Below are 288358 nucleotides of genomic sequence, written 5' to 3'. Positions count from 1 at the left end.
AATTTATATAGTTCTTAAATTCTATTTTATATAAACTGTGCATGTTTTTTTTAGGCTATTCCCTAAAAATTCTGTATTATTACCTCTACAAATGCAATCTACATTAATTAACCATAATATATATGGAATTTATATAATATATAATTTATAAGGAAACAACGACCATTGTGGCAAATCAAATATAGATATTAGAAAGAAATATGTGGGACTTTGTATACCTGATCTGTCTAAATACAGATGTGTGGGGGAAAGTATCCCTGATATCACATAAAGAAATAAATGTAATGGTTAGCTCAAACTGATGAGACATTTTGTATGTGTGTGTGAGGTGTGTGTGTTGTATAAGCATAGAGGTCACATATTCCTGTACACAGATGTCAGAATTCTACTACTGTCTACTGTACTCCCTTAAAATATGGTTGTTTTCTGAACCTAGAGTTAGGCTGGCAACCAACAATCCTCAGAGATTCTTCTGTCTAGCTCCTCTGCCCTCTGCCAGATACACACAGTGCTAAGGTTATAGGCATGCACAATCACATGTGGCTTTTCATGTGGATTGTGAGAACTTGAACTCAGATCCTCATGCTTGTTCAGCAAACATTCTTAGCCTCAGAGCCATCTCCCCAGCCTGTGAGCAATTATGTTTTGCTATTATAAAGTTTTTCATGTAGACTCAGTAGTATTTGTGGTCGAAAGAAATACTTCAAGATAATGAATGACAATGTACTATAATAAATTCACTTAAATACAGCAGAGGTATCTACTACATATAATATATAAAATACATAATATGTTTATATAACAATATAATATAGTATAGTATAGTATAATATAATTAATATAATATAATATAATATAATATAATATAATATAATATAATATAATATAATATAATATAATATAATATATAATATATACAGCGATGCAGGGAACACTATAGTCACTAGAAGGAAATTTGTGAATCAAAAGAGATGTTGACAGTGTTGTTTTAGAAATTGTCCAGTAGTGGGTTTTAGTACCGTAGCAGTTACCTTGTAGTTCATTTATTCCCCATTTCAATGTTCTCCTAATCCACTACACAAGCTTTATAATCGTAACAGCTCTAGAAGATATGCATTCCCGTGACGGCATTGTTTCAGCCCATCGGGCAGAGGCATTTTGTTGGCCAATGTGAACTTGCACCTGTTATGCAGGAGAAACTTTGAGGACATGGCCTTTATCTGAATTCCTTCAGAGTTTATCTTAAAGCCAAAGGTTTCAGCAGATGTTTTGTGGATTTGATTCACATTGTTAGTAGGATTAATACAAATTGGAAGAGCCAACTTTACATTCTTTTGCATGAGAGCAAAAGGAATCTCCTAATCCTCTAAGACAAAGCAAAGAAGGATGACTGACCTAACAACTTTTCTACTCTTATTTGTTGAGGAAGTGGAAAGGGCCATAAGATTGATTAAACCAAATAAATAGGTTTAGGTTGACACTTTGAGCATTTGTTCATCTCTGTTTACCCCCTTCTAAGTATTGCCAAGTCTGTTACCATGCAAGCAAACATGGTTTCTGGTAAATTATTACTTTTTTGGAAACAGAGTTAATGCTGGTTCCTCATTTAAAGAAATTGATGTTAAGGCTAATGTAAATACCCAGCAGTCCATTGCTGTTTGTGTTTCGGTTGGGTGACTTAAATGGTTTATAATTTAGTTTCCTCTCCTGAGTCAGCAGAGCCCCATTTTTGGTCCTCATGCTAGAAACTAATTCCTTCCATTCCTTCGAGTGCAGGTAGTACAATCTGAAGATCTCGGTCCAGATTGTAAGAAAACATTTATTTTATCATTACTATTATCCTATTCATTCCCAAGCCTTTCCACAGGCAGCATGATGAATACGACAAAATACACAATTACCTTTTCTCAGTAAGGCCTGGGTATCTGCTGATGCCAATTTGAATGACATGACCTATATTGGCTTCCAGAGATAGAGATTCAACTTAGTTTCTTTTATTTAAAGATTTATTTTTATACCCACAACATTCTCCAAAGAAATATAAAACACAAAATCAAAAAAACTAAGGGCAAACTATTCCTTATGAATATAAAGGCAAAAATCCTGAATAAAATTCTCGCAATTGAAATACCAAGATGATCATCCACCACAATCAAATTGGCTTTATGCATAAAATGCAGGGTTTAAACCAACACACACGTAAGACAATAAGTATAATAAATCAGATAAATAAACTTAAGTCAAAAATCATATCACCGTCATGGTAGATACCAAAAAGGCCTTAAACAAAATGCATGTGGTTTCCTGAAAAAAGTCCTAGAGAAAGTGGTACTGGAGGAAACATACCCCAATATAGTATGACAATTACATATGCCAAATCCACAGCCAACATTAACATAGGAGAGAAAATCCCAATCCCTTCAGAATCAGGGAAAACATAGGACTTCCCACTGCCGCTACTCCTTTTCAATATAGTGCCGAAGCCCTGGCTGGAACAATAAGGATGGAAATGAAAACTAAACAGATGCAACTTTGAAAAGAAGTCAAATTATCTCTATTTGTAGATGATATGATATTATACATAAGCGATCCCCCCCAAAAACAATTCCACAGAAAGAGTCTAGAAAAAAATTAACAATTTCAGAAAAGTGTCTAGGTACAAACATCAGTAGGCTTTCTATTCACCACCCACAAACACACTGAAAAAGCTACCATGGGCATTCTCATTTACAATAGCATCAAAGATAATAAAGCATTGTGGGATCAACAAATCAAGGGGATGAAAGACCTCCATAGGGAAAACTTCAAATCTCTGAAGAAAAAGATTTAGAGGAAAAACAATCGAAAATGGAAAGACATCCTGTGCTCATGGAGTAGAACTAATATTTTGAAAATGAACATCATACCAAAAGCAACTTAACAACTTTAATGCAGTCCCAGTTGAAATGACCATGATATTCTTACAGAAATAGAAAAAAAAATACATCCTAAAACTCATATGGAACCAGAAAAGATCCCAGATAGCTAAAGAAATCCTGAGCAAACATAATAATAATGGAGGGGTTACCATTCCAACCTTCAAGATATATTATAGAGCTAGAGTGATAAAACAAATATAGTACTGCCACAACAATAGACACGTAGACCACTAGAATAAAATAGAAGACTCAGACAGTAGTGCTCATAATTACAGCCATCTGATATATGACAAAAAGTCATAAAAACACACTCTGGTTGGAGAGAGAGAGAGAGAGAGAGAGAGAGAGAGAGAGAGAGAGAGAGAGAGAGAGAGAGAGAAAGCCAGCAAGCAAAAGGCAAGCAAACAAGCAAGTAAGCATCTTCAAGAAACAATGCTCGGAAAATTGGATGTCCAAGTACAGAAGAATGAAATTAGACCTACACCTATCACCCTGCACAAAAATTAGATCTAAGTGAATCCAAGACCTCAATTTGAAACCTAAGACACTGCAACAACTAGAACATAGGAATTACTCTATAAGATATAGGTATAGAAAAGGACTTTCTGAACAGGACTCCTTATGTTCAAGATTTAAGGCTGACTACTGGGACCTCATAAAACCAGAAAGCTCCTATACAACTAAGAAAACAATCCATGCAGTTAAGAAGAAACAGAATGGGAGAAAATATTTGCCAGGTATACTTCTGACACAGGTTAATAGACAGTATATGCAAAGAACTCAAAAAACAAAGGGTCAAGGGTCAAAAAACAAATGACCCAATTTAAAAAAAAAAAAAGTGCCAGGAATCTAAACAGAGTTCTCAAGACAAGAAATAAAAAAAGGCTAAAAAAAACAAAACAAAACAAAAAAAACCCTCAGAAAGTGTTCAGCAATTCGGAAAATGCAAATTCAAACAACTTGGTGATTTTCTCCTACTCTGGTCAGAATGGCTAAGAACAACAACACAACTAACAACAAATGCTGGCCAAGTTCCGGGGAAAGAGGAATGCTCATTTACTGCTGGTGGAAATGCACATAATGCATATGGGGATAGCCACTCTGGAAATCAGTGCGGAGATTCCTCAGACAACTGAAAATAAATATGCCACGGGACCCAGCTATACTTCTCCTTGGCATGTACCCAGAGGACCTGATCAGCAATGTTCATAGGACTTTTTTTGTTGTTGTTGTTTTTGTTTTAATAGTGAGGAAACATAGTTTATTTGACACAATATATACCTTCTGAATTTTGTCTACATTCTTCCCAGAAAAAAAAACCACAGCAAAAATAAATAGTTTCTTTTTGTGACAAGCAAAGATCATGACAAAAACCAACAGTGGCTATATCTACAACACAGTTCCTGCATCTATGGCTTAGGTAAGACTGTGCAAGAGGGGTACAAAGATTCTAAGAGCCAAAGGACCAGGGAGTCAGCTGTGAGACTGAGTCTCTTAGAAATAACAGGAGCTATATCTATGATGTTGCAAAAATATGACTGCCTAAACAAGACTTGAATATTGATAGAACCAAGATTATCAACATTTAATATTATACCTATTTTTAATGATTTAAAGAAAGACTAAACTGACTTGTGCCAAACTATGATTTCTTTTTTTTTTTTTTTAATTTATTTTGCAATACAATTCAGTTCTACATATCAGCCACGGATTCCCTTGTTCTCCCCCCTCCCGTCCCCCTCACCTTCCCCCCAACCCCCCCCCCCCATTCCCATCTCCTCCAGGGCAAAGCCTTCCCCACAGACTGAGGTCAACCTGGTAGACTCAGTCCAGGTAGGTCTAGTCCCCTCCTCCCAGGCCGAGCCAAACAATCCTGCATAGGCCCCAGGTTTCAAACAGCCAACTAATGCAATGAGCACAAGATCTGGTCCCACTGCCTGGATGCCTCCCAAACAGATCAAGCCAATCAACTGTCTCACCCATTCAGAGGGCCTGATCCAGTGGGGACCCCTCAGCCATTGGTTCATAGTTCATGTGTTTCCATTCATTTGGCTATTTGTCCCTGTGCTTTATCCAACCTTGGTCTCAACAATTCTCGCTCATATAAACCCTCCTCATTCTCGCTAATTGGACTCCCAGAGATCCACCCGGGGCCTAGTCATGGATCTCTGCATCCAGATCCCTCAGTAGTTGGATGAGGTTTCTAGCACAACAATTAGGGTGTTTGGCCATCCCATCGCCAGAGTAGGTCAGTTCGGGCTGTCTCTCGACCATTGCCAGCAGTCTGTTGTGTGGGTATCTTTGTGGATTTCTGTGGGCCTCTCTAGCACTTTGCTTCTTCCTATTCTCATGTGGTCTTCATTTACCATGATCTCCTATTCCTTGTTCTCCCTCTCTGTTGTTGATCCAGCTGGGATCTCCCGCTCCCCCAAGCTCTCTTTCCCTCAACCCTCGCCTTTCATTACCCCCACTCATGTCCAGGCTGTTCATGTAGATCTCATTCCATTTCTCTGTCATTGGGCGATCCCTGTGTCTTTCTTGGGGTCCTGTTTTCCAGGTAGCCTCCCTGGTGATGTGAGTAGCAGACAAGTCATCCTTGTTTCATGTCTAGTATCCTGCTATGAGTGAGTACATACCATGTTTGTCTTTCTGAGTCTGGGTTACCTCACTCAGGATGATAAAAAAAAGCCTGTCATAGGACTTTTTTAAAGTTCTCAACTATGATATATTCAGTTTCTTTGAACACCAGAATCTTAGACACTGGTTTCTGACCAAATGATATATTTGTTGTCTTTTCAGCCTCATTCCTACTGCGTTTTGGTTTTTCCTAATTCCTGCTGGAATAATTTCCAGATTTTTCAACCATTTTAACTATAATCCAGCCTGAATCCTTCACCCATTCAGAAATGGGTGAAACAAATGCCCGACAACATAAGATAACCATACCACATACAACTATACCTTTCATTTGATTCTGCTCAATCCTTTCATTGGATGAGAGCCAAAAGAAACTATGGCCTCAGGAGAAGTAATTTGATTAGAGTAATGAGAAAATTTGTGGAAAAGCCAGAAGTGACTTCCAGGTCTCCCACTCAGTCCTCTTTCATCGATAGCATACAGCTTCAATGACCCTGATTTATAGAAGGGTCTTTTCTAATGAATACTCAGAATTGGCTTGGACTGAACTATAAAGAATAGTGTTAAGCAATCATGATTCTCCCTCCCCCACTCCTGACCTTTAGATTTCATGCTGAGTGATTTCCTGGATGTGAGTTGTACCATAGCAAATACGTATTTTTTTCTAAAAGTCATTAACTTGTTCTGCCTTTTGAATTCATCATGGAGTCATAGGTTTAAAAGCCCCTTGAGGAATTGCTGAATGTCTCAGACATTTCAAAGATGTTCTGGGTCAAATTATCATTTAGAAAGAGGACACTCAAATTAGAGGTGAAGAAAAGAGTTGAAAATCAACTGATTTAGTCCCTGAAGTAAGCAGGGATGTCTCAATTATATGCAGTATCAGGTCAGGGCTCTCTGGAGGTTTTGTAGTGACATATGATTTCAGTGTCCCTGAAAACCAAACCTTTACAGATGACCTAATTTAGTTATAAAGATAATTGCAGTAAAGGGCAGTACTCACCTTGTGTTAGACTAAAAGTATAGGCTTTTCCAATTCATGAGTACATTGGATCCACTCAGAAAGGGGACAACTTCCCTGTTATGGGGGCCTTATTTCCTCTTTCTCATTTTCTTTTTCTGCTTCAAATGCCACTCAACTTCGAAGTTTACAACTTCTGTTGTGAACTTGTAAACTGTTAAAAATAATTAAGATATGCAAGCTAATGGTCAGTCATGCTAAATACAAATGTAATTTATTGACAGAAACAAGCTTGGAGGAAGAGAGCAATTTCCATCTCCCATCACATAATCTTTTGTTATCTCCTGTCATATAGCATTCTGCATATGATGTCAAAGTTAAGCCTAGAGAAAGTAAAATGACACGAGTCTAAAATATACTTAGTTTGTTTAGTGTAAAATAATATTAAAAATGCTTATAAAAATTGAATGATTAAGTAAAATGGGTTAAATTTACAGCACACTTACATGGCAGGAAGTCCCCAGGCTCAACAAGTTCCCTTGGATGGAGCACCATCCCACCAGAGTAAGTTGCATGCTACCGTCATTACAGGACAAGGATGCACAAGAAATAAGACCTGCCAGAAGTATGTTGCTTCTGTCTCTGGCTGTATAGGCCTGACCAGCTCTGGCCATGTAGCTCAAACTATAAAGAAACCTCCTCCTTATCTAAAAATAAATTGCTCCTCATGTCTCACATGACCGGGCAGATGGATTCTCTTGGCCAGTGGAGGATCTCATAGTCTGCATCCACATCAGAAAATATCTCAAACAACAGAGAGGCAAATAACAATCATTCTGCTCTCAATGCCTCCTGAACTGATGTATGAGGATACTGTGAACAGGGGAATCTTGTACCTGCCTACCACCTACTGGTATGCTAATTCAATTGGTCATGTCCCTTACCTTGACATTCAGTTCTTCCTCTTAGCAAAAGCTAATTTCAGGGTCTATACCCTAGCAACCCGTGTTCCCTCATTAAATGTGGATGCCAGATACTCTTACCAAACTCACAGCTTTGGAAAGTTATTCAGATTATTCAAGCAGTTCTTTGACAGTTGATTTTATATCTGTAGAGTCAACAAATAATTCTATTAAGTGATATCCCAATTCCTCAGATTCTTCAGGAGAAGGTGACTTAGATGAAGGAGACTCTCTCCAACATAGGCTCACCTGTGGTGCTTTGAGAATGCAATCTAGTCTCTACCCAGATAGAGGGTTTCAGAGCCAGCACCTGAAGTCTCACCTTAAAGCCTATAAGGAGCATATGGGTTGGGCAGTGTGATGGTTTGAATCAGAATAGCCCCCATAGACTCATATTTGAATGCTCATTCACCAGGGAGTGGCAATACTTAAGAAGTACTAGGAGGTGTAGTCTTGGTGGAGTTGATGTGGCCTTGCTGGAGGAAATTTGTCACTCTGTGTAGTCCTGAGAATATAATTGGACCCCATATTCTCATAGGGAGTAGCACTATTAGGAAGTTTGTCTTTGTTGGGGTGGTTACGGCCTTGTTGGAGGAAGTGTGTCACTGTGGGGGCAGGCTTTACGGTTTCTTATGCTCAGGATACCAACCAGTGTGTCAGTCGACTTCCTGTTGCCTAAAAGATGTAGGACACTCAGCTAACTCTCCAGCACCATATCTGCCTGCACACCACCATGCTCCCTGTCATGATGATAATCGACTGAACCTCTAAAACCATAACATGCCACCCTAATTTAAGTTTTCTTTATAAGAGTTGCTGTGGTCATGGTATCTCTTCACATAAGCAGAAACCTAACTAAGACACTGGGCTTTGAGGCTTCAAAAGCTCAAGCCAAGCCTGGTTCTCTCTCCCTGCTGCCTGTGGATCTGGATGTAGAACTCTCAACTACATCCACAATGCCATGTCTGCCTGCATGCCACTATGTTACCTGTTATGATGACAATGGACTAAACTTTTGAACTGTAAGCAAGCCCCAATTAAATACTATCCTTTATAAGAGTTGCCATGGTCATGGTTTCTCCTCACAGCAATAGAACACTAAGACAGACAATGACGCTTTTCAATGTTTTCTCATAAATTTCCCAAACCACTATTAGTTAAATCTCACTTAATTCAGTTGTCTGGCTTTACAAATTATGCCTCTAAACAACCAATCTTTTTTTATTTATTTATTTATTTATTTATTTATTTATTTATTTATTTTTGGTTTTTCGAGACAGGGTTTCTCTGTGTAGCTTTGCGCCTTTCCTGGAACTCACTTGGTAGCCCAGGCTGGCCTCGAACTCACAGCGATCCGCCTGCCTCTGCCTCCCAAGTGCTGGGATTAAAGGCGTGCGCCACCACCGCCCGGCCCAATCTTTTTTTAAATAAAGTGATACGAAGTAACTTTCTTACTGTTGTCAGTATATGGTAATCTAGAGATTTTTCTATCAACAAAAGGTGTAGAGTTGGCTTTAGCCTTCTTTGTTAATTCAGTCTATGATACGAATTTTTTATTAGATTTGACATGACCGACTGCTATCCTCTTACATCACTTGGTATACGGAATGAAAATGTTTGCTGAGCAGTGGTGGTGCACGCCTTTAATCCCAGCACCCGGGAGGCAGAGGCAGGCAGATCTCTGTGAGTTTGAGGCCAGCCTGGTCTACAGAGTGAGTTCCAGAAAAGGCACAAAGCTACACAGAGAAGCCCTGTCTCGAAAAACGAGAGAGAGAGAGAGAGAGAGAGAGAGAGAGAGAGAGAGAGAGAGAGAGAGAGAGAGAGAGAATTTTACACCCTGGCTGCAGTTTCCCTCCCTCCTGTCCTGCCCTACTCCCAACCCACTCCTCCTCTGTTTCTGTTCAGGAAAGTGCAGGCCTCCCATGAATTTCAACAAAATATGGAATATCAAGTTGCAGTAAGACTAAGCACCTCCTCCCCATGTATTAAGAATGGGCAAGGCGACCCAATATGAGAATTTTTTATAAATTAAAAATAATCATTCTAGTTGTTCAGTGTCAAGGTAATCAATCAGTTACCTTATCTTTCTGCAGAACACCAGTACAAGGTCCAGCCAGTTGTATAATTGCATTTAACTTTATGTAAAAGTTTTCCTCGTGTGTCTTTGTCTCTTGATGTTCCCCACAGTTATTGCCTTCTGATTTCTGTTCTGGATCTTTGCCAACTGTTAAGCTTCATCACGGCCCCTTGGATGGAGCCTCTTCTGGGTCTCTCTAACTGCTGCTCCCCTCTCTGCCCTTCTGTCAGCCTTGAAGCAGTTACTGAGAGAAACTGGTGCCTCCAAACCTCTAAAAGCAGTCCAGGTGACCTCTAAAAGGGGACTAATGGGCCATTGGACACCCACCCCATCCCTCTTCTTACCACTCTTGGCATTGTTTGGGGGACTTAGAACTAAAACAGCTGGGTCGAAGCCTTCTTTCCATCAATCAACCCCCCTGTCTCACCAGCTCAGATCAGCTTAATATCCTTCAGGACCAGCTCAACTCCTTGACTGCCAAAGTACTCCAAAATCAAAAGGACTGGATTTTACTACTGGGATAGGATCTGTGCTCTCATCTGCAAGCACGCTGTTTCCAAGCCAGCAATCCTAACGGGTTTGAGATGATGCCTGGAGTCAGGGAGGGGCCAGGCAAAAATGCAACCACAAGCCTCCTTCTATATATGGGCTTCTAGTTCCCTCCCACTCTGGCTCCTCCCCTTTCCTCCTTGTCTTAATAATGGTTTTAGTCCATCTTTTAAATGTTTTACTTTTCATCCTCTACCCCCGCCCCCTAAAAAAATAATATTCCACAAGCTCTCCCAAAAGCTCTCACCCTACCACAGCTCCATTTGTTCCTGATACACCTGCAAAAGACCTTTCAGACGTTGTGAAGAAACCCTGGCTAAAATGAACTGTTGGGTCCTTCTCACCCCAGGTCAGATACAGTCCTCTGCATTTGTTTTCTGTTTTCTCCTGTCCCCTTCCTTTGATGCTCTGTAGCTCCCCGCTTCTTCTGCTAACTCATGTTGGTGCAACCGTCTTGACAATGAGAGGAGTCACTGTCACCCTGAATCAACTCCGTGACCACTTTCTCTCACTAACCCCCTCTGTCTCTCATGCCTCTGCTCCTCTCCCTCCCCCAGCCTTCCCAGAAAATGTCTGTTCTGCTCTGTAACCAAGTCTTCTGCCCTCCAACAATTGTTTTCCAAGCCTCTTCAGATGTGCAGGACGACAGTCACCTGATCATCACAGCTGATCAAGTTAAGATTCTTTCCCTACCCTTCTTCATTCCACTCAGAACTATCCCCTCGGACACAGACCCTCCTCAATAAAACACTGCTAGAACTCTCTGCCCTGCGCCGCCGTTTATATCACCTCAGAGATAGGAATGATAGTTTCTTGCTGAAAGACTACATTCCCCAGCTTCCCTTGTGGACTACGGGAGTCATTTTCACCCCATAAGGGGCCTCATCCCATCTTCTGTAGGCGTTTTGATCATCTGCACACTTGCGTGAAAAAAGTGCCCCTTTGCCATGAATAAACGCGACCAGACCAGGCCTGTCTTTCTTTCTGCCATTTGTCTCCCTACAGCTGCTTTTACACATAATTTCACCATCAGCAGGTGAGCTTCAAATCTTGAGTCACCTGAGAACACTGTAGTATCCTTCCTTTCCTTGCTTCCGCCCTCTCCCATTAGTCCCCTCTATGGTCTAGGCAGTTCTACTTTTACATTATATACACATATAGGGCTTTATGATCCATACAAATTCTAATAAACACAAATGAGAGAGACATACACTATTTGTATTTCTAAGGTCAGTCGACTTAATTCCCTTTATGGGAGTATGCATCTCGTCACATCCGTTTTTCTGCAAACAACATAGCTTTGTTCTCTGGGGCTTACAAATTTCCACAGTGTATATATACCATATTTTCATTATCCACTCTTCTGTTGTTGGACAATTAGCATAGTTTCATAACATAGTTATTGTGAATAGTGTTGTAGTAAACATTGATATGCAAGTGTCTCCATGATATGCTTACTTGGAGTGCTTACATGGCTATTTACATGATAGATACATGTTTAATTTCACTTATTTATTTGTGTGTGTGTGTGTGTGTGTGTGTGTGTGTGTGTGTGTGTGTGTGTGTGTGTGTGTGGCAGGTATGCCACAATGCTCCAGTGGAGGTCAGAGGACAACTTCCCTGAGTCAGTTCCATCTCTGTGTGGGTTTGGGGAATTGATCTCTGGTCATCGGCTTATCAAGCAAGCACCTTTACTCTTTCAGCCATCTCACGGGTCTTCCTGTAGATTTTATACAAACCTTCATACTGACTCCCATAATGCCTGCACTGTTTGGTGTTCTCATCAGCAAGTATATCAGGGCTTTCTCTGTCCATAACCTCACCAGCATTAGTTAACTGTTTTCTTAGTGCTTGCCATTCTGACCAGGTAAGATAGAATCTCAAGGTGGCTTTGTTTCAATTTCATTAATGACCAGTGAGGTTAAACTTTGTTTTCATGTGTATATTGGCCATTTGTATTTAATCTTTGTGAACTGTCCATTCATTCCATTAGCCAATTTGCTGGTTGGATTGTTTAGATTCTTACACAAGTGAAGGATGTTGGAAGGCAGGAATGTAGCAGCCTCACTTACTGGATCACGGCCATAACAATAATGACCAGTAATCTAATTACCAAAGATGGCAGGATTTAAAAGAATGGAGCAGAGCAGCTGTTGAGCTTCTAATGACAAAATTAGGTTAAGCTTCTATAATTAAATCACAGGCTAGAAAATTGATTCAGATATTAGAAATACAAGGGTTGGATTAGACTTTTTTTAAGTATATAGCTGACACATGAATTTATATGTGTAGAAACTTGGGGCCCAGAAAGCTTTGGGGAGCAATAGACAATGAAGATATAGAAATAGAGATAGATAAATAGATAAATAGATAGATAGATAGATGAGAAAAAGAATAATTTTCAAAATAACAATTTCATTAAATTGCTATTTTTTTCATGGTTAAAAAAAATCAGTTGATAAATATAACCTAAAGACCAGTAGTAGTATCCCAGGGCATCATGTCAGAGCACCCTGGGATGGGTTACCGTCCCTAAGAATTCCTTGGATGTGTACCTGCTTCTATTTCCTCTTTAAATGCATTGATCAACTCAACTGTGAGTGTAGATCTCAGTTGAACTTTGTTAAAGTTTCTTGTGAGCTTTATTACACAGTAGAGCTTCTCTATATTCTCTCTGAGTACAGAAAGTTTCTACAAATATTTTATAAGTTTCAACTTCAAAAGAAAAAGTGTTAAAATATTCAAAATTGGACTGGGCAGGTAGATCCAACACACAGGCACAAACATACAAACACACATACATGCATACATACACAAACACACACATAAATGAGTAATAAATAAATAAATAAGAAAGAAAGAAAGAAAATATTGAAAATTTATTGACTGTTACATGTTAATAATCTGCACGTGTGTGTGTGTGTGTGTGTGTGTGTGTGTGTGTGTGTGTGTGTGTGTGTTAAAGGAAGACAGCAAAAATGAATACAAAATTTCAGGACAGCCCTTAGCTTTAGGTTATATAGGAGATCTGATACATATTATCTCATTTTAGAAACAATTAACTGTGCCTTAAAAATTTCCTGTAAAAGTGATATTGTATATTCATACCGCTGTGTGTTCCTCAGGAGAGTTACTGTTTGTAACAGCATCCTGTGGGAAGAGAGAGGGCATTTCAGATGATTAGTGCATTTAAAGGCAGTTGTGAAACTTGAGCTGCAGATGGGTCTACAAACACAAGATGAAAAAACAAAAAACATCTGTTGAGGTATTTGGATTACATCTTCTCACAAAGAAGGTATCAGAAGATTGTAGGTTCACGAGAAGATCAAATTGACCTTTTAGGAAAATAGCTCTGCAGAAAAGAAATCAAGGACAGATTGACAAAACAGGGCTGAAAAATATGCATATGTTACTTTATTGATGTCATAAACACCATGACCCGGGCAGCTTATAGAAGAAGTTTCCTTTGAGCTTGTGGTTCCATGGATAGCGTCTATGATGGCAGGGCAGAAGCAGCAGGCAGCTGGAACAGCAGCTTAGAGTTCACATCTCCAACCACCAGCAGAAAGCAGAGAGCTAACTTGAAATGACATTGGTCTTTTGAAACCTCAAAACCTGCCCTCAGTGACAATACTTCCTCGAGCAAGGGAACACTTTCTAATCCTCCCCCAAACAGCCACCAACCAGGGACCAAGTATTCAAATGCTGAAGACTTATCAACCCCACTCCTTCTCCTTCCCTCTCCTCTCTTTCCTCCTCTCTCCCTCCCTTTCTCTTCCTCCCTTTCTCTGTGGTGTGTGTGTCACAAAGACAGACAGACAGAGACAGAGAGACAAAGAGAGGGTGTGTGAGAGAGAGAGAGTTTCAAAAGTCTATGTGAGAAACTTTTTATTAAAGAAGTAAGATAAAGAGTGGAATTGCTGAAATATCTACTTTTGTGCTCCCTGCCACAAGTCTCTTGGACTTACTAGCCCATGAAAAGCAAGCAACCACCTTGGATTTTCTAGATTGCAGAAGAAATGGGTCTTATACCATTATTGAACACCAAGACTAGAAGACCTTTTTGTCTGCAATCCAATTTTTATACTTCCTTGCCAGTTTTCTTTGATTAGTTTTGTTGTGTATTTACCTCTTTGTAGTTTTAAGCAGTCGTATAGGGGTGTGGTAATATTTTGTTTGTGCCCTAACAAATAAAGCTTACCTGGAGATCAGAGAAGAAAAGGAGCAAGCCACATACCTATTACCTCGACAACTCCTCAGCCAAAAAGGGCTGAGTTCCTGTCTCCTCCTTCCTAATACTCCTCTCTCCACCCAGCCATAGATCACTTCCTGTTTTCACCTCCCTATTTCTGATATTAAAGGTGTGTTCCTCCCAAGTACTGAGATCAAAGGCATGAGATCCCAAGTGCTGGGATTAAAGGTGTGCCGCCACCACTGCCTGGTTTCTGTGGTTAACTAGTGGCTAGCTCCTCACTCTGATCTCCAAGCAAGCTGTATTTGTTAGAGCACAAACAAAAGTATCACCACATAGGGGTTTAGCTGTCTCCACACTTGGGAAAACTCCAGCCTAACGGGAGATGGGTGTGCAGAGAGTGACAGGAGATTCATAAACTCAGTTTCAAACACCATGTGAACACCAAGAAAATTGGCTGATCCTGATTGGGAGTTGGACAATACAGAGTTAGAATGTGGGTAAATGTAGCTCAGAAGAAATGTACTTTTTCCGCATTGGACTTGGTGTATTTTTTTTTCTTTTTGGGGGCACGACTCAGGGTGGAGAGGGTGGGCCTGAGAGAAATGGGAGGCTAGTGTGATGGGGTGCATTGTAAGAAATTCCAAAATAATCAATAAAAATTATTTCCAATATTATGTTGGAAAACGAAAATGAAAGACAAAGATGGGGTGTCTCTACTTGCCTGACCAGTTAGCATCTACTGTATAGCTCTTTTGCTCTATTCTAACTAAAGCATAGACGGGCACGGTGCTGCTTCCCTGAAGTCAACAGCTCCTGAGCGTCCTGTGTCAGGGGCCTTTAACTCTCAAGGTTGTAGCTGAGAGAACGGGGCTCCAGCAGTCCTCCGCTGGTACTGTTTCAGCTTCCAGTTTTGAGCACTGGTGGCCCTCAGATAGAAGATGCTCCCTAAGTGGCTCTGGGCAGCTCCTCCCGCAGTCAGTGCTACAGCTGGTTTGTGGTGTTAGCTCTTCACGGCCCCTTGCCATCCACAGGCCCTCAACTCGCCGTATTCATGTGCTCAGACACCCTCTGAAATTCTTTAACTACCTTCTAGTGGACCTTGTGCATGTGTCTGGGCTAAGAGCCCAAGGAGTCACGTGTGTCCTTTGTGTCAACACTTCAGTTTACCCAGCCTGTGATAAGGGCTACCCCTATCAACAAAATTACAACAAAATCGCAGGAATGGGGGTTGTCAGGACCTATGTGGCTGTTGTATGGAGGTCTGGGTTAATCAGAGCAGAGTGAGAAGTTTCTCAAATTGCTAGCACAATCCTTTTGCTTAGTTTCACATGGCTGTCCCGGTTGGTGTGGGTATAGGAGATGTTCGTCTCCCACTTGATCTGCATAATGGCCTGGTCTTCTGGAGAAGCTATGGGTTGAATCTCTAGCCTGCAAAGGGAACTTGTCTGGAGTCATTGGGCTGGCTGAAGTGGTGGGGACTGAAGCAGAACCTCCTTTCTTTACAACTATTGAAATGCCGTTCCTTGGAACAGAAGAAGCAGGGTTACTGCAGCAGCCATGACACCTGCAGCAGTTTCTGCTTCTGGATTGAAGTCTCCTGTCTGCATTTATGGCTAGATTGAAGTCTCTTTGAGCAGGCATGAAGGATTTAAAACACCTATAGCTGCTATGATGACAAACTCCCCTGATTGTGAAAGAAGCAGTTAGTTGATGGACAGCCGGGTAATTTCCTCTTACAAGCCAGGTTTGTACTGGAGTTGATTCTCCTTTTCATGTTAAATATTCAGTCCAGACAAGAATAAGAACACTCCCTATACATACTTAAATGCTTCTTCCTTTATCCCATCTCAATAGATACTCATTTATCCCAGGCTACTCTTAATGTCTTTTTTTTTCCAGGAAAGAATAACTGCCCTACTCTGTCTTAAAACATCTCTAAGATATAGGTAATGAACATTTTTTACTTAGTAATAGACATATTCTTAAGAAAAGGGAACTCATAATGTCCGATGAATTTGAGGAGCATGCCTACTCTTAAGATTTGATGTTGTTTTATCAAATTCTGTTTTCTGGTACTTACTAATAATAGTGCTGGAAGTTAGAGGAGGTCATTGATTTTTTTTTTTTTTCAAAACAAATAAATTGTATTAAGATGAATGATTATGTCCTAAAAATGAAAATCTCAGTGATAGTCACATTTCATAAGCCCATAAAGTGGGACTGGTGGCCCAAACCTGTAACCCCACATATTTGGGAAGTTGAAGAAGAAGGATCTCAAGCCCAAGACTTGCCTGAAGTACAAAGTGATTCCAAAGCCACCCTGGGCAATTTATCAAGACCCTGTCTCAAAATAAAAAGTGGGGGTAAAGACTTAAGAACAATAGCCCAGTGTAGAGTACTTGCTTATATACATAAAGCCATAGATTCAACCCCCAGAATTAGAAATCTGTAACAATTTAAAGCTATCTGTCTTGATTTAGAAACTTTGAGTACATATTTTACTTGGAAAAGTGTGTCTGAAAATATTTGATAGTATACAAATGTTCTTAGATAAGTGTTTGTTAAATACTCATGAAAATTTTGTTAGCTAAATATTGTTATCCTTATTTTAGCACTGGGAACATATGCTTATCTAATATAATGGGAGTATTAAGAAGCAGAGGCAGGGCCAGCCTGGGCTACCAAGTGAGTTCCAGGAAAGGCACAAAGCTACACAGAGAAACCCTGTCTCGAAAAACCAAAAAAAAAAAAAAAAGAAGCAGAGGCAGGACTAAGGCATTTAAATTCTGACGTTGAGTTTATTAAGAACTTGTCAAAAGCTAATACAATTGTGCAAAGAGAAAATACAACCATCCACATAGAGCTCCTTAACCAGCTGACACCTGACCTGCCGAGAATATTCATTGCATGTCACTATAGGTCTCCTGGGGCTCTATAGCTGTTTACAGCACCATAGGTTATTTCAACTGTAGATTGTTTTCTTTACAAACTTGAAATTTTCATTCCAGAGTGAGAAACTCTTAGATAGCAATGTAATACTCCAGGATGGAAGACAAATGAAAAATTGGGGACCTAAGAAGAATACAAAACTCGTATCTTGAAGCAGCGCACTGCTGTTTGGGGAGGATTTTAGGCAGATATTATTACCAGTGCCACAGTGAGCCAAGGCCACAAGTCTGATCTCCAGGCTCAATACAGTGCTCTTTCCACTCTCTTAAGTAAATAAGTAAAATTTCATATCATATTGATTTATTGTCTCTCAAACTCCAGGAATTATGTTACAAATATTCTTGCTTAGTTCAAAGTGCAGTGAGAAAGTGAGCACTAATCAGAAGAAATAGGTTTGGAATTGCATTCTTTCTGACCATATCAAAGCAGCCCTCGTTTCTAGCTTCCATTTGCATGAGAAGTCATCCAAACATATTAGCTATTTTCCATATGACTAACAATGTACGTCTATCAGTTGATGGAAATGTCAGTACTCTAGGCTTCTGAAAAGGGGTTACTGTGATTACGCAGACTACAAGCTGTGTTGACTGGGTGTGATTTCAGTAATTGTATCCATAATCATATTTACATTTCTGTAATTAGGTACAACTAACTGTATGAAGTGAACTTTCTTATTTAATGTAGTTACTGTTTATCACTCAGTAAATAATAAGCTTGAATTCCATTGATACTATTTGAAAAGTATTAATTTTATAGGAATACTTTTCTAATAAAGACCTAATTGCAATCTACCAACAATGACTGAGCAACCACTTAGGTGTAGACCAGGGGCAACAAAGAGTGAGAATTCAAGTGCCCAACCCTTAAATAGCTTACTGTGAGGCTGCATAAAATATTATAATGGTACAAAGCCACATAAATCGTCACAGTTCAAATGACTAGGATGAAATATCAGAGCTTAGAAAAGGAACATTGTACTGTGAACTAAGATGGAAAATATTGTGTAGGGAAGGAGGTTTATTGTTTATAGAAAGTGCAATATATAAATACAACATTATTTTATCCATGAGAATGAATCTTGAACTTCCAGAGAAGACTTGACTTTAGTCATGTGATTCTTCATATGCATCATTTCTACCATGTTATTAGTTACAAAATTTCTACATTTTAAAAATATATTAATTCTGTGAGATTACACACACACACACACACACACACACACACACACACACACACACACACACACACAATGTAGGGGGAAAAAGAAAGGAAAAGAGCATTTTGTTCTGCCCAGGTATTCTTGAATGTGTGACCTTCCATTGGAACATGGTCAACTTAGCCTACACTTTCAGGGAAAAACATCCTTCCCTCTTCCAGAAGACCACAACTGCCAATAGTTGCACAGCGATGGGTGGGACTTCATGCTCAACGTCCCTCTCCACGATGGGTTTGGTCTATCTTGAGCTTTCCCAGGCCTTATGCATGCCATCATAACTGCTGGGGACTCATTTGTGCGCCTGCTTCACGGTGTCCTGACAATACTGCTTCCTTGTAGCATCCACCATCTCTAGCTCTAACACTCTTTACAGCCCATTCTTCTGCAATGATCCCTGAGCCTGGAGAGGAAGTGTGCAGTATGTATGTTTCATTTAGGATTTACCATTCTCTAGTCTCTTGTTTTCTGCACCTCAGCCAGTTATGGATCTCTGTGTTAATCACCATTTACTACAAACAGAACTTTCTCAGATGAGGGTTAAGACAGATACACTAATCAATGAGCGATTCCTTAGGAGTTGATTTATGTCCATTTATCAGCATAATAGTAATAGCTTTTAGTAGTAATAATAATAATAACACCTAGGCCCCATGACTGTCTAGTCAGAGGTTCTTGGTCTGATAATGTTGTCAGGAATGGGTTTCTTCTTTTGGAGTTTACCTTAAATCTAGTCAGAAAGTGGTTGGTTGTTTCTGTGATGGTTGTGCCCCTCTTGCACCTGTGGGCATGTCCTGCAAGGCCAGTCATTATTATAGCACACAGAGTTCATAGCTGGGTAGGCTTGATGATTATTTCTCTCAAGTGAATACCATCTTTCAGCACTATGAATCTTCCATGTGCGAATCTGTCTGATTTTTCCATGTTCTGTGTCACAAGTATGTGGTAGCTTCAGTAGCAGGGTCTTACCACTAAGTTCTTGAGGGTAACTGTGCTAGGTAATTTTATGTCAGCTCAACAGAACCTATAGTCATCTGAGAGGAAGAAACCTGAGAAAATGCCTGCAGATCAGACTGTAAGCAGTGAAACCTTTGGGGCATTTTCTTACTTAGTGATTGATGAGGGAGGGCCCATCCCATTGTGGGGTAGGACATCCCTGGGCAGGTGATCCTGGATTCTAAGCCAGGTGAGCAAGCTATGTGGAGAAAACCAGCAAGCAGCCCACCTCCATGGCCTCTGAATCAGCTCCTGCAGCTATGTTCCTGTCCAGTTTGAATTCCTGCTTTGGCTTCCCTCAATAGATTGTAATTAAGGATATGTAAGCCAAATAAACTCTTTTGTCCCCAGGTTGCCATGGTCGTGGTGTTTTATCACTGCAATAAACCTCCTAAATAAGACAGTAGCCAAGAGCACTGGCAATAGCCTATCCTGTTTGGGGTCTATGGGAACTCACTGGCCAATAGTTCAAAAAAGGCAACCCATTCCTTCACTGGGCTTTTTGTTTGTTAGTTGCTAGTATCTCGTAGGGGCATTACTGCCTTGCTATTATAGTAATATGGGAATTTTAGTTCTTTTTTTGTATACACACACACACACACACACACACAGTTAGTAAATACCTACAAAATCTGTTTTTCTCTCAACATTATGCTCATGTTATGTCTCAAAAAGAAGAACTTGTTTTTATTTTCTGTAATGTATCCAGTTTACAGAATTTTGAGGGAGCATAGAAACTTCAATGAAAGTTTTTGTAATTGTTTCATCCATAACATACTGTCATCTTCTCCTCTTGAAAAGAATGGATCTGAGTATGTTAATAACTTATTTACTCTCCATGACAAGATCCTTCTCTACATTCTCAGTCATTATAGTTAAGCATTTGTTTCTTCTTGGCAAAAAGAGAAAACTTTTGGCAATAGTTTGGTTCTTACTAATTACAGCTGTTCTTACAGGAAAAGAGTCTCATAAAGGTGTTAAATAGGAAATACCTGGACTCATTCAATACACATTTATGAGAGTCACACCAGTCCAGAAGTCCTAAAGGGTACAGGAGTCAAAGTTACGAGGCTAACAAAGGGACCTCTAATAATTGCAGAATATTCCTTTAGAGCAGTAATTCTCCTGTGAATTGGATAGACCTAATGCCTGAAACTAAAGAGAAAGTGGTGTCTCCATCAAACAGTAAAATCTCTATGTACAATGGTAATTTCTTTACACTTGTCCGTTGTTTCTACTTTCTGTATGGACCAAAAATCATAGAGCTGACACAATTGAGTAAAATGTAGCAATTGAGAGCATAGATTTGGGGACTGGAGAGATGACTCCATGGTTAAAAGCACTTGTTGCTTGCTACTCCAGCATGAATAGGAGAGATAACATGTCTCTAACTTGAGTTCCAGTGGTTCTAAGACATTTTTCTGGCCTCCATGGTCACTATACACAAACAGTACACAGACATACAGACAGGGAAAACACTCACACATAAAATAAAAATAAATAAATAGATAGATAAACAAACAAATAAATAAATAAATAAATCTAGCTGAATATGGTGGTTCATGCCTTTAATCCTAGCACTTGGGAGGTAGGCAGATCCCTTTAAGTTCAAGTTTCTAGATCGTTACAGCTACATAGAGAGACCTTGTTTCAAAAAGAATGAAATGAATGATTGAATAAATCTTTTTTTTTAAAAAAAAAGAGCACAGAGTTTTAAGAAAAGAGAGAGTTAGAAGACAAATATCCTACATGGTTCATAACATGATAATAGAAACTGTGGATTATTATGCGGGCTAGTTTTATGTCAACTTGACACAAGTTAGATTTATCTGAAAGGAAGGAACCTCAATTGAGATAATTCCCTATGGTGATATTTTATTTGTACTGAAATGTGACTTATATGTTAATAAATAAAGTTGCCCGGGGGTCAGAGCTATTAGCAAGCCATAGCGAAAGCTGGGCAGTGGTGGTGCATGCCTTTAATCCCAGCACTTGGTAGGCAGAGCTAGGTAGATCTCTGTGTGTTCAAGGATACAGCCAGCCTTGGAGACACACACCTTTAATCTCAATACCAACCATAGAAGACCTGGAGGTCTGTACAGACAGGCAGTGACTAGGAGGTCATGTGGCTGGGTTTACAACCAATGAGAAGGCAGAACAGAAACTCTATAAAAAAAGACAGATGCAGGAAGTAGGTCTCTTTTGGACAGGTAGGACCACCGCGATAGTGAAGGGTAAGGTTTTTAGCTCTTAGCTATTGCTCTGACCTCTTGGCTTTTATCTCTGTATTGGTTCTGTGTTTCTTATTTAATAAGACAGTTGGTTACTTCTACAATTCCCCCATAAGATACTGTTGTGGGGCATTTTCTTAATTAGTGATTGATGTGGGAGGGTCCAACCTATTATGTGGGGTGCCATCCCTGAGCTGGTGGTCCTTTGTTCTATAAGAAATCAGGCTAAGAAAGCCATGGGGAGTAAGCCAGTAAGCAGCGCCCCTCCATGGCTTCTGCATCAGCTCCTGCCTGCAGGTTCTTTCCCTGTTTGAGTTCTTGTTCTGACTTCCTTCAGTGGTGGACTACAGTGTAGAAGTATGAATCAAATAAAGCCTTTCCTCCCCAAGTTGCTTTAATCAGGATGTTTCATCACAGCAATAGTAATCCCAACTAAGACAATTATTAAACAAAAATTCCAGTGCCAAGTGTGGGATACCTTCTTGTGAGCTGTTGGTCAGGGAGGTAGGCCCCCAAACAATTTCAGGATCTGGTTGCCCACCATAACCAGGTGATGGAACGTTTTTGTTGAAGATGACATATGCCTTGATTTCAACCTCTTAGAATTCAAGCTGTAGCCTAACTGAAGGCTTTCCCCCTGCTGGCTAAGTTTGATAATGTTAGACAGGGTTATTCAGGCTACCAGAGAAGGGGAAAGGAACAGCATTGGGAGACTTACCATCTGTGAACTCTACAAATTACACCAAACTGCTAGACAATATATAACCACTGACTCAATAGTGTCACAACTGTTATGAAAGTAAGCAACTGCTTTTGACTTGGATACAAGGCACATTCCACAAGAGGATATTCATGCATGATAATGTAAACATGGTGAAAACATCATGGCTGAGGACACATTGGGCCCAGAGGGGTAATTCATTACTGTTGTTTAGTTAAATTGTCGTATTGCCATGATGTATCAAAATATTTATGTTTATAACCATACACAAATGCTACTCTCAGCCTTAGTCAGAAAACTTTCTCTTTAGAATGAATGGCAGTGAATATGGGGACATATGGTCACTCAAGGGACTGAGAATAAGTGATGCTTGAGTGCCCAAGACATGTATACCACCTCCCCTAAAGCTCAAAGGAATATCAGGGGGAAAGAAGCAGAAAAAAATGTCAGAGTTGGGGATAAGGAGAGGATCGTGAAGTGCTACCTTCTAGGCACTGTAAGCTAATACAATCATAACTTCATAGTACCTGTAGTTGCCTACCATAGGCCTGCAGAAGACTGGGCCCAGCAACACATAGATTGAGGAAGGTCTTATGGGGCCCTAGTCTCCCCATTGAACTTTTGACTACTGATAGATTCTGGGGAGGAGCAGACATTGCCTTAGGCTACATACCCACTGAGTCTACCAGCTCCTAATGGATAATGTCAAACCTATGATCACACATATGGCATACGTTAAACTCAATGAGTCATACATCAAAGCAAAAACACATGAATGGAAAAGGGTCTATAGGCCTGAAACTGTCAAGAACAATTCAACAACAGTTATGAAAAATAAAATAAAAAGAAATCCAGGCCCATCATTGCTACTAACCAGCAGTAACTCATTGATTAACTGCATGTGTGGAGAGTCCGAGGTGAAAGGAATTGGCCAAGGAACCTGACACTCCACCTCTCATCAGCTGAGGCGCTAGCAACCTCTTAGCCTCTTTCCTTCATCTTAAAATTGAGATAAAAATTACACCTACCCAAAGGTCTTTAGTGTAAATAAAATGAGGTATTGTGATTATGCTCTTGAAGCAGAAGCTGGTAAATAGTAAGCATTGCTAGATGCTTACTATTATTATTTTTCTAGTCATTTATTCAATATCTGTGGTTGTCATTTTAGAATCAGAAGGATGCTTAAGTATGCTTACTTCATCGGTTTGATGTAATTAGTAATCTGCTTTAGGTAGAACACGGCAGACAGTGCAGGCTCACAGTTACTTGTTTATTTATGAGCATTACTGCTGTCACACTGGATACTGGTCTTATCAAAACATGATATTTTAAAACACAACTGCCAGAGGTGATGTGGTATCTCAACAATCTGCATGGATCTCTGAAGTTTCTCAGCCATTTCTCTTCGATCTGGACTGTGGCCTTCAGCACCCTTTCTGATCACTCTCTCTGCCAGACTGAAGATTAGGCCAAAGTATCCCCTCTCTGAAGATTAAATGTTCTTTAATAGCATACTTGGGAAAGAAAAAAAAAGCATTACTTCAAAAAAATGTCTTCACATATGTCAACCTCCACCCTGAGTTTTTGTTTTTGAGACAAGGACTCTCATAGGCAAGAAATTCATCAGAAGTTCAGTGAAGCTAGCTAGCTCTTTGCAAAGAAAATTGGTATGAAAGCAACCCAGGAAGAAAGGGAACTTTACAACTTGTTTCATAGTAATGTTGTTTGGGTAAGACTGTAAGAGAATGACGGCTTCCCCTTCACTGGGTTTGCTTGTTGACTTGTTGATTTTTTTCACTGTCAAAAGACAGTTCTAGAAGTAGATTCTGAGGACCTCACTTCTATTTTGTACCATGCCTTCCATAGTATACCTAGCAACACAGAAACAGAAGAAGGGAGGCAAAGATGGCGTTTCCTAGGTTGATTCTTAAAGTGAAGACTTTAAGACTTTCCAGATACTGACCATGTCAGTGTTCTACCCTAAACAAAAAACATTCAAATTCAACTTAAGCAAAGTGAAGAAGTAGACATCACACACAAGGCCATGTCGTCTAGAGATGACTCCCATGTGTGAAATGGGTAGCACAGTAGAAAGGAAGCTGTCTGATGCTGTGAACGGGCTTTAATGGATTAGACACACTTGAAACCAGATAGTCATCGTAGTTTCGATAGCTGAGGTCAGACAAGAGATATAAAGCAAGTCTCCAGGTACGGTAGTCTGACAGATTTTGCTTCTGTTACGCAGTTGAATATATACATAATTATCTAGACATTTTTCATTCCATCAAAACAATCCCAGCTCTTATTTGTTGTGGGATGTCCTGTATGTTGTGAATAAATAAAATGCTGATTAGCCAGTAGCCAGGCAGGAAGTATGGGATAGGCATTGACAAACAGAGAGGAGAGGCTGGGAGGTTGAAGTCTGGGGGAGACGCCAGCCTGCTGTCCAGGGAGCATCATGTAAAGGCAGCAGGTAAAGCCACGGAACATGTGGCGACACATAGATTAACAGAAATGGCCTGAGTATAAAAGTAAGAGCTAGACAATGATAGGCCTGAGCTAATGGTGAAGCAGTTTAAATAATATAAGCGTCTGTATGTTTATTTTACAAGTGGGCTATGGGACTGCCAGAGCTTGATGGGACCTGGAGAGAAACACTCTAGCTACACCTACTTTTTAAGTATATACAAATAATTACTTGCTGCACTAGATTTGCTGTGCCAGGAAGTTAATAAAGCATTCTACCAAGAATATATATTAGACTCTGAAATGCTCATGGGAAACATCTCATTCACGATCCACCCATACTTACTAGTGATGCTTGCACCAGCAAATACTTGGTTTTTTGTAGTTTATCAAAGCATCTGGATGTTTATAGTGAGCCACCTGGATCAATGTGAACAAAAAGCTTATATCTGTTAAATACCAAATGAAATGTGGCTTTTATGGATCTTAACTTCAGACCTGCACACTGACTCACAGTAACATAAACTGTTTAATTTTATCTATGTGGTGCTAATACTAGATAGACTTTGGCCAAAATGTTAGACTTGGTTTAACAAACTTTGATGGGCTTAGCAAAAACAGATCTTAATTGGAACTATGAATGTATCTGCTGACTAAACATGACTAGGTCTAATTTCTGAAAGAGTCAAGATCTTAAATTAAGACATAGAATGACATTGAAATAACCTTCTTAGAAAGTTGATAACATTCTAATGTCAAATCCTCAAATGAGAGAATCAGGTGGATTCAGCTCCAGAGTTTAATAGAACACATATAGAACAGAACGCTGCCTTCTGTCTTCCTCTAAAGAGACTGGGAAATTACCTCACAGAAATACTGATGTTAAATGATCTTTACCGTCCACAGACACAGAAGTCCCTCATGAATCCCCCAAATGAAGGATTATAAGGAATTTTTGCCCTTTATATTACCTTTTCTTGGTGATACAGCTAATAAAAATATTCATATTATTATTTCAGCATGGTATTTATATAGAATATATCCATGTCTTTTCCCTTTCAGTCCTAAACTGTAAATCTTCATACTCCTGATGAAATTTAACATGAATGTCACAGGAATGTTCACTGTATTGTTTAACAAAGGAGCTCAGATGATCAAACTTTTTATAAAGGATTGCATTTGCTTTCCCAAACAACATTCCTCCAGCCACAAAGATGCATGCAAACACTGGTGAAGCTGAATCTCATGACAGGTAGATAAATAAAACTAAGATCAAAGAAATTATTTCTGTAATTACTCAGTTATTGCTTTTCACCAGGCATTTTCCTTATGAAGCCTTTTGATCTGCAGCACTTTGAGGGAAAGACGAACTGCAGGGCCAGGTTTAAATGCCTCTATGTTGTAACAGATCTGGTATAAGGCTGAAATTCAGTGATTGTTCAGTAAATATGTGAATTAAACAATGTTCTTCAACTTTTTAATTTTATGAGCATACATTAATTGTACATGATAATGGGCTTCTTTATGATCGTTTCATACGTGTAATGTAATGCATCTTGATCATATTCATCGTTATGCTCTCTTGTGCTTTCTCAACTTCCATTTATTTCCTTCCTCTTCCCAACTGTGATCCTTCTACTTTTATGTCTGTCTTTCTGTCCTTCCTTCCTCCCTCCCTCCCTCCCTCCTTCCCTCCCTCCCTCCCTTCCTTCTTTTCTCTTATTTTCATAAGTATTGCTTACAGGAACACAAATGCATTTATTAGACCCAACTTAGAACTCTTGGAATGCTCCCAAGACTAACTGAATTTCTCCCTAAATGGATCACAGTTACCTGACCAGTAGCTACACCATCAAAGGATATGCTTTCCTTCACCATTAGGTACCTAAGATGCTCAAGATGCTATAGTTCTTCATGGACCCTTCCTCCCACCCCACCCCCCTCCCTATTACCATGACAAGAGTGTGAGAAGCCAGGTATTGTGGCAGATTATCGGCAGAAAGTCATGACTGAGGGAAGTTTAAAAATGCCATGGGCATTTCACATCTAGAGGGTAGGGTTCCCATAATTCTACTCCTTCTTCTGACTCTTGCATTCTTTGTCTGACCTCTTTTCCTCCATCTTCCTTGAGCCTTGGAGTGTCCCCTTTGTGGCTGAGAATTGAGTGGTCACTTGTTCTTAGCATTTTGACAAATTATGAGTCTCCACAGTTATGGGTACTCACTAAAAAAAGAAGCTTCTCAGACAAAAGTTGGTGATGGCTCATTTGTAAGGATGGGTGTGATTACTGAGAGGGCAGTTTGGTGATCATATCATGCCCATTAGTGCGACAATAGCTGTAGCTTTCCCACTAGGGCTTATGAAAAATATTACCATCCTGGTGTGCTACTCTTTAACAAAGAAATTGACTATTCTGAGTGCAGCAGGTGTTTAGACTGTGTGCACACATGTGAGTTTGTATGTATGTCTATGTGTATGTCTCTGTGTACATATCTGTGTGTGTGTATGTCTGTCTGTGTGTATGTATCTCTGTGTGTGTGTCTGATAATATCAACAGAAGTAACTATTATATTTGGATACCTGTGCATTATACTGCATTCTGCATGCACTGTAATGCATTACATGGTATATTCTGTATCCAGCATTATATTCATCTTTTGATAAAGATAAGAAGTCAAACAAAAGTAGAATAGAATTACATGATCATCAAATCTGATGCACATCTGTTTCTAACACAATTTCTCCACTCAGTTCACATGGAAACAAAATATGATGGAGTTCTTATTTTACTTCTGTAAAAGGGCCTCTCCATTTAGAGAGACATTCAGTAAGTCCTGAGAGCATTCCAAGGGTTCTAAGTTGGGTCAAATAAATGCAAGTAAAAAATGAATAGGCATAAGACAGCACCATTGACTCCCTGGGAAAAGGGCAAGAACATAGAGTGAATACTTAGTTTCCTAAGCATGGCAAATGCCCTGTACATATATGTTGGCTTTCTCACCATATAGTACAAAGTAGGAAAAGCTCCCAGTGAAAACAGGGCCTTGTTATAGGCCATTTCAGAAAAATAATCTTAACAGGCAGAGGACAGCCTTGGGAAAAGCATATTGTCCCAGATATGAAAGAAAGTTTCACTGAGGAAAGATAAATCTTTTACAGAGACATGAATGGGAGAAATAACTTCTAGGTTTCTTTTATGCAACATGATGACTATAGTTAGTAATAAAAACAGATTACATATCAGAAATTGATTTGAAAAGTAGATCTTCAATGTGATCACTACAAAAAATGCCATGTCCTTAAGGTGGTGGATGTATTAGCTTGATTTAAGTATACATATATTATATACTCAGTATATTTATATATACACATATATAATGATATTTGTTACTAAAAAACAGTAAATAATAAAATTAATTATAAAACACCCCCAAATAAAATTATACACCTCATGGACTTTACATAAGAACAATCATTTATTGAATTGGAATTGAGTGTTTATAATGTGTTTGTCTTGGTGTCACTAATTTTAAATACAATATTTCACTTAATTCTAATAACAATCCTGTAAGAAAAATGAAAACTGAAGCTTAGAGACAAGTTTTCTTAGGTTATAGAATTAGCAAGTGGCAGACACTGGTCCTGTTAACTGGAATATTAAAGTAGTATCTCTGATTCTGCCTATTTCTCACCTATTTCTGCAAAACAACATACACAGAGAGAGACACACACACACACACTGCCTAGCCCCAGCTGGACGAGTGCTCGGATCATGAGACAAGGTGCAATGTTTGGTATTTAAGGCACTTCCTAATCTGGCCTCAACACACAGCTTTCCTCTTATATCGGATTTCTGTGCCGAACAAACCCTCCTCATTGGACGGACACAGCAGCTTCTCACTTTACAACTTTACTAACAAGCTTTCCTCAATTTCAGACACTCTTCGCCTAATTCTACAATGAAGAGGAAAATCCACTTATGTTTTTAAGACTCAATTCAAAAGTCACTTAAGACAAAAGATTCGCATAGGACACACTTTAAGACATAAAGATAATCCTGAAGTAACGTTGTAAGAACTTAGCTGGAGAGACAGCTTAGTGGCTTAGAACACAGGTTGCTCTTGCAGAAGACACGGGTTCAATTCCCAGCACCTGCATGGTAGCTCATGACAATCTAGTTCCAGGAAATTCAGTGTCCTTTTCTGACCTTCTCAGACACAGTCACACATGTGGCATACATATATGCATGCAGGCAGAATACACATGTGTATGTGTATGATAAAATAGATAAATCTAAGTTTTTAAAAACTTAGCTGTCCTTGTGTCCTTGTCTGACTATATTTCAAAAACAAAAGCAAGAAAAAAACAGGAAACTAAGTGATGATAGATAGCAAAGTCTATGAATTCAAGGAGACCCTACTTTGAGGTTTCTTTTCATCCACCTAATAAAAGTGTTTTGTGGCGTACTTCTCACAATTGTAATAATGCTCAATAGTTTCTGTTCTCCAAAAACTTAAATATCTACAAACTTATTGGCAAGATATCTAGTTTCCTCCTCTGAATATAGATCTTGCACTTTTCCTTGCGTCAATTAATGTCTCTAGATATGTAGAGTGACATGATACTTGTCTATGCCTCACAGTGTGTTGCGAGAACTAGTCCATTCATTCAATTACTTTTATACATATTGTATATGTGGAGTAATATACCATGAAGACATATACGTTTTAAGCCTACAGTGTCATTCAGAAACCTCACAATATAGTAAACAGTTGTGTGACAGCCTTTGAGAGCTCTCAGATGTTCACATGTGTGAGGCACTAGTACTGTTCAAGGTGATCTTTTGGTCCATCACTAACTTTAGGTCAATATTGTACAAGCTTCCATATGCTACCCAGCAGCTTGTCCTTTTGAAAACCACAAAAACCATTCTGTGGAACAATACTCGGTGCTTATCAGTCTTCTTTGTATGGCTTTCTTATACATTTAATTGATAAGTAGTTTTATTCTCTTTTAACATTCTTATAAGTTTTCTCAGTTTCAGTAGTGAGATTTCTCCAAAAGGTGTACATCAGTAGTCAACATTTAGGACTTCTAGGTTTGCAATACTCTCAGGTCAGTGTTCATTTAACTATTACTAGAGTCATAGTTGAAATATGACAGGTCCGGATCCTTCCACTGAGGACGGCGTTCAGTAGTGGTTTAAGGAAATGAAGAAGTCCCTAGAAGATCAAAACAGGCAGCTATTAGCATCTAAACTTCCATAGACTTGTCCGTCACCACAAATTAAATGACACTGACCAGAGTCATCATTCAGATGTCGATGCTGGATTCCAAGTAACGAGGCAGGAAACGAATCAAAGTGTCTGCTTCTGATCATGCGGTTATTCCTGGGATGGTCTCTCTGGAGTTTGCCTTACCACACACTGGCCAGCACAGCACCAAGGAATGCTCTTCTCAACTCACACCTGTGGAGATGTTTTACTTCTAATTCTTCTCATGGTACACACACACCCTCTGGTTCACTTGGGGGACATGCAAGCATTCTCATGGAACTTATAGGTCACTTCCTCCCTCTCTGCAACTTTATGAACGTGGGAAATACATTTTAATTCCAGTGTTGGAACCATATCCAAACAAAATATTTTTTATGATGGCAAATGTCAACCTACTCAAGGAAGATCATTACATGTAAATAAATATGCATAATATATTTTAAATTAAAATCATCTGAAACATGTATCATAACACAAAGCTGTCTGAAAACTCCATACCCAAATAGTGTGTCTAGAAAAATTAAACCCTAAAAGAATAACACAGGCTCGCAATAGCCTGGGGTTGTAAGTCATTCCAGACTTCCTCGGTACAGATTGAAGTTGTATTCTGAAGAATGGTTATGAGGAAGCCATGCATAGTCATGATAGGAAAAGCATTCAACGCAGACAAAACAGACCAGACATGTAGTAGAAAAGGGGAATCCCTTGGCATTATCAACGGTGTATAAAAGGCCATTATGACTGTAGTACAGTAACTACAGCAGATGCTAAGGTTGGAAATTTTGGTAGAAATCAGCTTATCAGGCTTGTGGGCCACTTTAAAGATTTGTCTATTTACCCTTTGACGTTCTAGGCCTATAAAACACAAGTCCAGGAGAGGAAGAGCTATGTTTGCAGCAGGCCTTTCTTGGCTTTCTATACTTTATGTGAGAAGATTAGGCATGAGGTGCTCAGGGAGGAGGCCTCAGTAATGTCTTGGAAGACTAGAATGTAAGCCACTGATTGGGGGAGAAGTGTGGAAATATGAAATTTATTTTGTATGAGGAACTAAGAAAGTCAGAATAAACATCTCTGGTTAAGAGTATTTGGAAGTTTTAGTGAAAATTATATGACCAAACATTGGTTCTGATATATATATGTATCAGAAATATAAATATATTTTATACACATATATATATATATATCCCTTATATGTGTATAAAAATATATTTTCTTGTACTTTCTATAGGGTCTCCATTTCCTTGACAAGGTAAAATTGTGCCGATAGTCTCTAAGACAGTAGACAACCCACCCTCCTCTCAGGAACTAGTAAGGAAAGAAAGAGTTCAAGACCACTCCTCAGCTTCCATCACACAATGGGGAAGTTGAAAGCACTATATATTTTCATGTGACTTCCCAGAACACCAACAGAGCTGAGCTCTCAGATTTCAAATTTATAATCAATGAAAGGATTTACAGTGACTGCATTTGGATTAAGTAGCCCTACACAATAGTATATATTTATAGAACATGTGCTTAAAAAAGAAATTAAATAAATTGCAAAGCCTTCTATTCAGGTTTCTTAAGTACACAGAGATAAAATGGAAACCAAAGGTTTGTTCAAGGGCCAAGGGCACAGCTAAGAGCCCACCCCAACTCCTTTCCAGTACTCCTCAATTGTTGCAAAAGTTTTTGTGCCTGAAGGAAAACAATATCTCAGAAATGATTGCAAGACAATAAATCATGAAATCTGGTTTGTTCACATTTTTTCCTTTTCTTTCTTCTCTTAGGGTAAGCCTCCCATGGAGAAAGTTATATCCTGCAAAGCATTCAGCTAAACAGCTGAAATATGTTTATGCCACCTAGGGATTCTTATTTGTGGCACAGCTCCAATCAACAGCATGGGAGGAAAGAGAGAGAGAGAGAGAGAGAGAGAGAGAGAGAGAGAGAGAGAGAGTGTGTGTGTGTTACATGCGTCCTAATTTTACAATCACAGCTGCTCAAACATTTATCGTTTCATTTTACAAATAAGGAATTCACAGAGAAGCAGCATATTCCTCCATCAGCCTTACATTTCGGAAAAGACTGAAACAAAATAAATTAAGAATTCATGTGGTTTTGACCCAAGCTAGTTTGGCTCCTTCAAATTCATTCCCAAACCGTCCTTGCTTTTCAGCCTTCTCTCACTGAAAGCACCGTCACACCACCGTTGAGCGCCACATCAGTTACTGAAGTTAACACTGACAACTTTACACTTCAGAAGTTCTTTTGTGTGCATAAAACAAGGCATGAGGATGTACTCTGAAGAGACGTTGAATTTGGAGTCTGCAGATGCTTACTGCTGATGTGACAAATGCAAGTGAAGGTTGGGAGGCAGTTACCACCCTCAAGTTTCTTAAAGAATTTCTAGACAGCTGAGGTGAGCTCATATACAGAAGGGTGATTTTAAATGTCTGGAATGAGACAAATAAAGGGCATTAAATTAAATAGCGTAAAATCAATCTGTATTTTACAAATGAAAAGCAGCCTAAATTGAATAGTCCACCCAAAAGCAAACTGAAGTGAGTCAGAATCAGAAATCCCACGTCATGATTTTAAGTGTACCAACCTTTTTACTCCATCCACTGACTCTTGTTATATTTTCTTTATTCATTTTCATGAATATGAATTCTATCATCTTATGTAGACATGGAAAAGAAGCAATCTATCTCGAATATCAGAAAGAAGTGATTGGGTACTCAACGTTTCTGAGCTTTAGCCTGAGCTCTCTCCCTCATTAGTTTTGAGGCCTTGATTCAATTTTCTGTACCTCAGTGGAATCATTCTGAAACTCAGAAAGAACTAGCACAAAGGTCATAGGGCTACTTTGAAAATTGTTTGGGCCAGCAGATACACAGCACTTGGAATACTTCCTGGAATGTGGGAAACATCCAATCCACATCAGCAGTTCTTATGGCAATAGTTCCTTGTTGCTCTGCTCAGGAGGTCTCTTGTACAGGACTTGGCTTCAGTCGTCACAGGACAACGCTGTACTCAGGCATCCTAATCACACTGACTATGAGACAGAAAGAGAATGTACAAGACACTGCTGCTGAAACTCTCAGGGGTAAACCCCACCTTCAAAATGAGCCAAACAATTCATTCCCAGAACACATGAAAGAGCCATATCTGAAATAGACACATACTCCTTATTTGTTTTCTTTTGACAAAGACCACAAGATCTTTGAAAGGATTAAAATAGGTAGAAGACATTTAAGATTAATTATTTTCTGTACTTGCACAGCATTTTTAGAAACCTAATAAATAGGAGAGTCCTTTGACACAATAGATCTACAGTAAGCAGCATACACCAGCAACACAGATCCAATTATATTAAGGTATGGAGAGAATTTGAGGGTGACTTTCTCCCTACCCATATCCTATTTAACATGTAACTTTTATTCATAGTATTCCTATAACCAATCCATCTTTCAGTCAATATTTATTGATTTGAAAGTAATTCTTTTCCCCAAGGAAGTTCATTTATCATTTGATAGTTTCAATATTTAGAAAATTTTCCATGATTTTGAACATAATTTTGTTTCATAGTAAGTCCTGTACATAGAAACCAATCCCTAGTTCTAAGAGGATAGTAATGTTCTATAAACAAAAAGAATAGGCAAAATACTATGAAAGTTATTAGTAAGCCTTATAAAATAATAGTAAGCCTTATGAAATAATCTACGTCTGAGGACTATGAGATGATCCCTACCACAATAGTCCTGAAATTAGATATTTCAGGCTTCTCATCATGCTCCACGGGTTTTCATGTTAAACATGACCTTTCCTGCTCTCATTTTTGGCAAACACCACATGATTACCTTATCTTTCATCTCTGAATCCACCACACATTGTGAGTTGATAATCATCTCCTCATGCTCAAGTTTATGTGTGGGTAAAATGTATATTTCCATTTTACCTTTCTCTGACCTAACTTTCATTGCTATTGTTAGTATTTCTGAGCCGCTAACTATCATTTTTGAAAACAAAATGCTTATGATATATTCAAGAGCATTTTCCCAGGGATAAAACAATTTTCTAAAATGAAGCCATCATTGCCTTGGAACTGCTTAGTGATGTGAATACTACTGTTCATCTAACAACGTAATAAGAATGTGTTTTATACTTCTCAAGTGTTATAGTCTCGATTACTAGTGAAGGAAAAGCCAGAAAGAGCATTATGTACAGGAGGCATGTGCAGAGAAGATGTACTTGCAGCCTTTCTTCTTTGCATTTGTACTGTACTTTCAATTGTCTTACATAGTTTCAAAAACAAGCATGCTATCTACAAGACACACGGATGAGAGTGCAGCCTGGTCCCCGAGCCCTCTTACCTATGATGCAAACGTTCATCTCCATGGCTCCCAAATGCTGTGGGTTATAGACCCTAGTAATTTCAAAACTAAGGACTTAAACTCTGGCCCAATTAAGGCAGCTGTGAACATCATATTGTGATGTGGGGCATTTTGACATCATACATTGCAGTGAATTTAATTTCAACATAAGGGCTATCAATTCAAGTGGAGTATGTTTTTACTTTATGAACACTTAGCTCATCGCTCATATTTTTCTCAGTCGCCAGTGGCAACCTCACCAGTGTTCAGTGTGACATCTAGTCCCAGTAAAAGCTTCCTGCATCTTAAAAGCCTGAAGATGTGAACTTCTCCATAAACTCCTTACAATGAACATATTCTGTTCCTTGGTGTAGACACCCAGTTCATTTATTTCTCTGCTTACATAGACAGAGAAAGCTGAGGACCAATGAAAACAGTATTTGAAAATACTTTGTCCACTATAGAGGTCATTATAAATGCACACAGTGCTGTCCTTAAGCCACCCTGCTGTTGCTAGTTGGATGCTGTCCACCCTCCCTTCCCATAGGAGTCCTTACACAGTTTCAGCTAACCACGCAATACTTCCTTCTTGCATTTCCACCATTTCTGTTTCTCCACTTAAGACCTCTCTGGTCTGTTTTGCTCTCTACACCTAGTGGAAGGGTTATAATTCAAGGCAACTGGTTCAGGGGCTTGGGAGTAAGGAAAAGAGTCTACAGTCTGAAGGGAAGATAGCAGCTGACATCCAAAGACGGCATGAGAAGTATCAGTTCTGGAAGCAACTGAAGATCACATTACGAGTTTACTATAGGGTACAGCGAAAAGAGAAGAGCCAAGGAAACACTGGCACTTTCCTAAAGAACTAGAAGTTGCTGTCAGTTGAGAAGAGAAAACATTTAGAAAAAAAGAGCAACCGTTTAATTTTGGATACTTCAGGTCTGGGGTGTGTTTTAGGTAGCTAAGTAGATCTGTAAAGTAAATATTTGGATATGAGAATTTGGAGTACATGGGAGAAACACAGTCTGAAGTTACAAACTTGGAATCATTGAAATAGAGCTGATTTTAAAATAAGATCAGTAAGCAGTGAGGCAACGCAGAAGAAAATCCCTGAACATCTCCTGTCCTGACCTGAGAAGAGAGGAAAGGAAGATGTGGGGAGTAATTGTTTATTTCAAAGGCAATTCAGGATGGTATAGTGCTGGGAGCCAAGTGAAAACCTCTTGGGTAACCCACAGTATGCACATCTATTTAGTATCTATGGAATCAGGGGAGGTAAGCTACAGAACCTAGTCAGTCACATGGGGTCTAAAAGAACCCTTTGCAATTGGCTTGCTAGGAATTGAGGTTAAAATCTAAAGCTGTTTGCACCGACAATGCACACATGCATGTTAAAACACATTCAAATCTGTGATGCCTCTCCTGTTCCAGGAAGAGAGGGCGGATTTGAGAATGAACTGTGGAAGGCTTTCGAAGAGGGCCAGCCTCAAAGTGCCCAAAAACATTAGTGCTCAGTGGACAAGCTTAATAGCCGCCTTGCCACCAGTATAATTGGCTCATTTGTCGGCTCAGCAAATCAGGCCTCAAGTAACTCACAGGTATGTTTACCTTTAAATCAACTTAATAAGGAATTTACAGATACAGTAAAATGCTAAATAGTCTGCTTTCAAAAGACTTTTTCCATTTCTAATCACATGCGTGTGCTATCTTTGACTAGCAAGATCCCTCATCATCGTAAGCAAATGCCAAACTGAGAATTTTAGAAGCCCAGTGTATAGTAAATTGCTAGGGAATACACACCAGTTTAATGGCATGAGGCCCATGCTCCTGGGAAGCAAGCACTCCATTAAAAGAAGTGAGCCAAGCAGAGAATAAAAGCTACGGCAACCCTTACCACATTTTATAATTCTCTTTTTAAAGGTCAGTCTCAGCTCCAGAAAAAGTCCTTGAAATATTTAGTTCCTGATTAGTGCTTGGTGTTTGCTCCCATGTTGCCAGGTCCCATAACCCTGAATCTCACTTCTGTGGACTTCCTTAGGTTTGTGATTTACCAGAAACCTCTGTCTCTGCTGACTGGCAATGCCCCCCAGTGGTCATTTTGTAAAAAGAGCCTGAAATAAGGTCTGAGTTCTCAAATACCATGAGCCAAGCTGTGATCAGAAACTGCTGCTAATTCTAGAGCTCATCAATTTTCTTTTTTCTTTTTTTTAATGTGGTTCTTATGATAACCCATCTCTTTTAATGTTCTTTCCAAATACTCTTTTTCTCTCTTTCTATTACTTCTAAGCATATAAAGCTGTATCTAGTATCAGTGCCAGACTGATAAAGATTTGCGTGCCTAAACAGAGCTTGTGGCAAGATGAGAAAACGCAGGCAGAACGTGTGTGTGTGTGTGTGTGTGTGTGTGTGTGTGTGTGTGTGTGTGTGTGTGTGTGTGTGTGTACTATTTTAGACTTGCATGAATCCCAGAACAAAGCAGAAGATTATTTGCTGAAGCTTTTATTCCTGGAAAATAAGTCCAAAAACAGCATTCACAGCATGCTTTTCCCAAAATATGTTGCCTAGGGACCAAATTGAATCAATTGTCAATTGATCTAGTGGGAGCCTCAATGGACAGTCTGTTTGGCTACCCCTTATGAGAAATAACAAGCTTGTGGAGTTCAATCTGCCATAGGAGAAAAAATGGAACCAAGGACAGGAAAAGGCTGTGTTAGTAAGAATAAGGGAGTAATGGGAAGATGATTATTATAATGTAAAATGTAAGAAAGAAGAGAATTTGTGACAGAAGAATTCATGTATATTTTTGAGGCTTTATAGTGATAAATGTGTTTAACCTCCTCAATAATCCAACGAGCAAATGCATTAGTGTCATCCTCTCACATACGAGAAAACAGTCAAAGACAGTCAAGCAATTTAATATGTTAAGTAATGAACATCCAGCATCCAGAATATCTTCTTTTAAAAATAGAGAGGGGCATTCTTGAATATCCTGTTGTTGCCTTGTGCAGTGGAGATTCTGCAGCTTTGAACTGCAGGTCCAGCCCCTTCACATGTTCCATCAGTTCATAGATGAAGTGGAGGTTGGGGTGGGCCAACTCATAACCCTGGTTCTGGGCCTGGGTGGTAGCTGGGTTGGTCAGCCTGCCAGCTTTCCCTCATCTTGAGTACCTGGGCAAGCTCTCCAGCACTGCCCCAGCTAGCTCACCCAGTGCAGCGGGCAGCAAGGAATAGGGCCGGCTCTCCTTCTCTCATGCCCTATTTTGATGGTGTTGCAGAAGCCCGAGGCCTCGTACCAGACCAATGACTCATTGCAATGAACACTTACAAGTAAAGATATATGGACTAAAGGGCGTACTGTGTGACTCACTGTCACACACTCCAACTTCCATGCCAAAACTTTTTTGTTTGTTTGTTTGGCTTGGTTTTTTTTTTTTTTTTTTTTGGTGTTCTTTTTTTGTCCATGTGTTTTGTTTTTCTTTTAAAGTTTATTTTATTTTGGAAGGGAGTTTGTAGGGGTGGAGGGTGGATATGAAGGGACAGGGAGAGGAGTGGGGTCAAGATGCATGATGTGAAATTCACAAAGAGTCAATAAAAAGCTGAAAACAAAATAAAACAATTACAAAACAAACCAACAGATGGTGCTCAGCAGAGAGCTGCGTGAGACTGACTTAGGCCCTCTGCACGTATGTCACGGTTATGTAGCTTGGTCTTCTTGTGGGATTCCTAACAGTGGGAGCAGGGGCTGTCTCTGACTCTGTTCCCTGCTTTTGGGACCCTTCCCTCCTACTCGGTTGCCTTGACCAGCCTTACTAGGAAAGGAAGTGTCTAGTCTTCCTGAAACTTGATGTACTATGAGTGATATCCATGGGAGGCCTGCCCTTTTCTGAAGAGAAAAGAAGTGGATGGGGTGGGGTTGGGTGCGACTGGGAGGAGAGGAGGAAGGGGAAACTGTGATTGGGCTGGGAAATTTCTAATTAATTAATTAAAACAACATTATGACAAGAAAGAAAGATTATATAGAAATCAAGACATAAATAGTAAGGATACATAGAAAAATAAGCATTTGTATGTTAACAATTTATAACCGTGTGTGTGTGTGTGTGTGTGTGTGTGTGTGTGTGTGTGTGTGTGTGTGTACGAGAGAGAGAGAGAGAGAGAGAGAGAGAGAGAGAGAGAGAGAGAGAGAGAGAGAGACTCAGTTTGGGCAAGTTAACAAGGCAGATTGTGTAGCCTTATAGCTCACACAGCAATTTATTCTCTTACCCTTCTACAAGCTGCTCATCCCAGATCCAGATAGCAACCAACTCTGTTTCTGGTGTACTCTCTTTTTGTGGTTCTTCATGATGTGTCCTCACACAGGCTCTCAGGACCCCTCATGAAGTCTGAGCACTCAAGAGAGGCTCTTCTCTCATATTGACACCAGCCCTATGGGATCAAGGCTCCTGACCTCATGACAAAGGTCCAACTGTTATTACTTCTTTTCCTAAAGGTCCTATTTCTAAATATAGCACAGCATGTTGGGATGTAGGGCTTTAGCTTATAAATCCTAGGAAGACACAATTCCATCTGTAGTACATATTTTACTTTATGTAAGTGAAAAACTTAAAAGAGACATCAAAATATTATTTACTACACTTAAATCTTCCCCTGCGAAGTTGACATAATCCATTACTAATCCCAGAACTCAAAGGGAAAGAAGATTAGTTGTCTGAAAAGAACTATTAGCAAAAAATGACCAGACCTTGGATCAAAGCTTTGGAAACAGTCCTTCTGGAAAGCAGGTTTATGAAACAATCCCAGGAAGTGTATAAAAACTAGATCAAACTAGACCTCAACTCCACCAAAGTTGACTTCTTTCTTCCATAGCATAAACTGCTTTCCCCTGAAAGTTTTTCTAATTTGATTTTCCATAACAAACACAGGTGGGTACTCATTGACCCAAGAAATACTAATAGAAAGTGGGAGTAGGACAGCAGAAAAAGAGGGATTTCTAGTAGAGGCATAGCATGAAGTCTGTTAGCCCTGTTAAGTGTTTAAGTGTTAAGTAACCAAATCCTACTGGGGAACTAAAAAACTGTAACAAACTAGATTACGGAGGAAATGGAGTGGGGGGATAGTTATCTATCCATTCTATCTAGTGTCACTGGTTGAGGGTCATTCTGAGGAAAAAAAAAAAAAAAACTACGTCATTTCCATGTTTCCCTGAGTGTTAATCCTGTATGCTCCCATTCTCAGAGGGAAAAAAAAGTCCAGAGTGGTACCCAGTCACAATAACGTCTCACCTAATATGTTTTTTGCTGTTTGTTTGTTTGTTTTATTTAATTGTTACCTCTCACCACAAAGGTTGGACATTGTTTCCCAGTCCTTTTTGTACTGTAACCCTGACTCCAGTCTCATCTCAGGATGCATAGTCAATCAAGTCAGGTGGATCTCCACCTCTTCAGCTATTGCTTCAGATGTCCGCTCCTCACCATGCTGCCATTCAGATTACCCCAAATTCGAAAGCTTGCCTGACAGGTATAGATACACATACTGTCACCAAACTTCTCTGCTGAAAATAGTGTAATAGTCCCTCAGTACCACTGAAGCATCTCTGAGTTTATTGCCATACTTTGGATTTATTTTATGGCCAGGCTTATCCCATGTTCCTTTCATTATCTGATCTTCACTGCCACACCCTTAAGTGACCTTCAAGGAAGGAAACCTAGCTTGGCCTAAAGTGGATCTCAAAACACAGTACAGCCCTTTTGTAACAAAAGTCCTCTGTCTGTAAGGGAAATTATGGATTTGTCTATACCACAAGAGAATAAAAATTACTAATGCTAACAACAATAAAAGAACATTTTTTACACGTTTAGATAAATATTTTTAAAATCTTAAAAGTCCTGATTTCTCAAGCTAAATGACTGTGTTTAAGCACAACAGAAATTTCATGATGGTTTCAGATGGATGCAGAAAGAAATGTTTTCTAATCCAGAGTATCGTTCACAGGTTGGAGGTCTACGTCCTCAGGTCCTCTCTCTCTTCTCAGTTCACTGTAGCTCAGTCACCAAACTCTGAAATGTCCCAATGCACATGTCTTCTCTCCATCTGCTTTGCTGTTGTCTGAGATCACTTCCTCTTCCTCCTCAAAAACTTCCTGGTTTTGTTTTGTTTTTTTTTTTCTTCTTCAAGAAGACTGCATAGCCCTGGCTGTCCTCGAGCTTACTATGTAGACCAGGCTGTTCTGGAACTCACAGAGATCCACCTGTCTCTGTCTCCCAAGTCCTGGGACTAAAGGCGTGCGCCATGACACTTGGCTCTGAGATCACTTTATCTATAATCTTGTAAAGACTGCCTATCAGATTCTCCCCACCATCTAATCCCTGTCACTCCACACTCCCTGTTCACTTTTACCTCTGAAACTGTAGGCAGCAGTCAATTAAAAACAAATAACATCAAATCATTAAATTTTCAAAATATGTGTACAACACTCTTGTTTATTGGACAAAATAACATATAACATCTTTATAAATCTGTATCAGCACTGATTAATAAAGTATTTATTTTAAATAATTTCTAATGTGACACCAGAACCCCTTACATAAAATAATTTATACTTGTTGTAAGAGTGTCTTAAGAGCTTTTTTTGAAACTATAATTTCAATAAACAAATACCTTTTGCTATTACAATGAACACTTGAAATATCTTCCTTATAGTAGAAGTATCTAGTTATGAAAGAACTGCAATCCCATTTTAGACTATTTTTTGCTTAGAGCATGCAAGAATATCCAAAGCAACATTTTGAAAAGAAAAGGAAAAAAAAATAAAAAGGGGTGGGGGAATCAACATAAGAGGACCAGCAGCAAGGACCATCTGTTAAGGAGGGGGAGTAGGGTGATGGGTGGTCAAATCACATTTGTACATGCCCGAAAATGTGATGATGAATTCCATTATTTTGAACAATTGATTTATGTAACAAAAAACAATTAAATCTCATTTTAAATGCAGCTTAGGAACTTTTGTATATCCGCATCCACCACTAGATGGAGCTAAATCAAATTTTATCATATTGTTTTCCACACGCTGCAGAAACAGCCTGACAAATGTTTTTTCTTGTCCTGAATCCTTTCCCCTAGACCCCGTAACTGAGTAATTCCTGTAGCTCCAACTCAGTAAAGGGAACTGAGTAATTCCTGTAGCTCCAACTCAGTAAAGTGAGCGACCGGCCAGATTTTGGATATTTCTTCAATTTTCTCAGTTCCTCTATGGCTTCCTACAAACAGGGAAGGTGGACAATTTTTTTTTTCTTTTTTTTGGTTTTTCGAGACAGGGTTTCTCTGTGTAGCTTTGCGCCTTTCCTGGGACTCACTTGGTAGCCCAGGCTGGCCTCGAACTCACAGAGATCCGCCTGGCTCTGCCTCCCGAGTGCTGGGATTAAAGGCGTGCGCCACCACCGCCCGGCAAAGGTGGACAATTTTAGACCCGATGGGCCCAAGATTCAGATAAGTCTTTCTTCTTTGATATGATTTTTAAAATGTTCCTTAAAAAATAGTTTTGTGAGATACTGTAATCTAATATTGTCTGCTGTAATGTGGTGATATATTGTATATCCTAATAAAATTTGCCTGAAGATCAGAGAGACAAAGAAACAAGCCACTGCCACATTTTACCTCTAGAACGACTCAGCCTGAAAAAGCCTCTAGTTCCTGTCTCCTCACGCCTTATATACCTTTCTCCACCCAGACATTACTTCCTCCTTAGTGCTGGGATTAAAGGTGTGTATGCTTCCCAAATACTGGGATTAAAGGTGTTTGCCACCAGTACCTGGCTCTGTTTTTCTCCTAGACTGAATCAGTCTCATGTAGTCCAGGGTGGCTTTGAATTCACAGAGATCCAAATGGATCTCTGCCTCCCAAGTGCTAGTATTAAAGGTGTGCGCCACCACCGCCTGGTCTGTGTATTTAATCTAGTGGCTTGTCCTCCTCTGTGACCTTCAGGCAAATTTTATGAGGGTGCACAATAAATCACCACACTTCCCCTTTTGTGTAGTGAGGAGTCCTAGGGGTAAGACGTAGCAGTGGCTTGTTCCTTTGTCTCTCTGATCTTCAGGCAAATTTTATTAGGGTCCACAATATATCATCACCACAGTGGAGTTTGGTCAGCTCTTGGCTGACAGCCTGAAGTGCAGTTTGCTTATTCTTTAGACTGTAAACCTAATGCGTGTGGCCTCACAGACATTACCAGTCTATGACTTATGGAAAATAAAAATTGAAATAATCTTAGAGAGCATGCAATGTCAAACTAGACTGTGAGGCTGAGCATACAGCTACTCACACAAGGATGAGTCTCAGAGAGAGGAGGGCGTGAGTGAAATTCTGACGTTTTTTCCAATTCAATGAAAAGAATCTGTCACAGGAATATATTTATTTTTTAAGAAAGAGAAATGATGCATGCGTGCACAACTACAGAAAGGTAGCAGGCTCTCACATTCAGTTTGCTAGCTGGCCAAATTCCTTTCTTCAGAAAGGCACTGGCTTTTCATGAGCCCAGAAGAGCTTACAATGGAGAAATGACCAGGAAAAGAAGGAGAAATAATGACCCACAGCCAAGTATTGACCCAAAATTTACCCAAGGATAATCTGCTGATGTTTCAAATGCTATAGAATCTTCAAAGTTTTAGACGCACTATTTTATCGAAAACTCATATTTCTCTTTTGCTAATTTATCCTAATTACCCGACTCTCTCTTCGCTTAGCAGGGTCTCTTCTGGCTTGTCCTGTCATCCTCAGTAATTTATACATATCTTTTACATGTTTTTATTTTCTGCCTACTACAGCAAATTTGTGGCTCATAATTGATGCCATAAACATCCATAGGCTACAAAATATTCAGTGTCTGGCATATAGCAACTATTAAAGAAATATTTGTGTATAATTGGTTCAGATGAAGCATTTTAATGTATGGCAAAGCATGTTTAGCCTTTAGCAGGCTTTCATTCTTCTAAAGGTGCCTCAGCTAACATACTTGCTCCAAATGTTCACTTGCATATAGGAGTTGAGAGTCTATTCGTGGAACAAACTAAATTCATCAGGTTTGTGAGGGCAGCAGCTTTGCCTGGAGGACCTCACTGACATTTATTCACAGAAGGAAGCCACCCCAGCATCAGAATGAGCTGAGCAAGCTGGAGGTGTTGCAAATCAGGACTTCACTTGGAAAACCTACATAGCACACACCAACACAAAAAAAATCCCTGCAGTTTGTCTCAAGCAAGATACACAGATGTGTGTGGGGGAAATCCTTAAATAACAGGGATGGAATGTAATTTTAGATCATGATATTGCAATAGAGGGCTATGGGGGCGTGGTTGGAAAAAACTAAACCAGAAGAACTGGGCATTTTAAGACAGAAAGTAAGAAGGACTGAATAGCCAGCACATAAGACTCTGTCAGATCCTCTTTTGCACTGTATTTGGATGCACAGATGGATAAATGGATACATAAATAGATGACTGATGTGCACATACACACACAATACTCTATTACAATTTTTCTTTTCTCAAAATTTCCCCTAAGAAACAATAGATTTATTTGGGCCAAAATAAAAGCAAAGGTAAGTGCTCACAAAGTACATGCATTTGTCCACTGATTCACCAGACTCCCTCTCTCTTCCTACCCTTACCTCAGTTTTTTTTAAAGAGGAAAGTTTGATATATAATTTTCCAGGAGTCAGTATCAAAATATATATGTATTTGGGGACAAAAATGGGGGGGAAGATGACCCTCCCCTTCTTATTACCAGGCAGTCCCAGTCATATAATTTGGGAAGGTTGGTGATGCATTCTTAGACATTGCCAAGTTAGAATATCTGGCTAAACATTTCCTCCAGGGTCTACAGTGAGGTTCCTTATGAATTGGGAACTTCACCTATTTTTTGCTTTCTTTCAGTTCCTCAAGCCTGTGGACCAGTAGGTAAAGAAAAATTAAGGTGACAAAGCTATAATCAACCCAGATTATTGTGGTCCACAATGTTTCTGCTGCCAAATGTTGACAAATAAAGAGTGTCTGGAATTGCTATGACAACTTCATGCTAGGTAATAGAGAATAGGCAGTCACATTACCACAGCCCACAAATACAATGAAAGGCTTAGATCTCACCAGGCAAGCAATGTATATCAGCTGCTGTATTGTCTGAAGAGGAAGGCTAGAACGAAAAGTAGAAAGGGAAGATGAGGATGGGTATATTGATAATTGTCCCATTACTGGATGTAGTAGAAGACGCTGGAGTATATTTTAATAACTGTCTTGACTACAATCTTTCCATCTACTGTCCTGAAGCAGCAAACATGTAGATGTGCATACTGTGACAGACTGACAAAGACAGTACATCTGTTCCAACAAAAACAAAGACACTCGAGCAAGCAACCAGATATGGTAGAGTAGGCGAGAAAACACAGGAGTGACTGTCAGGCATCCTGCATGGGTCAGTTAGATCCATTCGGTCTCTCCTGCTCTTTCTCTGTTTGCAGCTATTTGTACACAGTGTCCTCCATGTCACTGAAATGGTCAACAATCTCAGGCTTCTACAGTGTATCTTCTTCCCAACTAAGGACATTCTTGTTTGAAGCTTTTTTTTTAATTACATGTATATGTGTGGGGCAGAGAAGAGTATGTACAAGCATGAGTGCAAGAGCCCACAGAGTCTAAAAGAGGATCTCATTCCCCTGGAGCTTGAGTGACAGGCTTTTGTGAGCTGCCAAATATGACTGATTAGAAGCAAACTGGGTCCTCTGAAAGAGCAGTACATGCTCTTAGTTACGAAGGCATCTCTTCCAGCCTGTTCAGGAGCATCTTATCAGTGATGTAAACAGGAACCTGTGAGGCAGAGACAAACACTGAGTCCAACAAAGAGATGTGAGGAGGAATTGAAAAACCTTCATGGTAAACTTTTGGCCAAAAGAGAGTATGTATAATTGAGGAGGTCTCTGCAAGTGTGAGGGTAGGCAACAACCAGAGTGAAGATGAGAATGAAAACTCAGTTCAGACCGACTTTATCAACCTGGATCAAACTTCAGGGAGTCTGATGCCAATGGGTTTATTGTCAGCATATTTAAACACAGTAGAATCTGGGGGAATGTTTCCAGGCAACAGTCATTCCAATTCCATGTGTACAATAAAACTTAAGGTGTGACTACAGATAAACTCTTTGCAAAGTACATGTGACCATGAGGGTGGGTTCTATAACTCAAGGGCCTAGAATCTAGTGTGGTCTCTGATGGAGAGAGGACAGAGGTCAGCAGTTTGTAAAGCACAAGTGACATCCCCCCCCCCCCCAAGAATGACTTCTATTAACTGGGAACTAAAGATAAAAGTCTCCGGAGGGAGAGTTTTGAGATAAACACTCTTAGGGATTTGGGTGAGGTCTGCCTCCATAGCAAAAGTTGAGTGAGGTCTGCTGCCACAGATAGCAAAAGGTCACTAGGTAATTCTTAATATCCACTCTCAGCTTTCTGGGTGGGAGAACAGGTATTTTATGTCCTCCATTGAGGAGAGATCTCTGCATGCCTAACATTCCTGATTTCTCTAGTGATCTGTGGGCAAACAAACAAACAAAAACATTATGCTCCAAACATATAATGCCCCTTTTATCCTGAAGATATCCTGGTGTGTAATTTATGGAGCTACTCATAAGATACTCTTTGAATGTCATACTTCATGTTTGATTCAATAATCCACTATTGTTTTTTGACTACTCCTGGGATTAGCACTCCCTCCTCCTCCTCTTTTACTCCATACCTTACATCTCTCATCACTTGTTACATCTTAGACTCTACCTTCTTAAAGTTATTTAATAAAACATGCAAGTGTGTTTCATTTGTCTTAGGTTTCCAAGGAATTGGGGCTATGATATTCGGAGAGCACTTTTAGTCAATTTCCACAAACAAAAGCTGAAAGATGAATCCACGATACTCACACAAAGAGAGCTTTGGAGTCTTCAAATAGGCACCCTTATTTCTAAACACCTCCTTGACATTCACTAAACCAAAAACCATGTTGACATTGATCAGTAAAAGCCTCTTCTTCAAATTATTTTAGAAAATGCATTTGATTAACGCCTGACATAGAACCACAAGATGCTTCGTAAGCTGGCCATTCTGCTTCTTCCATTTTTAAAGCGATTTTATATTTCTCCCATTGATGAGACAACTGGAGAGGGGAAAAGAGGAAGACTCAAAGAGAGGAGAAAGACCAGAGGGAGGCCACTCCATAGAACAGCACAGAGAGAGCAACTAACTGCATAGATGTGAGCAGTGTGCAACACTAACATTCTGACCCACCCAAGTCATCTAGGTAGGTGTTGTCTGAGTGATACCAGGACTTGAACTACTTCACATGATTCTCAAGCTAGATCATCAACATCATTATCATCACAACAATAAAACCAGGGTAGGCAAATGTAAAAGATACTACACATCTACTGATAGGAAAGAATTCATGACCAGTAAATGTCTGTATAGGCTTGGGTAGTAACATAATTCTTCTCAGTCTAGAATCCTTGGCCTCTGTCTATGGACTCTCAACAGAAAGAATATGAGATGGGAAAGGGAGCATGGAATGTGATGATCTGCTCTCTCTCTCTCTCTCTCTCTCTCTCTCTCTCTCTCTCTCTCTCTCCCCCTTTCCTTTCTTTTCCCCCACCATGTGCAGTTCCCTTAACTCCTATGTGTCTGGTTCTCCATGTGTGGAATGAAAATATTGATAATGACTCCTCTTCACACTCCCCACAGAGATATGGTACAGATCAGCAAGGGAATATTTGTGGAAACACTTTGTTAACCATGATGAGCAAGATCAATATCCCATAACTATTAATATGATCCCCATTATTCCTAGTCAACAGTTTCTTGTTTGAAGAGGTGTTTATTCCACATCATATTTAGCAAAGCAAATTACAAATGCATAATTGTCTCCTTGAGCTATCAATAATTAGGTTGAAGTAAAAATTACATTTTCTAAATCTTTTTAGACTGAAAATCTTTTTCCATTACCACTGTAGGATTCTAAGATCACCAAGGCCTTAGGGAATAGCTCTGGCCCAGGAGAATAGACCTAATTAATTATGGGATATTTCTTCATTTATTATCTTCTTTATTAAAATAACACACTCTCCTTAACTGGGATGAACTATAGCTGATTTGAGCTGAGAATATTGTAAAAATAGCTATTGTGCAAGTATTTTTAGCCTTTATGCATTACAGTCTCGAATAGCATGGAAATTTCAGGGGCACATTGGTAGAGACCAGCACAAGAGAAGAGAAACTGTGTGAGAAAGAGTAGAGAGTTCACTTCCTCTTATAAACACAATAAATATTTTTGTAATTCCAAAGTATGTGTCTGAGCAACTTAAAAGAATATGTCAATGTTTCTAAAGCCTGTTCTTTTCTAATGAGAGACAGCAAGGGAGTGGTACTATAGGGGAGAGAAGGGAGGGAAGAATTGGGAGGAGTAGAGGGAGGGAAAACTATAATCCAGGATATACTGTACCTGACAAGATCTATTTTCAATAAAAGTAAAAAAATAAAAATATATTTGAGTAACTTTTCAAAAACATATATATGCATTTATTCGTGTGAAACACGTTTCCATTGTAGGAAAGGGGAAAATAGCTCCTCTCCACCCTCTTAAGTTCTTTGGCTGGGCTACAAATTAAGCTGAGCTAGACAAGTTAAAAAGAGAAAAACTGTGCTTAGTCACACACATACACGCAGGAATCTCACACAAAAAAAATGCGACTCAAGGGACAGCCAGATGACTAAACCGTATATGGCACAGTGGACTTACAGATGGAGTCAGCCTTGGGGCTTCCTGGAAGTGCTTTGAGACAAGGCAGGGAGGTAAGACAGAGAAATGCATGGAGGAAAAGAACTTCTTTGCTGTGCAGACCAAAACCTTGTCTCTGTTCAGCCTCATCTGGATACAAATGTAACAGTGATGTAGATTTTCTCCTTTGTGGAAAGGCAGCTAGCTACTCTAACTACACTTATTTGCGTACTTTCCTAGAATACTCGGTTAACAATGAAGAGGAGTATTCTTGTAGTAATATTTTGGCGTGATGAGTCCCAAGGTTCAACACTGTTTTAGAAAATAATATACTGTGAGGTATAGATGTATTTGAGCAAAGGATACAAATATGTTTCATTTGCACTACATTAATTGACATAGGACAAACCATGTGCATGGCCATCTTCAGCTCTTTTCAGGGTAGCGTCTCTCTCTGGCTTTCAAACAAGCACACTCTGCTCATTTTACTCCTAACCCAGAACAATCCTTTTGTTTGGTTGTCTTTTTTTCTCCCTTTATTCAACATTTAAAATTAAGATAATCTTAATTTGAAGCACATTTCCTCATCTTCTAAAACACACATTTTAAGTGATTTAGTTTTTAACCCACAGGCTCAGTTGCTAACGAATGAAGATAATTCAAAACACACTAACCTGGAACTTTCCTCTGAACAACAGGATTGCTTTTAAAACTTCTATTTATTGGTTGATTTAATGTATATGATTGCTTCGTCTGCTTCTCGCTCTCGCTCTCGCTCTCCCTCTACCTCTCTCTCTAGAGAGAGCATGTGTTTGTGTGTATGTTTATGTATGGTGCCTGAAGAGGCCAGAAGAGGGCATCTAATCCCCTGGAACTGAAGTTATTATTGGTTGTGAGCCACTATGTGAGTGCTGGGAATTAAACCCAGGTCCTCTGGAAGAACTACAAGTGCTCTTAACCTCTGAGACATCTTATTCTCTGCCCCATGAACTGTAGAATGTTAAAGCCAGCTCCTAAACTAGCAGTCAGCTTGGATGTTTTCCTGGTCGCCAAGCTCCACAACATTAAGAAGCCCCATATGTCAATTCACCCTTTCTTAGTAGAATTTAGGGTCATTCATTCAATGGTGCCATATGAAGTGTCTTTCCTTTCACCCGCTAATGATCTCTGTGCCAGACCCTGCCTTATATGTTTAGAATAACATCAAATAAAACATGAAAATTCCTATCCATGTGAAGGGACATAATTTTCTTTGCTCATAGCCATCTACATAACCCATATCTATCAAGTCCTAACATCTTTACTACCTAATGACCCTTAAATCTTTGCATTTTGTTACAGCATAAACCCCAGCTAGTCTAAATTACTGTCAACTTTCACTTGTACCATTACCAAAATAGCCTCCCAGCTGGCCTCTCTTTCTCACTTGTGTCTCTGTCTATAATCATTCTTCCTGCAACCAGGATGATCTTTACAAAAGAGTAGTCACATCATGCATCTCTCTCATCCAAAAAAACTCACAATTTCACTAGAATTAAAGCTACCGATACTTACAATTCATAAGACTCTGTATGGTCTGGCCAACGTTTAATATGTACCACCTCAATTTTGATAATAAATCACAAGGAAATTTATATTAAAACTATTTTTGCTTTTTGTTCACATTTTGTTCCTCAGCCACACTGACCTTATCAAATTTTCTGGAGAGCACAGTTCACCCAACATAGTGCTTAGTAGGTGCTGATACTCCTACTGGGACCAGTCAACTCCATCTCCATACCTCTATAACAAATCAAACCACTACATTTCACAACTGAAATTGTCTCTTTCATGGTGGTTCTTGAGGTCCGACACTGGTAATACAAGTGCATCAAAACATGCAATCGGGTTAATCTCAATGAACCTATTTGACATAATGTAAATTTAAAAATCCATTTAGAGCCAGACAGTGGTGCTTCAGGCCTTTAATCTCAGGAGGCAGAGGCAGGTGGATCTCTGTGAGTTCAAGGCCAGCCTGGTCTACAAGGTGAGTTCCAGGACAGCCAGGGCTGTTAAACAGAGAAACCCTGTCTCAAAAGAAAAAAATCCATTTAAAGCCCTTCACCTCTATTACAATCTAAGACTTATAAGGTAGCATTTCCTATCTTAAAAATAGTCAAAACACTTACAGTAGTCTGTAGTTGGACAAAAATTGCCCACCACAAACTCATTTTACAATAAAATAGTGAATTTCTTGTGAAAAACTTATTGCATGCTGTGCTGAAAGTGAAAAGGCAGAATGGCCGAATGAACACAGTTCTGTACCATTGGTGTTCGTTTGTTTGTTTTTGTTTTTGAAACAAGGTCTCATTATGGAGCCTTAGCTGGCCTGGAACTTGTTGTGTAGAATAGGCTGGCCTCAAACTCATATAGATTTATCTTCCCTTGCTTCCCAAGTGCTCAGATTAAAGGTGTTTGCCATGATGCCCCACAACTTAGGTACTATTGTAAAGTGTGAACTTCTAAATTCAGCCGTAGGAAGCTGAGAGCCTTCATGTTTAGTGTAGGAGGATAATGGTTTCGCTTTTATGAAGTACTTGAAAATTATAATGGAGTAAAAATGATACAGTAAAAAGACCAAGGACTTTTTCCCTCACAAAATAAATGGAACATGCAGTAAGTGCAGCAAATGCTTCTGTAAGAAACCCAGAGACCAGTGTCTAAAAGTCCTGCAGCCCAGACAAGAATAAGGCAATGAAACTGGTCCATTAGGAAAGCATGTGATACTCTTCCGTCTACCATCAGACACTTTTTCTGTGGTCAGAATCACAAACTTCTCCTCTTTATCGAGGAAAGGGAGATGCTTAAACTAGTTTTTTCCTTAACTGTATCCAAGTACTGACTAGAACTGGGGCAGTACGTTGGGCATGTCATTAACTGGGAATGGTTAATTAAATGTGCATGGGAGTAGGCAGTGCCACAGACAGGCAGCAAGACGGAGCACCAGGAACATTGTTCTATACATTACCCATGCTGTTACAACAGTCCCGAGAGAGACAAGGGCATACATAACTCCTGAGAAGTTATGGGCAAACCTTTTCCAATGAACTTAAATGCACAAGGCCAGAGAAAATGCATCCAGAAATAGCCTGCTAAACCTACAGAACATCCAGCCAAGCCGAATAGAGAAAGTCTTCCATGTATGAAACCTGATTGTAAAACCTATGAGACCTAGCAATTTCTGTAAATGCCAAAATTTCAGACAATCTAACAGATAAGAAAACAGTCATGGCATAGCTAGAGAAGTGAACTCAGTGCACATAAACCAAAGAAAGATAAAATGGCAAAGAATCAAGATACAACCACAAAGATGCTTAGTAAATTAAATGAGTGAACAGACAATACTAGGGAAAAAATGCATAAACAAATCAAGAATCCTAACAAAGACATAAAAATGTGAAAAAGAATCTATCAGAAACAGAGGACTGAGAATCCAGCCAAACAGAGAGGTCAAACACTGAAGTTTGCAATCATCACTGCAGAAGAAAAAGGGGAAACAAAATTTTAAAAATGTTGAGTATTGATAGGAACACCATCTTGTCATGGAAGTGTCAAAAGGAGATAAAAGGGAACTGCGTGTTCCATTTGTTTTGTGAGGGAAAAAGTCCTTGGTCTTTTTACTGTATCATTTTTACTCCATTATAATTTTCAAGTACTTCATAAAAGCAAAACCATTATCCTCCTATACTAAATATGAAGGTTCTCAACTTACAATGGTGGAATTTAGAAGTTTACACTTTATAATGGTACCGAAGTTGTGGGACATCGTGGCAAACACCTTTAATCTGAGCATTTGTGAAGCAAGGGAAGATAATTTATTTGAGTAAATAATGGTCAGATTTTCCCCACATCTTAGAAGAAATGGATATATAAGTCCAAGAAGCTCAGAAAAGCATTCACTATGATAAATGTAAGAGGTAAACCATTAAGTCACATTATAGTCTGTTAAAGCAATGAGAAAAGAAAAAAGTAAAATCAGCAAGAGAAAACAACTCATTGTGTACAAAGGAGCCTCCATCTTAATGTCTATAGAGTTGTTACGAGAACTATCACAGGCTAGCAGGGATAATATATTAAAAATACCAAAAGAAAAGAAAACATTGCTACTAATACTCTATCTAGCAAAAATGTTCTTCAAAGTTAAGAAATGGAAACTTCCTAGACATGCTGAAGCTGGAACACCATACCTGCTTTACAAGAAATTTGGGGGAAATTTTTTTTCCTGAGACTGGTTTCTCTATGAAGCCCTGGCTGTCTTGGAACTCAAACTGTAGAACAGGTTGACCTTGAACTCAGAGATCCATGTGCCTCTGCCTCCCAAGTGCTGGAATTAAAGGCATGCACCACTACCACCTGGCTTCTGAAAACTTCTTAATTGAGTAAAAGGCAGGAGTAAAAGGATGATAAATAGCAGGAAAAAATCATGCAGAAAATATAATTTCCTGGTAGAGATAAACATAATAAATGAGTTTAAAATATAAAGATAAGTATAGAAAAATAAACAGATGTATAGCAAGAATATATAGACAAGCATTTTTCAATGAATGTATAAAATACAATGTAAGTAAATTTCAGCATCAGTAGCAATGTGGGAGGGAGTAGAATTTTAACGTAGAATATCATGAGCAATTGATAACAACTGTCAGAAGAATCTGACAATGCTACTATGAAATATTATGTAACATTTAATAGTATCTAGGAAGATTATATCTAGAGAATGTATACACAGAGAAATGAGTAAACAATAAAAATCAGCCTCTACAAAAATTAATGAGATGGGGCTGGAGAGAGGATGGCTCAGTAGCTAAGTGCACTGGCTGCTCTTCCAGAGGACCTGGGATCAATTCCCAGCACCCACATGTAACTCCAGTTCTTGGAGATCTGATACCCTCTTCTGGTTTGCATGGGCATCATGTGCACATGTGGTTTACAGAAACATATGCAAGGAAAACAGCCCACACATAATATAAAAATGAATATAAAATGAATTTAAAAATTGAGACATAAATGTAGCAAGAAGAAAGGGACGTATTAAAAAGACAGAAAATTTAAAAATGCCATTATGAATAATCTTATGCTAATAACTACCTTAAATATATACACATAAAACACATCAGTTAATGTAAAAAAAAAAAACAAACATGACAACAGGAAACAAGAGTACTACATAACGGTCAAAGGAAGAGTTCATCAGGAAGAAACATCTGTAAGTAGATGTGCACTCAACATTACAGAACCCACTATATCAGAGACTGATAGAAATAAAGGAGAAATCGGTAACAATGCAGTAAATGTAGTGTAGTTTGATAGCTCATTGTAAACGACATACAGACTAACCATACAGAAGCTGTATAAGAGGAGCTGAGTGACACTGTAGGTGAAAGGAACCAAGAAAAACTAACAGAAGACAGAACTCTCGATGTAGCAGAATAGACATGTCCACTGGGTTCATACTTGGCACATGGAAAAGTGTAATGAGATAGTACATGGGTTAAGTCACAAAAGGAATTAAAACTCTTTAAGAGATTGAAATCTCTTCAATCAAGTTTTTTTTTTTTTTTTCCTAGAAACTAGAAATCAGCCACAGAAGGAGAACAGGAAGATCCTTAAGGACATGGAAATCAAACATCCTCTTACACAATCCATTTCAAAGCAGAAATCACAAAAGAAGCTAAAATACCTGGAGACAAATGTAAATGGAGAGCAGTTTGTAAAATTGGAGGATACAGGAATATTATTATTATTATTATTATTATTATTACTATTATTATTATTGGGAAGCATTTGCCACTAGGAGACAGAGTATATATAGAGTGTATCCTCTGTCTCCTAATGGTAAATGTTTCAAAAAATAATACTAAATCAACCCCCGGCCTCTCACCTCAAGGAACTGGAATATGAAGAAAAAAAACAAACTCTAAGCTAGCACAAGAAGTAAGCAATACAAATAAGACAGTGATAAATAGTGAGCCAATAATAAATCAATGAAACTAAGAGTGTGCACCTTTTTTTTTTTTTTTTTTTTTTTTTTTTTTTTGGTTTTTCGAGACAGGGTTTCTCTGTGTAGCTTTGTGCCTTTCCTGGAACTCACTTGGTAGCCCAGGCTGGCCTCAAACTCACAGAGATCCGCCTGCCTCCCGTGTGCTGGGATTAAAGGTGTGCGCCACCACCGCCCGGCGTGCACTTTTTAAAAGATCAACAGAATTCATAAACTCTGACTAAAGACATAAACAAAGACTCAACTCAAATTAGAAACAAAGATGAATCTTTTCAATGGATGTTACAAGAATAAGAATGGTAAGAGACTAAAGGGAAATCATTTATCTGCTAGTTGGATAAGGAAGAAGAGATGGACAAATTTTGGAAATATATAATCAAGACTGGATCATAAAAAAATTGAGTGAAGATGTTGAAACAATGACAAATCTTCCTCAAAAGGAAAGGGCAAGGACCCCAGTGGCTTTGTAGGAAAATCTAAACATTGGTAGAAGAGCTAAGATCAATCCTTCCCTAAAACTCTTCCCAATAATCACAAGTTATACTAAAAAGAATCTACCTAGAAAGCCAACATTCCCAAGATCAAAACCAAGGACATCAAAAAACAAAACTATAAACTCACATACCTCATGATTGTTATTATACAAACCCTAGCAAAATACCAGCTTGACAAATTTAACAGTACAGTGAAAGGATGTAATGATGTCTTAATTTATGATATTCAACCAATGTAATAAAACACATTAAGAGAGTGGAGAAAAAACATAAGACCATCTCCACTTATGCAGAAAGAGCATTTGACAAAAGTGAGTACTTTTTCTAGATTAAGACCCTTGACTAGCTAGTAACAGAGATAAACCAAGACAGGAAAGAAGGCTGAAAAACCTTGGCATTCTCTAGGAATCTCACCAAGGCCTCAAGGGAAGGGATACATACTAACTCTTGTGTAACCAAGTGGCTTCTGGTTTCACTTGATCATATTATTCTATGGGAGGTATCTGATTTATAGTCTCGTTGATCAAAAGAGAAAGAAAAACAAAAACTTTTTTTTTTTTTGGTTTTTCAAGACAGGGTTTCTCTGTGTAGTTTTGGTGCCTGTCCTGGATCTCTCTCTGTAGACCAGGCTGGCCTTGAACTCACAGAGATCTGCCTGACTCTGCCTCCCGAGTGCTGGGATTAAAGGCATGTATCATCGCTGCCCAGCTTTAATAACCCTTTGACAGGTAAATAGAGATCTACCAAAAGGAACACTGGAAATGCAGAGACAATTAGAATTCTCCTTTGTTGAGCCCATATCCATACTAGGGTGGCCCTCACTCTCTGAGATTCTTCTTGGAGAAGCCCACACTTATACTTTCTGTTGTTTTACTATTTTCAGAGTGCTTATCTTTTCTTAGCCCTCATTCTTAAATCTGTATTAAAATAAATACTTTTATTAAACTCAAACTACTTCATAAACTACATAGTCCTAAAATGGTATTTCTATGAATCTCAGTTTACCCCAAGTCAAGGTCCCGAAAAGTGTAGGGAACTTTCTCAGGCTGCTGAAATTGACATCATGGAGTTGTGTGCCAGTCCCCTCACTGATGACATAAAATACCTCAACATTTATGTAAAGCTGAAAGCTAGAATGACAATATATTGTAAAAGGCCAAAAGGTTTTCCTTCTGTCCAGAATAAGAATTGCTTGCAACACCATGCACAGGAACTGGAAGCACAAATAGAAAAACTGATGAGAAAAAGAAAAGGAGATGTTCACACTGGAAAAGGAGAAATACAATGATCTCTGTTAAGGGATGACTTGATCAATTGTGTAGGATATTCTACAAATTAAACACTCTTACATACACATCTACAACACACACAATTGTTAGGGCCAATAAAATAATTCAGCAAAGTTATAGTGTATAAAATAAATACTCAAAATTTAGCTGTGTTTACACATATTAGAATAACTAACCAATAAAGGAAACAAATAATACATTTACATTTATTACATATCATCAAAAATAATCAAATATTTCATTATAAACTAATCAGAAGAGGGAAAGATTCTACATCAGAAACTATCAAACACTGATAAAATAAATAAAGAGAAGAAAATGAACATTTCTAGATTTGATTGTAAAAATATCCCTGTTAAATAATCTTCAGATTCAATGTACTTTCTATTACAATTGTCAAGAAATGTTTCCAGAAACTGAAAAAAGAAAACCTAAAATCCTCATGGGATCCCAAGGGATCCAAAAATCCAAAGCAATCCCGTGAAAAAAAGAGCAAACTCAGAGCCTTACAACCCTTGATTTCAAATCTGTTTACAAAGCATCTGTTAAAACAACAGTAATTAAGACCTCAGAATGCTATCGAAAAGATAGAGAACACAGATAATGCCACAGAACAGAAAGCTCAAAAATAAACCCTTGTTTACATGGCCGCATGATTTCCAAGAATGCCAGATCTGTACAATAGACAAATAGATGATCTTCTACAAAGAGGAATGGGAAGAGAGCCCATTACTTGATCCTGGAATATCTCTCTCTCTCTCTCTCTCTGTCTCTCTGGTAATGCATTAGTTTTATTTTAGTAGTAAAGATTTTTGTTTTCTTTTTTCTTTCTTTCTTTCTTTCTTTCTTTCTTTCTTTCTTTCTTTCTTTCTTTCTTTCTTTCTTTCTTTCTTTATTTTACATCCTGGTCTCAGTCCCCCCCAACTCCTCCATCTCTCTCCCCCACTCCCTCCTTCTGTTCCCACCCCAATACACTCTCCTACATGTTTATGAAAGTGCAGGTCATCCATGAGTATCAACACAACACGTTATATCAAGTTGTAGTAAAACTAATGAGTGATCAGGTAGGGAGGAGATTATTGAAAGAGACTACTGGGAAGAGGGGGCATTTGGGGTCAGGAAGGGAATCTCCTAGGAATCTGCAAAGATGACCCCACCTAAGACTGCTAATGTCTCTGTTATGAGGATGCCAATCTCATTGTGAATGCTCTTTACTTGTAAGCTAAATTATCTTTCAAATTATGATACTATGCCTTTGATGTCAGATTTCTACATTTGATTATCAAGATGTGTGGACCTTGAATAAACATTTCTCCAAAGAAAATATGCCAATAAACACTAAGCACCTGAAAATTTGCTCACTGTCCCCAAGTATTATAGAAATGAAAATCAAAAAGCACAATGGGATATCATCTCACTCTTTTCAGGATGGCCAGTGTTAGAAGAGCAGAAAATGGCAAATATTGACAAGTTTAGGGAGTGTTTTAAACTTCGTGTCATTTGGAAAAAAGTAAAATGGTATTGTATCCTCACATATCAATGATCTAAGATTCCTCTTTATACAGCTGTGGTGATATATTACATACCCTAATAAAATTTGCCTGAGGATCAGAGAACAGAACAAGCCACTAATTTAAAAATAGACGCCAGACAGTGGTGGCACACAGCTTTAATACTAGAACTCAGGAGGCAGAGATCTGTCTGGAAAATAGATAAGAAGCAAAATGAAGTATTTCACATAGACCCTAAGACACTCCTAACAAGACAACAGATGAATGAATGACCTTATGGTAAAAGTTTAGCAATATTTAATTAATTTTTGGTAAATATAACTCTTGAAATGAGTCTGGCGGTGGTGGATGGTGGTTTAATCCCAGCACTTAGGAGGCAGAGGCAGGAGAATCTCTGTGAGTTCAAGGCCAGCCTGCCCTACAAAGTAAGTTCTAGGATAGTCAGAGTTGTTATACAGAAAAAAAACCTGTCTTGAAAAAAACATAATAATGATAATAATAATAATCTCATGAAATGAAGCAGAAAATCTATGAAGCATTAAAATATGGAGCATGTAGAGTTTATTAAAAATTTTACACAAAGAAAACTTGGGACCATATATTTTTAATGGTTTATTCTAACATTTATGAAATAAATGCTATATAAACTTTCTTAGGTAAAAAAATGCAAGCCGGGCGGTGGTGGCGCACGCCTTTAATCCCAGCACTCGGGAGGCAGAGCCAGGCGGATCTCTGTGAGTTCGAGGCCAGCCTGGGCTACCAAGTGAGTTCCAGGAAAAGGCGCAAAGCTACACAGAGAAAGCCTGTCTCGAAAAACCAAAAAAAAAAAAAAAATGCAAACTACTTATAAGTATATTTATGAAGTAGTCAATATGCTGAAGTTAAAGTTGATACAGCTATTCTTAGAAGATATATAGTAATATTTCCACTAACACATAAAAAAATCCTTGACAAAATACTAGAAAATTTAACTCAAACAGAAATCAGAAAAATCATGTATTATTATCAGGTAGAATCTAGCCCATAAAGAAGATTTATTTCTAGTTGAAATTCAATTGACATAATGCACCATATTAAATAAACACAGAATAAATCCATAGACATTTTCCTTAATGAGTGAAAAAAGCAAAGCACTGGATAACAGCAGGGGCTGGCTAAGACAGACATAATATTCCTATTCATAAAACTAAAGTAAAAGGAACTGTCCATGTCTAAAGTAACTTGCTGACGAGACAGACCAAATAATGCATTCACGTACTGATGGTGGAGATACCAAAAACACAATCATTTTGGAAAAATTATTTGTCAGGGTGTTTTTTAATAGAAAGGCTTTATTTTAAAAATGCTTTTAAGGGGCAAGAGATATGGCTCGGTGGGTAATGTGCTTGCCACACAAGTGTAATATCCTGGGTTTGGATCCCCGGAAACTGTTTAATGGCCAGATATAGTAGTACATGTACCTCTAATCCCAGCACTCTATAGACAGGTGAAGATAGAAGAATCTCCAGCAGTGAACAATGAGAGGTTGTGTCTCAAGGTGAAGATAAGGATGTATAACTGAGGTTAACCTGTGACCTCCACAAGTACACACACCCTACTCACACACAGACTAACACACACACACACACACACACACACACACACACACACACACACACACACAAAAATCACAAATACTTTTGGGACTTTTTACAAAGCAATCAAGTAAGTAGCATAGAGTACCAACTAACCCTGTGGATAACTCATCCAATTGTTAGTTTAAAAAAGCTATATATTTTACAACTAACAAACCATTATTGATAGTTTATTATCACCTAAAGTCCCCTGTTTTTAGGGTTTTTTTTTAATCTTTCAAATTTTTTGGTCTAAGATATCATGTAACACAAGTCCACATCTCTTTTGGTTCCTTTTGCTATGTCAGTCCCTCAGAGTCCTCTTGCTTTTTAAGACCTTGACACCTCCAAGGAGCACATTTTAAGCATGTTTTAAACATCTCTTTGAGTTGTTTTCTGTTGGAGATACTATGAGATGGGAGAGAGAGACTACAGAAAAAGTGACATGTTCGTCATCTCTTCGCAAGAGTTTCTGGATATGGCAGCCTTTGTCAGGCTGTTCAACTTCAATTTTTCCTTTTCTGACTCTTTCCACCTCTTTCCTTATGATATACTTTGGAAATAAATCCAGATGATAACATATGCTTAAGGAGTGAGGACTAACGTAACCCCCTAACTACCTGACTCCCATAATTTGTTTGAGAGCCATCTCTTCTTCCCTGTTCATGGAAATACTGGATTACTTATTTCTATCAGTGGGGTTATGGATACACGTCTTACAGATTGGGCTATAATCTAATGCTACTTCATTTTCTTGCTCAAATTGAGCCAGTTTTGACTATTGAGAGATCTTTCCGTTCATGTCCTATGCCTTTATGTGTGTGCATCTCTCTCTTTCTCTCTCCCTCTCCCTCTTCCTCCCTCTCCGTCTCCGTCTCCGTCTCCGTCTCCCTCTCCCTCTCCGTCTCCGTCTCCGTCTCCCCCTCCCTCCCTCCCTCCCTCCCTCCCTCCCTCTCTCTCTCTCTCTCTCTCTCTCTCTCTCTCTCTCTCTCTCTCTGTCTCTCTCTCCCTCCCCTCCCTCCCCTCTGTGTATTTGTGTGTGTGTGTGTGTATGTGTATGTGTGTGTGAGTGTGTGTGTGTGTGTGTGTGTGTGTGTATGTGTATGTGTGTGTGAGTGTGTGTGTGTGTGTGTGTGTGTGTGTGTGTGTGTGTGTGTGTGTGTACACATGTGTATGTGGGTACAAACATGCCCATGCACGTGAAGACCACAAGTCAGTGTCAGTTGTCTTCCTTATTCATTCTCCACCTGAATTTTTGAGACAGGGTCTCCCATAGGAGGTGGAGCTTGCTGATTCCATTAGATTGACTGGCCAGCAAGCCCCAGGGATTCTTCTGTCTTTGCCTCTCCAGTGTTGGAATTACAAGTATGAGTCCTCAAAGTCTAGCTTTTCTGTAGGTGCTAGAAATTGAACTCTGGTTCTCATGCTTGCACAGCAAGGGACTTACCTATTGAGGTATCTCTCCCAGCCCCTCCTATGCCCTCATAACATGATGATGAATGTGATAATTTAAATTGTGTTTGTTCTGTGTTTTGATTGTGGTGGTGATAATTTGGCTATACAGATTTGTTAGACTCACAGACCATACACTACTAAGGAATAGGTTTTAATGTATGTTAATTATACCTTAATTTAAAACTAAAGTAAGAATTGCAAAGTGCCTGTGAATTATCACAGAACAGTGATTTAATACCCATACAAGTAGAAGAAGAGGCAATTTTATATGTTCTCAATTACTAGAAATAATTTTGGCACAGATGAAAAGAAAAGAACTGAAATACCAATTCTAAAAAATCCTATTTATAATATAGCACCAAATCACAAAGATATTTACAGAAAAAAACTTAACATAAGACAGGCAAAACTAGAAAAAAATATTCAAGTAACTTCAATAACAGGGAAGATATAGCATAGAAATGGATGAAAAGTCTCAAACATTCAAAATAATATTTGCTTCCAAATTGATTTATAATCACAATCTTAGTCATCATTGATGGATTAATGACCTAGAGGGACAAAAAAAAAACCAAAGTGCTTCAGGAGAGTTGAGAAACTCCAACAAGAATGTCAGCATATTAAGAATATCGGCATACATTTATTAACTATATCCACTGGCACCTACAGCCCTGAAACTGCAGGAAACAGATTTACCGATGGAGCTGTGCACCCTAAAATGAAAATTCCATTTTCTGCCCTTTAAGACCCTCAAGCCCTCAGTGCCTGGGTGGAGTCTCCACCCCCTCAGAAGGACCGCTGCTCTCTCCTGTTCTAATACAGGACCATCTGCTTCTATAGACATCAGTCTCCTCTCCTTCTCACTTTCATATCACCTCCATCAATCCGGATCTAACTATTGTAACAATAGGTTTTAAAAACGGACACTGTTAAGGTCATTTTAATATTCATATCAAAATATGTAGATACTAGATGTGGTGGCACACACCTTTAATTTCAACACTGGGAAGGCAGAGGCAAGCAGATCTCTATGATTTCAAGGCCAGCTTAGTCTACATGGGAAACTTTGTTTCAAAAAATCAGAAATAAAATTAATAAATATAATATATGGTAATGTACATATATGAAAGCACAAAGTACTTATAATAGCAAAACTAACTGGAAAAGATGACCAAAGAAAACTTACACGTAGTATCAAGATAAGCTGTAAAACTATAGTAATCAATAGTCTACTGAAATGGAAAAGTGACCACAGAAATGAATCCATACTTAATATCATAAATTCATCTACAATCATAATACAAAATTCAGTAGAAAAGCTTGAAAGAGGGGCACATGCCTACAAATCAAGCATATAGTAGGATGAGGCAGGAGAATTGCTATGAGTTTGAGATAGTAGAGAATACATAGTGAGTTCTAGTACAATCTGGACTAAAGTGTGTGATTCTACCTCAAAAAATAAAATAAAAAGAGAAATAAATAAATATAATTTAGACAGAAGGGTTTTTTATAAGTGGTATTATAATTATTAAATATGCAAAAAAGAAAAATGAGCCATGACCTTTAGCTAGGATCACACTCAATCACTGTTTCAAAATAATTGGTACTGAACTAAAATTTTCAAAAATAACAAAAAACAGCTGGGTGGTGGTGGCGCATGCCTTTAATCCCAGCACTCGGGAGGCAGAGCCAGGCAGATCTCTGTGAGTTTGAGGTCAGTCTGGTCTACAGAGTGTGATCCAGGACAGGCACCAAAACTACACAGAGAAACCCTGTCTCAAAACAAACAAACAAACAAACAAAAAGCAAAAAGAAAGAAAGAAAAGGAAAAAAAGAAAAAGAAAAACTCAAACAAAAATTCCTTAAGAAAACATAGTATAGATAACTTTATGAGTTGAGATAGGGAATATAATTTATAAAATCCAGAAATTGTTTTTTGTGTGTTGAATGGCATGGTCCTCTGAATTGCAGCATTATTTCTGAAGTACAAATCTCCCTCCAAGAGAGAAAGGGGAGACTCACCAGTCTAGGGCGGTAAACAGGAGGTGAACAAAAGTCTGTATGTCCTGGAGAAGAAAAGCCTAGATTCTTGATGACCAAGACCAACAATATATTGGTTAATACAGAGCTGACTGGCCTATAGCTGGGCAGAAAGAGATTGGTTGGGAGAGCCAGACTAGGAGGAGCCGGGACGATGAAGGGTGTCACATGGAGTCACCAGCCAGACACAGAAGCACCAACATGGGAAGTTCATAGATGAGGTAAACAAGCGTAGGAGCAGCACATCAATTAATAGAAACGGGTTAATCTAAGGTTTAAGAGCTAGCTAACAAACAAGCTTAAGCTATCAGCTGAGCATTTACAATTAATATTAAGTCTCTGTGGTTATTTGTGGAGTGGCTAGTGGGATGGAAAAGTCTGCCTACTTACATTTTTATACTATTGGGAGTAAACACTGAATGGGTGTGGGGACTCTGACCAGCTAAAGGACAGAAAGAAAGAGATGTTTGCACTGTGGTCAAGTAGCATAAACTTTTTGGAGTATTTTGGAGTCTTCACTGGTGTTGGATGTAAACGGTTGCTGGGTGTGGTCATGGACTCTGACTAGTTAAGGCACCAAAAAGAAAGAAATGTTTGGACTGTGCAACTGCCTGCAAGCTGCATAGAAATCTTCAGGGGTTTGGGGAAGTCATCACCTATCTTAGGTAGACTTTCTGGTTTTACAGCTGCTTTTGAGTTCTCCCTGCCCCTTTTAAGTGACCCCTCACTGATACTTCTGTTTGTAACCTCAATTTAAAAAAAATGAAACAAAAAACAAAGAACTCATTGCTAACCTGGAAGGGAGAAATCTGAGAGGGCCCTAACTAAAGACAAAGAACTACAGACAGTTTAAGAATGCTGAACACTGGAGAACTAGTCATCCCCAGGGATGAGCCCCCTAATTGGTTATTCAATACCAAATGTTCAACACTGAAGTCCCATATATACAATTAACACTAATGCTGAACAGTTTGTATCTAACACATGAAGAAAAAGAGCCCATGGTTTTGAGATAGAATAAGGAGGGAGGGCACATGGAAGTGGCTGGCAGTAGGGAGATGAGAAAACATTAAAACTACATTTTAACTTTAAATTTGTTTAAATTAAAAAGAAAACCCTCATTGGTTCACCAAATTGGACACTGGTGCAATCATTACTTTGGTCTATTGTGGGCTCCCTTCTTGGGGTGAGTTGACATATATTTGTGTTTCTCCAGGAAAAGTCTGTCACACACCAGTACATGCTTAAAAGTATATAAATATATTCAGATTAAGGAATAATCAGAGAAACAGACTGAAATGCAAATGGCCAATCGTCAACTAGCATTTTGGAAAGTTCTCAATATTCCTATTAGCTAAGAAAAAAAAGACACAATATAATGAATCAATACCCACCTGTTTGAGTTGCTAGAATTAAAACTTCTGGCAATACCAAGTGAATGAAAGGATATGAAGCCACGAGGAAAGAGGAATGTTTACAAAGTGACGGAGCAAAGAGATAATGTCATTATTATTTTAAAGAAGTTTTGGTAGTTCACCATGTGCTGGTTAGTTTTTGTTAACTTTATGTAAACTGTGGTCACTTGGAAAGAGGAAATTTCAGTTGAAGAATTGTCCCCATCACTTTAGCCTATAGGCGAGTCTGCAAAACATTTTCTTGATTAATAATTGATATGGAAGAGCTCATCTGTTTATGGTGGTACCACCCCTGGGCAGGTAGGTAGTTCTGAATTGTATAAGAAGGCCAGCCAACCAAGCCATGGAGGCAAGCCAGCAAGCAGCTTTTCTTCACGGTTCCTGCCTCTGCTCCTGCCTGAATTCCTATCATGACTTTCATTGATGATGAACTGTGATCTTTTTTATTAGGAACATAGGAGCCAAATAAACTTTATTCTCTTGAGTTCGTTGTGGTCCGTGTTTTATCACAGTAACAGAAAACTAAGTCAGAAAGAGGTTCCAGAAAGGAGAGATGCTGCTGCAAAGGCCCTGATTGTGCTGTTTTGGAAAAGTACTGTGGATTTTAGCATTCACACTGGAAAAGCCACTGTGAATTTAATGGGTTTTTCTGAGAGAAATGTAGATGATGGAGGCCTGGTTTATGAAGTTTCAAAAGAAGGTTTGAGAGTCTCTCAAAGACTATCAAGGGTTATTTGCATAATATATTGGAATTAGGAATCTAGGGGAAGTGAACCTGTACTTTGCTGGAATGATCAGTGTTGCGTTAGGTAGTGTAGTGGGTAGCCATTCCAGCTTTGATCTGGAAGTTCCAACCCCCATTGAGGCTTCGGCAACTATCACACCTACAAGGCGGGGCCAAGGGAGGACCCTGGAGACCCGAGATCCAGATGGGCCAGCTCTCTCTCTCTCTGTTCCGGGACCCTGGACGGTGGAGGTTGACCAAGCAGAGCTCCAGAGAACACTGCTGGACTGCGATACAACTTCCCCAGACCCCGTGACCTACCTATCCCTTCATTTGTAAGTTACCCACTAAATAAATCTTCCTTTTAACTATGTGGAGTGACCTTAATAATTACACCAATAAGGTAGAGCTGGAAAATCAGTAATGAATAAAAAAGACCAGTGTCACAGAAGTGAAATATTTTGTGAAATAGTTCCTCAGGGTCAGCACACAGAGATGGAATCCAGAGGGGCTTAAGGCTACATCTCAAGCTTGAAGATGAACTAGATAGTATGTGAGTTTTTCACATGGTAGTGCTTCTGAAGGTATGAAAGGGTCCTGGAGAGTAGCTGAGGCTTGGTATTATGTGGTCAGGTTGGAGCACCTCAAGAGAGTTCAGAAGGCCATTGGTGAAGATACAGTCACAGTTACAGTGGAGGTTCCAGGATTGAGAGAACCATGAGAAAGGCTGAGGCTTGGCACCATGAATTGAGGTCAGAGTCCCTGAAAAGGACAAGTAAGAACATTGATGAAAATACACACTCAGTTCCAGTGGAGACCTCAGGATACTAGAGATGTCAGGATTGTGAGACATACACCAAGGACAGTGGCAGGTGTGGAGTGGAGCCAGCCTGAGCCTGAGACAAACTGTAAGCAGCAGACAGCAGAACTGCCCATGCCAAGAAAATTGTGAGCCCCAGGTGATGGATAATGAGATACAGGATTTGATTTCCACCACTGAATGTTGGTTTTGCTGATTCTGCCCTAGTCCTTCCCTCTTGAAATAAGGTGGTACATAACTAATTTTTTAACCTTACAAGAGTCTACACTTGAAAGACCAGATTTTTCAAGGGGAACTTTTTAGTTGGAATGTTTTATTTTTGCCATGTCAACATTAGATCTTGGGGATAAATAAGACAAGAATAATTATGTTTTAATGGTGATATACTTATGTATCAAGATGACAAGGGTTTCATTGTGCTTGTTAGTCTCCTTCCATGGTGTGTCAGCTACTTATCTATTGCTGTAACAAAAATATGACCAAAGCAATTCAAAAAAAGAGTTTAAATGGCCTGATGGTTTTAGAGTGTTAGAGTCCACAACAGTGTAGCAAAGGAATAGTGGCAGGAACAACTACAATTCACATCTCAGTCCACGAGTAGGAAACAAAGAGGAAATAAATACTGGAAATGACATGCTTCTCTTGAAACTTCAAAACCCATTCCAAGTGACACACTTCCTTTTAATCCTTCCCGAATAGGCCCAGCAACTGGGTATCACCTAGTTAAACATTTGAGCTTGTGGGGGGCATTCTCATTCAAATCAGCATACATGGACTCTGCTTAAGTTCCTGCCTTAAGCTTGACCTGCCATGAGCTCTTGACCTGCTTTCCCTCTGTGATGGAATAGAGCCGGTAATGTGAAATAAATCCTTCCTTCCCCAAGTAGCTTTGGGTCATGGTATCTACCAGAGCAACAGAAAAGCACACTAGGAAAAGTAGCATGTATACCGACTGGAAATAGTTCAGAGGGTACTTTTGGAGATGATGGAAATATTCTATACTGTGATTACGGTGGTGGATATACAGTTGTAAATATATAGACATACAGTAGAAAAATGTTATTAATATATACACATTATATATACGTGTGTGTATGTGTGTAAATTCTTATCAATTGTAAGATCTAAAGTGATTCTTTTTTTTTTTTTTTTTTTTTTTGGTTTTTTCAAGACATGGGGTTCACTTGTAGTTTTGGTGCCTGTCCTGGAACTCACTCCATAGAACAGGCTGGCCTCAAACTCACAGAGATCTGCCTGGCTCTGCTGGGATTAAAGGCATGTACTACCCCCACCTGGCCTAAAATGATACTTATTGTGTCTAAATAAAAGAGACTTTACTGAGCAAAACAGTGAAATAAATGACTAGAAACTACTTACTGTTTTTGATCTAGATCAGTAAAAAAATTCCTTCAAAGAAAAACTTTTTATACAGAAAAGAATATGAGACAATTTGTTTGCAGGAGTCCTGCACTATCAAAATACTATTAGCTATTTAAAATAAGATAACAATGTTCTATGGTGTATATTTTGATTATATAGAAGTAAAATATAAGACAACTGCATTGTAATAGATAGAGGGCATAAAAACAATTATATAGTTTAAAGTGTCCTAAGATAATTCAGCATAGGGTTTTAATATAAACTGCCATAGTTTACAGAATATTTATTTTATTTTCTAATATAATAATTCAAATATAACCCTCATTTAGCTGAAAGACAATTCAGAGAGCAAAGGGGAATACTAACAATACTGGTCCATTATGCCTGAAGAAGTTCAGAAAGCAACTAAATAAACAGAATAATTGGGAAAGGAGGAGAATTGAGGTCACATAATGATTAAATTAAAGTAAATTGAAACAAGCACTCCAATTAAACAACAGAACATTGAGAAACCGAATTAAGAAAAGATTCAACCGTATGCTCTTTACCAATGGCACACCTTAAACATAGAACACAGATGGATTTAAATGTTAGAGTAAAGTGAAAAAAATACATTAATGGGAGAAGGCTAATGTGTTTATCATTGAGCATCAGAGTATGACTTAAGACATAGTGCACTACAGATGCAGAGAGTCACATTGAAATGAGGAGAAAAAAAAGCATCACATTGAGAAGATGTGAGAAAGACTGGTTCTCATGCTCTCAGCGTTCTTTAGTTGCCCATTGGTCTTTGTCTAGGGTTGAAGCCTCCTGAGTGCTGCCCATTCATGTCAGCATGTCTGTTGGTGTTGTCCTTGACCAGAATATGGTTAGATAGCCAGGTTGGTGAGACTTCATAAGTGTAGCCTCCCTGACATACGTTTCTCAGGGAAGAGCACATGGAATTGTTACCAATACCAAATGGTCAGTCCTGAAGACACACAATACAAGTAACATTATATGGACTGAACATATTGTATTTATGTATTGTGTGTGTGTGTGTGTGTGTGTGTGTGTGTGTGTGTGTGTGTGTGTGTTTATATCTATGTCTACATATATTAAAGGAGAGCTTGAAAAAAGTACATGGGAGGGGTTGAATGGAGGAAAGTTAAGGGGATTAATGATGCAATTATATTATAATCTCTATTGTGGTTTGAATGAAAGTGGCCCTCATGGGCTCATAGATTTGAATGCTTGGTCAACAGGGAGTGGTACTATTTGAAAGACTTAGGAGGTATAGTCTGTTAGAGGAAGCATTTTAGTGAAGGTGGGTTTTGAGGTTTTCAAAATCCCCAAGCCAAGCCCAGTGGCTCTCTCTTCCTGCTGTCTATGGATCTGGATATAGAACTCTCAGCTACTTCTCCAGCACCATGCCTGACTGCATGCAGCCATGCTCCCCACCATGATGACAATGGACAAAACCTCTAAAATTGTAAGCCAGTCCCAATTGAATTTTTTTCTTTATAAGAGTCACATGGTCATGGTGTCTCTTCACAGCAATCGAACATTGACTAAGACAATCTCAAAAAAGTAGAAATATTAATAACAAAAATAAAGAAGACATGAATATTTTCAACACATGTATACAGCTAAGGTAGATACCAGTATTACTTCCTCTGGATGCTAACATAGTTGGAGGTGATGCTTGATTCTCTAGCTGTACAGTTAAGTGTAGTTGTTAAACTTACATGTGAACTTGAAGGACAGAATACTCAGATTAAACACTATTTGGGGGGTCTGCAAAGATGTTTCCAGATAGACTCAGCATTTGGATTCTCTCCTCCCTCATTGGTCACAAGTCATTCACTCTGCTGAGGGCTGGAATAGAGCAGAAAGCAGAGAAAAGATAATTCATTCTTTCATCCCCCTCACTGTTAGAACTAGGCTATGCTTTCCCATGTCCTGCCCTCAAAATGGGATTTACCTGTCTGGGGTCTCTGCTTTAAAGTCTTTGAACTCAGGTTTAATTGCATCACCAGTTTTTATGTGTATCTAGCTTGTAGGTTTTCTCAGTCACCATCTTCATGTGTAACAGATCCTAGCAGCAGTCTTACTATAACTCCAAGCAGGTGTAGGGGCATATGCCTGTTAACCCAGCACTTGGGACATTGAGGCAGGAAGAATTCATGGTCATTCTTGTCAGGTCCCAGCCTCTCCTACCCCCAAATAACAATTTGAGCTCAGCTTAGACTGGACTCTGATAGAGTAAACACTCTGCATTCCTTAGAAACTTTGAAAAGTGGGTTTCTGTTTGCCAGGAAAAGCCATTAATTTCTTATCTGCTCCTACATCTCCCCCGCCCCCATCTCCAGACCCAGCATCTAGTTCTCTATTAACTCAAACAAGCCTCCAACAGATCAGAGCCCCATGATAGTACCCAGGCTGTTCCAGCTAACCTGCCCTCCTCCTGCCTTGTAACTGGAAAGTCTCTTCCATTGTTATTGCTGTCTCTCTGCTCCCATAGCCCTGGCAATTGTCAGTCTGTTTCTCTCTCCGATTTTTCTTTCTGCTCTTCTCTCTGTCTTCTGAGGGGTAGCAATGTCAGACTCTCCCAGATGCCCACTGATACTCTCTTTCTCTCTCACTCTTATCTACAATAAAAACCTTCCCCTTAATAACAGAATAGTCTTGTCTGAGGGTTTATTTGTTTGTTTGTTTGTTTCACAACCCCTTGCATACAATTCCTTTTTTTGTTTTGACACTGGTTTCTCTGTGTAACCCTGGCTGTCCTGGAAGTCCCTTTGTAGACATGACTAGCCTGGAACTCACAGAGATCTGCCTGCCTCTGCCTCCCAAATGTTGAGATTAAAGGCGTGCACCATCACTGCCCTAAGAATACAATTCTTAATTACATAGAAAGGTTGAAGTCAGCCTGGTTACATTAGATCCTGTCTCAAAATTTTAAAAAGGTTTCATTTTGACAGTTTCATGCTTGTTTATATTGTGCTGTGATCATATTCATTTCCTATTACCTTCTGTTTTCCTCCAAACCTTTGTCCCCATTCTCTTCATAATTCCTCCTTCGGCATGTCTGTCTCATTTATATGTGTCCTGGTTTCTGCATATGAGAGAAAATAGATTTGTCTCTGTGAGTCTAGTTTTACTTAACATCACGACTCCAAGTCTATCTACTTTCCTTAAAATGAAACAATTCCATTCTTGTTTGTGCCTGATTAAACCTCCACTGGGTATGTTAACACTGATCAGCAGTATGAAAAATCTTCTTATATTTTCTTGGGCTGACATGTGTATGAATACTATTACCTTGTTTAAATGAAACATGGGTCATATTTAAACTGCTTTAAGTAAAATAGATTTTAGAGACATATGTGTCAGTAGATAGAGATCCCATCTCAAAAGAACCCAAGAATGCCCACTGCTCATTTTCCTGGATGCTCTAAGCTGGAATTACCCACTGACATCAGGTAAAAAACAAGAGTCCACAACCTTATTTCAGTCACATAGTAACATAAAATTGCTATTCCAATTTAAAATAAACACATTAAAAAATTAAAGCAACAACATGAAATTTACCTTCCTGTGATGACTGTTCTTGGTTGTCAACTTTACTACATCTGGGACTAACTAAAAACCTAAGTGCTAGGTACACCTGTGAGGGAATTTTTCTTAAATAAATCATTTGAAGTGGGAAAGTCCCACTTTTAATTGAGATATTTTGGATCTTTTGAGCTGGGAAGATCCACTTTTGTTCTGGGCTACACTTTCTTCTGGCAGCCTATGGAAACATGGAAAAAGGAAGGTTGCTTTTTTTTTTGCCTGGTTGACCTCATATTTGCTGGCAAGTCTACCCTTTCACTGGCATTAGAGCCTACTTCTTCACGATTCCAGCATAAAATGAAGAACAACTGAGAAACTCATCCGTTTGGACTAAACAACTACTAGATTCTTGGGTCTTTTGTTGGTAGACAGCAATTGTTGGACTAGCTGGACCACAGCCTTTAAGCCATTCTAATAAGTCTAATTATATATATATATATATATATATATATATATATATTTGTTCTATAAGTTCTGTTTCTCTAGAGAACCTTGACTAATACACCTCCCCTCAGGGATCAGGGAACTATGCAGAAGAGAAGGCAGAAAGATTATAAGACTCAGAGGGATGGATAATATCAAAGCAGCAGTATCTCTCAGACACAGCAGGACTGCTGCATACATGAACTAATAGAAACTGTGGAAGCATGCACAGGGTCTGCACAGGTCCAAATCAGACAGGGTCCCAGTGCTGAGATGGAGAAGTAGACAGGAGCACCGATCTCTAACCAAGAAGCTGTCTCCAATTAACAACACTCACACAGGATAAAATAGTTTCTCCAAGGAAGTCTGTTGGGCACAAAAACTGTGCTTAAGGACAGGCCCCATGCCCAGAAGTAAATGACCAATACAAAATGAACTCAAAGGTATGTTTTGGATATTTTTTTTCTGTCTCATAATGTTTTGTTTGGGCATTTTTTAACTTTAGTGGTTTTTTGCATGTATATCATGGTTTCTGATTTGGGGCATGTGTGTGTGTGTGTGTACACATCTATTTATGAATTTCATATGCTTTTTGTTTCTTCTTTGTTGTTGTTGTTAGTTTGTTCATTTTGTTTTATTCTTGTCTTTTTTATTTGCCTGTTTTTTTTTTCTTAAGAGCGAGGGAGAAAAGGTATGGAGATGAACAGATGGGGAGGTGGGGAGGATCTGGGTGGAGATGGGGTAGGGGAGCTGTGATCAGAAAGCAGAAGACATTGTATGAAAAAAAAACTTACATTCATCACACAGAAATAACATCGGATAATGTTACATTTCCTTCAAGACTTTTTCTAAAAGAAACAAAGAGCTACAACTGTAGTGGAGCCCTTCTGCTCCACCCCTGTCCTAACTAACTGTAGTGGAGCCCTTCTCATCTACCCCTGTCCTAACTCTAGTGGAGCCCTTCTGATCCACCCCTGTCCTAACTCTAGTGGAGTTCTTCTGCTCTTCTCCTGTCCTAACTAACCCTAGTGGAGTCCTTCTGATCCATCCCTGCCCTAACTCTAGTGGAGCCCTGCTGATGGATCCACTCCCTGTATTCTTTGGCCTCCCTCTTCCTCAGCAGATGTAATCAGTTGTACGAAGCCAGATGTACAAGTTTCAATGTTTTTACTTACATGTCTATCCAAATTTCATATTTTGTATTCTAAGCACTTTAACTTTTTCAGAGGTACTAATGCTTATCAGTTACTAATACATCTGAAGTCAGTTTGAACTAGTTCAAGTTTCTCTTATTATAATAAAGTATCTGAAGTTGGGAAATGTCAAAAAAGAATTTCATTTTAGCTCATAGTCCTGGCCCAGCATTGAGGACAACTTGTTTGGTAATGATCTTGTTGCTGACAAAGTTCCAAGATGCCCAGGACATCATGAGAAGAGATAAAAATGTGCTTGTGTGTACTCAGGTCTCCCTCTTCCTATGCAGCCACAGAGTTCAATCATAGGCATTCCTTCCTCATGACCTTATTTAATCTTAAATACCTCGGGAAAGTGTCTCCTCTAAACACCATGACCAGATTAATACCTCCTCATGGGGATTATGTATTAATACATAAATCCTCTAGAGAGGTACCAAGCCATGTTCAAAGTATAACATAGGTTTTTCTTCTTTTTCTTTAATGTTTCTCAGTTAAAATATAATTATCTCACCTCTTCCCTTTTTCCTTTTTTTCCCTCCAGACTCTCCAATATCCATTTTCCTACTTGCTCTCAAGTTGGTAGTCTCTTTTTCTCTGATTATTACTGCTGATGTATATCTACCTCTATGTATGTATGTACAAATATACAAATACAGCCCACTGAGCTCATTTTTGTTGCTTGTGTGTGTATATATATATGTATATATATACATATATATACATATATATATATACATATACATATATATACATATATATATAATTACAGGGGCTGGCTACTTCGTATTGGATAACCAATTAGGAGGCTCTTTCCTGAGAAAGACTAATTCTCCCTCTCTCATCAGTCATTAGTAGGACCCCCTGCCATGAGATTTAACCCTTTATGGATTAGCGTATCTATTGATATTGTCACTGTTCAGATCTTGTTTAGGCAGCCAGTTCTAGGACATGCAATCTCATAGCAGATTTCCTCGACCTCTGGTTTGTACAGTCTTTCTGCTTTCTCTTGCAACAAGTTCCCAGAGCCTTTGATGCAGGGGTTATGTTATATCTTTTGGTCCTGGGCTTGCCAAGGTCACTTGTTCTTTGCTTTGTGTTGATAAGGAGTGATCACTACACCTATCTCTGGGCATACGTTTTAGTTTGTTCTTGTAAAGGTGGTGGTATTAGGTTCTTTTCTAAGATCTATGACCTCATTAGCCCCAATTAGTTGAGTAGGTATGATTTCCCTCTTGTTGGACATGGGTTAAGTCCAATTAGACAGCTGTTGGTCAGATATATATCACAGATGGATAGCGCTAGCAATTGCTTCACACCCTTAGCAGCTTGTATAGTATTTTCTGGTACTTGGAAGCTAGACCACAGAAAGAAAGTCTTTAGGTTAGATCCAGATTGAATCATCTGAGTTCTTTGTGCTAAGTGTGTGGTGTCCTCAGCAACAGGGACTTACCTTCAGCCTCTGAGAGATAACCAAGGGCAACATCAGTAGCCTATACTGCTTTAATAATAGTCTCATTGACTTCTCTAGCTAACAACCCAAAAGAAGGTGTCTCATGCTGGGTACTGGGATTTTTGTTAGTCTGTGACTCTTGTTTAATTTATGTACACATATACACATACATACACATATATGTATTATATATAATTTGGGTAAATACAAAATAACTTGATTCCTTTATTAAACAACCTTGGTAGTATTTGTCCCTCCTTCCTTTGTCCTCTACTGATTTTCCTGTCCACTCCCCAACTAGAGAACTCTGTGTGTGTGTGTGTGTGTGTGTGTGTACATGTATGTGTGTGTATGTGTGTGTGTGTGTGTGTGTGTGTACATGTATGTGTGTGTATGTGTGTGTGTGTGTGTGTGTGTGTGTGTGTGTGTGTGTGTGTATGTATGGCTGGAGGCTTATGCATACTACATAACCACTCCATCACTGAGCTGGGCCCTACTTCCTATCATGCTTCTTTTGCTCCCTCCTTTTCGTGTCTTAGCTGGACAGATGAACTTGTCCTTCCATCTGTATTATTTACAACTTTCCTCTTTGTCTCTTGTTTTGAAGCCAATTATTTACGTTCTGTTTATATACTAGAATATACTGACTAGACTGACAGTTTCTGAAGAATCAAATGTTTCTTTGTCCTGAAGAACATCAAAGGGACAAGTCTACTTTAGAGGCCATCTTAATTACTCCTTATTTGACTTTCCTGTAATCTTTTATTTCAATTACACTTCATTTTTACATAAGGGAAAAAAATCATTATTTTAAGTTTGCCTTCTTTGTTTATGTTTAGTTAATTCTTGGCTCCTTCTTGCTGACTTTGCCTTTTCCTTTTGATATATTGTCAGTTTATTAATTTCATGGGAAGGACGTTTTTACTTACCATTTTTTTTTAAATTTGTTATTGTGAACTGTCATTACTTCCTTATGGTTATGAATTATGACTTAGCTGGATATAAATTTTAGGCTGACAGTCTTACTTATTTTTCTCAGTATTTTCATAATATTATTCCAAAAGTTGACTAGCATCAAATTTTGCTGTTACAAAGTTCACTGACAGCCAAATATGTTTATTTTTGTTTCATGATCTTTTATTCTTTTTCTTTTTTGTAGATTTTTCCCCTTTCATCACTTTGAGCATTTGAAATGCAGCAGCATACTTATTTTAAATTCTCTTTCTTATCTCTTCCTTTCCTGTAGTCATAGTCAAATGAATTTTTCTGCTTGATAAGTCTGTTGTCTACTTACTTGTTACATCTCTACGTAGAAAATCCATGGCCAAATTTTAGAAACTCCTGCAAATTTTGAATAATGGGATTTTATCTCTGAAAGTAATTATGTAGATGCCTTGCCTGGTATATAGGGGGTAGGACAATCCTTTTTTGTAACAAATTTTCTAATCAATGCTCTGTTGAATATTTCTATTAGTACAAATATGGGCTCCGTGGGTACAGGCATTTTCCAGTCTGGTAGGGATACCATTTTCTTACTTGTAACTTTATGCATTTCTGTGACCTTGAATGCCTTTGGTCAATGGATAAAAATGTTAGAAAATTAATACCCTCATCTATCGAAAATGGCATTCATTTTGGCTTCTGACTTATACTGAAAGTGTGTCTATCACATGGGTGAAATGAAGCCACGCATAATGTCTGCAAATGTCATGTTTTTTAAAGCAAATTCTAACAATGGACAATGTTATTGTCTCACAGAGGCAACATGGCTTCAACTTGTTGTCTTGAGACTACTTTTTTCTCTTCTTTAAGACTACTTTTTTCTCTTCTTTCACGAGGATGTTTTCTTTTTTGCTTCATATCTTCTCTGACTCTTTTTATCCATTTTAAATACATGACATGACAGAGTAGTGATGTATGTTCAGAATAATAGCCAAAGCTACTTCCTTACTAGAGCTTCCATTTTGCCCAAAAGTCTATCTCCTGTTTCCTCAACCCCTCCCTTTAATATCTTCTTCTTCCTTTTTATCCCGTAAAGCACTGTATTTTCTTCAGTGTTTCTCTATTAGAATTTCAGAGGATGACTGATCTATCCAACCCCATTGTCCTGTGAGCAGATCCTTCATGTTAGATCACATCACACATTAACAGCAGAGTTATGAATTTGCTGTTCTTGGCAGTGAAAATTAATAGCTTCACTCAAAGTGATCTTCTCTTAATAGAAGAATAGGGTGAGATTAGAAATATGTTGCTATTGCAATTGTTATTATTAACATATTCAATACATCTTCTAATTTAATGTTTAAACTTATGAAGCAAAGACTTGTGCTGGGTAATTTTTTGGCAGAGTCAACTGGAAAAAGGTCATCTCAACTGAGAAAATGCCTCCATCACATTGGCCTTTAGGTAAGTCTGTGAGGTATTTTGTTGATTACTGATTGATGTGGGAGGACCCAAGCCATTGTAGGAGATGTCATCCTGGGCAATTGGTCTTGGATTACATAAGAAAGCAGGCTGAGCAAGTCATGGAAGCTAGTCAGTAAGCAGCATTCTTCCTGGTCTCTGCCTCTGCTCACACTTGAGTTTCTGCCCTGATTTACCCAAGGATGGATTATGATTGGAGCATGTAAACCAAATAAGACCTTTCTTCTCCAAGTTGCTTTTGGTCAGGTGTTTATCACAGCAGTAGAAAGCTAACTAGAACAGTATTAGACAGGATGTAGCTAAAAATAAGAGTATGTGTTATGCAATGGTTGTGCAAAAAAAATATTTGTTGAAAGACTGAATACAGAAATGAATAAATAAACTGTGTTTTGTACAGCCTCTTCATTTTATTCGAGCAAACTTCTTATCTATCCCTCAACTTTTCAACTATAAAACAGTGAGAATAATGTTGGCTCTGCTTACTTCCCAGATTGTTATAAGAATGGAAGTAAAAGGAGACATAAAGTGTGGAAATATTTTGAAACTGTAAAATGGTATATGAATGTGATTTATTGCTATTGCCACAACAGCAAGCAAAAACTATATTTTATCTCACAAGACAATTTACGTAGTCTTATTATAGTCTGTAAAGGCAAAATAGTAAGGCTTAGTAATTGTGAAACCATTCTTGATAACATCACAATATGTCATCATTGCCAAAATGTAGACAACCACATAAGAACCAATTTGGTTTGTGATGTTATGAGACAGACTGATTTGTGGAGAGAATTCAGACACTGGATAGAGATTTATCTAGCTTTTGATGGTTGTTTGATCTTTGAATAAGTTAGTGGTTTTTCTGACTGTGCTTTTCCTCACCTATGAAGTGAGGACAGCTCTCTGGCCTGTTGCTATCTTGATATGATTAATGGCTTAAAGTACCCAAGACTCGTAGACCTTGCCAATTTTCATTAGCCTCTTTTCAGCCAGTTCCTACAATCACCCCCACACAGTTCTTTACAGGAAAATACAAGGTCAGAAAGATAGAAAAGAATTATGCAGTTGGAAGAGAACATCCGTTCTTAAAGGAAGACTATCCACAAACATAACTAACTGAGGAATGGGAAAGGTGGTTCAATGGTTAAGAGCACTTGTTAAGTGCTTGTTGGTTAATGGTTAATCACTAACTTGTTAAGTTAATGATTAAGAGGACCCTGGTTCAGTTCCCAGAACCCACATGGCAGCTCACGATCATCTGTAACTCTAATTTCAGGGAATCTGATGCCCTCTTCTTGACATCTGCAGACACCAAACATGCAGGGAATGAACATTATACTTGCAGTCAGAATATCCATATGGGTTTGAGAGCCATGTTTGCTGGGTAAGTGTCTCCCCTCCAACCTCCCACCAAAGAAACTTCTCTTTACAGCCAATGGACACCATCAAAGGAATCCACAACTTGCTACAATACAGAGATCAGTGGATTGTAGGGAGCTCAGCCCCACTGGAAACAATTTACATCACATCTCCTGCATCTGCGGCTAAAGCAACATTGCTGAAGAAAGGATGGAAAGATGGAAAGATCCAGAATAGCAGGACTTCTACTCTGAAGCAGTCGCTCCTGGAAACAGCTGGGTGAACAAGACTCGAACAATGGCAGTATCAATAGATATGCTAATGTGGAAGAGGGGAATCTCACAGGGAGGTTCCACCCTAACCAAAGAACTGCAGAAATCTATTGACTTCCCTAGAGAGGGAGAATTATCCTCTCCCAGGGATGAGGCCCCTCATTGCTGAAGCCATAGACACACAAATAACAAAAATGGACTCTGCAGGTTCTGTTTATATCTGTGCATACTTATACAGGCATACACATAAACACACATACATGTATATGTGTATATATGCACGAAAATAAAGAAAAAGAGGCTAGAGGCTATCAATTTGAGACTTGAGGGTACATGAAAGCAGTTGGAGGGAGAGGACTTGGGATGGACTAGAGGGAGTAAAGGGAAGGGGGAAAATGATGGAATTATATTTTAACTAAAATATATAAAAACATGCACATAAAAGAAGTAAATCTTAAAAAGCATAATTAATTGCTTCAATGCAGAGACCTTTCTCATGGAGTTCTTATCTACGTAAGCAATCAGACATACTCTTAGGGGCAAGTCAATATCCACTTTGAATTGAATTTGTTGCCTAATCACTATGACCTGCTTCATACAATTATGCAGTTCTCTGAACAAAATATCTAGCCCGGCTTTGCCAGATCAAGGGATGTGAAACAAAATGATGTCACCTATTATAGACATGCTGTAGATATGACTGTCATTCTCCACAAGTGAAGGCTCCTTGCATCTCTTTCCTCTCTTGTCTGGTAATTCTTCAAAAGATAATATATCTCCCCCAATCAACTAATAGGATATGTCTTTGATCTGTTTTTTGAAGTTTTGAAGTATATTGGAGGTGTTATATTGGAAGTATATTGAAACACTTAGAGAAGTGTTCTCTGAGTCTCTTTGTTACCTTTCACTGATCTGTTCTGCGTTGCTTCTGAATTAATGATTGCTAATTAATTAGTCAACTTATAGTTTTGAATACAAGATTGAAATTCTTGAATGAAACACACTGAAAGCTCTTGCTTGGGGCATATGACTTGATGGAATGTAATAGAAATCAGTTCTTTGGCATATTTTGATTTTAAACTTTGTTCTGTTTCTTTCAAGGGCAGGTTTTGTTTTAAGACTGTGTGACTTGTGTTGAATATGGGCACCGTCATAATTGAATGAATCTTTAATTGTAGACTTTGCATGGCTTTCAAAAGAAAGAATCATTTCCCTTTAATTATCTTTGGTTAATTATCTCTACATTAATGGCCTGACTGCGGTTATCCATCACACGAGAAGTATAAAGAGAGGGCTACAGCACAGGAACACACCCCTAGACAAGGTCTTTTCTTCCCACTGTCGAAGACGCTTAATGTTCCTATAAATGGGTCCTACAAGGTCAAAAACTCTCCAGATCTGGGGTTGTGATTAATTGACTCAGGACTTCTGATTCATAACATGTCAAAATTATTATGTTAATTATGGCCAATTATTTATAAGCAAAGATGCCCATACTTATTGCTTTCAGAAAAATGGAAAATTTTCTGATATGTGTGATTGAAAGCTCCAGAGACAGAAGTTGCTTTAGACAGTGCTTAGTGAAGGAGTTCAACAATAGATTTCAAGCCATCCTCTTCATAATTTGTTCTTCCCCTGAGGTGGCTTAATTTAGATGGTGCCTTGCTAGATAGTCAAGAATGACTTAGCAATTCCTATTCTCCTAGAAACTTCATGGAAATACAATTTTCTTTCCTTAATTGGCAAGCATAGACCTAGCAGAATTTCTTTGGAGTAGTTTGTCTGACTTGCCTTCTGTTAACTAATTATTGTGGCCAGGAACATCCTACTTACAGAATGATATTTAAACTGTTGTCTTCTGAGTCTCATCTATCCATGAAACAAGAATTCAGAACAGGAAGAACTGGATTCCCTAATGATTTAGACTGTTATTATTGTTAAACAGGGGGATGGGTATGGGGTTATAAAAATCTGTTGTTATGTTCTGTCAAGAACGTGATGATTTTGTTTAGTATCAATTGCTGAGCAGAAGTTTATGTGGTAAACAAGTAGTGAGCAGTAGAGGCAAACAGTACCTCAATACTTAGAGATGACTGAAGCTCTAACAACTTGGAGAAGTGAAAACAGGTGGTGGGTTTTGTGGTTAAGTTTCATGGCTCTCTATGCAGTATCACTTTTACATGGGTAGGACACTCAAGGCTCTAGGACCTCATGATAAGCATTTAAACATGTTCATATTCATATGTGTGTACCAAGTTCAAGTGAAATGGAATTGTTTGTATTCAATAGTAAGTTAGAAGAGCTTTGTTTTTATATCAAAATGTTTTATGAAGTGTCTTCTGTGTGTGACTTTGGATGGTATAGAGGCCTTAACAAGAAAGCAAAGAATACAATTTAAGGAACTGTTGCACGGAATTATAGAACATGAAAATCAATCACTCAAGGCAGGAAGGAAGTCAAGAGCTTCATTCTTATCTCACTCAGTAGCATTACATTGGCTTATGAGATAGCCCGAGAATGGCATATGGTACTCACAAGGCTTCAACTTTTTCTACTGCAGACACAGCTTCATCATGCTTTTTTACTTAGAGAATATTGTAACTGATTCCATAATCCCATCATGCTATGTCCTTATTTCATTAATTATGACAAAAAATACTCTGCAGTCAGATCTAAAATATTAAAATCTGTTCCTTACAGGACTCTATCTCTCTCAACATGACCCAGTCTCCCATCGTATTTCTTCTGGAATCAGTCAAACTAATTTTATTAGTAGTCACACATGAACCCAAACCCATAATAATCAGCATTATAATTTCATACATGTTCTATACTTCATTTTTTTCTGACCTTACTCCCAACCTAGACAACTTCAACATTCAGTTTTCCTTAACAAGATCATTGGTTCATTCTTAAGACCTTTCTTTATTCCTAAACACTTGCACTAGTTTCATTATTTATGTGGCTTAAATCCCATAACCAATCAACACAACCATAATTTGGCTTGCATTCTCAATCCCTACTTAGTAACTCATTCTTCACCCATTCACCTTCTGTACATGCATAACCCATGTGACAAAGACAAACAAATAACTATGTTGACTGCTTTTTACAAATTCCATGACCAAAATTCTCTTGTAAATTCTTATTGCTCTTTCCAAATCTTGCTATATTGTTCTGGGTTATTGACTCCAACCTTTTTAAATGACTATCTCTTATGTGGTTCTTCTGTCTAGAATCTAACAACCATAATTTCCTCTCCTGCTCTCACTTTAGACTGATTACCCTGTTTTGAAATTTAGAGATCAATAGGAAAAAAAAAAACTTTAGAAGACTGTGGTAGTTTCAATGTAATTGCCCCCATAAGCCCATAGGGGATGGCACTATTGGCAGGTGTAGCTTTGTTGGAGTATGTATGGCCTTGTTGGAGGAAGTGTGTCACTGTGGAGGCATGCGTTGAGATCTCACATATGCTCAAGCCACACCTGGTATCTCTGTTCACTTCCTGTTGTCTTTATATCAAGATGTAGAATTCTTAGTTCCTTCTCCAGCACAATGTCTGCCTGCAGGCCTCCCTGTCCCATCATGATGATAATGAACTAAACCTATGAAACCATAAGCTAGCCCAAATTAAATGCTTTCCTTCGAAAGAGTGACTGTGGTCATGGTGTCTCTTTATAGCAATAAAAACCCGAAGACAAAGACTTTGATTTCAAAGCTCAAGCATAATGTCTACTCACCTTCTACCATGACTTATTCCATTTAACTGTGTGGTAATAAACATTCTCCCAACTAGTGCACTGGATTCCACTCACTCTAGATCATTTTCTCATGCCGATTCTGCACCTTTAATTTTTTCCTTTCCATCTATCTTTGTATCTGCATGCAATCCTGAAGGGATGCCCATGTCGTAAATGCTTTCATAACAAACACAGATTGCAGTTCAGAAGTGGAGTCTCCTGGCTTTCAGCAGGATGGGAAAGAAGTGACAAAATACTTCTTGGTGCCCCTTTGCATCTCCTCCACCACCTAATGTCCCTGTTCCCTTTTCACCCAGATTACTTCAAATTTGTTGGAACCTCATTCTTGTTCTCTACACTGTTGAAGACATTCCCCTGAGAAATTTGTTTCCATCACTCTCCAAAATTCTTTTGTTCTATTTTACCAGTAGATTCTCTAGTGATCACATCAGTGTTCAAATCCAACAGAGAACTTAACTTAATCCAGACCTTGCATCTGGCATATTGATCATTCCCTTCACTTTGTTTACTTCCAGGACTCTACATTCCTAAGGCTTTTCTCCTGCCATACTCTTGTTAGATTTTTCTCATTATCTTCATTTCCATAACTTTGATGCTTCACTTCAGTACTACCCCTTGGGCATTTTAATGAGTGATTTTTTTTGGTAATTTCTGATGACTTAAATGTGAATATATATATATATATATATATATATATATATATATATATATATATATATATATATATCCCTTTAAAACCTATCTATTAAATGGTGTGTTTGTGTCAGTAACCTGTGCCATAAACAACATCCCTTCAAATCCAAGAACATCTTAAACTTAAACAAACAAAACTAAAAATGGCAACCCAACCCTGAATTCCTAACCTCTCTCCCCCATCAAAACCATAAATCTTTCTGCTTGCTCAGACCAAAAGTGTGGCTTCATGCTGGTTCCTCTTCTGCTTTCACATTACTCATCTTATCTGGCAGAAGATCATGTCAGTTAACATTCACAACTATAGCTTTCAGGCACATCTTACCACAGGCACATCTCTCTACTCCCTTGAGAGCATGCGACCCAAATCTCCACCGTCTCATATTTTGTTTACTAAGGCACTTCTCAATGCTGTTATGCTGGCCTTAACTTTATTTCCTCAAAACAGGCAGAACTCTCTTGCTAAAATATAAAGAACAAGATGCCCTTCTGCTTCCATCCATCCAAGAGGTTTCAAACCCCTGTACCTGTAAGCCAGCCCAATTAAATGTTTTCCTTTACAAGAGTTGCTGTGGTTGTGGTGTCTCTTCCAAGCAATAGAAACCCTAAGACACAAGGTCTCACTATATAGCTCTAGCCAGCCTGGAAATCACTATGTAAAACAGGCTAACTTCAAATTCACTGAGATCCTCCCAGTGCTGGGACTAAAGGCCTGTTCCATCAAGTCTGCCTTAAATTATGCTTAAAATTTCCAGTTTCTGAATGTTTTGTGTTTCCTGCTGCTGGGACTATGTATGATACATATTCTATTTAATTAGGAACAAAGAAAACACTGTAACAGCATCCTATAAAGAATTAATTAAGGGTGTCCCTTCCCAGTATCTGAGCTTCGTGGAGTATTTTTTTCACTTGTCTATTGTATTCCAGATACAGGCACTTTGCTCTTTCTTTTGATATCTTAGGAGTTCTATATGGACTATTAAATCTGTCCAGTCTCTTATTCATGTCTTCATTCAAAAGCTGTCTTTCTAGAGCCACTGCCCACGGACACTATTTAAAATCACAAGTTCTGTCCTATTCTTACCCCATCCCGTGTGTCTGATTTTTACCTCTATTATGTGACATATCTGTGTGACGCCTTTAAAAAAATCTTTGTGTGTGTGTGTGTGTGTGTGTGTGTGTGTGTGTGTGTGTGTGTGTCTGTGTAGGGTGTGTGTGCTTGTATATTCACGTGTGTGTGCAGATGAGCATGTGACATAGCATGCATGTGGAAGTCAGAGGCGACCTCAGGCGGCCATCTCCATCTTTACCTTATTTGGGACAGGCTCATTTGCCACAGCCTGTACCAGGCCAGCTGGTGCCAAGCTTCTAAGAATTCTCCTATCTCTGCTTCACATACTGTTCTCGAATACTGGGAGCATAGACGTATGCTGTCACATCCAGCCTTACATGGGTTCTGGGGATTTGAACTCAGCTCTTCATGCCTGTGTGTCAAACACATTGTCCATTGAACCATTTCTTCAGCCCTCTCTATTATCCCATCTTCTTTCGATTTTTTTTTCAGCTCTTGCCACTAGAATGTAAGTTTAAGTAGAAGAGGGAACCTGTTCCTGGTTTTTGTAAGAACCCTGAGACAGAGCAGATACGCAATTGATATTGTTGAATGAATGAGGAATATAAATGCAGAAGAATATTATGTAAGGTTAACGAGAAGAAAGCACTCTTTTTGTTGGTAATATCAGAGAAATGGCATTTGAAAGTCGCTTTCTTTCAAATGGACATATGCTGGACATGACAGCAAGTACCTTGAATCCTAGCACTCAGGAGGCAAAGGCAGGTGGATATCTGTGAGTGTGATGTCAGCCTGGTTTACAAAGTGAGCTCCCGGACTGTCAGAGCTGTTACATAGAGAAACCCTGTCTCAAAAAAAAAAAAAATTAAAAAAAGAAAAGAAAATGGACATATGAGATGAATGATGAATAAATGATTTTCCTACACCATAATAACAGTTTCAACATGCTCACACTGATGCAAAAGCAGTTAATATATACTCTATCTTTTAGTTGAACTGATGACTGTATATATAAACACAGAAGAAAATACGTTCCTGACAATGGGCTGAGACTAGAGAATGCAAAGCTCCCAATGCAAAGTCGAACAAACAGATCCACTATTAGTACAGAAGTGGCACACCAGGACTCTCAATTCCTTTTATGGGGTATTTATGGCAGAGTTGAAGAAGAGCTACAAGGTCATTGAGAAAATGAGAGAACTCCAGACCTCAGCACTGGCTGGGAGTGTGGAGGAGACTGCAAGATCGTGTCTTGAAAGGAGTTTTATGAGCAGAGAAGACAATATGATACAAGGTGTGTAGAACTTACATCTTCATTATCTTCTGACCTACAACAACACGGTTCTCTGTTTCACTTTGCCAGTTCAGTCTGGATTTTGAAACAACAGACAGGTTTAATTATTGCGGCTTCAAGTCGTTAACCCGAGAAGCTCTGTGGTACGCTGTAGGTAGAAAGTACTTATCACAGCTCAATGTCCTGTCATTCTGAGCTATTTAATAGCAAGATCACCAGCAGAACATCTGCCAATGAGCCTGATGCCGGGCCCTGCATCAGTTGTTACTGCAGAAGGAAAAAGAGCAGGATGGACATCCTAATGTGAGGAGGCACCCAGGCCAGGCATGGGTGCACAGCTGGATGTCTTTCCACTCTTGCTTGGTCGTGGATCATCTGTCCTCAAGTAACACCAAGGACCAAATTTACTGGTGCTGGATATGGCATTGGGAGCCCCAGGATTCCAATATTGGAATTCATTTCACACAGTGGTGAACAAAAGCCCGAAGCAGTGCCTTTGATAAAACACTGCATCTGTAATGAAAGGGAAGTAGAAGAAAGAAATAGGGCCAGGCTCTCTTCTTTTGCTCTCAATGATAATTGTCATGGTATTTAATTCACAGGAACATTAGTGGAAAAATCGTATATGCTCGTCACTATGATAAGTGCTCAAATTAGAGATCCAATATATCATCTTCTCAATGGAACTAGGAAACAGCAGGCAAAGTAGACATTGGCAAGTTTATATTTCAATATCAGAAGTATTATGAATTATACATGTGAAAGGTAGAACATCCTACTTGCCCGGGGAAAGAATTCATAGATTTGGTAGCATTTGGACTGAACCTGTAGCATTCTAAGAGCCCTTGTATGCGAAAGAATGGAGTAGACACTCCAACAGTTACGTTAGAAATGCAGATAGATATAACTATGCAAGCATATGGCATGTTACAGAAGTACAATCTACAGTGTTACATACCTTACATTCTTGACATCTTTGTAAATAAGATTTTAATGACTTTGGGGGCATGCAGTGACTTTGCAGTGATTGCCCTTTAAGAGCTCCTGTGCAAACTCTGGATTAGGGTCACCAGCATGAGTCTCGACACCTACACAGAAGTCTGGTTACGCCGCCTCTGCTCCACCACATAGAGCATCGTACTCAAACTGCCTTGATGACACAGTCAGTACCTCTTCAAAGTCTCATCGCAAAGCACTTATGGGTAGGATTTGAACCTGGAGTCCCTAACTCTGAATGAAGGTGCTGAGACTGATACACTATGTCATTTCAAAACCAGGCTCCATCAGTTTTGTGTCCTGAAATCCATGGACTGTATAGATCACAGCAGAAAGGTTGCTAGGGATTTATATGGGCGAGACATAGGGAAGTGACACTGTTAAGAAGAGAAAGATATGTTCTGTTTGAACAAATTTATAAAGCAGCAACCTTAGACTCAGAGATGTAAAATGATGCAACAAAATTATAATACCAGGCTTGATCTATGAACCGGCCTCACATAATGCTCCTTGTCGGAGCTAGTGGTTTCCGGAGGTGCGAGAAAACTGTCGCTCAGTTTTGCAAATGAAAGGTGCGTGTGGTAAAAAGCAGGAATCAACAGGGAAGGTGTATTTGTGACTCACAGTTTCCTCACCCCTTTTAAATGTCTTTCCCATTAACACTAACCGTGAAGTGCTAGTGAGTGTGTATATGGGAAAAGAAGAAGGCATTGTTTTAGTGTCACTCAATGAACCAAACAGTCAGAACCACGGCTTTCAACTAATTTCTGCTCCAAACCATCATTCTGAGGAATCAGAAGTCTAAGATAGAGAAAAGAGAAATGTCTTGGTTATTAATATATAACTATTCCATTCCCAAGTATGATGATGTCCTGAGTGACATGAAAGAAAGGAATTACATGCTCTTTCTCTTTTTCAGTGACTGATTTTTTTGGGGAGAATAAGTACTCATTTTCAATATCTCTATAAGTGAGCCTGGAATAAAAGTCATATTTTAATGCTTGGATTACAGACCAAAAATTTGGCGTAACAGCCCCATTCATATCTTTTCCATATGCCTGTTTCCACACAGCTCATGTTTCTTGTTTCTTAATTAGGAAATAAGGAAGTGGAGGTTTGGCGGGGGGTGGGGGTGGGGGGGGTGGGGAGAAATTGGGAGACTGAGACAGAGAGACAGAGATAGGGAGACAAGGAGACACAGAGGAGGCATGTAGAACCACCAAGGAGAAAACTCTTTCCTGTTTTGGGCTCTTTGCTAATACACAGAACAGTCATCAGCTGAAATACAGTCCCTTGGGGACCAGGTCGTAGAGCGCACGCTTCCTCCTTGGTTGCTGTTCTGAGCCAGATACTCTAAGATAAGGCTGTTGGTGCATCATGAAGACACACAACCATCCCTATTGTTGAGGTTCCTATGGGGTTGTGCAGATGGCACTGGGCGCCCCCCCCCCCCCCACCAAGAGACCCACTGAAGCCTCAGATAACTACAGCTTTGGCCAATAGTTTGTTTCTCCATCTGTGATGCTGAGCAAGAATCAGACAGCCAAGCCTCTCTCACCCTTCTGACCCACAGAGCTGTAATGTAATAAGTATTCATTGTGTTACGTTTCTGTAGTACAATTTCTCATAAAGAAACACGAAATACAATTATTGTCCTACTTCTTACTTTTTAGATATTACTTTTGTGGCCTTTAGTGCTAAAAGTAATAAGAACCTAGATTTTCTACTCCCATACTCTGTTCCATAAAAGATTACAGCTGGACCAAGTGTTCTAGAAAGTACCCTGTGTTCAGCAAGAAACTTCTAGTGGTCTTCATCTCCTCCAGCTTCCTATTATAAGGAAACACTATTGCTGTTGTTGCTGCTGCTGCTGCTGCTAATGATGATGATGATGATGATGATGATGATAATGATGATGAAGATGAGATGAGTGAGATTATGTGATGATGGTGATGGTGGTGGTGTTGATGATGACGACGACGACGACGATGACAAAACAATACCACCACTACATGTGTAATTACAGGTTTCAGAAGTTCACATTTATTGAATAATTTTACCCTTACAACAATTCAATGAGGTAGATATTATTTCCACTTAACATGAAGGAACTGAGAATCTGAGAGCAAACATGTGCTGTTGAAATGCACATTCACTATAATAATTGGTATCCCAAATCATATGTCCTGACTCCAAAAGTAATATTTTATATAATATCAAGCTTGCAATGAAAATGACTGTCTAACTTGGTTCCCTAAGCCTTGAGACCCTCTTAACACCTTACTCTAGTTGATAACAAAGGGATTTGACAATTTTTCCTCTTTCATCCTGGTGTTTAGAAGTAGGGAAATGGCCCAGGCGGTGGGGGTGCACGCCTTTAATCCCAGCACTCGGGAGGCAGAAGCAGGCAGATCTCTGTGAGTTCGAGGCCAGCCTGGGCTACCAAGTGAGTCCTAGGAAAGGCGCAAAGCTACACAGAGAAACCCTGTCTCAAAAAACCAAAAAAAAAAAAAAAAAAAAAAAAAAGTAGGGAAACGGGGCTTGATTGTCCTCACTGTTTGCTTCAGTTTCTTCTTAGACATCATTTAGTGAAATTTGCCAATAACCAGTAACCAAATGACTGGATTTGAAACACTCTTTCCTGCTTCAGGGGACTGATCATATGAAAATAATAAACACCGAGACTATTGTCTTCTTTGGCTATCTAGGTTAGCAACTCTATTTACTTTTGTGATTTTTATGTTCTTTATTTTTATTGTCTCATTATCTCATAATCAGAATGCAAACAATATGAAAGTAAAGAACTAGAAAGGCTAAAAGATTTCTTTAGCCTTTGAACAAATAATTCACTTCCAGCATTTGGCAATGAGTTTCACTTTAAGGAGGAAGAACAATATCTGTAATATGGTATTTGTTTTACCCTTTCATTCCATATATACAAGATATTATTACTGAATTTTTATGGACTCTTGTACAAAAATTGTAAAGGTCCTTAAAGCCACCATTCTTAACAAGATCAAGCATTTCAATCATTTGAGGGAGATTTGGCTGTCTGGGGCACACCACAGGTACGTGCAATTAGCCTGAAGGAATAAGTTTACTTCTGGCTCAGAACCACTTGCCCTGGCATCTAAAACACAGTCATCCTGTGACTCAGCTGTCATAGTTGAAAATAAATCAGTGAGTTAAATAAATGAAAATCAGGTAATAAAATAACAATTTTAGCATTCTATTTTGAAGGGTGTGGTCTCACCATATAACCCAAATTGGCCTGGAATTTGCTCTATAGCACAGACTCGTTTCCAACTCATAATCCTGTTGCTTTTGCCTCCTGAGCATTGGGACTGGAGGAATGATCTACTACACATGGTTTAAAATTGTTTAAAGCATTCAAATAATAGTCATCCCGGGAGAGAGTACAGCTCGTGATCCGCTAGCAGATGTTGTTTGCATGCTTGCATCTTCCTATCCATGTATACCTTTCAGAAAGGCGTTCTTTACATTTCAGTGTTTTTAAATGTTTGAAGTACTCAAGGCAAAACTGTGTGAACTATTCTTAGAAGGATTTTTGAATAGTGAGTAATTTCCCCATGATGCCGAGAAAGAAAATTCTTCTTTGTTCAACACTGCAGTTTGTTCTCGTGTATCAAGACTCTGAAATATGAATTTCTGCCAAACTAAGGAGAGTTTTTAATTATTACCAAATAACACTGTCTATATTAGAAAAACGTTGAAAAATTCAAATACTTAATGGCAATAGAGCCCAATCAGAAAGAGAGAAAATGCAAGGAGGGTAGTCACAGACTCCATGACACCCATGGGTACTGCTCTCCACTGAGTTCTTCTGAGCTTCAGCATGGTCAGTTTGAATTCCCTGTTTAACTCTTTAGATAAATGGATCAATGATGCTTTCTAATGACCGTGTTACATGCTCTGCTGTGTTCTAAATGCCTTCAATTCTTCTGAGGCTCCCTGAATTTCCAAAATGAAATGGCTCATTTGCGGACAGTTTGAGCATCACATTCTTAGAGTACTAACTAAAGCCACTAAATGGAAAGTAACCAAACATGACAACTTTCAACTTTCAAAACATGCTTTCTCTTAACCAGAAACCGTAATTATTGTAATTAAGTCTGTCAATGACTTTCACTTAGGGAGCACTTATATGAAAGCTTTATTCATTTCTGTGTGGGCTTTCATCTTGATAACTTGGCATACTCAGGTTGGACGTGAGCATCGGAGTCCTTTGTTGTTTGACTATGTGAAGTAACAGAATAAAGACTGAAGGTCCTTCTTTGCATCATCATCTAAGTATCTCATCCTCATCTCATTTGTAGAAGAAGACAATGCTATGTGTTCACAAAGTTCAGTGTAATTTTCCCTTCCTAGTGACAGTAGAATATATGTTGTAGGCTTCTATATGACTTCATCAGGACCTTGGAAACAGTTCTCGTTTATAAAATATAAGGGAAAGGAAAAAAAGGGGTGTCAATTTAAGCTCAATTATAGAACAACTGCAAGCTACACATTTCACATGGCAAGGACACAAAACTGCAAGCCCCTATGCTGGACATTTGGCATCAGCAAAAATAAGATGTGTGATGGGAAGTTACTGAAATCTTTGTCCAGCATAGCTTATCTTACTCTAGTAGAGATGATGGCTGGAACACTCCCACCAAGTTCCAAAGAGCAGTGTTAGATAGTTCATAGATTATAAATACACTCTACCAACCACTCTATTCGATTGTTTGCTTGTGCTGAGACAATTCCAAGGGCTAAACAAGCCCTTTATTTTCAGCTATTGCCTGCAAACACTTTGTTAAAAGGATGATTTGTAGTCCTCCTTGGCTGGAGAAAATCAGAGCCTACAAGGGTAAAAGAGAGGTAAAAATTAATGGTTCTTAAACAATTTGTGCATCAGAATCACCTGAGAAGTTTAAGTGGTGCCTTGCCCCGCCTTTGTGATGCTCATTTAGTTCACCATGGGAGCAGCAAGAAATGTGTGTTTCCATAGTACCGTAGGTACAAATGATTTTAATATGAATGATTCAAAGAATACAGCTTGTCAAGGTTAGGGCAAGTTGAATCTTTCTCAGTCATAATCTGAACCACACTATAGGAAATAGAAAAAGTGTAAAGAGTATTGTGGGTAACAGTTTTCCAAGTGAGACTCATGGGGTACCTACCTTATTCAAATTACCAAGGGTACACTTGAACAAGACAAACTCCTAGACTGTGCCCCCCCCACCCCTGCCTCAACTTGTGAAACAGCCACTGTAGTGAAGGAAGACTGCTTCATGTCTTCGGTGTGGAGGTGCTCCCAAAGGGACTCCCAGATACACGAAAGTCTGCAACCATTGTCATAGGAGTTATTTACCCTGTTCATGCTGTAATAATTACTTCAAGTTATTTCTAGATTGGAATCTTAGTTTATTCAACCACTTTAAATCACCTATCTGGAAGAAAATATATAATTACTGGAGGTCTCAGTAATTTTGAGAGGTCACTCTAGAACTCATAATGTGTACCACAGCTTCAAAAAGTTAAATTCTGGTGTTAATGGACACAGGTAATACACTTTTATATTTACCTTGGGGAAATTTAAAGCACGGTTTTAAAGTCAAGAGGACAACAATTCTAGTTTTTAAGGTTATAATACGTAAAAGCAAAGTTGTATAAAATCATAACACAGCAAGTTTAGATGACCCACTAGACATTTGATATAACACAGCTCTGTTTGTAGAACTTTCTTGTAATGGCTAATCTTGGTTGTTGACTTGAATACATTCAGCATCAATTAAAACCCAAGCAGCTGGTCATGCCAATGAGGGATTTTCTTGGTGAGATCATTTGATGTGGAAAGATCCACACTAAATCTGGGCCACACCTTCTGGTGGCAGTCTACGTGAAAGCACATTAAGGAGTGAATCATTTACCTTTTGCCTGCTTACCCTCATGCTTGCTGACAAACTCATCTATATTGTTGTTGATGCCTTTTCCCCTACATTGGTAGTAGAACCTATTTCTTTAAGATGCCAATGTAGACTAAAAACCAGCAGCTTTTTCAAAATATGTCTTCAGCAGGGACTGCTGAGACAACCATTTTTGTGGACTGAATAACTACTGAATTCTTGGCCTTTCCTTTGGGAGACAGCCATTGCTGAACTACCTGGATCACAGCCGATAAGCCGCTCTAATAGAGTCCCCTTTGAACACACACACTCTCCATTCTATTTGTTCTGTTCCTATAGAGAACTCTGATGTATCTGTTTTTTATATCATGATATACATGACTGTGATAAATTAGTTCACTTAGGATGCATGGAATAAAAATTCTTTCACATGCATCCACTAGTGTTGGTTTGAGAGCTGGCACTGGAAAATGTGAGAGAAGCCCAGGTTAGAGGCCCAAGTCTATTGCTAACTGTCTGAGCACCACTGGGAAAGTCACTCACCCAAGATATAGTTTCTTGTTCTGTGCTGAATTAGGACATTTAAAAAAAAGAAATGTTGCATATGCATTAAGCTTGTAGCATATCATTTAATGCTCAAAACATACAGTGAGATTAATAATAGTACTTCCATTTTAGCTAGCAGAACACTAAGGCTCAAAGAAATCATAGTCCAAGAGAAAAGAAAGAAGGAAGGCTATACTTGACTTTAAGTTCATGTTCCTAAAGAAAACTATTACTTACATAATGGTATGCCCAATTAACCAATAATTATGCCATTTCAATGATAGATAGCGATGGCCCATAAGTAAAATTCCTTGTTATTTGTATCATTGAAATACATGCCATTGACTATCACTTTATTGTGGCATGATGGGTCAAGGGATAATGTTAATTTCTGAGTCTTTCTTCATAAGTTGAAAACATAGGTCAGTATCTTTCAGGCTCTTAGATAGCCAAATGCCCCAAAATATGACTTTATGTTGCTAACTATGTACTTACATTTCAAAGAAAATCAATATCAAAAATTAGCTTTGAGAGTATCGAAATTACACCACTGTTTAAAAGAATTTGTTTTTCCTATCCATACCTCTGCCTTTAGTTCTTTATTTTATTTTTATCTCTAAGAAGAGTATGACTCCAAGCACTTTGTCTGCAAGACCTAAAGAAATCCCTCACACCTACCAAGAAACTTTCTTTCTGCTGGCTAGCTTCCCTAGCATCAGAAGGTGCTGTTACAGGCTGGGAAAGAAACAACATCAATTGTCTTACTCAGCACTGAATCCTGCATGATACAATACCAACCTCCCAGGCAAGATATGTCCACTGGTGCAACAGCAGCATGATGGTTATGGGGTAGCCAACTACTTTCTGATTTTTGGTATTTAAAATATTGTCAAATCCCATGGTGGGGGGATGCATAGGTCTTAGGTGGAACTTACTATTGCTATGTTGCTAAATGGTCATATTGTCCTACAAATTGCCTTCAAAATATTTATACTTCTAACCATAGACCTCTGCTGGTCAGAAAAGCTTCTTTTTGCAGTTGGATGGAGTCTATGAAGATACTCATAACTAGTCAATGTGATAAGAAATGATGGTGAGTACTCAACTCTAAACAGAACAGCCTTATCAATCACCCTGCCATGCCTTAAAGAACACTGTGGAAGAGGAGGCAGAAAAAATTATGAGTTGTAAAATAGGAAGAATTGGTGTGAAATGCTTCGTTCTAGACGTGACACATCTGTTGGCACTTGGAGCAGCTGTGGTTATCTGCACAAGCCAACCACATTCTAGCTTGAAGGGTAGAAGAGCTGCTGAGAAACCAGGGGTTAGGGAGAATCATCTTTCTTTGGGGTAGTGGCACTGGCAGCAGCCTATGCTTCAGTTGATGGTCCTACATCCATGCACATATTGGTAGCAGGGCTTGGTGTGTAATTATTTTCATTAAGGCTTGAAGTTGGGAGGGGGACTTGCTGTTAGGATCCAGGGAGAGTTCCTAAAGCGAAATGAAGACTAGTGGTGGCTGTGATCATCCTTCATTGTATACATGCGTGAATTTTTCTTTTCTTTATTTACTTATACTTTTTAATACTTACTTTTATTCTGTCTACTAACTCTATGTGTGTGCACCATGTGTGTGTAGGAGTCCTCAGAAGTCAAGTCATTAGATTCCATAGAATGTGGGTTGCAGACAGTTATGAGTCACCATGTAGGTGCTGTGAACCACACCTGGGCTCCTCTGTTAGAGCAGTCAGTGCTCTTAACCACTGATCCATCTCTATAGCTTCAGGTACGAAATCTTTAGAGTACTTTTTAAAAGGACACATAAGTGACAAAGGTAATTTCTAAATTTTTTCCAGAGATATTTTACAGTGGGTATGCTAATAAGAAATAAGGCTAATTTGGATTGGACTGGATCCTTTTCTCCCCTCATAGAACACGAAGCCATGTCTATTACCTGTTTTCTGACAGCTAAGTTGAGGCCTTTGAACATCTCTTCAGAAAACGATGCCATTTGACATGAGACCTTTGGTCATGCTAAGTCATTTCTGTTGACTACCACATCCAGGTACATATTCCATAGTGAGTAATGTTTTAGACAGGGGGTGCTCTAGTTTCAGCAGATAAACTGTAGGATTTTTCACTTGTGTTTTATCTCACTACCGTTCCCTTTGTGCTTGAGAGAGCCTGGCCCTGGACCAAGCACACTAGCAGCAAGGGGCTGCTGTACTGAAGGTGACTGCTCGCATCGAATGGTGTCTGCTGTGACTGTTTGTGATTTACTTCTGTTTAGAAACAGCAGATTTTGTGCTTGTAGCTTTCTTCTAGCAAACATGGAACACACAGAGCTGCGAGAAGATACAGCGATTCTCAGCTGTCTCCTGGGCTGGAGGATTTATCAGATCAATTCTATTATGAAGGCCAGATGTTTTCAGGGTGGAGAAGGAATACACATTTCCCATATGTTCTCATAGCCAACTTGCATTATCGAAGGCCAGAGTTGTCCATGGCACTTGGGGCCCTATTTCAGCATACATTCTTTGGCTGAATACTGTTGCCCTGAAATCACATACTAGGGACCCACAGATGAAGGTTTTTTGTTTGGTTGGTTGCTTGGTTTTTGTTTTGTATTGTTTTTTACTCTTTGACTTTATTTTTATAAATTTAAGTCAGGATATAATTGAAAATATACACTCAAATATTAATGTTTCCTACCTCATAAAAGAAACTGGATGATCTGTCATGCAGAGTCTAATTCAGTGGCAACAAACAAACAGAGCTGAGTGAGCCCTCATGTGTTCTTCAGTTATCTGTAAGCTCAAGGGCTCCTGATGGGACCCCAGTGTGAAAGTAAAGTGCTATGTGCCTTTTACTGTCGTGTGAATATTTGCAGAAAAGCCTGCAACGCTGAACCTGCTCAATCTATCCTGTTGGTGTGGGATGGAGTGCGTGGGAGTTAAACTTGCATTTGTCCCCTTTTGTCCTTTTCTCTTACCTTCTGACCCTTGGAGGAACGTGAATTCAACATCTCTTTTCAGAATTGTGAAGAAAGAATGTAAGTGCCAAACCCTACCTACAGTTCCATTACAGTTCGTTACTAAATTTTTCTGCTGCGATCTGAACAAAGCAAGATCCTTCCATAAGCTCCACTTCTCATAGAATGCCAACTCAGTGTCTTTGGTACTTTCGTAGATTTCCAATACACATCAGTAAAAAAGAAAAACAAAACAAAATAACCCCTTACATTTTCTACCTAATCCAAATCTCAATTTCCTGAAATGGAATTTTCTTTAGATTTGAATATGAAAGCCAGAAAAGGCAAAATGAGGAGAGGGCATTAAAAATCTGTTAGTACAGAAGACATGACATAAAAATATACCTTTATTGAGACTGACAACATTAGGAAGTTTAGAACACACTATTTACAGGGAGGCAACAGGAAGCATGAATTCCTCTGAGAAAGTTTGATCCTGGGGGGCAAAATGTGCTGTAGGTTTGTTGCTGAGCCCTCTCCTACAGTGTCGACCAGAACCTGCTCCTTTTCAAGTCACTCCCTTGGGTACACACTCCCTTGGGTACACACACCCTGAATGTCAAAGCCCTGCTCCCTTGGGTACACACACCCTGTGAGTGTCAAAGCCCTGCTCCCTTGGGTACACACACCCTGTGAGTGTCAAAGTCCTGCTCCCTTGGGTACACACACCCTGTGAGTGTCAAAACCCTGTTTCCCTAGGTACACACCCTGTGAATGTCAAAGCCCTGTTCCCTTGGGTACACACACCCTGTGTCAAAGCTCCAGTATACTTTACCGCCCATATCATAAGGAAACACCAGTTCTTAGCTACTTTTGAACCACGGGGCAAGATCAGACTCTAGACAACTTTTACATACTGACCTTCTAGGGCCCGAGAAGAGTGTGCTCTTCCGAGGCCATTAGAGGCAATAACTGCAATCAGGTGCTTCCGGTCTTTTGTCTCCTAGAAATAAATAGTTTTTAAAAAATCAATAAAGGGGACACAAATCTGATAGTCTATTTAGATGATAAAAATGTCAATTATTCCCAAAGGTTTGTGACCCAGAGAGAGAGTTGGTAGAAATAGCAGCCACCACCCTCCACATAAAGTGATTATAGAATATAAAAGTCGTTGTTATTGGATAAATCTGTGAAATGGTGCCGTGCAAGAGCTGAGATCTGGGGAGCGGGTTCGGGTCTGGTGCCATTTTGCAGCCACTGACTTTCCGACTCTTGGAGAGCAGGCTTACAGAGGTGTGTTTCCCACTGGGGTTGGGTATGCATCTCTGCCCGGCTCTTGCTCCTGAGGTGACTTTCTCCTTCACAGTAGGTGACACAGCAGCGACAAGCTGCCGAGGGCTTCCCTCGGTGCTTGGACATGATGCCCGGGGCTGGCGCTGCTCCAGACACCCGCTCTAAGCTCCGGAGTTCTGGGGGCTCTTTCAAACGACTTCTCCTCTGAACGTGATCCAAACTGGTGTCAGACTGAGAAGAGCTGCTCTCATTCCAGCCAGAGCTGGCGCTCAGGCTTCTCAGGGGAAGAGCCAAGCGCAAGGCCTTCCAGAACTTGGAGCCAGAATGTTTGGACTTCTCTCCCTTCCAGCTCACAAAAGACACAGACTCCTTCAACTGCAGGATGCCTGGGTGGGGATGCTCGAGGGGACGGTACTCCACCACAATGAGCTTGGTGGCAATGGAGTTCTGGCACATGACGCCCAGCTTAAACTCCAGCATGCTGATGCTCTTTTCTGTCACATAGTCAGGGCTCAGGACAACAATCATCCTTCGGCTCCGCTGAATGAAATCAAACACTGCTTCCACCGTATCTACAGGGAAATGGAAAGATAGCATAGCATCTGGTAATGATGTCTTCATGCCCAGTTGGTCACTTTCTAGTCCTAAAAGGACGGGCATGAACAAACTTTTGAGAAAATAGAATGTCAAGAAGTCAAGATCAAGTAGCCAAGTAATCTCATTCACAACAAACTGCGAAGAATTTGTTCCTTGTAAGAAAGAGGAGTCCCTTGAATTTGGTCTCTCCCTACACAACACCCCCTTCCACTGCAGATCTCTTCGTGAAAATGTCTTCCCCATCATAAAAATAAAGGGAATGTGAATTTGAAGATCTATTTCAAAAAGCAGCGCTCTCTCTCTCTCTCTCGCTCTCTCTCTCTCTCTCTCTCTCTCTCTCTCTCTCTCTCTCTTCTTGTAAATCATTTCTTGTTTTAGAATTTTTATTTCCTTAAGTTTTATCTGGTGGCCTTAGATCAGATATATATCTTCAAACATTTGAAGTAGCTAGGTGCTATTGTGATATTACTGCTTTTTCTTCTTACATCTGGATTAAGCGACTTCAAGTATTTACTCTTATTCTATACCATACATAAGTTCAAGAACCCCCATCTCTTCACAGTCCTGAGAATAATAATTCAACTTGTATATATGTATTCTAGAAAAATATTTTGAATAAAAAAGAACATACTTACTTCTCCAGAAAGTCTGATTGGCAAATTACCAGGATTTACCACCTCCCTAGATTCTGAGTTACAGCCAGCCCCAGGTACTTAACATTTTGGACACAGTAAGTATTGGTCTCTATAACTAAGATTTCCTTCCTTCCTCGTTCCCTCTTTCCCACCTTCTTTTCTTTGTTGCTTCAATTTTCTTTTGCTTTTTCTGTCTCCTGTGTGTATGTATGTGTGTATAAAGAAGTGGCCTAAAGTCAATTTAAGAGCCGAATGCCACCATAGTAGTTGAGAATCAATCAATTAATTAAGACTTCTGGCAGAGCACTCGATTCTAATGTTTGCTGAGGGGATATGGACAGGTCCCAAAGGACAATTCTTCAAATGAATGCAGTATTTAACCCACGGTGAATTGCAGGGACTTAGACAAGATGAGCAAGGAAAAGAAAGCCCACCGGTGGGACTCTTACTACCCACAACTTTGAAAACATATGGCAGCCAGTGCTGAGGCTGTGTTTGCTTTTTTTTCAGCCTATAGAAACATTAAGAATTTGCAGTGAGTTTGATAGCCATGAATTTGAGAGGAATGAGGAAGCCAGGATCCTTCCCCATTCATTCTTTCTAATGAGCAGAGTGAATTCAACCTGAATTTGACTAAAAATTAGAAGACTTTTTTCATTCTGATATTGAAAGATTTAATTTTTCAGTTCTCAAAATCACAGGTGTGGATGCAGATGTGCAGGTGTGCAGGTGTGGATGCAGCTGTGTAGGTGTACAGGTGTGTATTTCAGTAACTCCCTTGTCCCATTCTTCCTACTCAGATTTGATGAACTGTCTTTAATATATTAGACATCACACCTGTGAGGATTCTGCTGCTTTACCTGGATCATAAGAAATAGAAAATAACCTTAAGACAACATGGCTAGATTTTCAACACAGGGAACTTACACAATCAAATCCCACAAGTGTATATGTAACCATATTAAAAATGTTTGTTAGGAAAATGTGTGTTGTTTTCAATGGGCTAACAAGGATGGAAGTAAAAGATAGATCTTAAACATTGTTTTGGGCTTGTGGAATTTTATATATATATATATATATATATATATATATATATATATATATATATATATATATATATATATATATATATATATATTACCTTTAAAGAAAGTGGGAGGTTTCCATTTGAAAGAGGACAGTGTGGATGCAGATCTGAGTGGTGGAAACAGACACTGACAAAGAACTGGAGTTGTTCCCAAGATGGGGCTTCTCCTGTGCTCGAATCTTTACTTCATAATTTAGAAACCAGCAGCTTCCTTTTATGCTATTTAAAATAACTCCCAGATTTTCAAAGCTATTTGAAGATGAGGGTGATCATTTATAATGCTAGAGTTTGTATGGAAGTGTAATGAATTAGGTGATTTATTGTTTGGCTCAGAAGAATGAGGTCTGATTATACAGCAATGGATTCATTTCCTTTGAATCACTAGGTTGGTTTTTAAGTCATGGTTCTGATCCAAAACTCTACAATCCTTAAGGAAAAGCATGCCTTTAAAAGTTGTAATACCCATGGAAGTCATATTCATCTACAAGAAAACTATGACTCTGACACTTTTTCTTTGCTAGGATTTTTGTAGAAGAAATCTCCCCTCTCACACTATGTCTTTCTTTCCCTTTTTTAAAAAAGGGAGCAACATTGAAGAGCCATCTGAATTCAAATCTTTATTTTTCCTTGATCTCTGTTTTTTATCTTAATACCTTTGCATCAGAGTGTATTATTCTACAAATCACATGTGATAAAAGCAAAGGTGTAGGGACATAACACAAACTAGCAATGGACTAAGAGATTGTGCTAGTAGTAATTGTTCTTATCTGTAGCTATTATAAACTTAATATGTGGGAAATTTAAACTCTATTACCATCATGAATTTACTAAGTCCATATTCAATAAACATATCAACTAATTTTATAATTTGGCCAAAACACAAAAATCAGAGCCAATAAGATGAGTCAGCAGGCAAAGGGGCCTGCCAATTTGAGTTTGATCCCTGGGCAGAATATGAGAACTGACTAGTGCATACTCCAGGATGGACGGACACACACACACACACACACACACACACACACACACACACAGGGATAGAAAATAAATAAATACATAACAATTTAATTTTTAAAATCCTTAAAAAGAAACACTGGATTGGTTGCTGAACATGTCTTTCATTCCAGGCTCCATACTTAGCTTGCATAAAAGATCTAGTTAGGGGTGTACACAACTGGATAGAGAAATTTAGTTCGGCAAATGGTAGCCAGACTGATGACTCCAATGCAATGTCATTACTGAGTCTTCTAAAGGGTCACTGTTGATGGGCTGAAACAACTTAAGACTGGTTACCATGTGTCCAATGTAAAACATCCATATACAAAATGTAATACAATGTATATTTCCTGCAATGGGGGGTTTTGTACATGCACAGTAGAGAATTTTGTTGTCGTTCAACCCTGCCTGACAGTTGTTCATTAACTGAATAGAAACCTGTGTCTTCATGACTTTGGTCCATGGATCCTGGCTCCATTCCTTTCTGATTGGTAAGAGTTGTCTGTATGTTAGTAGTGTTTGAAGCTGAAACCAGAGAAATGACTGTGGTTTTGTTTTAAAGTGATGCTAAGTGTGGCTCTTGCCTCCCCTCCCCCCACACACCTCCACCCTAATGTACTGGACTATCCACTTTACTTAAGCAATTCTTTTACTCATACACAAAGGAAGTGTTCTTGATATGAAGTCCACATTTTTCTTAGACATTTTTCTTATTCCTCAATAAATATTTAACTATTATAACTTCTTTCATTTCTTTTTGCAAGCATAATCATTCTTTTTACTTATTTCTCAAGCCCAAACATGAATATAAGGACACAAAATACATGCACAAAATAAAATTCAAAGGTGAAAATAAATGGTTTATTGTAAAAATATGTAAATATACAAATCAAAAGAAAATGGAAAATACAATGTTTATGAATAAAATTAAAAAGAAGGTCTTAAAGTACTAAAACCTATGGAAACAAATGCGTAAGTAACAAGTGGAGTGATGTTTTGTTTCCCAGTATAAGACAGTACTTTTTTATTAGGATCCCAGGGTACAAAAGAGAATTAAATAAGTCACATGTGGCTGTGTAAGTAGACACTCTATAACTCTGTACAGTATGGTTCTTTATTAACCTGGGTGCAGAAGTTCCCTTTACCATAGATCTAAAATTATGGAGGATTTTTTTCATAAGAAACATGATGTATTTTCTCATTCTCTGAAGTACAAGTGTGTGACCCTCTCCTCCCTCCGCTGTTCTGTATCAAGCATCTTCTGAAACACAGAGCAGAGTCTTGAAATTAAGTTCACTTAGGATGAGCTATGTTGTTGAGATTTGATATGCTTTATACTATAGCAAGGGAGCAGGCTCAATATAATGAAGAGGAATATAAATAGGAAACTGCAGAGGCATTTCTAGTGGCATGTAATAGCAGTTGGGATGAATACAGAATCCAACAGTGCAGAAACTGCACAGTGCAGAGAATGGCCTGTGGTGAGGAGCTTGGCCCTTGCTTCCCTAGAGCTCATACCTGAAGTGGGAGTCAGCTTTCATTTGGTAGTGTGATTAAAGGGTTATTAGTGGAAATGGTAATTATTCGAAATAACAAAAAGCATTAACCTTTTTAAAAAATTAGATGCCAGAATGACTATATATTATAGTATTATGTCAGGGATTCACAAGGGAACCCTTTTCAATTCAGAGTAATCAATAATTCTAACACATAGCAATGATTTATTGTGGACATACGTACTGATGACCACTTAAAAGTAAGAGATAATTTTAGAATTGCTTATTAACATTAACTTGGATAAAGTCTTCCTTAAATTATGAGTTATGTTTCCTAGGACACTCAGACTCATTTACACCTATACCTGTTTTTCTTCATCACTCAACAGTCCACACAGCTGAGCACTGAGATTAATATAACTTAGACTCTAAATGTGTCTGCAGGAATATAGTGGAAAAATCAACTGATATCAGATGACTATCTGCTGTGAGCCATGATAACGGGAGGATCTTGGACAAGAGATACCCCTGCACCCCAGATCAGCTGTAGGAATAGTAAGTCATTCATACTAACCCAGGGAAGGAAAGAGCAATGATAACTATACACAGAGAACCAAAAATTTACAAATCGAACAGTAATGGAATGAAAACACCAACACAAAGCCATCACACTTAAAATTAAAACATAATTTTAAAACTGGACAAGAATTCTACCGGCTTTTAATATCGTACCAATGGTTGTTTCAAGTTGTATGTGTGTGATTATGTATAGCCCCAAATACATACCCACAGATAATTTATAGGCAAGTGGATATACACACATACACATAATTTGTGGGAACTTCTATATACATACCCACATAAAATTCACATGTACAGAGATCAAATATGTGTATATGTATATATGTATATATATGTATATATATATATACATATGTATACACACATGTTAGACAAGATGCAGAAACTGGCCACTGCAAATGTAAATGTTGTGCTTAGTTTGCACTTTTACAAGTCTGAAGAATAGTAAAATTCACCTTAAAACTGAAAAAAAAACCTAGCAACTTTCAGGGTGATTCATTCGGAACAAGGTACTACATGTACTCGTGAATAGATAATCAGAAGTGGTCATTCTTTTAGAATAGTAATGCCAAAAGGAAAATCACTACCTCTCCACTCTACTTCATGATGAAGAGGTGTGAATGAGTGAGGATGAACCACTTTCCTGGTTTTCACATTAGTAAGGTTGGAATTAAAAGACAAATTGCAAGCATCTTGTTATATGCTCTCTTCCCGTGTCAAAAATGCCCTGGGAGCATTTTTATGTTTTCTCACTTTCCATTAGCACCATTAAAAGCTTGGTGCCACCTGTGAAATGTGTATGATGGATACAATAGGTAGGAAGATGTAGTGACAAGTATGGACTTATCTATCTGTACACCATTGAGAAATTACTATGATAAAAACAAAAGCCATACCTTTTTCAAGTTTATAAATATGATATCCATTACCTGAGATGAGGGCAAATGTGGTTTAGTAGCTGGAAAGTGGTATGACACTTAATCAGTCATGAGGTACAGCTGTAGTTTGACTGTTAGTCTTGCCGAGGTGGTGGATTCAATAGACAAATAAGCAAGGGAGTGAATTATCCTCAGTGGAAATAGATTTAGTCCCTGATCATATGTTTAATGGATGACTGAAAATAAAATAAAATTAAAGGGAAAATCCTACTGAGAAGCAGGTAATACTCGTGTCAGCAGGTAACCTATCATTAAAGGAGTTTCGAGTCACTGGGCAAAGTGGCTCCACAACGGTGAAATTTTTACAAAGAGATTAAAATAGAGGGAGGAACAGAGATGGAGGATGCACCAGACACATCTTTACTTGCAAAGATCGCCATGGCTTTAGAACTGGTGACAGACTGTAGAGACATCACTCTAACCCTTAGGATTGCCTGAGAAGCAGAACTGCCAGCCACACGGTCCCTAGGATGTTTTTGTAGGAGGGGCTTAGACAGTGTTCTTTTATCTATCTATGAAGCCACAGCCTAGGAGGGAAAAAGGGGGCTCTTCCTTCCTTGAGCCCATTTGTTCTTTTTCACTCCTTCATTTTCCCTTTCATACATTTTTCAAGGATGAATAGGATAGGCCCTGCTTGTCACTGCTGGACCACCTGGGACTCTTCTTCACTGGCATGGCCACCTGCAGCTGCTTCCAGAACCTGCCCTGGGGATACTTGGATTTCTCCCCTTTCCATTTAATGACCGTGAGCACCGTCTTAGCCCTCTTCAGCTCTTTCACCTTCATGTCCTTCACAGCTTTGTACTGTACTAAAATGACGTTGATGTTGCCCCGGGAGGCCATAGTTTCTAGGCCCGCCTTGAGCTCCAGGAGGGCTTGTGTTCCCTGGAGCACGTAGTTGGGGCTTAGGACAACCAGGAGGCGTCTGCTTTTCTGAATGAAGCTCAAGGTCTCGTCTGTGACAACTGGGAAAGAAAACACCATGGGGATTAGTGTTGGCCAGGAACTACCTGATGGGCAGAGCTCAAGGAGCAAAAGAAGGGAAGGGACTGGGAAAGACAATCTGAGCAACTTCATCTCCGGTCCAAACATACTGTCTGCGGAATGTCAACTCTGCTCAGGGAAAATGGCGTTATGTACAAAGGCCCCATGCCCAAAACATGTCCAAATAAGCTAACACCAAAATACAGTAGACTGATGTCACCCGGTCCTCAAAAGCACTATTTGAACAAGATGGGATAGATACATTGTCCTGACACCAGTCTCTTCAGTGTGTGGCCCAGCCAAACTAGCCCTGGAAAGGTACCCAAGAATAATCCATCGTATGAAAAGTCTTAAAAAAACATGTACTACAGATTCAAAGGCCCCAAGTTTCACTTGCAGCTAACCAAGGACAAGAACAGATTATGTCACATTTGAGACTCTGTCTGCTGATGTGTGTTGTGGAATAGAATGATTGTTTAACTGCTTAAAGATGTCTTGCATTTGTTTATGCTGCATTTGTTTAACTATGTAAAGATGTTACTTTTGTTTATGCTGAATTTGTTTAACTATGTAAAGTGTTGCTTTTTCACCTTGCCTGCTTAAGGCACCTGATTGGTCTAAGAAAAAGCTGAATAACCAATAGCTGGGCAGAAGAGGGATAGGCAGGGCTAGTGGGCAGAGAGAAAAGGGAAGCCAGCAAGCCAGGAGCCAGCCAGCTGGTGCCAGCCAGCCAAACATGGAGGAATCAGGAAAGCAGGATGAACAGTCCATAGATGATGTAAAGGATCCTCAGGGCAGCACACAGATTAATAGAAATGGGTTAATGTAAGTTAAAGAGGAAAAAAAAACTAGCTAGAAACAAGCCTAAGCTAAGGCCAAGCATTCATAATTACTAATAAGTTTCCATGTCATGATTTGGGGGCTGGCAGTCCAAGAAAGCCGGCTACAGATGTGGACTTTCCTGATGCCAACTGATGTCACTATGTTGCTGGATTAGTAACTCAAGCAAATGCATTTTGGCCATCAGTGTATTCCCACATCAGCTCCTTACTGTTCTCTGCTGTGGAGATGAAAGCAGAACATGGATCTTTCTCCTTAGCCTCCAATCACTGAGAAGCCCTTCTTCAGCAACTGCTAGCTGGTGTATTTACATTCACTAACTTGCAAAGGCTTTCTCCAAGTTGGAAAAAAAAGTGAAGAAAATGGAAATGCAGCCTAATTTTATTCAAGGGCTCTGATTAATTCCTGCTGCTAAATTTTTGGGACTAATCTATCTCCTCACAGATGCTCAAGGAGACCCACATAATCCTTCACCTGGAGGAGAGATGCTCGCTAGCTCCAGGCAATGCACTGGTGTTGTGGAAACCTGTATCACACTCCCCTCAGCAGTCATTTCCATTCTTAATCTTCACAGGTGCAGAAGTAATAGGGAAGGACTTGCCAATTAAAATCTAACATGTGCAGCCTGGGGAAGAATCCAGGAATGGGTATGTGTTTAAGTATTTCCACTGGAGGCTGACCATGCATACGCATAGAAAGAGGTCCAGCGGCAAAGTGGCCTCAGGAAGAGCAGCAAGAGGAATCCAAAGAGAACAGAGCCTGTAATATGCAAGAATAATTATGCATTCTTCAAAGGAATGTCAGCGCCCCCCCCCCCCCCGCGCCCCAGGTGGAAGGTCTTACCCAGATGTATACTGTTCATCTTTTAATCATTGTTCACATAGTAGATAAGATATTTTGATCGGCTTTGTGAACGAATAAATAGATGCATGAATGAGTTGGGCAAATTAAGTATTAATATGAGTAGAATTTTGCCTTTAGCTATCTATGTAAGTGATCATTTCATGGCACAATGACACTGAAGGAGAGAACTTCTGTGGAACACAAGCACAGCCTTGGGGTGATGGTTAGGCGGATAAAAGAACCGATCTACTAACTCAAAATGAGAGGGGAAATAAAACTGTTCTAGGTATCATTACCCACCCATTTCAAAAACATATAAAACGAACAGTTAATGGTGTGTGTGTGTGACGGGGGAGAGCTTGCTATGCTCCATATGGGAGGCAGTTCACTCATTTCAGATACGAGAGTCTTATAGGAAAACGCAGTGTTGCTGACGTGCTTGCCACAAAACTCCCAAATGAACCACGACTTTGTTACTGTTTGGACTTGAAAAGAGGAAGCATTGGTCACTAGTTGAAGCGTTTCCTTGTAAAACTTGATAGAATGCAATAGCCTTATACATTTTAAGCTAAAACTCAAACATACACACTGAAAGAAAAGGAAATACAAACGAGGAAAAGGCAGATTTGACTGGCAGCGTTTCACTGGCTCAGAAGGGAGGCAAGGATGAGAAAGTGGCAAGGGCATGTTGTATTAACAGGGAGACGCTTTATGTTCTCTGTCCTGCAACTCTGTTCCAGTTAAACGGACTAAAACTCAGTCTTTGTAAAGAAGCACTTTCTTGGTCTTTGTAAAAGAAAATATGTAGGAAAATTAATGCATGTCAGCCTAATGCTTCTTGAAAATCTAACTTCCAGTGAGATAGACTTCCTCAGGACTGGCCTCTTTTCTGACTTGGAGTTCTTAAAGATTACAATGGAAAATTTTAAAGCCATCAGCTAGGCTGAATAGTGTCCGCCTTACAAGGTAGCTGTGGCTCTGGAGAAGGTTTCCATTACTTCAAGGGGTTGTACATTCAATATCTGAATACCATTACTGTGCTACCACCCATTCATGTACCAACAGCTCAAGTTCCACTTGGCCCTTCAGGGATCACCCTTGGTGCTCATGTGAAATACCTACTTCCACCAGGCAGGCTATCTCTGTCGAAGATGCACAGCTTGTATCCAAATTCATTCTCCAAAACGCCACGGAGTGTCAGTAACACAAATTCCTCTTCCTCAGCATTTCTTGCATAGGACACATAAATATCATACTCCTTTCCATCTAGCAAAAGGAACACAGCCAGAGTAAATTAGAAAGACTTCTCAAATTGATTTTTTTTTCTCTTAAATCTGACTTCTGGGTGTTGGACATTTTCTTTCCTTTTTTTTTTTTTTTTTTTGCCTGAGTGAACAATGTGGCAGATTTCAGTATAATTCACAGTGTTCAGGTAGAATGACCATGGAGATTGAGATTGAGTCAGATGTGTCTTCTGCTCTCATCTGAGGGAGCAGACCCTGTAGCGGACAAAGACTGTTTCATGAATTAGGGGAGCAGGGATGCACTCCACAGGTGCTGGTAGCTAATGCCAAGCAGGAAATTTCTACTCAGTGTTCTAGAAAACTACTCACTAATACATTACAATTCTAAATTGAGAAAGACTTTTTAAAACTGACTAAATTATACCTGAAAAGAATGATAATTAAATTATGTTAAGGTCAATATATTGATCTTTCCTAAATTTGCTTGATAAAATTCATGAGTGGTTAGAAATATAGATTATGTGTTTCTTCCCAAGGTCTGCTGAATTAGAGTCTTATAGGGTGGGCTGTTTGTTCTTTTCTTGTACAGTACATATTCAAATGTCTCATTCATACTGCCAAGAAATTTCTGCCAGGAATAAACATTGGAAATATTTTTAAGAGTGAGAGTGAGGCAAATGATAAATCTTAAGCTATAATGTCCACTTGAGCCACCTGGGGGTATTATTAAAGTGTACATTCTGGTCCAGGGGGAATCATGTTTAAGATTCCCCACCTAAATGCCTTTGGATGATCATGATGCTGCTGGTCCATAGCTCTCCCCTTGAAGCCTGTGAACGAACCTACAGTTGGATATGGTGGCACATGCCAGCAATCCCAGTACTCAGAATTGAGGTCAGCCTGGGATATACAATGAGACACTGTGTGAAAACACAAAGGACAAAACAAAGCAAAACAAAAGGCTGTGAACTTGTACTGTCCTATCTAGTAACCAAGAGTCACATGTGTCTGTTGACCAGCTGAGCGCAGCTGTCTCTACTGAGATGCACCATGACTGCAAAGTAATATTCTGCATTTAAAGGCTGCAAAACATCTCATTAACTTTTAAATGTCATTTTTATGCTGAAATAACAATGTATGAATATTGAGTCAAACCCTTATTTTCACTTAAGCTCTTTGAACCATTGGGGGGAAAAATGTTAATTTCATTTGTGATATACATCACATTATTTATGTGGACAATGCTAGTCTAGATTAAATCATATTAACTTAATCCATCAGGAAAGGTGAACAGTGCATACTGGAAAGATTTTTTTACTAGTAAGAGCTAAAATAAAAGATAATCTTGTTAAATGCAATGGTTTATCTGCTAAGGAAACATGCAGTCTAAAGATGATGATACAAGAGATTTGCATCATACTTCCAGTACTTACCAAGAATTGTTTCATCTGTTCCAAAATGAGCCCGGTAAAAGAGAACCATCTCCAGCCAGTAAACATGGTAGACCACAATAAGAACCACCACCAGAAAGACTGTGGCTCCAAAACCACAGGCGAGTTCCACTGTGTACCTTGGCGGTATTACTAGAGCAAATGACAAAATAATAATAATGAGGATATTTAACTTCTACTTAGTGATTATAGTGACCCACCATCTTCTTCAAGGCTGCATCGGCCAAGCAGCTATGTCTGCCACTTGACTTGCAAATGTTAACAAGCAGAAACAACACAGTAACAGACCAGGCAATGTTTGTTTAATACTAGATTGCATCCCATTTATTTACTCTTGTGTTGTTGTTTATAGTTCCTGGCACAGAAAGTGCTTCAAATTACTCAGTGATCTGAATAGATCTTAAATGTATACAACATAAAATAGGATCTTAACATTAGGAAGGATTTCCAGGAAGGTTATCATATTCAACTCAACACGGCCTTGTGCGTGCTAGGCAAGCTCTACCACTGAATTATATCCCCAGCCATATACAAACTGAGAAGGTCTTGCTATTCGGCTCCCTCCTGTGTACTAAGATTGTGGATGTGCCACAATCCAGGTCAATGATAGTTTTGAAAGTGTTGTATCCAATGACTGATCATTTCTTGTAATGTTCTCCCAAGAACCCTCCCTGAAGAGAGGCCCATTATCAAAGGAGGTAACTTGAGCAAAAATCTTACTGTGTCTATTAATTTTGACTTCCTCCTCTTTCTAGCATCAGAGAATTAAATGTCAGAGAAATTTAATTACTTTCCTTTATTTAAAAGAGGCATCAAACTAGTATTTTCATTGGGTTTTGGCGAGTCTACAGAATGGTGAGTGGTATTTGGTTCTAGTATTCCCCAAGCTCACAGTTCTATGACAAATACTTCAAAGACTGACTTGAACTACCTAAGATTTGACTGATGATTCCTTGTTATCTACTTACTTTCTTACACTGTGGATATCATAGGTAGGCTTTATGGAAGTACCAGAAAGAGTGTGGCAATTCCCAATTTATTAAAAACTAGGCATTAATTCAGAAGCCCTGTTCACACTGCCCACTGCTCTAACCAAGTCTTCAATCACTGTCCTGTCTCATTTATGCTGTCCTTGCCTCTAAGGTATCAGGAAAGGCAAACAGCATGCTGTGATCATAGTGTGACTTCTGGCCTGAGTGTGTCTTTCCTTTCTTTTAATTTCCAAATTCATTTGCATATGTCTTTATTTTGTATAATCTTTAACCAATAAAGCTGTCTTTTTCAGCCTCAACTTTGTCCATAGAAATATCTACTCTTTTTTTTATTATTTTATTTCAGCATTTTTATTGAACTATAGTTAGACAGTCCTTCCCACTCCCTGCTAAATAAACGAGGCCTCCATAGCCTTCCAGGTGGAAACCATTTTTTTGTCCATCCTATCCCTGGGGCACCTGGGATCTCAACAAACTTTTCTGGAAATAGAACTTTACTTTCAGGATAATGAAAGAAGCCCAAAGCTACACTCAATGGCAGAAATATCATTCGCTTGTTATATGGGCTGAGGCACTGTAGCTGATGACTTTGAGGAGGAAACAGGGTAATTTGCTGGAAATGAAGCAGGGGTTCATATTGGCTGGCTTGATAATGACTCTCTTGGCATGTAGGTGCCAGATGCTTGGGGGAGAGAACTGCGAGATGATAGGAAGGGCTAAAAATCTAATGCAGGGGAAGCAGAGAAAGACGGGAATAATTCATTCGGTTAGTGTAAAAATTGTTACCGATGTTCGGAAAAAGCAGGTCACGTGGTGGGGCAACCTGGGTCAGATGGAGTAAGACCAGGGTGGGGGAGGTCTTAGAGCAGAGAGACAGCAATGCTTCCATGAGCAGCTGAACCCTAGGTGCTGCTAAGCTGAGGCTTGGGAGAATCTCCTCCAGGGCGGGACTGCTCACCAGGTTCTTTTCATAGTGCACAGGTTTTTCTGGAATGCTGCTATAGTGTTAGATTATTGATCATATGCTGGGGGCAGGGGCTGGGAGGACTTTTAAAATGGTATTTTATTTAGCACAGGGGAGCTCTGGGGTTGATCAGTAGAACCTCGTTATCAGGTGTGCTCCCATGCTGGGGTCCAAGGATAATGGTCCTTTAAATGGGTGGGTGTTTTTTCCAAATGTCAATAGAGGTCTTGCTTAATGACCAAAAGATCAATTGCCCTATCTTCCTACTACCTCTTTTACTTTTAATAGAGCTTTTCAGTTTTGTTTTGTATCACCAATGATACGGCTTATATTTATAGATTGTATTTCCTGGCGTCATCTTGTTGTCAAAGACTCCCTCACGGTCCTTAACTAATTGGACCCCAACATTAATAATCCACCAGGCTGCTTTTCTATGGCTCTGAAGGGCTGTCTTGTAAAGCGGAGTGACCTCACAGGAAAAGTGACCCTTGGCCTATATTTTGTGTCCTTCCCGCTGCAAGTCTTGGCATTTGGCATAACGATTTTGCACTGATGCAATTTCAGACAAAATGGTTTCCAATCAGAAAGGAGTGACGCAATCTGACCACCCTGGACTCCTGAACTCCCTCTCTCGTTGATTTCACTAAGTCTCAATTAGAATGTAGCCAAATGCTGTCATTTGGTGATTGTTACTCCCCAAATCAGAGCTCACTTTGCAGTTCTGTATTATAAATTGGCCCTGAAGCCCGTGTACCCAGCCAGCCATCCTCGTTAAAAGAATGCGGGACCCCAGCACTGGTCCTGTCCCCTGCTTTGGGTTCCGGCTCTACAATAAGATTTGTCCTTGGCAACCCAAATTATTTATCTTCACTATTGTCCTTGGACTTGCCTCTCCCTCCAAATGCCAGCTGCCTGGACTTTCAAACGTCCCCTGCCACAGAGCTAGTCGGTACAAAATTCTGCATAATTTTTAAAATTGTGGTGATGACCATTTGTCTGAAATGTTCACAAAAGAGTGTTTAATTTAAGTGATGGCAAAACAGAATGGTGAATGGATCTTCAAATCTGAGGGGCTCAGGGCTGAGGCTACAACCTCTGTCCTCTGGACCTCACCTTTGTTACCTGAAGAAGGAAGTGATAATGAAGGAGCCTCCCCTCCAGAATACCTAAAAGAATGTTTTTTTTTTTCTTTTCACAGTTGGAGAACTGGTAAAAGTAATATAAACCCATAGTCATTATGTCTTTTTCTTTCCAATAATTACCAAAGATATTTGTAAGATTTTTGGTTCAGAAAGGCAAGTCATGAGAAGGTGGTGGTTGCTCTGAGCTAGGGAGAGAAATGAGAGTCTAGACTATTGTGTCGGGTTGAATTTCAAGGCCTAAGTAACAGAAAGAAGAGAGCGGTGTCGAAAGTGAACTCTAGAAATCTGCACGAGGTTATCTTTAGTCTGTGGCCACATGCAAAGCTGTGACACTTGGGTTTGCACTTACAGTGTCCTCTAAGACCATCCAGGAAATGAAAGACTGTAGAAACATATGCAAATCTGAGGGAGGCCAGGGGTCCAGCACCAGAGTGAAGACACAGTGGGCTAGCCTGTGATGCCAGAATGGCTGTGCCTGAGAAGTATGCCCACTCAACCCTACCAAAAAGGGCATTGCTAACTACTCTAACATGTGATCACACATGTGATCAGGATAATTCCAGAAGGTAGAAGAGAAGGGAGGGAAGGAGAGGAGACCTATGATGTAAACAAATTAACCACCTGCTACAATAAAACTCAACATTCTCACATAATACATCCAATGACATAACATCTATTATGTCCAGAAAAATGATAAAACAACAGACAGCAGAAAAATAAAAGGATCAATACTTAAAGACATATCAATAAGTAAAAAATAGAACCCAGAATTGGCAGAGATGATTGAATGACGAGCAAAGCACTTTAAAATTCATAGTAAAATGTGTCTGCTGAGGTTTTTTTTTAATGAACACTTGTAACGAGTAAATAGGTAAAAGCAATGGAGACATTCCAGTGAGTCCGAAATTCAAAACATGAAAAATACATTCTTGCAAAAGCATCCGAATCATTTATCATAACATAAACCACCAAAGCCTCTGTAGGCTCTGAAAAGATGGTCAGGAAATGATACACAGAAAGCATGTCTGTACATGACAACTTAGGAGAACTAGGAAGTATCCTTGAGCACAACTCAGAAAACTAACACCAGAAAACACAATCTTAAGGAAAAAGAATAAGAGAGAAAAAAACAAAAATCGTGAGAATTAGTGAATTTTGGAAGAGCACCTCAAGGTGAGACATAAAAATCAGTTAATTGTATTACTATGCATTATTAATAAACAATTAGAAAACTTTAAAAATCTGATAGCATAAAAATTAAAATCTTTAGAGACAAATGTGACATGTACTATAAACCTGAACACTCAATTTTTTTTAAGATGATGTAATAAATTACCAGAACTCTATATAAATGGAGAAGTTTGTCATCTTTATGGATTGGTAGGACCAATATTGTCAAGTGTTCTATATTAGTCACAAATTTAATACGGTCTCAATCAAAAATCTCAGAAGAATTTCATGTAGCATTGACAATCTGGTACTAAAATATGTAAGGAAAATATGTATTTTCTAAAATCGTGAAATCACCTTGAAAAAGAGAAGAGGGAATAGTGTCTTATTTAATAATTTCAAGCTCTGTTAATAAAATGGTATTCAACACAACACAGACCAGTTGATTAAAGGAACAGAGTAAGGAATGCAGGAAGTCATAGAGATAATTAAGTTTTTGACTGAGCTTTCAAAACAATTCAAGAAAAAAAAAGTGAGACATATTCAACATGATGTTGGAACAACCATTTCCGTGGAGAAACAGAACAAAGCCAACACGAGACTCCATCTGTAACTCACGCCCACAGAACTACAATCTGAGATGGAGCACAGGCCTAAATAGAGAGGAGAATTCTTTGAGCAAAAGCTTACTGTCGTTTGACTTTATATAACAAAGACTAGGAGCACATAATTCAGAAAGAACTAATTCATAAAAAGAGACTGGCAAAATGAGCTTCCTCAAATTACTAAGAATTTTGCTTATGAAAACATCAACTCCTGGAGCCCAGGGGTTAAGAGCACTGTCGCTCTTACAGAGGACCTAGCGGCTATACGGTAGCTCACAGCTGTTTTTAACTCCAGTTTCAGGGGGTCTGATGTCATTTTCTGGCCTCTGTAGGCACTAAGCACACACATGATACATATACACACATGATACATATACACACATGATACATATACACGCATACTGGCAAAATACTCATATGTGCAAGTAAAAACAAACCTTTCAAAAATGAATAAATTCACCAACCGGATGAAAATATTTTTAAAATTAAAACAAGTTAACAAAGGATGTGCATTCAGTGTATATATGTGTGGGTATAAATACATGTTTGTGTGTCTTGTATGTATGTTTGTGTGTAGTATGAGTTATATATCACATTAAATTTAAAACAAATGATCCATCTGAAAATGACTAAAGGTTTTTAATGGCCTCACAGAAAAGATTATTAATGATCAACGAACTTACAACAAAGCCTTTATCATCACCAGTGTCTCAACTGCGGTGTGGTGCAAACACTCATTTACTAAGAGGGCTAGAAGTACCGGGGGGTGGTAGCGCACGCCTTTAATCCCAGCACTTGGGAGGCAGAGCCAGGCAGATCTCTGTGAGTTCGAGGCCAGCTAGGACTACAGAGTGAGTTCCAGGAAAGGCGCAAAGCTACACAGAGAAACCCTGTCTTGAAAAACCAAAAAAAAAAAAAAAAAAAAAAAAGAAGAGGGCTAGAAGCTTAACAGTTGGCAAATCCAAGAGCTTGTGAGAAAAGATGGTGTATGAGGATCACACACACTGAGACTGGCAGTGTCCAACAGCAAACTTCTTTGGCAACTGGTTGGCAACTTCTCATATGATTAAACACACACATCTCCCTAGCACCTTGCTACTCTCTGATCATAAAACAACTACACATTTGGCATGTTTACTATAACTCTCCCATGTGCAGTAATTTAATGGAATGGATGAAATGTGCTGTCAACAAAACAGGGAATTCTCATTCCATGTGTTAATCTCTTCCTATCATTGTTTGCTTGTTTGTTTGAGAAGAGGTCTTATGTAGTCCAAGCTGGTCTTGAACATGCTAAGTAGCCGAGGCTGACCTTGAACTCCTAAACTTCCTGCTTCAGTCTCCCACATGGCTGGCCCACCCTTTTGTGCTTCCTGGCATCTTTTTGATGAGATACAGATGTAAAATCTACGAGTCAGCACTCATTGGCCAAGTGGGTCATATGTCCATTCACAGCCTCAATATTGTCTCCACCACATTCAGAACCTGAGTTTCTGTGCTACTCAGGTGGGCTGGCAGACATCCTTGTACATGTTTCCCACATAAAACATTATTTCACTTGTGGTTTGATCCTAGTCTTTGATAAGTTACCAATTTATGTCATCTTCACTTACTGTTCTACAAAGTGCATGCCTTAGAAGAAAACACCCAAATTCTCTGTACTTCAGCAATCTGGATTTTAACACAATTGAAAACACCCAGCCTGCAGCAACCTAAACCCCTGAAGACCTTCAAGGCTCTAAGAGGTCTTGAGCTAAAGTAATTTGATTTATTTTGTAACCTAGACTATAATGATCTTTATTTGATCACAGATGCTTTTGTCAATTAATGCCTATAAAACCCTTGGAGAAATAAGAGCTAGCATTTATTGAACAGTTGATAGTATGAATTAATAACAATGCTTGTTCTGAGCATTTTTGACAACCTTAGGGGTTCTGATATTATTTTCTCTATTTTTTATGATAAAAATAATGAGGCTCGCAAGTGCTTGACTTTTCCAAGATCAGAGAGCTGGGCTGCATGGAAACTAGGATCTCATCAGGCTATCCAAGGCTACTGCACAAACAATTCATTGTGATACTACAGTGATTCTGCAGTATCCACAGACCAAATGCTGAAGGTGCAAGCATCCCGTGTACCCATCCCCACAGTGGCTTCTGAGAGAGGAAGTAATGGTACATCCTCAACAAATTCTTTAAGACTTCTCAAGAGCTATATACATTTTCTTTCTAATTTGTAACAACACATTCAATTATGTCCTGTTTGTTATTTAGTTTAAAATAGATAGATAGATAGATAGATAGATAGATAGATAGATAGATAGATAGGAAGGATTTGGTCCCAATGCAAATGCAACAATTATAAGTCAACTTTTTCATTTTCTATATAAATGTTATAAACTGTATCAAATGTGAGGGGCTAAGATGTTCCAGAATGGCATGCTTACCATGTGATGTCTCTGTTAACTTTACTTCATACCACTAGAAAATATTATTCTGAAAGGGATCAATTGGATGGGATTTGTGTTAGAGGAAAGACCCAAAGAGAAATTTAGGCAATATGTTTCAGGAGCAACAGCTCACACAAAAAGGATTTATTTATTTTAGAAAATACAGATGTGAACACAGAAATTACTTTAACATCAAACTAATTCCTAATGTAGTAAGTTTTATTTTATCAATTATAACATTGTAAGACGGCCTAACTATTGATACATAATGTATAAAAAGTGAATTTGAAATTACATTTTTCTGAGATTCAATATCCTATGCCTTTCCTTATGTACTTGTAGACAAGTGGATGCCTGCTACTTATGTTTCAATCATTCTTACGCTTCTAAGAATAGTGGAGGATGCATAATTCAGGAAAAAATTCCCAAAGGAATTTTTCTTGTGACCCTTGAACTCTGCTTTTAGTTATTTCTAAAGGCACGTTTGTACTTCGCCAACAATATGTGACTCTAGCAGTTCCATTACATCTTTGCTAGCTTTGGATACTTTTGATTTTCATGGTTATCTAAGATATTAAATTATGTCTCGTTATTGCATTCATGGATTTTTCAAACACGATTTAGGCACTAAGGTGTTGACATAATCAGAACCAACATATTGAGCCTCTTCACAAAGATGGCAGCTTTCCTTTAAGAGTTTTCATTTAACTGACTCATTGTTTTGTGTCCGAGGTGCTAGGTGCTGGAGTTCTCCCCTTTATTTCTTATTCACCACAGTGTTATTTTGAGAGTTCACAGAGTCATCGGCTGGGTGCATCCATTACCTTTCTGTTTCACCTTGGCTGCTTGCTCAGCTTCCCCTTTGGTATTTCGAGCATGACAGACATAGTTGCGCCTGAGATCCTCAGGGGTGACTTTCTTGATGCTCAACACCAGAGTCCTTGTTTCATCTTCTGTTGTAGAATAACTTATACTGCACATAAGGAGAAAGAAATCAAAACGTTTGTGAGACACCGGGGCTATGCCCTCTGGGTGAATAAGAAGTAAACCACTGTAGAGTCCTGGGTGAGAGCAGATGTAATGCTGACAAGGGTCTCATCGTACCACACATCATCCTAATGCTGGGCAAACCCAGTGCTAGATTCTTACTCCAGCTCTTTCTTCACAGCTACATGCCACCCATGCTCTAGATACTGAGGCACGATGCTTGTATCAGCTTGAAAAGAATCTTCTGGTATCAGAGTTGGTTGGGGTTTGATCCATGTTTTGTCATTTAATGCTCTGTACCTTGGGCAATGTCATTAAACTTCGCATGTCTTGGCTGTTTTGTAAAAGAGTGTATTATGTGACTAATTTACTGAAAGACCCTGAAGACGGAACATGCATCTATGCTGCAGCAATGCTTAATGAATGCTCTTCAGAGCTATCCTCACCCCACAGTAACTGTCGTGCTGCAGAGATACTGAAAGCTTGACTTCCAAACCCAGGCAGAATGTTTGTGTGAAATGTTGCAACTGCATAGTTAACATGCAAGGAGAAGAAACAGCTCAGAACAAGAAACCTGAACTGTAAACTAAATATATCCAAACTGCAGTAAGTCCAAGACCAAGTGTTTCGTTTAAGACCAAGATGTAAAATCACTTCAACTACTTGTCTCAGGGGGGGTCTAAATATATCTCTCCTTTAGGTGACCAACATCCAGTTTTTCCTTAAGATTAGACATACTGTCAGTCATAAAAATGTGTTTAAGGGCCCAGTAGTTTTCTCCTGAGCTTAATTTCCTACTCTCCTGAACACTGCAAGTTTGTCTTAATTGCAGCAAAGTAGAATAACATGACTTTGCTCTCAGAAGCATTTGTTTAATATGAAGAGGAAAATCTCAATTCTCAGAATTCCTGAAATGATCAATAACTGTCCCTCAGGGCCTTGAGCTGAACCTTTCATCAGTTCCTTCTATAAAACATGCAGTACTTGGAGGCTTTTTTTTTTCCCTTTCATTTTTTTCTCTGCTTCTCTAATGTCCGGGTCTTTGAACACAACATTTCCTTTACCGGTTTTCATTTCTTAATTTAGCAAATTTGGTTTGAACACTGTTTCATCTGTGGAGTGCCACCTAATCCCCCCCAAAAGGACAGAATCTCCTAAGAACTCCTGTAATACCTACTCCTCAATCACTTATTTTTCATATAACATTTAAATGCCTGCTCTCTCACTGTTTGTTTTAACTAAGTAGGGTAAGAAGCTGTTCAAAGTAGATATTTTGTAATTTCTCCACAATCTCAACTTGCTAGTAGGGAAGAAACAGGTTTTGAATTGTAGAAATTCAATTAGCTTAAGGTCTGTTTGCACAAGGTGATAAAACTTGGGATCCTCCCACTACTCTGTGGCATACTTGACCACTGTGATATATTAGTTTCTGTAGCAAACCAATTCTCTCTAGCAATTTATACCTTGCTTATAGAGAAATCTTCAGTCTTCAGAGACTTGTACATTCCCCTTTGTTAAATCCTTAAAAATTTCAAGTTTACTTAAGAATAAAGTGACCCAAGTTGTCATTTTAAGAGAGGTCTGCATTATTATCTATTAGCTTTTAAAAATTAGCTCTTTGAGACTTTTGTACATTTACATTTTTAAAGTGAAATTTAAAGAACAAAAATGTTAACATTTAACAAGTAATTCTCAAGTATCAGGGGAAGATAGGAAAGGTATGGCTATGAAATAAACATAAATAGGAGAGACACAAATATCTGGACCACACTCCAGTATTAAGACAGATAACAAAAATACTTTCATGTAACCACAGCCCAACATTTCTCCTTCTCATTTATCTTTTCATTCATGAGGGAGATGAGGGAGATACATTCCATATGTTTCTAAATGAGAATCATAAACATGTGAAGTTTGTAGAGTTTAAGACAATATGGTACACGCCCTGTGGGACAACTGTGATGAAGATACTCAGCCTCAAGACAATGCTAACTCCAAACTTTGGCATGCAATCTGGCCAGAGTCTGCACTTGAATTGGAAGCTCAGTAGCCCTACTTTGGGATGCAGCCATTGAAGACTTGGAAATCTTGCTACATTTTATTAAAGGAAAAACAATCATCATGTACATTGAATAGTATGCATCAAGACCTTAGATTGAGAATGACCAGAGCTCCTACATATGCCCATGATGACCAGAGCTCCTGCATACGTCCATGATGACCAGAGCTCCTGCATATGCCCATGATACCTTTCATTAGTAGTTACGTCAGCAGTAACATCCTCAGGCTTCTTTCCATCAATGGTCCACCAGATCTCATTGTGGGATTCCATGATAAAACTGAAATAGACTTTACAGGGGATGAGAAGCTCCTCTCCTGATGAACAAACAAATTTAATAGATGCCATTAATCTATATTAATCCATCAATATGCATCATCCATATGACTAATGTGGGCCTGATTCTCTAGTGGCCACTAAAAGGCAATATACCATACGTCATTCTAACACCAAATGCACAAAAGGATAAAACCAAGAATAGAAGCCCAGTAATTGTAAATAAAATCACCAAAATGGCCATTTTTTTAAACACTGTATAAGTATGCTCTAAGACGCCAGAAGACCTCTGGCGACACTCTTTTTAGGCCCCAAACCTCACATTTTGTTATTTCCCTCACAAACTGTGACTGTCTTAGTTTCTTTCTTTTCAGCTCATAAAACACCATGACCAAGGCAAGTTACAAAAGAGAGTATTTAATTTTGAGTTCATGGTTCCAGAGGGTTAAAAGTTATGACCATCACAATAGGGAACAGGGCAGCAGGCCAGCAGGCATGGTGCTGGAGCAGTGAGCAGTGGCTGAGAGATCACATCTCATCAAAAAAACATGAGGCAGAGAGGGAATGGCACGGGACTTTTGAAGCATCGAAGTCCACTCCCAGCCATGGCTCCTAATCCTTCTCAAACTGTTCTGCAAACTGGGCACTAAGAATTGAAATATATGAGCCTATGGGGGTTATTGTCTTTCAAACTACCATAGTGACCAATAAGAGTCCCTAGATGATGGGTCCTTGAGGATGGAGTGATCTCATCACTAAGAGAACTGTGATGTCATCACTAAGAGAACTGGCCAGGAAATCCCCTTCTCCAAACATACAGAAACTTAGTTTAAAACAGCAGTTCTAAGCTATGTAGCTGAGATGGCTCGCGAGACGAGGGAGGTTGGTTCACAAATGGTGATAACAGTGTCAACAATCATGTCAAGACCAATATAATTGCTATGAACTTGGTAGAGCTAAATACTTACACTTGTTATGGTTTGACTTTATTACACTTGTTATGGTTTGACTTTATTCTTTCAGAGTCGTATACATTTCTATAATGAAGTTTAGCTGTTTTCATCCTGTCAAAACCATCATCTTTCTATTTCCCCAGTCACCTTCTTTTCACCAACAAGCCTTCTCATACTTTGATGTATTTTTTGTGTGTGTGAAGCCCTGAATTTAATCATGATTGCTTGCATGAGTGTGGGTGCTATTTACAAAACATGGGCAACTTATCATTGATTGAGGAAAATAAGTGCTATTGAGTGTCTAAATTCAAGTAAGAAATCTGTATCCGCCCTCCCAGAGCTTAGGAAACATTAATGAAGGTAAAGCAGAAAGGATATAAGAGCCAGGGGATGTAGAGGAGTCCACAAACCAGTTACTTAAAATTACAGACATATAATTACATGTGTATATGCTCCTTAGGTAAAGAGACTGTGTTATAGATGTATCCACTGGGGATGGGCACTTCACGACCAGTGGATCTCTACATTTTGATCAGTATTTTCTTTGCTGCAAAGAGAAGCTTCTTTGATGAGGGCTGAGAGCTAGCTGTGAGTATTTACAGAGAAGTCAGAAATTACACTGGTTTATGCAAATGGCAACAGTAGGTTCTCCTCTAGATTTCATGATCTTACCAGCTGGTTATGTTTACAGAGTCAGGCATGAATTCCTACCTATTGAGAAGGCTTTAAGTCTAATTGAGTAGCTGTTGGTTAGCCCTGGTATAGAAGTGCCATTATTGCACTTTTTGGGAGATCTTGATATTCTGGCTAATGTAGTTTGTAGGCTTTACAGACTGGTAGAACTATTAATCGCTTCTCTACTTGGGGAGCTTGCATATCTCCTTCCCATACTATGAGAGCTAGTCCTCAGGGAAGAGACGTCTAGGTTAGATCTAGATTGATCCTTCCAAGTTGTGTGTTCAAAGTATGCTGGATCATCAGTGATAGGATCTTACTTTCAATTTTGGAGAGGCAATCAAGGACAACAGTGACAGCCTATATTGTTTTGGGAGGTTTTTGAACTCTCCTGACCAATAACTTGAAAGGAGATTTCCCATGCCTCACACTGAATTTTGTTAAATAAGTCTATATTTTTTGGGGGGATCATTTTTATCCCAAGTGGTATAACTACATACATACATATATATATATATATATATATATATATATATATATATATATATATATATATGCATAAAATGTAACTTTAAGTAAACATAAAATATCATAATTCTCTACAGCTTCTTAAAACATCCTCAGGTTATATATTCCTCCTTCTTCCCTCTCCTGTGCTTCCCTCCTCCCTCCTTCCCAAGTAAGTCTTCCCTACCCTAGGTATTTATTCTTAATCAAACAGCATGAAGTCTTTTAAAAATTAATGTCTGACAGAAGCAAAAGCTGAAATGTTTGCACATTAAAGAGCGTTTGTAGGTCACATTGTTAGTAAGAACTGGGTAAGGATTTGACCCAGCTTGGAAGTGTCACGCCAACCTGCTGAGAATAACTCAGAATAACTTTGTGGTTGTATTCTTGGTTCACCATTGCCCAGACTCTGAAGAAACCTCTAATTATCTTGGGTTTAACTGACTAACATTGACTTCAGACCTTCCACTACAATGCATGGCTTCTCTAACTTCACCCTACAGATTCTGAGTCCTTGTTTCCATAAGGAAGATGAAATGAACAGGAGTTTAGGAATGCTTTGGAAGTGTGGCATGATAAGTAGGTGAAATGTAGTTGGGTGGCTGACAGGTTTGTACTTCAGCAGTGGCAAGAATGTTCAAATTACCACACAAAGCCTATATTAAGTCTAGGAAATACAATTCATTTGAGGCTGGCCAACCCTCTTAATGCGTCTTATACTCCTTACAAGGCAAATCATATCTGAAAACTCATCAGGACATTTCCTTTTTGGCAATCCACCTACACAATCTCTGGCTCTATAACCTTCAGTTCACATAAACAACTGTTCTTCTACATTTCTTATTGAATCTAGATTGGTTTTACTGTATAGAAGATGATGTAAAAGTATTAGAATTTTCTGTGATTTTCTACTCTACTGTAGGAGGCTTTCAGTCATATGAACAAAAAAAAATCTCTTACTTGAAAATTTATGAATGATTTCTTTCTAGAATAAAAAGTTAAAAAAAAACTTATAGGTGGCTCAGGGAGGCATGACAACCATTTGACAGTGTTCTGAAACCAGCGTTCATGGATCTGTTTTTCCCATGATACTCTCAGCTCTGTCTGATTCCATGCTCCATGCTCTGAAGAAGAAACAGAAACTTAAAAACTGTCTTGTGCTATTATTACAGCCTTGGCAAACCAAAGCCCTGTGCAAAGTCAAGTTTTCATCAGACAATAATCACGGAGGAAGACAAGGACCAAAGGATAAAGGACCCTACACTAGAAGAAGCTGAACTCCCGAGCTGCTGTGAGATCAACACAGCAGCTGATCTTCACATGCTGTGGCTTTTGATCAAACTTCACTTTAAGTCTGTGCATATCCTTACAATTAGCCTTTCCTCTCTCATACTAACCTGTGTTTCACTTCTTGTAATTAAGAGATTCTAACCAAATATCAGAATCACACCTCTAATTACCTGGTTCTTTCTCATAGACAACACGTTCATTCGGAGAATAGATCTGGGGTGGTAATGCATCTTTTGGCGAGCCTATGATAGGAAATGCAAAAGGGGGATGTTAAATCATTCAGGCATATGCAAAACTCTACGTCGAACTTGTTCAAATTCCTGGCATAGTTTGTCAATTCTTAAGACGGCCTACAGTCTAATATATACTCAATTCCTGGACTTCACTCACTGACAATAAACAAAATGTGATGTAATAGGAAATAAGTATTCATCGCTATTACTTATTCCCAACACAGAACTCCTGAGAGCCTGAGAGCCCTTTAATTTCCTGAGTGCTGTGGGTGGCATGAGCATCTTTCATCATTGTTCTCTGTTCCTTACTCTTAGTCCCCAGTTCCTGAACCAAGAGCTTGTGAGTCCCTCAGACTCTTTGAAGACAGAGCCCTCAATCTGTGGGGTCTGTGCAAACTCCAGGTAGTTAGTATCAAAATGACTAAACTGTAGGAAACACAGATGGTGTCTCAGAGAATTGGAGAATGGCTTGGTGTGGAAAATTCGCACATTTAGTGACAGAAGGGTTATGAGCACAGAAACACAGTTTTTCTGTTGCAAAAATCCAAACAAAATATATTGAATCCCCTGTACTTTTCAGGTGGGTAGTTTGTTTTATCAGTGTTTTAGACTTTCAGTGGTCATGTGGCATAGATTTCTTTTGCCATATTAGAAATAACTGTTTTCATGTCATATTTCTTCTCTTTTAATTTATTCCTCTTTTAATTTCAAAGCTACTTTTGCCTCAAGTATTCAACGCACGGAACTACGTGCTTTCCATTTGTAAACCATGCTTAATACCAATGCTTATTATCTGAGTATTTCTTCCTCAAGTGCTCATAATGTCTAGTACGGGACCTGGATACTATTAAATGAATATTTAGCTGCATGGAAAATTTAAGACACCTCTACATATGTCTGACTGATTGATACTGGATTACTAGTCAAATGTTCATGCATGGAAATGCTGCAATTTGTATTGTCTATACATGTGTGGATTACTAGTCAAATGTCCACGCATGGAAAAGCTGCTCTTTGTATGGTCTATACATGTATGTTAAAGTACCTTAAAAAAAGTTTTGCAGTGTAGTGTTTTTTTTAAGAAAAAATGTTTATTTTTATTTTTTGGATATGGATGTTTGGCCTGTATGTATGCCTATGTATCACATGCATGTCTGGTGCCCATGAAGGTCAAAAGAGGGTCTCAGATTCCTTGGGTCCTCTAGAAGAGAAGTCAGTAGTCTTAATCACTGACTCATCTCTCTAGCCACAGTATAGAATGTGAGAGTGTGGGTTTAAAGACTGACCAGGTTCTCAGCCAGATTTCTCCATATATTACTCATGTGTATATTTTATTTTGAAAAGTAAATTTTCTATAACTAAATATAGTAAATAAAAGTCACCTTGAAGTTTCATTATTAGGAATAAATTACATAAAACAAGTTAAGTAAAATATACCTAAGCATCCTTTAGTGAAGTCTGATTATATATACTCAATGTGCTTCAGTTGTAAAAAGTGAACTTGTGGCATTTCAGAGTTAGTTAAGAATGACTTATACACCCTGGCTCTATCAACTTCTTTATATATAAAACTGTGACTAAGAACACCTGCTTTTACCTTTCCAAATATAGATAAAACTACATACATATAGGCATAAAAATTATAAACAATTTCTAAGATGAATATAATGCGATATAATTCATCTGGTCACTAAAACACACTCAGATTCTAAATTTAGTCTTCTTTTTTCATGTGAATTAATTCCCAACCCAGCATCATTCTGAAAGTAATTGAAGAAAAGCGACTAAAGAATGGTGGATTTAGATTTCACTTGTGCTGTGTTAAAAGCCTGTCCCCTCCCCCCCTAGTAATTTATATCAAATCCAATAGCAGATTCACTAGAGGAAAAGTCTTGAACAAAGATTTGGGATTTAAAATTTTTCCACTAACATATGCAGCACCTCTACACAGTGTCTCCATCTAGTAAAAGGTGGGCTATGAAGAAGGATCACTCATGTATACCTAAACCTGTTATAAACCTGTTAAACACATTCCCCATCTCTTTCTCCCTCTGTCTTGTCCTGCAGCTAAGACCAAGGCCTTGTTCAAAGTCATGTGACTAGCAGAGGGCACTGATGGAGTGTGAGCACCCATCTATCAAACTGTGTTCTCACTCTCTGGTATACTCGTCACTGAATCACATATGCAGCAAGTTAACCAACACTTACTGAATGCTTACTCTCTACATGGACCTGCTTACAGGCTCTTGGGTTAGTGTAGAGAATAAATTCTGCATCTTTTTTTTTTTTTTAGTAGAGTTTGACCAATTGTGTATAATAACCCATTAAGAGCCTAAACAAAACCATAGCCCTTGTGTGACGTACTTGTGAATGACAAGTCATGCTTACCTACCACCTTTACACTCATAGTCCTGGTGAGGTGAAAGAGGCGTCCATTTTCAGAATATGTAACAACACATGTATAATTTCCATTATTTGAGACCAAGGGGATGAAAAAGGTCAAGTTCATACCATCAGGTACTACATTATGAAAATCCACTACTTCAGTACAACCCTAGAATAAGAAAAAGCTGTTCACTGTTTAGATACACGAATACACATAACACATGTAAAAAGTGGCTTTGACACCTCATTTACACAGAACATCTAAATATCTATGCTATACTTTTACAAAAATATTTATTTAAGCATCTGGATAATATTATTTGCAAAAAATATTTGTATTAAGTATAACATTTTTGTGCATAAGAGAAATTAAAACTCTAATTCAAGGTAAGACCTCAAAATCAAGCTTTCTGTTTCGGGTTCAGTTTTCGAATTCTTGGAATCCCTTCATGACAGTGAATCAAGATTCATGTTTTACAATAATAAGTAAGGAAATATGAATGACCGCAAGCCCTCCTCTAGAAGACAATCATAGGCATTTTTCTGTCACTCCTCACTGATTCTGCTAATTCAGGAATCTGGTCACTTTGGTAAACCTGAAACCAATTTTGACATACAATTTTGGTATTCTTGACCATTCTATTTCACTGAATTTCTCCATTAGTCATTTTCAACAACATTTTGTGTTTTTCTCTTACTTTATTCCATTTTTCTTTTACTTTTAATTGGTCACCCCAAAATGTATGAGCCTTATAAAGGCTCAAGAAGTTATTTCTGGTTCTAACTCATATTTTTTATATAAAGTAGTTGATATTTAAAATATAAAACTGGAGTTTTGTATTTTTTGTCTCATACAAAATAAAAACCATAGTCCGGTTTTATATTTCAGCCTCTGGCTATGTGGTTTTATTTTAGCAAAAAGTCAATGCATCACATGTGACAAAAATCCACTTTAAATATTTACTTTTCAAATTTCTTTGGTTTATCTTTTAAAACTTAATAATTTGTGAATGACAAAAATATTTTATCTTTTTTTTTTTTGGTTTTTCAAGACAGGGTTTCTCTATGTATTATATTATCTTTAAAGACCTGAGGTCTTTAAGTTTCTGGACATATGTTACTGACTTGCATTTTAAATTTCCCGTTATTTTACACATTTAACATTGAAGTCCTGGATGCTTAAGGTGGTTTTTTTCTTCTGCTTCAGTTCCTGGAAGGTGCATTTTGAAAGATGACAGTTACCCTCAGAAATGTATTTTGCAAGACTTTGTCACAGGAAATACAGTTGTGCCTCATGGAAATCAAGAGGAACTGATACTGGCTCAGGTATGACATTTTCTCAATCCGTTTCTTCTGTTGGGTAAGCAGCCCTTCCAGATACTTGTCACATCAGGACCCCAAGGTTACCACAAAATAGGAAGTCACAAAGGTTGACAACTTATAATGAATTCATGTCAGACGTGGTTTTGGCGGAGTTTAATATGTCTCTCGAACTCTATTTGACGGGACAGCACATTTCATTTGAACAGCAGCAAGATAACGCTCCTTCACTTGTTGACTTAGCTGTTCTTAAATCCCTGTGAAGCAGGCAGATCAGGCTGAAGGTGCCCCAGTTTTACTGATAAAAAAAGAAATGAGGTAGATAAAAAAACATCCTAGACAGCACAACACAGAGCTGAAACCCTTCCAGGTTCTAGAATAAAGGTCTCTCACTGGATTCTGAACTAAAAATGAAATTTTTATTCAAAAGCTGGGGTTATAAAAAATTACAGCAGGACATGTATTTAACATGCTATCTTATCTCATTTGTCCCAAACTTACTATTCTTATCCCATTTTATGAATGAGGAAACAAAGATGTGTAAAAGTGAACTGTTGATTTCTTACAGTTTGGTAGTGCTGGGAATGGAATTTGAACCTGGATATATTTATTTCAATTGTGAATCAAAATACATTTGTCTCAGAGCTTTTACTTTTAATACCACAGTACACTGTGTCCTCATCCCTATGTTGCGGCCCTACATCTATGCTATACTCCTGCATCTTTACCATGCCTTGTATCTATACCAAGGCCCCTGCATCTATACCATGCCTTGTATCTATACCAGGCCCCTGCATCTATGTCACACTCAACGCCAACTCCAGTGCTAATAGTGTGATATGCCTTGTCTCTACATTGAGGGCTAAACTCAAAAGCATATTTTCCCGCACCAAGAGGCAGATATTTTTACTTAATTTGTCAACAGCATCTTTGAGAATATATTGAAATCTGCTTCAAAGCTGTTAGGCCTGTAGCATTTTATGAATGAGAAGGGAGGAAATGTTTTACACTTTAAGTATGTACATGTGCAGTGTGGTACATTAACACATTGTTATATTACAAAAGCGCATTAATTTTAGCCGGTAGTGTTGAGTTGGAACTTTTTTCACACAAGTTGCTCCAACTCTAGACTCTTCAACGTGTGCCCCAAACACATTATTTTTGTAGATAATAAACTAATCCTGAAAATAATCTTCATGAGAGTTTCAGAGATACTTGCTTAGAATTCAGAAGAAAGCTGACATGAACAAAGACAGGTAGGTACTCAAATAACAGAGACCAGGTTTTCCAAAAACAAGGAACTAGTTAGCACTAAGTGAACTTCTTCAATGGAGAAGACACTTGTATGACTAGCAAACAGCCCTTCTACCTATTCCATCAGTTCCTCCTTCCGAATTCAAAAGAGAGAAGTTAAACACAAGAGCAGCCCACCGGCCACACAATGGTTGCTATGACAACCAACCACAGCATGTAAGTAGGGAATAGCACACAAAGTGATTTTGGGGATCCTCGAGAGGAAATACATGTGTGAGAAGATGAAGGCTGTGGGTAGGGTGATGTCACAATGAAGTAAAGAGTGGCTTCCACTAGAGAAGTCTATCACAAAACAGGAACTGCGTGAAAACATGACTGGAAAAGACATGATTTTTAAAAAAAAATCCTATGTGTTTTGCAAGTGGAAGATTGTCATAAATACAAAGGAAGGCATACTGGGGCCAAGAAGTGTATAATGAGGATCAAACAGTGAGCCTATAGGAAAAAAAATCTTACTGGAGAAAGGTTTGTGTTGGAACTTAAAATGAGATGGAAAATATTGAGAGCTATTGGGGGAAAGTAGAGACACATGCAAAACACTGTGGGCACAGGAAAGAGGGAGGAGCTCGCCTTCATTGTTGGAGTGCTTTTTCTCCCTGTTACTCCTTTACATTGCTTTATTATAATGTTAGTTTTCCTATAGTGGCCACCCTCCTCTGGGATATGAAGTCCTGTTGGGTCAGTGAAGGGTAGATAAGCACTGCATCTACATGGCCTGTGATTGGCTCAATATTGGCATATTGAGCTCGACATGTTTGTGCTACATGATTAAAAATGCAATAGGTATGAAAGCAGAACAGATACATGACACAGAACTGAGAGCTCATAGAATATGTGTGGGAGTAAAATATGGACCATTACATGTGGAGTCCATATTAGAGGGGACATGGGGAAAATGGGAATAAAAATATGAATAGTTTAAGTTGCAATGTCTGAACAGTTAGGGTTAGCTATGGAAGCTTCGAATCTATGAAAATCTTGGCATAACATATGCTGCACTTCCTTGAATTCTGTGAAGAGTTTCATAAGCCACTCATTTCCAATAAAGAGAACTCAGTCTTTCAGTGTTTATAAATATTTACAATGTCCCTTCTATGTGCCAGGCAATGTTAAGAGCTAGATGCATAATAATAAAAAATGAGATGGCATACATTTTCATGAAGTTTTACAACCCAATCTGAATCCATTATTCAATCAATTCTTAAGTGCAATGAAGATTGGCTCAGTCTTGTGCTGTATGTTGGATGTTCAAGAGAGGGAAAGAGAGAGAGAGAGAGAGAGAGAGAGCTCACACTTAGCACAGAACAAAGAAATATAATCCTTAACGATACAAAGATGAGCTATGAATTAGGTTCCCTCAATGTACACAGTGGATGATTCATTTGGCATGATTTAACCTCAAGGTTTCAAAATGTTAGTTTGATTTTTGTTTTCAGTTTAAACAATGAATTTTGGGTCTTCAGGAGCCCTAAAACCACATGCAAAATGTGTGTATGTATACTTAGAATATATGTATTCCAAGTGTGCAGCTCTCAAAGAAAATATGAACACATCGACTTCATGCCAAAAGTTAAAAATCCCTCTATATAGATTATTGCAAAAGGTAAGAGATGAAGAAGCATTCTAACAAGTTAATACAATCTTGCAGTAACTCAAAGTCTATCACACAGAGATTGGGTTAACTTCCCAATAGCATGTGCCATGATGAAAGAAGTCTGAGCATGGTAATTTTTCACAAATGTTCTTTTCTAAGGTTATGTCTTAGGGATTTTATTGTTGTGATAAATCACCATGACCATAAACAACTTGTGGAGGAAACGGTTTATTTCAGCTTACAACTCTCAAGTCACACTCCTTTGCTGAGTGAAGTTGGGGCAGAAACCTGGAGAGAGGAGTGGATGCAGAGGCCATGGTGGAGTGCTGCTTACTGGCTTGTTCAGCCTACTTTCTTATACACCTTAGGACTGCCTGCCTAGGGGTGGCACTACTCACAATGAGTTGGGCCACCCACGTCAATCATCAATGAGGAAAATGCCCTACAGTCTTGCCTATAGACGAATACTACGCATCATTGTAATTGGGGGTCTCGCCTCTCAATCTAGCCTATGTCAAGCTCATATTAAAACTCACCAGCACAATGTACTTTATCATAAACAAAAGAAAATAATTTAAATATTTTCTGAGAAACATCCACAGACAGTATCTGGCCAGTTGTGATTTATTTTATTTTGGATCTGGGAGGAGTTTGGGGAAGGGAATAGATTTATGAATTTTTTTTTTTACATTTAAAAAATATTGAAGTGGAGATACTGTGCCAAAATTAATCACAATGGGCATGAAGACATTCAGCTTTCTGTAAACTGCCATCTGTACTGACATCCATCCTGCTATATGGCAGGGGAGGATTTTCACAGTTAACATAATATTAACATACAAAACACCCAATAAAACAGTTTCCCCCATCTCAGGGAAAAGGGAAAATTGACCTCACTTTCACAAGTCTCTATAAAATGAAATTTGAAATAGACAACCATAACAATAAAAGGGGGAATTAATTCAACCACATGACATGCATGGTGGTATGAAAAATCAGGTCTACACTTTAATATAATAATAATAATGAATATAATAATAATAATAATAATAATAATAATAAACAGCAGTAAGAAAAATCACACTTACCTCTGAATTTACTATATGCTTTAGGGATCTCTACGTGACTGACCCAACATCCTCTTACCTAAATACATATTGCATTCCAGAAGGTTTTTGACTAGACAGCTATTTGGAATTCAGTAATTCCCTTACAAAGCATAGTACGCTTTTCAAATGAGTTACAAAATCTATCTCGTTTGACAGTCACTTACTGAGCAACTCCTGACAGGACTGCTGAAGCCCTGAATCAAGGAGACCTTACAGTGAATAAGACAGGATGACAGAGCAAGAAATGACATGAAGAGGAACGCTCGGCCTTGTCCCTTTTCCCCACACTTCTCAAGTGAAAACACGTGCTGTTCTATTCCTCTGCCATCGGTTCATTGGAATCCATTCCATGTCCCACAATGCACAGTTCGCTCTATATACCACCATCTAGTTACAAACCAGTATACGATCAAATATTGTCTTTCCCTTTGTAATGCTCTGAGATCTAAAAGTGGGGACTGGACTCCCCTCTCGACAGCAATCTTAGCCAGGAAAGGCTTTCAAAACACAAAAGAACTGGCCTGCCGTCCCAGGCACGTCCATTTGCAGCTGGCCTGTTGAATAAATTCAGAACTTAATGCTAAAGGATGGCCTCTTGACACATGCAGTTGAATCTTGGCTTCTAGCCCATTGGTATTTGGTAAATTTCCCAACAGCAACTCACCTAGGTTTTTGTTATGGTTGTAATGTAAAAATATCCACAAAAGCTCATGTGTTAAGACTGGGTTGCCAGGTGATAGGATGGTGACAGGTGATTGGCTCACAAGATCTTTAACTTCATCAGTACACATACCCATTGATGAATTCCTCAGGAGCTGGCTGTGGTTGGAAGTGAGTCACTGGGAGCTTGCACTTCAAGACTACCTTTTTCCCTGGCTCCTTCCTTTCTGTCCTTCTACTATCTGGGTGGCATGTTAAGCAGCTTTCCTCTGTCCTGTCTTTCAGCCATTTTGATTCTGCCTTGCTATACACCTAAGAGCACTAGAGTTGGTGAATGAATTCAAACCACTGACAGTATGAGCCAAAATTAAAACCTTCCTCCTTTAAGTTGCCTAGTTGAGGAATTTTGTCACAGACTCAGAGATGTTGACTAACATAGTTATTAACCCCAAAATACGGGAAATAGGATGCTGTGTTTTCTAAGGGTATTAGGAGAATAAAGTACAGTAGGTCATTTGGAACACACCCTGTACTCTAAGCCTCCATTTCCTAACTATTTAAGATGGGGTTTACTTTTTGGAATTGTGATGGGCACTAAAGATGGTAATAAAGACTTAGCATACAGATGGCATTACTAAAATGGAAGCCATTCATTTCCTCTTCCTCTTAGCTTCTAAGCCTCCAGGTTGTATTTCTATTACTATAGGGGACCATTTTTCTAAAATCAAGTTAGAGAGTTCTGCTGAAAAAGAACTGCTGTGGATATTTAAGGATGACCGCAGAAGGTAGAAAACAGAAATGTCAGGATTCCCATCAAACAATAAGAGAACACACCCACTCAAAACCTTAATCTTGCTCCCAAGGTGGCAGAATTCTTGAGCTCAAAGGTGCCAGTCAGTTAGACAAAGGCAGAGAAATGAAAACAAAAATAAAAACAAAGCAATGCAACACACATTAGCAGAAGTTTTGTCATAGCCAGAAGATAGAAAGGGTATCTGTGTTCTAGTTGTCTTCTCTTTTTTAAAACAGGTAGTTTGCATCGTGTGTGTGTGTTTACACATGTGTATTTGTGTATGTATGTGAGTATGTTTGTGTATGTGTGTATATATGTTTGTGTGTGTTTGTATGTATGTATATTTTTGTGCATGCATGTGTGTATGTTTGTATGTGTGTATACACAGGCTTGTACATGTGTGAGGGTGCACTTGGCTGTGTGCTACTCTCTCCTTACTTGTTGAAACAGGTTTGCACTGAATGTACAGTTCACCATTTTACCAAGACTAGTTAGTCTGTGAGACTACAGAATCTGCCAGTCTTCACGGGGTTACAAATGTGTATACCACAAATGATAATTTATGTGGGTGTTGGGGATCCAAACTCAAGCCCCCATGTCTGTACAGCGAATGCTTTGCCTACTGAGCCATCTCCCTTGACCCAAGGCATCTGTACACCGTGAGGAGTCTGTTTCAGCAATTACTACATAGAACTGATTATTTTCTTAATCCCTTATTTGGATTTTGTATCTTTAATCACTGCAGGTATAGACTCTCTGGAGACTGACTTACCCACCTCCTCTCCTCTCCTCCCCTCCCCTGCCCTCCCCCCCTCCCTCCCTCCTCCTCCTCTTTCTTCCTCTCTCTCTCTCTCTCTCTCTCTCTCTCTCTCTCTCTCTCTCTCTCTCTCTCTCTCTCTCTTTTGAGTCAGGGTTTCTCTGTGTAACAGCCCTGGCTCTCCTGGAATTTGCTCTGTAGACCAGGCTGTCCTGGAACTCACAGAGATCCACCTGCCTCTGCCTCCCAAGTGCTGAGATGAAAAGAGTGTGTCACCACCTCCCAGTGACCCTTCTCACTCTGTTTCATCTTCTGGATGCTTCAACGATCACTTAGATGCATCCATGTCTCTATGTACAGCGTGGCTGTTAAGTTTCAGACCCTTACACAAGATAGCAACTGCTGTCTGCTTGTCTATCTACCTGCCACCCTGAAGTCTTAGACATCTCTAGCTTTATGTGATATTTACCAAGTCCATGACTTACTACTCCCCAGTGTCCTTCACTGCTCATACCGTGGTTAATAGCACCACCATTCATCGAGGCAGGAAATGCAAAAATTGTAATAATTTGATATGATGCATTCAAGAGTCAACTGGCCTCACCGGACATCAGCTCTTCTTATTAAAATCAGTGCAGTTTCTCTCTGCCACTTTGTGGGACTTAACATTACACTTTAAAAGACATGATGTATTTATTCTTATTTTGCATGTGTGACTGTTTGCCTGCACGTGTGCATATGCACTACATGGTGCCCGTGTAGAATTGTGTGTTCATTTTGAGATTTCACTGAGCTGGGCATATATGTCTTTTATCATGTTAAACCCCACTCCGTGCATACTTTGATGAACCAGTTTATCTTTAGCTAGTGTACACACATGTGAATAGAAGACTATAGCAATGCCCGTTGCAGTAAAAAGTGACACTAAAACAAATAGGTAAAGGTCTACAGGAAACAGCAGAGGAACAATCCATGACAGCAGTAGAATCTAACTACTCTGAGAGAAAATTCTAGGTAGAGGGAGGCCATGGATGGGGAATATGAGAAGAAGGATAGAATGTGTATAGGAACAGAAGTAAAAAGCAGTCAGGTGAGTGGACAAGTAAGCTTCCCACACACAGTAAGGTTTTACTTATCAGCACAAATCTGTTAATATTACCTCACTAATACTCTCATTTGTAAATATTTCTATGTGTATCTCTAAACAACCCCCACCCCCCCGCAATATAACTAAGGCCTCATTGTCCCACTTAAAAGTACTAATTCATAGGTATCATCTGTGTTCCATGCTCAGAATGTTCCGGTTTTCCATTGTTGTGTTTTGTAATGTGTGTGAAACAGTATTCAACTATGGTCCATACATTGCAATCGGTTATCATATCTTAAACCTTTGCCTCTCTCCTGCCCACTAACCACACTCTTCCCACTCTCTTCCCCTCTCCTGTTCTCTCTCCTGTCTCCCTCACTCAATCCCTCCATTTCTTCTTTTTTCCCTATTTATTTTAGCGTACAACAAAACATACGCCTAACCCAGCTTAATCATATGAATTATCTAATTACAAAGTATGTATCTTTATAAGCACCAGCAAGACCAGGAATATAATACTGTGGATCACCCTTGTTGGCCTTCCACACAGCCCCTGTCAATCAAACCTGCCTCACCATTCCTCACCCAAGTAGACACTATTTAAACTCTCTGAGACAGCCTCATTTTCAGTTATAATTTTATCATGTGTGTGTAGGTCCATCCATAGGTATACGGAGTCATTCTCTCTCTTAAAAAAGCCTTCCGTGTTTTTAAAATTCGGTACTCTTCCCTTTTATATCAGGAGAACCATGCACATGAGGAATATAGAATCATATGGTTTGTGTTGGCTGACTTCAAACTCATGATGTAGTTCCAGGCCTTTTTAGGCTCTCTGTGTCTCTGGTAGAGAGCAGTGACATGCTTCAGATTTAATCCATTTGCAGAACTACAGAGAGCAATCTTCTCACCAGAGGAAACACTTCTACTGTGTATCATTCTATGATGCTGGCAGTAATTGATGCTGAATGCTTGGACTTATCAATTGGACCTTGCATAATAATATTTCAAAGTTGCCATGATGATTTCATTTGTTGGTATAAATACTTGTATAAAAACATACTTATCTGCTCTATTTTGTTAACCCATGGCATAGTACTACTTTCAGAAAGAGAGTAATTCTTATTTCTCTTTGTTTACTGGTTTTCAAGGTCATACACTGACTTACCATGTAATTAGTTGAGTTTCAAATCTCTCATTACATACTCTGTTGGACTGAAAGAACTGAAAGTTTTATCATTAGTAAATTTCAGATTGCCCATTTCTGGCCCACAGGAGGGTTTTAAAGTTGAGTACTAAGTCATTTCCTTAACAGTTGTCCAAGAAAGAGAATTTAAACTGGTGAACTACAGTTGTGAATTTGTCTGTTTCCCCCTCGAATTCTGGCAGTCTCTAAGAACTTCATGTATTTTGAAATGCTGTTGTAAGTCAGAGACACTTCTGTTGTTTTACAGCTTCCTGATGAAGTGATCTTTTCAGTATTACGAAATGTCCATTTTCTCTCTGGCAATACTCACCATCATAACATCTCCTTTCTTTTATGTTTGTGTGGCCACTCTAGCCTTCCTGTAATGGTTGTCTTTTTATTTTTAAATTTCCTCCTTTTACTTCCTACCAGTCTTCAGCTACTGTACATTGTGTGAGCTTGGGTATGGGTATACATGTGTGTCTGTGTGGGTGTGCATGTGTGTATATGTATGTATATATGACTGTGTAATCCTCTATGTGTGTATATATGTACATGTGCTTTGCTATGTGCATGTGTGTGTGTTGGAGGGGCATGTGCTTGTGCATGTGTGTATGTGCACATATGTCTGTGTGTGTATATATGTGGGTGTGTATGTGTGCTTGTTTATGTACATGTGGTGTGTGTGTGCTTGTGTGTGCACATGTGTACATATATATGTGTGTGCATGTTTGCATGTATGTATATATATGATTGTGTATTCTTCTATGTGTGCATATGTGTACAATTGCTTTGGCATGTGCATGTATGTTATGGGTGTGTGTGCTTGTCCATGTGTGTGTGCACATATGTATGTGTGTGTATATATGTGGGTGTGCATGTATATATTTCTGTATACATGTGTGCATGTTTGTGTATATGTGTGTGTGTGCACGTGCGTGCTTATGTTTGCTGCTATTTTTCCCTCTTACTTTGGCTTTAATTGTAAAATAATTTTCTTTACTTTAAACATTCAATAATTTATGTAAGTTTTGGACATTTCAATTCTATTCTGCATCCTTTTTATATATCTTATCATTTTCCTGATGTAGGCCTGTTTTTAAAGAGTCATTAATGATATAGCCTTCTGACATACTTTCTTTGCTGCAGAAGTATTATTGTTTTATGTACCCTTTCCTTGAAATTAAATGGGATTTGAATTTTTTATTGCTTATTTTTATGTAAAAATAACCTTTTCTGGACTTTAGAACATGATTGCATGTTCACATTAACAGGGATTCTTCAAAATGCCCCAGTCCTGCGATGCTCAAACCCTTCCCTCCCTCCATGTCCAGCCTCAGTCCTGAGATGCTCCAACCCCTCCCTCCCTCCATGTCCAGCAAGTCCATCTTCTTTCTTTCCTTATACTGCTCTAATCTAACTGGCCTCTTTCTTTGGCTGTATCAGGGCATTAAACTGCAAGGCATCAGGCATTGCAGGCCAATGTCTTTCTAGTCCTGCAGCTTCTCTTTGCTCTGGCGAGCATTTCTGAGGTACATAACAGAACTACTCCAGCCCCATCAGAACTTCTTTCTAGAGGACTTTTGTGACTTGTCTCAGGGAATGAAATTTCTCCCACCTTGCTGTTGATTCTATGCTGGCCTAGCCCACATTCCGCTCACAGTCTGTCCCACTTCTCACGTGTGACACACAATGCATTGCTTCCTTTTGCGTTGTTTGCAGGAGGCTGCAAACACTGACTCCTGCAAACTGCCTAAAGGCCATTGTTTGTCTCACTTAGTTTGCTGAAAACAGTTCACATGGAGTTGTGCCGTACACTGTGCTTGAGTTTTCCACTTTGGTGCTGGTGGAGAGCCCACGAGATTCCAGGCCGCATGGCAGCGCTGCCACCTTCCAATATTCACATTCCTTTTTTGATAAAACATTTTTCCATCCTCAGATGTGGAGCCCACAAACCAGAGCAATCAACCACGCACACGCGAATCATAAATTACGGTACTGACTCATCAAGGGGCTGAGATTCATGTCGTGAATCAGCAGCTTCCAACTTCACGAGGCAGTGAGTGGAAGTGGGCAGCGTTTCTCCAAACAGGCTCCTCGCAGGGAGTTAGCAGAAATTAGGCAGTTAGTTCTGGGAGTCTAGAGAGCATCAGGTGAGATACAGCAGGCCGGGGCAGAGAAACCCACAGCCCTCCATCTCAAACAGAACAAAACAAGGAAGCGGCCAAAGTTGGTACAAAGGTATTAATGAAGAAATCAAAGATGGGAGAAGAAAAATATCAGTGTTACCATTTAACTCAGATGTTTATTTATTACGACTGAAAAAAAAATAATAATGTGTTCTAGTTTCCTTACCTTATACCAAGTGACGGTTGGTTTGACACTGGGAGGAAAGTATCCATCTACATTTGGGCACGTGATGTTATGTGTACTGTGTTCGATATACACTTTATGCACCGTGAGTCTCATGGGGGAACTGAAGCATCTGCCCTGCTGGACAACTTCCAGGGGAAATGCAACTTTGCTGCAATACGTAGTATTCCTGAGAAGACAAACACACACTGAGCATGGGGGCTCATCTGCTTTTGATTGATAAAATAGAGCTGGGACTTCTTTATAGGTGTGAATTCATGTGAATATTAAGTGACTTTCTGAGATATTTCCTATACCAATTAGCACCACACACTAGAAAGCAAACAGAAGTATCTGCTATTAATGTACTAAAATATTTATACTCTATCCATGACCTTAAATGTGTATTTAAAGTGTTCATTTAAAATACTCTCAGCAGTAGTATTTTTATGAAGGCAAAGGTAAGGATGGCATGTTTAAGGGTGCAACCAAACTTTGAAACAGAAAAGTTTCCAGGATTTTAGCTTCCGATGAGTAAGTTTGGGAACGTTTTTTTTTTTTTTTTTAACAAGATCAAAATTTTAAAAGGGAGAAATAGAGCCAGTATATAACCCAAAACATCCATCCAGTGTCACCTCAGCCAGGAAAATAAGGGAATTCATAGAAAAAGCAAACAAAACAGGTGATTAAAAAAAAAAACTATGACATAGTAGTACGTACATACAAGCAATGATGAGGGCAAAACCAGGCCCAGGAAACATCTTACATTGAGTGGAAAAGTGTGCAGTGATGTTTATCCAGCCTGAGCCACATCTCTGTCAAAATCTTCTCCACTATCCCCTACCCTGAACTTCTCCACTAGGTCCCTTTTACAGTGAGCACCTTGGATGTTCCTTAATTATATATATAACAATTAAAACTATCTGAATATACTATACCCATTATCTGTAATCCTAGTAACATGTCAGTTCAACATTACCATTTGAATATGGGAATATGAGCAATAAAATAAAATAAAATGAATCTAACTCCATAGCCATAAACATACCCAAACCTATTTAGCAATTTGAATGAGAATGTCCTCCATAGCCTCATATGTTTAAGAACTTGGTCCCCTCTTGGTGGAACTCTTTGGTAGGATTAAGAAGTGTGACCTGCTGGGTGGTGGTGGCACATGCCTTTAATCCCTGCACTCAGAAGGCAGAGGCAGGGGGATCTCTGTCAGTTCAAGGCCAGCCTGGGCTACAGAGTGAGTTCCAGGAAAGGTGTAAAGCTACACAGAGAAACCCTGTCTTTAAAAAAAAAGAAAAGAAAAGAAAAAACAAAAAAGAAAAAAAGAAGAAATATGACGTTATTGGAGGAGATTAGTCACTGAGGATGAACTTTGAGGCTTCAAAGACCTATGCCATTCCCAGTTAGCTTTCTTTGCCTCATGGTTATCATCTCAAGCTAAGAGTTCTCAGCTACCAATTCACCACCACGCCTGCCTGCTCTCATGCTCTCCACCTTGAAGGCCATGCACTCTAACTCCCGGGAACCATGAGCCCCAAATGAAATGCTTCCTTTTATAAGTTACCTTGGCCGTGTGCCTCACAACAGCAATAGGAAAGAAACTCAGACAGAAGTTAGCAGGAAGGAGTGACTACAGCTACGACACATGTGACCATGCTGCTCTGTGGAAGAATGTGGACTTCTCTGGGGCTCTGGTCTAGGAAAGCTATTGAATGCTATAAGCAGGGCTTAATGGGCCACCCTAGCCAGAGCTTTGAAGACAGTTAGTGGGTGAGTAATACAGGTTCTGCACCACTGGGTGCACAGCAGCAACATCAGCAACGCCAGGTGCAGAGCAAAGGTAAAAGCCAAGCAGAAGCGGTTAAAGGCTCCTTCGCAGGGATTTGCTGATGTTCTCCGGGGAAATGGTAAAGGATTAACAGTTGTCAAAGTTGAAAAGGAACTCCAAGAAGATGTGCTCTGCCCTCCCACGGCATCGGTACAGATGCCAAAGCTCCAGTTTTGTACAAAACTTGCCTTAGTTCACCAGCTAGGCAGCAACAAAGGTCTTGTTTCTCTGTCTCTCACCTCACCCAGTGCTCTTTCTGATACAAGCTGCTTGATGCCACCACTTAGAGCATTTTTGGACATAGATAATAAGAACATGAGCATTCCTTGTTTACTGGAAGTCCATGTGTGCATCTAAACTTTATTCCAATAAAATTATTATCAGATGACAATGTCCAAGGGACATTACAGGCTACAAGTTTTCTCCAAAGATCCAGGGATTTAAAGATTTATTTTTGCGGGGGGAGTGGAGCAGAGAACATTTCAACTAATAACATAGCATACATTTGTCAAAACTTTGTTCTATCTCTCGGTAAGGAAGAGCTAATATCCACAAGAAAGAAAGGAAATGGGCTTACACATTATTAGAGGATCAACTGTGTTGATAGTTCCCATTAATTCAAATGTTAAGTACTTAGCTCACCGAACCCCAGGACTGGATTACATATGGAATTGGGCCTCTCAAGACATAAGGAAGGCAAATGAAGTTATACATGGACTGCCATCCAGTGCAAGCACTTCATTATAAGTAAAGGTTAGGACACAGATACAGGAAGAAGAAGAGTTTAGAAGAAGATCAACATATGTAAGCCAATGAAATCCACCATGCCAACCATGATCTCAGACTTGTAGCCTCCAAAACTGATACCAACATACCTATTAAATGATAGAAAATTGTGTTAAATGAAGAAACAAATATGTCCTATGTATGACAATAGAAAACACATTGCAGATTGATAGCAAAATGGTACTATGACTGCTAAGACCAATTGTGGTGATTTTTTTTCAAAGGGATTTAGGTATTCTAAAAAATTTTTGGAGCAGACATTCACATTGATGTGCAGAAAAGAAAATGGGCATTTTGTAACATTAACAATAAAAGACACATAGATGCTTCAAGAACAAAGACAGATTTGATAAAATTTGGTTGGTTGCTTTAGATCGTATTTTTGGATTCCCAGGGGGCATGGTATTCACTTGCTTCTGAGGAGAATTTTGGTTGAAAATTTAAAAGCACTGTGCTAAATATATTCGATGCATCCCAAATAGTCTTTCTTCTACAAACATACTCTGAGTGTGGTATCTCTGCCAGGTACTTCAAGAAAAAGCCAAGCATAACAGATATGAGTTGGCTCTTCATTGTTCATTTTCCAGGAAAACGACGCCTCCAGGCAAGGCAAGCATGTAGGCAGGATCCAGGGCCATGGAAAGAAGCCAATAAACTCAACCCCAGATTCAGACAACATTGCTGTCTTCTTAAAAGGAACCACCCGTGAAGAATATTCTCAAAGACATACTCTCTGCACACCTCCTTCCTCCCATATCAGCTGGGCCACTGGGGTAAGGCATAACCCATCTAAATGTGTCCTTCCCCTGCCTGGTTGTCATGGCATATTCATGATTTAAATAAAACCCCAGGGACTACAAGGACAAGGGAAAGTCATGCTGGGAAGCAGCCTACCTCAACATGCAGGTGTAATTGCCTGTGTCATTGAGGAGGGTGGGCCGGAACCAGAGCACGTCTTTCTCCTTACTGATGCGATTCTCTGGGAGGCGGAAGTTAATGGGTTCCTCCAGGTCCCGGTCTTGCCGAGTCCAGTACCAGATCAGGGTAAGGCCAGAGGAATGGGCCGTGCTGTAGTTGTACTTCAAGAAGTGTTCAAAGAGGGGACACTTGATGCGAGCTGGCTCATCTTCAAACACTTGGATTTGTCGCATGGTATCTAGTCCCCAGTCATCACAGCGTTCTGAAAAAAAAAAAAAAAAAAGCAAAGAGAAGGGGTAGATGAGTCATTTCTCAATAAAGACCTCCAGAGCACTGCCTCCTTGATACTTTCCTGGCCTTTTCGCCCAGACATCTCCGATAACTTCCCTCTGATAAATATACACAGTAAGCACCTGCCAGGAGAAGGAATTACTCCTCTCCATTTCTTTATCATTTTCCGCTGTGACTTCTGGTGACAGTTATAGGTGACTATGGTACTGTGGACTCCTTCAAGGAATGTCTTAAAGAGAAGACATGGCTTTATTAAGCCACAGAGGCAGAAAGGTCTTGATGATGGAATCATAGCTGAAAAGACACTCCTTGTCTAGAGGGAGAGAAGACTCCTACTTCTCCCCAGGTCTCCTGCTTTTCGGGACAGACCTGTACTTCTCAGCAGAAATAGAGTGCAAGTCACAAACTCAATAGAGGATACCTCCTTGCCCCGTTAAAAAGGCAAAATGAAATGCTGTATTTTGTTAACTGAAAAATTCAATAAACCCAATACATTAGTGATCTTTCACACATTTATATTTTGGGTAGTACATATTTAAAAGTCAGTGTGTTTTACAGTTGTGATGCATCTCGACCTGGGACGTCCATTCATATCAAGGGAGGGCTGCACTGTACAAACAGGGCTGTAGAACTTAGGAATCTGTTAGTGTTCCAGTGACTGGAAACAAAAAACAACATTTTTTTTTTTACAACTCATTATATAATGAAAAGTAATCACTGGTGTATTCAGGAAAAAATGACATAATAATCACTTTTGTTCCTGAGAGTGATATCAGACTGCTACAATATGGAAGGTTCCTAAAGAATACAGAGAGGATTTCATGGGTGGTAATTGTCCTATTAGAACCAGCCAAGCCACCAGATAACAGTTTTATTTATTCCTTGTACATTTAATAGTCATACATAAGTACATATACATATATAATATAAGTACATGAATATATAACATATATACCTATGTGCTATAACATGTATAAAACATGATATACTATATAAAATAGAAAATGCATAGAAAATTTAAACTTAATATAAGCTTCCTTACATTCTAATTTACATCTAAACCTTTCCGTATTATTTATAATAAACGGGAAATAGTGTTTTGTTTAACATAGGTAATGATAATTAAAATAAAATAGTAAGCAAGGCTATGAATGACCTTACAGTGGCTTAAATGAGAATGGCCCCCATAGGTTTGTATGTTTGAATGCTTGGTCCTCAGTTGCTGTAACTATTTGGGAAGGATTAGCAGATGTGCCCTTGTTAGGGGAGGCGTGTCACTGGGGGCAGGCTTTGAGGTTTCAAAAGACTCCTGCCATTTCCATTGTGCTCTCTGCTTCCTGTTTGTGGACCACGTTGTGAGCTCTGAGCTGTTCCTGCTCCCATGCCTTTGTTCTGCCTTCATGGACTCTGACCCTCTGAGACAATCATCTCAAGGAAAGGCTCTCTTTTAAAAGCTGCTTTGGTCTTAGTGACTTGTCACAGTGATTGAAAAGTAACTAAGACAGACCTCTGAAATGAAAAATCTAAAACACTGGTTAAGGCGATCAAGGTATTCAAAAGACATATGCAGTAAGATTTTTGTGAGTTCGAGGACAACCTGGTGTGCATAGAAAGTTCCAGGCCATGAACTGATAAAAGAAAGGCATTCTCCAAAGAAGAAATACCAATGGCTAATAAATACTTTCAAAACATGATGAACACCATCAAGCATATTTAAACTACTTTAAGATTCTGTCTCACCAAGTTAGAATTACTATCATCAAGAAAACAATTGATAACAAATGCTGGTGAGGATTTGGGGAAAGAGGACCCTTATGCACTATTTGTGTGAGTACAAGTTGGTGCATCAAGTGAGAATATTAGTGTGAAGGTTTCTCAAAAAGCTACAAATAGGACTACTGCACGACTCATCTATACCACTCTTGGACTTAAATCCAAAGGATTATATATCATGTGACAGAGATACTCATCCATGTTCATTGGTACTCTGTCCGCAACATCTAGGAAATAGAATCACCCTAGATGTCCATTGACTGATGAATAGATGAGTAAAATGTGATAGATAGAGATAATGGGATTGTATTCAGCTACAAATAAAAATTGAATTATGCAGGAAAAGTACAGAACTGGAAAATACTATATTAAGTGAGGTCATCTAGGCCCAGAAAGACAAACTCCACATGTTCTCTCTCGTAAGTGAATCTGATCTTTAATTTTGTAGATCTGTGTTTAATCTGGGGTGTTTGTAGAGGTCTGTAAGCTACAGAAAGTGAAGAGACCCTGGGAGTTGGGGAGAGTTGCACACGTGTGATGACAAGGTAGGGGAAGAATATTGAGAATATAAGGTTTAAGCAGGGGTGGAAGCAGAGAGATGGCGGGAAAGAGCAGACCAGATGTGGGTTAATCAAAACTAATAATGTTTAACAAACTTTATGGAAATCCACTATTTGGGGAGCTAATTAAAAACATGATTTAACAACGAAAACAGAAGGAGTTTGAACAGCGGTCCTCTGCATGGGTGGATAATGCTTCCTCCAGAAGAAATATGTTATTAAATGAATCGGGGTGCTTAGTGTGGGATACCTCCCTACAAGTTACTGATTGGGAGACCCCAGAGACATCTCAGACAACATAGACCATTATTATTACTGTTGTTGTTGCTGCTGTTGTTGTGGTTGTGGTTGTGATTGTTATTGTTCTTGGCTGCCTATTGTAACTAGATGATATGACCCTATGGCTGAACATAGCACAGTTTGGTTCCAAAACACACAGATCAAGCTGGAACTGACTAGGAAACTTCCTTTATGCTGGCTAGCTCTCACAGTGTTGGAATGTGTTTTGCAGGCCACTGGAGGAAAAAAAAAATCAATGTACTTACTCAGTGGCAGACTCTGCCTGATATAATACTGATCTGCCAGACAAGATGTATCCCTTCATAAAATAGTGGTATGCCTGTTATGGGGGTGACCAACTGCTTTCTGATTAGATTTTAGGCCTGTTGCACAGCAAAGAATTAATGCCTTGTACTGTAAACCTACTTGGTCAAAATCCCATGGCTGGGAAGGTCATACCGTGGTGGAGAATGACTTACTATTGTTGTTTTGTGAAGGGTACATGTTCTCAAATTGTCTTCTAAATATTTATGTTTAAATCTATACATTAGTGCTGCTTTCAACCTGGTCAGAGAAGCTTCTCTTTTATCTTTGCAGTGAGCAGTAGTCAATGCAGAGACTCAGAAATGGTCAAAGGGCTGAGAATAATGACTATTGAGTGTTTAGCTTTGTTGTCAATCTTCCTATATCCAACACCCACAGAAGATAACATCAGAGAGGACTGAAAGAACGTAAGAGCTGGAGAATGTCCCAGAGTGCTGCAAAAGGCTGTCTCCTGGACAGGACTCGGCACTCACATGGATACCCACACAAGACATGCACAAGATCAAGCCAATCCACACCCCAGCATGGACTAGACAAGAGCTCATGAATTCCCACCCCTAGTAAGGAGTTCTTGGCAGTTGGCAGCTGCTAGGGGAGGGGGAGTCTTCTTCAAGTGTGTGGCCACTGGTAGGTTGCCCATGTGATCGAGGATGCCTCACACCCATGCACATTTGAGCATCACTTACTGGACTCACTAAGTCAGAAAAAAAGAAGACACAAAGGCAGGAGGGGCATGTTGAGCAGCTTCCAGAGGGGTGGGAGGGAAGAGTAAGGGGTGGAAATGATCAAGATATATTGTATACATGAAAAAGCATTAAAATATCAACTAAGTAAAATATTGTTAAAAAATAAAATGACCACTTCCTTTCTAAACTTTTTTACATATCCCACTTTTAATCACAGGTAATAGAAGGACTCATCATGTACAGGCACTAAAGCTGTAATTACCTAAGTAAGCTGTTTTTTAAATAATGTTTTTATTACTTTATATCATGTATTTTGTTCATGTTTCTATCCCTCTGAAATGCCTTCCAGATCCTCAGCTATATCCCTACCCTCCCAACTACATGTTCTCTCCCTCCTTCTCTCTTTTAAAATACTTCTTAAAGTTGTATTAATTATAATATCCTCATATTCATTGAATGTTACTATTTATAGCTTTTAAAAATATTTTCATTATCACATTTACCTGCATAAGTCGCTCAAAATGTGAAAGATATTTTTCCTCTGGAATGATTAATTTGGATTATGATATATAACATTAGAATGATATATATAATTTATAAGTTATCATTAAATATAAAATTTTATTGAACTCACTTTTTTTTTAAAAAAAAAAGGGCTTTATTTATGTTTATTTTATATGTAAGAGTGTTTTGCCTGCACGTATGTGTGTGCACCACATGCATGTGTGGTGCCCTCAGGCACCACAGAAGAGGGCATCGAATTCCCTGGAACTGCAAGTACAGAAAGCTGTGAGATACCATGTGGGTGCTGAGAACTGAACCTGGGTCCACTGGAAGAGCTGGGCCATCTCACTATCCCCAAATCTTGTCTTTAATAAGTTGAACAGTTTGCTTTTGAGTAAGAAGGGTGAGGTAGTGAATGGCAGTCACCACTTATATGTCACCACTTAGGGCATCTTTTCCTCCCAGAAAGTAAAGTTACAGATAATTTAAACTCCTCCTCTGATGTGCCTGCTTTATCTCTCTCAACATAAAAGTTATTTTGAACCATCATTTGAAGACTCTCGAGGTGGTCTTCTGAACCAACCTGTATTCTTATTCTGCTCCACAGCATCATCCTCTACCAGGGGAAGCTACACTGTTTCTACCCCCTGCCCCCTTGAATCTGGCGTACCACTGAAATTGACACTGGCAGATATAATGCAGCCAAGGACCTTAAAACTTACAACCTTTTTGTCTTCTTGGAACCCTCTTATCACTATAAGAATAAACCTGGCTCAACTCAGAGTTGAAATGAGAAACAACTTGTGTACACATGGACCACATCCAAAAGGACAGCTGTCTGGCCAAAGCCCAAACCAAACTGCCCAGCCAGCCTAGAGTAACCCTCTCCGGCAACCTGCAGACTCATGAGCCCAGCCACATGTGTAATAGTTAAAGTGAAGTCTTGTCATTGAAGTTGAGGATTGCTCTACAACCTTTTTGCCACAGTAACGAACAGTCAACATAACTAAGACAAAAATTGTTTTACTTTTGACAAAAGTCAGGAATTGCATCTTTCTATCTCAGAAAAAGAAAAATAAAAATATGTGACTTCTAAGTAATCCTCCAGGAAATTCCACAGTACTTTCCAAGACTCAGCAGTGAGTAACTTTTGATTCTCTTTCATTAACATTGCTTTTTATATTCAACATGCATGGAGAACTGGAACGTCCAAAGGCTGCTTACATCAACATGCATTTGTGATAACTGCATAGTATTATTTTTATAAAATATGAATTACATTTCCATTAGTGCTGTGAAGCCGCAGAAAAAGTCCATTTAGTTTACAGAAAATTACAATATCAGCTTTCCTGATAAGCTTAACAGTTCTAATATGTACACCCAGTTTTACTACTTTCTTGAGCTCCACTAAAACCAAAATATTTATCCAAGACATGATCCAAAGTAACAACAAGAAAAAGAGAAATGACTATGTGACTATGTCAATAGTAAAGGGACACAGGATAACAAATTTAGCAGATTTCAAAATATTAATCTTAAGCCAGCAAGGAAATGTTGGAGAACAAACTGAGCTGCAATGCTGAATGCAGCCAAGATTCAGAAACTGTCAGCACCAACACAAGGAGTCATCATTGCTGATTGCCCTACATACTCAGGCCTCCTCCTCACATACAGACATCTTAAGTAAGAAGAGGTGTGTGACTTACTTAGGTCAATATACAAATGCCACTTGTGGTGGGTGTTTTAATGGCTAGGGTGCATTTCCTCAAGCTCTCTTTTATCTTATGAAATATGACACATATACTGAGACTCCTTGTTTAGGTCCCTCCTTGTAATGCAGGAGGTCTTCTTAGTCATAGTGATTGAGATTTGCTTGTTACTAATAGCATCAATATAGCCTAACCTGGCAAATGAATCAGATACTCCAAACACTAATGACGTGGGAGAGTGGTAAAATAGAAAGGATTAGAAGAAAACTATCAATCAAAGTTATATCCTGAGCTCCCTTCCATTTCTCTCACTGAGCAGTGTTCAACACGCACCTCCAAAGTAAGGGCATCCAAATTATTTTTTTAGTTTTTTTGTTTGTTTGTTTGGTTGGTTGGTTTTGTGGGATTTTTTCTTTTTTTTTGACAGTGTTTCTCTGATGTAGCTTTGGTGCCTGTCCTGGATCTCGCTCTGTAGACCAGGCTGGCCTCAAACTCACAAAGATCCACCAGGCTCTGCCTCCCGAGTGCTGGGATTAAAGGCGTGTGCCACCACTGCCCGGCTCCAAATTATTTTTGTTACTATGTAGCTCTAGCTGGCCTGGAACTTGATATGTAGACCAGAGGGTCTTTAGAGTCTCTTCTCCCCAGTACTGGGATTAAAGTCATGGCCACCACCACACCTTTCTAACATTCAGACTTCTGCACACACCCACAAGCAGGAAAACAAAACAATCTTCAGTGAAAGACCAAGTATTTTAACTTGAGACTCTTGAATTCACTGTGCAGCCACATCCCCCAAGGAGAGTTTTGAAGTTAAGTCTCACATTCACATTCAGCTTCTTAAATATGATTATACAACCCAGGAAGAATCTGAGAAAAATGTCTGCATAAAGTATACAACTCAATGACATAAAATAAAGGAATTTGGTGAAAACTAAGATTATTCAAGGAAAACACTTTAAAAAGCATTGCAGTTCTTATCTTCAGAGAGGTGGGGAGCAGACCCACATTCCTGCAGGAAAATAAGATCCTGTAATGGAGTAATACTCAGAGAGACAAAGACTGGAATTCCAGTGTAGCTACAAATGTAAAACTGTAATGCATGGTTTTTTAAAAGTTAAAATTGACATCTTTCCTTAAACTGTAAAGAGAAAAGGAAAGTATATAGAAAACAGATGCTGAAATTAGAAAACCAGTCGAGGAAGTACAGCATTTCATGATACAAGCCACAAAACAAGGGAAATTAAAGAGAAAGAAGAAAACTTGCAATTAAATAACTCAAAGGAAAAAGTTCCAGAGTGGAAATACAGAACACTCTGATGAAAAGGCCCCTATCATTACACCCATTACGCCCCACCACAGTCAGTGAAAATAGATGTATACCAGTAGGGTGTTTTGAAAATATTATAATGATAGAAATGATTTTACAAACTACAACGGAGTAAGAATGACAAAAACTGCATACTTAAGTAACATCAGACAGGAACATGCTGCAGGAGCATCAAAACCCAAACTAAAGACTAGAAGAGAAATAGTAGGGCATAAGGGAAGAAAAACAATTTCCAGTCTTGACTCTAAACATAATGGACAATCAGGTGTTAAGGTCATATTTGCAGACACATAAAACTTATTCATGTTATTTCCCATGCTCTCTATCTGAAAGCCTTTGGAGTATGTATGTCATGAAAATGACAAAAATAATTAAAAGGAAAACACAGGATCAGGAACAGGGAGTCCATTTAAGTGAGCAAAGGAATAATCCACAGGATGACTGAAGGTCTCAGGATAACAGCCACGTGACTGGGTTCAGTGAAGAACAATTCAAAGAAGGGCGGGTGAAAACATACATTAAAAAGAAATATATAATTGTATTGTAAAATAAAGAAAGAAAATTTTATTAGCCAGCAAAAAAAAGAAAAAGAAATAATCAAGCATCTGATAGATTACAGTGACATTATCACTATGAAAAAAGTACACAGAAAATCAATCAAAAAGTAAGAAAATGGTTACGAAAAAGACAAACTAGAGTGAGAACATGGTAAATACAATTAATACATTCAAAAATTAGAAAAGAAACCTAACAATAGTTTATTGTAAAGTAAGGTTATAATATTTAAATGGCTGTTGATTCAATTAAATATGCAATAGTATTGGATAGTGAAGAATAAATAGGAAAAATTTTCATGTATTATAATAAGAATAAAAATATGACAAGTTGGGTTGAATAAAAAGATAATAAGTACACAAATGGATAAGCAAGATACAGATGGGACATGGCCAAAGAAATAAATAAGATGTTTAAAAGTGTCTTTGAGGAGGACAACTAGTGGGGTAAGGAATGTCATACTATGTCTTACAATGACTGACTTAAAATATCCGAACAATGTTGATAAATGATAAAATTAGAAAAAGGAGAAAAGGATGGAGGGAAAGAAGGAAAGGAGGGAGGAAAGGAAGAAGAGAGGGAGGGAGGGAGGAAAAGAATATGTCACCTAATACAACTGATAAATCTGTTCCTAGTGTCAAATGTCCTTAGAGGCACATACTTTCTTTTAGAATATTTCTTCATTTTATTTCTTTAATTACAAAAGTTGTGTTACTATGAATGGATATGACCATCAGTTCACTTTTCAATTAGAAAATATACACTTTAAAAGACAAAGAGACCGAAGTTTGAACAGCTGATGGAGGCGCGAACTTCACAGTGCTATGCCTGCTGTCTGGATGACCTTAGGTATCACAGGCATATGCTTCCTAAAGACACCCTTTACTGTTTTGCTCCCAAAAGCAGCTCCATCAAAACTCCACTTTTATCACAAGTAGATGATGGTAAAGGCAAGACTCTTAGATGAAAATTATCATTCTGATTCAGGGGACATCTGACAGGGTGGTCAGGCCATTTCTATCCATACTGTATGTCTCAAAAATAGAAGAATTCATAGACAGGTCAGCAACTAAAAGTTTTATTTAGAAGAGGAGGTAAAAATGCCATAAGTTGAGAGGCAGCACATGAGATTCCAATGAGTGAACACTGCTGCACTGGGGAAGGCCAAGGTGTTTCTTTAAGTGTGTGACCTATTTCATAATTATAAGTGGTGCTAATCATATTAAAATTAGTGATGCATGCATGCCATATTAAGAGTTCTGCAATTATATTTCCAGTTGTGAGGTGGCCATGTGTACTGTTTAGATCTTTGAGGCCATGGACATTCTTAGTTTTAAGTATTTACCCAAATGCTGCATCTATGGTAGAAGGCTAGATAGTGGTCATTGGTTGGGGATTTGGAGAAGACAACATATGTCCTGGGGTGTCATGCATGGATTTGAAGACAACAGAGAGTATTCAGGAGAGTATAATACTTCCATTAAGGTATTGGCCACTGTCGCTGACCCATCACTCCAGATTCAGCCCACAGCCTCATTCTACAATCTGTTTCATTCAGAGGCCCTACCTGGGCCATGGATCACAGGACCATCATTCACTATCAGTGGATGATTGGGAAGTTAGAGAAAAACAAAATGCCCTGCTGAGAGTCAATTATACCTTCATTAATGAAAACTCTCCAATATTACAACCTGACACTTTGGTGCCTGCAGGTCTTTACAGCCATTACTAAAGATTGATAGTAAGGAGACAGGAAAAAAGGAGAGCTAGCATGAAATCTCAGTCACAAACAAGTACTCAGGCAGATGAATGTCAACTGTATCTTTGGTGATCACAGTTTAGTCTGTGGTAGACATTGGCTAGATGCTTATTAATACGGTGTTCTCCTGCCAGGTCCATGGGAAGGTCATATGCCTAAATCTTAAGTTTAAGGCATGTGATTTGGCCTATGCAAAGAAACAAGGGTACAAGTAATATGCTTGTAACCCCATCCATAATCTTTGAAGTTTCCCCTATCCTTACATGGAGGTCTTATAGAACAGAAAAACAAAACCAAAGATGCAAACAAACAAAAAACAGCAGCAAATTTTCTTGAATTTTAATTTTTAATTTAAATACAATTATACCATTTCCTTCCCTCCCCAGCCCCTCCCATGTATCCTCTTTGCCTCCTTTCAAAATTATGGCTTCCTTTTCTTTAGCTATTATTAATTTATATACACAAATGTATGTATACACAACCCCACACATATGTCTAAAAACATAAATACAACCTGATCAATCTATCTATTATTACTTGCATATGTATGATTTCAGAGCTGATCACTTGGTATTGGATAACCAACTATGGGGCTCATTCCTGATTTGGGAAATATTTCTCCCATTCTCAGCATATCTTAGTTGCCTACATCTATGTCTTTGTCTATGGAAGGGCTCCATGAGATTTCCCTCTTCATTATTAGCCTGTCTATTGGTATTGTACTCATTCAGGTCTGGTTGAGGCAGCCATGTTGCTGAGACTTCATGGGTGCAGCTTCTCTGATATTTCCAGAAGACAATCTCATGGAAGATTTCCTGGTCCTCTGGCTCTTACAGTCTTCCCGCCCCCTCTTTCGTGATGTGCCCTGAGCCTTAAGTGCAGAGGTTGTACTGTAGATGCATAAATGGGTCTAGGTACCAGATGATCACTTGTTCTCTGTATTTTGACTGATTGTGGTTTTCTGTGATGATTTAATGGCATCCTAAGATGGGATCCTGTGTCCCTACCAGTTGGGAGTAGAACTTCCTAGAAATAGGACCTTACTTTCAAGGAACTTTGACATGAGATGAATAAAGAAATTTTAAAAATCTCTATTGTGTTAAGACACTGAAATTTGTCATAAAAAATCAATGCCTATCATGACTAATGTGGATAGAAGTTTTGTTTCCTAACATAAGTAAATCAAGAACAGATAACTTTAAAAATAGTATTTGTTGTTAGGCCAGGGGTTATAGTGCACACCTTTAATCCATCACTCTGTGAGTCTGAGGCCAGCCTGGTCTACAGAGAGAGTTCCAGGACAGGCTCCAAAGCTACACAGAGAAACCCTATCTTGGAAAACAAAAACAAGAATAAAAACTAAAACAAAATAGTACTTGTTGCTGATAGCTTCTCAAGTAAGAGTAAGGCTTTTTTCCCACCTTCCCCTGACTCCTATGCTGGGGTTTTGCCTGCCTTGAGCGTACTCAGATCTTTTGCACATAGTCATGAACACTGTAAGTTCATAGGTGCAATGCCCTTTGTGTCCAGAAAACAGTTTTTCACAGTCATCCACCACCTCTGGCTCTTACAGTCTTTCTGCTCTCTCTTCTGTGATAATCACTGAGCCTTGAAAGGAGGAAGTTTGATATAGATGTCCCATTTGGGGCTGAGAATTCTGCAGAAGAGTTCTTGCGAATTGATAGCTGCTCCAAGAGGGAGAGTTAGCATTCATTAAGGGTATGATCCATCATGCTCCAGTAGATGGCTATACACTCAAGAGCACACGGTCAGCACAAATTGGACTCAATGGGTTTTTTAAAAAAAGAGAACACAAGGTTGATGGATAAGAATGGGGCTTAGATTTGAGCTGAATTGAGTGAGGGGAGTTAATATCAAAATGCAATGTATTAAATTCTCAAAGAATACATATATAAAAATAATAAGAAATAGTACTTATTGAAGGTCTCTACATATTGACATCTAAATAAAGACAACACACCAAGATTTCCACCTGATTCCAGTGACTTAATATACTTTCAACTAAACTACATGTAATTTATTTCTAAGGGACAAGAAATAACTATACCTGCTAGATATCTCCTTTGCATTATGTTTTATATAAGTAAAACTGTAAGTGACCCAGACTCTTTCCCACAGGGACTGAGAATATACATATCAGTATTCATGACCATTAGTAAAAATGTTATTATTATTGAGCTTTTCCTTTGGGATATGTATCCATTTGAAATTTATTCTGTGAGTTTTTAAATTTCTCTAGCTGTTACCGGAGGGTATTTTTTCAGGGCATTTTAAAAATTATTCAATGAGCAAATAAAAATGAAATCTGCGGCAACAAGCTGCAATGTCGTGTAATACCAAAATAATTATATGATTCACTCCAGGCACTGGCCTTAGAATAGACAGGGAAAGGCTGTTACGTAAATAGAGTCATTTCTAATACTAGCAAAGGGATTGTATCAAATTACTAGTACAGTGAGTTACTTTTTTGTTTAAAATGCCTTTTCTTACACAGTTTACTCCACAGTAGAAGTCCTGTCTAAATTGGCCCTTCAACGTGAGGGAGACACAAAGTCATCATTTCTCTCAGCCAAAGGGTTTCTTAAGGCTGAGCCTGGGTGACACACAGGAGTAATGGAAAAGCTGGGCAAAGCCAAGTCACTGGAAAATCCAGCCCACGCTCCTGACAGCAATTAGCATTTATATAGCAGGGTATACATTTTAACTAATTAATCTCACAACACCCTCTTGGGCCTCATGCCCATTCCCACATTACATGCCAGGAAACGGAGACAGAGAGATTCACTGGCTTCCTTTTGCCTGAGTGGTAGCACAAATAAAAGCTGCCCAAACATAGATCCAGGGCACTTGTTCCAAATCTATGCACAAACATTCAAAGCAGAATATTTCCCATAGGAAAGCTGTTCATATATTTGTATTTATTAAATATTTATTGAGAACCTGCTGTGGCACTGAGCTGAGTGTTGGGGTGTATAAGAATGCAGGATGTTCAGATACAGAAAAGCAAGAACAAAGATTTGCATTGTGGAGGACCTAGAGTAGAAATCCTTTCCATGTGAAATTACTTTCCATATAAAATTCACTTTTGATATGACCTCAGATAAAATACTTCCATTCATCTCAGTTTCTGCACATATAACTTACCTATGTGGCAACAGACTTAAGGGGCCTCATATAAAAGATTACATATTTTTTTCTTGATGTGATATATGAGGTAAATGAACTTAAAAAGAGTAACTTTGACTCAAGATTATAGAATGTTCAGCCCATGATCTTGTTGATATTGTTATTGTGGGCTTCTGTTGTAGAGGAGGCATCTTCAAATCCTAGAAGTCAGAAAGAAACAGAGAAAGGACAGGGCTATGGTTCCAATATTCCCCAGGAAACTAAATTCTTTTCAATAGGCTCCACCCCTTAAAAGCTCTACAGTTTTCCAGTGTTCCAGGCTGGTAAGTAAGTCTTCAAGGCATGGGCCTTTGGAGAACATTCAAGATTTAAACTATAGCAATATATAAGCTTAATCTACATGACAAATCTGAATTGGTCCACATAAAGTTAGTAAGTTTTCATAAAGCTAAGATTGATGTAAGATTACCAAAATGAACTATTGTAACAAGCAAAGCTGCTTTTACTAAATCATACTGCCTCTTCCCTCCAGCTTGCTACTTAATGAGCATCTCAAATTAGAAGCTTAGTGTCTATGTCTTCCTGTTGAATTCATCTCCTCCCTAATTTCCATTGTAGAAAAGATTTTTGCTTAACACTATAGATATAGACATATTAGTCACATAAGAAAATATATGTGATTAGCAAAAATTTGTAATATAAGGTTGATTGATCTTAAATTTTCCTAACCTCTCTTATCTGCCTTTCATGTTGAAATCATCTAGCAAAGAGGAAGAACAATGTTTTCAAGATTCTAGGAATGTTGAGCCTTGTAGGTAGATCATAGCAGGATGAGACTCTCCCCACATAGAACTATTGCCTCATGACAGGAACTGAGGCTGAGTCCTTAAGCAGCAACAATCAGCTTCATGATGGGAAAGGAATTGCATTGCTCCGTAAAGCAATATGACTGCAAGACCTTGTAGAACTAGACATGAGATAATAAACAACCAGACCAACCTGTGACCAAGGCTACTTCAGTATGCATACACTTCATCCCCACTTCAACTCCTTTTCTACTTGACTTGAAAGTCAGTGCTTTGGAAGACGGTGCTGAGGACACTAATCCCTTTATCTACTTGATATAGCTACATGGAATACTAAATTAATTTCCTAATTTCCATCATTACTATTCTATTTGATAGAGTGAGTGGTCAGACCTCGCTCCTATTTTGCAATACCTTCAAATTGGGGGCCTGTCTATCTTAGGACTTGTAACACTAATTGAAAAATAGCATCTAAACATAAGCATGGTATTATTTGGTTTTATAATTTTATATTATAATAAAAAGAGTACAGGATGGTGGTGGTAGTGCTGAGACTACATTAGGATTATTACCAATTCATTTTTACATTCTAAACTGGAGTCCAATGTTGATGAGATCACTTTAAAAGTCTTGCCATCAGAATCTTCTAGTACTGCTATGTGACAACAGAGAGTAACTGAACCACAAAGGCTGGCCTGACATCTGTTCTAGTAGTTTGCTTAATTTTGTGTTTTCAAGTGGTATGTGTGACTCAAGGCGGTGAGCCAATGGTAAGATAGGCAGCCACATCTATTGAGCATCATGAATATCCACAATAAATCTATCAGTATGGGTAAGTTTATGTGACAAATACAGGAATTTCAGAATGACAACAAATAGGTGTCCAAACAGAGCGAGCATGTAGCAAAGAGCAGAGCATCAGGGTTGGGAGATCAAAGCTATGATTCAAAGGCAGTCTCTGTCACCTATTGGCTTTATGCGTTAATTGCTAAACCATGTGCTAAGCATCCCATCATGTGTAAGTATTACAGTAGGTTCTCATCAGCACTACAAAGACCTCCTAAAACTCACCTACTAATACCAGTAACTGGCAATAAACAACAAACTACTGTATCTACGGTAGCATGTTGGAGATTAACAAGTCAGTTTGACATAACCACAGAACCTGGTAAGACAAATGGGTCATGGATGGTAGAGGAAACCAGACGTGTGAAGTAGAGGTACCCAACATTAGCAATGATAGCCAGGGTAGACATTGGGACCAATGATGTCTCTTGAACATTTTCAGCACCTCTTTTACATCCAAGAATCGAGGCTCCTAGTAATACAGAATTGTTATGAAACATGAATGAGTCGTCCATATGCTAGGAAGTTTCATATATGTACTAGTTACAGTTAATCCATCAATTGTCATTCTTAGTTGGGGAAGATCTCCAAGTCTGGGGCAGATCCTGTTTGAGGATGTTCCACTTACTGCTATGCCAACCTCTCCCCTTCTTTTAGAGTTCAAGAAATTTAAGTGTGACTCATAGCTACTCAGAATATAGGTGACATTTTCCAGATTGCCATTCACTTACACATGGTGAGGAAACTCTAGCCAATGGAATAAGTTCCAGCCAATGGAATGTTTGAAACTATCCTAGGGAAGAGTTCAGAAACCTTCCTTAAGAGACACTGTTACGTGGAATAGCTTCTGCAGCTCCTGCCACGTTGGTCCCTCTATCTTGGAACATGGACTTGGGAGTTGCAGTTCTAACGTAGGTCATAAAAATGGAACACTCTAAAGTTGGTGAAACAAGGCGGGATTTTGAAACGCTTATGCAGCTGCTTTGCCAGTTTTGAATGTCCTACCTCTAAATTTAACATGAAAAAGAAACACTTTTATGTCATGTTCTTTTTCTTTTTATTCAAAGTGTGCTCCTCGACCCACCAGCGCCTTAGTGGCCTGACCGTCCTGAAGCTTTCAGACACCATTTAGCCTCACTGTACCAGAGTCTTCGTGTTAAAGACGCCGTGCTGATCCTTGGGCCCATTCATGTGAATGTGCTCTCTTCTTAAGCTTCCTTGTTTGTAGCTGATTTATCATCACTGATATCGAGGTTTCCTCTCACCTGCCATAGTGAGTGCTCAAACACTGCCGAAGGTTTTACCACTCCCACGGGTCTGGGTCTCTTTGATTTAAAACACATTTGACCTTTAGTAAAAAAAAATACTTAAAGTATTTAGGTATTTCACCAGCACTGTCTCACAGTAATGACCAATTTTCAAAAATTTACAAATAGCACTTGTAGAGAAGATGATATATTGTAAAATATTAAAATTTAGATATCTCTTATTTGAGAGGGAATGAAAGAAAAGTGTCAAACAAAGATAAAGAAAATGCCTCTGGAAAATTCGTATTTGTCAACAAAGTCATGAAAGGGAAAGTGATGGAAGTGAGAAGGGAGAGGAGAGCTGAGTGGCTGAGAGCATCCGTCATCCATTCTCATGTCACTTGGGCTGTTCAACAGTAGTGGGCTAATAACTTGGCAGATGGCTTTTCTGGACCAGATAATTAGAAATACCTTACTCCCACCAAAAAAGGGAATTTTCTTGATTGAGTAATTTGAAGAAAATAAGAAATAGCCTTGGGCAGATGACAGCAGATGATAAGGTTTGTCAGATAAGGGAAGGATGCCAAATTCAGAAAAAGGCTCAGGCTGGGGCAGGAAATCCACAAGGCACCCTTCAGATGTGTGGTTAGAGATTGCTCCGGAACAAGCTTCCTGCAAAGGTGCACTAATCCTCCTTGTAACACCAGCTTTTCCTCTTTACACTGTCCTAATGGCTGTCATTTTATATCAATTGGAAGTGGCAGCCTTGTCTGATTCAAAGAAAAAGCACCGTAGATGTGATTACCAGTCAAACACAAACACAAAGGGAAAAGGAAGACAAGGAAGAGAAAAAAATAAAGAAAGGAAATACATGCTGATCAGATGAGAACAGCCAATTATGAAGTTCAAATTCAAAACTGCAGTAGCTGATACCTGAAGTTCCAACATGAAATTATCTACAGCATTGCTCAGAGCCAGGTTCTTTCAGACTTCCTCTTACTATTGAGTCAACACACAAGGACATCTAAATGGTTTCTTGTTTTTCACTCGATGTCAAGCTGAGGGTCCTCACTTTTTGAGTGCAAGTGACGCTTTCTACAGTTTTCCTTCCGGCAGAGGACTCTAACAACCTTGGGCATCCTAGAGAATTTTAGTGCTCATGGGTCTAGACAGGCTTCTCAAGATCCCCAGGCCTTTTTATAGTTGCCACAAAATCATTTCTCAGGTGATTTTGAAGCACCAGCAAAAAGACCCTGAATCATCAGGCCTTAATGCCCATAAAGGGTCCAGAGCCACCCTGCCTGCTGTTGTGCTTAATAAAGAGGACTGGGCGACCCATCATGTGATGGTACCTAGAAAGACTCTGCTGTTCTCATCACAGAGGTAGCAGAGGTTAGCAGGCTCGAAAATAGACTCAGGGTGTGATGTTTCTGTACCATGGTCCCATTATTTTCTTTACCCAAAATGACGATAATGAGTATTCTCATGTGGCTGAAGGGAATGCTGTTCTTTGCAGGGCTGTTGTAACAATAAATAAACTGGCTTATGTCAAGTGTGGCATAGTACACTAGGGAGAATCTAAGCAGTCATTAGCTATGCTTTGCACTTCTCTCTCTCTCTTTCTTCCTAGCAATCTTTTCTAATTCATCATTAAAATGTAAAGATCCAATTACTATTTTGGTATAACACTCAAGTGGTATTCAGTCCACTCTGTATGTTCATTATTGTATGACATTTATTCAGGATCTTATAACTACTAGGGAGTTCTAATATATATGTTTATTATATTCTAATATATACAAATCTGTATTAGAATAATATATATTCTATATATAATAATATATAATATATATACCTGGAGATATATATATATATATAAAATCTACAGGTTAAAAAAAGGCGTTTGCCTTCAAATTTTCTTTCAAGAAACAAAGTATGTGCACTAAAAGTAATGGTATTTTACACATTATTGTTGTTTCCCTGAATATATGGGTTGTCAAAGAAGAGATAGGTTCCTGCTCCAACAGATTACCTGTAACATGGGTGAAATGAACACAGCCAAAGAAGAAGCCTGAGTAATGCAACCATATGTAAGGTAGGGAAGGACAAACCAAGCCCTTCAGATCCCCAAACCACTGTCCTTTTGAAGGGTACAGTGCCAACTCTAAGACAACCCTATTCTAATCTCCGTTCCACTCCTTCCTGACCCACACGGCCTGTGTGAATAACGTATTGCTCCCTTGTGTAAAAGCATACACTTTTGAAGATAAAATTCAACAACGCACTGGGCAGTGGTGCCGCACGCCTTTGATCCCAGCACTCAGGAGGCAGGGCCAGGTGGATCTCTGTGAGTTTAAGCTCAGTCTGGTCTACAGAGCGAGATCCAAGACAGGCATCAAAACTACACAGAGAAACCCTGTCTCAAAACCACCACCACCACCCCCCAAAAAACAAAAATCAACAACACTTGGTAGCATGTTTAGCAGAGAGCATTTCACGTAGCCCTTGCTATGAACATCAATATCTTCTTCACTCTCAATTCCAAACTCAGGACAGCCAATTTCAAGCCAACTATTGTTCCATAAATGCTACTTATGGTTAATTTATGAGGGCTGAGTGCTAACACCATGCTCAAGAGTATAGGATTCCAAAGGGGCTTTGAAAACATTTAGAGAAGTCTTGTTATTTTACAAATAAGCTACAAGCTAACAATTTAGCCCAGAGTTGCGAGTTAGTGAACTTGATGTCAAGACACAGCTCACTATAATCTTTCTTTTTCACCTCAAATTTCATGTTCTTTATACTCTATCACTTTAGCAAAATAAATATTTTAGATATATACCAGTGTAAATATTCTCAGCGGATGGTGGAAAAGTATATTTGTACAATCTCCTTCAAACTAGAGGACAAAAGTCAGGTGTGGAGGTGGTGTATGCCTGTAATATTGGTACTTGAATGTGGAAGCAAGAAGCTCAAGAGTTCAAGGTCATCCTCAACCAGATAGTGAGTTTGAGGCCAACCTGGGCGAAATGAAACACTGCCTACAAAATGGGAGGGATACAGTGGAGACAGGATGCAGTGGTTAAGAGCATTTACTGCTCTTGTAGAGAATCCAACTCCACAAGCACCTACCATGACAGTTCCAGGGGACCCAATGCCTTCTGGCCTCCATAGGTCTCTGCACACATGTGCACATAACCATACACAGACACATACACATTCACATAACTAAAAAGAAAAATGAATGCCAGACATGGTTGTACACATCTTTTATGCCAGCACTCAGAAGAGGGAGGCAAGGAGAATCTCTGAGAGGTTGAGTCAGCGTGGTGTAGATAGAGAGTTTTAAGCCAGCCAAGAACACACAGTGAGATCTTTTTATCAAACAAAGCAAAACTCAACTAAAGTAAATAAAAGTAAAACCTCTAGAACAACCCAGGAAAAGCTGATACACAAAAATGTTACCCATGTAACACAAGCCATAACTTATTTATTTGATGAAGCCACTTAAACACGTGGTTCGTATCCTCATTTGCCAAGGAAAAAGGTGATGGCTAGGTGTATGGTGATATTTTATTTGTATTAAAATGTTATTTGTATGTTAATAAATAAAGTTGCCCGGGGGTCAGAGCTATTAGCAAGCCATAGGAAAGCAGGGCAGTGGTAGCGTACGCTTGTAATTCCAGCACTTAGTAGGCAGAGCTGGGTAAGTCTCTGTGTGTTCAGGGATACAGCCATTATTGGATACACATGCCTTTAATCTTAATACCAATCATGGAAAACCTGGAGGCCTATACAGACAGGCTGTGAGGAGGCGGTCATGTGGTTGGGTTTACAACCAATGAGAAGGCAGGACAGGAACTCTATATAAAGACTTTAACACAGGGGTGGTTCTGGTTCGGAGAGGTAGGACCACTGCAGGAGGAAGGGTAAGGTTTTGGCTCTTGGCTCTGACCTCTTGGCTTTCTTCTTTGCATTGGTTCTGTGTTTATTGTTTGATGGGAAGGTTGGATACATCTACATTGGTGTTTACAAGTAAGTGTGGTGCTCATAAAGAAGGACCCAGAAACTCTGTCTGCCCCTGTATAAGAGTACATAAACCAAATAGAAAGCCAATGAAAGCACCTGCTGTACAGAGTTGTGGGCAGGGCTGAATGAAAACACAAATGAAAAGTTCTCCTGGCACCCGGAGTGTGATAAGAACCTACTGAGTTTGGGCTACAGTTGTACAGGTTTTTATAAATTCATATACTGAGACCTAGAAAGAGGGACAGGAATTATCTTGGAAGTCTGTTTTTGAACATTTGTAAGTTTTAGAGAATCATGGCCAAAACACTGAAACTGAAGACTTGGGTCTTAAGATACAGACTGACCACCAACTCACTTAGGAGGGTGTGTCACTTACCTCTCGGCAGAGCGGAAACGGAACATCCTCCAGGTACCTAAGTGTCTCTGGAGCCTTCAGCCCATGTTCGTCTCATTTCCCAGTGGGAGGTTCATTCCATCAAAGCAAACAGACACCTTCAGGTTTCATTGGGGGACCACGTGACTCCTCCATTGAAGAATTTGCAGCCCCATTCTACTCTCAAGAACAGAAATCAGAGGAACACACAGCTTGTGAGCCCTGCCAGCACTCTCCCCATCAATTCTGGGGAAATTGCCTGGAGCAAAAGAAGTCTCCTATTGTAATCACCCGCCAGAGCCGGAGATGCTGGCTCCAATCGTGCCACTGCGTTTAACAGAGGCATCACCTGAGCACATCACTGCGGTCTCGTCCAATTTTAACAAGGTGTCAAACATGCATATTTTTCTTGAAGGCTGGTCGTGACAAGCAGAAAACAAAAGATTCCAAGAGATTCTCAGGTGAAGGGAGCATCAAACGCTGAGCGCATGAGAAATGCATCTTGGGAAAAATGCCTGGAAATGATAATGTGGTGACAGAAAGAATTCAATACACAGGCCTCAGCGTGGCCAGTTTCTTGATGGTCAAAGAACCATGGTCAGAGAACAGAGCTAGCTCCCAGGCAGCAAAACAAAACAAAATAAAAACATGCTATCGTGAAATTTCCATCTAGGGTTCTCAATATTCAAGTTACCGGTAACCCTAAGTGCATCTTAGAAAACTGATGAAAATCAGAGCCGGAAAGGACCTCAGAAGTCATACGGCTGCAGAGATACTACACAGGTGTGTTTCTGAGTCCAGTGTGGTGAGAGAGTGTGTGAGGCCCAAGACTGTTAGACAGGGACAGGGTCAAGGACCCTGGAGTCCCAGCTGTCGAGGTAAAATCAGATACAAAGGAGAGTTCACACTACACTCCTTATCAGTCTGGTTTCCTTTTCTCCTCAAAGGTCAGAGGGTGACTTTTCTAACCCATGTTTCTTTCTTTTTTTTTTTTTTTACTAGAAAAGAGAACTATATTTATTTTCCACACAGATGATGAAATTCTCAATGAAATTCTTATAAATTGAATCCAAGAACATATTAAGATCACATCAATGACCAAGTTTGTTTCATTCCAAGGATGCAAAATTGTTTTACAATATGTTAATCATTAAGTACAATTCAACACATAAGAAGACTTAAGGACAGAACCCACCAAATCATCTACTTCCATGCAGAAAAGACCTTGAACAAATAGCGCTGGAATAACTCCATGCAAAAGAAGAAACTCCATACCCCTTATGCCATATAGAGAAATGGATCAAAGATCGAAGTAGAAGAGTTTGTAAAACACCTGGGTGGTGGTGGTGCACACCTTTAATCCCAGCACTCTGGAGGCAGAGGCAGGTGGATCTCAGTGAATTCAAGGCCAGCCTGGTCTACAGAACTAGTTCTGGAGAGCCAAGACTATGCAAAGAAACTCTGTCTCAAAAAACAAGTTTGTAAATCTTCAAGACCTTGTCTAACCCACATTTCTATTCAGCATCTTGAACCACTATACTCTTCGAGTTGAGAATGTTTGTCTCCTATGTAGTTGTTGCTGAAGAGAAATCAGAAACTGACTTCTCTGAAATTCAGAGTTCTTAAGACATGAAAACCAAACCACGGCGTAGCTCTACAAATCTCCACAAATCACAAGACAGCACTCCAAAACTCCTGATTCTCATTTTCAAATGGAGTCACTGTGGTTGTCAGCCTCTTTCCCTGGCGTGTCTACCTCCCACTGGCTAACCCAACAACAAACAGACTGTCACTGAGGAAAAGCAAAACAACTACCAGGAAGTAGCAAGATTAAAATGAGAAAAATAGGTTCTGGGTCAGAAAGAAAGACCTGAAGTCCTAGGAAGAGGGCTTTTAGAAGCTGTGAGGTACAGCTATGGTAGCCCGAATACGTATGCAAGTGTGCACATATAGTGTGTGTGACTGTGTGCCCATCTTTGCACACATCCCAAAGCAACGCTGACAATTTCAGGACATTCATCTCTGGGGACTCCCAGTCTCCCAGAGCTATATCTCCCTGCCTCATGGAAACAACAGTGAAGTTGACTGCTTAGAAGAATGCAACACATCTTTTTATTTCTACAGCCTTCGAGCGAGAAAACTGTCCCAATCTCATCACGTAGGAATTATTATTCCCTTCTTCCTCACACCTCTCCTCATCAAAGACTACAATGTCATCCTTGCTAATGGGATCCGTGCGATCCACATTTTGATGCCGGCTTCTGGTGTGATGGTTCTTGTTCCACTTTGGGTTTGGAAAGCGGCTAACCAGGGCAAGCTGGTGGTTCAGGGAGCCAGCAAGCAGAGGAGTTTCCTCACACTAGAGCAAATGCTCTGCCCCCATACCTTCTCGATCCTCAGGACCCACTCAGCCTCAGAGCTCGTGGACAGTGTCTTCCCTGCAATTGTTTATACTCTTGGATTCTTTATCTGAAGAAACATCTCACCATGTTCTTCTTTGCTGCCCTATAGCAAACCACCTACTGATTAATTTTTTTATTTTTTATTTTTCTGTTTTAGACAGGATCGAATTTAGAACCCCACGCTGACCTTGAACTCTCAACCCTCCTGCTTCAGCATCTCAAGGACTAGCATCCCTGGCAGGTGCCACCATCTCTGGTTTGACTCTTTGTTTGACTACAGTACTTAATCATCAGAGAAATCCATTTCCGCTTTGTCACCACTCAGTATTGTTCCTGAGGAATATTGTGTGAGATTCTCCAGAGAGAACAATATTATTGGGTCATAAAAATGTGGCTTTTTGTCCTCATTCTTGGGTTTACAAACCTCATCTCTTCATTACTGAACATTTTTCAAATGGCAATTATTAAGTATTTTACTCTGTGTATAAAGAATACACATGTGGTGGTCAAAGCTAGATGTCAGGTGTCTTTATCATTCTCCATCATTTTTAAAAAAAAAATTTCTTTGAGTGTTTGCTAATACATGTGTATATATTCCACGTGTATGGCTGGTGCCCTCAGACCTACTACAACTACCAATGCAAATAGTGGTGAGCTACGATATGGCTGCTAAAAACCGAACTCAGGTTCTCTGCAAGAAGAACAAGGGCACTCACTGGCTGAACCACCTCTCTAGCTCATCGATCTTAGTTTTTGAAACATTATATTTCATGGAACCCGAAGCTCACTGTTCAGGCTAGCCTTGCCGGCCAAAAAGCCCCTAGGATCTGCCTGCCCCACCCCCCTGTTTGAGTTACAGACGTGTGGCACCATGCCCAGCTTTCTGTGAGTGCTAGAGCTGAACTCTGACCTCTACTTACATGGCAAGCATCTTCTCCACTAAGCCGACTCTTCCGACTCGAACATTTCACAGTTAATATCATCTTTAGTCTTCAAGTCTAACTCTTCCACCTAGTTTCAGTACTCGCTCCCTCTACAAAATGCGTAGGAAGAGTCCAGGTCAGACAAGGGACATCCACACGCTGAGACAGCAAGTATGTAGAAGACAGGGAGTCTAACCCAAGGTGGCTCTCTCAAGAATCCAATGTCTACTGTAGACTCTGGCCAAAGACTGTTCCTTGTCTGGCACTCACGTTTCACTTGTTTAATATAAGAAAGTGGGATCAGATGACCTCTTCGCCCCCATTCTCCATAACAGGACAGATTTATAATCAACTCTGACAATAAGAGTCCATCTTGGCCTGAATTTTAAAAGTGCAAAATCAAGTTTTGTCAAAGGGGGAAAATACTGTGTGTGTGTGTGTGTGTGTGTGTGTGTGTGTGTGTGTGTGTGTGTGTGTGTTTTGCAGGGAAGAGCGTGAGTCACAATTTAGTCAAAAGTAGGACAAAGTGAGTCTCTTTACTAAGACACGTACAGCTCTTGATTGGCCGCTCTCAGCATCAGGTGGCACATGTCACAGCAAGAGGTGGCCGAGCCAGTCACGTCTGTCTGAGTTAGAATGTCATCACAGCCTCCATTGGAGGCTCCAAAGATATCATCGTCCTCAAGTATCCCTCACAAAACCCACTTTTAAAAAGCAGAGGCGCTGGAAATGTCAGCCCATCCTCAGAGGCAGCTCCGTCAGGGGAGCTGTCCCTGTCTCATTAAGTACAGTCAGATATGACTCAGCATCTCCAGCAACTGTCTGGGAAAAACATTTCATGCTGGTAGAAAATCACCTAAAGCAGAACAGTGGAAGGCACTGAAGGTAGACGATTAGAGTCAGGTTGCTTATTACTCAAAATCAAGTCACCCTTTTCCTATTCCAGACAGGAAATAAAAATTACCGCCAATATGAAAATAGGAATGTCTCTGCTTAGAACACATCAAATCGCTCTGTCACCTCCAGTTACGACTAGCAGCCATTCAGACACCTCATCTGTCTGGGTCACAAAGCAGGGTGAGAGGCAGGTTATGTCATGTCTTTCAATCAGTAAACCCTCAATGAGAACCTACCACATATGACAGTCTGTAGCGGGAGATAAAGACAGAAGGAAGACAGAGCATTCCTTTCAGAGATCGCACTATCTGGAATAAAAAGGTAGGCAAGCACTCTTAGAAAAAAATAAAGCAAACGCTCTAAGGAGAAATGACAGAACATGTCATAAGAGGTCAGGTGGATCTCTTAATTCTGACTGTGTGTAGGGAAGAGTTCAGTAGTGCCTCCACAAAAGAGATGGCAACTTAAGTCATTTCCTATCTTCTTTTGACTTAAGCCTGAAAAGTACACAGGTATACACTGACAGATATGAGGGAAGCAAGCCAGACTCTGGGAGCCAGGACTGCTCAGTCCTTCAGGCACTATAGTGGGACTCCAGACTGTGGGACAGCTAGTAGAGCTTTTGGGTATTGTAGAAAAGTGTCATACAGCTCTGAGAGCAAAGGATAGAGCAGCACATACGAACCCATGGGCACAGATCAAACATGGGTTAAGGAACAGGATTGTATCATGAGGTTCTCTGAGAAGTTGCAGGTAAACAAGCATGTGCATGTGTGAAGAATGAGATGTATTTATTCGTATGCAACCTTATGTCTTACTTATATAAATCGCAAAGCTAAGAGATAAATTAGAGCAACCAGAACTGAGGAATGATGCTGCTAAGCTAACATTTCAGGAAGTCCTTTTGCCCCACAGTCAGTGTGGGGAATTGGAATGTACTCAGAGGGAAACACCGAGTTCCCTGGCCTGTTCTCCTACCAACCACCAATCTCTATCCACATCAGTGACAGTGGATGGGATCATCACCTTATCACAGTTTTCAAAATCTAGCAAGCTAGAGTCTTCACTGTGCCTTTCTAGTGAAATCTGATTAAAAATTATTTTTAAAAGCCAGACACCTCAATGGACAGCAGTGCAGTAGCATGGCAGAGCACACTGCCTATATATTCATATGACATTCAGCGCTCACCTCATCGGTTACGGATATTTGAATATCTCAATTCTCTTCCCAAGTACCTTAAGGCTCCTTGCTAACCTCACAATCGCCCTTTTCATCTTCTGACCATCTCTCTACTCTTGACTGTGAATTTAAAAAAACATTTGAAGTTGTTCAAATATACTGAGTAGAAAAACGAATAGCGAATGAATCAGTGATACACATGGGGCAAGACTAACAATAACTATCAAAGCATGGCAGGAACTATTCGCAAGCCACCAATGTGATAAAGGTTTGAGACCCAGAATCCAGCATAAAGAACTCTCAGAATTCAATGAGAAAGTAAATCCTCAGAAAACGGAAAAATGATTTCAGCTGACACTTCACCAAATAATGAAATACTGCTCAACAAACAATGACCTTCAAATAGACAAAACAGTGTGGATATACTTCCAGTGCATTCTACTAGGTCAAATAAAACCAGTAGGAGCTCATCTGGCTGAGACTTTGGAAAAGTCAGAATCATAGGGACAGAAAATAGATCAGTGACTGCTAGGGACTGGGGATAGGGATGAGTGACCCAGCAGAAAGGAAACACTTCAGGAGAGTATTGAAAATTATCACTATCATAACTGTGCTAGTTACATTGTTAAATTCATTTGTCAAAATTCCTAGATTCAAAAATCTTTAATTACATGTAAATATGAGTGAGTAAAAAATAAAAACAAAATTTCAAAAGAATATTTCAAGACTTGGCTTTAATTGCAAAACCTGGAAGGGTGCAAGGATTTGATCATGGACATTTTTCAATGCCTTTTCTCCACAATCTCCAAAGACTAAAATCGTACCCATCATTGAAAGCCTCAATTGGACATTACACCTCCAGAGGTAGCTGTCTGTTCTCAGTTGGAAGTAATTTCTCTCACTTCAAAATCTCTATAGCATTTCCTCTGGACCTCTTGTATCGCTGGCCACTTTCTATCTTGTGTAATTGTTATTTGAGGATGTGGCTGATCCACAGCTAAACTGGGAACTCAAAGTCAGGGCTCAGGTGTTGCTCACTCTGCATGGTGCCCAGCACAGAGTCCAGTACATAATGTGTGTGTGTATGTAGGGTGGGCTGAGGGAGCACACAGTGAAAGCAGAGGTCAAATAGAAGTATGTGCCCTGTTAGAACTGCCTGCCATGTGTCCCCCATACAACATAATCTCACAGCTAGCACAAAGAAGGAAATTTCTGCCATCTATTACATCAGTGCATTCATGAATGGAATTTTTACTGAGCATTTACAGCGCAAAGCCTGTACTCATCACCAAAGGCGGATAAATTGAGCCTGACCTATTGGGCTTTCATCTTATCAATGACTGACTTTATGCAACAAATTAAATCAATAGGTAAAAGCTAGGCAATCAATAACCAATTGCTGTTTGAATGGGTACCATGAGGAAATCCTGGCAGTCTGAAGGACTCCACACAGGGATATCACTAATTTTGAGCTTTCAGTAGTTGGTGGTAGAGCAGATGTTTCTTGGGCAGTTAAGTGTGAAAGGCAGAGTTTAAAGAAATGTATGTGAAGATGTGAAGGGACACCTTATCCTGAGATAGAAATGGTGTACAAGGATGTCTAAAAGAAGCTCAGAGTAGAATAAGCAGAATAAGGCTGGAGAGATGGACCAGTGGGTAAAGGCTCCATGCCTGATGATCTTGACTTATTCTATGACATGTGTGTCCTCCACAGGTTCACCATGGCATAGATACACACACACACACACACACACACACACACACACACACACACACACACACACACACACAGAGTGTTATAAAGACATTGACATGCCAGATCGAGATAGTCATAGTCATAGGAGCCAAAGAAACTGGAAATGAATTCTGTGAATCGCAAGAACATTACCAGGATTTTCATCAGTAGAAGTGCTTCATCTAAAATGTTTTAAATAGATGACTACCTGGTTTGTTGTATAAAGAATGGAGTGTATGGAAGAAGAATAAAGGCATCATGAAAGTATTGCAGAAAAGTCAGTCAATCAACAATATGGCGTGGTTTGTAGTAGGATGAGTTAAGACAGAAAAAAAAATAGATGGAGTCACATGAAAGAAGTGACAGACTGATGAACAGAGAAAGGAAAGATAAAGTGACTTTGTTCAGTGGCTCTTCTTCTTTTCTTTTATATCTTCTTACTTGGTGTCTGAATGTAGATATGAGAGGGCAACTTGCCCAGTTGGGTCCCTCTTTCCACCACCTGGGCTGTAGGAATTGAGCTCAGGCTTGAGAGTTCATGCCTTTACCCACTGAGACATCTCACCAGCACGGCTTAGAGGCTCTTGACCCTCAAACATATTTCAGGATGTTAGTGAGGTGGAGTCAGAGGAGCTGAAAGGTTTTACAAAGACATACAGATTCTCAGAGCTCAAAGAGCTTCCCCAACAGCACCTAGCAAATCACAGACACACTTGAATCTCTGTGTTGGGTGTGTTATGTTTCTGGAGTTAGTCTACACTTACACTTTTGTTCTCCATTTTTAAAGTAAATACAATAATAGTAATGGCGCTATCCATGAACCATGGCAAATAACAAAAGATGTTCAGATAGAAAACAAGCACGGGGAGTCCTGGTGGTGTAGAAGCTCCATGTATGTTATTCACTTTGTTTCCTGTGTTAGTAGATGCCTGGGTCTTCTGCAATTATACTAAAATCACAACGGAAAAATATGTCAGAACTGACTTGGAGTCCTTGAGAACAGAATGACTAGTAGAGAACACAGGGACCAGGTCTCCATTCAGCAACTGAGTGGGAAGGTGCTGCTAGCTGCCCTCTTGACTCTTAGAACACTGATAACTGAAGAAATACTAAGAAAGAACACAAGTCCTTTCTGGGCCAAAGATTAATCACAAATGGAAACGAGGATGCCTGTAATCAAATATACACCTTCTATTGCAAAAGCTTCAATCGGAATCCCAGCACAAGGAACAGTTGGTATTTCCTCATCTACCAACTATTGACTGTATGACATCTAGTTCCTGACTTATTCAACAGAGCATCTGCTGCCTTTTCAAACATATTATCTCTTGAGATCTCTATAACAAGTCTGCCAGGAAGGCATAACCAGTATCTTCTTCATTTTCCTGATAAGTATACATCCCAGTTTGGGTTTACGTCCATGGGAACTGAAACCAGGATCATGCTCATAGCAACACTGATCACTACATCCAAACACAAAAGTAAGGTACACATCCATTAGTTGCTTGTTTTTTGATGCAACGTAGTTTTCATTAAGGATCCCATTCTACCGCCCGATATAAATTCACTGTCTGAGTGCTTTAAAAAGTATTGCTCACAGCAATAACAGCAGCAAAAGAAAAGCTGGCATGGTGGTTCATGTTTAAAATCCCAACACTTGAGAAGCTAAGACAGGAGGATTGCCACGAGTTTTACACTAGCCCGGGATGTACAGTAAGTTTTAGACCATCCTGTGATACTGAGAGAGATTATGTTTCTAAGGGAAAAAACGGCATATACGACTGTACAGTCACTTTGATGAAAAGTTTAATAGTTATTCAAATGTTAAAGATGAAGTCTTATGGCCCAGCTATTCTCTTTCTTGGTAAATAAACAAGAGAAATAAGCGTGCATGTCTATATGAAAGCTTACAAAAATGCTCATGGCAGCATTGTTCTTATAGCCACAAAGCAGAGACATCTCTCTTATCTATCAATGATAGATGGATAAACAGTAGAGTAGTATCTACTAATAAAAAGTTATGAAGCTTGGATTTATCTCAGAGACCTTTCATTAAGTGAAAACATTACATTATATGGTCCTATCACAAAAGCCACCTACAGTATTATAATTCCATTTATAAAAAGATGCTGAATAGGCAAACCTATCAAGATATAAATTGGATTAAATTAGGTTAGTTATTGATAAGGGTAGGGGGGAAAAGGGAGTAAAGAAGGTTTCTTACAGTGATGGGATGTTCTAAAATTAGATTGTGGTGGGAACTGTAAAACCAATGTGTCTGATTTTATTGTTTATAACACATGGCATCTTTGGGGAAAAACACATAATGTCTTTGGTAGACACATGGTATGGAATCCCCCAGGCCTGTCAAGAGAAAGAGCAATGGGCCTGGCAAGAGCGTGGTGCTCTTCTTTCACTGACTATCTGTGTGCCCATGGCTGAGTCACCGAACCTCTACAAGTTTGTGCTTCCTCATCAGGACAATGCTGCATTTCACAATATTGTCTGAAGGATCAAGCATTTTTTGAACTGAAAAATACTTAATTATTCTATTTGCCATTTTGATAATTAGCATATAGAAAAGAGTGTGAATATCTCTGGTACATGGTGAAAAAAAAAACATTACATATGTTTATTGGAATGGAGAAAGAAATTCAGGAAGGCTGACAGACGAAGGGAAAAGTAGTCATTTGTTTGACGCATACATAATCCATGCCTACAGAAACTGAAATGTTGACAGTTGGCTGAGCATACTCTGCAGTCTGATTTTGTCTACATGGTACAAAAACAACCAACCAAACAACCACACAAACAAACGAAAACAAAACAAGCCAGAAAACTGCCTATAGTCAATAGGAATGTTTACAAGTATAAATGAATCAGGTAAGCATATGAGTAATTTAGAGACCAAATACCCCAAATTAGCAAATGCTGATGAACATAAATGAGGAATCACTGATTGTAAGTTCTAAGTGTTTGCTTAGTTAATATTTAACTTCATTACTTTACGACTTACCTATCAAATAGTCGTTGTAGTACAGAAAAATCGATAGCTCTTGTTCCTCACAGAGCACCTAACTTAGTCGTCTGCCAAGATAATTACATGAAGAATGAAATAATTTCTGGACTAGGCAGGACATTCTTAGCAGGGTAGCTTACAGGGAGGAACTATTGTTAATGTTTAAACACCTGTCACCACTGCACCAGGTTCGCCATCCTGATTTAACCATTCAGCTCTCACTCTTTTTCCACTCCTGAAAATTAAGCCAGTCTTTATTTTTAATGAAAAGTAAAATAGAAGTGTGATCTATTAGGACAATACGTAAGTGATTTCCAGTGAGAGAATCAACACCAATGTTATTCTGCCTCCTAAAGATAGCACCAGCAGGCTCTCTACCCAGAAGCCTACCAGCGGCACTAAGTGGACTCAGTGGGTTTTAAAAAGAACACCTCTGTGGGGAAAGAAGAAAAAGGAAGTGATCTCAAAGTTGTGTGGTAAGGAATGGGGGTAGGGGATAGAAGAAGTGGTAAGGGGAGGGATCAAGGTGGGTGATCACTTTCAAAATACATTGTGCAAAATTCTCCAAGAACTAATTAAAATGTTAAACAAAAGAGAACACGAAGGTAGTAGGGAAAGAAAGTAGTGGGGAATATGGAGGTGCTGGAGGGGAGGAAGGGGGGTTGAATTTGGTCCGAACACCTTATATGTGTGTATGAAATTCTCAAACAATAAATTTAAAATAGAAAATGGGGGATGGGAAAGGGAGCATCCTGCCGAAGGTTTTCTGGAATTTCATGCTTTTGCATGTGTGCCTCTGTGGTGGGCTATTAACACGGCTGGGAAGAAAGGAGGGGACCATTGGAAGCATGGATTTTCCCATTTCTACAGGATTAATATTTTGAAAGAAGGCAATTTCAAAATGATAACAGCTTGGTAACTGGGTTAAAAAATGTCTGAAAAATTAACAATTGGAACAAAGCTGTATTTTTCCAACTCCAGGACACAGCTGATAAAGATTTAGAAAGTCTTCTGCTTTACAATAACCATTTCAAAGAAGGATTATTTATATGGAAAAAAAGTGACTACCACATCAGCAAATATAAATGTCAACTATTTCCTTAATGGCTCTATAGTATGGCACTTTACTTTCTTAATGAATATTTGCATTATTTCCATGTTACCAGTTTTAAACATCCTAGGAAAACCCAGGAATGAAAACATCTTTCTTTGGTTCTCTTCTCACAGGAAGATTCATTTCAAGGTTAAAAGGAGGTATTCTGGTGACATCTTTGCAACAAAGAACAAGGTGCCCTCCACACAGCCGTCTCACTCATCCATCACGTTCTTCTCTGTGTGTGGCTCATCACGACCTGAAGGCACCAGCTAGGACTGTATTCGTTGATGTTTGACAATTTGAGGAGTTAAAAAGAAACCCGTCTTACTGTTGTTTTTCACTTTAATTTTAACTTAAAATAAATTTTTTTGGTTTTGGTTTTGGTTTTTCGAGACAGGGTTTCTCTGTGTAGCTTTGCGCCTTTCCTGGGACTCACTCGGTAGTCCAGGCTGGCCTCAAACTCACAGAGATCCGCCTGGCTCTGCCTCCCGAGTGCTGGGATTAAAGGCGTGCGCCACCACCGCCCGACTTAAAATAAAATTTATTCTGGGTGGCCAAATTGTTATGTTCTTACTTAAATACCCAAACTTCCATTCAATTATTATTACTTTTTAATCCCAAGTGTACTTTATGTTTGTGGAATTTCTTTTTAGTGCAAAAAACTCCTTGCATTGTGATGCCATTAATTTTTGCCACATATCTATATTTTCTTAATTTTCACTTGTCATACACATGATAGCATTCTGAATTTTTTTATTGTTTTATGTGGATGGATGTTCTGCCTGCATGTATGTCTGCACCACATGTCTGTTTGGTGCCCACCAAGGCCAGAAGAGAACACTGGATTCCTAGAACTGGAAATTAAAGAACATCATGTGATGGCGTGTGTGTGTGTGTGTGTGTGTGTGTGTGTGTGTGTGTGTGTGTGTGTGTGTGTGCTGGGAATTGAAGTCAGGTCCTCTGGAAGAGCAATCAGTGCTCTTAACTGCTGGGCCATCTCTCCAGCCCTAGTTCAAAATATTTTGATGCCCCACTAATGACTTCCAAATCTTTACATTGTCAAATATATCAAATTTATTTCCTTTACCTTTAGTGATATATTTAGGAAAGCTTTTTTTAACCAATCCCAAATTCATAAAAATGTTTGATTATAGTACAATTAGAAATTTATGTCTTCACATTTGAATTTTTAATGCAATTGAGTTTAGATTTGATATAAACTTTAAGATAGAAATTTTATTTGAATAAAATGATCAAAATATATCTTTTACCACTGACCGAATATTAACCAGGAACTCTACCAACCACTATCCTTTCTTTTGGGGTCCCTGTTTTGACTTAGTTTGGGCCTCTGAAGTATTCTTACCCACTCAAGAATTCATCGAAAAACACATTTATTTTAAAATTCAGCATTTCTACACATTTTATGCCAAATGGGTTAGTTAATGATTGCCACAGCCATATCTGATGGGAACAGCAGAAGTCATGAAGCCAGCACAGCTGCCTGACAAAGATCCAGCAAGGCTGAGCCGCATGATGGCCACTGTGCCACCTTTGGTTGTCATCTCCACCTGTTGCATACTTGGGGGACTTTTAATATTTGCACAACTTGGAGATACTGGATTGATGGAAAATTTCTTATGAAGCATTTATGCCTTCTCTCAGGAATGCTGCTTCTAAGCCTCCCCAGGAAAGTCCTAAACATACTAGCCCTCCAGCTTTTAGGGAGATATCCTTAACTACTTGAAGGTCTTCCTTATGCTTTGGAGGTTGTGACACACATAAAGAAGCTAGAGTTCTCTTTATGAGGCTATGAGACATTCTTGAAACATCTGTCCCTGTACTTACACAGGAACAAGATATTCAAAACAAAGTAAACTCAAAAATCTCAACATGATTCTGTGGGCTAGAGGAGTTGGCCACAGTTCAGATTGCAAGCCTCTGCCCACTATACACTCAGGCAATTACATGACATGCACAGCAACAAAGTTAGATTAGCTGAAGTTATCTCTGTCCTATACAGAGACTTATATTGATGAACAAAGAAAGGTGTGAGAGATGATAAAAGAATGAGATATCAGGACCTCCTTTTCTTAGAAAAATTAGCTCATGCAGAGCCACTATGGTGTCATATGACCAAGGAACAACAGAATGCCAGGATAAGACATATAGACAAATTACATAAAGATATAAACATTGTGTTATGCCAGAATTTGAATAATAACTGCAGCCGCTTTGACATGAGGATTTTTCTTGGGCAGTCTGACCATTAAGAGTTAATAATACACTGCTTGAGACATGGCAATATGCCTGGGCTGGCTTGGAAATTTTATTTTGGTCTAGCATCCTTGAAGCAACCAGAGCTTCCAGCCTGAGAACAGGCTGTCATATGTCTCTAGATTCTTAAATATTGAGTTTTGGGTTAATGGGTAAAAATGGTAACTCTGTTTATCAATGATGTCAAAACTTGAGGAAAAATGATTGGAAATAATAACTGTTCTGTCATAGTTTATTGGTGATGAGCAAAAAGAAGTGAGACACATGTCCAAAAAAAATGATACGATCTTTGTTTTGGAACATCATGAATGTATCCCTGCTTACTAACCTCTGTATAAATAAAGAAGCACTCTGGCTGCTAGTCAGTCAGGCTGTAGAATTCTCCCAACCACCATGGCCTGGCTCACTCCTCCTCCCCTGTCAACTCCTTACATCCTCTGCAGGGACCTACTCCCTGCCAGGGATGGCTCCAGGCAAAAGATCTTGCCCACCATGTTGAAGAATACCCAAGTGTTCCCGAGTCCATTTTCTATATAATATTAGCACAAATATTTAATAACTTAGATGGATGATACCAGACCCCTGCTCAAATCCTTCAGTATATTCTCACTACATTAATGGAAACTGTCAGAACATCTATCATATTCCCTGAACCCTGGATACTTCCTTTTCAACCCACATCTTTTACTCCCTCCAATCAGTGAAGCTCCAGTAACATTGGCAGAATGAGCCTATGCCTCAAGGCATCCCTTGACACTTGCTGGCCTACTCCTATTCCTTGTGTATTGCACACAGCAGATCTTTATCACCCTTCAACTCTTAATAGAAGAATGATATCGTCCTAAATAAATCCCTCTTTCCTGGCTACCAGACAAGGAAAGCATGATTGCAGCTGACGTTCCAACTAGATAATGCTCTGTGAATGACCACTGTGAGATTTTTATAAATTCTTTGTTTACTTCATTCCTTCAGTCTCAGCCTATCCCCCAAACTGTAAACACCCTGACACTAGAGAAAATTCCTGCTCTATTAACCAGCACAAATAAGCAGAATTTTGACCTCATAATCACACAGTATAAATGAGTGGATGGATGAATAAATGAATCAGGGGATCAATTCAAAATGCCTCAATTGTTTTCCCACTTCAATTATCCAAAGCTTTGCATGTAAGAGGTGCCCTAAAAACATCTGGTGAACAGGGGTTTATGTTTCATCATGAAGTTCCAGCCTCCCTAGAAGTGGGGAGGAAGGAATACTGAAGGGGAGGGTTCACAGACTGGGATGCACAGATATTTGGTCTATTTCTATTAATAATAAGACAATATAATAAACAAAATAAAAAGGATACTTATGTGGGGGGAAAAAAGGTATTACATGCTTTAAAAATGAATAGATGGTCTACTGAATTCTGCGGACTCCAGAGGGTTTATGTTTGACCCGATACTGGGGTTTCACTTTGTTAAGTTTTTCTGTAAGTAAAGCAGCCTACCTGTGAATGGATGGATGATAATCTCTCCAGCCCAATTTTTTTCTGTGCACCTGCCAAGTCCAGGTCACAGTTATTCTAGCTGTTTTGTTGCCACACATAAAAAAATGACAGTTTCTGAGAAGCATAAACTATTCCAATTCCATCAGAAATAACCTAGAACTTGGAGTGAAACCACAATGAAATTTCAAAATTCACACCCAATCACTGCCAAAGTCTGCAGAGAGAAACTGGCATTTTTAGAATGAAAAGAATTTTCTAGAACTATACATTTACTGGGAACAAAAAAAAATACGTTTCTGGGCTGCATGTTAAACATCACTTATGAAGTTCCTGACATCTCGGAGGAGGAACAGAGCCTACAGTAGTTGGGTAAAGAGGAAAAGCCATGCGCTGTGGTTAGCTTCTTTGAGGTGACCCTGAAGGAGACCAAATGACTAATCCCAGAGCATCCTTGTAGCATTCTGAAGCTAACAGTCCCAGCCCCACCTCCACACAAACCCATAGGCTTCATACTGAGACATTATTCATGTATTCAACTGCAAATGTGTTCTTGCTCAGAACTTCCATCCTTTAGGAAATGTTCACACACTTGAAAACATTAACTCCATTCTGAATTAAAAAAAAACAAAACAAAACAAAACAGAAATATGCCGTGTATGTCTTAAGAAGTGCTAAGCAAACAATTTGTAAGAGAATTTGCATTATAAATATACATCTATGTTCTCTTCTTTGTTCATTGGTAGGGAATTACTTTTCAAATGTGTTTTCTAGGTCTTCAATTATTGACAGGTACCTTTGGTTGGCATATTTTAAAAATAAAATATCTTAATTCAAAGAATTCAGTGCTAGCATGGTACATTTAAATACTATGCAAGTTGAACAGAAATACTGTTTTATTCCTCACTAGCTGTAGTGAACTTGGAACAATTATTTCACTTTACTGAACCTGCAGTATGGGTAAAGACAGAAGGAAACATCCCTCTAATCCAACAGTACTGATGTATATCACATTGTATACACTGTAGTTCAATTAATGTTATTTCCTGTATCTTCCTTTCTTTGAATAATACACACACACACACACACACACACACACCATAGTGTTGTTATGTATTCACAGACCATTGAAAGAGATATCGTCATGTTTATCTTAACATGATCCCCCTTTCCTTCAATGATTAAACATTTCAATATCATGTAATGTCTTATGGTTCCTGCTGCCATCATCAGTTATCACTTCATTCAGGATGAGATGAACTTTTTTAATAACATGGTATTTAAAGTTATAAAGGTAGGATAATGAAGCCTTTGCTTTAATGAAGCAACTAAGAACAATAGCTTTGTCTTCTCTTTTTCCCTGAAAGCCCCTTAGCATCTCTCTGACATTATATGTAATGAGAGGGAGGGATTCCTCCAACACTTCCATTTACTAATTATTCCATTGCCATTTCCAAATTTTCAACTATTCTCCAGACAAAGCTACATTCTGTGTCTAGACCTCACTAGAAACTGAGTTCATACTCAACCTTCATCAACACATTACCTCTAGCAAAGATTGCCCTGCACTAACTGTAAGCAGTAGCAGTTTGCTTTTGCTTCTAAAACATGAACATGCAAAAGATGATCCAGGGTCCTACGCTGTCTCCTGCTGTCATCTCTTCCATTATGAGTGCCAAGGCCATGCAAAGCTCTAGGGACTGTCAATCTCTGCTGTTTATTTCCTTCAGAGGCAAACTGTTTCTGACTGACAAAGCCTTTTCACTGGAGATGAGGACAGCTCGCACAGCTTGGGCGGGGGGAGGGGTACACAATGTCAGGGAACTTCTGTAGCATCTACCAGATAAATAGCCTCCCATCATTTTAATGCAAGAAGAAATAAGAATGTTTAAAAGAAAAAAAAATATGTTCAAAAAGGAAAGCATTCAATGCAAAGCTTTGGGTAAATTTGAATATTTGGGTATAGTTAAAATGGTTCCTGAAATCTGAAAAAGCATGATGGTAGATTTATATCAAACTACAGTTATGTTAGTAAAAGAGCATCCTTGTATCTCTATTTTTTAATCTGTGTTTTCATCTCTATCACTTTCAATCTTTCTTTTTCTTCTCTTTCTTCTTCATTCTCCTCCCTCTCTTCTCCTTTATCTTCCTTTATCTTGAGTGAACAATGAAAAATTCTGGAGAGCCACTTAAAATCAAACCATGGATGTCAAAATATCCTGCATAAGAGAAATTCAATTTTCTCTAGGAGACCAAATAAATCAAGAGCTCAAAGAAAATTAAAAATTAGGAGGGCAAAATTAATGTTTTCTCTTGGAACAAAAAGCAAAACTCAGTTTATTAATCAGCATTTGAGCAGCCTGAAATCCCAGAGAATCCAGAGAAAAACATACATGCATTTAAAACTAATGTGTTGATGTGTCTGAGCCATAAGCAAGTCTGTGGTAAATAATTAAAAATTGCTTCTCCAAGTAAAAAAGGATAAATGAAACTACCTAGAGTAATAGTCAATTATAGATGTGAGCCACTTGGGAATAATAATCTGTATATCTATGTTGCTTGAAAACACAGTAAGGTTTTGTTGGCTATAAGTTAACTTGTGTGCACATCAGAATCAAAGCACAACTATAACAAATTAATAAATAGTAATATGGATATAGGAAAGTTACAAGTGGCTAATGGGCACTTGGGTTTCCTGTGTCCTCTGAGGTGTGTGCAATCTCCCTACTGCCTCTCAAGCAGGGAGGCAAAGCAAGGCAATTCTAACATCTGCTCTTAGGGGTCTGTACAGCAGATACTTGGAGGTATTGGTTGTGGTTCCTTTTTTTTAATGTAACTATTTTCTATGTCTCTCAAAAACAAAGTGCAAGAATCGTGTTGCTACTTTGGGTGTAAATCTATTTTATTCCCTGAAGAATTTAATCAGCTAAACTGAAAAGAAAAAAATGTTGAAATGAAGAATGAACATTGGCAGAAGCAGGCCTGCCAGTGAGTTGCCACTAAAGCAAAGCCTGGGAACTTCCAAATGGATTGCCATTGGGGGAAAACCTAGACTGCAGAAAGAGGAGAGGAGATGGAAGCCATGGGGATTCCAAGGGCACAGTAATTCCTATGAACTCAGCCTTCCCATCTACAAGCACAGGCACTTGTGAACGTCCTCCAGAAACTGTAGTTTCTTCTAACCAACATGGCCATAGGAGGAAAGAATCAGGTCATTTTTCCAAATACAAAATTATCACTGGGACACAGAAGCTCTTTATTTGCAGAGTGAGCACCAAACCAATAAATTGTGGCACACAATTCTCTTCTAAGCCTACATAACACTCACCCATAGGAAGTAAAAGTAACTGAAAAATAAGTAGCCGAGTGTTTTAAAACACAAACGCAGCTTCGATATAAAGGAGTAGTGAGATCTGTTCTCAGAAGCAGGCTTTAAAGATGGGGTGAAACTTTGTAACTCCAGATGACCTTTAGGACTAAGAATAAAATGGAATGATATTCTTCATACATTCTCCAAATGTTTGAACAAAATTGCATAGAAACGAAGTGTTTAGTATGAGTAGCTGTGGGCAACAGAGACAGGACTGAATGTCACAAGTACATCTGAATGTGGAGTGTTTCAAAAATGCATATTCAAATAAAATGAGGCCATTGAGTCTGGCAACAAATTGGATTCTTGCGAAAAGCTGGAAGAATCATTACAGAGAATTAAGAATATTATATGTCTGGTTAATTTTTGGTGCCTGATGGTTTTGTTATTTATTTGCAGCTTTTTGAAAATAAGTTTATCAAAATAATAATTTTCAATGTAAAAATATTATATGTCCCTACAGAAGTAAAACAGAATTTTAAAGCATAATTATTTGAGAATTTTGGACAGTATATTTTTATTACATTTGCCTCCAACTCCTCTCCATAGCTTCTCTCAGAACCATCCTATCTCCCTACCAAACCCCGACTTCATGCTATCTTTGTTTTTGTTTTTTAACAACTCATTGGCTCCAATTTTGCTGCCCATATACTTATAAGTGTAGAGGAGCCATCCACTGTCTCATGGTTGCCCTACAAGGAGTCTTGAAGAACTGACTCTCCCAGATGCCTATTTTTTAATAGGACCTACATAGAAAATTATTTTGATCTGGCAGTGTTCAAGTTCACCATCCTGAACACTATTTTCACTTTCTCTCCAAACTTGGAGTCAGAGGGTCCAACCCAAGACTTACTCCTACTCTGAGGTAGCTTTAGCAGTTCTGCTTTCTATCCTGTAGCCAATGGGAAGCAAAGCAAAGAAGAGTGATGATATGAACTGGCATTTTCCGTTTGAATTCCTGTAAGCAGGAACCCCTTCCCGCGAATAGTGGGAATGCTGAGAACGCTAACAAGAAAAAAAAAGGGGGAATGCTGAGGTTTGAAATCAGAATTGCAGTGATTTTCCTTCAGAAGAACATGGCCCAGAGGGAAGGGTAAAGATATAACTGCTTAAGTAGGCAGCACAGACGCCTGAGCAGGCAGTTCCTCAGTAGTGAGTGAGTGACTCCCTCGCAACAGCGTCCCATTACTCTTCCATCACAGCCCTCTCTCTACGTCATTTATATTCCAGTAGAGCCCAAGCTACTAGCGAACCGTATTTAATAAAACTAACAGGAGTCTTAGGAACTGAAGAATGAGCAGAGAGTGCAGCTACGCTGAACACTAGCTGTGCAGACTTAATTCGTTTAACCACATGGGACTTAAGTTTCTGTTGGGAAAGCTGGAGCTACAACAGCCATGATCTGGGTATGAGAGCCAAGTAACACTGAGCATGCAAACTGGAAATTGCTTTTAAGGTCATTCACTAGCGTAATTATCCAAGCATTAATCCATTAATAGCAAGTATATTTGTTTTGTCATTATTATTGTTATTATTATTATTATTAATTTGGATGAAAATGTTTCTTTCTCATTTTTGAAGGTATGAGGAAAGCAGAGTTCACCTATCAGAAGACCACATCTTGAAGTCAGAATTTTGTGCTTTGAAAGCCAGTCCACTGCACAGGAACCTCATTGTAGGACAGTAAACTTTGGGTCCAGAGCACCAAATCCCTGACTTGTGTCCTAGGAATATACAGTCCTCTAGAGTGCTCAAGATATTTCTGTTTTGTTGCTTATGTTAGTGTGCACTTCCAATATCAGGAGAAAACTGGAGCACAGAGAGCATCATGGGAGACCAACAAGTTGGCCAACATCCCCATCCCTGTCAAAGGTGATACCTTCATGTGAAGAGGTAGACCGATCCCCCCCAAGATCGCCATGATCCCTTTTATCCCCAGAGCCAGTCGCCCCTTTCATTTTTGTCAACAACACTTCCTTTTTGTTCCCCTTCCTCCAATGAGGAAGTGCGGCACAGACACAGACACAATACACCTCTTCATAAGGACGGCATGAGTGTGTGCCAGATGGGCCGAGGGGATTACAACATGTTTCCTCTCCCATGGTGACTCAATGGGGTTGGTATGAGAACTCATCTTATTCAAGAAGGCAGCTTCCCCTGACAGAATTATGAGTCACAGTTCCTGGGGAGAAAGTGCACTTATCAACAGCATTTGGGGGAAGGGGATCTTTGGGTGAATACAGTAAAGGTCATTCAGAAAGGCAGTGCTGCCAGGACTGTTGGGCAGGCAGCAGACCTCCCAAACTTCTGGAGGCTTTGATCTCTCAGCAGCAGTAGCGTGGTCATCTCTCAGTTTAGCTTCCAGGTGTGGCACTTGACGCTCTAATGGGAATTATTAGTGTGGATTTAAAGAGTGCCAACAGGAAACTGTCCAGTTTGAGAAAGAGGGCTTCTGAACAGATATTTTTTCATCTATTTATCATGTGTGTACTGAGTACCTACTGTGTCTCTATGTATCAATCATCATTCCAAGTGTTTGGGAAAACCAAACAAAATGAACAAATCTATGTCTCCAAGTACCTTAAAATCAGAGAAGGGGTAATGACAAAGGGAAAGAGGAAGGAGACATGGAATGAGGAGAGGGAAGAAGGTTGGGAGGAAGGAAAAAGATGGGAGGAAAGGATAAGAAGGAGGGGTTCAATGGCAAATAACAGAAAAGAGGTACAATGAAGAGCGCTGATAGAACATTAGCAGATGATGGGAGATGTTAAAGCAATGCTAATGGGTGGAGGGGAGTGATTGGCAGGGTTATTTTAATTAGAAATGGTCAAGGAAAGCCTCTGTGAGAAGATAACATTCAATCAGTACTAAGTCAAGTGAAAATAAATTATAGTCCGAGATTTTCATCATCATATTTAAGAGTCTGTACACCAATTCCCTTCCGATCAAATGAGACAAGTACCCAATAGATGCTGGTATATTAGTGTGGCCCAGCTGTATGCTAGCACATCCCAGTTGAATACTAGGCCTGGTTAAAATACAGCCTTTCCTCTGTGAAGTCCCAAAGGGCCCACAAGTTTAGATATTATCTGTTCTTTCAGCTGTACTCTGTCCTAGTTACACCCCGTCTTTAGAGTTATTTTTGGTTTCTAATACAATGCTCTAAGTGGCATAGAAAAACTGAAATGCACCCAGCAACGACGATCAGGATGGTAGGAGGGCTGAAATTCATGCCAAGTGAAGAAGAGTTGAAGGTACACATTGCAGAACACTGGGGTCATGGTTACATAATGCTGATTTAACACTTCCAAAGAGTTCTCACAGAGAATAGCCATTAAAGCAATGACAGTCAAAGCATAGCCCATGGTGTTCACAGGAATTATACATAGGGATCTTTATTAAAATTAGGAACCCTAGGGTCCCTGTATAAAAAAAACCAAAGAACCTGTGCTTTAGGTATTTTCTTTTTCATTCATGAGGCTAAATTAAAGAAGTATATGGAAATGATAGAGACTAATTTCAGCCCGATGTGAAAGAAGTTTTATAAAAATTTGATGAATCAAAAAATAAAACAGTCTGCAATTATAGGTTCGCTAGGTAGAGCAAACCGGGGTGACGATGAGAAGTAATTTAGAGATGAGAGGAGACATCAAAAGATGGGCTTTTGAATACCCAACCTATTCTACATGGGATCCAGGACCATGGTGACTAAGTTTGTGAATCAAACTCAATAAAGATCTTGGTAGGGTCCTCTTACAAAGCATATCCAAAGACAGAGCCTTCCAACAAATCCAAATTTGTTGCCTATATGGATGCAGCTTGATCAGAACCATTGTCTGTCTTGTTCTCAGCATCCCAGGGGGCTGCTGGCAAATGAGTCTTCTCCAGTGCTCGTTTGAATTTGGGAAATAGGTCGTGCTATATCCCTGACATTACCTCCATAGGATTTAAGGCAATAAGAAGGAGAAATATCCTTGGGGTATAAAGTTAAGATTCCCCTGTGTTTATATAGATCAGCCCTCTTCCTAAGTGTTCTAGTCCCTCTCATCCCCAAATTCTATGGTTCTTTCAGATACTTGATTCTACACAACTGCAGAAGACCATGGAACAAAACCAACATTGTGTTCTTTTAAGTTCACTATCAGAAAGAGTGGACACATGATCCTGTATGTTATCTTAATTTCAATTATTTACCAAGTGCCACATACTCACCTGAGGCATGACTCTGAAGGATCCCATAGAAGTACAGACTCATCAAACACCACAGTAGTCCCATCCTGTCAACATAAATAAAAAGATAAGGGAGGGTAGTTCTTCCCTGGAGAGTTTTAATAATCACTGGCAATGCATGCTAACTCTAGGTTAAGAACTGTCCCAAGGGTTTTACAATATTAACAAGTTTTATTGCCAGAACAAACAACAAAATTGATAGGCATTGTTTCATATTGTCATTTGCCTTTGAATCCCCAAAATGCATATAGATAAACTCAAACAAGTTTAAATAACATAACTGAGATCCCTTGGCTAGAAAGTAGTCCAGCCGTCATTAAATTCCAGCTGTGAAGCTCCAGAACTCCCTGCTAATCACTGAACTATAACTACTACATTTAAAAAAAATGTTCATCTGGATTTTTTGACCTGGAGTCACACTTCTGGCAGATGAGTTTGACCCTCTTACCCTTTTTTAAGTTCCCTTGTCTAGTCTCAGCAGGAAATATGTTACGATCCAGGTACTTTTCCATCTTAGTGATGAATGGAAAGTCTAGAGACCCTGGATTCAGACATAGTCTGCAGTCAACCACACAGAATTTATATCATCAGGAAATATGGAAACCTCCTGCCCTCACTGCTCTTGCTTATCCACTGAAAAGACAAATGGCAAGGCAGTAATCTTTGTGGTCTTTAGCTTTCTAATGACAACCAGCAGGAACTGCCAACTAGCAAGACCATGCTCCTATATTTGGATGTGTAGTCTTTAATGTCGGAGATTTAACGACTCTGAAAAGTACATCTTTTCCTAGTCCTCTGGACCTGCCTGGCCAATGGGAAAATGTCTACAGGGTTATAAATACAGAAATATGGGATGACTCAGAAATTCCAGGCTCATGACTTCTGTCTTCTGATTGATGAAAGCATCCATACAAACGTGTTTGGAGACATCTGGTAAGTTGTCTACATCATACTTCTAGAAAGCAGCAGAGATGGGATTTTTTTAAATTTTATTTTTAAACTCTCATCAAGCACAGGGAACCACATCCCTAAAATGGCCAAAAAGAATACTTGACAGTATGACATAAAGCATCAAAATGGGCCACTTTTAAGAGTACTACATGGAAATAAAGGGTATAAATTGGTATAATCCAAACTACTTAGGCTGTATTGTACATCCTAACACAAAATGCAAATTACTACCCCTATCATTTTTCATAACAACAGACAACCAAAAACTTCTAGTTCCTTCTTCAGCCTATCTCTATAACAAATCATACATGAGTTTCTCACAAGAGGAATTACAAAAAAAAAAAAAACACAAACAAAAAACATTTTATCTCAGCTATCAATTGTCCTTTTCTTTCTGAACAACTGCTTTCCAATCCTCACATCATTATCTTAGGGAAATTTAGTTGTATCCATCTATCACTCATTCATTCAATAAAACACTCTGAGGGCTGGAGAGCTAGCCTGGTGGCACAGCACTCTTCCATAACATATTCAGTACGCAGAGCTTGAGCCACAGTACCATCTTCCTCCCAAAAGTATTACAAAATTTTTATTAATAAATTACAATAATCTAACTGCAGTGTATTCTAGTATGCATAATGCAGAGCCTTTTATAAGAGTACTTTTCTCCAGTCAATAAACCCATAAAGACCACCTCAGTGCTGTCAACTGTGTATAAGATATACACATGCAGACCCAGACTAGAAATATGACTTATCAGACAGAGGGTATAGTAGTAAGCTGAGTCTTATGGGAACTTAAAACATGTACCAAAAGAATAAATGGCAGTACAAAGCCAAAAAATGATAAAAGAAATCAACCAATCAATATGATTGAAGATGAGCCCAAGACTCTGTGAAGACTAAACAGAAGGTGCTTTCACACTGAGCAAGGACTGGTTGGTTATTAGGAATCAAGGCAGAATGAAAATATGGGGAAATGGGGCTCTTGGAGAAGAATATTCACAGATAAAGAAAATATGAAACATGGTTATAAAATAGTCTAATAATGATTCTGTTTGGCTCAAGTACAGAGTACTAGAAAAAGAACTAGAGATGATTTTATTGGAAGTCTGAAAGGGCTGGAGATAGAAAATGCCAACTCTGTGAATGGCATGCTAAAGACATGTGATTTAACTTATAGAGCAAACAAGATAACTGATGTTTTCTGAGTAGAGGAGTGATAAAGTGATATAGGAGTGATCAGCTTAGGCCTTAGGGAAGTCACTCTGCTAGACACAAAATGGAAGAATGGCCACTAAAGGCTGTCTTGGAGTCATTTTGGATCCTGAGTTTGTCATCACAATAATTGCTCTCCTGCTAGATTTTTTGTCATTGACACACTTGCTCAGCATGCCACCTATGTCCTCACTCAAGTCATTAATAAAAGCAATTAATAATTCTGCATCAATCCTTGTCAGCAACAGCAATAAGATACTGCACTGCAGATTCAGAGCACAGCAGTTTCAGCCCCACTGCTCAGCGCTATTAAAGTATTCTGGCCTTCCTCATTGCTTTACACACACACACACACACACACACACACACACACACACACACACACACACACAAACACACACACTCTTTGGATTTTACCAATTTCCTGTTTATAAGTTGTTAAATTTCTAGAGCAACACGTAGAAGACATTCTAATTAGTGTGATTGAGGACCTTAATTGATATTCCCAAGAGTTACTGGATTATGCAGGATGGAGCAAAGTCAGGTCACCAACAGAGAGCTAATCCAATGATAACCTTTGTTCAAACACAAATCCAGGGTCAACCTTGCCCTGTGATGAATAAAACATCAAGCCTACAAAACAGAAATTGGATTGTGCAGCATGTTTTGACAAGCTAAAGGTACCAAGGTTATGGGAGATGGCTGACTGGCCTGAACCCTTTTAAAAGGTGATAGTTCATTTAATACTGACTCACATTCAACCTTGGAATTTTGTTACTGGGAAAAAAAGGAATACACTTTCAGTTGTTGTTTCTTAGAGTAAAGGGGCATTGAATCAGAGCTGGAGAAACTTGTAGAAGGCAGGGGGACTGTCTACTAATGCAAGAGCTCACAGTGTTTGAATTATAGTTAGCTTTACCTAACTGTGGTGGTGTCTTGTGGATCCTGCTCTTGCTTCAGATAATAGAGACCTACATATATTCCTGGACAGCCTTTCCTTTTACTCATTTCATTTCCTATCATAGTCCCCAGCCCTTTTGTATCAGTACTTCTCTGGTATTCAATGACATTGTTTCTTAATATACCAACTTGGATGCATATATCACTTAGCAAGCATTGTTTCAAATGCATGTTTAATTCTACATAGGCTTAAAAATGTTATCGAGGATTTACTTTCTGCTCACCACTTTTATACCTACTTCTGTATGAGAAACCTTTCATTGGCCATATTCTCTGGGCCTAATAAGCTTCTGGATCTCCTAGGCTTTGAGTTAGCCATCACAGATTCTCTCCCTGGACCAGCATCCCTGATTTGTTGCCTCAATGCTGTTTGTCACAAATTTGCTTAGTTTTCCTTTTGCACAATGGCACTTCCCCGAGCCACAGAGTGATGTTTTTTTGTTTGCTGACTCTGTCTATAACTGTATGCTCACAGAATGGTCACTCTTTAAAGTTCACCAGGATGGCCGGACTCAGACCTTCAGCCTGGCCTTCGTCAGTTTTCCTACCCAGGAATCTTACTGTGTCTCCTATAAGGTCTTTCTGTAAACTGGATAAGCCTGCTGTGGCTATTAATCTGATTTTACTTGCTTCGTTTCTGTCCTTTGTAATGATTTAACCATGGAAAACTTGGCCATTACCACCAAAGCACAAATCTTAGATGGCCAAACCTACGCAAGGTGAATACTACTACCAAACCACTTCCCGCAGGCCTAAGCTATGTTCATCAGTTCATCTATGTTTTCCCTTTCCATTCTTTAGGTTTTCCATTAACACACAACTAAGAGATGACAAGCAAACTTCCATCTCATTTTATAAAAAAGGATAATGATGTTTATTAAGGAATGAAGACTGGTTTTCATCCATCTTGTATTGCCTCACGGATTTTTTTCTGACCCAGAAGAGGATCTCTGTGAGACAATTTCATGAGCCAATATTCATCACTAAGCAAACTTTCAAACAAACTAACATGAAAGTCACTAATTATAGGTACTATGAAAGAAGTGTGCTCTGCCTTTCCTTCTTAGGAACAAAGCTATAGCACATGAGTGCAATAAAGAACAACCTTCTGAGGACTCTAAAATACCAACAACTGAGTAATCTATTTAAATACATAGAGGATATTCACCCAGATAAGTCATGTCATGTGTGAGCAGTCAGATCATAGAATCTTTAAAGGACATGAGAGGACAGTCCTTACCCATAGGGTCCAATCAGACATAAAAACGGAATTAAAGGGGGAAATCTTCAAAAGTGAGGAATATAGTTCTAAATAATTCGTGGGTAAAAAGAAAATCTCCAAGGGAGATTAAAAATGAGTTTGAAGCCAGGCGGTGGTGGCGCACGCCTTTAATCCCAGCACTCGGGAGGCAGAGCCAGGCGGATCTCTGTGAGTTCGAGGCCAGCCTGGGCTACCAAGTGAGTTCCAGGAAAGGCGCAAAGCTACACAGAGAAACCCTGTCTCGAAAAACCAAAAAAAAAAAAAAAAAAAATGAGTTTGAAATATCATACCAACTATGAAACTATGCTTAGAAAATAATTTGTTGTATTAATGACATTGTTCTAGAAAGAATAGTATAAAGTGAGCAAAGTCTACCTTAAGATCTAGCAAAAAAGAGACAAATAAACTAAGAAAACAAAACACGAAACAAACAAAAATCATAACAAGTAGAGATCAAAGAATTTTAAATGAGTAAAAGTAGGGAAAAAAAGTAAAATGGGTTTTCTGAAAAGAAGGAAGAAACTGATGTATCTCTGGGCAGGTAAAGCAAGAAGAGAAAGAACACACATAATACAGGAATGAAAGCAGAGATATGTCTACTGACTCCTGAGACATTAAACATATAAGCTAACGCTATAAACTTGGGTATACAAATTCCATAACATAGATGGAATGGACCAATATCTTGAAAGACACAAACTTACAGCATTCAGCTAAAATGAAATGCAGCCTGATTAGTCCTTCAAACACTGAGGATATGAAAATGTATTCATCTCTAGAGCTTTGAGAGGAACACAGCCTTGATCACACCTAGATGCCAATCTTACAAGAGTGAAAAACAGAAACAAGTGCATTGCTCTTTCTCTGTCTTTCTGGCTCACAGAAACTGTGTAGCACAATGGTGTATTGTAGTTGTCGCTTTGTTTATCTATTTGTGTCCAGAGTTTTCCTTTCTGTATTATTAATGCTTTAAGAACCTGTTTTGATCATATTCAATACCAAGTCTTCTCTCAACTCCTCCCAGATGATCTATCCCCCAATTTCATGTCCTTTATCTTTTTTTAATTAACTTTTGCTGTTTTAATGAAGTATCTACCCTAATTTCTGCCACCCATATGCTCCTGGGTGTGGGACCATCCACTAGAGCCTGGATCATGGTCAATCTACTATGATCAAGGATGAAGGAAAACTGACTCCTTTAACTGTCCACAGCTTCTCAGGGGCAGGAACTCATGAATTCCTTGCTCCTCTTTGCTAGACTGTTGGTCGGCTTAATCATGTGCAGATTTCCAAAGCGACTGTAAGTTCTTGAGTACAGCAGTCCTGTCACATTCATAAGATACTGCTTCAGTCTGGCCTCCTCAACCTCACACTCTTACAATATTTCATTGAGAGGACATTGGTTTTGTCCATTCTAATGGACAAGTTTTGTTAATTCCAACCAAAATGTCAGAAAGATAGCTTTATATATAGATAGATGATTTACATGGAAGAAAGGAGCAGGGCCCTGTAATAGGAAACAAATTTTTAAAATAATGATAATGTTGGAGGCATCACACAGTAAACAACCTAGCCTTGAAATATTAAAGCTTTGAATAAAAAAAAACAAAAACCTTTACCAAAAACAATATGCAGTAGGCAAATAAACACAACAAAGGATGTTCAAGATCACTGCCCTTTAGAGGAACGTAAATTAAAATCACAATAAATTAAAACTACTACTATAACTTGTCAAAATAGCTAATATACAAATAAAAATAAAACTGAAAATACCTAGGGCTGAAAAAGATAGGAAGTAGCTCGAAGTGTCCTGCTGGTAGAGATCAGACTATAAAACAGTATGGAAGACTCTTGCAAAGTTAAAGAACAATCCTGCTATATGACTCCACACATTCTCACTCTCAGATCTTTCCTCTTTTAGAAATAAAAACTATGCACATACACACACACACACACACACACACACACACACACACACACACACACCTTTACATGAAAATTTGTAGTTCACTATTAACTGCTTAAAACTGCAAACAACTCAAATGTCACTCAATATATGAACTGATTGACAAGCTTTGGAGCATACAGAAAAAGAATACTATTCAGCAATCCTAAATAATGAGCATTAGTTAGTATATGTTAAGGAACTTGGGTGAACTTCAAAGGAATTCTGTTAAATGTAAGAAGTCATTCTGAATGGGCTACACACGGCATGATTCCATTTCCATAAGATTCTCAAAAGGATAGAACTGGTGGGACCTGGACCAGATATTGAGGGTTGGGGTGGTAGAACAGTGTATCTGTAAAGGAGCTGTTTAGTGGCATGGATCACTTGAAAATCCTGGCTGTGACAATGGCTCTGGGGCCCAGGACACAAGCTAAAATCCATTGTCTTGGTTTCATTCCCATCACTGAGATAAAATGCCCTGACAGTGAGCCATGTAAGGAAAAAAGAGTCCATTTGGGCTCATAGTTTGAGCTTATAGTCCATCACTGCAGGGAAGTGGAGGCATTAGGAACTTCAAGAAGCTAGTCATATTACATCTGCAGTCATGACCAGAAAATGTTGAACACGTGCTCAGTTTATCTTGTCCACTTTACATCGTCCAGAATTTCCTGCCAAGAAAATGGCCCCCCCCCGTCCACACATAAGATGAGTCTTCCCACACTGATTAACTAATAAGTATAATCTCTTGGGCCACTAAGACATCTCAGTGGCTAAAGGCAGCTGCCACTTGATGATAGGAACCTGGCCAATTGAGTTCAAGCTCCAGCACAAAGTTGCCCTCTGACATACACACACACACACACACACACACACACACACACACACACACACACACATCGTGGCACACAAGCCCACACATTAATCTATACACACACAAATAACAAACATAATACATTTTAAAAAAATACAACCCCTTACAGACATTCTCAGAGGCTAACCTTAAACATGGCAATCCTTCATAGGCATAGCCAGAGTCCTGCCCCCAAGTTTGAAGTTGACAATTAATGGTAACCATCCTATCCACAAAAATGTGCTTCAAAACAGGTCAATTTTATTATATACCTATTAAATATACTTCAAGTTCCATGATTCTTCTTTTAAAAACTGATAAATTAGTTGTGAGGTCTTAATAAAAGCTGTTTTAACCTAAATATACTGGTTTCTATTTTCAACATTCACTTTCAAAATAACAGTGCTGTCATTAAGCACTGAATGTTCCAGAAAAGTTCAGCAGTAGATGTAAAGAGAGATCAATGAACTGTCCTCAACTTGAAGCTCACCAAAGCCAGTGCTTCTAACCTTTCCTGATGAAACATCAGGGTCAAAGTTCTCACCAGAAAGTATTAGCACACTCTAGGACATCACTTTCCCCACAGTTTCAAAACACTGGGAACTTTGAGAGGACGGATATAATGCACCACCTGCCATCTTCTGAAGCTTGGAATAGAATATGAGCAGAAGGCCTTCATGTTGGGCTTTCATGTTTTGAATAACAACGTGTTCTGAGAGGTGAGGGAGGACATATCACCATGAGGGCTCATCTCTGTCACACAGAGTAGAAGCAGGTTTGCAGTGAGTGGAGGTGAAAGAGGAGTTTAATAGAATGCTGGACCTGGGCTTGCAGGTTTGACTTCACGTCCCTGAACACCCTGAGAAGAGAGGTGAGGTGCAAACACCTGATGAAAGGTGTCCACTTCAGAAGAATGGGAACCTGCTCTTTCTCCAGAACCAATTTCAGACTGGACTGCTAGAAGTTCACGGACACTTTCAAGCAAAGGTGGGAGTGCTTTATGCGCTTTCTCTCCAGTATGTAGACACTCCACACTCAAAATTCATATTAGGGACGCTTAGGTTGGCAGATGACAAACACTGACATTTTACGTCATCATTTGTTGAGGGATATCTTTGCGTGTTCTTGTGGAGAACTGAGCATTGTCCAAGCAGATATGTAGTTGTCAGCAAATACTGGCAAGCATGAGATAACATTGGCAATACTTGGAATCATGGAGTCCTCTACCTAGGTCTATAACATATGCTACCTTGAATATTGTTTGCAAAGAAGAACTCAAGTTACCAGGGCCTCACTCAATCAACCACTGGTGCAATGCTCTATTTCTTGTTCTTGGGTGTACCGGGCCCAAGTTCAGTGTAGTGTTTCTAAACTATTTCAGAGGAGATGGTCAAGGTTCAAACTGAACATTCCAACATGCAGAAAACCCAAGGCTGTGATGGTATTCCCTACAATGAAATTTGAACATGGGGAAAAAATACGTTAATAAAACATGGTGGGGGGTGGGGGAGGCTTTCTAGTTACAGACGTTTAAACACCAAACTCTACAAACATCTTTTATTATGAAATAAGTTCATTTTACTTATCTTTGAAAGGAGTCTATGGTCTAGCATTTCTTCTAATGCACTCAGCAAATGTTTATGTAGAGCAAGGGAGAATAGATGTTGTCCTGTCCTTACGAAAGGTGTAATTCTACCACAAACAGAAGCTCACAGGATGGGAATCTCCTGCATCAAGCATTTCTAATCATGAGCACATAAAGGGGAGAAATCAACTCACTTGGGTACTATGATGCCACCTGAAGTTCAAGTAGGGAATTAGGTGGAATTATCCCCATCACTGACACCGAGCAGTCATGTCACCTTAGGACTAACAGCCAATCACTTCCTGGTTAGGAAATTAATTATTTTTCCCAGTGTAGAAAGCTTCTCAGCCATCTGAGGTTTCTGCTACTTAAATTTCATGCCAAGACATGACTACCAATAACCTCTCTAATTCAAAGGAATGGTGTATAGAAGATGGTCCTGCCTGTGGAACTCTCCAAAGAGAGGCACCTCTACAAACCATTGCAAGAGGCCGAAGCAGCAAAAGGTGGCCACATTTTCATCGATATGTGCTGAGAAGACTACACAGTCTACCCTTTCAGTCTACATCACCGTGCTCTCTTCAAGTCAAAGAGCTATTTATTGAGTGCCTATTTCAAAAACTTTACAGACATAGACACAGTGATGATTAACATTGCTTATCAACTTGACAAGGTCTAGATTCATCCAGGTGACAAAACTCTTGGCATGTTTGCAACAGGGTTTTGAGACTGGATGTACGTGAGGAGATCTACCCTAAATGTGAGCAGTGCTATCCCACTGGCCCATGAGCCAGGGTCCCGAACTGAACTGAACAAGGAGATAGCATGAGGAGCATCTACATTTCGTTTTCCTCGGCTTTCCTGATTACAGATTCAATGTTACCAACCGCCTCAGGCTTCCTTCACCCAGACAGACCATGTCCTAAAACTGTGGGCCAAAATGAATCTTCCCTTCCTTGAGTTACAATTGTCAGGCATTTTGCCACATCAGTAAGAAATAAGAAGTATACTGCTGCTATAATGAGGAACCTTGCAGCTTGGGAACAAAGAGACATACAGAAAGAAATGGAAAGAAAGGGGGGAAATACAAGTAAAATAACAAGAAAGTAAATGTCCAACTTCATTACAAATGCCACCAAAGTCATGTTGAAATCTATGAGACACCTTTCAGTGAATACCTTGAAAGACTGTCAACAAAACTTTAAAAAAAATACATACGTTTGGAGAGTACTATACCACAGCTCTCATGAAGGTTCAAGACTCCTAATGGCATTTTAATGTCTTGACACAATCTGTTAAGTAAATATCATGGTTAGCTTTGTTTAATAAAATATTACCCAAGCTTATTTGACCATGAACTCCTTCATATGTAAAATGCCTATCTGGGTCTCAGAGGAAATACAGACACAGACAATAAAACTTCAAACTGTGGAAGGAAGGAAGATGCCAAGCCATAATTTATAGATCGATGCCAAGTCCTGAAGACACAGCTGCCTTCCCACTTGATGCTGAAATGAAATGAATCTAATCGTCCTCAGTTTCGTGCGTGCCTCTCCACGCCTCTTCGACCTTTCCCTGTTCCTTTTCTAGAAATAAACTGTCCTCTTTCTAAAAGCTCTGAGTAGGTGTTTGGACTTCCCAGAGTGCTTCATGACAGTTCCGCCCTGGTCCAATTTGTTCAGGTTTTCATCTTTCAAACTGGGGATCCAAGTTTGTGTCCACAGAATACAACCCAAAGCTGTTACACAATGAAAATGTGTGTGTGTGTGTGTGTGTGTGTGTGTGTGTGTGTGTGTATGATATCTCCTAAACAGTAGAGGAACATTTCTCAGGACAATCAACTTCTGCTTTAATTTCTCATTGGTCACTTTTGTGTGGCCTTGGATATGTTATGCAAGTACTGCAAACCCTGGTGTCCTTATCAATAACACAGAATAGCAATCTTTACTTTTAAGATTAGTATAGGATTGTGTTAATCTTCATGAAATAGCCTCATAAATGGTGAGACATCAATATTCTATTTTGTACACCTATCCACAGGTTCATCCTGAGTTGTCAGTCTCCTAGAGAATCCTATGATCCTTGAGAATCCTCAAGATCGTCTGTCTAAGCTGGGTGGTGGTGGCACATGCCTTTAATCCCAGCACTCGGGAGGCAGAGCCAGGCAGATCTCTGTGAGTTTGAGGCTAGCCTGGTCTACAGAGAGAGATCCAGGACAGGCACCAAAACTACACAGAGAAACCCTGTCTCAAAAAAAAAAGAAAAAAGAAAGAAAAGAAAAAGATCATCTGTCTATGGAATAAACCTGTCCATAGCAACCATACTTGAATGGACCTTGGAAGTCAATGTGCATCATTCTTTCACATGGCACTTGCCTATAGTGTTTCCACAGCAACTATACCTGAATGGAGGTGGGAAGTCAATGTGCATCATCCTTTCATATAGGACTTCCCCATAGTGTTTCCCTATCAAAACAATGACTAGTTTGCTAGAGACAATTCATCAAGCTAAACCCTCACCTGCCCTCTAGTCCATTGCCTGGGGGCCCTAGACAGGCTTCCCTTATTCTGTCAAATCCAGTAACACCAAGAGATACGCCATCCTCAATTACAAGAGAAAACGTGGAACAATCCTGGATCCCAGTTCTGACAGTCACTAATCTGTGACCTTGATGATGAATTTATTGTCTATGTGTCTCAGCTTCTACCATGAGCTTTATTAGGAAGAGTTAAAGTCAAGAGTTAAGTCGGAACCTTCAGGGAGGACTTAGCATATTCCAGGCTGACATGGTGCCAACTGGGAAGCAAGGCACCTTCTCTGCTCATATCGTCAGGCCACCGGAGAAAACAGTCTGCTCAGCATCCTCCCCATCCGTATCCCCAGTCCTGTCCCTGAAATGCAAAAGTAATATTCCTTGTCTCGATACAAACTTGCAGAAGGCAATTTTAAAGAGGGTGAGAATAGCAAGGTTTAAAGAGGGTACCCTGTCTCTGTGTCTAAAGTGTTAAAGAAACTCTGCTTCTGAACTAACACTGAGGAGGTCTGTGTCCCCAGTGAGGAAATTCTATGGCTTCTTTCACTAGGTTTTGGACACCAGGACCATCCTGACAGATGGCAATGTACACCCACCAGTCCCAGAGTCTGGGCTGTGACCTCAGTCCACCAGATCACACTGAAAGGAAGGGAGGAAGAGGGGCTTCCTCATAACATTTAATTTCTTATGCATTGGATATCTGGTGAGCTTACTGCATATGAAGTAATGCCATGCAATCTCCTTATATAATAGTGAAAATCAGCTGGAATTTTACGATGTTGTCATCTAATGATCTATTAACCACTAAAGACTCCAATGACACAAATTTCAAAAGTTGTGCCTTACCTTCACCATATAGCTACTTACAAAAAAAAAATTCACTGGCCTCCCTCACAGAGAGGTATCCAAACAGTGTTAAATGTGAGGTTTTAAACAACTTTGAGAAGCAAATTGCACAGAAGGACAGAACATGTACAAGATGAGCATTTTGTGGCTATACCATAATACTGCTGGGGGTGGGGCCTATTTTCCATTGCAAAACTGATTGCTAGCATAACTGAGTACCCACAATGTGGAGTTCCTATGTTAAACGCTAAGGAAAGCAGAGATCTTACAGGGATCTTATCAGATCTCAGGCACCCGGGAGCTAACATCCTAGCAGAGAGAATCTCCATCTTAAATATGACTGATTATAATTGATTAAAATTGACTGTAATTGGTTATAATCAACCACAAAACTGGAAGATTAAAGTTCCTACTTTATGTGTTTATTGATGGAATTATACCAGTTAATGTATATATTATATATAAATACATAGAGTGTCCAAAAGAGTATTTGCTATCAGTCCTTAAGTGACATTTAACTACATTTTCTTATGCTATTAGTAAGCACATAATCAGTGCAGGAAACACACTTGCATGCTGTAAGGAAGGCATTACCTGCATTTTAATAGGCTAGGGAGACTGGGACTTGTTTGTTGGATGATAGAAAGGTATTTTAACCCAGAGACAAAGTGGTGGAAGCTTCCTTGGAGATGGAATTCAACTGGACTCTGAAAGCAGGTAGCACACTGAAAATACAGCCGTGTATAAACAAAGGCATTCCAGACAAAACTATAACCCAAAACATGCCATATTCTACCAATGATCCTAGAAGGCAAAGGAAAACGTACTGAAATGCTAATTAAATGCATCTAATCTTGGAGGCATGTGAATGGGGAGTGGGAATTTTGTTCTGTATACTCCAAGGACAGGCACTCCTTGGAGCTGCCACTCATATCAAGGCTCAGTTACTACATTCTGCTCCAGGTAGCGATACAATTGCTTATAGGAGTTGACAGGACATTTCTCAAACCATGGGGCCATAGAATTCACTTTCATCAGGACAAAACTAACCATCTACAAGAGGAATCCCTTCCCATTAACACAAAAGGTAGTTTTAGAACACTTTGTCTCGCATCGTTTTCTTCATACAGAAACACATTTAAATCCCTTCAGACTTCCAAGAGACTGTCATTTAATATTGAGCCTCTTCTACAGAACTAGTGATTTCCCCGAAGTTCCACTAATGATAAATGGGGAAGCCTGTGCTCAAACCCAAATACCTTGACACGAAAGCTTGTGATCTTTCAGTCTACAGGAATGCTCTCTATTTGCTCTTGTAATTACTTTAAAAGTTGGTGTTGAAGGCAGGAAGTCACAAAGACACCATTTTAACTGGAATTTGAATGTCTGCCTTCTGCTTAGCAAACAATGTTAGCATTCATCATGTCCCAAGGAAAATCCCATGTTGCTTCATGCCATTGATTTGCCACTGTCTCCAACAAAAGGACCTGCATGCCTGCCATGGCCCTGGGAATTTTAAACAAGAAGTCAATGAGAGATGCTAGTAAGTGGTCTGTAATTGTCTAGGGCAGAGGAAACCTTGCTGGAATAACAATCATATCAATATGCTGGCTACATGAATGATCCTGCCGTGAATTACAACAGGGTACTTACACTCCAAACCTAGGGTGGCAGATCTGCATAATTAATCTCACTCTGCCATAACCCCACAGGTTCAGCAGCATTGGCATTCCACAGTCAAAATTAATGTCTTATTATTTCTCTCCTCTTTGGTGATTCTTCGCATGCATGAAAATAATATCACGTGTAGGAAAACAGTATCAGATGTAGCAGCTCCATTAACACAGACAAGGTGTTAAAGGTTCATTGAGCTACATTCATTAAATATACCCTCGTGTAAATCCAAGCAGAAAGACACAGGACCAATTCAATATATATATTCCTAATGAATACAGCTACTAAAGTCTGAATACTTCAAATGTTACTTTTAAATTGCTATAGAGCTTCTGAGGGTCACATACTGTCCAGCGTGGGCTTCTGTGGAATGACTTCTGGTAGGTCATATATCAGGGTTGTGCCTACATTTTAGGTATGTACTAGACTACATATACATCATAGGTGAAGTCTTAAGTTAAGAAGCTATCTTTTTCTGCAGGACTTCTTGGGCCTTTTAAAATGCTAATGTATATTATGAAACTAAATTGCTTAGGAATGAATCATAGTATTCTTCAATTGTAACTGACTGTAAGAATTCCCTTTTTATAATATCTCCAAACATTAGGGTCCTTGGCAGAGTTTAGAAATGCTGACTGGCCTTCCTTTAGAAAAACTGAGGTTTTTGACTCAGCTTAGAACAACCTCCAAATTGAGCAAGATTCAGAAGTACCTATAAATTCTTCCATGAGGTACAAAACTAGTTTATTTTATTTTTGCGGGGGGGGGGGGGAGATTAAAGCAAGGGTCATGAATTCTTAATGGTGAAAACAAAAACAAAAGAGAACTGCAAGTCAATTTTATCATTTGCAAAATCATTTCTAATGCAAGCTCAGGAAGGAAGAAGGGCAAAATTAACGGCAAGCCTGAGACCCAAGTCATGCTGGTAGGAGTAGGTATGATGCTGTGCTTTGTTGGGAGAAGGTATGACGCTGTGCTTTGTTGGGAGTAGGTATGACGCTGTGCTTGGTTGGGAGAAGGTATGATGCTGTGCTTGGTTGGGAGAAGGTATGATGCTGTGCTTGGTTGGGAGAAGGTATGATGCTGTGCTTTGTCAGTAGAACTGGGTGGAGGGGACTAGATTCCAGTTCTGGCATGTGGATACTGAAAAGCCACTACCAAATCCAAACACAAACAAGAGAGTCAGGAAGACAGAAGGGAGCCATTATTCTCCCAGGTCTCTCAGTGCATGGTGGGAAACCCAGGTGGCCCTAACATGTGCTGGAAAAACTAAAAGGTACCACTTTTTGTAAATGTCATGCCATTTCTGAAAAACAGAAAGAAACTGGGTTTTATTAATTGGGCTGATCTATAATCCAATAGTTTTCACATGCAAATATTCTCTCCATCTAGGAGAGCATGAAAAACAGACTAAAATCTTGCTCTCTAAATCCAGAGAAAGAGATATTTATCACACCACAAGAGGGAAGTTTGTAGAAGTCTTAGGTAAGGCATCGGGTGTCATGCGGACACCTGTGAAAGCTGACTGATGACAAAGTCCAAAGCAATTTTTCCCACACAGAATATCACAACGCTATTTCCCTGGTATCCTTCATATGACATTCCAGATCCTCCAAGTCTTGGCAAGAACTCTTTCTAATTCTTTTCCAAAGCACTCTTCATCCCCGGTTTCTACCTCAGGTACACGTACAGACGGTGCCGTATGTCACTCTGTACGTCCGTCCCCCCGTAATGGGCTCTTCTGTCAAGAATGCCCTTCACTCTCTTCTTCACATGGACAAATGCAATCAGTCCTTCAAGAACCAGTATCAAAACTAGACCTCTCATGAGGTGCCCTGTTACTATCTATAGATTGTCATTTCTTCCTTCTTCTTGTACCTTATGCTGTGCTTCCCTTATAGCCCCAGAAATGTAATGTTTTTGCTGCACCACAACTAAGTATGCATGCTTTCAGACTCTTGGAGAGGATTCAGTTCTCTGTCATGCTTGTCTCCTGATGTCTAGCATGAAGCCTGGTCCATACAGAATATTTGGGCTTGTAGCTGGAAGTTTTCCTGTGTCCCGCCTGATTCTGAGGTTCTGCAGCTGCTTATAAAATAATCACTCAGAGGTTTATATTAATTACCAACTGTATGGCTTCTTGCTAGCTAGCTCTTTCATCTTAAATTAACCCATTTCTATTAATCTATGTTTTGCCATGTAGCCGTGGCGTTACCAGACTGCTGGTATCTTGTTGCTCCTTAGGCGGGCAACTTGTTTCTGCCCTTACTCTCCTTTCTCCTTTCACTATCTCTCTTGGATTTTCCCATCTGGCTCCATGCTGCCCTGCCATAGGCCAATGCACCTTTATTTATCAACCAATCAGAGCAACACATATTCACAGCATACAGAAAGACATCCCACATCTTGGGCTATTGATCTGATGACTCGTCATCTGCATACAGTAGTTCTTCAGGTTGTTCCTCAGTACAGAAAAATGCTGTAATCCTTTAGTTTGTTTTTGACATCTTTAGCATGTATACATTAATTTATTCCCCTGGGACCTGCTCAGGAAACTGCACTCAACAACATACTGTTGGGTTGTTAGCGGTCTTCAACAGAATGCACCTTGGTTATACTTCAAAATCCACACCTTGGCATTTATCATGTGCATGATGACACTGTGTTAAGAGTCACTCAGAGAGCTCTTGTCTCACCGTACACACAAGGAACTCCTGGGATTAGGCCCTGGATATTGCTTAATTTGGATTCATGGTGTTTCATTCAACATTACTGCAGCTTATTATCTTTGGGCTGGGGTGAAATCTCCTGAGCATGCTCACATTGGGCAGAGAGGAGACACTTCCCTCCATCCTGCGTGTTTCAGTGGGTGACTGCTTCTAACTGTTGTTCACCCTGCCAGAGGATTTAAGAAAGGAGCTAAACTTCAGAAAAGAGGAGACTCTATCTGAAACTCCATGAACTCCTTCAGGCTGTCCCCCAAATTCTGTAGAGATCAAGAACAAATGGAAAGCAAAAGGTCAGGAGATTGTGGACCCACTAAGGGGCGACCTGTAGAAGACAGAACCCAAGGTCACAGGACTTGGGGAATAAATACTTTCCCATTGCTACTGCATGCCTCACTGCCTTGCTGAGCAGAAATAACTCATGCTATGACAGAGTACAGAGATTCTTTTCATGTCTCATACCACTTGATATTCACACAGCTCATTCAGAAGAGAATATTATAATTTTCCTGTTTTACAGATGATGAAATTAGGTGCAAAAAGGTGAAGTGTCTAATTCAGGATATCACAGCAATCAAACAGCAGAGCTTGGCTTTAAGTAAGGTTCCATGAGGCCAGGAGATTGTCGGCCCTGGGTCTTCACCTTGCTCTCCCCGGTGCCCACTGCAGGCTCTAAACCTAACACATGAAGGAAATGACTGATATTAGTTTCCTACATTTCACAAAATATTCCAATGGACTAATTAAAAAAAGACAAAGATTCACTGGAGAGAGGGTCATAGAAACTGCCAAGTCTATGTTAGCAAAATGACCAAATTATAAGGAAAAATAAATTTCAGGAGGAAAGCTTTTCAGTTCCTTTCCAGTAATGGAGTAGCAGAGATGAGATGCCTCTGAGTGGGTGCACGGGCTTGCACTACTGGTAATTAGGGTGGCATCACCCCCACAAGTGGGGGCAAGACGTGCAACTACTTCAGACTTCTTTTTTCCAGCTTATCAAGAAGGCACCTTTGCCTTTCAAATCCAGAGAAACAGAACCTTCTACTTACTGCCCATGGGCTAGATATGGAAATCTGGAGGGAAGTTCTTAACAGAAAATTTGAAATGTTGAAAACAGTGGTTGCCAGGGGCTGGAAGGGTGGAGAACGGGAAGTCGGTTTTATGGTGGGTACAGTTTTGATTGGCAAAGATGACACACCTCTGGAGATGGATTGTGCTAGATGGAGCAGACAGAGTTTCAGGACTGCAACGATGTCCCTACCGCTACAGAACAGCAGACTTAGAAAAATAGTTTAAACTGGTAATTAGCATTTTCATATCATTTATCAAAAACAGTAATAATTTTAAAATGCTTATGAATTTAAAAAAATCAGATTTTATCATGGAGGCATGAACCAAAGATAAGGGCCTGGGAGATAAATGGCAGCCAGTGAAGAGCTTCCCACTCATCCTAGATCGGTTTCTTTTGCTGTGATGAAACACCAGGACCAATGCCACCTTGGGAGGACAGGGTTTATTTTTCAGACTAGAGGCCATCATGAAGGGTAGTCAATGCAAGAACCTTGTAGGCAGGAACTGAAGCAAAGGGCATGAAGAATCACGGCTTACTAGTTTGCTCTTCATGGCTTGCTCAGCCTGATTTTTCTTAAATACCCAAGGACCACCTGGCCAGGGGTGACACAGTCATTTCTCAAGAAAATGCCTCCCAGACTTGCCAACAGGCCAGTCTGATGGAGGCGATCTCTCAATGGAATTTCCCTCTTCCCAGATGACTCCATCTTGTACTAAGTAGACACAAAACTAACCAGTACATCACCCAACCATGAAGACCTGAATTCAGTCTCCTAGCAACCAGGTTGGCATATGCTGCAATCCCAGCACTGAGAGGCAGCAAAGCTGACCCCTCCTGGAACTTGTTGGCAGTCTGCCTTGTCCTACCAGACTATCCTGTTAGCCAAATGGCTACAGTTGTCATGAGTTCAGTTGGGCCTGCTTGCCACGAGCCTGATGGACTCATTGACTTAATTTTCTCTGGCAGAAGGAGGGAATAGGGAGGATCACAGGACCATCACTGGAGTGTCCAGTCACTCCTCTCAACCATTTTAATGCGCTACTGCACTAGCTGCATGTGGCCTTGGGAATGGAGGCTACAGGCAGGAAAGGACTGGGGAGAGAGGGCTACATCCACAAGGCCATGGAGAAGTCATCAGACCATCCAGTGTAGCTGCTCTAAGGCCCCCCCTCCCTAATAAACTCAGTGGTTCCCCAAAGTGAACTTTGGCGAAATTGTATGTTGATCTGTCACTGGGACCTTAGAAGTATACATCGCTTTTGTCTCTCCTAGGGAAGGAATCGTAACACCACCCCAGTCAAGTTGGCGAGATCCAGGACCCAATAAAAGACCCTCTCTGATTGAAGAAAATACTTGATGTTGACCTCTGGCTTTCACATGAATGTGCACGCATATGAATTCACACTCGAGTATGTATGTACACACACATCCACCATACATGCATGTATATGCACATACCCTTCAAAAAAAGTTGAAGATCACTTTCAAGCAAATCTTTGACTAATCTGAAACTAAGGGAAAAAAATCAAGATACCAGTTCTGAACTACATTGGATAAACATACAAAAAGATAATCTACTCACTATAAAGGATATACAAGCCAGCTGAAGTCGGCTGTTTCCGGGTAACAGTCAGGAAAGCCCTCCCCTGTTTTGCTTCCTACACCACAACTTTTTTCTAGGGACATGCACTTTAAAACACTTGTAATTTTTCAGTGTTTTCTTCTCTTTGAAATGCATATATACTCTACTGAACAGAGAGATTTTGCCCACTTTACAGTCTTGGCATGCAGTTTTTTTGTTTGTTTTGTTTTGTTTTTAAGATGAGGACCCATTTCTCACACAGATGGCCAGAATCCCATTCTTCTCTTTTTTCTTTCTTTCTTTTTTTTTTTGTTTGTTTGGTTTTGTTTGTTTGTTTCTGGATATTTGTCTATTTAAATAACATTTTTTTTCATTTATCTCTAAATCCCATTTTCAATGGAATAACAAGAATCTAACTTGGGTTGGTATCCACTATAATTTCCAAAATTATTGCCTGCCACAAAAGTATGAAAATCTTGGTTTCCTTTGGATGAAGCCATGTAGCTAACAGTGAGCATTGTTGTGACTGCCAGATCTATGTATGACTCACGGCATTCGATATAACTTCTTACTTGAGGACTATTGTTTATCTTTACAACATGAATATGTTAGACTTCTTGACCATATAAAGGAGTGAAGTGTGTTTGTGTGTGTGTGTGTGTGTGTGTGTGTGTGTGTGTGTGTGTGTGTGTGTGAAAGAGAGAGGGGGGTTATAAGAGGAGAGAAAGGAGGGGTACAGCAATTAGTTTAAAGTGTCAATGTGACAAAATGCAGAATCACTTGGGAAGGGAGTCTCAAAGAGGGACTGTCTCTATTAGGTGACCTTGTGGGCATGTCTATGAAGAGTAATCTTGACTGGTGGGAAACCCTGCCCACTGTGGGTGGCACCATCTCCTGGGAAGGATATCCTGAACTGTATAGGAATGAGTTAAGCACAGGCTTGTGAGCATGAGTGAACTAAGCTCTGCTCTTTTTTTTTTTTTTTTTTTTTTTTTTTTTTTTTTTTTTTTTTTTTTTTTTTTTTATTAATTTATTTTGCAATACAATTCAGTTCTACATATCAGCCATGGATTCCCTTGTTCTCCCCCCTCCCGTCCCCCTCACCTTCCCCCCCAACCCCCCCCCCCCCCCATTCCCATCTCCTCCAGGGCAAAGCCTTCCCCACAGACTGAGGTCAACCTGGTAGACTCAGTCCAGGTAGGTCTAGTCCCCTCCTCTCAGGCCGAGCCAAACAATCCTGCATAGGCCTCAGGTTTCAAACAGCCAACTCATGCAATGAGCACAAGATCTGGTCCCACTGCCTGGATGCCTCCCAAACAGATCAAGCCAATCAACTGTCTCATCCATTCAGAGGGCCTGATCCAGTGGGGACCCCTCAGCCATTGGTTCATAGTTCATGTGTTTCCATTCATTTGGCTATTTGTCCCTGTGCTTTATCCAACCTTGGTCTCAACAATTCTCGCTCATATAAACCCTCCTCATTCTCGCTAATTGGACTCCCAGAGATCCACCCAGGGCCTAGTCATGGATCTCTGCATCCAGATCCCTCAGTAGTTGGATGAGGTTTCTAGCACAACAATTAGGGTGTTTGGCCATCCCATCACCAGAGTAGGTCAGTTCGGGCTGTCTCTCGACCACTGCCAGCAGTCTGTTGTGTGGGTATCTTTGTGGATTTCTGAGGGCCTCTCTAGCACTTTGCTTCTTCCTATTCTCATGTGGTCTTTATTTACCATGGTCTCCTATTCCTTGTTCTCCCTCTCTGTTGTTGATCCAGCTGGGATCTCCCGCTCCCCCAAGCTCTCTTTCCCTCAACCCTCGCCTTTCATTACCCCCACTCATGTCCAGGCTGTTCATGTAGATCTCATTCCATTTCTCTGTCATTGGGTGATCCCTGTATCTTTCTTGGGGTCCTGTTTTCCAGGTAGCCTCCCTGGTGATGTGAGTAGCAGACAAGTCATCCTTGTTTCATGTCTAGTATCTTGCTATGAGTGAGTACATACCATGTTTGTCTTTCTGAGTCTGGGTTACCTCACTCAGGATGATTTTTTCTAGATCCATCCATTTGCCTGCAAACCTCATGATGCCATTGTTTTTCTCTGCTGAGTAGTATTCCATTGTGTATATGTACCACATTTTGTTTATCCATTCTTCAGTTGAAGGGCATCTGGGTTGTTTCCATGTTCTGGCTATTACAAACAATGCTGATATGAACATAACTGAACAAGTGCTCTTATGGTGTGGTTGAGCATTTCTTGGGTATATGCCCAAGAGTGGTATAGCTGGATCTTGGGGGAGATGGATTCCCAATTTTCTAAGAAAGCGCCATATTGATTTCCAAAGTGGTTGTACAAGCTTGCATTCCCACCAGCAGTGGAGGAGAGTTCCCCTAGCTCCACATCCTCTCCAGCATAAGGTGTCTTCAGTGTTTTTGATCTTAGCCATTCTGACAGGCGTAAGGTGGTATCTCAGAGTTGTTTTGATTTGCATTTCCCTGATGATTAGGGATGTTGAGCAGTTCCTTAAATGTCTTTCGGCCATTTGAGTTTCCTCTGTTGAGAATTCTCTGTTTAGCTCTATAGCCCATTTCTTAATTGGACTGTTGGGCATTTTGATGTCTAATTTCTTGAATTCCTTATATATTCTGGATATCAGTCCTCTGTCAGATGTGGGGTTGGTGAAGATCTTTTCCCATTCTGTAGGCTGTCGCTTTGCCTTGTTGACCGTATCCTTTGCTCTACAAAAGCTTCTCAGTTTCAAGAGGTCCCATTGATTGATTGTTTCTCTCAGAGTCTGTTAAGCTCTGCTCTTGATTGTGGATGTGATGTGACTATACGCTTCAGCGGCCTGTCCTCCTGGCTTCCCCATGATGATTGACTATAACCCGGAATAGTGAGCCAAATAAAGCCTTCCTCCCCTAAGTTGCTTCTGTCAGGGTATTTTTTCACAGCATCAGGAAATAAAGCTAAGGCAAGTGGAGAGAGGTAACAAGAGAAGGTGATGAGATATACGTGGCACAAATGTAGAAGACAGAACAGAATAGGTGGGGAGACAAATGAGACAAACACGTTTCACACTGTACCGAAATAGATATACAAAAATGCCAAAATGAAAAATATTACTTAGTACAGTTGCTATCAAAATTAATTTTAAATTTTTTTTTAAGGGGTGAGATTTTATTCTGGCTCTGCATCCACTTAGTGAATTACTTACAACTTGCTTCTCATTCTACAGAAATGTTTATTTTATAGGAAATGTGTTTCTTTCTCTCCTACGTTTGGGAAGAAAATTCCTTGACTGGGAATGATTTTTGTGTCTTATTTTATTTACTTAACACCTTCTAAACTGACAATCTTTATTTTTATTAACATTAAGCCAAGTGTATGGGAGGAAACAAGCCTTAAGGTGTGGGTGGGTGCACATGAGAAAGGTTGTTTACTTCAGTACAAGGCAGGGGACTCAGAAGAAGAGGACACTAATAGAGTTTTGGTGGAAGGAAAAAAAACACAAAATTTAAAATAATAGGTGTTGATATCTAGCAAAACGAAAGCATGGGTTAACTATTTTCCCATGATGGGGGTAAAACACTGATCTACACAGGTTCAGGACTTCCCACGAGAGAATTCTGTACCTTCAAACTTTCAGTTTCAGGGATGCTTCGTGCAAACATTTACCCACTGGAGACAAAAACAGAAAACAAGAAAAGGCAAAACAAGACAGTGAGAATAAGGATGAACAGCCTGTAGAGAGACAGGGGCATGAAAGGGGGAGAGACTGGAGGAAATAAAGCAAGAACGCTATAGTTAGAGTATGTATGAATAGAGACTAGAACTCATCTATGAAAGCACTCTCTACTCCAATAGGCTTCCTGGTCTCTCGCCCTCTCCACATCAGCAGCACCTTGCAAACAAATACGTCAATTCTTTCACTCATTTTCTGTTGGTATTTATTTACTCCTTCCTTCTTATTTTTTGATTATATGTTTGAAGGACCATGTTAAGCTCGCCTACAATGCCACAGTGTTATCCATTGCACCTGTGAAGGGCAATCATCTGCAAAAGCCACAGATGAGTTGAAGATCTTTCAGACTGATTGACTAATTAAAGTTTTGTGATTGTGAAATGGAATGTTGTTGAGCAAAAGCCAAAATTATCCTGGGATATCTCAGTCATTTCCTACCAGCCTCCTAAGTGACCTGACATCTTTGTGACTATCAGGTAAACCATTCAGGATGTCTGACTTCTTGGGCCACTAGGCTCCACCAATCCTAAAGCTAAGAATGCTGTTAGATAATATCTGAAAACTGTTGAAGAGATTTATCCAACTTAGCTGTCACTTGCCTACCTGACTTTATCACCCCCAAATATTTGGTAAGCATATTAACTTATGACTTTATTCTTATTTTTTGCCTACAGAAGTTCATGCACCCATCTCCATAGCAGAGGTTGTTGTTATTCAGGATAACCTAAATCTGTACCTCCAAGCCATGGCCACTTATAGTTAGCTCAGAATAAACCATCTCATACTCTCTTTTTGAGTGAGACCTGTGTTTGCATTATAAAAACCACCTAGCCAGCTTATTAGTACACATCTCGGTTCTTTCATTTCATATAAACTTTAAAGGTTGGGAAGACAAAAATAGTTGTGTGGGTTTTTTAATAATTCATTTTTATCCATTGCATCACCACATGCAGAGCTCAACTCAAAGGGTATTTTCTAAAAAAAAAAAAAAAATACTGAATACTTCGGGGATGAAACTGTGGATTGTCTCACTCTGTGTGAGACAGTGAGTGAAAAATCAGGACAAATGAACCCTAAGCAGAGAAAGACTGAACCCGGATCAAAAGTCACAAAGGCAGTGACAGTATAAGCAGAAAGTGTGGAGAAGCAGAAGGGCAAACATGAAAAAAGCAAGCAACACAGAGCTCCAGCCACCCCTGGCAGAGGAGTGGAGACCCCACAGTTGCACACACAGGGCGTGACCACAGTTCTTTCAAACCTGCAACCCAGCTCCGGTTTGGGTGAGGCGTGATAGGTCAGCCTTGGAGAGGTCTCTTTTGTCACTTTACATGTCTCAGAGGGCTGTGTCCAGTTGTCATCTTAAAAGACCTTGTATTTAAAAGACTGGAATCCTCTGAGGGCCCGACAAATAGAAACAGTCACAAGTCAGAGTCCCTGGGGACAACTTGTCATGGCAGTAAAGCGGGAGATACCCACAGGAGGCAGTTGTGGGGAGAGGAAGCACCAGACATCCAAGAGATGAAAAGTTCAGGCGACGGAAACTAGACTAAGGCAGGGAAGGGTAAAGTGGGTACTAGGCTAGCCCTGCGTGGCTAATAGCCAAGCCTTGCACCTGAGCACAAGTGTGGTGCCTGATAGCTCACATCCTGAAGTCAGTAGTTGGCCCAGCCTGTACAACTACTGTCTTCTAGAAGGTTCACTGCTACAGGGTCTGAGAACTCTTGACGTGACTACACTATTCTTCATTTCTAGATCCCCATCCCTCCACCACCAAGGGGTTTAGTCTGGAACTAGTTTGAGAGCAAGGAGCCTGGTCCACCTGCACAGATTGGTGCTGTGTTTGCTTTCCCCACACCCAATGAACCTCTGAAACAGTCCTGGCTAAAAGACTAGCCACCACAGGCTTACAGACTGGAGAGTTTAGACAGCCATAGTGTGAAAGACCCTATGTGACCTCCAGCCTGCAAAGTTAAGTATGGTCAGCAGAGTACCTGGCTACATGAAGAAACACAGCACCTGAAAGAAGGTTCTAGTGAATATCTGACACTTCAGTGGTCCACATTCAGCAGCAACATAACTGGTATGCTTTTAATAACATTTCAGTTTATTTTTAATTGAAATTTTTATTTTTATTCTTCTTCTGTTTACCTAATTCTATGCACCCTTTTCTTTACAGCATAGATAAAGACTCTCTGAATTTGAGTGAAATAATTATAAAATCTGCAAAGCACATATGTAGAGACTTAAAGATTCTAGTGACCAGATACCAGATACAGTACGAAAACAGTAGTGCCAGGGGACATGCAGAAGAGGGACATGGTAGGGAGGAACATCTGATGATGATCTAGAACAGGAAATACAGGAGGTCCTGGTGAGCTTATGAAATGTCCCCTATTCCATTCTGTTGTCTGCTTTATTTTTTATAAATGTAGCCGATAGGGGAATATCCTTTCCCTGAGGTGAGATATACCCAGCTCTTACTCTTGACTCTGTGATCCGATGTCTGATTTCTGAAACAATACCATGATTATGCCAGCATACAAACAGCTCTCTTGGTAGAAATCTTGATACGGACTACTCCTCTGTGCTGTAAGCACAGACTCATTGACAGTGAATTCACCTAGTTGTAGTTTTACTCAAAGAACAGTGAAAGAAACAGACTTGATAGTGGAATGAGTCCTTGGCACCCTCTCAGTGACAGCCTGGGCTCTCTTTCACAAGCACACACTTACAGCCCCTTCTGCACATGTAACACTCCATCTTGCCTTACAAAGGAAAGCTGTAGATATGGCCTCTGATCACATGTCCCAGTGTCAGACTCCACTGGCCCAAAAGCAACTGAAGGAAAGGGAATTTGGAGACCTGCTCTCTAACAGTGCTGCCCACTGATGAGTCATGTGAGGATAGCTGAAAATCTAGGCAGGGTGGAGACTTGCATTCATTGAATCTAGGACAAGACAGGCTTCTGCGTCTCCAGTCAACCCACAGAGGTGGGTTGCTGTGGTTGCGGCACCATAAGGCCATACATTAAGAAAGAGCAGTGAGACAATGTGCAGACAGGGAATGCGATCAGAACTGACTCCTTCTGGGTTCTGGGTTTAGAAATGTTTTTAAATGGAAGAACCGTGTCTAAACAGGGAGAGAAACAGATGTAACAGATCCCTGTGTGTCTGTATGGGTAGGTGGGGACCAGAAAGAGCACCCAATGAAGAAGAAAGGAGGGCCGAGAAGAGGAGAAGACAGAGAGAGAGAGAGAGAGAGAGAGAGAGAGAGAGAGAGAGAGAGAGAACAATTTGATGCAGAGCCTACGAATGTGGATTTGACTCTGTGCATGGGAAGTGGGGTGGAAGGAAATTCTGGTCTGCAACAAAATTGGCATATCCCAGTAGTTTAAATTGAATTATGCAAAATTACAGATCTTCAGCATAGATCTAGATAACTGCTTTTCTGTTAATCACAACCTAGTCTCAAATGAATAGTGTTTCTTCAAATGAGTTATTTAGGATCAAACAAGGAAGTATGTATTGTCCAAGCTCCTTGTAATGTCCTCCTTGAGTGCCCTAAAATCAAGCAGCAGTTCTGTGGCAGCATACATCATTTATATTTATTCTCAGATCCTGATCATTTGCGGAAATGTTTCATGGTGCAATATCATGAAAAAGAAACCAAATGAGGCTATAAGAATGCATGGTGTTTTGCACAGCTACCTACATGTAGGGGCATGGAGCTGGGTCAATACCGAGTGTCAGGAGGCAGAGATGACACACAGGATACTCAGGAAGCTCAGGAAAATGCAAAAGCCTAGAGGACAAGTACATTGCATGCCAACCAGCAACACTGTTAGTGATAAAAGAGAAACGGTATCTCAAGTAAAGACATCTAATAAATTCTCTGTCAATACTTCTTTATGTGTCTGTCCATATCAGCACAGTCTTTTAAATATAACCCCGGTTCTGGGATAGGCGATAAAGTTCACTTAGAAACGAGTTCCAGTTAACTCCTTCAGCAAGTAAATAAGTCTGCAGACAGTACAACATACAATCACCCATACATGCATAGATGTTTAGATATGTAATAAGGCAACCATTGCATAAGGTATTAACTCTATTAAGCTATTAAGGAGAATCAAGGTGGATATGTGGGTAGTCACTGGAGCATATTTCCAGCTTTGATGTATGTTTTTAAACTTTCACAATAATGTCAGAGGAGTTTACGCCCATTTTCTAATTTATTTAGATTGGTGTGACTACTTCCCATTCCATTCTCTTCTCTTGGCATTCCTCAGTTCTCCTTCCCAGAGTCAGCACATGTAATTAAGAGAATCAAAGTTTTCCATTTTCACATTTTATGTCTCCTTTTTGTGGGAAATGAATTGTGCATGGATCTAAATTTGCTTCTTTTACTTAATGATACATCAATCATGTTTTTCCAGATCAGTTCATGTAACTGTATTTTATTTCATTTTTTCTAATGACTAAATGGGATTGTATTGCCAGCTATACCACAGTGTATTTCAATTATTTCCCCATTAACAGCATTTTGATTACTTTAAAAATTCCCCTTTTATATATACCACAAAAAGGCTTATGTTCATTTTCCTTTAAAACAGAAACACTAACACCGTCCCACAATGTCAGAGTAAACAGCTGATATGAGTCTGTTGACCAATGTCTGAATCGAGAGGAAAGGGAGACCCACATAATGAAAGGCATAAGTCTTATTATCTCCAACAGTCAGTAGAAATGGCCAACAACTAGGCAAACCAACCTTTAGCCAACAACTAGAATGCAACAATGTAAAAAAAAAAAAAAAATCAGCTTCATGCACAGTACAGCTCCTTTGTGTCGCGTTCTAACCTAGTTATCTGGGTCCCTTTGCCTAAGCAGAGAAGGAACAAACCTAAAGAAAAGACATTTATGAGTAGATGTGTTGGTATAGAAAAGACGATCTATTTAAAAGAAAACAGCCTGGCAGATGGCTCAGTGGGCAAGTCCACTTGCTGCACTGAGTTTGGATGGCCAGCACCCATGTTAAAGCTAGGCTGAGTGCGGCTTCTTGTGTCTGGAGCCCCAGTGCCAGGGGCTAGGAGTTAGGAACAGTAGGATTGCTGAGGCTTGCTGGATATTAGCCTGGCTAAAATAGGGTGGGTTCCAAGTTCAGCAAGAAGCCTTTTCTGGAGGAGGAATATGTTCCTCTGGACTCTGCAGGTGTGTGCACCCATGCAGTACACACAGCGCACTCACACAAATGTGCACATATATGCACTACATGTACATGAAAATAATAATTTTAATGAAAACTATGAAAAGGAAAAACAAAAAAAGCCAAAGATATAAGTGTCTAATTGCCATTTACTGTTAGAGTTTATTTGTTTCTATAGGTCCTAGGGATATTAAATGCAATGGGGAAAATAGTGGATTTTCAAAATATGAATTTGAATTATCAATCAATGGATGGTTTCCCAGGATACCTGCTATAAGACTAGAGGACAGCATAGAACACACTTTAGAAAGATGCCCTATCAAGATAGTGACAAGATTCTCCATCACAGGAGACATGAGGAAGACATTGGATCAACCACTGTACCAAGTGACAGAGGGACAAAAGAGAGAATTTAGTCCAATTGACCCTAAGTCAGTGAGTGGCTGGAAACAATCAGAGCTATAACACAGGACATGTGGATTTTATGCCACCATTTGACATTACTCCAAGACTTCAACATGAGTAGGTCAAACCTGAACCTTTAGTTTTCCTTAACGCATCCAGCCGTGGTTTGCAGAACGCTTGATTATTCACCCCACTGTGGTCATAAATATGAGCATGAGTAGCTCTGGGGAGGAGCTAAGAATGAATCACAGTGCTTAGTTTTTCTGAGTGAGGGAAAACCCAAAAGACAGAAAGTGATATTCATTGACTTCTGTACACATGGTGCACAATGGAGGAAACTCTATCCAATGCGTTTATGATGGGAAACAAAGCTCTACATATATGTGACAAGCGTATCTTGCTAGCAGGTTCTTCTGGCCACCGAATTTCATGATTCAGAGTCAGTCCACGTTTAGAAGAGAACCCCCACTCTTTCCCTAAGTTACAGGTGTCTGAATAAACTCGAGGCAGTGCATGTGAACGCACATTGCTAAGGAGGAGGGAAGCTTAAGACCATCGCTCTGGGTAACACTTGACAAGGACCTCATGGTTGTTTTGCAGAGGGCAAATTGAACATAATGATCTTTTAAGCTTCCTGGAGGCTCTCAGTCCTTTTTCTAACCAGCTCTCAGCAAACAGAGAGAGGCAAATGGGGTTATCCATGTGACAAGCGACAGACTAGATGTCCTTACAGGTCCCCTTGTTGCAACAGAGGCTTTCTGAGAATTACACAGGACCCTGCACACTAGTGTCCCCAAGCTCGCATGCTGTAATTTGCTGGTGCTTTGTTTAATTCTCTCATCCTTCTTATCTATCGAGATAGCCCCTGGAAAATCAGTAAGGACCTCAGAAGTCAATAATGTCATCGGGAGCATTGTTGGGACACAGCAGCCTGGACAAGTGAGGTGCCTTTCAGGATGCAGATAACTTATGAGTAGAAACGTGAGATGTCTTTCGATTCTCAGTTCAGGCCTTTCTCAAATGATGGAACCATGCTGCCTCCAAACTCTGCTAAACATCCCCTAAAAATAACATGCCATTTGGATGCCAAGAAAGATTCATTTCTAAACAAGCAAGGGTCCTGTATTAAAAAAAAAAAAAAAAAGACAACTTCCAGGGCCCAGGAGCAATAAGCAAGCTGCTGAAGCTGCTGAAGCTGCCTTTCTCTCCCATCATGAAGTTAAGATTTATGGGGCACGTGGGAAATCTTGGCTGAACTTCCTACAGGCAGCTCTGAACAGATCCTGGTAGAGTTCCCACAGCTAGCAAGTTTGTAACATCTTTATTTCCTGGGACTGACCTAACGGAAGGTATCTAAGCACGCGGAAGCTCCCTGATAAGGAACAGAAATTCATAGTTGGAGATAGCCTAGTGTGATAGGCTTGAACAATACATCCTGAGATAGCACATCTCATCTGATGAAGTTGAAGTGGGTTGGGAAGTGTCTGTAAGTACCATGGGACCAGATCACCTTATATATCTCAGAAGCACTGTCCATCCAACTATCGGGAAAATATTCCTTCCATCAAGAGTCAATCAACTGCCTGAATTCTGGCATTAATGGATTATCGTTTTGGAACAGCAGAGCTTTGGAATCAGTAGTAAAGCAACTGAAAAGAATAAAAGAAAATGGGGTAGTAGCAATGGCTATATCCCTGATATCCCGGCCTGCTAGCAGCTTGTCTTTGAAATGGCAAGAAGAAGAAATCTCTCTGAAAGACAGTTTTTCATCTCTTGCCAGCTGCAAAGGGGATATTTTTCAGGAGGTACTTGTCTGGTCTGATTGGAACTTGTTTCTGGGTGTGTCACCCTTCCTTCAAGAGCTTTGCCCTGGGCAAGGCTGCATTTAAATATGAAGTTAAAAAAAGAAAGGAAGAAAAAGTTCAGAGCTGGCAGCCAGTGGGTGGCTTTCCTACACAGATGTGCACTTCCCACGTGCTCTGGTCACAGACAGGACTGGGCTGGTCAGGGGCCCTGACGGAACAGTGCCAGGCCCAGACACAATCCTCCATTCTGAAAGGCGGTGCTGCCAAGTGGGAAGGAGCCACATCCTTCCTCATCCTAAGTCCCCTTCTTAAATTGAGTAGTTGTTCCGAAGGGGGAAGCACAGCGGGGGAGGGAGGAGGCGGCATCTCCAGTCGGTATTAATTATAACAAGGGGAAACCTTTATTCCCAATATAAAGTTTCTAAGTGAATTCAAGACAGACTCTCCAGGCCGGAAAGACCCTTAAATGTCATTTTGATTCAAACTCTCGCCCCCTACCCCCACCCCCCCGCACCTCAATATTCGAATCTTTCTATAAAATCCTTGCCAAGTAGATGTTTAGGCCCTCTTTAAACATTTCTTGTGACAGAGAACCCATTACCAATCTCATTTTCACACAGTCTTACCTATAATGTAGTGTTGCTATATTGAGCTGGACCCTGGTCCTCTGTATCTGGGTAACTGTGTGTAACTGCCCTGTCTGAGGTCTATGCAGCAATGTCAGACAAGTGATCCACTTCATCAGAAACATGTGGATCCAGCTGTGAAAGCAGATGTTCCATATCTCCATAAAGCTCACTTTCCAAACTGGGGGTGTGGGGAGTGGGGGTGGGGTGGGGGCAGGACACTTCCCCCACTCCCCTCTCCAATCCTGAGACTGAGAAAAGCATACCCAGGACATGAAAATGTCATTAAAATGTCAGCAATCGATTAAGGTATCTCCCATGGTGTTTGAGTCTAAAAGGAAACTGATAATGGAGAGAAGGAAGCAGTAAGAAGCCAGAAATGCAGAGGACCAGTGGGGCTCGCTTATCCCAGAGTGAATTTCTAGGAAACGGTCAGACAAATCAGCCCACTAACTACATCTCTGTCACAAGATGCTCAGCTGTACATAGAAGGAAACTACGGAGGAACCTAGAGACACAGGGCAAGGCTTAGTGCTTCGGAGCAAGGCGGAAGGCTTTAAGATTGGCTTCAGTGCCACACAGAGCCAGCATCTCCTCCACAGCTCTGCAAGCTACCTAGCCATGCTGAGTCTCAGCCTCAGCAAGATGAATGGTGTCAGGCAAGTGTCTCGTGGAGTTAGGTAAGGGGGTGATGTCAAGAGCTCGTTAAGCACCTGGCATAGAGTCAGCACTCAGTCATTAGATAGTGTTATTATTCTTTCTTGTTGTTATTAGAAATCCAGCCTTTGGTTCTCCTAAATGTTTCCCCAAACATTGTAATAGTTGGCAACCCATGGATGTAGTGGGACACTGAGACTGACGTGGAAACTGAACCAAGCTAAAGGACCACCCTGCTGTACTAGACCCTGGAAGACTAGTTATACATAGGTTTGGCTGATTTCAAACAGGGCATATTCTTCAATGGCAAAGCCAGACATTTAGCCTTTTGACCCCAGCAATCTGGTATCTCCAATACATACTCCACGCAATGGCATCTGTGCAAGCTTGCTTTCTATACACTCCCTCCTTAAGTCCATATTTCTGTTACTAACTACCAAATGACAGGACTGGGTAGGCACCTCAAATATATCTGCCCTAGAGTTCTCTGCACAGAATGGTGATCATAGGTTATCTAATCACTGGCTGCTTGGCTCCTGAACTCTCAGGAGATGTTGAGTTGGGTGTTAAGTATCTGTTTTAAATGGGTCAAGACAAATGAATAAGTTCAGCTGCGTCTTGACAAGTAGTGCTAGAAAATACAAATTTTAAATATTCAAGAGTGTGTCCTAGAAGTGCTGAGTGGGAAGACTTGGAAAATGCCTCAGTTGAGGGTGCACAGACCTCAGCGTCTGAGCACTCTTGGTTACATTTTTGTAAAAGACACACTCCTCTCTACTTTGCAGTTGATGGGAGCTTTAAAAACACTACAGGGGAAGCAAAGGAGCAATAACACTCAGGTTACTGGAAGCCTGCTGTTTCAGTGGGAAGAGACCTTGAAAAGACGATGTCTAAAAATTATAGACCCATTTAGGAACAGGTACACAGCTTAACCAAAGATGTGTCCCAACAACACTGTTGGGCAGTGGTGCTGAGAGATGGGAGGATTAGCAATGAAAGAGCCCATGGAACATGCAGAACTCCAACAAAAATGATCCAATTATCAAGAGCTGAGTGGCCACTTGATAGTCATTTCAACCTCTGAGCTACAGTTTTCTCACATCCAACTCCGAACAAACTGACCTGACAGAGCTATGATCAAGTCAAGTGGCATAATGGACATAGGCATCTTGTAAATTGCTAGGCACTTGGAGATGCATCAAAAAAATGCTCCTTTTGCCACTTAGGGAAGCCAAAAGCATTGGTTTACTCATGCAAATAAGCAACTTTATTTATAGGATCTGTCCTCTCAAAACGATAATAATGTGGTCACATTTAAGCCAATGCCCTACTATGAATAGACTTCTACTCTTTGCATATGAGAGAAAAACGTCCTTGTGGACTTGTGAAGAAGGTATGTAGCCATGTCGTTATGTCATTAAGGTAGACAATACAGGCTGAAATCACTGTGACTTGCAATGTACAGTAGCAATTTTAATCACATGGTAGCCTGGAGCAATGTCTGGGATGCCTTTGGACCACCCCTGCTGGGGACATTACTGGTCACCACTGGCTCACTTTCTAAGTGGAAACCACATCTACTGTTCCTCTGATGTCTGCCAGATCTGAGCCTTCAAGTCTGAAGCCAGGCAGGTATGACATTACAAGGCTGTGTGTACCAGCCCCTTCTGTAGATAACCAATTATTAGGGTAACAGAGAGAGAGTAAAGGGCTGCAATTTGTCCTCCTGACTTCTGGACCACCCTCTCCTGCACGAATAGCTTTTCTTTACAAGTGCTGCCTTGCCACAGCCTTTGCACTGCTCTTAAAGTCCTTGGTTAGAGACATTTCTCAAGCCCCAACGGTCTCCTTTTAAGATTGCTTATTGTTCTTTCCACACAATTGAACACCCTCCCCCACCTCACCCCTATGAGTGTGTGTGCATGCTGCATGTGTGTGTGTGTGTGTGTGTGTGTGTGTGTGTGTGTGTGTGTGGGTGTGTGTGTGTGTGTGTCTGTGTATTATCCCTCAAAGAAAATCACCCAACTGGGTTGCTAAGACATCTGCATTTTACTTGTTAGATATAAGAGGACAGAAGCATCCCCTTTGAATCATTTCATAAAAGCAACAACAACAACAAAAGGAGATTGCAAAGTCTATGGTTTGAACACGTTCCCTAAATTTGGAGTGTTCAAAATGTAACTCCCAATGTAACAGTGTTGAGAAGTGCGCCACGAAAGTGGTATTGAACCCTGGAGGGCTCTCTCTCTGCCCTCCTGAACACACTGATGCCATGCTGCTGGGAGTGTGTTTGTTATCAGGGGAGGGGGCTGGCAAAAGGAGAAGTTCAGCTCCCTTTTCTCTTAGGTGCGGATATACTTGTCTGCTGTGGGATGTTCTGTATGGCAAATGTGTTGCTAATTAGTCAATAAATAAAACACTGATTGGCCATTGGCTAGGCAGGAAGTGTAGGCGGGACAAGGAGGAGAATAAAGCTGGGAAGTGGAAGGCTGAGTCAGAGAGACACTGCCAGCTGCCACGATGAGAAACAGCATGTGAAGATGCCAGTAAGCCACGAGCCATGTGGCAAGGTATAGATTAATGGAAATGGATTAAATTAAGCTGTAAGAACAGTTAGCAAGAAGCCTGCCACGGCCATACAGTTTGTAACCAATATAAGTCTCTGTGTTTACTTGGTTGGGTCTGATGGCTGTGGGACTGGCAGGTGAGAGAGATTTATCCTGACTGTGGGCCAGGCAGGAAAACTCTAGCTACACTTGTCTTTCCATCATGCAGTATGATGGTTTTCCAGATGTGGCCACTCCACCACCAACTTCTTCGCCTCTAGAATCAGCAGAAATAAATCTGTTTCGCATCAATTATCCAGTTTTAGATATTCTCTTACAGCAGCTCAAAATGAGCGAAGTGTAAATAAACACCATATTGACTTCTAACAAAGACACAAACAAATATATCTAGCTAAACAGTATTGGGCTCGCTACATGAGCTTCTTCTCAAGCACACACACACACACACACACACACACACACACACACACACACACACACACACACACACACTGCCAAGTAGAGAAAAGCTTCGTGACTTCGCTTTGTCTCATTTCCCTGCCAAGCATCTCTTCATTACAGGGTAGGCCCCCAGCGCTGCAAGTCTGCACAACTTGTTTTTAAGAAAACTAAAGCAAAACAAATGTAAGAAATATCTGATTTGATTTATCATCACAGCCCATAATGCACACATGGAGGGAGCGTGGCAATGTTTCCTTGCTGTTGCTTTCTTATTATTTATTAATTTTGTTTGTTTGTTTCTAAGTTAGGTTTGCAACTAAAATTCAAAACCTTTGCAGCAGTTGTTAAATAGGGTCATAAATACAAAGCCCTGGGCACAGTTCCCAGTGCATAGACCCTGGACCCACCTTAGGATCTACAGTTGCAACTCCATAAACTGACCTCCATGTTATTTGGAGGCAAGTGTTGGACTTTCACTGCTTTGTTTTCTCACGACTCAGGATGCTCTGCAGCCTTTGCTAGAATACGTAAGAACTCTCCAGCTAGGCAGAGTAAGTCTGGAGAAGGATAGGCAAGGTTGGATGCAATGCCTGTAGGTCTCAAAGCCTTTTGCTCCCGCGCAAACCCCAGAATCTGGCTGATCTTTCAACAACGGGGCCTTTCAGAACCACAAGGCATGCTTTGCTCTGTGGAAGTCACCAGAATGGGCCCTGCAACAAAATTAACATCATTGATGATGAGCAGATCTTCGACTCTAAATTTTGAAGGGCAGCTATTAAAATGAGCACAACTGAAAAGTTCCCTGTGTACATAAGCACATGCATGTTATTTTAGTTGAAAAACATAATTAAAAACAGCAAAAATGGATTGAGTAATAATTACATTCTTCCAGGCACTATGCTATAGTACTTTATTGTATATTTTATTTAATCTTCAAAACAGCCAAGAACACAGATGAGGAAACACACTTACAGATGTGAAACAATTTTACCAATCCCAGGGTGCTGATATGATTTGCCTGCCCAGGTTATCTCAGCCTAAAGCCCACGTTTTTTAATCACTAAATGCTAATGGAGAGATGCAATCTCAAAGAACAGGCCACATATTGATTCCCAGATTACATACACTTAATTGAACTATTTCTCTTACATAAAGCAGCATGAAATAGGATGAACAAATGGAGATGGATAAATACTAAGGTCATCTTTTACTAAGTAAAGAAGGGTATCATTGTAGAGCTTGTTCAAGTTCAAACACAGGCTCACCAGAGACCAATTCTATCCCTTTACACCTTCCTTTCCTTTCAGCAGAATGTAGATTATAACTATACCTGTCTCAGAGGGTAATTCTGAGTTTTAAAAAAATTAATATTTATAAATGACATGGAACAGTGCCTGCCATGTACTGCCAAGCTATGTGAAACTCAGATTAAGGTGTATTAGTGAGACTGTATATGTACAGGCCCATAAGGCTCCACAAAGAAGCTGCCTGGAAGCCACTTCTAGATGGAGTAGGGACCGTTTCAACTCATGGAACTAGTGTGAAGAGAGTCATCTTAGGTGGAATTAAATGCTCTCCTTCATTAGCACAGCAGGGTTCAGAAACTGGTAGTTGAAGATTTACAGGGAAATCATCCTAGCCCCAATGTTTTGGGGAACTGATTACATAAAACACCTACACAGGACTGTAAAATTCCCGGCTGAATTGAATTGAGCAACACGCATACATTTCCTTCCATTACTTAATGTTTTTGGAAATGAGATAGATTCATTGGAGGAAAACCAAAGGAAACCTGTCTTGCCTATTTTACCTAATTTCTTTCTCCTTTAAGATGTTCTCGGAAGAGCTAGAGGTTTGAATGAGATGTGAACGAAACTGAAGTGCCTTTCTCATCTGCTCCCAGCAGCTCTTCTGAGGCCAGACTGGCTTATTTGCTCATCAGGTGAATAAGTTGCACTCTCTGCACACTGCCCTGCCCTACCCTTTTGGAGATATTACACAGTACTTTACAGGATACCCAGGCTCCTTACTATGGCAGCAGGGCCAGTCTAGTCTCACCCCTGACTATCACACAACGTTATTTCCAGATGGCTCCCTAACCCAGTCCTCACCCCAACAGTGACCCCGGGTCTATCCTGGCTCCTTCACAGCCCTTTTCTTCAGCCCTACATATGTTTTGAGAGACAGTCTTCCCTGACTGCCTTATTTAAAATGGTCCACATTCATCTTTTAATTTTATTTTATTTTATTTCAATCCTAGCCTCCCTCCTCTTAATCTGTAATCTCTTGTTTTGCTCTCTTTTCTTATCATCTACTTGTATATTGAAAGATCTTGAGAGAGAGAGAGAGAGAGAGAGAGAGAGAGAGAGAGAGAGAGAGAGAGAGAGAGAGAATACTTTTCAATTTTTGGTCTTCCTCCCAAACTGACACTACTGCTTCCAAACAGTAAGTGACTGGATGCCTCTGCTTGCAAAGGCACACTTTGACGACTCAAAAAGATATGGCTACACAGATTTATATTTACATACAAATACACATACATGAATATAAATATAGATATAGAAGATATAGATAGATATACATACATGCACACACTTAAAGATATATATGTGTGTGTGTGTGTGTGTGTTGATATACATATATATATACACACACATAGACACATACATATGTCATCATTCAGGATTCTAAATAAAATCCTCAACACATCTACCTATATTCAAGTACACATACACATATGTGCATGTATTTGTGTATATATGTATCAAATTGTTTCAGTATTATATATTCACATACACAATTTATTGTCTTATCCACTCTAGATATTTCTTTCTAACACTTGGGACAAATAATACATAGGCATCTATTCACACACTTCTCTATTCATCATTCAGTCATGATTAGGAAACATCTTCTAAACATTTTTCTAGCCTCCTAGGATGTAATAGTAAGCAAATGTTCCTGACCATGTAGGTTTTACTTCCAAATGGGAATGGAACAAAAATAAACAATAGATTAAATAAATACAATAATTAAATAATGTGTGGAAATTTGATAAAACCACCTAGAATATAAATGGAACATGCTTATTATAAATTTATAGATAAGAGAACTGTCTGAGTTAGGGCTTTTATTGCTGTGAAGAGACACCATGACCATGACAACACTTGTATGGAAAAAGTTTAATTGAGGGGGCTCACTTATAGTTTCAGAGGTTCAGTGCATTATCATCATGGCAGGGAGCAGGGAGCATGCAGGCAGACATGGTGCTGGAGGAAGAGCTCAGAGTCCTACATCTTGCATACAACAGGAAGTCAACTGAGATATTGGGAGGTATCCTGAGCACAGGAAACCTCAAAGCCCATCCCCACAGTGACACACTTCCTCTAACAAGGTCATACCCACTTCAAGAAAGCCACACCTCCTAATAGTGCCACTTTCTATGAGATTATGGGGGTCGATTACATTCAAACTACCACAAGAACTAAGTCTACACAGGCTAAGCATACAGCATCTAAGATTTAAATCCTGAATACAGATCCTCCAACTTTTCATCGACTGTTTGCATTAAGTCTTGACTCTAACAGTTGCACTCTGAAATTAGAAAACTAAAATCAAACTTTCCAGAGAAGCGTTGCTTAATGTGTGCTGCTGTTCTTAGGTCTCAATCATTTCTACAAATTGAATGAACTCCTTTATTTTAATAAGAAGCAAGATTCTCCCATGGATAATTTTGAAAAGCTAGAAAAACAAAAAGGTGCACTCATAATTCCAGAATCAAATCAGAAGATGAGGACCGCAGAATTTTATATTTTTATATATTTTGCAAAATATTATGGTGATACAGCATTTGCTTTATATTTTTAGGGCTCTATTTTTACTTTCAAATCAGAAAATGTAGGTATGGCTGACTACTTTCTTTTCCCATCTGCAAACCTGGATTTCAGAGCATGGAGGAGTCTGCAGTCAGAAGAATAAAGTGGAAGCACATTCCCCAGGACACAGAAGTATCTTTATGGATCTGTCTCACTGTGATTCTCACTGAGGCCAATAAGCCTGCTGGGCATCTGTGACTGTGATGCCTCACAGACTATGAAGTGATTCTGTGGACAGAGTGAAGTTCTGCCCTCAGTCTTGCACACCATTGCCCATACCTTACTCTACAGCCACAGAAGCCACAGCAGCTACCAAAGAGGGTGTTCTGTCCATACCCTCATTCATCAGTTTAAAAGAGCAGGCCTACAGAAGAAATCCATGCCAGGCTGGTGGGCTGGGGGATGGGCAAACATGGTCTTAGTCATACATTAAGAGTTATAAAGAAAGATATAAAGCAAGATGATCCAAGTCTCAGCTCCACTGCTTACTGCATGCAAAGGGCTTACTTAGCAAATGTTTAGTCTTTTTCTTTGAGACTTAAGATAAAACATGTTGGCAACATCTGACCCCATTACCTCAGAGCTATCATTTTTTAAAAAAAATAATAATTTTGTATCTATGTGCATATATGTATATAATAACAAACATTTTAGATTCTGAAACAAAATACATAAACAAAACGGTTAGTGTTTGAACACAGGGCATCTTTTATTTTCTACTCCAGTATCTACATGAACGTGTATCATTATCACTGCTGTTAGTGACAAGGCCCATGTGCCCATGCGCCAGGCTTTTAACAAATGTCATGGCATATGACTGACACCACCAAACACATGATGATTTGGGTTTTATCATCCTATTTTACAGATGACGGTGCAAATAAGGCAGAGACAGAACAAATAACCTCCCCAAAGTCAATTCCAGAAAGGTCATCTAATGTCAAAGCCACCTATATCACACAGCCACAATTTAAGTTACAATAGCTTCTAACAATAACTGGTTTAAAGGATTGTGCCATCAATAAAAAGAACATTTTCAGATACCTGAATTTATAAAATGTGTCCCTCTCTTCTCTGTTCACTTTAGAATTGATTGGGAGACTAGGAAGCAGGTGAAATCCTAAGGACACACGTGCCACTCAGGAAGTAACCACAAGTACCCACTGGATAGAAGCAAGAACAAAGAAGATTACTCGTCCTTGGGTTCAACTGAGGCCAATTACAGGAAATAATAGCTGGATAGATAGATTCTCCATTGCCTTTAGGAATCATAAGTTCCAAGCTCATTGCAGTTACCCACTCCCATGGAAACTTCTAACTTTCTCTCACGGTTGTGTATTTGTGACACTTGACACTACCCTTGGGGTCAGTACAAGGAAGAGTGTACTTCAGTGACATCCTTCACTGTTTGCTGAGAAACATCCTTTATTATAGGATAGAAAAGCGGTATATTTCCCCACCACTGAGCAAGTGATATCCAGTCTGCTTAGGGTCCGTGATTCTTTATCACTTGTCTGATTTTATAACCACAAAACTAAAGAAAATTAAAATAATTTGTCTATAAAAGCAACCTCTAGAATAAGGAATTCCATAACAGAGTAGAAGGGAGCTAATCATGGGCCTATTGAATCTACTATCAATCTATCAAGCATTCAGTTTGTCTCTTGTATGTACATGACACTGTGCTAGACTCAGGGTGGGATAAACCAAGTCAAAATGACTTAAGTATTGATTAAGCACACAGGCAAAGACGCAAGTAATTATCCTACAGTTTTTAATATGAAAATACCTATGCAAGGTGTTGTAAGAACTTAAGTGGGGATTCATGAACTGGGTTGAATCAGGAAAGGATTTAGAAGGAAAGACAACAGTAAAAGTAGCAAGACCACAGCTGAGGACACAATAGGGGGCACTTCTCATAGCAATTCTCAGACATACAGGCTCTACAGTATCCAATAAATGTAGTAGAGTAGATCAAAGGACTTGTACTGCAGTGTGTTCTAATCTTTATAGGGTACATAAGCTTGGATAAATCTGTACATTTCTCTACATATCAGTTCTTTAACCTGGAAAAGGCGGACCATTTTAAATAGATGGATAGATACATAGATGATGATAAAGAAATAGAGGACAGATAGATGATTGATAGATATATTGAAATAGTGATATAATGATTATAAATGTAATAGCTATTTTGTGCCTAAATGAAATGGCAAGATTACCTGTACATGCTCATTTCTCTTGCTGTTTTCTCTTTGGTTGGAAAATATATTTGGGTACCAAACAAGGGTACTTTACCTTTAGTTCTTCTCCCCCATTGTTTGATACTTGATTTAAAAAAATAGAATTTAAGAGCTGAACAGATTCTAAAGAAAGCATCGACTGTGATGTGACAGAATAACCTTAGAGATTGTCTACTCAGCTCTCTTACAGTTTCGTCCCCATATGGGCAAAGTAATAACAGGATTATAGTGTCTGTGTGTAGATGGAATGGGCCACAGGTCAAGGTGCTGGTATTCAACTCCAGTCCAGAGATAGGAAAGTTTAAGTTTTTGCTACCTCTAAGATGAAAGATGAAATGAAATGATGGGTCTCGGCAGCACTACTTGTCTGGTGCTATGTGACATGGGCCATGCTTCTTAGCCTCCATGAGCCTCAGTGTCCTCAAAACAGAATGCACAAAATCATCCCAAGGTTTAGATGAGACAGTATGGGGAGAACAGTCTGCATAAATCTCAGTAGAGGTCAATAAAAGATAGCTGTTAAATGCTGAAGACTACAACTTATCAGACTGACAAATGGAAGAAACTGTGAACAGAAAAATTAGTGCTTACAGAATATTTCCTTTGAGAAATATACTGGGGGGATAAGAGGGAAGAGGATCAGAAGTTCAATGTCGTTTTTGGCTACAGGGCAAATTTGGGGCTGGCCTGGACTAATGAGTCTCTTTCTCAAAAAGCAAGCAAGCAAACAAACCAACAAAAAGCAGATAAAAGAAAGGAAGGAAGTAAAATGAGAGATGAGAGAGAGAGAGACAGAGAGAGACAGAGAGAGAGAGAGAGAGATCTAAGGTACTATTTCTAAGTAGCTACTAAGCTATAGAATTTGAGGATCATCCCTTTAGAATCACTTGCCTCAGGGACCTGCCAGACTCTAGAATTCATGGTTGATAAAGTCTGCTCACCATTCCACCATAATAAATTACATATTCTACATTAAAAACAAATGAGCAAATGAGTAGCTAACCTGATATATTCTCCAAAATATCAAATTCCAAGTGTAGTGCAACCTTCTTGTTCTTGGGTGTTTTTCTTTTTCTTTCCTACTACAGAACAACTTCCAAAATGGGCAAAGAGCACAATAGGTGGCCTTCTTGAATATTTCACAGGCAAGGCAACAATGACTCACTAGATCCTACATCTGTGCCACCTGCAACGGCCTGATGAAGTTGAGCAACCAGTGAAGCCCTGTGTGTGCTGAAGATAGATAATCTTTTAGTTTCTCCCTCTGCCTCCTCCTCTGATTTCCTCCAGCCACACTCTCCTTTCCTAATTCTACCAAGTAAGATAATGCGAAGTGTCTACTATGGGGCAAGAGCAGACACAGGCTCCCAAATGGCAAAACGGTTCTTCTAGAAGTGCATTAGTAAGGCTGCCTGTTAGCAACAAAGGAGAGAAGCCTGTCTCAGGGAGAATCTCCAGGGACAAATGGCCTCAGTGACTCCGTCCATCCTTCTCTATACACCTGAGGCTACCAGTTCCTACAAGGAGGGCGGAAACTCTAGACCAATGGCTAGTGGTACTATCGAGCATTGAGCATTGGTTCCCTCCCAATGCTGCTTTTACATACTTCATTAGTTAGCTTTCTGTCCTTGCAACCAACATATCTAACATAGACCCCTCAACGGAGGAGGGGCTTATTTTGGTTGAGCAAATGCAGTCCAACCATGGGAATGTGTTCCTGTGTACTACTACAAAACATCAATGGGGTGGGAGGTTGGGGTAGAGGAATGCTGTTTTCATCATGGCTAACCAGGAGACACACACACACACACAAAGGAAAAACTGCTGTTCTGCTTATGTCTTCCTTTACTCTTTTATTCTGTCTGGGCCTCCATCCGATGGGATGTTGTCCAAATTCAGGGTGGATATCCCTTCTCCACAATTAATCCTCTCTGGAAATGCCCTCCCTCTGAAACACACACACACACACTCATGAGAGAGAGAGAGAGAGAGACAGAGAGACAGAGAGACAGAGAGACAGAGAGACAGAGAGACAGAGACAGAGAGAGACAGAGAGACAGAGAGACAGAGAGACAGAGACGGAGACGGAGACAGAGAGACAGAGAGAGAGAGAGAGAGAGAGACAGAGAGAGAGACAGAGAGACAGAGACAGAGAGAGACAGAGAGACAGAGAGACAGAGAGACAGAGACGGAGACGGAGACAGAGAGACAGAGAGAGAGAGAGAGAGAGAGAGAGAGAGAGAGAGAGGTGTTTCACAGATCTAAGTGATTCTACCTCCTGTCGAGTTGGCAATAAAGATGAAGCATTACACATGCTGTTCTCTCTATCCCACTCTGTCTATGAAAGTGGTGAGAGAGCTGGAGAGTGCTAGGCCACTTGTGGCATTTCTTCCTTAATTATCAAGCCAACTACCAACCAATTACAGGAAGGCAGGAGGAAGAAGCCATCCGGAATAGGAAGATGAAGCCCAACACAATGCTGATCTCCCTGTCCTGATCGTCCCTTTCTTCCTAGGATCCGAAGGTGCATCTCATCAAATCCATGGGGATGGAATGCTGCCCTCAACAGCACACGTGGGAACTCTACAAGGAGTCAAGTCCACAACCTCTACAGAGCCAGGGTGAAGAACTGTTCCCTTAGCAAAGAAATAACCACTTTGTGACCTGAAATCACCGGCCAAATAAGGTCAACCTAAGAATGAAAATAAATTGTTCAAGTTCTCCTGGAGAGGTAGCAGGGTGTGATGGGAAAACACCTGACAGAAACTGAAGGAGAACTCAGAGTGTGAACTATAGTCCTAGGGCAGAAATTCACTAACTCTCTGATCCCTGGAAACCTCTTACTTCTGCAGGTCTCATTTTAATTTTCTTTCCAATGAATTGAGATAAGCTAAGAGAAGGTTCCATTTAATGAACAGTTCTCTACTGCGTGCACTTGATGTGAAGCATTGAACCTCATCTTCACATGAAACCATAGCATTAAGCATTTTTAAGTCATTTAAGAACTGGATAAAACAGAAGCTCTGAAAGTTGAAACAATTTTCCCAGTGACACCCATCAACAATGTATGTATCAGATCCAGAATTTAAAATCAAGTAGCTTTTACCACACCATAGGCCCTCCCACTAGTAATATGCTGACCCTGAGCATCTCCAAGGGTCATCACAAGCAACGAGGAAAATAATATGTATGGAACACACTTGGAAATGTTAAAGTCCTACACACACACACACACACACACACAGTTTGGGTACAACAGCAAGTAATAAGATGTATCAGGAAAAATAAAACTCAATATGCTTTCTTCAAAAACCTGGAACCAAAAGGAATTGGCTTTCAATGTCTCTCCCATCCCCTTGTTCAACCTTATTTTGAGCAGTTCCCTTTTCCCCACAAGTCCCTGGTTTCTCAGGCACACATTTAGACATATCCTGACCAAGTCATCACAATGCAATCAGAAGGGACAGCCTACAAACAGACGTGACCCTGTCCTGTGGCAATGCCTGGTGCGGGAGGTACCACCACCAAAACCTCACCTTCTCTCAAGATGTATCCCGCCCCTTCCCTGGAGTTCATCAATATTTCATGCAAATGCTGTGGACTGTGAAGGAGACAGCCCCTAATAAATGCCAACCGCTCCATTTCAGGGACTTTCAGCATGGCCAGTAGATGGTAGTAAATAATTGTATGGATCAAAATAAAATCAATTGTCATGCAAGTAGTGTAGGGGTGTCTATGGAAGCTGCTTAATTTTAAAAGACAGGTAACACAGCTCGTGTGAGCATAGGTATGTATTTGTGTTTAAATAAAGCAAATTCATATCCCAAAGAGACTGAGCTTCAGTGCCATTGAAGAAGATACAAAAATTCTGTTGCTTTCTGGTGTTAGCTCAAGAATATGAAGTTGTTAGATGAACCTAAGAACAGGAAGAGAAGACGCGACCCCATCTATGACATTGCTTCAACTTCAAGCTTCCTGCTCGTCTTTTTTAACCATTATGAAATATAAGACCCTCTTTGCCAACCTAGGATGCCTCTGACCAAGACATTTCATAGGCTGGAGGCTTGACCTGAAAACGAGGAGGAAATCCACATTGCTCAAACACCAGTTTTACAACCAAGTCTACCTGGAGACGAGATTCAGAAAACACTGGAAAGAACTGTTCAGGCCCTGCAGGTAAAGTCACCTGCCCCCAAACATGACCACCAGAGTTCCATCCACCTGGTGGAAAAAGAGATCAGATTCCTGAGAGCTGTCCTCGGATCTTCCCACATATGTGCATACACGCAGGTACATGCACACACATACAAGTGCACACCTATGCATGCATGCACAAGTGCACACACATGCATGCATGCACATGAACAAACACACACAAATACATAAATGCAAAAAATTTTTTTAAAAACTATTCAAACTAAAAAAATATTTTAAAAATGTTCAAATTCTAAAGGGGGAAAATACCATTCTATTTCCAGGCTTTAAAAAGGTCACTCCAAAGAAGTAGGAAATCACATTTCTCAAACCCAGTGAACCCTCGATATCCGGCAATATTTACCAAAGTTGCCAGGCCAGGCACCAATCTGAACATGTCACTTGAACTGTTCTGTTTCGTCCTCCCAACTACCCCGAGGAATCATAGTGAGTACTCCAGTGTCCATTTTTGCCGCTTGAAATGGTATCACAAGAATGGGCTAAACCGCCCAAGTTCACACAGCCAACACAGGCACAAATAGAAAAACAGACATTTTCAGCCCATCGCTAACCAGGAATCTGCACTGCAAAGCGTCCTAATGTTTCTTGTGGCGCCCTGGTTCACAATTTCACAACCAGTGTGTTGAAGGAGGGCAGGGGGAAACTGTCTCCTAAAGGAAGCAGCAGAAGTTTGCTTTCGTGGTTTTGATTTTTCTCCTTAACTCGGCTTCCTTATTCCCAGCCAGGACTTAGAGCTCCAGGCTTCCATGAAGTCAGCTGTTCCTAAAGGACAGGCGTCCTGTGTCCCCAGGGAGAACCAGTCCTGCTGCCTCCAAGGCTGGGAGCGCCCTGACCAGCACCTGGCTGTCTCTTAACCTCTCTCCCGAACTCATCAGGGCCCTAGTAGAGACCAGCCTCGCTCAGAAAGGGGGCGGTGAGGGGTGGGGGGTGGGAAGCAGGTCAGGAAAGGAGCTAGCAAGGCTGCTGGCAGCCTCTCCCCAGGCTGTCACTGCTGGGGCTGCAAGCGACGTGATGGAGTGGGTGTGCTGGGACACAGCCTCCTGCTCGCTTCACGCTTACAGCGCGCTCCAGAGAACCCTAGGCACAGGGAGACTGGTACAGAGCCCACAAAAGGGCCGAGAACCCGCACAGCTACGGGCAGGTGTCCCACGACTGCGATGATACTTAAATCCTACCAATCAAAGACAGGGCTTTGGGTTGCTGAGTTCGAATCCCGACGGCCGCCGCACTAACTAGTAGTGTTAGCGTGTTTAGCGTGGCGGCTGTCTGGCCCTGTGTCTGTTTTCCCGTCTGTAAAACAGAAGGGTTGTAGGAGCCGATCTATAAGAATCCTACTACCCCGAGTTACTGCGGCTGGCCATTCCAACCCAACCCTCCCTGGCAACGCGAGACTCACCTTCCTGGGCCAGCCGAGCGGGCTCCGCGACGGCGACGGGATGGGTGCAGGGTGGCCGGCCACTGCCTCTTTCCGAGCCCTGGTCCAAGCTGAGCCCAGGAGCTCCAGATCCTGGCAGCCTTCCCCGACTAGCCTCTTACTTTCCGCCGCACTTTCTTTTTCCCCCTCCGGGGCTCCTCCCCCGCCACCGCGCGATTGGCCCCGGGATCCGGCCGCAGGCTCCACCCGCCTCGGTGGCTCTGGCTTGCGCTCCGCCCGCGATCTGGGCTTCCCAAGGGTGGGGTGGGGGCGGCACGCGGGGCAGTCCCGCCCGCTGCGAGGAGGAGCCGCACGGGACCCGCCCGCCGCCGGCGGATGCCAGGCTGCGCTGGGTGCCCCCGCGTGGGCCAGCGGTGCCGGGGCGGAGCACGCGAGGAAGGGCTAGCCCTGCAGGCGGCCGGGCGCGCGGCCAAGCGCTCAGGGCAGGTGCGGCGCCCCCTGCACACCTTAGGCGCACCGGCGTGCTTCCTGCAAGATCGCGGTCCTGCAGCCCAGGTCGACACTACCCTAAGGATCCTTCCGTCTGTGTGTTCACCTGTCACACACTAATGGCCATGATTCGATTCAGGCTGCACCCTAGAGAGCTCACCATGTGCCGAGCTCCTAGAGCAACAGGGACCAGATGCAGCAGAGCGGTGTCCGCAGTCAGGAGCTCTCTCTCTCTCTCTTGCTCTGCTAGAAGTGGCAGTCACTGGAAAGAGAGCTCCCATCCTGAATCAGTATCGTCCACTGTTCGTAACCAGCGGCTAGCACAATGAGAGGCACAAAGCTGGCATTCAGGGCGAGTAAGCTGGACAAAAAAAAAAAAAAAAAAAAAAAAAAAATACATGGGCGAGCCAGTGAAATAATCGATTACAGAAGACAACAATTTCCTATTCATTCATTCTCATATCTCCGGACCCTTAAAAAAGCTTCAGCTGCCATCTCCACTCAACACTGCAGTTATGTAAGCGTCCAAGGAGCTTTATAATGGCCTTCCTTAAGTCAATTTCCTTGTTCGAGAGCCTCCCCGAAAGCAAGGCCCTTCAAACCCTGTCCCCATTTCAGAGTATCCCCCAACTAAGGCAGTCTGCCAAACACACTTGTCTCTTCCCACAGGCCTTGCCCCTTGCCACCTCCTTTAAGTCTGCTCCACCCACAAGCTACTTAACTGTCTTATTAATTGGTTTATTCAAGAAACTGAGTCCCCGACGAAGCAATTAAGCAATGAGAAAAGAGGTGTAAAAGAAAGGGGCCTGTGTGAGTGGGAACAAAAGGCAAGCCAGGAAATACCAGATATACTAAAAAAAAAAAAAAAAAAAAAAAAAAATGCTGCCTGTTCAAACCTCAGATGAGTCCCTGACGTGGCAGAGCGTCACTCCTGTGTTATCTTTACTCTGTGGTGACCAAAACACCTGAGAGAACAACTGAAGTGATGGGAAGACGTTCTTTGACTCACAGCCTGTGAGATTTGAGTCCACAGTGCCTCTGAGCTGCGCTGTGGGAAGAATATGGAAGAGAGGCTGGCTGTTCACTTTCTGGACCATTGGAAGCCCTGGGAAGGAAGAAGGCAGGGGACCAGATAGAACTGTCCCATCCATGCTGCACCTCCTCCACTAGAGTTCACCTCCTAAAGTTTCCAGAATCTCCCAAAACAGACCAGTTGTTCAACGGACATACCTATGAGGGACATTTCTTATTCAAACTGTAATAACTCCCTAAAAGAAGTAACAGAGAGGGTCACGTGTCACATTTTGACCTCCAAAAAAAAGTACCCATTCTATTATTATTTATGTCTAGCTGTCTGACACACAGTACATGCCCACAAGATTGTCACTGATCCAAAGAGGAAATTTTAAAAGTTATTGATGATAAACAAAAATGTGATTTATTCATTAAACGTATTCCAGGCACCAACTTTTTTCATGTGGTACACTTATTAACCATTTTGTTGATTACCTACAAAATATAAAGCATAAATCAATCATAATGGCTTCTGATACATTAATTCACTTAACCTTCACAGCAACAAATAGGGTGCTGTGTAGAAGATATGAAGAAAATTTGCTCAATGCTACAAGTCTACAAGTTTAAGGTACAAAATCAGGACCCAGGCAGCCAGCATTGACTTCCTAAGCACCCACCTGGGCAAAAATGTCTTGGGCTACCTAAAATCAGGCAAATTATAGCAATTTGCAATGGACCCAGATATTATCCTGGACACTAAAGAGCTGCACACAACTTCACAGAGATAGAAGGCATATCAACAAACCTGTCATATTATTATGACTTCAACCTACATAAATAGTAGAAATGAAATAAAACTATAACCAATGTTATATATACATCTAATGCTTTTTTATCATGATTACTACATCAGATTGTTGTAGAATATTGTTTTAAGTTGTGTTACTTTTGTTTATGTTGCATTTGTTTAACTCTGAGAAACTGTGTTACTTTGCCTGTCTAGAACACCTGATGGTCAAATAAAGAGTTGAATGGCCAATAGCAAGGCAGGAGAAAGGATGGGTGGAGCTGGCAGGCAGAGTATAAATAGAAGGAGAAATCTAGAAGAAGAAAGAGTAAGAGAACAAGGAGAGGAGGATCTCAGAGACCAGCCACCCAGCTACATAGCCAGCCACAGAGTAAGAGTGAAAGTAAGATTTGTAGAAGTAAGAGAAAGGTAAAAGCCCAGAGGCAAAAGGTAATAAAAGTTAAGAAAAGCTGGCTAGCAATAAGCCAAGCTAAGGCTGAGCATTTATAATTAAGAACAAGCCTGCATGTGTGATTTATTTGGGAGCTGGGTGGTGGGCCCCCCAAAAGAGTAAAAGAGCAAAGAGTAGAAAAAACAACCAACAACAATGGACATATATCTGAAAAAAGGCTTGGGAATTTAACAGGATAAATCAAAAGTTAAATAGATGTATGGATGGCAATGAAAAAGAGTATGGAAAACAGTGCTATGTAGATTATGGGAGGGAGGGTGATCATTGTGATGCATAGTTCTGATTGTTGATCCCACATAATGGAGAGTCACCTGGGAAGTGAGTCTTAACAAAAAATCCAGGAATCATTGTAAATTTGGTTGACCTGTGGGCATGCCAGTGATTGGGTTAATTGAAGTGTGAAGATCCACCCCACTGTGAGAAATACGATTTCATTCACTGAGCTCTGAACTTCATGAAAAGGAGAGAGCTAGCCAAGCCTTGCCGTGCCTGTGGATTAAATGCTACCTGCTCTTGACTGTGGATTAAATGCAGTTCTTTCAGACTTCTGCCTCTCACTCCACTAATATGATCGACTGTGACTTGGGATTGCAAGCTAAATCAGCCCTTTCTCTCTTAAGTTGCTCTTGTCATGGTATTTCATCACAGCAACAGCAAAATAAAATAGTCATCATTCCCCCCTTTAAATATTTGGTTCATTAGCAATGAATGAATGACTGAAGATTCGATATCATTGCTGTTCAGTGCCTATTAGAGCTAGATGTGCAGAAGATACAAAATATATATATTGTAGCTGACTGAGGTATTTGGGAACAGTCACCTCATTTCTGTCTTCTATTGCTTCCTTCCTCCCTACCCTCCTGTCTTCAGGCATCTTTAATTACCTTAGCAAAGCTATAAGGAGCCTCAGGTTTTCAACCTCATCAATTAGGGTGCTGTTACTACTATGGGATGACCAGGGTTTCTAATGACCTCCATTTTGAATGGTCAGTCTTCAGTCTTCACCTTGCTTGACCACTTAAGCTGCACTGGGCAAATATGACCCATTGATACTTGACCCACAGTCATGCTTCACTTTAGTTTTCATCTGTCCTATCTGCTGCACTTTATGGACAGTTCTGTTAGATCTCTCACTCTAAAAGCAGCAACACTCCAGCCCAGCCTATGGAATGATTTTATTCCCTCTTCAAGGCATCTTATTTAGACACACAGCTTTCTAAAATATCTATATGATAATGACCTGCAAATTTAAATCTGCAGCCCAAACCACAGACTAAACATACTGTTCTGCCTCCTTCATATCCATTCTTGATATTTCATGTACATCTCAAACTTCACATATTCAGAATGAAGCTCATTAAGGGCAGAGTTTCTGAAGCCAGAATGAATCAGAATTCAAATCCTGTAACACATGAACATAAAATCACCATGTTGCTGCCGCTGCTTCTTCTTCTTCTTCTTCTTCTTCTTCTTCTTCTTCTTCTTCTTCTTCTTCTTCTTCTTCTTCCTCTTCCTCTTCCTCTTCCTCTTCTTCTTCTTCTTCTTCTTCTTCTTCTTCTTCCTCTTCCTCTTCCTCTTCCTCTTCCTCTTCCTCTTCCTCTTCTTCTTCTTCTTCTTCTTCTTCTTCTTCTTCTTCTTCTTCTTCTTCTTCTTCTTCTTCTTCTGTGGTGGTATTGTGTTCCCCAAAATATTGTGTACCCTAATAAACTTATCTGGGGTCAGAGAACAGAAAAGCCACTAGATACTTAGGATAGGCAGTGGTAGCACACGCCTTTAATCCTAGCCTTCCAGAGGCAGAAATTCATCTGTTCAAGGATACAGCCAAGTATGGTGACTCACGCCTTTAATCCCAGAAATCGAGCCTTTAATCCCAGGGAGTGATGGTAGAAAGCAGAAAGGTATATAAGGCATGAGGACCAGAAACTAGAAGCATTTTGGCTGGTTAAGCTTTCAGGCTTTCGAGCAGCAGTTCAGCTGAGACCCATTCGGGTATGAGGACACAGAAGCTTCCAGTCTGAGGAAACAGGATCAGCTGAGAAGTTGGCCTGTGAGGTTAGCTGTGGCTGGTTCTGTCTCTCTGATCTTCCAGCTTCACCCCAATACCTGGCTTTGGGTTTGATTTTATTAATAAGACTCTTTAAGATTCACACTACATCCTTCTTCTTCTTCTTCTTCTTCTTCTTCTTCTTCTTCTTCTTCTTCTTCTTCTTCTTCTTCTTCTTCTTCTTCTGTCTTTGTTTCGTCCTCTGCAAAATGGGAAAGGTAGCGTGTTTACCATAATGCTCTTTTAAAATTAAGTAGCATATGCAAATGAAACTCTTGGAACTGAGATTGACAATCAGAAACGCTTTGTAAATATTTGTTATTGTTTTTTAAAGAAATAATATGAGGGCGGGGGCACAGCTAAAAATGTTAGAATATTTGCACAGCATGAATGAGGCCCTTGGTTCAATCTCCAGTACTACGGGGGAAATACAAAAGAACTCAGCCATCTTCCGCTCTCAAATATTCCATGATTTGTCATCACATTGGGCTGACCTCCAGAGTCCCTTCTGGGGCCTTTCTAACCTGACATGGTCCAATACTACGCTATTTCTTAAACCTGTCACTGCATGTCCCCTGTGTGTACTCAAGCACACTGGAATGCTCCCCACCTCAGGATCTCGCTCCTTCTCTTTTGGGCATGCTTTTCCTTCCTGGAATCCCTGTCATTCACATCTCCCTGCATTGCTCAGCTGGTACTTCAGGGAAGCCTTTTCTTATACTCACATGGACTGCCTTTATTCTCTATCTTAGCTACATTAGAATCTCTCTAGGCACTGAATGCCTTTCTAACTAGAATAGAAGCTCCATGAGGGCAGTATGATGCTTCCCTAGCAAACAGGTGAGAACAATAACAACAAACTCACTTAATAAGCACAGGTTGAAGTATAAACCCAATCCAAAACTTTCTCTTTTTACTAATAGTTTATTACATCTATTTGCTTATTTATTTCTTCATTATGTGTAGGTACAGGTGTGTGTGTGTGTGAGTGTGTGTGTGTGTGTGTGTGTGTGTGTGTGTGTGTGTGTGTGTGTGAGTGTGGGGTGTGGATGCTATAGCACAAGTGCCTTTACTGAGCCATCTGGCTGGCTCCAGTCTAGAACTTCCATGATTAAACTAAGATCCAGGTTTATTACGTGATAAATTTCTTGTCCTCTGTGTTACACTTGTGGGATGCTAAAATATGGGAAGAGTAGAAGTAAAACACCAACTATCAGTTCTGGGTTCTGGGTTCAAGGTGGAGAAAGAATAGTTTGTAGACATGTTACTGTGTGGCTCCTTGTGAAGGTAAAAGGCAGAGCTTAGCCAAGGGGGTTAGAGGCTCTATAGACAAAAATAAAAAAGGGCAGGTTAGTGGTGGTTTTTTTTTTTCTTTTAGGGAACCTGCCACCCAATTCCCACTCAGAGGCTTATTCTTAATTATGATTGCCTGGCCTTAGCTTGGCTTAGTTTCTTGCCAATTTTCCTTAACTTTAGATTAACCCCTCTGTCTTTTGCCTCTGGGCTTTTCCCATTCTCTTACTTCTGTAAATCTTACTCTTATTCTGTGGCTTGCTATGTAGCTGGGTGGCTGGCCCCTGGAGTCCTTCTCCCTCTCTGGCTCCTCAATCTCTTTTTCTTTTTCCCCTCCCAGATTTCTCCTTTTATATATTCTCTCTGCCTGTCAGCTCTGCCTATCCTTTCTCCTGCCTGGCTATTGGCCATTCAGCTCTTTATTAGACCATCAGGTGTTTTTAGACAGGCACAGTAACACAGCTTCATCGAGTTAAACAAATACAACATACATGAAAGTAACATACCTTTAAATAATATTCTCCAACAGCAGGTATGCTACTTCCGATATTTGTTGTGTTCCTGCCTGTTGTATCTTGAGGTCCTGCCCTCTCCTCTCAGTGTCACACCCATGTCCTAACTGGATGAAGTCAGACAACGCTGTGCTCTTTAGTTACTGCCCTGGTTGCTTGTGTTCCTGATTAAAGCTTTGATCAGCCAAGGGTAGGGAAATTAGAAGACTGACTGACAGCAGATTGAGGTAGAGGTTTCTGTAAATTCAGCCCCGTCTTTTCAGAGATATATGTACATTTGTCCGAACACAGATACATGAGTGTCAAAATTCAAGTTGTTTGGAAAAGGAAATGTGGTTGTACTACTCAGCCGGAGGCTCTCTCGGCCTCTTCCCTCCATTTTCACAGATCCTTGCCACTGACCTGGAAAAGGGGCACAAGGACTTCTGCATCTTACCCAGAATTCCTTTCATATGCAAGTGGATGGGTTGGGAACCCACAAACAGGAGAACATGAGGTTGTTAAAAATAAATTCTGCTGGACATTAGTTAAGGCATGGAAACAGGTTTTATTCAGTTAGCATTGGAAGAGGAAGAACTAAGCTTTATTCTTTTGTGTACAGAGGTCAATGTACAGAGGTTAGACTGGACATTTTAAAGGGAGAATGAAGGACAGAAGTTCGGTAGAGACAGAGAAGTGAACAATTAAAGGGCATCGGTGTTTGGGGCTGGTGAGATGAATCAGCAGGTAAAGGCAATTGCTGCCAAGCCTGGTGACCTGAGTTCAATCCCCAGAACCTGCAAGTGGAAGAACACAATTGTCTCCTACAGGTTGTCCCGCAACCTTCCACATGGGCCCTGGCATGTGCACTCACATATACACATGCGTAATAAACAAACAAATAAATGTAGTTTAAAAATCTGAAGCATGGTGGTCACTGTAAGATGAGAAGGTGGGTTATGATTATTGGGAAGCAATTTCTGCCCTCCCATAGAGACAGAATGAAAGGCTCTTTTCCAGATGATTACATCTAAGAGGAATTTCTCTAGACCTTGAGATAATATGGAGGGGTAAAAAATTAATTTTCACAAGTATCAGCAGCAGGTTTGATAAACAATTTCCAAAGTATCTGATACACAAAGACGACACCAGTTGGCATACCAAAGGGGATGGGGAAGTTTTCCAAGGCCCCATCGTAGATGAAAATCTACAGGCAAGCAATTATGGCTGCTGAGAGAGAGAGAATTAGTCTTCTCCAGGGATGAGCCTGAGAGGTTATTTGGTCCCAAATGGTCAGCCCCACACACATATACACTGGTCAGCTCTTTTTAGCAAGTATCTTTAGGGCATTCAGAGCCTATCATCATGAGCTAGCGAGACAGATATGTCAGTCTCCCAGGAACATAGTGATTTCTTGGACAGGCACTTTTAATGGGGTCTGGATCAGTGTAGGACAGCTGTTGGATTATTACAGGCTATGCTAAGGTTTGGTACTGCCTATTTCTGCAGGCATGGGTGGAGCAGTACATGCAGAGAGGCTGCAATCCTCCGAGGTCATAAAGTCCTACAGCATTCCCAGAAAAGTAGCAGAATGCATTCTTCGAGTTCCTGCTCCCTCTGTGTTTGTCTCTCCTTCCTCGAGTACTTGTCTTCCAGTGATAGCCCTCCAGTGCTGCTACAGGGGCCTGCCTGTCAGTGACAGAGTGGTAGTTAAAGGCAGGTTTTCCAGGAAAGCCTAAGTGGTTTGGTCCTGTGCTCTGAAGCTTCAGGCTACTGTTAGGAAAGACCTAATTTGCTCCCTTTGCTTTTTCTTCTCCCAAACAGGAATGTTGAAGAAAGGTCAGGATTTTAATAAAGTCTTGGAGGGTGGTTATTATGCAGTGTTGATACTTCACTACAGCAGGAAATTTAAAGACCAGGACTTTGCATGCAAGGAAAGAAACTCCCCTATTATACTTTTAGCTTAGCCTTGTAAGTCATTAACACATTGACCAGCTTCCACCTCCAAAATTTAGCCTCAATTAAAGTTGGGTTTTCCACATAGATATTGTCACCAGTGTTATCCTATACATGAAACCATTACCATATTCTCTTAGGCAGACCCTATCTAAATTGCTCACCATCTGGTGAAAAATAAAAAAACCAGTCAGTGGCTGTGTAAGAGTCCTGATATGTCCTTGTTCTCTGCAACATGAAAGGCCAGTGTCATTAAGCTGTATTGTTTTCCTGTGTGTATTAGGGAGACTGAATGATCCTCTGGCAGAGAGCATTCATGTTATTCATCTACAGTGGAGGATTTCCAAACAGTCATATTGGAATCAGCAATTCCCTGTGGAATTCTTTCTCTGACATCAATATTGAGAGACTTGTTTTGATCATTTGTTCATTTACTTGTCCAAGCATTAGTTAAGCACTTGTGCAAGAGGAGACTGGAAAGAGTACTGAGATAGGCTAGAGATGTTTCTTCATTACAGGCCAGAAGAGAAGCCCAGAAGATACAGTGCCTCCTAAGACTGTAGAACGAGAGCGTGATAGTGATATTACCTCTCCACTTCAGGGAGTGGCTGGAATTGAGTATGTGGCATTCCTTTGTAACATGAATGTCCTAATAAGGCAAAGGCCTCACTTCAGTGGCTCTGTTCTCTGCTTATTCGCAGTGAATTCTTCAGCCCCAGGTGACAAGAACCACAGATTCTCTGAAACTTCACAAACCAGGCCTCCCTCATTTGCACTGTTCTCGATAATCTTGTTTTTCAGGTTCTGTATATACAGTGACTTTTCCCGGCCCAAATTTGCAAAATCCTTCTACAATCTTCCTCAAAACAACATGGTCAGGTCCATCACAGCAACATCCCAGGAACGTGGTGCCAATTCTTGTATTATTTGTGTTTTTTTTTTTTTTTTGCAGCTGTGATAAAACACTGTGACCAAAAGTAAATTGGGGAGGAATGGGTTTATTTGAGCTTTTAACTCTCAAATTACACTCCATCTGAGGAAAATCAGGGCAGGAACCTTGAGGCAGAAATCATGAAGGAGCCGTGCTTACCAAAGATGGCTTTCCATGGCTTTCAAATCTTGCTTTCTTATTCAACTCAGGACCACTGGCCTAGAGGTGACATCACCGCTAGCCCCTATGGGCTGTGCCCATTTTCATGAATCATTAATCAAGGAAATGCACTACAGACTTGCCTGCAGACAATATGGTGGAGGCATTTTCTCAGTCAAAGTTCCTCTTTCGAACCTAATTAGAAAAATCCAAACTTACGCAATTCCTACAAACCCATATTGAAAAGCAATACATTAGGTTCGAGATTTTGTTTAAAAAATTATAAAGAGAAGGAGGAGTTATGAGTGAATTAAAGTTGAATGTATGTTTGCAAAAATTATGTTAACCTATTGATATTAATGCACCCTGGTTTGGTTTTGTGAAGTTAAGGAAATATTTAAGTTTGATGTGAATACATCAGAAGTTCTTCCTATGTTCTGTTAGCAAGAAAATTCAAATGGTTCTATTAAGACTTAAAGTTGTAAGACTGAGAAAATTGTTAACTATATATAGCACCATATATGTGAATTAAAATGGTTCTTTTAAGAGTTTGCTTTGAGTTGTAAGATTGAGAGAATTGTCACTATGTATAGCAATATTTATGTTAACCTAATACTGGTAATGATGAAATAAGGGATTCTTTAAAAAAAAAAAAAGTTCCTCTTTCCAGATAAGTCTGTGTTAAGCTGACAAAAAAGAAAAACCTCACTGGACAAAGCATAACCTCTATACTTTATGCCGTTCAAAGGTAGGGGTAATTTCTCCTCTGTGTAGTGATGAGAAAATAGAGTCACAGAAGTCGAATTACAGAATGCCACATAGTTTGTTAACATTGAAACCAACGGTAAAATCCAGTCTAACAGATACGAAGGTCACACTTCCTTCACACAACACTGACGTGCAAGAGAAAGCTCATGCAAGTGTCCTTGGTACACTCGGAATGCTGGGGAAGGAAAATGCTCAGAAAATATCAAGAAAAAAAAAATCAGATATAACTAGACAGGATTGGACAGAGAGGTGGGATTATGTGTGACAGCATTAATGTAATCTCAACTTTCGGGAGGCTGAGGCCGGAGGATTGCAAGCTCAGAGCTAGCCTGTGTTAAGTGAGCTTGGCCGGCCTTGGCTATTTAACAAGACTCATCTCAAGAGCGAGGGGGGGGGGGGTGTGTGTGTGTGGAAAAAGAATGTGCTACAACAGAGAGAAGAAGCGGAGAGTGTTAGTCCACCCAACAACTATTCGCTATGTCAATACAGGATACACAACAGCCTGAAATGCAGAACGATAGTAGGGTCCTCCAGGTAAGCCCTGAGGAAGCTGGTTGCCGATATCCATGGGAGATGGGAAGGATTAATCAGGGTCAATCTTTTGACTATTAGCTGGAAAACATGTGGGAGGTAGTAGGAGAAAGGGCTGGGCAACTGTGCTTGATTGAGCTTTGTGAGAAAAGGCAAAACATCACGTCGTTACTGTAACAGCAAGAAGTGTGCTTGCTTGACTTTGTGTGCCAAACGTTTGCTTGACATGAAAAACGGTTTGAAGGGGGGAAAAAAAAATGAATGATTACTCTGCCTGCTGAGAAATAGGTGGTCCTTAAGTGTTGTGGGTTCACGTTTAAGATGTAAGTATTTTTTTTTTCCAGTTTTATAGGTAAAAATTATGAGGCCTAGAGAGGTAATACATACAGCCCAATATCACAGAGCTGAGACAGTTCTAAAAATCTAACTCAAGAACTTACCATTATTTTCTACTCTGCTTTGTTCAAAATGGCAAGCTAAAGTAATGTTATTATTAATTTTCATTGCTTTAAATAAACATTTTAAAGTACAAAACAAAGACAACAAAATAAAGACATAGTGATAAGGCTTAGTAAACACAACCATGTAAAGAGAATCCATGTCAAAGAGACCATCGTATAAATGACTCAAATTATCATGTCAATACAATGTATGATATAGTATGTAATTTTACCTGGTATGATAATACCTTCATTCCTGGTGGTGTAAAATGTTTCTCCTTACAGTTCTTATTAGGAACATGCTTGTTTGTTTGTTTTTTTGTTTGTTTGTTTGTTTTTTGTTTTTTGGTTTTTGGAGACAGGGTTTCTCTGTATAGCTTTGCGCCTTTCCTGGAACTCACTTGGTAGCCCAGGCTGGCCTCGAACTCACAGAGATCCGCCTATCTCTGCCTCCCGAGTGCTGGGATTAAAGGCATGCGCCACCACTGCTATTCCTGGCAATTCATGAGTCACTGGGTCATAACTTGCATGGAAAATGAGCTAATTGGTGAAGGATGCCTCCCCTTTGGGGAACATGTGTGCTCCCTCAGGTGAGAAGTTGCCTTCATTAAGTACCAGCACTAGAGACATACCTGCAGATGACAGGCCATGAGGAAACTCTAACTGCCTCTGAATGCCCAACAGCAAAAAGAGAAATCAGCAGTGACTTTCACACGTAATTTTCACAGTGATCTATAATTATCACACTGTTTGGTTGTGCCTTTAGAATTGTAACCTGTAGATGTTAAAGCAGTTGGTAACTTCGGTATACACAGAGCCCCAGAAAAGTTGAGGAGGGGTGGTGTTTCTGAGAGTAGAGGGGAGCATGGTGCATGGGTCCTGAGTAGAGTTACCTGCTCATTCTTGTCTCTTCTTGAGAGAATCCTCCCCGCTTTAGGTGTATCTGGGTCACCACCTGGAGCGACTCAGGAACTCTCATTATTGCCCTGGAGTAGTCAACCACTGATATTAACCTCTCAAATCACTTACGATGTGGAAATTTTATTTTAGTCTATTGCTTTTGTAGAGTTTGTTTTATTCTTAATAATTAGAGATATACAAAGCTAAGCAGAGTGGTGCTAGCCTGTAATTCTGATGCTAGTGAAGCTGGCACAGGAGGATCAAAAAATTTAAAAATTAAGTAATAATAGTAATAAAAATTAGAGATGTCAATCCCCAGGCTATCACATAAGTTATGGGTCTTGAGTGACAAGAATAACCTGTAATAACAAAATTTTATGTAGAGAATGACTGGCCTTGTTCATTCCTCAGTTACCTTGATATTACATGAATAAATTAGTAAAGATTTAAAAATAATTACTTAAAAAATAGATGTTGACCACATACACATCAAGAAATAACCCCACAATTTGTATCACAGCAGGTAACTAAATTCTAAGTACATTCGATAAACTTTGTACATATTGTAATTATTGAATAGCACCTAAAGTCCACAGGAAGGGAAAACAAGAGATTTACTTGTTTTTTGTTTGTGTGTGTGTGTGTATGTGTGTGTGAGTGTGTGTGTGTGTGTGTGTGTGTGTGTGTTTATTAAACTGAAATAAATTTTAATGTTTTTCTCTTTTTTAAGATTTGCTTTGATGTTCAGGCAGGTTGTTATATGGAAACAAAAACTAAAACAGTTATGAAGTATAAAATTCTTCACTGTACTCAACAGGAAATGTGAAATAACTTAAAAAGGGAAATTTCTAGTATGAAAACTATGTATGGTTGATAGACACACTAACATTCTAGGCTGGACTATAATGTGACTTCCAGGTAAGCAATCAAAGACCATGTTATGCCATGATGTTGAAGTTGGGCACTGAGACAGACAGGATTGTTTAAAAAGAAAGGAAAGTTGGGGACACATTGACAGTAGAAAAGGCAGGGACAGGGCAAGTGGTGTAGGCTTAGTCAAAGGAGAAACAGCAGATGACATCTTTTCTTGACCAAATCTCTATCCCAAGGAGTAGGTACTGACAGGAGAAGCTGGGGAGCCTCCTCCTCTCTGTTTAAGGGCATTACTTCAGTAACTAGTGGGAGTCCCTAGAAGCAGATGAGTAAAGGGAACTGATCAGGTCACATAGATAATAAGAATTGGAGGGCTCAGGGGCTGGGAGATGGCTCACTGTGTAAAAGCAGAGGACCTGAGTTTTAATCCCCAGCATCCACATAAAAAGCTGAGGGTGACTCCTTATGCCTGTGGCCCCAACACTGGTGGATGGAGACAGTCTCTGGTCAGTTGGCCTAGCACGAGCCTTGGGCTTCTGGTTCAGTTAGAGATGGCAATAAGATAGAGTGACAGAGGAAGTCAACAACCACCTGACCTGGCCTCTGCCTGTGCACCTGCACACTCATGTACTTGTGTACATGTACCATACACACACACACACACACACACACACACACACACACACACACACGCACACGCGCACACACACACACACACACACACACACACACACACAGGTGTTAGATGACATAGACTAAAACTCAGTATCTGAAATCTAAAAGATCCTTTCAATGCCTCAACTATAGCCAATGTAGTCATAAAAGAATACCTAAGCCAAACACAACATGCTTAATGATTTTCAGACTTTCCTATAACAGCCTGAGTTGTAGGGATTCTTCAGAAGTTAAAGACAGGGGTGACTTTTACAATAAATTTTCTCCAGTGCCATCAAGTCTTCTCCAGGGCAGAGCTCAGTGGTGACTTCCCAATATGGAGCAGCAGCATGCAGCAAGCCGGCACCAGGAACACTGTGAAGACCACATTAGGAGTTGCAGAGGGGATTTAAAATTGGCCAAATGCAATTACCCACTTTGGAATTTGGCCAAGGTCTTAAGATTTAATATCCCCTCTCATCCTGGTCCTTGTAAAGACCTCTGTGGTCAGAGACCTTAATTTTATTATTCCTGTAAAATTCATGGATCAGGATAGCATTTTTAACTTCCTTCCTCCACACATACCCCACCCCCAACCAGAGCCCTTTCCTTTATTTCTTGGTCATAGTGCTTCCAATATGGCTTTGATTGCTGATGCTGACCCCAGGATACTTTTTCACTGTTCATGAAGGCTGTTTTATTTATTGGTGTTATGTTTCCAAAAGATGCATTTCCCCCCATCAATATGTTCAGCTGACCACTTAATAGCATGGGATGACACTTTGTTGACCACTCACAGGAGCAGCAGATTGTATAAATTCCATAGCTCCAGAATGTCATGTGAGGTACCTTGAGTAAAATCTATACAGCATGACCTTGTTCTAAAAAGAAATAATAAAAAATACAACAAAGAGAACCCAGTACCATGCCTCAAAACTTGGAAAGAATTAACTTAACAACTGCATACAATTATATAGTTTTCAAAGTCAAAAATTAAACTGTAATTCAAATTTGACATATGCATAAATACGATATTACAGGATGTTGGAAAAGTGATTGGACAAACATCCAAATCCCAACAGTTTAAGAGGCAAATGTATGATCCAACTCTGAGCAAACATGGAAGAGTAGGGCAACCTAAGTTGATGTGGTCTTCTCTACGGCTTTGCTAAAAAACAAGAAAAGGCAAATGCAGGCAACCAAGAATATCTTCTCACATGTTATTGAAAGAAAAACTTGAAACTAATTTTACCAGTAAAACTTGGAGGTAGCTGCCCCACAAGGAACTGTTTCACATTCACAATGTTAAAGTTAATATATGATTTTTTAAAAGTGCAATATGACAGAAATAAAATTTAGATCCTGAAAATGTATCTCAGGAAAAGTTCATATTAAAAGAAAGTAAAACAAAACAAAAGGACAATGTCAACTCAGTGCTAATTATAAACAACTCCCACAACTCAACAGAAATACAAATAACCTGATTAAATAATAAGTAAAAGACTCAAATAGAGATCCACTGGCAAAAAAAAAAAAATATGCCCATGGCCAATAAATATAGAAGATGCTCACTATTATGAGTCACTGGAGAAATGCAAATTAAAACCACGAGGGTAAAATTAATCACATCCACTCAAGTGACTGCTGTGAAAAGAAAGAAAAGAGGGAAAAGGAAGGAAAGAAAGACAGAGAACAGGTGTTGGATCGGATGGTGAAGCTACAGCTGAGCCATGAAGAAGGGCCTGGGGAGTGCCTGTTTAATGGATCTGGGATCCCAGTTCTGTACAATGAAAGAGTTCTGGACACTGATTGTCTAAGAATCTGAATACACTTTAAGACGGTTTAAAAATGTCTAAGAGAGTCAATTTTCCGGAATGCGTATTTTACTATGTGTTTTTAAAATGGCAATATGATTCTGTTAGAAATCTTTAAAATTGTGGTGTGTGTGTGTGTGTGTGTGTGTGTGTGTGTGTGTGTGTGTGTGTGTGTTGCGCTAGGGATCCATCAGGGTCCTCACACACACTCTGGGGATGTGTTGTACCTCTGAGCTATACTTCTGTCCAGCTCAGTCACTTGGGAACGTTGTGTGACAGTGTTGTTCAGCCATTAGAAATTATACACACTATAATGACTCCTATATTTAAAATTAAAAATACACTATACAAAATTCTCAAGTGTATAGCCATGCAGCCAATTACTAAGATGAAAAGAAGTGATATATGAAAATGTATGACTGCATGCAAACTCTGTGGTGTTTTATTTATGCCATTCTGCAATACAGTTTGCTATAAAGCAAATAAACTTGTCACTGCTTCTCCCAAACATGCCTTCAGTAGCAGTTCTCTTATGGGAAAGGGCTGAAAATATTCTTCCTTCCAACAGAAAAATGAGCAAATATACAATTTGTTATATGTTTTAAAAGAAAAGTCAAACCTAGTGTTTAGCTTAGTGTAAAGACAGAAACAGAGTAGACGCTAAAAATTTAGCCACCAGCTTCAGAAAAGCCTAAGAGTACAAAAGCGTGAGTGTAATTTATTTCACTTTTTTACCACTTCTAATTTGTGACTCATTTTAAAACCATTATTAGCGTTTTACCAAATAGTTTTTTTCCTTTAGGTGTACAGTGAGCAATTTCCCCTTGTGAGTATGTTCTTTATGGGCTGTTGCAAAATTTTTCGACTGGAATTTATTTTCAGTTTTGTAAAGCACGTTAAAATATGTAGTATGTAGTCTTCATAAGCAATCTTCAAAAGGTATCAGTATTGATTATAACTTTATTTATTCAGTAAGGGGACACTTATTTTATTTTCTAAGTAATGTTAATATCTTTAAATTGAATGGCAACAAAGGTGCTCAATGTTTCTGAGAATATTTAATGTGCCTCAATTTTCTACCTGTACAAATGAAGTAAGGACCCTCATCTGCATCATTTCATGATGATCAACGGTACCTAGCTATCTTCACATGAAGATGCAATCCATGAAACCATAGGAGACAGCTATCTTTGACATTGTTTTAATGAAACGTTCTGGTGTGAGTCATAGGATTCAATAAAGAGGGTGAGAATGAAAGAAATAGAATTGTAAGTTCCTCAAAGATGCAAGTTTGTAGAGAACCTGAATGGGAAGCCACTGGAAGAGGGAAAAGACCCAATCACCCCAGGTGTACCACAGTAGCCCTGCTCAACATTTGTACATGCTCTGATGTTCTGGCTTGTGTGTGTGCGCGTGTGCGTGTGCGTGTGCGTGTGCGTGTGCGTGTGTGTGTGTGTGTGTGTGTGTGTGTGTACATGTATGTGGAAGTGTTATGCATGTAGGAGCCAGAGGGAAACCTCCAGTGTTGATCCCCGGGTGCCATACGCCACCACCTAAGGTTGTTTGTTTACCTTTTATTTTTGTTTTTGAGACAAGGGCTCTGACTGGTCTAAAAATCTACCAGTTAAGCTAGGCTGGCTGGCCACTGAGCCTCAGGTATCCATCATGTCTGGCTGTGTTTTAACAAATGTTCTAGTGATTTGAGCCTGGGACCTTGTGCTTGCATGTTTATGAGCACTTTCCTGACTGAGCCATCCCCTCAGCCCTGATGGTGAGTTCTGAAATCATTTCCTCTGACTTCTTGAAGCCCTGTGTTTATGGATGACACACAGGGGTTAAAATACTTCTACTCTGAAAGTCAGTTACTGTGAGGATGCTTGGGACAATACAGTTAAAGCGTCTGCCGTCATGTCTGATACCTTCCATGTGGACAGAAGATGGAACTCTTTGCCCTGCCCTCCGGAGAGCACAAATCAGTGACTGTACTGGTCCTTCCCTGCTGAAGAACCACAGGAGCTTAAATGAGTCATTGATGATAGTAATTTTATTCTCTACAATTTTCACACAATTATTTACTTGTGATAGGTTGTTGACAAAATATGCATTGATCAGCAGAGGCACTCAATAAACACATTTCAATTGATCAGCGTTGCAGAGGGAAATGTATGACCTTAAAATGCTCCCTTGATTTATTGTGCAAACACTGAGGTAGCAGAGACGCTAGAAAGCCAGCTTCTACCTAAATATTTAGGACAGAGAGGCCTCTCCCTGGAACTGTAATAATTATAATCTCTGACATTCCTAAACGTCAGTGTGACTGATTAAGTAAACCATGTCCTCAGAACAATGGTGTAAAACAGCTCTGTAGCAGAAGTTACTACTCTCACTGTGAGGTGATGATGCTCCTGGTGAGTGATGTGACTTTCTCTCAGAGAAGGACACAGGGGAAAGCCAGCAGTGGAGCTGGTGCCAGCGAGCCCATATCAAGCTCTTTACCAGGCGGCTTTGTGCATCTGTCACAACGGCTCACACAGCCTGGTGGTCCTGGCTTCATTGCTTGTTTATAGCTATGACATGCAGAGCTACCCAGTATCTTTCCATCACCAGACTTCAGCCTGTTCAGCTCTGAACCTCTACCAGGTATTGCATTGAGATTTAATTAAACAAGTTGACTTCCCCCAGAGAAAGACAGAAAAAGGCAAATGTATTAAAATTGCTGTAGTCATCATTCATTCCCATGGCCTATCCCACCAAAGCCTTTCATATTCCGTTTCTATTAATAAATCAGCACCTTTTGCAGTGTTTACTATTGAAGACTCCCCACTCAGAGCTGGTTGAGGAAGAGCCTCAGTGTGTAAAATGTATAGGTGAAATTGTCTTGTCTGGAAACTCATTAAATGAACTTGGCATCTTGGAAGGGAAACTGCCAGCATCGTTCCCAGGATCATTGACAGCAGCTCTCTGATGAGAGCAGAGTTTCTGTGATTTGGTTCATCAGTGCAGCGCGACTGAAGCAAGAAGCCAATAGCTTGTCTCCTCTGAAGCCCTTTATGAGTTGGATAATATTAAATCACAGGCTGTCTTTTTCATCCTATTGGCATGTTGTTAAGGAGCAGGAGGCAAGAGCAGTTCGAGAGAACTGACTGACAACGTCACACAGGGAGGCAGAGATCATGCACTGTCATCCGTGTGTCCACACCGGCAGCCTTGCCTCTTTCTTGTGTATGTGGCCAGTCAACACTTTTCACCTATATACAAACTGTTGCATATACATATACATATATATATGTGTGTGTGTATATGTATATGTATAGTATATATAATATATGCAAACTCATATGTATTTGTATATATAATACAAACTCTACCCTCGGTACACTTGGGGGATATCCTAGAAGTTAAGATCTGCCCTCGGTACTGATCTAGGCCCTCTACATATATGTGTAGCTTGGCCTGCTTTTGGAACTCCTAACAGTGGAAGCAGAGACTGTCACTAACTCTTTGGTTGGCTTTTGGGAATGTAGCCCTCATAATGGGTTGCCTTGCCTAGCCTTAGTACAAGGGGAGGTGCTTAGTCTTATATATATATATATATATATAATGTGTATATATAATGTGTATATATAATGTGTATATATAATGTGTATATATAATGTGTATATATAATGTGTATATATAATGTGTGTATATATAGTGTGTGTATGTGTGTATACATATATAGATACATATATATGTATCTATATATGTGTGATCTGCACTTGGAAATTTGGGAGGTAATATAGGAGTTAAGATCATACAAATAAGTCTCACAGAAGGAAGATGAAAGCCATAGACAAAGCACCAATTTTACCCAAGTAGCTTTTCTTTCCCTTTCTTTTTTTTTTTTTTTTTTTTTTTTTTTTGGTTTTTTGAGACAGGGTTTCTCTGTGTAGCTTTGCGCCTCTCCTGGAACACACTTGGTAGCCCAGGCTGGCCTCGAACTCACAGAGATCCGCCTGGCTCTGCCTCCCGAGTGCTGGGATTAAAGGCGTGCGCCACCACCGCCCGGCCCTTCCCTTTCTTTTTAATCACACCAATTGACACCATAGGGCAAGTTGTTTCCATGCTTATTCCTTGGTGTTTACCTGGTTCTGTTACCACACCAGCACCCCAAGTCCTTGTTGATTCTCTCTGGATTAATAATAGCCCAAACTACAGGCCTCTCTTCGTCACTTCCATCCCTCCTGCAGCTGGAATGATGAAGATGCTACTTGTGATGACTGTGCTCACCACTCCTGACAGCCTTGGCATCTATATGGTTAAACTTCCAAGGGAGACAGAGACGTGTTTGCCCAGTCGTCTGTACTCAGCTCGTGACTTCTGACTTATGAACACCTCCTACAAAGGGCAGTGGAGGGAAAACAGCATCTGAGAGAAAAATGTGTAGCCCATTACTGGGAGTTTTAAAGGTCAGATGGCAGTGACCTGCTCTTACATGTAAATTACACAATGACTAAAAGAACAAACACTCTGAAGAGATTGGCCGAGGAAAATGACTATTATAACCCCGCTATTTACGTATGTCAGAATAAACGAGGCCGTGTAATAGCATCTCTACGAAATTTATTTGAGGTATGACAGAGAAAATTAATTTGAGAACAGAGAATAGGAAGGGAGAGTTATAGATCTGGAATTTGACAAAAAAGGCATGCTTATACGGTGTGCCAAGTCAGAAATAAAAGCTGAATGTGTAAGAAAATCCCAAGTCCTTGTGAAAAGCTTTTCCCTTGGAAATTCTTGCCATTCAGGATTTCATCTCACTTGTTCCCTTTTTGGTGCTGTTTCTGTATTGTGTTGTGTTTTCAAATTTTGAACCATAGTCAGAGCATTGCATCTAAAATCCTTACAGAACACACACACGCACACACACACACACACACACACTATGGATATACAATCCTTAAGCTAAACACAAGCATTTAAAGTTCTCTAGCCACAGGAAACAGAGAATGTAGGAAAACTTCCAAAATTAAACAGTAGCATTATGTACATATGCTTGCATATGTAGGACATGCACATAGAACAACTGTATATTCAGAATGCTTATTTTCATATGCTATATATATTTCCAAACACACCACAGTCAGTACTCTCACTGTGTCTGTAAACATACAAATACACACGCAGAACCCTTTAAATAGCTCTTTGCCCATCTGTTTAAGAAGTTTTCATATATTCTTTAGACGTAAATCTGGCACGTGTTTCCCATTTAGGATCCAGCTGGATCCTTTTCTTCTTTTCTACCAACATATGATATGTGTTAATAATGCCCATAGAACAGTAAGCACTTAGCAACTACTGCTCAAAATCAGATCGAATGATGAACACTGCAGCAATTAATTATTTAATTACACTAGCATAAATCTTTAATCTGAGTGGCTAAAAAACTGGAGTTGTAAAGTTCTCTGGATAGCAACGTCACTTCAGGCACAGAGGTACAGAGCCCGTGTGTAAATGTTTGCTCTCTAGCCAGTCAGCAGAAAGAAGAGAGCTACCATCATATCAGTCATTATCTAGTTGAAGATAAGACTTGAAGAAAATACTAAGCATGAGCAACTGATGATGAGTAAGTGATGAATAGATGTTGTTATAGCTTCTATTTTTCTTCCAAGCATGTGCTAGCTTATTTATCATCATTATTATTGTTATTATCATTATCATTATTATTATTTTATTTTATTTTTTTAGAATGCATCTCACTGTGTAACCCTGGCTGACCTGGGACTCCCTATGTAGATCACGCTGTCCTTGAACTCATAGAAATCCATCCTATTGCTGAGGTGAACGCCCTGTGCCACCATACCCAGTTACATACTAACTCATTAATAATTGGAGATAATAGTCTTGTGTTTGTGGATTTTAAAGAGTCCCTTTAACATAGTAAATATTTTTGAATCACTTGAATACTATCCATCATTTTAAGAAACACACACTTTGCTGTGACCTTTGCACACAAGTCTGCCTATATCAACATCCTTGTAGACCAGTAACGTGATTATTGTGACTGTAGAAAGCATGATACCTAGACTTTGGTCCTATGTGGGCACAAAAAGGTTTTCACTCAATAGGCCACAATTTCTCTTGTCTTCAAACAAGGGAATGAAACCATATCTAAAGGATATTCCAGGAGTTTTGTGAATCTGTACTCTAGAGGTTTTCTTGTTTACTCAAATTTATGGGAAACAATAAAAAACGAAAGAGCTCAGAAAAAGGCAGAACAGTTGAAGAATGAATTCATTCTTCAGAATTTTCTCAGTTCCTTGTGTTCAAAATTGATGTGTCCTTTCTCCAGACAATTGTTCTACACTTAAAAACTTAGCTTTTGTTTATGCTTGCTTTGTAACTTGAATTATTATTGACTCCAACAAAGACAACCTTATTCTCCTAGTCACTCTTTGTACAGCCTATCTATTTTGTCCACTTGCTGAGAGCTTCTCCACTGCCAGCTGCCTTGGTGCTCTGGGTGCTGCACACAATAAGACACGACTCTAGTCAAGTTGTTCACACCCTCGGGACAGGCAGAAAAAAGATTGACAATGAAGAACCAATAAAATTCAATAATTAATTAGAGTATAGGCAGGCAGAGAGTATTTATAGAGAGTTATTAATTCTGAGTGAAGGAAGTAATGCTTACAATTTGTAAGTGAATTGTAAGTTTTCATATACCCTTTTCAGGATGAATTCTCTCTTAAAAGTAATATTTGAGAATAAAATAAATTTAGGTCCTAAAATATTGCACATGAAAGGTTTTAATCCCCATATATTGGATTCTACTTTGAGAGGAAAAAAAGCATCAGGTACAGGGCAAAGATTCCAGCCTGAACTGCTCTGTCCATTTCTTCTACCTACCCATTAATTTATTCCCTCAACAACCAGTTGTTCTACGACTTCTCTGTGCCCAGGACTTTTCTAGTTGGTAGACAATGAGGAAATACTTATATTGGCAAAGATTCTTTGCTATGCCTTAGGGAAACAATTGATCCTAGGATGGCATCAGGAAGTATCTAAGATGAGCTTAGAATATCCTTATAACATCAGGAAATAAGAAAGTGCTAAAAAATAATTTGTGGAGATAGGTTGAACAACTTCTCAAACTCCCAATGGCCAAAGTGGAAACAATCTGTGTGACCTAATAAAGTAGTATTGGGTTGAGACTTTGTCAATAATATGTATCTACGTCCTTAAATTAATAAATAAATGATGGGAGAGAAAACAGATTGCTGAGAAGAAACAGATTTTCCATTCAGAAAATTTCTAATATCTCAAATAGTTTTCATGACACTCTTCCCTCAATGAGCTATATGTTATCATTTTTTGTGTGTGAGTGTTTTGCCTGCATGTATTCATGTGTACCACATGTGTGCCTAAAACACATGGAGAACAGAATAAGGCATCAGATCCCTAGAACTCGAGTTGTAGGCAGTTATGAGCTGTCATGTATGTGCTGGGCACCTAACCTGAATCCTCTGCAAGAGCAGCAAGTGCTCTTGGCTACAAAGCCATCTTTCCAGTCCCAATTTAGAATTTCTTATGTGGGTTTTGTGTGGTGACTTCCTTCCAATGAGTTATTGAAAGGGGGAAGGGAGGAAAGAGTGGAAGAGATGAATCAGTTGTAAGTTGCTTGTCTTGCAACTGAGTTCAAAGGAATCTGAGTTCAAAGCCTAGAGCTCAGATTACAAAACAGAAGCTAGTCACAGTGACATACATGAGGAGGTAGAAGCATGCAGTTTGGTGGAACTTGCTAGACAGACAGCCTAGCCTGTTGGCAACCTCCAGGGCAGCAAAACATCCTGTCTAAAGCACAGGGGTGTCTAATGATGGACACCTAAGGTTGACCTCTGGCCTCCACACCCACATGCACACACATGTACACCTGCCTACACATGAACATTCACACATGGATACATACACACAAAACCACTAGAGAGGAAAGCAATGTGACAATAGAGAAAACTGACAAATACCAAGTCAGCCAAATGATGAAGGCCAAGGTCACTGCCATAATTCATGTATGCACTTTTGATAGGCTGGGGCAAATTATGGCTCTACCTCTGTGTGTGCCTCCAAAGCATACAACCTTATTCTAACCATGAGAAAAATTCGAGAAATTTTTTGGTAGCAGAGCATCCTGCAACATCTTTGACCAGTGCATCTTCTGTGTGTCAAGGGAGCCATAGCAGGACAATTTCAGAAATCATAGCCAAGAAGACCTCAAAGGACACATGACAACATAATACGATGTCATATTCTCAGCTGAGTAAAAAGAGAAAGGGACTCTTAAACTGCCCTCTGAAACTTCACAAGCCAGGCCTCCATCATCTGCACTGCTCTCAGCATTCTTGTCTTCCAGAGAAAATAGCTCATTAAACTTTGAACACTAATGGATTTTCCAGCCAAAAGTTCCAAATATTTCCACAATCCATCTAAAACAACATAGAAAGGTCTGTCACAACAAAAGTTAACTCTCTGGTACCAACTTCTGATCTACCTTGCTTTTCTGATGGGATAAAAACTTGACCAAAGGCAACTTGGAGAGAAAGCGTTTGTTTTGCTTACACATCCCCATTAAGCCAAGCCATGCAGAAATTCAATCATGGCAGAAACTTAGAGGCAGAAACTGTAGCAAAGATCAGAAAGGATGGCAGCTGACTGGCTTGCTTTCTTACAAAACCTGCCCAGGGGTGACACAGTGGGATGGTTCCTCCTGGAAACAGATGGTTCTCTCCTGCCTGCCAATTCTCAAATAATCACTCAGAGACTTATATTAATTATAAATGCTTGGTCAATGGCTCAGGCTTACTTCTAGTTAGTTTGTACATTTAAGTTAACCCATATTTCTTACCCATGCTTTGCCATGTGGTTCATGGCTTGTTCCCACATTTTCTACATATCTTGTTTCCTCAGCAGCTGGCTGGATTCTGCCCCCCCCCCCAACTCTGCCATTCTTCATCTCCATCTTCAGTTTGATTGGCTAACCTTATTCTGCCTGGCTATTGGCCAAAACAGTTTTATTTATCAACCAATAAGAACAATACATATTCACAACATACAGAAAGACACCACAGCACCTTCCCATACCAATCATCATCCAAGGATGTGCTACAGACTTGCCTACAGTCTGGAGCTGGAAAAGATAGAGGCAATTACTCCACTGAAGTAAAGGAATTGCTCTTCCCAGATGTCTCAAGTTTGTGTCAAGTTGATACAAAAGAAAAGCAAACAACAACAACAAAAAAACCTGAAGTAGGTCTTTCATGTTGGACTTTCTTAGGACCACCAGCCCCCAAATAATAACACAGAGACTTACTGTTAATTATGAAAGCTTGGCCTTAGCTTAGGCTTGTTTCACTAGCTCTCATAACTTAAATTAATCCATTTCTATTAATCTATGTTCTGCCATGTGGCGTTTTACCTTTCCTCCATTCTGTATGTCCAACTCCCTCAGTGTCTTGCTGGCATCTCCAATGCTCTTAGATTCTTCTGGAGTTCCTCTATCCCTGGAAGTCCTGCCTATTCTCTCCTACCTATTTGCCATTCAGGTCTTTATTAATGCAATCACAATGACACATCTTCACACAGTGCAAACAAATATTCCACAACACCAACCAACACAGACTAACTGGGGAATAATGGGGTACCAACAATACAGAAACTTTATATTATATCCCAATTTTTCTGAATATACAAAGTTGTTGCAATGAAGTCTATTTATTGAATTTCACCTACTAATGAAGCTTAGCAAGTTATGTAAGATAAGCCATAAAATATAGTATATATGGTAGAATAAGTTCTGTTGAGAATAAAACAAAATTTTTTTGAGGTTAGTATAACCTCAATATTTTGCATGAAGTGGTCGAAAATATTTATGCCACTTCCCCCCGCCCCATGATCACCTTTTACTGTCCTGGTTCCTGTAGTTACTACATGTTATATACTCACATTCGAGGATTTGGAGTTAGGAACTGCAGATGTGAGAGAGTATGCATGTTTCTCTTTCTGGATCTGGGTTATCTCACTCAATCTAATCTTTTCTAGGCCTATCCACTTACTTGCAAATGTTGTGATTTCACTTTTCTTTATAGTTGAATAGTATTCTGCAATGTATGTGCACCATGTATTCTTGATCCATTTTTTCAGCTGAAGGACATTCCTGTTGTTTCCATTTCCTACTGATTGTGCATAAAGCAGCAATGAACATTGCCGAGCAAGCATCTGTGGAGATGAATATGAATTCCTTTGGGCATATAACAAGGAGTGGTCACATGATAGATTTAGGGTTCTTTTGTTTTTGTTTTTGTTTTTTTTTCTTTTTGAGGGTTATCCAGTGTGGCTGGATCAGTTTGCATCCTGCTAGCAGTATATGAGGGTTCCCTTTCTGCCAGATCCTTTCCAACACTTGTTGTTGGCTATTTTGTTGATCTTTGCCATTCTGACTAGGGTAGGTGAAATATCAAAACTGTTTTGATTTGCATTTCTCTAATTGCTAAAGATGAACATTTTAAAAATATCCCTTAACCATTTCTATTTCTACTTTTGAGAACTCTGTGTTCAGATCCAAAGCCCAGATTTTCAATGGGTCATGTTTTGACTCTTTGTTCTTTGAGTTCTTCATATATTTTGGATATTAATCTCTGTCAGATGTATAGCTGGCAAAAACTCTCTCCTATTTTGTGTGTTCCCTCTTCACTTGTTGTTTATTTGTTTCTTTGGCATTACTATAGTTTTTTTGTTGTTGTTGTATTTTGGTTTGCTTTTTTAAATAAAGTCTCACTTGTCGAATGTATGCCTCCGTTCCTGGGCAAATGGGGTCCTATTCAGGAAGTCCTTTTCTACCCCTGTATTCTGTACAGCACTGCCCATATTATCTTCTACCAGTTCTAGTTTTTGAAGCTTCATATTTAGGTCTTTGATCAATTTTGGAGTTACTTTTTGTGCAAAGTGATAATATCTTAATAATTTCATCTGTTTGCATGTGAACTTCCAATTTTCACAGCACCACATATTGAAGATGATCTCTTTTTATAAGCATGTGTTCTGGCATCTTTGTTGATTATTAGATGGCTACCTAACAATTACATGCACTCATGGTTGAATCATGAATTTTCTTTCATTGGTTTATAAGTTTGTTTTTGTGCCATCATCATATTATTTTTATTACTATTTCTCAGAAATATATTTTAATGTCTGGAATGATAATCCCTTCAGCATTTTTCATTTTGCTCAGGATTATCTTGACCATCCAAAGTCTTTTGTGGTTCCATATGAATTTTAGGATAAATTTTTCTATTTCTGCAAAGAATGGGGGTAAGGATTTTGAGTGATATTATATTGAATCTGTAAATGGTTTTTGGTAGAATAGTCACTTTTACATTAACTAATTCTAACAGTGATGAGCATGGGATATCTTTCCATTTTTTTTCTTTCTTTTCTTTTTTTTGAGATAGGGTTTTTCTGTGTAATAGTTCCGGCTTTCCTGGAACTGACTCTGTAGACCAGGCTGGCATTGAACTCACAGAGATCTGCCTGCCTCTGCCTCCCTAGTACTGGGATTAAAGGTGTGCACCACCACCACCTGGCGTCTTTCCATTTTCTAATATCTTTCTCAATCTCTTTTTCAGAGACTTAAACATTTTTAGAGGTATTTCACTGCCTTGATTATGTTTATTCTTAGACAGTTTTATTCTCTTTAAGGTAATATGAATAGGAATATGTTCATGGTCTCTTTCTCTGCATATTCATTTATAGTGTAAAGAAAATCTATTGTCTTTTTTTTCAAGTTGAGTCTAGAATTATCAATCATTTCTACAAGAATCTGGGAGAATCTTTAGGATCTTTTATATTTAGTATCACATCACCTGCAAATAAGGATCACGTGACTTCTTGTTGACCTGTTTGTATCTCTTTAATTTACTTCTTTTGTCTTATTGCTCCAGCTAGTATTACTGAAAAGGAGTGGGGATAGTGAACAGTTCGGTCTTATTCTGGATGTCAGTGGGACTGCTTCAAGTTTTCCTGTTTTTTCTTTGCTCTTGTTTTTCCAAATTGTGAGCTGCATGCTTCAGTCCTTTATCTGTGCTCTTCTGATTAAAAATATTTTTACTAGACTTATTAATTTTATTCATGTGTGTTTTGTGTGTGAATATTTTGCCTGCATGTATGTATGTGAAGCAGGTGCTTTCCTGGTGCCCATGAAGGTCAGAAGAGGGCATCAGATCCCCTGGAATTGGATATAGAGATGGTATGAACAATGATATGAGTGCTGATTATCAAACCCGGGTCCTCTGTATGGCGACAAGTGATCTTAACTGCTAAGCAATCTCTCCAGGTCCCTTTGCTCATTTTTTAAAAATGTAGGCACTGAAAGCTATAAATTTCCCTCATAGGACTGCTTTTAATGTGTTCCAGGGGTTTTGTTTTATTGTGTTTTCATTTTCGTTTAGTTCTAGGAAATATTTGTTTCTTTCTGATTTTTCCCCTTTACCTGTTCATCATTCAGTAATGTTGAATGTTTTAACCTCTGTGCATTTGTGTACTTACTAGAGGTTTCTTTGCTGTCAATTTTAAGTTTAATCACATTATGGTCAAATAGTGATAAACAGAGTTATTTCAATTGTTTTCTGAATTTGTAAAGATTTGCTTTGTGTCTTATGATGTAGTCTCTTTTAGAGAAGCTTGTGTGTGCTGCTGATTAAGACATGTGTTCTTTCGTGTTTGAATGGACTATTATGTAAATATCTATAAGTCTGTTTGATGTGCGGTGTCATCCAACTCTAATGTTTCTCTGCTTATACATTTGCCCAGATGACCTGTCCATTGGAGAGAGTAGGGTGTTAAAATCACCTACTATTAATTGGTTGGTGTTAATTTATGCCTTTTAATCTAGTAGAACATTTGTTGTGAAATTAAGTACCCCAGAGTTTGGTGCATATATGTTTAAGATAGTAATGTCTTCTTGATTAACTGTCCCCTTGACTAGAATGCAACGGCCCTCTTCATTTCTTCTGACTAGTTGTAGTTATATTAGGAGAGCAATGCCTGCTTGCTTCTTGGTCCCTTGGACAGGTAACTGTTGTCTATCCTTTCACTCTAAAGCAGAGATGTGTTTCTTTTTTTTTTGTTTGTTTGTTTTTTTTGTTTTTTTTTTTGTTTTTTCGAGACAGGGTTTCTCTGTGTAGCTTTGTGCCTTTCCTGGAACTCACTTGGTAGTCCAGGCTGGCCTCGAACTCACAGAGATCCGCCTGGCTCTGCCTCCCGAGTGCTGGGATTAAAGGCGTGCGCCACCACCGCCCGGCGAGATGTGTTTCTTGTAGGCAGCAGATAGATGGACTTTGTTTCTGATCTGTTCATCCAGCTTGTGTCTTCCAGTTGGAGAACTGAGGCTGAGAGGCTGATGATATTTAACGTCATTATTGAAAGATGTGTGCAGGTTGCAGACATTGGTTGTTGGATTATGCTGTTGTTACTTGTGTTCTCAGGGGTACTTCATGTTTCAGTAACTATGGCTTCATTTTTCTTTCCACAGTCTGCTGCCTACGTTCATTCCTCTCTTCAGCCCCAAATATTATTTCTTGCATTTTCTTTATGTTTAGCCTTTGAATATAAAATTTTAAGGCTGTTTATATAATGAGAACTTTTTCTTTCTCTTTCAACTATGGCAGACAGTTTTGCTGGGCACATTAGTCTAAGTGGGCTGCCAGGGACTTTGGGATTTGAAATTCATTGCCCCAGGTTCTTCTGGCTTTCAAAGTTTCTGTTGAGAAATCAGCTGTTATTCTGATGGGGTTTCCTTTATCTGTGATTTACAGTTTTTCTCTTGCCTCATTCAATATTTTTTTCTTTGTTCTAATTATTTAGTGTTTTAACAATGATTTGCTCTGGGTAGTTTCTTTTCTGGTTTTGTCTATTTGGGGCTCTGTATACTTCTTTTATTTGTATGGATATGTGTTTCCTTAGTTTGGAGCTTTGTTGTTGTTATTGTTTTGTTTGTTTGTTTGTTTGTTTTATGAGCTTGTTGATGATCTGCTCTATGCCATTGACCTGGGATTCTTCTCTCTCATCTATGCCTATCATTCAATGGTTTGGTCTTTTCATGGTGTTACATATTTCCTGTAGGTTCTATTAATTTTTTTCATAGTCTTTGCTTGTTCCTCTTAATCTGCTACTTACTTATCATGTCCTGATATTCTATAGTCCACTTAACTCATTCTATTCCTGAGGCTTTTCCTTGGATTTCCTAGCTAAGATACTGGGTATTTCAATTCCATCTTCATTTCAGCACAAGTCCTCTTCAATGTTACTAACTCTTTATTAAACTCCATTTTCAAATCCTGGACTATCTTTGTCATTTCCATCATCCTTGTGTTTATGTTTTCTTGGCTATCACTCAAGCATTGATTCTCTTTAGGTTATTTTTCCTTAAGTTTACTAAGTTGTTTCTTTTGTTGTTTTTACATTCCTTGAATTCTTTGATGAAGTTTATAACTGTATATTTAAATCTGTGTCCTGGGACTCATTTAGGTAATTCTTACTGGTGAACATTTCTAGAGAACTGGTGGATTGGGCTCGGGGGGGGGGGGGGGGGGGGAGGATACTGTCTTGATCTTTCATATTTTTTGTAGTTTTGTGATGAGATCTTGGCATGTGGACTTCTTTTGTTTAGTTTTGTGCCTGGTGTGGCTAGAATAGGTTAAGGCAGAGCACAGGATGTATGGGTAGTGTTGGGCCTAGAAATTGAATATGGCTTAGATATAATGAGGCCAGGTGGGCACAGGGAACTGCGATGGCATACAGAATGTGCCTCATGGTCTAAGGGTTGGGGAGGGTATGTAGGGGGGAAGAATTAATTAGGTAGACTCACCTGCTAGACTCTGGCAAATGATGTGGAGGATTTGGTTGGGCAGAGAGGTTGAATGTAGCATTGGAATGGTCTGTTTGTCAAGAGTAGACAGGGAGGGTCCTGGAGGAAGCCTGGAGGTTGGAAGGTAACAGAGGTAGGAATGACCTGACTAGGCCAGAGCACCAGATATGCTACCTGAGACTTTGTGTGGGTACAGGGAGGGTAGGAGATCAGACTAGCTCTTTGAATTTACAGGATCTGGGTGTGCAGTGTATTTGGATAAGTCATAAATATTTAATAGTATGTCAATTGATCATGGAGCTGGCTAGAAAAAAAGTGGATTCTGAGAAGAAATGGGAAGGTATAAAGAACCAAAGATGGTCAAAGATGCATTGTTTGAGAAATAGCAAAATCAAAAAGTCAAATCATTTGATGCAGAAAGCCTAGTAGTGCATTCTCATTTACTCATTGTAGCTAAAATCCAAGTGTGGGCCTGACTGGCCTCATATCCTTGTCTCTTAAATTACAGTAGTATCTTTCTAGGTGCCCTGGGGAAGCATTATGGCCCTGCTTCTCCTCACTACTCATGATCTCCTTTCTGTGGCTGGTGCCCTCCTGCTCTTCATACAATTCTTAGGAAGTCTTTCATGTTGCACTCTATTTAAAATAAGTGTTCTCCTTTGCTGCCAGTCTGCCTCAGTAACATGTTAGTTTGTCATGGTTGGTCATTCTGGTGCTTTCATTATTTATCTGCCATTCCATCTAGCCTATAAGTTCTGTGACATCAGATGCCAAATCTGTCCCATTCAATCATGTCCTCCAATTGCCTAAGCAAAAACTTTAAACATGGTCAGTGCTCAATAAGCACTCATGTGCTGTATTTGTGAGGTTTTCTTATTTTATCAATACATACCTTATGCAAGTAAGTCCTGGACTCAGTATCATGCCTTCACTCCAGACGACTATACATCAAGTATATAGACAGACACTGACAAGTTCCTAATCTGCAATAATTGCTTTGAAGCTAGTCTCAGAGGCAGAAACTCATCCAGTGGGTCTCTATTCTGCTCAAGTGGAGTAAAAATAGGCACTGCTTAGCAACCAGCATTTTGGACTGAGCTTTCTCCTCTGAGAATGTCAGAGTAATGTTCGGGCTCAAATAGTGAAAGGATTTAGGAACTGGTAAGTATATTAAACAATTAGAGAAAAGTGCTTTTGGAAAAAGGCTCTAAGCACTCACTCTAGAATGAGCAGGAACATGACATGCTAACGATGAAAGAATCCCCTTTACAGGAAGCCTTGCATATCCCAGATTAAGTAGAGCACTCAGGTCATGGCAGGAAGACTCTTTCCATAAACTACCCTGAGCTAATTGCACACAAATCTTCCCTTCCTCTCTGGTTTAGCTTGATTCATTTGTCCTTATTACTATACTCACCAGATCTGTAAATCAGTTAAAGCCAAACTGGAAAGTGTTTTACTTGTTAGGCTAAGGCTTTGGTTTTAATTTTTAATTCTCTCCTGCTAGCTTTATCTTTATCCAGAGTTCAGTTTTGATTTTACACCTACATATTTCTACAAATTTGGACCAGTCATCTTACTGTTCAAAGCCATTTCCCTCAGCCATCAAAGGAAGTTCATACAGTGACCATTAAAATTCTTATGAAATCTAGAAGTGGCCACTTGACCAGACTGTTTGGGTAAATTCTAACCACCCACGGGCCAAAGGGTGACAGTTGCAGAGTAGCTTAGCTGCATACTTACCTGCCACTTTAGTGAGTGACATGGAACTTCATTTGGTGCTTAATTTTGTTTTGTGTTTTTGCTAGTGGATAAGAGCAAAGAGACAAGATTCATTAAGCTTTCAAGTAACAGATTCTTGAATAACAAATGTGTACCTACAGGATAAAGAACCACAAAGATCTGCCTAGAGCAGAAGCCAAACACTACAGTTAAGTGGAAACCGAGTCTTCAGTTGATTTATACTTTAAGACAAGTTCCTAAAATTTTATAGTTCTCCTCAGAGGAGAGACGGTTTACTATTTTCTCAACAAGAATTTATAGGTATTACTTGCTCTGATGATTTTTCTTGGTGAAACCATTATTGAATTTTCATTAAGATTCGTATAGAGAAAGGACTTGTTCTTTAGTCTTTCTTTCTCTTACCAGTGCTTAAAGATCAGATATGGGGCATGTCTACACAGCACACCAAGCCTCATCAATTTATGTTGAAAGAAAAGCAAGTGAAATGAGTGAGAAATAAATCGCTGAAGATGTTAGCTACAAAACATCTTCCCTCCACCATTCAATGTTTTTAGATTCCAAATGTTCATGGAAGTGTCTCTTGCAGTATTTATATACAGCCATGGAATATCTGAAGTGAGCCATGGAAGCCAGAAGCCAAAAATAACATCCCCAAGTTAAACATGAGCTTCAGTGCACATATTCTTCAAATAAAGATACCTCAAAGGACCAGCAATAATCAGTGACAATGTGATCTAAGATATCTGATTGTTATTGAAAACATTCTCTCTGCCTCATGTGTAATAAGCACTCTCCTTTTCTTATACCTGAAGGAAGTTGAAAGCTGGAGACTTTGAATTCGAATCTTACTGTCAGACTCTAGAGTCCTTTCCTTGTAAGGCCATACTTGAAAGCAGCCTGAAAGTAGTCTGTGTCTTGCTCTGTGGAAGAAAGGTGTGAGGGGAGAAATAGCTTGTACAAAAGGAATTCATAGAGTCAGAACTCTAGTCCATGTCTGACTACCCATCTATTTTTTCCTTATTGACAAAGAAGTGTTTGTTAAGTTTATACTCCTTCTTTGCTATTTTGAAAAAAAATAATGTTATTAGTTACCTATAAGAACTCAAAGACAACTTAAAATGAAAAGCAATCATAATAACTTTAATGTATTATTTTCCTGAATTTTGTTTACGTATCCCTCCATTATAGATTGTAATCTTTAAGTATTTTCTAATATATCTAAATCTATTGGAGGCATATAATATGAGTAAATTGTTTTTGCTCTTATGGGTTTGTCTTGAGGAAGCCTAATGTAGGAGGCCAGGCAATTTGTCCCCAAAGGCCAATTGAAGAGATCATGGGAGTAAAAATGGGACATACTGAATTCTGTTCAGTACGGCCACACTGAAGAAAAAACCAGCAGTCTGGTGGCTGAATGTCTGTCCCTCTGAGGTCTAAACAATAGCCTTAGCAGGCGTCAGGCTGACAAAGCTGATGATTTTGGTTAGGTTGTGGTCTAGTTGATGATATCTGGTTCTGCCAGGTCCAGGAGATTCTTTAATCATGGTGGAGCAATTTGGTTCCATCATAAGATAATTGTTCCTACTTAATGGACAGTCTCATCATAGAGTGATCTACCTGCAAGCCTCACTACTCTATCAAATGTGGACATCTTTTAGGCTCCTATCTGGGTACCCTAAGTGTTGAGTAAGAAGGATTATCAGCTATAGATGAACACTCTTAAATGACTAATATATCCACCTGTGAGGATAAGTCTGGAATCCGTGCCATAGTTTTAAGGCAGTAAAGAAGACAAGTAGTACATGCAAAGATGCCAGGCTTTCAGCCTGTGATTGCCCAGCAGGGTCTCTAGGCTGAAGTGAAGAATCAGTGCTTTTTAGCAAAAGCACCCTCTAAATCTTTTTTATGATTTGGCCCTATTACCATATTTCAGTCAAATAGCCCAATAATATTTTAGTTTGGCTTTTCTGAGTGCTTCCATATATATTACTCTTCATATTCCACAACAACTGCAGATACAGCTGAAATTATATTCACTCCAGGGGCCGTGAAATTCCAGCTACTATTAAGCCACAATGTTTCCTCAGATAAAATCAAACCCTATCTTATTCTTCTAGGCACATGCTCTTCACAAGTTTTTCCAGTCTTATCTGGGGTCCATTTGGTCTCGTGTTCTCAAACTTACAGACACAAGGTTAAAGAGGTCTTTGTGGAGATAATGAGAATAAAGTTTCCCAGTGCCAGAAGAATCTACAAGAAAAAGTAGAAATATACCAGGACAGTGAGATTGAAGCATGATCAGCTTGAAAGTAATATACATGTCCTGTGTCCTAAGAGAGAAAGTTGCAACATGACGGAGAGATGCTCAAGCATCCCAGGAGGCAAGGAGAAAGGCAACTCTGGTGTCGGGGAGGAAGAGCAAGAAACCAGGAGAATTAGTTTAAGTGGTAAAAGTCTGCAAAGAATAAGGAAACGGATGCTCATGTCCACAAATCCAGGGATATTTAGGAAAACAGGACCTTAGAAGTCATATGGAAAATTCTAGAGCAAAAGCTAAGATGAGAGTATTAAAAATAGTATTTGTTTATATTCTAGAAAATATGGACAAGAAAAAGGTTAGACATCTCAGTTTAAGGTTGACCAGAACTCCCTACTCAAACTAGCAGGTGGGAATCATCCACTCCTACTGTGGTGGCTTATCTTGGTTGTCAACTTGACACATCTAGAAAGAGGAAAAAATTGATCAGATCAAATTGGGCAGTGGTCATGTCTGTGAGGCATTTTTTAGTTGTTAATGAATGTACATGGGCCTAGTCCACTGTGGTTGGTGCCATCCCCAGGCAGATGGGACTGGGATGTATAAGAAAAGAAGTGGAATGTGAGTCTGGAAGCAAGTGAGTTAGGTACAATTCCCCCATGGTCACTGCTTCAGGTCATGTTTCCAGGGTCCTGCCCTACTGTCTCTCCATGATGAACTGTGAAGTGAGAGTTTTAGCCATATAAACTTTTTATCCTCCAAGTTGGCTCAGAGTTTTAGCACAACAACATTTAGCAAATGCACCTGCTAGGTTAGGCATCTGAACAGACACATCTAACACGTGGCTAAGCTTGAGCCATGTCTCTAGGCACTGATGATGGACACAATGGAGAAGACTCTGAAGCTGGCAAACAAGAACTCTTCAGAGAGATACCACCATGCCCAGCCATTCTGCCAAGTGATTATTTGACAAATTTCTTTTGAAATAGACTTTTAAATCTTTGTAGAAAAAATCAGAGCATAGCATTTTAGACCCTGACTAGTTCAGAGGGACATATTAACTAACTGCTAGATTTTTTTTGTTGTTGATTTAAAACTGGGAATAACTTTGGAGTCATGGCTCATGTTCTGTAGCTTGCCTAAGAGAGCTGAAAATAGGATTCACTGACAGAGAATGTCATCTGCTGTGTTAGGGATTAAAACAAAAGCCAGATGGGCCCCAAAGACAGAAGCAATGGGGCAGATGGGAAATGCCTACCACAGGCTAAATAAAATGCTGCATGAGACACTTGCTTGAATTTTGCCCCTTTTGACCAAAAGGATGTTGGGAAACCAGATGATTATCTATACAGTGTGGCATTGAGGCTGCTGGAAATTTCCTGAATGGCTCTTCCTCTGATTAAATTCTAACTCCTGAAAAATATGTCCACCATTATCCTTTGGATAAGGTGTTTTCATGGAGAGATATACACAGTACTCTCTCAGAGCACTGGGGCCAGGGTTACACACTAAAATTGATATTAGATGCTGTTAAGCATTGTTGGATGTTAACAATGATGGTTTTGTGTTGATCTATTTTTAAGTCTGTTGTAAGTACCCTATAATTTTGTTGTTGTTGTTGTTGTTTTTCTATGAATGGGTGACCTTAAAGAGAAAGCTTTTCAGGCCTCTGAATGGCAGCAGATAGAGCCTTCCTTCAGACCTGGCAGCTTCAAGTGGGGACCTGTGAGCGTAGTGCCTCTTCTAACAAGAGAGCAGGCTTCCCTCACAGTGACCTGCTGTCTTGGGTGCTTTCTGCTCACTCTGTGAACATTATAGTTCTAAGATCCATTGTACCCGAAGCCATATCTCATGCTCCGGGAGGGCTTGCCCTAGTCTTCTCCCTTCCAAACAGCCTGCTCCAGCTTTCTAAGGCAGCATCCTAGGCAAAGCAGGTCTTAGTGAAATTCCTATGAACCTTCATCTATTCTTACTCAAGGTAAGAGGAGTGTGGATTGAACTGGAAACTGTGCTGTGGTTAATGTAAGTACAATCTTTCATTTGAATGCCACACTCATGACAAAGCTGCCCCCCCCTCACCCCCACTGTACAGCCAGGCTATTCCATTCACTTTCAGTCTGCCAGGAGACACCCTGTGCTGCCCTCTGGTGTTGTAACGTTAAAGCCCAGTTAAACGCTTTTGGGGGCCTTTTCATGCTTAAGTGTAATTTTTTTTCTATAAATAAAAATGGTTGCGCTTGTGGTAGGACACAGCAGCAGCAGCAACAAGGAAAGTGTGACTGTGTGGCTGAGAAGTTCCAGAGAGTTGTATGTGCGTGTTGAGGGCAGGAGGGGGCAGCAAAGTGGAAGTACCCAGAACTGAAGAACTAAGACAGCAGAAGGCAGAAGGTGGTTGGTGAGACATGTCTAGCCTTGTTCACTGGAAGAATTCCTGGAAACTGTCAAGCCTTGAAGGGTCAAAAACACCAAAACTAGCTATTGTAAAGGCCCAGTGTCCCAACACCCAACCTGGAGAGCTCTAACACTAGCTGGCACTGACTGCTGCTGTTCGGGATGCCACCTAGGCCCAAGATTATACTAGCTGCTGAGGACTGGCCCTTCTGGCAATCAGAATCAAGAATTGTAAGATTTTAGACCTGGTACCTAGAGCTGTATAATCTCTGGCTCCTATGGCTCATATCCATTAATTGTTAGCTCTCAGGGCTTGGAGGTATAAGCCAGGGATTCTGTCAGCCCAACACATAAATGTTTGTCACTCGAGGACCCAGAACCAACACAAGAAGTACTCCTTGCCAACTCTAGATTTCCAACCACATGAAGGAAAAGGACCCCATCAAGCTCATTGGTGGGATGAGCAACACCACAAAGGACAACACTGGAAAATTATCAACTGACCAGGGAGGAGGAAGCTGGAAGTGTGGCTCAGCTGTTAGCACCACTTATTACTCCTGCAAATGACCTGACCGATTCCCAGTATCCACATGGCAGATCACACCCGCCTGTGACTCCTGGTTCGAGGGATCTTATGTTCTTCAGGCTCCTGTACATACTTGATGCACAGTCAGGCACAGTCACGCACACAAAATAAAAATAAATAAAATTTAAAAATCAGCTACATTAATGAGAGGAAAATTAATCCACAAAGGATTAAGGTGCATACTTCGACACCTTCAGCCTTAGCGTTCCCATCTCTTGCGTCATTCACAGAAGTGGACGGTGAGGCGAGAAAGGTAGTGAATGGAAGGCCCCAGACAACATGCAGAAAGTTAGGGAGAAGGCCAGGTTCGTGTTTTAGTCGAGTGGAAAACAAACTGAAAGCTAAGTGAAAATTGCATGAATACTAGGATTCTTCTCTGAAAAATGAAAAGCAGTGCCTTCCTAAACTTTCTCCATACCCACAGTCATGTCTGTCTTATGCAGAATATACAGCTTCCGGTACAGTGGGAAGTGGCGACTCCATTTCCGTCTGTACTGCTAGGGTACCCTGGTATCTCTACCCTTCACCCCTAGGAGTTTGTATTTTTCATCCTTAGGGAGCTCTGCTGCAGAAGCAGAGAACTGCAGAACCCCCTTTCTTTCCTTCAGAACCCCCTGCTCCACTCTGCACAAACACACGTTTTTCTCTTGAGTCAGTTTGTCAAACCTTTTCTTGTTTACCCTTTGGCATTACAAATAAGTCTGGTCTTGCCAACATCAACCACATTGCAGCATTATTTATACAGCAGCGGTTGCTCTCTGCATCTGTGTTTATAACCCAAGGGAAGGACCAGAGCACTGGCTGGTCTTTCAAGTGCCTCCTTTTTGCTTAAGTCATTAATGATCCAGCATTCGGTTCAGGGGTTCTGCCATGGCTTTTATCTGCTAAATTAATGTTACATTAAAGTGATAGATGATGCTATAAAAATGAGGAACCCCTGCTGAGGGATTAATGCGAGGTACCCTTTAAAGGGGATTTAGACGATGTGTTTTAAATGTATTTGTTAAAAGATTCCTTTAGCATTTTGGTAATACACCAGTGTTAAACCCCTGCATTTTGATGTCGTCTGTTTAAACAATGTCAGATCATCTCTCCCTACATAGGCACTGAAGATAAATCTCATTAAATGAAGCTCCTTTGGTACCATCCACATAGACGCCCATGGAAGGCAGATGATTAAGCTGCTCCTCTGAGTTCATTACCATTCAGTTACACACTGCCTTTCTCTTTCTGATACCTTCCTCTTATGTAACCCACCCTGCTTTCCCACACCAAGAGTGCTGAAGCTCTGGTCTGGTGGTCTAACATATACAATGATGGTTTTGGCAAAGAATAAAATCTTCATTACTAAGGATTGTGCAACTGACTCTTCTCTTTAAAATCCTTACTTAAATCAATTATTGGTCAGTTATACTGGACCACTTAGAAAGTAATTAAGAAAAATGTTGCTTTCCCAGTTTCATCATAGGTGGATGCAATATTTCACTTTTCTGAGAACTTTTTGGAGTAATATTCTTTCTCAGTCACACCTTCAAGTGCTCTCTTTCAAAGTCATTGCATCATGAGATAAATGTGTTACTATGATTACACGCCCATTCTCTCGAATTATTCCTTCATATTACCTGTAAAGGGGAAATATTTCGTTCATCGTGTCTCTAATCTGATGTCACTTCTTTTCCTAGGACTCGGAAGCACTTATGGTAACGGATGGTGTCAGTGTGAGAGGCTTTGCCGCTGAGAGCAGGTTTAATTACTCTGCAGTGCTATCAGGATATCAATTAGAGTTTGCAGGGAGTTTGGCTCCTATTTTTTAAACCATGAACTTCTGTTTCGAGCTTAGGCAATTAGAAATCTGTGCAGACCAGCTACTCCATGTTACCTTCAAAAGTACATCTGAGCCCAGTTATTCTGGTGATCATCAGCATGGCAGGTGATTCAGGCTGATCCAAAGACAATGGGAGGGCCAGGGAAATATCCTATCCATCCAAGACAAAATGCTTCAGAGGATGCTTCTCTCATCATTTTCATTACAATCTTAATTGAAGAAGAAAAATCTGGACTGAAGAAGTCTTCCTACTTCTGTTTTCTTTGTTCTTTTCGAGTACTGATTCACACAACCTTGCTGATTCTGCATCTCTAGGCACATTTAAAGAAACAGAAACATTGTTTTATCCTTAGCAAGCCATCATTACAAAGTTCCATGTGTCTAATTTTTGTGCTCCCTCTATTCAAAACTATCTCTCTTATGTTTCTGTTTGCCTCTCCTTTCCCATTCTCTATGTTAGCATTTAAAAATCCTTTAGTTACAGAAGTGATTTCTCAGTATTAAGGCATAACTTCTCATGCCATCAGATCTTGTTTCAGTTAAGCCCACATACTTCCCATGCTATCGGCATGTTTAAAGGTCTCTCGAGCAGTTGATGGATTTGTGCTCACATGCACTAATCTTCATACTGATCTTTAGAACTGTGTTTGATTGTCCTGGAATAAAGTAGTCATAGACAGAAAATTCCCACTCAGAATCTTTTACCAGCAAGTAAGCCTGGTCTCTCTGTTATTAGCTGTCCCATTATTATGTTTTATTATATATAGATTATATATAATATGTTAATGCCCTTCATTAAAACAGTGTAAGTCAAAATTTCAAAGTGTCCCTGAGCGCACTGATTCAGAATCCTCAGAGAAACTCAGAGAAAGGGGAGACTCCTGGTTCCCTGCCCAATCTAATGAGTTGAAATTTCCATGTCTTTTTAACAAGCCCCATGGTACTTCCTAGGCTGCCAACTATTTACCTACCATAACCTTAACTACCCAGCTTGCTTCACAGTCTTATGTATGGTCTGATTTAAACACCAGCTTTCTTCTGTATTAGCTGGGTTTTTCTGGGTTTAGAACCAGAGATGCCCCTGAGTTTACTCAGGCTGGAGGTTTAAAAAAACATGTAAGTTCTAGGGACCCTGGATGGATTAATTGTGCTCCCATGCTCTTAAAAAGCCTACGGTCTTGGGGAAACTTCTCCACATGGAGCTGATTGTCCATCGCCTAATGTTAACTTTCATAGTGTGTGTGTGTGTGTGTGTGTGTGTGTGTGCGTGTGTGTGTGTGTGTGTGTGGGTGTGTGTGTGTGTGTGTTTGTGTGTATGCATGTTCTCTTCCATCCACACTTGGTGTTTCTAAGTGGATAAGGATTGGCCTCTTTTTACCTAAGCCAATGCACACTGTTGGCCAATCTAGAGTTGCATAACTTCTAATCCAGTGAGGGTAATGTAGACACAAGGACAACAGGGAATCTTCATGACCACCTGAGAGAAAAGCCCTGAGTAGAGCTCCTCGGAAGGCATGTGTGCAGGGGAAGTCCTGTAAACAGTAAACAGACTGCACTCTCCCTCATCTTAAATACATACAGTGTATGTCCCTTTTGAGATATGCTGGACTTTTCCATTCCCCTACCCGGTGTGTATGTATAAATATATTTTCTTCTATCGGAAATGATACACTTTCACTTCCTCCATTTGAAGAGTCACCATTTCTTAAAAACATTTTCCCTGTCTAACTTCATGGTTTTCCCAAACTCTCTAAATAGAATTAAACTTTCTCTTTAACCTACACTCCAATGTCCCTTTTAAATATTTTTGCTTGCTTGCTTAATTACTTGGTCCATAAGCTTTCTGTTCATACTCAAAGTCACTTGGATGACTGGAGGTGGAATTCCTTTATAAGCTTCCTTAATGTGGTGTTTACTTTTTAATTTTCATGCCTACTTTGCTTTGGTTGATCTTTTGGACTCTGTCCTCAGCCCCTCACTGTCTTACTCAGAGCTCTCCTCTCCATATTCATGCCACATATTCTATTACCCTCATCCCCCAGCTTTCTTGAAGCCTTTTTCTACTTTCCTGGTCCTCTTTCTAATTTCCTGGCCTCCACACACTCACTCACTCACTCCTATATCAATATGTGACATATATGTGGGAAACTGCAAAACTTTGAGTGGAATTTACACTGGAATTCCTGCTTCTGTGCTGGCATGTGACTTCGACCAGAGTTCTGGCTGAGGGAATTTTTCCCTTCTTATGTCCCCAAAGTTTTTCCTATTTGTCTGTTTGACTCCAAATATGCACTCCCACCAACAGTGAGTAAGGTTTCACCTTTCATCCTTACCAGAATTTTTGTTTGTTTGTTTGATTTTTGAGACAGGGTCTCACTATGTAGCTTGACTGATCTAGAACTCACTATGTTGACCAGACCAGACTGGAGCTCATAGAGCTCTGCCTCCCAGGTGCTGGGGTTGAAGGTATGCACCACCACATCCAGGGTCATTTGTTATCTTGCTGTCGACTATTCTAACTGGGTGAGAGAGAATCTCAACATGATTTTCATTTGTATTTCTGTTATGGTTAAGGATATTGAACACTAGAAACATTAATTTTCCGTTTGTGCTTTTCCTTCTAAGAACTGTCTGTTCAGTTCAATTCAGAATTTAATTTTTGCAGTTCTTTATGTATCCTTGACATGAACTCCCTGCATGAGGTACAGCTGGCAAAGATTTTCTCCCCTCCCTTTCCACAGACTATTCTTTCACGCCACTGGTAGTGTCCTTTAGCATAAGGAAGCTTTTTAGTTTCATGTAATATCATGGGTCAATTCTTGGGATTACTCCCTGTGCTCCTAGAGCTGTATTTAGAAAATTATTTCTGGGGCTTGAGAAATGTCCCACTGGCTGCCTTTTCCAGAGGAAATTACCAACACTCACACGGTGATGCACAACCCCCTGTAACTCCAGTTCCTGAGTCTCTAACGCCCTCTTCTGGCTTCTTTTGGCACCAGACGTGCACATGGCTCACAGACATACATGCAGACAAACACCCATACACATAAATATGTTTTAGTGTTTCCAGTTTTAAATTAAGGTGTTTGATCTATTTTGAATTGATTTGTGATCAGGGTAAGAGACATAGATCTAACTATGATCTTCTGTAAGTGGGTATACTTGTGATTTTCCAATACCATTTGTCAAATAGGCCATTTTATTTCCAGTGTATGTTTTGATACCTTTGTCAAAAATTAGGTGGTCATAACTTTTTCTGGATCTTCCACTATGTCCTATTGGTTTACATGGTCTAAAAATATTAAATTTACTATACAGTTCTTCAGCAGAGTTTCATAGTGTCTGTAAATAGTATGCACCAAAACAGTGATTTTTAATTGAATTTAGTGAGGTGGCTAATTAAAAATTGTGACGTTCAAGTCATCATTTCAAACTGTGGGTATGATTTAGGCTTGTATTGCACTGGATATGGTTAAAATAGTTTATATAAGACCAAAAGAAACAATATAAAAATAGTGTCTACAGTGTATGTTTGCTCAAAGCAGAAATTCTAAAAGGTTTTGTGTATCTTATAGGTTATGTGATAATAAGTTAGAAACTTTGAAAATACCAAGTTCTAGTTGGACAAAGCAGCACAAACCTTAATTCCAGATACTCTTAAGGCTAAGCCAAACAGAGTGAGAACCTGTCTCAAAACCACCATCAACTGGTGTAGTAGTCTTTTCACTACTCTGAGCTTTGTTTACCCATTTAGAAAATCAACGGATTAGTCTGAATGTTCTTGATGGTATATGAATCCCAGTCCTGACCTCCTGAACCTCAAGGCCCCCTGTGCCATCCTCAAGTGCCACTCACCATGCCTGTCACTCCTCTTTCCTCTTCCTTTTCCAATCCAAGTCTTCTGGCATTGTTTTTGCTTTCTTTTAACTCCAGATAAATTGTGGGCCTTTTGTGATGGACTTGTGTTAGCCAGAGTCCCTTAGCTCACCACCCATCTTGAGATTATGGTAGGATTTTCATACTGACCCTGTGCACTTCCATGGGGACCTTGTGTTCTTCCATAGGTTCGTGGTAGGGCCTTCACACTGATTCTGGGCTCTTCCACAGGTTTGTATTGGGGCCTTGCCTTCACACTGACTCTGGGCTCTTCCATGGTTTCATGGGGGAGCCTTCACACTGACATTGTGGTTTTCTCTGGGTTCATGGAGAGGTCTTCACACTGACTTTGTGCTCTTCAATTTTAACCTGCCGTGGAAGAAATGCTCTCTGTCCTTTTTAGTTTAATTTGCTGGCATCTAACTTGATTAGAACTTTCTCTGTGACTATATAGCCTCACTGTCACAAAGAGATACATATGGAGATCTGGGCAGCTTTCTGGGGTACAGCCACCAGGGACTCTTTCTACTCTGTCCTCCTGAAGGGGCCCAATTGATGAGTCATATCCTGGGCACTGGCAGAGCCCCAGAAGATCATGGAAACAAGGCCACTCAGGAAGAGGAGATTATGCTCTGTAGAAAATGACAGGTTGACAAGGCAAAAGCTGAATGACTGGCTTTACGTCAGCAACGATCTCAGAACGGTAATTAGCTATTTTCTCCAGTTTTCAGAACTTCAAATCACTGTGAATCTATCTGCTGTAGTGTTAGTGTGTTTGTTAGTTGCTTCTCTCAGAAGGAACAGCCCCTCTCCTTGTATGTGCACATCTACATGTGTTCTTGCACATGCTGCATAACTTGTATATTTTTCTTGTTTCTTCTCTGGCTTAATTTTCACACTGAACCTTTTAATATTCTCGTCACCTTTATTAGTGTAGAAAGTGGGATAGGAAGTCAGCTACATCTTTATTTTAATGCATCTTTTATATTCATATAGTCTTATCAAAATTCATGTACGATAGTGTTTATATTCTATTTCTCAACTTTTCCTAGTTTTTATGTGTGTTTACTTATCTAGCCTTCCATGTAAGTATTAGAATTAGCCAATATAGGTATGAAACCAAAATTCATGTTTAGAGACAGCTTATTACTATTAAATTTTAGGACTAATTAAATATTTCTTTAAGAACACATTCTTCAGCCAGGTGGTGGTGGTACACAACTTTAATCCCAGCACTTGGGAGGCAGAGCCAGACAGATCCCTGTAAGTTCCAGGCCAGCCTGGGCTACAGAGAGAGTTCCAGGAAAGTTGCAAAGCTAAACAGAGAAACCCTGTCTCGAAAAACAAAAACAAACAAACAAACAAAAAAAACCACATTCTTCTTCATTGTTTCAAGTCTTGACATGTAAATTTAAATTTGTTTTTATAGAGACCTCAACATAATTTTATATAGAAAACTTTCTAAATTTCAATGTGACAGTATTAAATGTGAATATCCAATCAAATATTAAAAAAAAATAACAGAAGTCTTTCAAATGAAAGAGGAGATTAAGATAAGGCACACACACACACACACACACACACACACACACACACACATACACACACACACACACACACACACACACACACACACACACACATATATATATTAAGGCAAGATAAATATGAGTTTGTGGCCAGGCTCAGTCACATAGTGAAACCTTATCAATCAATCAATCAATATCAATCTATCACTGGAGATAATAAATATAAGTTTTAAAAACTTCATAGAATGAGAACAGTAAAAACTCAGAAGTATATCTCATAAATGAATAAAACTTAAATACCGTGGTAAGGATATAAATAACTTCATGGAAAAATCCTCAGAAGCTGTGAAAGAGGAATTTAAGGAAATCTTTTAATTTTAAATAAGTGTGATTAAATTCTGATTTGGGTAGGGCAATAATTTTATTATTGAATATGTATTCATGCCCTGCACTTTATTTTTAAATTCTAGTGTATCTCATGAAAATAGTTAAAGCAAATACCCAAAGAGGTTCAAGAAATCTTATCTCCCCACAACTAGAGAAAAGTAAGCTCTCTAAAGTAGTTTGGGCTGGGCAGATCAAGAATGACAGTGGTCTGTTTGTTATTGATTCTAATAGTTCATTTGATATGTCAATTTTGTTGGACCACAGATTGCCAAGACATTTGATCAAACATTCTGACTATATCTGTGGCCTCATTTAATAGACTGAGTAAAGCAGCTTCTCTCTCTCTCTCTCTCTCTCTCTCTCTCTCTCTCTCTCTCTCTCTCTCTCTCTCTCTCCCCTCTCTCTCTCTCTCTCCCTCCCTCCCTCCCTACCTCCCTCCCTCCCTGCCTCCATATAATCAGGTACAGATGGGAACAGACAGCAGAGGCTGAATAGAAGAACATCCCTCCTGTTTGGCTGCTTTGCTGCAGGACTCGGGTCCTTCCCTCCCTCTTAAGTTGAAATACTGGTGGTTTCTGGAACCACATTGGTCTTTTGTTGTTCCATTCATTGAGAGCAGATCTTGAAGCTCGACACCATTTATGGTTCTGTGAGCCAATGTTGTCAGTATTGTTAGAACAATGTCTTTCTACGTGTCTCTCTGTCTCTGCGTCTCTGTATGTCTGTTTCTCTCTCCCTCTCATGTATAACCCAGGCTTCTGATTGAGAACAGTCAAGAACTTCTGGCTTCACTGGTAGGGCTTTCCTATGCATCATCTAATTTCCAAGACTATAAATGAATGTCAGTTCGTAATAATGTAGCCAATCATACATAGTGTTTCCAGGGGTGCTTCTAAGAAAAGAATCGCTAGTAAAATTAATGATGGCAAAAGTGTATTAGCAGAAGAATTACAGACAAGTTCTTTGCAAACCTGAAATGAAAAAGAAAATAAATTATTCACTGCTATTGAAATACTGTGGTTCCCAACAATCGCTTTAAGGTATTTATCATGCTGTATTCATATACCATACAAATGTGAAATTTCAAATATACTATGCATGAATTAGCTGATAAAATACCTTAGAGCAAAATATATTTAAGTATTCACTGTTAAATGGTTTTGGCAAGAAGCTTGACTAGATAACGCCTCATGAAATGTGCCAGCCATTGTCATCTGATTTCAAAGTCCAGACTAAAACTCCATCAGGATCTCAGAAATGGAAGAAAAATCATAACTCCTCTGTTTTTAAAAGTCACTCCCTTCTTTCCTATTCCTTTCCTTGCAGGATTAAGTGGAACTTAAAGCTTGAAATCCCAAATTAATTATTTTTTCCTAGCTTTGTTTCTATATGCCAATTACAAGTTCTATCTGAGTACGGATTCTAATGAGCAAACGGATATGATGTAGGCAGGCAGAGCTAAAAAGTAACTGCTTGGAAGATCAAATGTAATTTAAAAATTCCTCCTTACTCATTTACTGAAGAGTAAAAAGCTTATTAGGATCCAGAATTATAGTCACAGTTTTAAGCTTTAAATCCATAACACTCAGCTGTATTTTATTGCACTGCTGTTCTTCTATGCGATGAGGACAGTGAAAGGCCTCTCCGGCAGCAGCCACTCTGACTGTGGGCTCATCATATTCTTAATTGCTTTGTCTAAAAAAAAAAAAAATGAACCCGTTCTATAAGTTAGTTATCAGATAGGATAATTTCTGCTCTAGATCTTTCATTCCAAGCTGGCTTGAAATCTAGGCAAAGGAAAATCTGCTTAGGGCCACAGCACATCGGTCTGTGGTTATTTCATCTTCAGCTGTGGGATTGACAGCAATGCCAATTAAAACTCAAACCCCCCAATGCATCTTAGGAACTTCCTTTGGTTTTGCAGAAGGGATGAATTAATACTAAATGGACAACTGAAGACGGCAAGCAGAGTTGTGTACAGAGCCGGTTGTGTGGGATTGTAAGTAGAAGGCTTCATAACGCACTGCAGATGTCTGAAGCCCATGGAGAACGGCCACAGAGGTCTGGTGATAGAATCCTTGCACACTGATATGTAGAAAGTAAAGTGATTTCCTCGGGCGCCAAGCATTTCAAATAGGACTAAACATATACTTCTTCTAGTCTTGACCCGCCTTAAACAGTGATGCACAGAGAACATCATTGACCTTCACCTATCTCTTTCTCTATAGTCTAGGGTGTAATCAACTATGGAATATACGACATAAATGAAATTGAACACTTTACACAGCAAACTGTAAGTGTGTCAGTTCTGTGTGGTTGTGAGAGACTTCCAAAAGCCAAAACTTCATGCTTGTGATAATTTTAAATGCTAGACAATTTAATAACCTAGTGCTTAGGAAGAGAATAAGAGAAAAAAAAGGTAGATATGGCAGGGGATATAGCTTCACTCAGAGAGAACTTGCCAGCAGTGTTTAAAGCCCTGGGTTTGGTCACTAGCAGAGCAAACAATCAACAATAGCATGTGAGAGGAATTGACAGATGGAGAAACAAATGAATATAAGCATGCAGGAAGTTTCCAGCTCCTAGCCCTTTGGCAGCATTTGAAGGCAAACCACAGCTCCAGAACAACCCAATGTCATTCAGATTCACACAACATACCATGATTTCTGGCCACAGGAAATAAGAAAGGGAACGGAGGATGAACGGGATGAAGATAGAGGGAAGAGAGCTAGAAGAAGGAATGACCTTACACAACTCTCCACCTAGCTACATGTCCAGGACTGAGTCAAACAGTGACGGTCATTGTTAAAGAACTAGATTTCAATGGACCCATCACCTTTACAAGGTGAGACAAAACTATAATCTAAATACAGTTGGGTTAGATGCTTTCTAAAAAGGAAAAATAGAAACACCATCCGGAGAATTACAGCAGAACCCCCCAAGTAGACTCAAACAGCTGAGGAAGGACAAATTCACCTGTTCATTTGGTAATGAGACATTCAGTCCCTGTGCCCCTGGGTCTTGTAGCTCTATAGTTTGCAAGCATTTGACCTCAGATTGAGCCTTGGCTAATCTAGTTTCTCAGCATTTGGATGTGGACTGAATACCACCACTGATTTTACTAATTTTCTAGATTGCAAATAATTTATAGTAGATCTTCTAATCTTTGTCATTTTATGGACTAACTTCTACAATAAATCCTCTCTTCTATAGTTTTTTACATCCTGGTCCTGCTTCTTTGGATAACTCTACTATGAGGGGAAGAAGGGAAGAAGGTCATACCACATTTTCTCAAAATATGAATATATTAGAAATGTAGAAATAATTCAGCACAGTGATGGGGGAGAGAAAATGAAGTTGGGTGAGTATGGAGGTGAGGTAGACCTAGGAAGAATTAGGGATGATGAATATGATTAAAATATATTGCATGAAATTCTCAAAGGTTAATAAAAACATTATTTAAATATTTTTTCTATTTCAGTTGTATTTGCTAACTTCCCAGTTTAACTCACATTCTTTTCTGACGTATAGCCATATGAATTTGAGGTTACTTTTCTGAAAATGCACTAAAATTACTTATGCTTGCCTGTTTACTTTTTAAAATGCTGATGAAAGAACACTACAAACATACCACTATTGAGGCAAAATAGGAACAAAGCTCAAAAACACCAGACAAAAACCAAGTAAGAGTAAAAATGCTAATTTTATCAATCTGTTGCTCCCATCTCCAATGTATAGCCCAAGATGGCCTGCTGGAATTGCAGGCCTGCATTATCACAGCCAGCTTCTCCTCTTTCGAATATTTAAATGCCCTCAGTGTCTGAGTTTAAACTCTTCCAATGTTAAATGGAAGGCTGATATGGATGGAGTTATTGTCACAAGAGTCTAGGACAGAGGTATAAGGCAAGCAAATGGTACCACTGGGTGGTGCCCATGCACATATTCTAGTTAGACCAGACTACTCAGGCTGGCTGGGCTCAGAGGCTGATCTGGACCCTGTAGGTCATTCTTACTTTATTGGGTTCTATTTTGTTCCATATTTGCTTGTTCCACTATTTTGTAATTAGGACAAGGTGAGAGGTTCAGTTAATCTAAGAATGCTTAGCCACACCTCAAATTGTCTTACTCAAATATTTTTATCCTTCTGAACATATTCCTAATTTCCACCTACAGTTATTTTAAAGATATACAGTAGTAAATCAGCTGAAAAGACAGGTGGGGCATGGGGCTAAGGACTGCCACCACCCTTGGGCATGGCTCTGATGAGTAAGTTGCTCAATGGTGGTGGGCAGGACCATCTAGTGAGTTTTCTCCAGGAAGGCCTTGCAACACCTGAGGCATTGCTGGTACACCACTTCGAAGTCAGAATCATTGCCATAATAGGGATCTTCAATAATGAGTTGTTTCTGTGGATCATAGCTCCCAAGTAACTCAATTTTAGCTTTGCAGTTTTTAACTTGATTACTTCTTCTATTCAAATCTCTCAGATTGCTTTCATCCATACACAGTATATAATCGAATGTGGCAAAGTCTTCTTTTGTAATCTGGCTTGCCTTATGAGCTGTGCTAATGCCATGATTTCTTAGGCAGTTGACAGCTCTTGGGTCTGGGGTCGGCCCACATTCCAGTCGGAAACAGAGCTGCTGTCAATGGCCCAATTATCTGAAACATTTTCATCAGTTACCAATTTTCTGAAAACTGCTTCTGCAATGGGTGACCAGCAAATGTTACCGAGACACAAGAACAACACTGACTTGGACCCAACCTCTGCCATCTTTTGGTACGGACGCTGGCCAATTTAAATATTTTTTGAGATAGGTTTTCCTACACCACTCTGGTTGCCGTGGATCTCAATAAGTAGATAGGCTTACCCCATATTTGCAATAATCCTTCTTACCCTTTCACTGCTAGACTGATTTGGAAATATTTTAATGCTAACCAATTCAATAATTGCATCTATAGAAAAATTCAGTAGTGAAAACTGACTTTCTAGTAATATGAATAGTCTTTTACCTATAATATAAATTAAATTCATGGTTAAAACATCCCTTAAGAGAACACTCCAGTCCCCCTGGGTTACTGGTTTGTTGGCTTATATAGTCCTGGCTATGGATGGGGAGGCTGAGACAGGGAGATGATGAGTTCCTGGTCAGTCTGAACTACACAGTAGGAACCTGACTCAAGGAGAATATGAAGATGAAGAAAATGAAACCTCAACCTTCATAGACAGCTGGTGTGAATGCAACATGGTATGGCATGGCCACTCTGGGAAACATTCTATCAATTCTAGGAGTTAAATTTGAAACAAGTGTGAAACTTTGAAATTAAAACATGGACCACTTTCTTTGCTAAGTTAGAACAGGCAAAAATTCATTAGAAAATGCACAGAAATCATGAACTATAAGACCAAAAATATTGGATTTTATAAAAATAAAAACGCAAACAACTGAGCGAGAGGAAACATTTGCAGCATGTCAAATTGTTTTTATCCAGAATATATAAAACTTATACAACTCCATATAACCTACAACTCATTCTTTAAAAAGGTAAGATTTGGACATAATAAAAATATGTCCTAGTCAGGGTTACTCTTGCTGTGATGAAACACCATGACCAGCATGACTTGGGGAGGAAGAAGTTTACTTGGCTTATGCTTCCATATCTGCTCATCACCAAAGGTAGTCCGGGCAGGAACCCAAACTTGGCAGGATCCTGTGGCCATGAAGGAGTGTTGTTTACTGGCTTGCTCTTCTTGACTTGCTTAGCCTGCTTTCTTATACCATTCAGGACCACCAGCCCATGGGTGCATACCTGCAATGGGCTAGGCCCTCCTACATTAATCATTAGTTTAGAAAATGTCCTACAGGCTTGCCTACAGCCCTGTCTTATGGAGGTATTTTCTCAGTTGATCCTTCCTCCTCTCTGATGACTATAGCTTGTGCCAAGTTAACATAAAAGTACCCCACACTGTATATAAATGGCCAGTAGGCATATGAAAAGGTGATTAATAGCTTTAGTCATTACAGTAATAAAATTTTTTAAATGTAGTATGCCAACACACGTCCTTTGATCTGTAAGCAACTGAATGAATCAAATTTTAACAAAAATATTTAGTTTTAACAGTCATCTACTACTTCTCATGATGATGTAAACTATTAGGCATTGACAAACATTTAAATTTTTCATACATAGTTAAGTACAAACCTCCCTAATCACATACCCATTCCACACCTAGGCCATTTGCTAAAGAGGGAGAAAACCATGTGTTCCCCTCAAAGCTTGTTTGTGCATGCGCATGTAAGTTTTATTTCTAATCCATTATACTCGTAGATGACAAATTGTCTACAAATAAGTGACTCTATCAATAAATTGTGGCAAGCAGGATATTAATCAACAATAAGAAGTGAATGATTAAAATATGAAACTGCTTGTCTCCTAGTGTAAATCTGAGTGAAAGAAGTCAGACATGAAAAGCTCATGCTGTATAAGTCCATTTGCATAAGTTTCTGAAGCCTTCTTATGATCAGTGTATCAGAAACCAGAGAATGAGCCTGAGAACTTGGAGGACTGAATATGTCACAAAGCAGCTATGGGAATGTTGAGAATTTGTGGGATTTTTCAGTATCTTTATTACAGTCGGGTCACAGGCACCTAATAGGTAAAAATTGAACTACAGATGATTTGTAATTTATTGAATGCTCAATATGCTATAATAAACTTGTAAAAATGAAACAAAATAAAGTGATTGAAGCAAACTATTCACTATTTGATCTAACGTTTCGAGAAATTCTTTAGAATTGTTAGAACCGATGAAGTCATGGTGCATTTTGATACAAGGCTCCATAGTCTTTAGTCAAAACAGAAAGTGTGAACTCGACAGTTATATGGATTCATTAGACAGCTAAAGCATAGGTAATGCATCCCTTGCCAATTTTTAAAGGAGCATGATGGACTGGATGGAAGCAGTAAGGAAGGTTCCCTTTCTCCATCCTGCCACTAACCCCACCTTTGCCCTCACCACTCTTTAGATTGACACATGTCAAGGTAGTAACAGTCACCCAGAAAAAGATCTGATCATGTAAGAAAAAGGACAGCCATTTATCTCTGCCCCTGGAATTTCTGTTTTAAGTTTATAGGTGAATGTGTTGACTGTGACCACACATCCATATAATTCTAGCCAAGGTGAGCACTCCTCTCTGCCATGGGCTTTCAGAAAACACAGAATAAAGTTCACTTGGGTCTCCCTTAGCTTTGTCCCATCTTCTTTCTTCCTTCCTCTTCCTTATCCATCTTTACTGCTGCCTCTTACCCCCCCCACCCCCACACTCCTCTTCCTCTTCATCTTCTCTCCCTGCCTCTGCTTCTCTTTCCTCACTCTTCTCTTCCTCTCCCTCTCTCTGTTCTCCTCTTCCTCCACTACATTCTTTCCTTATCCATATTTAAGAAGGATTACATCGACTCATTAAGATCCAGAAACACTTGATCTGCCTCCTCCTACTTCTTTCCTTTATGCACAAAATTAGAGAGACTGAAATTTAATTCCGGAAGCTGTTGGAAGCCAATATGTATTTCTTAAGGGGCAGAATTATGTGATCAACTTTAAAGCTTGAAAATTCAGTCTGCCTAGAAAATTATAATGGGAGATGAAGAAAATGATAGGAAGTAGAAAATAGTAAAATCAAAATAAATCTATAATAAAAATAATAAATGGTTGAAGAGACTAGTCCTTAATTAGTATAAATAGAAGGCAAATAGGAGGCTTTGAGAGACATTTGAGGCAATAGAAACTGTGTGTTGGTGGACTGAGAGCTGGGAGTAAAATGATGGATGAATTATTATTGAACTACATTATTTTTATATATGAAAATTCACAGAGAAACTCATTATTTCATACAAATAACATATATTTGTTGGAAAAATATCACACAGAAAATATAGAATGAGTGCTGCCTGAATATAGGATTCTGTGGATAGATTTGGCTGGAAGAGTGTGTGTAGCTTTGAAAAGGATACAGCTGTATGGTAGATGAGGACACGGACTGTTGCTTAGAGAGTTCTCATTCAGTGAGAGCTATAAGTAGGGATAGCGTACAGATGACAATTGATGCCAAAGGCAGAATGAAGTTATCCAAGTTTCACCTAATGACCAAGGCAATCAGTGCTGGGCTACTCGGAAGACTTTTGTTGAAGAGGTTAGATAAATAATAACCTTCATCTGAGAGATAGGAAGAAAGCCAAAAGAGAGGCATGCCACAGAAATGCAGACTAGGAAAACTGGAGGAAATGAAGTTGCCAACCTTTCCCCATGTACATGAATTTAGGACTACCACATTTCAGATGAGGCAAGCAAAGTAGTTAATCCAGAAAAGTGAAGAACATAAGTGTGAGAAAAAAATCAGTGTGAAACTGGAGGCCTAATGTCTAAAGACTCATCAAATGCAGGATAGAACAGATTAGGTTTTTTTAAAAATGACTCCTGAAGCCAGGATTAGTAGCAAAGTACAGAAATTTGACAAAGAACCCAGTTTAAGGAGAAAACCCTCTTCATTTTGTAAAAATTACTCAAAGATTAAGTGGGAGCCTCTGGAAAAAATTTTAGTACTACATTGATCCAAATGGTCCATGTGTAGACAACATATAGACCTGTCACCATCAATCAGATGTACTTACAAGGCAGTGAATAATATATTGAATAAGATATAATTGGCAATATTAAGCAAGTTAATTAAAAGTGATCATTTTAATGATTCAATCTAATGTTCATTAAATAAACAAATGAGTTAATGCTGGACTGGGAAGAACTTTTGATTTTTCAGTGGATGAAAAATTATTTCTCAAAAAAACATTTCTAAAATGACTAAGGACAATAAAAACATGAGCTGACGATAGTAGCAGAAAAATACAGAACAATATTTATATTTCATTTGAAAGTAAAGGGTTTATCTTCCAATTCAGATTATATTATTCCATTTCTGTTGGCTTTTAGCACCCATTTCTAAGGGTCATAAGTTTCACAGAAGGAAAGAAATTGCTAGTTGTAGATTTTTTAATGATTCTGAGTTACTATGATTATAATTTTCTCCTGTTGTTGCCAGGGAATCATAAATGTCACTACAAGTGTAATTTTTTGTTCTTATTTTGATTTTCATTGACAAAGCCTTTCCATTTCCAGCCACTTAGTGTCACCCTATTACAACCCAAATTATAGTCTAAATTACAAAGACAAAGTGTTCATTCTCTCAGCCACAGTGGAACTTCAAACTCATGGAGCAGGGACTGCTCCCTGGAGCACTGATGAGCCAACCTTTCATTTCCTTTTGCACTAATCATTCATAAGAATCTCTGGCAAAATCAGGTGATAAGAAAATAAATGTTTTTCATTTTGGACACTTTGTTTCATTTATATTCTAAAGTCTATTTAATCAAACTAACTGCTAGTATGTTTAACATCTGAATAAATACTAAGTGATTCTATGATTGTTTATTAATTCTGTTCAATAATCATTAATAATATTTGACGTATCTACACTTACTTTCTGGCTAAGATGTTAATAATGGCAAGCCCTTCACTTGGCATTTTCGTCATCCTGAACCATAACCAGATAAGATACTGATATAATATCCCCCGAACAGTTTCTTTCATAAAGGTAAAAACATGCCTGATTTCTTTATTCTGATAATGCAAGCCCCTGTGAGCTGCCCCTATAGCCCTACTCATAGCCACATGATAACCTTTGGATCCAATCCTCAAACAGTCTTACATATCTTGACTTTGTTTCAATTCTTTGCTTTATGTGTCCTTCAGAATTCATCTCCAACATCTTCTTTTCTACAAAATCTGCTGTGAAATCGATGTAACACTTAAAACACTCACTATCTAGCCCCCAGGCTTCTCTGGTCACTATTTCCTAAGACTTCATCTCTTGATCCTCAGGATCTGGTATACAATGGAAACCAAAAGGTCTGTAAATCCCAATAGAGAGAACATCCCACATATCCTTGAAGAAGCCAATGATGGCTCTGTGTATATCCCACATGTGAGAGTCAGTAAGTTGAAAATAAAGAGAGAATGTTTTGTTATGCACACTGCTGGCAGACAGTCCTCTGTGCTGCACATTCTGTATCTACTCTCCTCACCACAGGAATGTTGGCAAATTGTCTAAGTTCCATGATGGTACTTACGCCACATGGATAAGGAATGGCTCCATGCAGATTAGTTACAGAAAAGCCCAGGTGAATCAGCCTGAAAAAGTTCCACAGACCCGTGGTGGAAACTCAGGACACAGAAAGCATAGCTAACATGACCTGCTTGAATCAGAAAACCGTTGGCCATTTAGGTCTATTTGGAGTATAGAAACAAAATATGTTTCCCAGAGTTGTGTGTGATCCACAATCCAAGGAGAGCCAATTTCCTAACAATAGATGTGAATGGCAAGTCATGTGTACCACTTATTAACTATCATGTAAAAAATAACATAGTTAAATGCTAAACTCATTCATTATCTCTTCTAGTTTTGAAATAACAAAACAGCTCTGAAAATTTTTTAACCTTTTTAAAGTTTATGAGGAGAAATGAACACCAACATTCCAACTGGATTTAGAGAGGGAAGCAACATGATATGGAAGTGAAAAACTAAGAACAGAATCCCTCATGTATTCACAAAGGTTTTTGTAGTGTTTTATAAAACCGATTTTAGAATTGAGACTCCTATGCTTCAAATATTTGGTCAGAAGAGAAAGTCTACTGAAATCTGTGCAAGGAACTGCAAGTTAGAGTTTATTATCGGTCACATAATATGTACTACATCAATGTTTATCCAATGGCTTTGGAAACATAACCAGAATGCATTATTTTTCAGGAATTCAATGATGTCCTGAGTAAATAAACCAACTTCTCCTCTTACACACATCCAGACTAAGCATGGCTTGTCAATTATTACCATAACCATCTGCACTTAAAGCAAATGTTTAACTCTAAGTTATGTCAAAGCACTTTTCAAAGGGGTATAATTTGTGTTAAATCTGCAGAGGACTACATTTAACGGTTCATTTCAGACATGGTCTCTTAGTAGCTGGTACAATCTAGTAATGAGTGTAGAACAATCCAATGTCAAGTTTTTCCACTCAAAATGCAATAGACACACTGTGTCCCCAAGCTGCTGTTTGATTCATCTAAATGGTTTTCTTCTGAAGTGGCCTGATCTGCTTCTTCCCATTGCACTTCAGCTTGATCTGCTTGACACCTTCTCATATTTATATAGAATTAGCTTAATAAAACTTCAGCAAAAGTGATCTAAAATTGAAGCCCATTTTTGCCCTCTCACATCAACTGGAATGTGACATCACAGCAGGAGGACATCTTCCTCCTATCTCCTAATTTCTAGGACAGTACACTAACAATCAATCAAGCAGTTAATGTAGTCACCAAATGTTTTTGACTGTCTAGTGTGCAGAGAGCACTGTTCAAGGTACTTCAGATACGCAGTGAGTAAAACAAGAAAACACCTCTTTGTCAAGTTTCCACTCCAGAGGGTGGGGAAAGACAATGAAGAATTGTCATCCATTTGGTATTGTGACTTGGTATTTTCAAAAAAAAAAAATCTCTGGAAAATAAGGCCCACAGAACAAATCAGGAGTATTGGCTGGGATATTATGGTGGTGTCACACAGAGTGAGAAGGAAATGTTAGCAGATAATGCAATGCCACAGCAAAAGAGGCCAGAGAGTGAGTGGCCTTGAGACACGAGGGGATGCATTTCCAAAAACAAGAAAAGCGAGAATCCAGTCTGTTTGTGAGGCAGGAGCATACCAGGGATATTGAAAGAAAGTGAGAAACCAAAGCCAAAGATTAATAACTCTTTCAACACTTGCCTAAGCAGCAACATGTATACTAAAATTGGAAGGGTTGCAGGGGGCATGCAAGGATGACTCCCACATTCACAAAGCATTCCACTAAAAGATACATAGCTGATTTACTGTTACACTGATAGTTCGTGTTGTCTTCAGTCAAGATCTCTCAACTCCTTGAGCCTCACTCTGATCCCTCACTTTCCATGAAGTCAGCAAATGACTGCTTCTTTTCGATTATTTGGCCCTTCTTTATGCATGCCGCACACACTCATACCTTTGATTTATTCTCACTTAATCCTTTGAATTTCCGTCCTTAGCCCTTTTGAACAGCTGGATTCTATGACCTTTAAGGACAAACATCAATATGACTTTTGAGCTTCAGGGAATTGGGGTTTTTGCTAGGCTCAGAATCCAACAATAGTTTTCATAGTCAATAGTCGCCATCCGTTTGGGCAGTGTTTCATTCTCTGTAGCAAAGAGAAGGCCCAGGGAAATGAAACTGAACAGACAAATGTGTAGTGTCCGTGCTCTTGTTACAAACTTAAAGATCTAAGGCTCACCATGCAGGTACTCAGGAATCCAAAGTGCTGAGTTTCATCTGTTATTACAATAACAATATTTATCCTTTTTCTTCTCTTCAGTTCTTCTTGGGACTTTTGCTTCCTCAGATCCTTATATTCAGATGTAAGTGTGTGTGAACCTAAGTGACCCCATTAGTAGCAAAATCAATTGCCCATGTTCAACTCAAGTTTCTTGTCATTAGGATTCACTAACACATGTCCATGCTCATAAGCACAGTTAAGGAGATGTTTTAAATGATACAACACAAATAGTAAAAATCCTGTGGGTGGCTGTTCTGTCCCTGTGCATTTCCTCACTGTGGTTCCATACAACTGTTATGGAAGATGCTGCTACTAGGGAAAACTGGGTGAAAAGGAGATGCAAGCTCCATACTAGCTCTTAAAACGGTGTGTGGCTCTCCAATTACCTCCAAATAAAAAGCCAAACAAGAATTCAGGTCAAATGTCATTCATCATCACCACTTTTCCCCCAAGACCACCCAAGTGTGCTGATCCTTGGGAGTCAATATAGAGAAAGTACCATCTTAGGTCCACTGAATCATGCACACCTTCAGACCAGTACAGAGAAGTCATAGAAGTAAATGCATGATAAACCGGGGGATGAAAGAAGTAATGAGCATGATTTTTCTGCCAGCAGAAATGGAGCTGTGGTGCTTGCAGCATCGCTGTGCCTGAAGATTGTGTCTCCATTCAGTGGCTGAGCCTTTAGCCAGCCACCTGCTGCACAGTCATATGTTATTAGACAAGAAGTATTTAATCCTTGCATTTGGTTAGTCATTGTGACGGTTTCTAAGGCTAACCCAAGCATGCTGCCCTTGTCTCCATTCCATCTCTTTTCTCATCATCTGGCCTTCCCTTCCTTCCCAGCAATTCTTAAGACCATTGACTTCGCTGACGGAAGTCAGGCTTCTGACCGACTAATAAATAAGTTCACCAGTGAAAAGCCTATTTTTCATTCTGTTTAATTACAGGCTTCAAAGACACTCAAAATGGAGGCTGTCTTGGGCACAAATAATACTGTAGGCTTGGTTTACTTTCCTCCTCTTGGCCTTGGCACTGAGCCCTTCCTCTGCTTTGAAATTCATGGCTGTGTCTGTGTCTGCATACTAAACAGACCATGGCCACCACTGAGCCTGCTTCGCCTGTCCAGATGCAGCTCAAATAATCCAGAAGCCTTAATGGCCAGTTCAGAGCTGGAGTTTAGTTAAC

The 288358-nt window shown here is 39.6% G+C and overlaps 2 protein-coding genes across 8 annotated transcripts; both read right to left on the bottom strand.

Moving 5' to 3' along the window:
* Positions 1-87631: 87631 nt before the first annotated feature.
* On the bottom strand, positions 87632-229763 carry Il1rap (interleukin 1 receptor accessory protein). Of its 7 annotated transcripts, none has more exons than XR_008221796.1 (13): positions 229632-229762; positions 183239-183303; positions 140400-140685; positions 136883-137069; positions 124714-124879; positions 122263-122334; positions 118582-118708; positions 116170-116318; positions 108006-108155; positions 106451-106594; positions 96330-96905; positions 95962-96043; positions 87632-90476 (listed from the first exon to the last, which is right to left on the bottom strand). XR_008221796.1 is itself a non-coding variant. In XM_052753879.1 (12 exons), coding segments are annotated over exons 2-12 (1923 nt in total). In that variant the 5' UTR covers position 183303; positions 229632-229762; the 3' UTR covers positions 95430-96041. The 7 variants fall into 7 exon arrangements, 4 of the variants coding, with proteins under 4 accessions (XP_052609839.1, XP_052609837.1, XP_052609838.1 ...); XR_008221797.1 differs by lacking the exon at positions 87632-90476 and adding an exon at positions 90483-91512; XR_008221795.1 differs by having other exon boundaries at positions 95962-96905; positions 229632-229761.
* Positions 229764-278843: 49080 nt separating this feature from the next.
* On the bottom strand, positions 278844-279507 carry LOC128120187 (low molecular weight phosphotyrosine protein phosphatase-like). Its single transcript, XM_052753885.1, is given in 2 exon segments — positions 278844-279331; positions 279334-279507. Coding segments are annotated over 2 exon segments (474 nt in total). The 5' UTR covers positions 279494-279507; the 3' UTR covers positions 278844-279017.
* Positions 279508-288358: the final 8851 nt, after the last annotated feature.

The sequence above is a fragment of the Peromyscus californicus genome, unplaced genomic scaffold (genome assembly GCF_007827085.1).
Source record: "Peromyscus californicus insignis strain IS unplaced genomic scaffold, ASM782708v3 Scaffold_25__1_contigs__length_3188244, whole genome shotgun sequence".
Lineage (NCBI taxonomy): Eukaryota > Metazoa > Chordata > Mammalia > Rodentia > Cricetidae > Peromyscus > Peromyscus californicus.
The sequence above is the reverse complement of the archived record's forward strand: the minus strand, read 5'-3'. Positions and strand labels throughout refer to the sequence as shown.

Excerpts from the sequence above, each read along its gene's own strand:
- Il1rap (XM_052753877.1), bottom strand. The coding sequence starts at position 183,302 with ATGGGACTACTGTGGTGTTTGATGAGTCTGTACTTCTATGGGATCCTT. Across the intron at positions 108,156-116,169 it reads AGCCAAGGTGAAACAGAAAG|TAATACCGCCAAGGTACACA; the intron begins GTAATGGATGCA and ends CATTTGCTCTAG. Across the intron at positions 106,595-108,005 it reads AACAGATGAAACAATTCTTG|ATGGAAAGGAGTATGATATT; the intron begins GTAAGTACTGGA and ends TCCTTTTGCTAG.